General features: G+C 38.2%; 1 protein-coding gene and 3 pseudogenes across 3 annotated transcripts; 3 read left to right on the forward strand and 1 right to left on the reverse strand.

The window, feature by feature from the left end:
• Nucleotides 1-12280: 12280 nt before the first annotated feature.
• LOC101127651 (dual specificity mitogen-activated protein kinase kinase 4-like) lies at nucleotides 12281-13480 on the reverse strand (annotated as a pseudogene).
• Nucleotides 13481-22894: 9414 nt separating this feature from the next.
• LOC101129695 (large ribosomal subunit protein uL30-like) lies at nucleotides 22895-23552 on the forward strand (annotated as a pseudogene).
• A 26550-nt stretch (nucleotides 23553-50102) lies between these two features.
• Nucleotides 50103-189076, forward strand: CHIC1 (cysteine rich hydrophobic domain 1). Of its 3 annotated transcripts, XM_004064403.5 has the most exons (6): nucleotides 50103-50587; nucleotides 64485-64539; nucleotides 71506-71661; nucleotides 181302-181358; nucleotides 181630-181689; nucleotides 182931-189076. In XM_004064403.5, exons 1-6 carry the CDS (start codon nucleotides 50301-50303, stop codon nucleotides 182979-182981), a joined length of 666 nt encoding a protein of 221 aa, XP_004064451.2. In that variant the 5' UTR covers nucleotides 50103-50300; the 3' UTR covers nucleotides 182982-189076. The 3 variants fall into 3 exon arrangements, with proteins under 3 accessions (XP_004064451.2, XP_055232729.1, XP_063559322.1); XM_055376754.2 differs by lacking the exon at nucleotides 181630-181689 and having other exon boundaries at nucleotides 50139-50587; XM_063703252.1 differs by lacking the exons at nucleotides 181302-181358; nucleotides 181630-181689; nucleotides 182931-189076 and adding an exon at nucleotides 111947-112632 and having other exon boundaries at nucleotides 50139-50587.
• An 84542-nt stretch (nucleotides 189077-273618) lies between these two features.
• Nucleotides 273619-274960, forward strand: LOC101128380 (selenide, water dikinase 1-like; annotated as a pseudogene).
• The last annotated feature ends 13398 nt before the right edge of the window (nucleotides 274961-288358 follow it).

A 288358-nucleotide genomic window follows, 5' to 3' on the forward strand; every position in this document is an offset into this window, starting at 1 on the left:
CAAACTATGGAACATTTATACAATGTGTAATGCTACTCAGTAATAAAAGTGAATTGATACATGCAACATGGTGAATATTAGAAGAAAAAGGTAAGACTCAAAAAGCTACATACTATTTGATGGCATATTATATGCCTGTCTTAGTTTATTCCTGCTGTTATAACAAAATATCTGAAGCCAGGTAATTTATATAGAACTTAAAATTCAAAGGAAATTATAAAATAAAGATGAAAGAAAAGGAAAACAATACACAAAAACTTGTAGGATACAACAAAAGCAGTGCCTAAGTAGGAAATTTATAGCTATAAAGATTATATTAAAACAGAAGAAAGATCTCAAATCAAAAATCTAACTTTACAACTTAAAAAAACTTAAGAAAAACTTTATAACTTAAGAAACTTAAGAACAACCGGCCAGGCGCAGTGGCTCATGCCTGTAATCCCAGCACTTTGGAAGGCCAAGGTGGGCAGATCATGAGGTCAGGAGTTTGAGACCAGCCTGACCAACTTGGTGAAACCCTGTCTCTACTAAAAATACAAAAATTAGCCAGGCGTGGTGGTGCACACCTGTAATCCCAGCTACTCAGGAGGCTGAGGCAGGAGAATCGCTTGAACCTGGGAGGCGGAGGTTGCAGTGAGCTAAGATTGTGCCACCGCACTCCAGCCTGGCAACAGAGCAAGGCTCTGTCTCAAAAAAAAAAAAAAAAAAAAAAAGACAAAGAAAACACTAAGCCAAAAATTTAGCAGGAGGAAGGAAATAATAAAGATTAGAGCAGAGATAACTAGAGAATATAAAAGCAATAGAAAAAATCAACAAAACCAAAAGTTGGTTGTTAGAAAGGATTAACAAAATTGACAAAATTTTAGTTAGAAATGACAAAAAAAAGAAGATTCAAATTAATAAAATTAGAAATTAAAATGAAGACACTATGATAGAGTCTATATAAATAAAAAAATTTACAAGAGAGCTATGAACAATTGTATGCCAACAAATTGGTTGACCTAGAATGGATATATTCTGTGAGACACAAAATCTACCAAGACTGAATCATGAAAAACTAAAAGGCTGAGTACCATGGCTCATGCCAGTGATCCTAGCACTTTGGGAGACTGAGGCAGGAGGATGCTTAAGCCTAGGAGTTTGAGACTGGCCTGGGCAACATAGAGAGACCCTGTCTCTATAAAAATAAAAATCAGCTGGATATGATGGTGCATGCCTGTAGTCCCAGCTACTCAGGAAGCTGAAATGGGAGGATTGCTGAGCCCAGCAGGTTGAGGCTGCAGTGAGCCATGATCATGCCACTGCACTCCAGCCTGGGTGACAAAGCGAGACTCTTTCTCTCTCTTTCTCACTCTCTCTCAATGATGAAGAAGAAGAGGAAGAGGAAGGAGAGGAAGAGGAAGAAGAATAAGAAGAAGAGGAAGAAGAAAAAGAAAAAAGAAAAATTTGAATAGGCCTATCAACAGTAAACATAGAGAATCAAAAACCTCTCAACAAGAACAACACAAAAGCCCTGACCTGACAGCTTATCTGGTGAATACTACTATACACTTAAAGAACTAACACCAATCCTTCTTAAACTTTTCCAAAAAACTGAAGGAGAAAACACTTCCTAACTCATTTTATCAAGCAGAATTGCCCTGATGCCAAAGCCAGCCAAACATAAGAGAACTACAAACCAATATCCCTTATGAACACTGATGCCAAAATCCTCAATCAAATATTAGCAAGCCAAATTAAGCAGCATGTTAAAAGGATTATACACCATGTCCAAGTGGGATTTATTCCTAGAATGCAAGGATGGTTCAATGCATGAAAAACAATCAATATACTATTCCATATTAACAGAATAAAGGAAAAAACCAATCATCTCTTTTGATGCAGAAAAAGCATTTGACAAAAATTCAATACCATTTCATGTAAAAAAAACTCAAAAAATGAAATAAAAGGAAACTATGTCAATGTAATAAAAGCCATATATAAAAACCCATAGCTAACATCATTCTCAATGGTGAAAAACCAAAAGCTTTCTGATCAGGAACAAGGCAAAGATGTCCTCTTTCTCTGTTTCTGTTCAACATGGTACTGGAAGTCCTAGCCAGAGTAATTATGGAAGAAAAGAAGTAAAAGGCAGCCAAATTGGAAAGGAAGAAGTGAAATTATTTCTGATCACAGGTGATATTATATGTAGATAATTCTAAAGTTTTCACACACACACACACAAAAAGACTTAAAATTAATAAATGAATTCAGCAAACTAGCAGGATAAAAAAAATCCACACAGAAAAATGACTTACATTTCCATACACTAACAATGAACAATCTGAAAAGGAAATCATGAAAACAGTTCCATTTACATTAGCATCAAAAGTAACAGAATGCTTAGGAATTAACCAAGGAGGTGAAAACTTGTACAATGAAAACTACAAAACACGCCTGAAAGAAAACAAAGACATAAATAATGGAATGAAATTCCATATTCACAGATTGGGTAACTTAATATTATTAAGATGTCAATACCACCCAAAGTGATCAATAGATTTAATGGAATCCCTACTAAAATCCCAATAATATCTTGTGCAGAAATATAAAGATCCATTCTAAAATTAATATGGAATCTCAAGGAATCCTGAACAGCCAAAAAAAAAAAAAAAAACTTAAAATTATTTCTCATAATTCTAGAGGCTAGAAGTTCAAGATGAAGGTGTCATTTGCTTTCTGCAAATTTGTGAATTTTCAAGTTTTCCTAACCTCTTGTGATCAGGGAAGATATTTTATATGATATCTTTTAAAATCTATTGATCCTTAATTTATGGCCTGACATGGTCTATTTTGGAGAATATCCCATGTGCAAGTGTATTCTATTGTTATCGTGTATTCTATATATTTTCTGTTAGATCTAATTGGCTTATTGTATTGTTCAAGTCCTCTATTTCCTTATTGGTCTTCTGATTGTTTTATTTATTATTGAGAATGGGTTATTGAAGTCTCTAACTATTGTTGTAGAACTGTCTATTTCTTCTGTTAATTCTGTGTATTTTTGCTTCATATATTTTGATAGTCTGCTATTAGGTATATAAATGCTTATAATTGTTATATGTCCTTGCTGTCTTGAATCTTTTCTTAATATGTAATGTCTCTCTTTGTCTCATGGAACCACATTTTGATTTAAGGTCTATTTTGTTTGATACCAGTATGTCCATCCCTGCTTTCTTTTGGTTACTATTTGCATGGAATATCTTTTTCCATTCTTTTACTTTCAATCTATTTCTGTCTTTGGATCTAAAGTGAAACTTTGTAGACAGCATACAGTTGGATTATCGGTGTTTTTTGTTGTTGTTGTTTGTTTTTTAACTCATTTTGCCAGTTCCTGTGTTTTGCTCTGAGGATTTAATCCAGTTATATTTAAAGTAATTACTGATAAGGAGGGACTTACTTCTGTCATTCTGCTATTTATTTTCTATGTGATTTTAGCTTTTTTGTCCCTTATTTCCTATATTACTCTCTTTTTGTGTGTTTGATTTTTCAAATGTGAAACATTTTAATTTCATTCTTGTTTCATTTTGTGTATATTCCATAACTATTTTCTTTGTGGTTACCATGGAGATTACATTTCACATCCTAGATTTGAATACTCTGATTTGAACTTTTACCAGCTTACCGTCAATAACACAGAAAAACTCTGATCTTATACAACTCCATCCCCAACACTTTTAGATAGTAATGTCACAAAATTACCTCTTTATACATTGTGTGTCCAAAAACATAGATTAATAATTTTTTTAACGCATTCGTCTCTTAAATCATGTAAAAAACAAGTGGAGTACAAACCAAAGTTACAATAATATGAACTTTAAAATTTTCCCAGGTATTTGCCTTTACTAGAGATCCTTATTTCTTCTCATGGCACTGAGTTACTGTCCAGTGTCCTTTCATTTCAACTGGAAGGACTCCCTTTAGCATTTCTTGCACAGCAGTTCTCTTGGTAACACATTCCCTCAATTGGGAATGTCTTCATTTCTCCCTCAGTTTTGGTGGATAGTTTTGCCAGATTTAGGAGTCTTGGTTGTCAGTTTTCTTTTAGCACTTTGAACATGTCAGCCTACTGCCTTCTGCCTTCTGTCTTCTGCCCTCTAAGGTTTCTGATGAGAAATCTGATAATCTTAGTGAGTATCCCTTGAATGTAATGAGTCACTTCTTTTTTGCTGCTTTCAGTATTCTCTTTATGTCTCTGTCTTTTGACAGTTTGATTGTAATGTGCCTCAGCGTGAGTCTCTTTGAATTCATCCTTCTTGGAGCTCATTGGGCTTCTTGGGTGTTTATATTTATGTCTTTTTACATCTGTATAGTGTGTTAAAATAAAAAAAAGTCTTTCATCAAATTTGGGTAGTTTTGGCCATTTCTTAAAAATAGTCCCTCTTCCTCCTTGTTTCTCTCTTTCCTCTGGAACTCCCACCTTTTCTTCTATTAGCTGCGTGTTGGTTTTTGTCCGTTACAAATTGAGCTACTGTAATCATTAGTGTGTAGGTCTTTGTGTGGGAATATTCTTTCTCTTCTCTTGTGTTATTATCTAAAAGTGCAATGCCTTTGTTGCAGGGTAGGTGAATATTTTACATTTTAAGAAACTGCCAAATTGTGTTCTAAAGTTATTATACCATTTTACATCCCCTGCATCCCCGATTGTGAGCAAGAGTTCCAGTTTCATCACATAATCACCAACAATTGCTATGATCTGTGTTTTTAATGTTTATAATGCTACTAGGGATGGAGTAATAGTATCTTATTGTAGTTTTAACTTGCATTTCTCTAAGGCTTCATGATTTTGAGCATATTTTAAATCATGTTTTTATTTGCCACCCATATAACTTCTATGGTAAAATGTCTACTGATATCTCTTGCCTATTTTAAAAGTAAATATTAGTTGATATTGAAATAGTAAAGAAATTTTTTGGAACTGCAGTCATTTATTAATAATGCCAGTGACTTATTTGTTTTGTAGGGTAATTTTGAATATTGGAAGAATATTTCCTCAAAATTTTGTGCTGTTCACAATGGGAAACTAGAGACATGAAACACTTTTAAGTTTAATCTGAATTATTAACATATTCTCTACTTTCTTAAGTCTACCTGGTCAATAAAACAACAGATCAAAAAAAAAAAGAACTTAAAATTATTTCTCATAATTCTAGAGGCTAGAAGTTCAAGATGAAGGTGTTGGCAGGTTTGGTCTCTGTTGAGAGCTTGAGCTCTGCTTGCAAGATGGTACTATGCTGCATTCTTCAGAGGGGAATAATACTGTATCCTCATATGACAAAAGGAACAGAAGGGGAATAAAAAGACTGAGCTAGTTCCTTCCAGTGCTTTTATACGGCACTAATTATAACCAGGAGAGCAGAGTCCTTATGGCCAAATAACCCCCTAAGGCCTCACCTCTTAATACTGTTACACTGGGGGATCAAGTATCAACATGAATTTTGGAGAGGATACAAACATCCAAACTATAGCATTCTGCTCCTGGCCCACCCCAAATTCATGTCCTTCTCAGATGTAAAATACATTCATTGTATCTTAATAGCCCAAAACATCTTAATTCATTCCAGTATCATCTTTAAAGTCTAAGTCAACAGTCTCATCTAGATTAAATATGGGTGAGATTCAAGGTATCATTCGTCCTGAGGAAAATTACCCCTCCAGCTGTGAAATCAAACAAGTTGTGTGTTCTGAACTACAATGGTAGGACCAGCATAGGATAGACATTCCCATTCCAAAAGGGAGAAATAGGCAAGAAGAAAAGGGTAACATGTCCCAAGTAAGTCCAAAACGCAACAAGGCACATAACATTAAACCTTGGGGCTTGAGAATAACCTTTTCTGACTCTATATTCTGCATTCCAGATACACTAGGGTAGGGTTTGGGCCTCTAAGGCTCCAGACAACCCTGACCCCATGACTTTGCTGTGGATAACCCACAAAGCAGCTCTCAAGGTTTGGAGTCAGGTACTTTCAGCTCTCCTAGGTTGATGTTTCATGCTGGAGGCTCTCTATTTCTGGGGTCTTGGAGGCAGCCTTACCCTCACAGCTCTGCTTGGAATTGCCCTAGTGGGGAATCTCTTCATTAGCCTCAATTCCACACCTCTTGGCATTCCTCTAAGTGGAGACTCTCTGCAATGGTCCCACCCACATGATAGACAAGGCATTGCCCTAATGGAGGCTCTCTGAGGTGGCCTCACCCCTGTGGCACTTCTCTGCCTGGGCCCTGAGGTTTTCTCCTAAGAATCCTTTGAAATCTAGGTGAAGGTAGCCATGCCTCCACAGCTCTTGCACACTGCGTGCCTGCAAAGATGACGCCACATAGACATTGCCAAGATTTACTACTTGTACCTTTTGAAGGGGTGGCCAGAGCCACACCTGAGTCCTCTTGAACCACATTTGGGGCAGCCAAGGAGTGCTGTGCCCAAATGCAAGGAGCAGAAACTTGAGATGGCACTGGGTAATGAGCCCCATGGTTCTACAAGTCATTTGGGTCCTTTCTTTGAACCTCTTATATCCTCAAGGCCTTGGCACTCGGGGCCTGTGATGGGCATGGTAGCCTTGACGATCTCTAAAATGTTGTCAGTGTCATTCTTTCATTCTTGATAAATAGCATCCAACTTCCTTATGTCCATACTAACCTCCTTATCAAATATTTGCTTGGCCACACCCTAGGTATTCTCTCCCAAATATGCTTTTTATTCTTTAAATGGCTAGGCTGAAAATTTTATAAAATCTTTAAGTTCTACTTCCCTTTTGATTATAAATTTATTTTTATTTATCTATTCATTCATTTATTTTGTTTGTTTGTTTGTTTTGAGATAAAGTCTCACTCTGTCACCCAGGCTGGAGTGCAGTGGCATGATCTCAGCTCACTGAAACCTCCACCTCCCTGGTTCAAGCAATTCTCCTGCCTCAGCTCCCCTGAGTAGCTGGGACTACAGGCGCATGCCACCACACACAGTTAATTTTTGTATTTTTAGTAGAGACAGGGTTTCACCATATTGGCCAGGCTGGTTTTAAACTCCTGACCTCAGGTGATCCACCCAACTTGGCCTCCCAAGGTGCTGGGATTATAGGCATGAGCCACCTTGCCTGGCCCCATTCATTCATTTATTAAGACAGGGTCTTACTCTGTCACCCAGGGTGGAATTCAGTGGCATGATTATAGCTTGCTGCAGCTTTGAACTCCTAGACTAAAATGATCCTTCTGCCTAATGCTCCTGCATGGCTAGGACTACAGGCACATACCACCATGACTGGCTAACTTTAAAAAATTTGTAGAGATGGGATCTCACCATGTTGCCCAGGCTGGTCTTGAACTTCTGGCCTCAAGTGTTTCTTCTGGCTTGGCCTCAAAAAACACTGGGATTACAAGCATAAGACATCTTGCTCAGCTAATTTCATTTTTAATTTCTCTTTTCTCACATTCTACTATAAGCAGTCAAAAGAAGCCATGCCACACCTCAAACAATTTGCTTGGAGATTTCTTCCACCAAATATCCTAGTTTATCACTCTTAAATTCTGCTTTCCACAAAGTGCTAAGATATGGAAATAATTCAGACAAGTTATTTGCCACTTTGTCATAAAGGTGGTCTTTTTCCAATAAAATTTTCAATATTTTCCAATAAGATATTCCTATTTTCTGTCTAAGACCTTTACTTTCCATATTTCTGCCAACATTCTTATCACAACCACTTAGATAATCTCTAAGAAGATTCAGGCTCTGTCTACAGCTATCCTATTTTGAGCCTTCAACAGAATCACCCTTAATCCTCCATTGACATCAATCCAGGCTTTTTCTAGCATTACCTTTAAATTCCTCCAGCCTCTAACCATTAACCAGTTCTAAAGCCACTTCCACATACTCAGATATTTGTTACAGAAATACATGAGTCGTTAGTACCCATTTCTGCCTCAGTCAGTTCAGGCTGCTATAATAAAATACCACAGACTAATTTATTAATAATAGAAGTGTATTTCTTACAAATCTGGAGGCTGGGTATCCAAGATCAAGGCACCAGCAGATTCAGTGCCTGGTGAAGGCTACTCTCTACGTCCAAGATGACATCTCGTTGTTGAATCCCCCAGAAGGGATGAATGTCATGTACTCACATAGCAGAAGGGGAATAAAAGGCCTACTTAGTTGCCCACGGCCTTTTCATAAGGCACTAATCCAACCCACGAAAGCAGAGCCATCATGGCCTAATCACTTCCTACAGGCATCACCTCTTAATACTGTTTCATTGGAGATTATGTTTCAACATAAATTTTGGTGGGGACACAAACATTCAAATGATGGAAATGCCATTATGGAAAAGGAAAAATTATAAGTGGATGCCAGTGGATGAGGGTTCAGGAAGGGTTGGACTACAAGGATACAGCACAATGAACTTTTGGGGGATGATGGAATTATTTCATATTTTGATTGTGGTTGTGATTACACCTGTTTGCATTTGTCAACACTCATAGAATTATATAACAAAAAGTATGTTTACCATATGTAAAGAGAAAAAATGAATAAACTACCAACAAATGTTTATCATTTATTTAATAAGAAATATTGTAATTTGAATAAAAACACTAAAAACATATCAAGGAAACTTAGTGGTGATCTTCATTTGTATCCAAAGTCCAATAAAATGGAAAAAATTATTTCTGTCATTTATGAGCTAATTGGAAATTTGAACACTGGATGTAGAGAATATAATTAGTATGTTGGGTATGATTGTGGTATTGTGGTTTGTTAAAATAATACCATTGGGAGCTATAGGTTTTAATGTATTGAATACTTATGAATGAAATGTGATGTGTAGAATTTTCTTCAAAATAAATATAAGAAAAAGAAAAGTGAATGGGTGTACTGATAAAAGTAAATATTGATTATGTTGTTTTTGCTGAGTGATTCTTGAACTTGATAATGAATACACTGTGATTTATCATACAATTCTGTCTATTTTTTTAAATGCGAGATGGTTTGGATATTTGTCCCCTCAATTTCTCATGTTGAAATGTAATCTCCAGTGTTAGAAGTGGGGCCTGGTGGGAGGTGTTATGGTCATGGGGGCAGATTCCTTATGAATGTTTGGGTGCTGTTCTCACAAAAATGAGTGAGTTCTTGCTGTGAGTTCATGTGAGATACGACTGTTTAAAAGTGTGTGGCACCTCCTACATCTGTCTCTTGCTCCCACTCTCACTGTGTGACATGCTGTTTCTACTTTACCTCCCACCATAAGTAAAGGCTCCCTGAGGCCTCACCCAAAGCCAAAAGGATGCTGGCACCACACTTCCTGTTCAGCTCTGTGCAACCATGAGCCAATTAAATCTCTTTTCTTTATAAATTACCCAGTCTCAGGAATTCCTTTAGAGCAAAAGAAACACATTAACACACAAAATTGTTACCAGGAGTGGGGTTTTACTATAAAGATGCCTGAAAATGTGGAAAAGACTTTGGAACTGGGTAATGGGCAGACGTTGGAAGAGTTTGGAGGGTTCAGAAGAAGACAGGAAAATGAAGTAAAGTTTGGAATTTCTTAGAGACTGGTTAAATAGTTGTGACCAAAATGCCCTTAGAGATATGGACAGTAAAGTACAGGCTAAAGAGGTCTCAGATGGAAATGAGAAAGTTATTGGAAACTAGAGTAAAAGTAACCCTTGTTACATGTTAGCAAAGAACTCAGTGCATTGTGTTCATGCCCTGGGGAACTGTGGAAGTTTGAACTTAAGATTGTTGACCTAGGGTACCTGGTGCAAGAAATTTCTTTCTTTCTTTCTTTTTTCATCATCACATACTAGATTTATTACAACTGACCTGCAGGCAAAAGGACAGAACTATTACATAAACACTTTGATTCCATGTATACAACTTAAATAGAGGAGGAATTCTAACAAGAATACAGGATAAAATATTCCAAAGCTCCAAGAAGCAGTTATGTTACTGAGCTCCATTTTTTACAGACAAATAAGGCAATATCCCTGCACATTATCTTTTTGATAATTTTTATACATTTTTCTCTGGTACAAGAGAAACATAACCAGAGCTAACAATGTACAGTTCTTACACTATTTTCACAGTTTGTGAACACTATTCACCCTTTTGTTTTAATAAAGATACATTGCAATAAACTCCTTGCCCTTAAGTTTATAGTTTATAATAATCTATGATTAATACATGAAAATTTCCTTTTTATGTGGTCATCCACACAACAGAATGGTCAGATTCGCTCCTGGACAGTCAGAATTGCTTTTATCTCCATTTGCATAATGGCAAAGTGACCCTATGCTGAGCCAGATGGGAAGCTGACAGCAGAGAAACAGATTCCTCTTGAGTCCCCGGGAACAATGGAGGATGACAGCTTGCTGTGGTCAAAGGGAGACATAAAGCAATGTCTCCTTTCAGAACAGTGGGAAGTCTAAAGTTTAGGATGCCATGGGGGAGAAGATAAGGAAATAAGGCAAGTAGACCAAAGAGATAATCACTTTTGAATTCTGCAATTTACAGGGATGTGATTTTAAACAGCACCATTCTCCCTTTATTGTTTGATAGTATTTATGACTGTCACTCTAAGAGGAGACACAGCAATACCTGCCATGATTTGGTTCTGTAATGGCATCACCTGCATCTCAGACCATGGCTGTTTTATATTCCAGTGTGCTTGAACCATTCACGGTGCTGCTTCACTGTCATACAAAGCCTTAAGTTTCAGTGCCAGGGAGGCCTGAGCAAAATCTAATGAGAACCTGACTAATGGGTAAGTTAAGAAGCGCAAGATACTTAAATGGTCTCTTGTAACAGTGCTGAGGGTTTTGTTTTGCTTTTTGTATTTTTTCCAGTAGACTTCCAATGCCAAGAAATGGTGGTGTACTACAGGAGGTTCTAGCTGGTGGTGAACATAAAGGCTGCCATTTCAGATCCTCATCTGGTCCAATGTGTCTCTAGAAAAGATGCCTCTTTATCACCTACCACATCGGCTGGGCCCCACTATTCTTAGCCTTTTAAACACTAGCACATATGAGATATTTGGGGCTAAAAATCCTTGGTAAGAAACATCCCTGGTAATTATAAAGGTTTTTTGATATAAAAAAAGGCAAAATATTGGATTAAGCAAAAGTCACATAGCGACAACAGACCACAGGGGAAGGGAAAGAGATTCAGAAACTGAAGACCTGGACCAGTGATGGCAAGAAGGAAACAACTGAGATTTGGTCTTTTGCTGCCTACCAGAAATCTTTATCTAATCAATCAAGGCACATTGCTACTAGCTACTTCTCCCTGTTAGTGAGTTAGGATGGCTAAAGTATCAGGCTTAAGACCACAGGGAAATATATAACTGCTACAAGTTGTTACAGATAAAATAGTAGAATTAAAAACATCTGTAAACTTTGCCTTCTGTACTGTTTTCTTCTTTCAGTCCTGGTGGTTTGTGGCAGGTGGAACATCAAGTTGGCAGCACACCGAATTCTGAGAATGAAAAATTCTTAGGATCAGCTCCTTCTTTGACAAGTGGCAGACTCCTGAGTCTTCCCAATGCAAAGTAGGACTGGTAAAGGAGAAAAGAACACATCTGGTCCTGTCTCAATATTTTAATGTTCACCTCTTTGAACGCAACATGGTTTTTGGTAAAGATAAATTCATTCTAATTTAACATGATATGTCAAACAGGAAATTTGGCTGAGCACATCGATCCCCAAACATCAACTGTAACTGTAAAGCAACAGAATATCACATCAGTAAATCTATTGCACTTGGTGAAGAAAGTAAATTCCTCCTTTGTCTCCTAGCTCCAGAAGGCAATGTGTCTCATTGGCTGTGCAAGCTCTTCTCACTCAAGCCCGAGTCTCTATGTTCAGACATAGTACATCCATCACCATGTCCTTCCAGGATTTGGAAGTCTGATAAAACACCATTCCAGTAGCTGCATCTCCAGGTTTGGAGTCTATAAATGAATTTAAGATGTGATCTAATCACAGTCAACAACTTGATCATACTGACTTCTACATTTCATGAATATGTTCATCACAAAAGAGCAGGATGAGGTCTCTCTGACCAGCACTAACACTGTGTGATCAATCAGGTATTAGCAGGATGAACGCTCTAGGTGACAGGAATATGTAGACATGATGGAAATGAACACCAATGTCATTGCACATGGTGTCTGGGTGAGCAATAAAAACACTATGATATGGGATGAAAATTCTTTACCTTTTGCTTCCTCTCAGCCCTTTTTTTAAGTCTGATGTAGCAGCGGTATCAATCGACATACATGGGAAAGCTGGGAGTAGCTGGCATTTGATCCAGGATTTGACAAACATAGCATGCGACTTCAATGGTACGTTCTTCATAAATCAAAATAAAAAGATGTTTCAGAAGCTCTTTATGCTTTGGTCTTTTGGATTCATCCTTCGTAAGGCACAAGTTGACAAAGTTGATGAAACTTGGGGAGAATTTGTTTTCCTCAGAATTACTCAGCTGCGGAGGATCTCCTTTCACGACTTGTGTTAGTTGATCAAATACACTATTCCACTTTGGATAAGGAAATCGGCCCGTGGCCAACTCACACAATGTGATCCCCAAACTCCAGACATCAGAGCAGACATCATATGCTTGTCATGATGCACTTGGGTCTATTCTTTCAGGTGCCATGTATGGTCTACAGCCAGCATCTTCTGTCTTGGCAATAGAGTCCACAAGCTGTCCACTGATACCAAAGTCACAGAGTTTAATATTTTCACTTCTGTCCAGAAGAATATTGGAAGGTTTGATATCTCTGTGAATAATTTTCAAGTTTTCTTTTAAGTGATTTAATGCTTTCACAGATGCTAAAGTGATTTTGCCTAAAATTTCTTCTGAAATAACATCATCTAATACACTATACACATATTTGTAAAACTTATCAAACGAGATAGACATGAGTTCCATACAGGTCCAACAGTCACCCTGTCTGAAGAGTGCATCATAAAACTGAACAATGTAAGGGCAATCACTACTCTGCATTACTTCATCCAAATCCGTAAGAGGTTGTTTCTGTTCTTTTTCATTCACTGTTGACCGAATTCTTTTAACTGCCATTATTTGCCCACTTGGTTTGTGGACCATTTTGTTGGCAGAACCATAAACTCCTCATCCAATTTCTCCAAGATCTTTCAAGTCCTCTGCAGTGAAATCCCAGTGTTGTTCAGGGGAGATCTTCAGTTTTCCTGATGACTCAATGCTGTGTGATCTCAGTCTCTCTATGTGTGGGTTTTGAACTCCTGTAGGATTGGGATTCAGAGTAAACCTTGCTGTAGATTTGAAAGGCGGATTTGCAAAATTCAACTTCAGTGCTTTGCGTTTACCCTGCATGCTGCTGATGGCTGGGTGGCCTGGCTCCAGGGATCCTACAGATCCCGGGGTGCGGCTGCCGCTGCTGCCCCCAGAGCCACAGCCGCCGCTCAGGCTCAGAGCTGCCATTGTTGGGAGTGAGGAGCCAAGCGACGCCGTGGCGGCTGCAATGCAGCCCTGGTACAAGAAATTTCTAAGCGGGAAAGCATTCAAGATGTAGCCTGGTTGCTTATAACAGCATATTATCAGATATAGGAGCAAATAAATGACGAAGTTGGTACTTATATTTAAAAGGAAAGTAGAGCATAAGTTCAGAAAATGTGCATCTTAGCCCTGTGGTAAAGAAAGAATCCAAGCAGGCTGTAATCACTTGCTAGAGAGATTAGCATTACTAAAAGGGAGCCAAGTGCTAATATCCAAGACAATGAGGGAAAAAAAGACTAGGAGGCATTTCAGAAGTCTTTGGGACAGCCCAGAGGTCTACCAGGAAATAATGGTTTCAGGGGCCAAGCCCTGGGCTGTGCTATACTACACAGCCTCTGGACACTGCTCTTCATATCCTGGCTGCTCTGTCTCCAGCCTTGGCTCAAAGGGGTCCAGGACACTGCTTCAGAGGGCACAAGCTGTAAACCAGCAGCTTCCATGTGGTGTTAAGCCTGTGGGCACAAAGAATGCAAGAGTAAAGGAGGCTCGGCAACTTCCACCTAAAATTTCAAAGGTTGTATGAGAAAGCATGGGTGCCCAGGCAGAAACTTGCCACAGAAATGGAGCTACAACAGTGTCTCTACTAGGGCAGTGCTGAGGGGAAATGTGACATTGCAGTTCCAACACAGACTCTCCACCAGGTCACTGCCTAATGGAGCTGTGAGAGGGGGCTGCCATCCTCTAGACCCAAGAATAACGGAGGTAAGGGCAGCTTGCACCTTCAGCCTGAAAAAGTCATAAGCACTGGACTCCAACCCATCAGGGCAGCCATGTCAGCTGGATTCAGCAATTCCATAGAAGCAGAGCTACCCATGGCTTTGGAAGTCCTCTCCTCACACCAGTGTGCCCTGGATGCAGGACATCAAGTCAAATGAGATTATTTTGGAGCTTTAAGAGTTAACGAGTATCCTGTTGGGTTTAAGACTTGTGTGAGGCCTATTAGCCCTTTCTCTTGGCTGAATTCTCTCTTTTGGAATTGGATGTTTACCCGATGCCAGTACCTCCATTATATCTTGGGAGTAAATAACTTCATTTTGATTCTACAGGTTCATAGATGGAAGGAACTTGAGTCTCAGATGAGGCTTTGGAAATTGGACTTGGGAACTTTTGAGTTGGGGCTGAAACAAGTTAAGACTTGGGGGGACAACTGAGAAGGGATCATTGTCAGGCCTTTGAGCCCAAGCTAAGCCATCATATCCCCTGTGACCTGCACGTATACATCCAGATGGCCTGAAGTAACTGAAGAATCACAAAAGAAGTGAAAATGGCCCATTCCTGCCTTAACTGATGACATTACCTTGTAAAATTCCTTCTCCTGGCTCATCCTGGCTCAAAAGCTCTCCCACTGAGCACCTTGTGACCCCCATCCCTGCCTGCCAGAGAACAACCCCCTTTGACTGTAATTTTCTTTTCTTTTTTTTTGAGATGGAGTCTCGCTCTGTCACCCAGGCTGGAGTGCAGTGGCGTGACTTGGCTCACTGCAACCTCCGCCACTTGGATTCATGCCATTCTCCTGCCTCAGCCTCCCAAGTAGCTGGGACTATAGGTGCCTGCCACCATGCCTGGCTAATTTGTGTGTATATGTGTATTTTTAGTAGAGATGGGGTTTCACTATGTTGGTCAGGCTGGTCTCAAACTCCTGACCTCTTGATCCGCCCACCTCGGCCTCCCAAAGTGCTGGGATTACAGGCATGAGCCACCGCACCCAGCCTTGACTGTAGTTTTCCTTTACCTACCCAAATCTTATAAAACGGTCCCACCCCATCTCCCTTCCCTGACTCTCTTTTTGGACTCAGCCCGCCTGCACCCAGGTGAAATAAACAGCCTTGTTGCTCACACAAAGCCTGTTTGGTGGTCTCTTCACAGGGATGCAAGTGAAATTTGGTGCCATGACTCAGATTGGGGGACTTCCCTTGGGAGATCAATCCCCTGTCCTCCTGCTCTTTGCTCCGTGAGAAAGATCCACCTACGACCACAGGTCCTCAGATCAACCAGCCCAAGGAACATCTTACCAATTTTAAATTGGGTAAGCAGCCTCTTTTTACTCTCTTCTCCAACCTCTATCACTATCCCTCAACCTCTTTCTCCTTTCAATCTTGGTGCCACACTTCAGTCTCTCCCTTCTCTTAATTTCAGTTCCTTTCCTTTTCTGGTAGAGACAGGAGATGCATTTTATCCATGAACCCAAAACTCTGGCACCGATCACGGACTCGGGAAGACAGTCTTCCCTTGGTGTTTAATCATATGGGGATGCCTGCTTGGTTATTCACCCACGTTTCAGAGCTGTCTGACCATGCAGGGATGCCTGCCTTGGTCCTTCACCCTTAGCAGCAATCACTGCTTTTCTGGGGGGCAAGCACCACCCCCAACCCCTTCTCTAGATGTCTCTACCCATTTTCCACTTTCCTGGTGGGCAAGCACCTCCCACCCCTTCTCCACTTTCCTGGGGGGCAAGCACCCCCCACTCCTTCTCTCCATTTCCCCACCCCTTGTCCACTTTCCTGGGGGGAAGCACCCCCCCACCCCTTCTCTCTGTGTCTCTACCCTCTCTTTTCTCTCCACTTTCCAGGGGGGCAAGCACCCCCCACCCCTTCTCTCCATGCTACCCTCTCTTTTCTCTGGACTTGCCTCCTTCATTATAGGCAACCACCCTCCATTCCTCCTTCTTCTCCCTTAGCCTGTGTTCTCAAGAACTTAAAACCTCTTCAACTCACACCGACCTAAAAGCTAAATGCCTTATTTTCTTCTGCAATGCCGCTTAACCCCAATACAAACTCGATAATGGCTCTAAATGGCCAGAAAATGGCACTTTCGATTTCTCCATCCTACAAGACCTAAATAATTCTTGTCGTAAAATGGGCAAACGGTCTGAGGTGCCTGATGTCCAGGCATTCTTTTACACATCGGTCCCTCCCTAGTCTCTGTTCCCAATGCAACTCATCCCAAATCTTCATTCTTTCCCTCCTGCCTGTCCCCTCAGTCCCAACCCTAAGCATCACTGAGTCTTTCCAATCTTCCTTTTTTACGGACCCATCTGACCTCTCCCCTCCTCCCTAAGCTGCTCCTCACCAGGCCGAGCTAGGTCCCAATTCTTCCTCAGCCTCCGCTCCCCCACCCTATAATCCTTTTATCACCTCCCCTCCTCACACCCGGTCTGCCTTACAGTTTCGTTCCACAACTAGCCCTCCCCCACCTGCCCAGCAATTTCCTCTTAAAAAGTTGGCTGGAGCTATAGGCATAGTCAAAGTTAATGCTCCTTTTTCTTTATCCAACCTCTCTGAAATCATTTAGCGTTTAGGCTCTTTTTCATCAAATATGAAAAACCTAGCCCAGTTCATGGCCCATTTGGCAGCAACCCTTAGACCCTTTACAGCCGTAGACCCTGAAGGGTCAGAAGGCTGTCTCATTCTAAATATGCATTTTATCACCCAGTCAGCTCCTGAAATTAGAATAAAGCTCCAAAAATTAAATTCCAGCCCTCAAGCTCCACAACAGGACTTAATTAACCTCACCCTCAAGGTGTACAATAATAAGAGTAGAGGCAGCCAAGTAGCAATGTGTTTCTGAGTTGCAATTCCTTGCCTCCATTGTGAGACAAACCCCAGCCACATCTCCAGCACACAAGAACTCCAAACGCCTGAACCGCAGCTGCCAGGGGTTCCTCCAGGACCTCCTCCCCCAGGAGCTTGCTACAAGTGCCAGAAATCTGGCCACTGGGTGAAGGAATGCCTGCAGCCCAGGATTCCTGCTAAGCCATGTCCCATCTGTGCAGGACCCCACTGAAAATCAAACTGTTCAACTCACCCAGCAGCCACTCCCAGAGCCCCTGGAACTCTGGCCCAAGGCTCTCTGACTGACTCCTTCCCAGATCTTCCTGGCTTAGTGGCTGAAGACTGATGCTTCCCAATCGCCTTGGAAGCCCCTTAGACCATCACAGACACCAAGCTTCGGGTAACTCTCACAGTGGAGGGTAAGTCCATCCCCTTCTTAATCTTAATCATTATGGAGGCTACCCACTCCATGTTACCTTCTTTTCAAGGGCCTGTTTCCCTTGCCTCCATAACTGTTGTGGGTATTGACGGCCAGGCTTCTAAACCTCTTAAAACTCCCCAACTCTAGAGCCAACTTGGACAATATTCTTTTATGCACTCCTTTTTAGTTATCACCACCTGCCTAGTCCCCTTATTAGCTGAAACATTTTAACTAAATTATCTGCTTCCCTGACTATTCCTAGGCTACAGCCACACCTCATTGCTGCCCTTTTCCCCAGTTCAAAGCCTCCTTCACATCCTCCCCTTGTATCTCCTCACCTTAACCCACAAATATGGGACACCTCTACTCCCTCCCTGGCAACCAATCACACGCCCATTACTATCCCATTAAAACCTAATCACCCTTACCCCGCTCAACGCCAATATCCCATCCCATGGCATGTTTTAAAAGGATTAAAGCCTGTTATCACTCACCTGTTACAGCATGGCCTTTTAAGGCCTATAAACTCTCTTTACAATTCCCCCATTTTACCTGTCCAAAAACCAGACAAGCCTTACAGGTTAGTTCAGGATCTGCCCCTTATCAACCAAATTGTCTTGCCTATCCACTCCATAGTGCCAAACCCATATACTCTCCTATCCTCAATACCTCCCTCCACAACCCATTATTCTGTTCTGGATCTCAAACATGCTTTCTTTACTATTCTTTGCACCCTTCATCCCAGCCTCCCTTCACTTTCACTTAGACTGACCCTGACACCCATCAGGCTCAGCAAATTACCTGGGCTGTACTGCCTCAAGGCTTCACAGACAGCCCCCATTACTTCAGTCAAGCCCAAATTTCTTCCTCATCCATTACCTATCTTGACATAATTCTTCATAAAAACACACATGCTCTCCCTGCTGATCATGTCCAACTAATCTCCCAAACCCCAATCCCTTCTACAAAACAACAACTCCTTTCCTTCCTAGGCATGGTTAATATGGTCAGAATTCTTACACAAGAGCCAGGACTGTGCCCTGTAGCCTTTCTGTCCAAACAACTTGACCTTATTGTTTTAGCCTAGCCCTCATGTTGGTGTGCAGTGGCTGCCGCTGCCTTAATACTTTTAGAGGCCCTCAAAATCACAAACTATGCTCAACTCACTCTCTACAGTTCTCATAACTTTCAAAATCTATTTTCTTCCTCCCACCTGAAGCATATACTTTCTGCTCCCTGGCTCCTTCAGCTATACTCACTCTTTGTTGAGTCTCCCACAATTACCATTGTTCCTGGCCCAGACTTCAATCTGGCCTCCCACATTATTCCTGATACCACACCTGACCCCCATGACTGTACCTCTCTGATCCACCCAACATTCACTCCATTTCCCCATATTTACTTCTTTCCTGTTCCTCACCCTGAACACACTTGGTTTATTGATGGCAGTTCCACCAGGCCTAATCGCCACTCACCAGCAAAGGCAGGTGATGCTACAGTATCTTCCACACCTATCATTGAGGCACTGCTCTGCCCCCCTCCACTACCTCTCAACAAGCCAAACTCATTGCCTTAACTGGAGCCCTCACTCTTGCAAAGGAACTACGCATCAATATTTACATTGACTCTAAATATGCCTTCCATATCCTGCACCACCATGCTGTTATATGGGTTGAAAGAGGTTTCCTCACTATGCAAGGGTCCTCCATCATTAATGCCTCTTTAATAAAAACGCTTCTCAAAACTGCTTTACTTCCAAAGGAAGATGGAATTATTCAATGTAAAGGCCATCAAAAGGCATCAGATCCCATCGCTCAGGACAATGCTTATGCTAATAAGGTAGCTAAAAAAGCAGCCATCAAAAGGCATCAGATCCCATCGCTCAGGGCAATGCTTATGCTGATAAGGTAGCTAAAAAAGCAGCTAGCCTTCCAACTTTTATCCCTTACGGCAGTTTTTCTCCTTCTCATCTGGCCACTCCCACCTATTCCCCCACTGAAACTTCCACCGATCAATCTCTTCCCACACAAGGGAAATGGTTCTTGGATCAAGGAAAATACCTCCTTCCAGCCTCACAGGCCCATTCTATTCTGTTGTCATTTCATAACCTCTTCCATGTAGGTTACAAGCCACTAGCCTGCCTCTTAGTATCTCTCATTTCCTTTCCATCGTAGAAATCTGTCCTCAAGGAAATCACTTCTCAGCGTTCCATCTGCTATTCTACCACTCCTCAGGAATTTCTCAGGCCCCCTCCCTTCCCTACACATCAAGCTCCGGGATTTGCCCCTGCCTAGGACTGGCAAATTGACTTTACTCACATGCCTGTGTCAGGAAACTAAAATACCTCTTGGTCTAGGTAGACACTTTCACTGGATGGGTAGAGGCCTTTTCCACAGGGTCTGAGAAGGCCACCACAGTCATTTCTTCCCTTCTGTCAGACATGATTCCTTGATTTGGCCTTCCCACCTCTATACAGTCTGATAATGGACCGGCCTTTATTAGTCAAATCACCCAAGCAGTTTTTCAGGCTCTTGGTATTCAGTGAACTAATGGTCTTTTAAAAACACACCTCACCAAGCTCAGCCACCAACTTAAAAAGGACTGGACAATACCTTTACCACTTTCCCTTCTCTGAATTTGGGTCTGTCCTTGAAATGCTGCAGGGTATAGCCCATTTGAGCTCCTGTATGGATGCTCCTTTTTATTAGGCCCAAGTCTCATTCCAGACACCAGACCAACTTGGACTGTGCCCCAAAAAACTTGTCATCCCTACTATCTTCTGTCTAGCCATACTCCTTTCACCATTCTCAACTACTCATAAATGCCCTGCTCTTGTTTACACTGCCGGTTTACACTGTTTCTCCAAGCCATCACAGCTGATATCTCCTGGTGCTATCCCCAAACTGCCACTCTTAACTCTTAAAGTAAATAAATAATCTTTGTTGGCAGGGCTATGCTGAACCTCCTTAGGCACTCTCTAATTGGATGTCCTGGGTCCTCCCAATTCTTAGTCCTTTAATACCTGTTTTTCTCCTTCTTTTATTCTGTTTAGTTTTTCAATTCATACAAAACCGTATCCATGCCATCACCAATAATTCTATATGACAAATGTTTCTTCTAACAACCACACAATATCACCCCTTACCACAAAATCTTCCTTCAGCTTAATCTCTCCCACTCTAGGTTCCCACGCTGCCCCTAATCCCACTCAAAGCAGCCCTGAGAAACATCACCCATTATCTCTCCATACCACCCCCAAAAATTTTCACTGCCCCAACACTTTACCACTATTTCATTTTATTTTTCTTATTAATCTAAGAAGACAGGAATGTCAGGCCTCTGAGCCCAAGCTAAGCCATCATATCCCCGTGACCTGCACATATACATCCAGATGGCCTGAAGTAACTGAAGAATCACAAAAGAAGTGAAAATGGCCTGTTCCTGCCTTAACTGCTGACGTTACCTTGCGAAATTCCTTCTCCTGGCTCATCCTGGCTCAACAGCTCCCCACTGAGCACCTTGTGACCCCCACCCCTGCCCACCAGAGAACAACCCCCTTTGACTGTAATTTTTCTTTACCTACTCAAATCTTATAAAATGGCCCCACCCCTATCTCCCTCCACTGACTCTCTTTTCAGACTCAGCCTGCCTGCACCCAGGTGAAATAAACAGCCTTGTTGCTCACACAAAGCCTGTTTGATGGTCTCTTCACACAGACGTGAGTGAAAATCATTATATTTTGTAATGTGAGAAGAACATGAGATTTGGGGGCTAGGGGTCGAATGATATGGTTTGGATATTTTTCCTCTCCAAATCTCATGTTGAAATGTAATCTCTAATGTTGGAAGTGAGCCGTGGTGGGAGGTGTTTTTGTCATAAGGGTGGATCCCTCATGAATGCCTTGATCCTATCCTCACAATAATGAGTGTATTCTCACTCTGAGTTCATGTGACATCTGATTGTTTAAAATAGTATGGCACCTCCCCCCCTCTATCTTGCTCCTGTTCTTGCTATGTGACATGTTACTTCCATGATATGGTTTGCATCTCTCTCCCCACCCAAATCTCATGTTCAATTGTAATCCCCAGTGTTAGAGGTGGGGCCTGGTGGGAGGTGACTGTATTATGGGGGTAGATTTTTTATGAATGGTTTAGCTCCATACCCTTGGTGCTATTCTCATGATAGTGAGTGAGTTCTCACATAACCTGATTGTTTGAAAGTGTGTAGCACCTCCCCCCAGCTCTCTCCTTTATTCCTCTTCCTGCCACCTTGCTCCTCCTTTGCCTTGCACCTCCTTTGCCTTGCACCATGGTTGGAAGCTTCCTGAGGCCTCCCCAAAAGCAGAAGCCTTATGCATCCCGTACAGCCTGTAGAACCATGAGCATGTTAAACCTCTTTTCTTAATAAATTACCCAGTTTCAGGTATTTCTTTATAACAATATAAGAACAGACTAATACATCCTGCTTCACCTTCTGCCATGAGTAAAACCTCCCTGAGGCCTCACAAGAAGCTATGCAGATGCCAGAACCATGCTTCCTGTACAGCCTGCAAAACCATGGCCAATTAAATCTCTTTTCTGTATAAATTACCAAGTCTCAGGTATTCCACTAGAGCAATGCAAATTGGCTAACACAGCATGTGATTAATATTTTCTATAATATACAATTTTTAAGAATAAGTGCATATATCTTCTTTCATAATAGCAAAACACAAGTGGAAGAAAAGCAAATGTATAGCAACAGGTGTACGAATAAATAAACTGTGGTAGAAGAGATTGCTAACAGCCTAAGGAGCTGAGCAGAAATTTTTATACACTCATTGGGATTGTACAAAAAAAAATTAGAGTTTAGGTACTACCAATGCGAGTAAAGTGCTGGTAAATACTTTAGGATTTGAAATGATTGTAGAAATAAGAATGAACAGGAAATATCCTATTCCTCACATGAACTTAATTAAGCTCAGATGGGAACTCTCTCAAACTATGATTGAATACATATAATCTATTTTATCTCTAAGCGTTATCTAGTGCCCCTAGCTATTACATATAAAGAAATATAAACCCTCTCTGAATGAAGACAACATTATGCTTGGCCTCAAGTTATCTCTATAACTTATCATCTACAGTGTTCAGCACTCAATAAATAAGGCATTTGAAGAAAAAGATGACATGATCAAATAAGAAGAAAAACAATAAATCATAGAAATAATCACAGAGTAAGGCAGACAAAAATATCAAGAATAAAACTCTGAGAGACAAAGGGATGAAGTCTTTTCTGGCTGGAACTGTGGAGGGTGTTGAAGAGAAGAATAAGGTTCCTGCTGTCCCAGAAAGCTTTAAGAAAAAGGGAAGAAATTTCACAGAACTGAAGATCAAGCGCCTGAGAAAAGTTTCCCAAAAGATGCTTCTAAAGGCAAGGAGGAAGCTTATATATGAAAAAGCTAAGCACTATCACAAGTAATATAGGCAGATGTACAGAACTGAGATTTGAATGGCTAAGATGGCAAGAAAAGCTGGCAATGTCTACCAACCTGCAGAACCCAAATTGACACTTGTCATTAGGATCAGAGGTATCAATGGTGTGAGCCCAAAGATCCAAAAGGTGTTGCAGTTTCTTCACCTTTGTCGGATCTTCAATGGAAACTTTGTTAAGCTCAACAGGACTTCAATTAACATGCTGAAGATTGTAGAACCATATATTGCATAGGGGTACCCAAACCTGAAGTCAGTAAATAAACTAATCTACAAGTGTGGTTATGGCAAAATCACTAAGAAGCAAATTGCCTTGACAAATAACACTTTGATTGCTCGGTCTCTTGGTAAATATAGCATCATCTGCATGGCAGATCTGATTCATGAGATCTATACTCTCAGAAAATGCTTCAAAGAAGCAAATTACTTCTTTTGGTCCTTCAAATTATTCTCTCTATGAGGTGGAATGAAGAAAAAGACCATCCATTTTGTAGAAGGTGGAGATGACCAACAGGAAAGAGCAGAGCAACAGGCCTATCAGATGGATGAACTAAGGTGTCCACCACGATAGTTTCTGTAATCCAGTCAGTTAATAAACAGTGAATGCTTTCAAATTGAAAAAAAAATAATGTATCAAAAAGAGCAGCAAGATACATAGTGGACAGAGCAGGAAAAGTCTATGTATAATGTATATCCAAAAAGATAGAAGAAAAAGAAGAGGAGAGAAGCAGATTTGGAGAAAACAATGGTTAAGAATTGTCAAAATTAAAAGAAGATAAAAAGCCACAGATTAAAGAATCCCTACACAATTCAAGCAGGATAAATACATAATACCCACACCTAGACACAACCAAGTAAAATGTTAAAATACTAAAGGCAAATAAAAAAATCTTTAAAATTAATAAAAATTTTTACCTTGAGCTTACTAATGAATTCCCATTGCAGCTGAGAAAAGAGAACAGAGGCTATCATAAAACTCTACCCAGATTTTTCTTTCCTATCTCACTAAAGAAACAAAATTTTTAACCTTAAGGAAGAAGGTTCCCAAAACCATGGCCTATGGACACTGGTGGATATACACTGAAACTGAGGGAAGGGAACTGGAGAACAAAGTTCTACCTATGGAAGAGAACAGAAATATTTATGAAGGCAAACACTGTGATTCAGGTCTATAGTGCTTTGCAAAGACTTAGGCTTATTCACAACAATGAAGAATGCCCCCTTCCCTCCACCCCAAACACCACACTAAAATGCCCTGAGCCAAACTAACAGGGAAGCACAGCCGGGAGAACTACAAAACACAGAATTTTTCTGCAGTACAGCACAAAAGAAAAATCCAAAGGGAAAAACAAAGTATCACTAGAAGGGAGAAAAAAATGGTATCACTAGAAAAATTTGAAGTCTCCTGTTACCATAGCAATAACACACTTCAGCTCTGGTAAATAGCAACGACAAACTTTAAATGCAGACTAATTTCTAATTAATTAACAAAATGTGCCATACTAAAAGCATAGCAGAAGGAAATGTATTCTCCAAGCATAAAACATACTTATTACAATATCCAGTGACCACTACAAATCTCCAGTTTTCACTAAAAAGTTATGAGGTACACCAAAGGCAAGAAAGACAGCCTGAAGAGACAAAGTAAAGATCAGAATGAGATTCAGATATGACACAGATGTTAGAACTATTGGAAGGCAAATTTAAAATAATTATGATTAAAAATAGGAGGAAGATGGCAGAATAGGAAGTCTCCAGGTCATGTGGTCCCACACAAATAATGATCTGGCAGCCATCTATGGACAAAACTGCCTTATGGAATCTTTCAGATCCAGGTAGAAGATTGGAAAACACTGGTGAAGCCCAAGCCTGAGAGCCACTTTGAGAAGAAGACCCACACCCAAGAGTCAGGGTCACTAATGTGGTCCCAGTTGCAGACTAAAAGCAGCCGCATTTCCCTATAAATGTGGCTCCAGGCCCACTATCCCATAGCCTGGTGTCAGTGTTGCCCACAAAGGAAACCTGTGGAACACATGCCTGACCATGTCCCTAATAATAAGCCCACTAATTTCAGACCCAGCTGCAGTCACTGAGGCAGACCAGTGACCTGGCTCCAGCCCCCACTCTGCTGTGGTCTGGAAGCAGTACTGCCAACCCTGAGACCCACTCAGGGACCCAGCAGGAGACCATTCAGGGACCCAGTGAGACCCATTTCTGCCCCAAGTAGAAGGCCTGCCATCTGCCCACTTGAGTGGAACAAAAAAGCAGCCCTGTGACTTGGCTCCAGCTCTGCTTAACCATGGTTCCAGAAATAGTCCTATTTGCCTCAGGATTCAACAGGAATAACACACACCTATATTCCCACAACAGTCCTGCTGAGACCCAAATGTGGACCAGTAGCAGCCAGTTGATCTGACTCCACCCTCACTCAGCTGCCATTCTGGAGTCAGTCCCATCAACCTGGGACCAGTGAGAAAATGTCTGTACTTGCTAAAACCAGTCTGCAAAGACACGGAGAGGTATTTGCTCCTTCAAGTGCAGAGACTGCATAGATCACCAAAGAATAAGGTGAATAAGACACTACAAGAAGAAATTAGTAAAATTTTAGAAATCAATCTCAAATAAAGGAAGATTTACAAATTGACTAACAAAGAAATCAAAACAATTGTTTCACGAAAGCTCAGTGAACTACAATAGGACTTGAATAGACATTTTTTAAAAGAAGACATACAAATGGCTAACAGGTATATGAAAATGTGCTCAATATCACTAATCACCAGGGAAATGTAAATCAAAACAATAATGATAATATCAAATCTGTTAGAATGGCTATTATCAAAAAGACAAAAGAGGCTGGGCTTGGTGGCTCACACCTGTAATAGTAGCACTTTGGGAAGCCTGGGCAGGTGGATCACTTGAGGCCAGAAGTTCAAGACCAGCCTGGCCAACACAGTGAAACCTCATCTCTACTAAAAATACAAAAATTAGCCAGGCATGGTGGTACAAGCCTGTAATCCCAGCTACTTGGGAGGCTGAGGCAGGAGAATCACTGGAACCCAGGAGGCAGAGGTTGTAGTGAGCTGAGATAACACCACTGCACTCCAGCCTGGGTGACAGAGTGAAACTTCATCTCAGAAAATAAATAAATAAATGTGTTGGTGAAAATGTGGGGAAAGAGGAACCCTAGTATACTGTTGACAGGAGTATAAATTGGTACAGTCATTATGGAAAACAATATAGAGATTCCTCAAAAACTTAAAAAGAGAACTACCATACTATCCATCATTTCCATTTCTGGATATATATACAAGGGAAATAAAATCAGTATCTTGAAGTGATATCAGCACCCCCTGGTCCATTGCAACATTATTCACAATAGCCAAAATACAGAAACAACGTAAGTGTTTGTCAAATAAATGGATTTCTAAAGTATACATACACACACACACACACACACACGGAATATTATCTAGCCTTAAAAAGAAGAAAATTCTGTCATTTGTGACAATGTAGATAAACTCGGAGGATATTACATGAAGTGAAATAAGCCAGACACCAAAAGATAAATATTGCAATGTCTCTCTTATATGTGGATTCTAAAAAACTTGAGTTGGCTAGGTGTGGTGACTCATACCTGTAATCCCAGAGTGTTGGGAGGCCAAGATGGAAGGATTGCTTGAGGATAAAAGTAGGAGATCAGCCTAGACAACATAGTAAAACCTAGTCTCCATTAAAAAAGAAAAAATAGCTGGGCATGGTTGCACACACCCTGTAGTCCGAGCTACTTGGGAGGGTGAGGCAGGAGGATTGCTTGAGCCAGGAGTTAAATGTTGCAGTGAGTTATGATCATGCCACTGCACTCCCCATCTCTGAAATTTAAAAAATATATAAATAAACAAACAAGTTTAACTCATGTAAGTAGCGATTAGAACATTGTTTGCCAAGAAATGCAATGCAAAAAAATGGAGAGCTGTAAGTAAAAGGGTACAAAAGTTTAGTCATGTGGGATAAATAAGTTCTAGGGATTTAATGTACAACATGGTGACTATAATACCATATAATAACTATAAAATACTGTATTATAGATTTGGAATTTGCTAAAAGAGTTGATCTTAAGTATTCATAGCACAAAAAATAAGAATGTGATGTATACTTCACATATTCAAGCATACTTCAATAAAGACAGAAAAAATAAACAGAAAAAATCCAATAAATCTACACATATATTATTATCATTAATAAGAGGTTTAGCAAATTTGCTGAATAAAATTTATTATACATAAAATAGTCATAATATGCTAAAGACTCTAATGGAAAAGATAGAGGACATGCAAAATCAGATAGGTAATTCTAACAGGGAGATCCAAAATATAATAAAGAATCAAATGAAAATTCAAGAAGGCAAAAATGCAATAACAAAAATAAAGAAGACTTTGCTAGATACCGGGAGACTTGAAACAGTTAAGGGAAAGAATCAGGTAACTTGAGAACAGGTAAACAGAAATGACAAAAACTGACACAGACATGGAAAAACTAGACTGTAAGAAACAGAACACTACATCCAAAAGCTGTTGGATAATACTGAATTGGCATAACATGTGTAATTGTAATCCCAGAAAAAAACAAAAAAAGAAAACATGACAGAAAAAACATTTGAAAAAATAATGACAAAATAAAAACTGTGTCAGGCACAAAATCACAGATTGAAGAAGCACAGAGAACAAGCAGGGCAGATGTCAAGCAAACAAGCAAAAAATCCACCAAAACATATCAAATTCAAACTAGTGAAATTCAAACAAAGGAAAATTATGAAAGCAGACAGACAAGAAATGTCATTACCTGCAGAACATGAGAATTACAGCAGAATTCTTATCAGAAATCCTACAGGCAAAAAGAAGGTAGAGGTGAGGGGCCAAGATGACCAAATAGGAACAGCTCTGCTCTGCAGAGTGCAGAAGGCAGGTGATTTCTGCATTTCCAACTGAGGTACCAAGTTTATCTCATTGGGACTGGTTAGGTAGCAGTTCCAACCCACAGTGGGCGAGCAGAAGCAGGGTAGGGTGTAGCTTCACCCCAAAATTGCAAGAAGCTGGGAGATCACCCTCCCCCAGGCAAGGGAAGCCATGAGGAACTCTGCTACCCAGCTGGGTTACTATGCTTTTCCCATGGTTTTTGCAATCTGCAGATCAGGAGATTCCCTCATGTACCTACACCACCAGGGCCCTGGGTTTCAAGCACAAAACTGGGCGGCTGTTTGGGCAGACACCAAGTTAGCTGCAGGAGTATTTTTTTGGTACCCCAGTGGCACCTGGAACCCCAGCAAGACGGAACTGTTCACTCCCCTGAAAAGGGGACTGAAGACAGAGAGCCAAGTGGTCTCGTTCAGTGGGTCTCACTACTATGGAGTCCAGCAAGCTAAGAAACACTGGCTTGAAATTTTCGCTGCCAGCATAGCAGTCTGAAGTCAACCTGGGAAGATCAAGTTTGGTGGGGGGAGGTGCGTCTGCCATTACTAAGGATTGAGTAGGCGGTTTTCCCCTGACAGTACTAAGGAGGCTGGGAGGTGTGGACTGGGCGAATTCACCAGAGAGTGGCAAAGCGACTGTGGCCAGTCTGCATCTCTAGATTCTTCCTCATGCGGAAGGGCATCTCTGAAGGAAAGGTAACAGCCTCAGTCAGGGGCTTACAGATAAACTCCCATCTCCCTGGGACAGAGCACCTGGGTGAAGGGGTGGCTGTGGGTGCAGTTCAGTGGATTTATTCATTCCTGCCTGCCAGATCTGAAGAGAGCAGCTGATTCTGACAAGAAGGATTCTTCCAGGACAGTGCACAAGCTCTGCTAAGGGACAGACTACCTCCTCAAGTGGGTTCTCATGCCTCCTGACTGGGTGCACCTCCCAACAGGGGTCAAGAAACACCTCATACAGGAGAGCTCTGGCTGGCATCAGTCTGGTGCCCCTCTGGGATGAAGCTCCAGAGGAATGAGCAGACAGCAATCTTTGCTGTTGTACAGTCTCCACTGGTAATACCCAGGTGGGCAGGGTCTGGAGTGGACCTCCAGCAAACTGCAGCAGACCTACAGAAGAGGGGCCTGACTGTTAGAAGAAAACCTAACAAACAGAAAGCAAAAACATCAACGTGAGTATAAAGGACCCCCACAGAAAAACCCCATCCAAAGGTCATCAGCCTCAAAGATCAAAGGTAGATAAATCCATGAAGATGAAGAAAAACCAGGACAAAAACACTGAAAATTCTGAAAACCATGCCTCTTCTCCTCCAAATGATAGCAACTCCTCTCCAGCAAGGGCAAAAAACTTGACAAAGAATGAGATTGATGAATTGACAGAAGTAGGCTTCAGAAGGTGGGTAATAACAAACTCCTCTGAGCTAAAGGAGCATCTAACCCAATGCAAGGAAGCTAAGAAGCTTGATAAAGGTTACAGGAACTGCTAACTAAAATAAACAGTTTAGAGAGGAACATAAATGACCTGATGGAGCTAAAAAACACAGCACAAGAACTTTGTGAAGCATACACAAGTATCAATAGCCAAATTGATCAGGCGGAAGAAAATATATCAGAGATGGAATATCAACTTACTGAAATGAGGCATGAAGACAAGATTAGAGAATAAAGAATGAAAAGGAACAAACAAAATCTCCAAGAAATATGGGACTATGTGAAAAGACCAAACCTACGTTTGATTGATACACCTGAAAGTGATGGTGAGAATGGAACCAAGTTGGAAAACACTCTTCAGGATATTATCCAGGAGAATTTCCCCAACATAGCAATACAGGCCAAAATTCGAATTCAGGAAATAGAGAGAACACCACTAATATACTCCTCGAGGATTGCTGGCAAGATGGCCGAATAGTAACATTAATCTTAAATGTAAATGGGCTAAATGCCCCAATTAAAAGACACAGACTGGCACATTGGATAAAGAGTCAAGACCAATCAGTGTGCTGTATTGAGGAGACCCATCTCATGTGCAAAGACACACATAGACTCAAAATAAAGGGATGGAGGAATATTTACCAAGCAAATGAAAAGCAAAAAAAAAAAAAAAAGCAGGGGTTGAAATCCTAGTATCTGATAAAACAGACTTTAAACCAACAAAAATCAAAAGAGACAAAAAAGGGCATTACACAATAGTAAAGGGATCAGTGCATCAAGAAGAACTAACTATCCTAAATATATATTCACCCAATACAGGAACACCCAGATTCATAAAGCAAGTTCTTAGAGAACTACAAAGAGACTCAGACTCTCACACAATAATAGTGGGAGACTTTAACACCCCATTCTCAATATTAGACAGATCAACAAGACAAAATTAACAAGAATATTCAGGACTTGAACCCACCTCTGGACCAAGCGGACCTAATAGACATCTAAAAAATCTCCACCCCAAATCAACAGAATATACATTATTCTCAAAACATCATGGCACTTATTCTAAAATTGACAACATAAATGGAAGTAAAACACTACTCAGCAAATGCAGAAGAATGAAAATCATAACAGTCTCTCAGACCACAGGGCAATCAAATTAAAACTCAGGATGAAGAAACTCACTAAAAACCACACAACTACATGGAAACTGAACAACCTGCTCTTGAATGATTACTGGGTAAATAATGAAATGAAGGCAGAAATAAAGGCATTCTTTGAAACCAACGAGAACAAAGAAACAATCTACCAGAATCTCTGGGAGACATTTAAGCAGTGTTTAGACAGAAATTTATAACACTAAATGCCCACAAGAGAAATCAGGAAAGATCTAAAACCAACATCTTAATATCACAATTAAGTGAACTAGAGAAGTAAGAGCAAATAAATTCAAGAGCCGGCAGAAGACAAGAAATAACTAAGATCAGAACAGAACTGAGAGAGATAGAGACATGAAAAACTGTTCAAAAAATCAATGAATCCAGGCGCTGATTTTTTGAAATGCTCAACAAAATAGATAGACCACTAGCCAGACTAATAAAGAAGAAAAGAGAAAAGAATCAAATAGATGATTAAAAAATGATAAAGGGGATATCACCACAGATCCCACAGAAATACAAACTACCACGGGAGAATACTATAAACACCTCTATGCAAATAAACTAGAAAATCTAGAAGAAATGGATAAATTCCTTGGACACCCTCCCAAGTCTAAACCAGAGAGAAGTCAAATCCCTGAATAGACCAATAACAAGTTCTGAAATTGAGGTAGTAATTAATAGCCTACCAACCAAAAAAAGTCCAGAACCAGACAGATTCACAGCCAAATTCTACCAGAGCTACAAAGAGGAGCTGGTACCATTCCTTCTCAAACTATTTCAAACAATAGAAAAACAGGGAATCCTCCCTAACTCATTTTATGAGGCCAGCATCATCCTGATACCAAAACCTGGCAGAGACACAACTAAAAAGAAAAATTTCAGGCCAATATCCCTGATGAACATTGATGTGAAAATCCTCAATAGAATACTGGGAAACTGAATCCAGCAGAAAATCAAAAAGCTTATCCACCATGGTCAAGTTGGCTTCATATCTGGGATGAAAGGCTGGTTCAACATACGTAAATCAACAAAAGTAATCCATCACATAAACAAAACCAATGAAAAAAACCACATGATTATCTCAATAGATGCAGAAAAGGCCTTAGATGAAATTCAACAGCCCTACATGCTAAAAACTCTCAATAAACTAGGTATTGATGGAATGTTTCTCAAAATAATAAGAGTTATTTACGACAAACCCACAGCCAATATCATACTGAATGGGCAAACCTGAAATCATTCTCTATGAAAACCGGCACAAGACAAGGATGCCCTCTCTCACCATTCCTATTCAACAGAGTATTGGAAGTTCTCTGGACAATCAGGCAAGAGAAAGAAATAAATCGTATACAAATAGGAAGACAGGAAGTTAAATTGTCTCTCTTTGCAGATGACATGACTGTATATTTAGAAAGCCCCACCGTCTCAGCCCCAAATCTCCTTAAGCTGATAAGCAACTTCAGCAAATCTCAGAATACAAAATCGATCTGGAAAAATCACAAGCATTCCTATATACCAATAATAGACAAACAGAGAGCCAAATCATGAGTGAACCCCCATTCGCAATTGCTACAGAGAGAATAAAATACCTAGGAATACAACTTACATGGGATGTGAAGGACATCTTCAAGGAGAACTACAAACCACTGCTCAAGGAAATAAGAGAGGACACAAATAAATGGAAAGACATTCCATATTCATGGATAGGAAGAATCAATATCCAGAAAATGGCCATACTATCCAAAGTAATTCATAGAGTCAATGCTTTCCCCATCAAGCTAGCATTGACTTTCTTCACAGAATTGGAAAAAACTTCTTTAAACTTCATATGGAACCAAAAGAGAGCCTGTAGAGCCAAGACAATCCTAAGCAAAAAGAACAAAGCTGGAGGCATCAAGCTACCTGACTTCAAACTAAACTACAAGGCTACAGTAACCAAAACAGCTTGACACTGGTACCAAAAGAGATATATAGACGAATGGAAGAGAACAGAGGCTTCAGACATAAAACCACACATCTACAACCATCTGATCTTTGACAAACATGACAAAAACAAGCTATGGGGAAAGGAGTCCCTATTTATTAAGTGGTGTTAAGAAAACTGGCTAGCCATATGTAGAAAACTGAAAATGGACTCCTTCCTTATACCTTACATAAAAATTAGCTAAAGATGGATTAAAGACTTAAACATAAGGCCTAAAAGCATAAAAATTCTAGAAGAAAACCTAGGCAATACCATTCAGCACATAGGCATAAGCAAAAACTTTATGTCTAAAACACCAAAAGCAATGGCAACAAAAGCCAAAATTGACAAATGAGATCTAATTAAACTAAAGAGCTTCTGCACAGCAAGAGAAACTATCATCAGAATTAACAGGCAACCTACAAAATGACAGAAAATTTTTGCAATCTGTCCCTCTGACAATCGGCTAATATGCAGAATCTACAAAGAACTTAAACAAATTTACAAGAAAAAAACAACCCCATCAAACAGTGGGACAAGGATATGAACAGACACTTCTCAAAAGAAGACATTTATGCAGCCAGCAAACATGAAAAAAAGCTCATCATCCTGGTCATTAGAGAAATGCAAATTAAAGCCACAATGAGATACCATCTCACACCATTTAGAATGGCAATCACTAAAAAGTCAGAAAACAACAGATACTGGAGAGGATGTGGAGAAATAGGAATGCTTTTACACCATTGGTGGGAGTGTAAATTAGTTCAACCATTGTGGAAGACAGTGTGGCGATTCCTCAAGGATCTAGAACCAGATATACCATTTGACCCAGCAATCTCATTACAGGGTATATACCCAAAGGATTATAAATCATTCTACTATAAAGACACATGGACATGTATGTTTACTGCGGCACTATTCATAATAGCAAAGACTTGGAACCAACCCAAATGTTGATGAATGATAGTCTGGATAAAGAAAATGTGGCACATATACACCACGGTATACTATGCAGCCATAAAAAAGAATGACTTCATGTCCTTTGTGGGGACATGGATGAAGCTGAAAACCATCATTCTCAGCAAACTAACACAAAAACAGAAAACCAAACACCACATGTTCTCATTCATAAGTGGGAGTTGAATGATGAGAACACATGGACACAGGGAAGGGAACATCACACACCAGGGCCTGTCAGGGGTGGGGGTCAGGGGAGGGATAGCATTAGGAGAAATACCTAATGTAGGTGATGCGTTGATGTGTGCAGCAAACTACCATGACATGTGTATACCTATGTTACAAAACTGCATGTTCTACACATGTACCCCAGAACTTAAAGTTAAATATAAAAAAAAAAAAAAAGATACTCCTCGAGAAGAGCAACACCAAGACACATAATCGGCAGATTCAACAAGGTTGAAATGGAGAAAAAAATGTTAAGGGCAGCCAAAGAGAAAGGTCGGGTTACCCACAAAGGGAAACCCATCAGACTAACGGCAGATATCTCTGCAGAAACCCTACCAGCCAGAAAAGAGTGGGGTCAATATTCAACATTTTTAAAGAAAAGAATATTCAACCCAGAATTTCATATCCAACCCTACTAAACTTCATAAGCACAGGAGAAATAAAATCCTTTCCAGACAAGTAAATGCTGAGGTAATTTGTCACCACTAGGCCTGCCTTACAAGATCTTTTGAAGGAAGCAATAAATATGGAAAGGAAAATCTGGTAGCAGCCACTGCAAAAATACACCAAAATATAAAGACCAATGACACTATGCAAAAACCGCATCAACTAGTGAGCAAAATAACCAAGTAGGATCATGATAACAGAATCAAATTCACACATAACAATATTAATCTTATATGTAAATGGGCTAAATGCCCCAGTGAAAAGACACAGACTGGCAAATTGGATAAAGAGTCAAGACCCATTGGTGTGCTGTATTCAGGAGACCCATCTCACATGCAATGAGAAGCATAGGCTCAAAATAAAGGGATGGCGGAATATTTACAGAGAAAATGGAAAAAAAAGCAGGGGTTGCAATCCTAGTTCCTGATAAAACAGACTTTAAACCAACAAAAATCAAAAAAGACAAAGAAGGGCATTAAATAATGGTAAAGTGATCAATGCAACAAGAGCTAACTATCCTAAATGTCTATGCACCCAATACAGTAGCATCCAGATTCATAAAACTAGTTCTTAGAGACCTTCAAAGAAACTTAGACTCCCACACAATAATAGTGGGAGACATTAACTCTCCACTGTCAATATTAGACAGATCAATGAGACAGAAAATTAACAAGAATGTTCAGGACTTGAATTCAGCTCTAGACTAAGCAGAACTAATAGACATCTACAGAATTATCCACCCCAAATCAACAGAATGTACATTCTTTTCAGTGCCACACAGCACTTATTCTAAAATCAATCACATAATTGGAAGTAACACACTCCTCAGGAAATGCAAAAGAGCAGAAATCATAACAAAAGGTCTCTCAGACCACAGTGCAATCAAATTAGAACTCAGGATTAAGAAACTCACTCAACACTGCACAACTACATAAAAATTGAACCACCTGCTCCTGAAGGACCACTGGGCAAATAACAAAATTATGGCAGATATCAAAAAGTTATTTGAAACCAATGAGAACAAAGAGACAATGTACCAGAATCTCTGGGACACAGCTAAAGCAGTGAAATTTATACACTAAATGCCCACATGAGAAAGCTGTAAAGATCTAAAATGGACACCCTAACATCACAATTAAAAGAACTAGAGAAGCAAGAGCAAACAAATTCAAATGCTAACAGAAGATAAGAAATAACTAAGATCAGAGCAGAACTGAAGAAGATAAAGACATGAAAAACACTTCAAAAAAATCAATGAATCCAGGCACTGGTTTTTTGAAAATATTAACAAAATAGACAGACAATTGCTAGCTAGATTAATAAAGAAGAAAAGAGAGAAGAATCAAAGATACAATAAAAAATGATAAAGGGGATATCACCAGTGACCCACAGAAATACAAACTAATATCAGAGAATACTATAAACACCTCTATGCAAATAAACTAGATAATTGAGAAGAAATGGATAAATTCCTGGACACATACACCCTCCCGTGACTAAACCAGGAAGAAGTGGAATCCCTGAATACTATAACAAGTTCTGAAATTGAGGCAGTAATTAATAGCCTACCAAACAAAAAAAAAAGCCCAGGAACAGATGGAATCCCACCAAATTCTACCAAAGGTACAAAGAGGACCTGGTACCATTCTTTCTGAAACTATTCCAAACAATAGAAAAATAGGGATTCCTCTTTAACTCATTTTATGAGGCCAGCATTTTCCTGACACCAAAACCTGGCAGAAACACAACAAAAAAAAGAAAATTTCAGGCCAATATCCCTGATGAACATTGAAGTTAAATCCTCAATAAAATACTGGCAAACTGAATACAGCAGCACATCAAAAAGCTTATCTACCACAATCAAGTCAGCTTCATCCCTGGGATGCAAGGCTGGTTTAACATACCCAAATAAATAAACATAATCCATCACATAAACAGAACCAAAGACAAAAACCATGTGATTATCTCAATAGATGCAGAAAAGGCCTTTTATAAAATTGAACATCTCTTCATGCTAAAAGCTCTCCATAAACTAGGTATTGAGGGAACATATCTCAAAATAATAAGACCTATTTATGAAAAACCCATAACCAATATCATACTGAATGAGCAAAAGCAACAAGCATTCCCTTTGAAAACTGGCACAAGACAAGGATGCCCTTTCTCACCACTCCTATTTAACATAATATTGGAAGTTCTGCCCAGGGCAATCAGGCAAGAGAAAGAAATAAAGGGTATTCAAATAGTAAGAGAGGAAGTTAAATTGTCTGTTTGCAGATGACATGATTGTATATTTAAAAACCCCATTGTCTAAGCCCAAAAACTCCTTAAGCTGATAAGCAACTTCAGCAATGTCTCAGGATATAAAAATCAATGTGGAAAAATAACAAGCATTCCTACATACCAACAATAGACAAGCAGAGAGCCAAATCATGAGTGAACTCCCATTCACAATTGCTACAAAAAGAATAAAATTCCTAGGAATACAACTTACAAGGGATGTGAAGGGCCCCTTAAAGCAGAACTACATGCCACTGCTCAAGGAAATAAGAGACAACACAAACAAATGGAAAAACATTCCATGTTCATGGATAGAAAGATTCAATATCATGAAAATGCCATACTGCACAAAGGAATTTATAGATTCAAGGCTATTCCTATCAAGCTACCATTGACTTTCTTTGCACAATGTGAAAAAGCTACATTAAATTTCATATGGAACCAAAAAGAAGCCCATATAGCCAAGACAATACTAAGCAGAAAGAACAAAGCTGGAGGCATCACGCTACCTGACTTCAAACTATACTACAAGGCTGCAGTAACCAAAACAGCATGGTACTGGTACCAAAACAGATATGTAGATTAATTGAACAGAACAGAGACCTCAGAAATAACATCACACATCTACAACAATCTGATCCTCAACAAAACTGACAAAAACAAGTAATGGGGAAAGGATTCCCTATTAAATAATGGTGCTGAAATAACTGGCTAGCCATATGCAGAAAATAGAACCTGGACACCTTCCTTACACCTTATACAAAAATTAAGATGGATTAAAGACTTAAATATAAAATCCAAAACCATAAAAATCCTGGAAGAAAACCTAGGCAATACCATTCAAGACACATGCATGGGCAAAGACTTCATGACTAAAACCCCAAAACCAATTTCAACAAAAGCCAAAACTGACAAATGGAATCTAATTAAAGAGCTTCTGCATAGCAAAAGAAACTATCATCAGAGTTAACAGGCACCCTACAGAATGGGAGAACATTTTTGCAATCTAACCATCTGACAAAGGTCTAATATCCAGTATTTACAAGGAACTTACACAAATTTACAAGAAAAAAAAACAACACCATCAAAAAGTGGGTACAGGGTATGAACAGACACTTCTCAAAAGAAGACATTCATGTGGCCAACAAACATATGAAGAAAAGCTCAACATCACTGTTCATTACAGAAAGGCAAATCAAAACCACAATGAGATACCATCTCACTCCAGTTATAATGGTGATTATTAAAAAGTCAGGAAACAACGGATGCTGGTGAGGCTGTGGAGAAATAGAAACACTTTTACACTGTTGGTCAGAGTGTAAATCAGTTCAATCATTGTGGAAGACAGTGTGGCAATTCCTCAAGGACCTAGAACCAGAAATACCATTTGACTCAGCAATCCCATTAATGGGTATATACCCAAAGGATTATAAATCATTCTATTATACAGATACATGCACACGTTTGTTTATTGCAGCACTATTTACAATAGCAAAGGCTTGGAACCAACCCAAATGCCCTTCAATGATACACCAAATAAAGAAAATGTGGCACATATACACCATGGAATACTACGCAGCCATAAAAAAGAATGAGTTCATGTCCTTTTCAGGGACATGGGTGAAGCTGGAACCCATCATTCTCAGCAAACTAACACAAGAACAGAAAATCAAATACCATGTGTTCTCATAAGTGGGAGTTGAACAATGAGAATGCATGGACACAGGGAGGAGAACATCACACATCAGGGCTGGTCAGGGGGTGGGGGCCAAGTGGAGGGAAAGCATTAGGACAAATACCTAATATATGTGAGGCTTAAAACCTAGAAGACAGATTGATAGGTGCAGCAAACCACCATGGCACATGTATCCCTATGTAACAAACCTGCACATTCTGCCCGTGTATCCTAGAACTTAAAATAAAATAAATAAGAAATAAGAAAAATAATTTAAAAAAGAAATTCAAACTATCAAAAAAAAGAAAATAGAGTGATATATTTAAATTATTGAAGGACAAAAAAAGTCAATACAAAATTCTACATAATGTAAAAAAAATCATTCAAAAGTGGAAAGAAATTCTTTCTTAGACAAACAAAACTGAGAGAATTCATTGCCAACAGATCCACCCTACAAAAATACTAAAGGCTGCACACTGACAACATCTATCTTTGACAAAGTTGACAATAACAAGTACTAGAGAAAGAACTTTCTATTCAATAAATGATGCTGGGATAACTGGCTAGCCATATGCAGAAGATTGAATCTGGACTCCTTACCTTCACTGTATACAAAAATCAACTCAAAATAGATTAAGGACCTAAAAATAAGTCATAAACCTCAGAAGGAAATCTAGAAAATACCATTCTGGATACAGGCCTTGGCAAAGATTTCATAACGACATTTCGAAAAGCAATTGCAACAAAACAAAAAGTAGACAAGTGAGACCTAAATAAACTGAAGAACTTCTGCACAGCAAATGAAACTTTCAACAGAGTAAACAGACAACCTACAGAATGGGAGAAATATTTGCAAACTATACATCTAACAAAGGTCTAATATCCACCATCTATAAGGAACTTAAACAAATTTACAAGCAAAGAAACCCCAACTCCATTTAAGAAATGTTCAAAGGACACGAACAGATACTCCTCAAAATAAGACATACAAGTGGCCAACAAGCATATGAAACAAGGCTCAACATCACTAATCATCAGAGTAATGCAAATCAAAACCACAATGAGATACTATCTCACACCAGTCAGAATGGCTATTATTAAAAATTAAGAAAATAACAGATCTTAGTGAGGTCGCAAAGAAAAGGAAATGCTTATCCAATGCTGGTGGGTATGTAAATTAGTCTAGCCACTGTGGAAAGTGGTTTGGAGATTTCTCAAAGAACATAAAACAGAACTGCCACTTGACTCAGCAATGGCACTATTGGGTATATTCCCAAAGGAATATAAATAATTATACCAAAGAGACACATGCACCCATATGTTCACTGAAGCACTATTCACAACAGCAAAGACATGGAATCAACCTAGATGTCCATAAATGGTGGAATCAATAAAGAAAATGTGGTACATATACACTACAGAATACTATGCAGCCACAAAACCCCTTGAAATCATGGCCTTTGCAGCAACGTGGATGTAGCTAGAGGCCATTATCCAAAGTGAATTAGTGCAGAAACCGAAAACCAAATACAGCATATTCTCACTTATAGGAGGGAGCTAAACATTGAGTATGCATGGACGCAAAGATGGGAACAATGGACACTGGGGCCTACTTGAGTGGGGAGGCTGGGAAGAGAGCAGTAGTCAAAAAACTACCTATACAGTACTATGCTCACTACCTGGGTGACAAAATCATTTATACACCAAACTCTAGTGGCTCCCAATTTACCCATGTAACAAAGCTGCACGTGTATCCTCAAACCTAAAATAAAAGTTGAAAAAGAAAAAAAAGCTATAAAGCTATTGTAAATATATTCAAAGAACTAATAAAAACCATGTTTAAAAATTAAAGGTATGACAAAGGGAATCACTAAATACAGGATAATAAAAAAAGAAATTATTACAAAAATTGAAATTCTAAAGTTGAAAATGACAGTAACTAAGGTGCTTAACAGCTGATTTGAGTAGGCAAAGCAAGAACCAGCCAAATTTTATATAGATCAATAAAAGTTCTCTAATCTGAATAATAGAAAAAGGAATTTAAAAAATGAACAGAGCCTACAAGACCTGATTAAGTGTGCCATCATACATTTAATGGGAGTCTCAGGAGAAGATAGAGAGAAATTGAGTAGGAAAAAAAATAGTTGAACAAATAATGGTTGAAAATTTCCCATGAACTCCAAGTAAGATAAGCACAAAGAGGTTCACATCTAGACATATGTTACACTGTTCAAAGGCAAAGTAAAAACCTTGAAAGCAACAAGAGGAAAACTACTCAATATGTACAAGGCAACCACAATATAATCCAAAATTGACCTGTCATCAGAAGTAATTGAGGCCAGGAGGGAATGGAATGACATACCCAAAGCACTAGAAAAAAAAGTCAGCCAAATATCCTATATCCAGCAAACCTATTCTTCAAAAAAATGTAGGCAATATAAATACATGTACAATAAGCAAAGAAAGAGAATTTGTTGCTAGAAGACTTACCTTACAAGAAATACCAAAGAAAATTCTTCAGGAAGAAAGGAAATGACATTAGATAGTAATTCAAATTTACGTTTAAACAGCAACAACAACAACAAAGATCACCTGTAGAGGTAATTATAGTGATAAGTATAAAAGATGGTATAAGTATATATTTTTTCTTTACCTCTTTCATGTGATTCAAAAGAAAATTACATGAAATAATGATTATAATATTTTATTGTTGGACTGATAACATATAAAGATATGTATAACAACAATAAAACAAAAGAATAATGAGGGAATGAAGCTTATTGGAGCAAAAAAAAAAAATGACCCCCCAAGCCAACTTGTATCTACAGGTAGAAAGAGTAGTAAAAATTGTTAATATGTAGATTAATAGATAGGACTCATAAAGTGTTTTCTTCTTAATGTCTTTGAAAGATATTAAATTTCTGTAAAGCAAAAATTAAAAGTATATTATTTAATTAAACACAAATTTATACATAATACATGACAATAATAGCACAAAAAATGGTATGAGGCAATGTAATTATATTGGCACAAAGTTTTTACATTTTACTGAAATTGAGTTGGCATCAATATGAAATAGACTGTGATATGGTAAAATGCATATCTTAATCCCTAGAGGAACCATGAAGAAAACACCACCAAAGATAGTTTAAAAATACACAAATAAATTAAAATGGTGCATTAGGAAGATAGTAAATCCAAAAGAACAAAGTAAAGGAGCAATAAACAAAAAAACACGAGATGTATTGAAAACAAAAAGCAGGCAGAAATCGAACCATATCAATATTAGTATCAAATTTGATGGATTAAAGCCTCCAATAAAAAATCAGCAATTGTGAGACTCAATTTAAAAATAAAAGATCCAATGGTATGCTGCCTACAGGAGATACATTTTAGATTCAAAGATACAAATAGTGTTAAAGAAAAGGATGGGAAACTGATGAAAACAGTAACAATAACAAAGCTGGAGTATGTATACTAAAATAAAAATATGAGCTTTAAGACCAACTGTATTACTAGATACAAAGAAATGTATTTTATAATAATTAAATGATCAATTCATTGGAAAATATAAATATATCTTCACCTAGCAAGAGCACCCAATACTACATGAAGTAAAAACTAACAAAATTGAAGAAAGAAATGGAAGATTCAACAATAATGGCTGGAGACTTCAATGCCCCAATCTCAGTAATGGACAAAAAAATAGAGACAGAAATTCTACAAGGATATAAAAGATTTGCATAGCAATATAAAGTGGACATAAATGATATTTTCAGAATACTCCAACCAATAGCAGCAGAATATATATTCTTCCCAAATGCATGTAAAACCTTCTAAAAATTAAACAGTATGATAGGTCATAAGAAAGTCTCAATAAATTTTAAGGGGTCCATATTATATAACTTTTATGCTCTGAAGCCATACTGGAATTAACTTAGAAATTTTGGCAATCTTCAAATATCTGGAAGTTAAACAAATTTATAATAACCTATAGGGCAAAGAAAAATCATCAGAGAAATTAGCAAAAATTTTGAGCTGGGTATAAAGAAAAATGCAACATGGAAAAATGTATCAGAGATAGCTAAATCAGTCCCTAGAAGGAAATAAATGAGTACATATATTTGTCCATTTTCACATTGCTATAAATACATACCCAAGACTGAGTAATTTATAAAGGAAAGAGGTTTAATTGACTCAGTTCCACATGGCTGGCAAGGCCTTGGGAAACTTACAATCATGGTGGAAGAGGAAGCAGGCATGTCTTACATGGTAGCAGGTGAGAGAATAAGAAAAAGGGGGAAGAGCCCCTCATAAAACCATCAGATCTCCTGAGAACTCACTCACTATCAGAAGAACAGCATGGGTGAAATGACCCCCATGATCCAATCACCTCTCACCAGGTCCCTCCCTCAACACCTGGGGATTACAAATTTGAGATGAGATTTGGGTGGGAACACAGAGCCAAACCATATCAGTATATATATATATATATATATATAAAATATATGAAAGATCTCAAATCAATAACCTCAGTTTCAGCCTTAATAAACTAGAAAAAGAAGAGCAAACTTAACCCAAAGCAAGCAGAAGAAAGAAAAGAATAAAGATTACTCTATGTAGTAGTCCATTTTGCAATGCTATATAGGGAATACCTGAGACTGGGTAATTTATATAGAAAAGAGTTTTATTTGGTTCACACTTCTCCAGATTGTACATGCATAACACCAGCATCTGCTTGATTTCTGGTGAGGCTATGGGAAGCTTTTACTAATGATGGAAGGTAAAGGCACAGCAAGCATTTCACATGGTGAGAGAGGGAGCAAGAGTGAGAGCAAGAGGTGCCAGTCCCTTTTAAACAACTAGCTCTTGCATGAACAGATACAGCAAGAACTCACTCATTACTGTGGGGAGAGCAGCACGTCATTAATGAGGGATCTACCCTCATGACACAATCACCTCCTGCCAAGCCTCACCTCCAAAATTGAGGATTATATTTCAGCATGAGATTTGAAGGGGACAAACAACAAAACTATACACTGGACAAATCAAAGGAATCGGTAACAAAAATAATACAGAAAATCAGTGAAACCAACAGTTGATTTTGTGAAAAGATACACGTTAATGGGAAAACCAAACCCTGTAAAATATTTTAAGAAGGTTTATTTAGAGCTAATATGAATGACCAAGACCTGGGGAACAGATTCAAGCGGTGCCTGAGGTGATCAGGTTACAGTTTGGTTTTATAGATTTTAGGGAGACAGGAATTTTATGTAAGATCATAAATTAATCCATGGAAGGTGTACATTAGTACAGCCTAAAGAGGGAGGATATCTTGAAGTGGAGGCTCAGGAGTCGTGGGTGGTTTCAAAGATTTTCTGATTGACAATTGGTTGAAAGAGTTTAACTTTTTTAAAAAACTGGAAGTCAGTAGAAATAAATGCTTGAGTTAAGATAAGAAGGGTTATGGAGGCCAAAGCTCTTGTTATGTAGATGAAGTCTCCAGGTAGCACCCTTCAGAGAGAATAGATGGCAAATGTCTTTTTTCAGACCTTAATGGTGTCAGACCCTCATCTAATCTCTCCTAGATCTTGGAAAGATCTAGAAAGGAAGCCTCGGCTGCATTAATGGAGGTTCTGTACAGATGCAAATTTCCCTAACAAGAGATGGTTTTGCAGGACCATTTCAAAATACATCAAAGAAATATACTTTGGGGTCAAATATTTTTATTTTTTAAGGATATTCCGTCATGTGATGTTACATCAGAATCAAGTTGGAATTTGGTAACTTATTGCCACAAAGAGTGTTTTGTCAGTCTTATGATCTCTAGTTCAATGTTAATGCTGGTCAGTAGTGCCTAATCTTCAAAATGATGGGGTGTAACGAGGCATGTCTGACCTCCCTTTCTGTCATTGTTGGTCAGTTTTTCAGGTTTCTCTGGGGTCCCCTGGCCAAAAGGTGGTCTGTTCATTGGGTTGGGGGACTTAGGATTTTATTCTTGGTTTATATGAATGAAATAGAAAAGTCTATGGCTAGGCAGTACAAGTAAAAAAAAAGAGAACACAAAATTACTAAATTTATAATGAACAAGGGGACATAACTACCTACTAACCTTACAGAATTTTTTTAAAAATTACAAGAAAAACTATAAAACATTTTAGGCCAACTAATTAGACAATTTATATGAAATAAATTCCTAGAAAGACAAAAATACTGAAACTGACTTAAGAAGAAATAGAAAATCTCAATAGAACTATTACAAGTAAAAAGAATAAATTAGTAATAAAAAAATACCCCACAATGAAAAGCCCAGGCCTGCTGAATTCTATCAAACGTTTAAAGAAGAAAAATAACAATACTTCACAGTTTCTCCCAGGAAATAGAGAAAACAGGGAAAGTCCTCAGTCTGATAACAAAGCCAAACCAACATCACAAGGAAAAAAAAAATATAGACCAATTAGAATTTATCCCAGAATTTTGCAAAACAATGTGCAACTTCAACATTGTGAAGTTGATGACATTCTCAAATTGATCTACAGATTCAAAGCAATTCCTATCAAAATTCCAGCTGGTTTTTTAAAAAGAAACTGATGACATGACCCTAAAATTTACATGAAAATGCAAAGACTCAGGATAGCCAAAATAATATTGAAAAAGAGCAAATTTGATGGACTTAAATGTTCTAATTAAAACCTTCCTATAAAGCTACAATATTCAAGATGATTTGGTGCTGGCATGAAGATAGACGTAGAGAAAAATTGACTAGAATTAAGAGTCCCAAAATAAACCCAAACATTAATGGTCAGTTTTCAACAAAGATATTGAAGCAGCCTCATTGAATGGGGTGACATCTGACGTTCCTGGTCTCATGGCCACAGAGATCAAGGATGCAGACACACACAAAGGGTGAGGTTTAGAGCAGAATTTTAATAGGCGAAAGAAATTTGTCCACCACAGAGAGGGTTCCCAGAAAAATGGATTGCCAACGTGCAGTGAAATGCAAGGGTTTTTATAGATGAGCTAGTTGGGAGGCAGTATCTGATCGACATAGGACCTGAAAAACCGTTTAGGACCATATGTGCCATCTGCATAGGGTGCAAATCTCTGGCAGCCCTAACCCCAATCTTTTACTATGCAGGTGGGTCCTCTGCCTGAGCTACTCCATGTTGCTTATTTCTTTCTTACTGTGCACATGCTAACCAAAAAGGGAAGGTGGAGACCCCATGGTGGACATGCCTGGCCCCAGGTAGCCCTTTCTATAATATAGGTACAGCTGCTGGCATCCCCTGTGCAAGCTTCCAGCTTCCTTATCTATGTTTGCAGCACGATCTTCCAGGCTTCCCTTTGTCAGAAAAGAAATGATTTCTCGGGCTGCTTTTTGTTGGAAAAGAAGTTGTGCTAAGGACACTCTTTTGCACTTACTATTTGCCTAAATAATTTCTTTTTATCTCCTGTATCAATATCAAGGCAATTCAATGAAAACAGGACAGTCTTCAGTAAATGGTGCTAGAATAATTTCATAACCACAATGCAAAAATATAAATTTAGACCCTTACTTAATACCATACACAAAAAATTAATTCAGAATGAATCACAGACCTGAATGTTAGAGTTAAAACAAGAAAACTCGGCCGGGCACAGTGGCTCACGCCTGTAATCCCAGCACTTTGGGAGGCCAAGGCACAGGGATCACGAGGTCAGGAGATCGAAATCATCCTGGCTAACATGGTGAAACCCCATCTCTACTAAAAATACAAAAAAAAATTAGCTGGGCAGGGTGGTGGGTGCCTGTAGTCCCAGCTACTTGGGAGGCTAAGGCAGGAGAATGGCGTGAACCCGGGAGGCGGAGCTTGCAGTGAGCCGAGATCGTGCCACTGCACTCCAGCCTGGGTGACAGAGCAAGACTCTGTCTCAAAAAAAATAATAAATAAATAAAACTCTTAGAAGAAAACATAAGAGCAAATATTTGTGATAATGGGTTAGCCAAAAATTCCTTAGGTATGTCATCAGAAGCATAAGTGATTAAAAATTGATGAATTGATCAAAATTTAAAACTTTTCCATTCTAAAGATATCATTAACCATGAGAAAAGGCAAGCCAAAGACTGGGACAAAATACTTGTACATCATATATGTAATAAAGGACTTCTATCTAGGATGCATAAAGAACATTTATAAATCCATAAGAAGACAAATAGCCCAATTTTTTAAAGGGCAAAGAAGCTGTGCACAATTTTTTTATAGCAGTTTATTCATAACATCTGAAACCTGAAAACAACACATGCCTTTTAGTGGGTGAATAGCTAAACAAATTGTGGTAAATCTATACTGTGGAATATTACACAGCAATAAAAATAACCACTGATACACACAATAACTTGGATGATTCTCAGTATAAGTATGCTGAGTGAAAAAAATCTAAGCCCCCAAAATTACATATAGTATGACACAATTTACATAATGTAAGGAGGAGGGTAAGAAGTATTATGAAAATGTAACAGGAGGGATCCTTATCGTGATGTAATTGTTCTGTATCGACTGTAGTGATGGTCATAAGAACCTATACCTCTGATAAAATTGCACAGAGCTAAATGGACACACACACAGACACAAATGAGTACATCTATGATGGAAAATCTGAATAAAACAGATGGATTGTATCAATGTCAATTTTGCGGTTGTTAAATCTGCATAACAATAGTTATGCAAGATGTTGCTATTGGGGGATACTAAGTAAAGTGTAAACAGGATCTCTCTGTATTATTTTTTACACCTACATATGAATCTACAAGTATTTCAAAAAGAGCTTTATTTTAAAATGGGGCTAAAGATTTGGGTAGACATTTCATCACAGAAGCTATACAAACAGACAACAGGTACATGAAAAGATGTTCATCACTAGTCATTAGGGAAATGCAAAGTAAAACCATGATGCACACCCATAAGAATAGTTATAATAAAAAAGACAATAACAAGTGTTGGAGAGGATGTGAAAAAAGTGAAGCTCTCCTGCATTGCTTGTGGGAATGTAAATTGATGAAGTCTCTTTGGAAAAACAGCTTGGCAGTTTCTTAATAAGTTCAACATCATCTTAGCATATGACTCAGGAATTCCACTCATAGGTTATCTATCCAAGAGAAATTAAAACCTATGTTCAAACAGAAGCATGTGTGTAAATGTTCGTAGCAGCATTTTCATAACATTCAAAATGTGGCAGCAACCCATATGTCATCAACTGGTAAGCGGATAAACAAAATGCAATTTATCCCAACAATGGAATGTTATTCATCAATTAAAAGGAATAAAGTACTGATACATGAAACAACATTGATGAACCACAAAAACATTATATGCTACGTGAAAGAAGCTAGACACAAAGACCACACAGTGTATGATCCCATTTATTTAAATGTCCATTAAACAAATCTGTAGAAAAGAAAGTAGATTAATGCTTACCAAGTGTTGGGGATGAATGGGGAATGGCTGAAAAATGGGACAGAGATTTCTTTTGGGGATGATGTAAATGTTTTAGTTTGTAGTGACAGTTGCACAACTGTGACTAAAATCAATAAATTGAATGCTTTAATAAATAAATAAAATAAAGCTGTCTTTAAAAGGTTACAATTCTTTTCAGCTGTTTAAGGTTGAAACCCTCTCAGATGGTTAATGATCTCATGCCTCAGGTCTCTATTAATTACATGGGAGAAATACCCCCATACCCCACTTAGCAAGTTAGGCATAATGTTACGTGACCTGCTTTCTTCTCCATCTACTCCTCGATTTACTATTCTTAATACTAAGGTATCATTTAGAAACCATGGTGTTACTCACGTTTACTGACAATAGATAAACAAAATGTATTTTTCTTCAGCTTGCTTAATTCCAAATTCTCCTATATTTAAGCAAAACAAATTACCTTTGGAATCACATATGACTTTTAATCACAACATATAAGCCAGAAAACAGATGGACAGATTTGACTACACTTGTGTGTTTAGCCAAGTATAGCACTTCCCTGAATGTTTGGTCTTTTTGACATCTGACTAAAAATGAGGAACCTCTTTCTATTTTAACAGATTTTCCCCATCCCTTTCCTTCCTTCTCATTCTTCAAGGCCATAATTTCTCCACTTTTACCATAGTTCCAATATCTTACTTGCACTCATTACAAAGTCCACCCCCTACTCCTTTCCCTTCCTGTCCTTCAAATAGCCTTTCCTAGCCTAATCTTGAGTGTGAGGAGAAACTACCATTTAAGCAGTAGTCAGTGAAATACTTTTCCCTCTAGACACAGACTTAGTGGACCTTCGTGGATAAGATATTTGGTAAAATTTTAAATGTCGTTTACAGTTTTTTTTTTGCCTCTTGAAAGAGAAGAACTGTTGCAAAGTATTAATTTTGATCTTAACTCTGACACATTTATTAACACCCCAAAAAAGCAAAGATATGTCATATATGTCTTGCCAGAAGGCTACTATAAAATATTTTAAGGTTCTATCTTCTATAATTCCTGGCTAGTAGATACAGTTATCTAAACTACAAAAAGTTATAATTTGTTGCTTATTGATAATGTTATGACTTATTTTTAAAGTTCCCTAAATAAACCAACTTTTGAATAAAAATGGGCTTTTCATTTTAATAACACATACTCCTTGATGATAATGGTTTGATTCATTTCTCTTACAGAACTAATTTCTTCCTACTTCACACACATTAAATGCTTTGTTTATACTGATAATGTCGTGCTCATCCTAAATTAAAGTTTGACTATGTCTGTTTCCCCAGAGACACACCATCTGATTGGGATGCAGCCGTAGAGTAGCAGAAAGAGCAGTGAAGCTGGTATTAGAATGCCTGGATTACAGTGTTTGTTCTGTTACTTAGCAGCTGTGTGACTTTACTGTCTTAATGATATGGATTTTTGTGCTGCTGCCAAGTATGAAACAGTTTGGCACACTATTTAGAAACGCAAAATATGTGGTCCCCACAACATTTTAGTGAGTGTAAAGAAGATAGGATAGACCATTTAAAATGGAAAATTTTGAACAAAAGGTCACCATAGACTTGAATAAATTACTTAAACTTTTGAGACCCACTTTTGTCATGTAATAAAATAGATATAATGATACCTACCTCTCAGGATTAAGGGTTAACTGAAATATTGTATGTGAGGGTCTAGCTCAGTGTCTGGAAAATGGATGAGGTTAATTAAGGTTTCCTTAGGTTGGAATGCTCCTTTCACCCCCTCCATCCGCCCCCTCCCCCAAAAAACACTCCAAAATTCAAACATGCATATTCTGATTCATCTTTTAAGGAAGAGCCCAAGAGGCACCATTCTACAAAATCTTTCCAAACAACTTCAGGCAGTACAGCCCTTTGGTTAAGAGTACTGGGCTTCTGGAATCAGAAGAGACGACCAAATTTAAAACCAGGTCTCCCATTTAGTAGCTCCCTGACACTGGACAAATTACTTATTTTCTCTGCACCTAGATTTCCCATCTGTAATATAAAATCATCATGATACATACCTCATAGGGTTGCAGAGGATTAAATGAGATATACATACAGAGCACTTAGCACAGTCCCTGAGTTAATAAGTCCTCCGTTAAGTATTACATAGGAGAAGTAGTAAAAAGTTTCCTCTTAAGTAAAATGCTAATAAAAGTGCTTACCCTGCCTCCCAAGATTGTGGCAAAGTTATGACGCAAGGCTTTTAAACTGTAATGCTGAACAAACGTAAGGGATTGGTATATACCTTGAGATATTTTGGACAAAGTTCTAACCTTACTTTTATACAATATGCTTTCTCTCACCCGCCTGCAGTTGGGTTAATAATGCCCAGCATTAATTAATAGGCAATAAAATCAGAAGATACCCCGAATACAAGTAGCTGACGCTCAGAGAGCAGTATTAAGGCGAGCAACCGCAGACCGGACCTGGATAACTCCTTGGAGTTCACCTCTAGCGGCCCCCTCCCCTTGGAGCTGCGCAAGCGTACACTGACTTTGCTCCTCTCTAGTGCCCCCGCCTCCAGCAGCCGCCCCCCCACCCCCCCATCTGCCCAACACGCAGGCGCGTCTCCTCAAATCCTGTCCCTACACCCCTCCTCTTTCTCTTCATTTCGTTCCCCCTCCTCTTGCAGCACCTCGGCAGGTTCAAACTCTTCTTCGGGAGAGTGGCGGCGATCGCGAGGTCACGTGATGAGCATCCTGCTGCCCAACATGGCGGAGTTCGACACCATCTCGGAACTGGAGGAGGAGGAGGAAGAAGAAGCGGCAACGTCGTCGTCGTCGCCGTCGTCGTCGTCGTCGGTATCTGGGCCCGACGATGACGAGGAGGATGAGGAGGAAGAGGAGGAGGAGGAAGAAGAGGAGGAGGAGGAAGAGGAGGAGGAGGCGCCGCCCCCGCCTCGGGTAGTGAGCGAGGAGCATCTGCGGAGATATGCTCCCGACCCTGTATTAGTGCGGGGTGCCGGCCACATCACTGTGTAAGCGAGAGGGGGTCTTGGGACTTGAAATGCCTGAGATTCGGCAACAGAGGAATGAGAAGTGATCGAGGGGCCTGTGGAGTGGGGGAGGGTTGACTGATTGACTGAGGCGTACACTTAGGAAAGGACACCTGATCTAAATGGGGAAACCATGGGTGGATACGTGTGAAGGAAGTGAGGAGAATGTAAATATGATGCACCAATGCCAGGTAAAGAGTGAGTATAGGAGAGGGAAGTTAGGGGTTTGGGAGCCAGAGCGATTGGAGTAGGGGTGAGTCTCCTTTCTTGTATGTGTGCTGGCAAGTGAACAGTCTCTAAACTGCGGGATGTACCAGAGGGTTTTTTGCTGACAAGATTGATACTTTGTGGGAAACGGCAATTGCTGTGACATGTGACAAGAACTAGGCTTGCATTCTTCAAAACAGAAACATGATATATTTTGTGAATAATAATAGAATGTTCATTCACCCACATATTCATCCATCCATTCTTCCTATCGAATCATTCCTTATATATCACTCGATTAGAGGTTCAGGATGAGAGGCAGCTATGGAAAGTAGAAAAAGAAATGGATTGAGTCAGGGCTCTTAGACGCTAGTCCCGGTTTTGCTTCTTACTGGCCCTGTGACCTTGGTCAGGTTGCTTTTTCTCATTTCTGCGCCTTGATTTCTTCATCTCTAAAATGAAGGGTTTGGAGTAGATGGTTTCTAAAGCTTTTCAGTTCTGAGATAATTTAGCTCCAAGGGATTTTGTATGCCCAAGTATGAAATATACAGGCATTAAATATATATGGAAATTAATACTTTGGGAGCTGAGCATGATTTCTTTAAAATTTATCCAGGGTGGTTTTTTAAAAAATTGAAATCTTGAGGAAAAATTGAATATTTCAGAAAATAAAATGGGGAGGGACTTCATAACATAGCTACAAGGCAAAAATGTTGATGATTCTCTGGGCTTTAAAGAGTGCTTCCTCATTTTTATTTGCTTGGACCATAACTATTTGGAAGTTTGAGTACTGTGTCATGTTCATCCTCTGAACTATGCTATCTTTTACTGCATTTTCAAAATAGGTTGCCTTTTGTTGTTATGTCATGCTGCCTCTGGTTTTGATAATGGCTCACCTAGTCCCTTTGACTTTCAATTGAGTTCATGTTACATTAAATCATATATATGCTACCTCCCTTATATTAGCTTCAATTTTTAACATGTTGAGTTTTTTTTTTTTTTTTGAGACAGAGTCTCACTCTTTTGCCCAGGCTGGAGTGCAGTGGCGCGATCTTGGCTCACTGCAGCCTCTGCCTCTCAGGTTCAAGCAATTCTCCTGCCTTAGCCTCCTGAGTAGCTGGGACTACAGGCGTGATATGTTGAGTATTTTAATTGTAATATACTTTTGTAATCTTTGCATCAAATATATTAACAAATATTTTGAAATTGGGGAAGGGTTGGGGGAGGGTTTTAGAGCTGCTTTTTGGTTAGGAAATTTTAAGACAATTTTTCTTGGTCCAAGAATTTTACAGATAGCCTACAATATTCAGATGCCAACTTATTGCACGGTTTTACTTCCATTCCTTTTGTCACTAGGGAGACAATTTATTACTCAAACTAATTATGATGGCTGGTACCAAAGGTTACTTTTATGCAGATTATGTTACATGACCCTTTAGTCCATAATTTTATACTCCAACATTCCACCTCCACATTTGCAAAATTCAGGCAAAGGAGAAGGAACAAGAAAATAAAATTTAAGTTACCTGAAATTTATTTGTGGTTCCATTCGACCCTGCACAGGTACTTACCAACCTATTTGCTTCATTAGAAGAACACTGACACTTGCCATGCCCAGGCCCTTCTGATTGGTATAATGTCCTTCTAATTAGGAGCATGCGGGTAGTACTGTTGGTATTCATTGACTGAAACCAAAACCTGAAAAGAAGCAAACCAGTACTAGACTCACTAACCATTGTATATACTTTGGAAACTTATTTAGTTTTATTGTACACATTCTTATACCTAGAAATCACATGATATTAAATGTCTTGGGATTTGAAAGAGATTACATGTCTTGGAGAAAATTTAACTGGATCTGAGAAATGGGTCTTTGTATGGTAGTGAAGCCTTCCTTTTATCAGTTAAAGTAATATCCTTATGAAGTAGGTAATCTTATTCTGAGACTTCTAAAATCTTATTCTGCGACTTCTAAAATATCAACTTCTGTTTATTTTTTTTCTGGCATAGGAGTGTTAGAGTTGCCTTAAACTATATACCCTATCTGAATGAAATATTTAATATTCTTTACCAGCCCTGATTTTTTTCCATTCTTTGTGCAGCCTTCTATTGTATAGAGCATTTTCTTCTCAAAGTTTAAAATTTGAGAGCCCTCACCTCAAACTCAGTATATTTTAAGCTCAACATCCTCTCCACATTGCCCGTGCTTTTCATTTGTTTCATTTCTTTCCTTGATGCCACCATTCTGATCTCCCAGGGTAACATTCAAAACCTTTGAGTCATTTTGACTCTTCCTTCTCCTTGAATTGCCCTGTGTCAGTCTGCCCCAGAATTATATCATCATAGTTTCTGAAATATCTCTTAGATTTTTCATTTTCTCATTCCTATTTGGCACCACTCTAGTTTGGGTTGCCATCATCTCCTGCTTGACTTACTGCCACAGTCTGCTGCCTCTCCCTACTCCAATCCATCCTGTGTGCTTGTGTCAAACTAATTTTCTTAAAACACAGTTTAATCATGTCACTTTCCTGCTGAAAACCTGCATTGGATATTAATTAGCTCTGAATTTCTGTGCCATCTTCCTTCAATCTCAGAGTTCAAGGAGACCCTCCATTTGTCCAATGCTCACCTGTCCATTTGTGCCTTCCATACCTTTCTCTTCCAGCCTCCTCCCAGATCTTGCTCAACCAGGCCACCCATCTCTCCAATATTACCTCTCTCAGCCTGTACCCATATTCAGTCTCTAATTTTTAAAAAACAAAATAAGACAAAAGCCTTCCTATGCCCATGTTCCCTTTAGCTACTATCCAATCTCTCTTTCTTATCCTTCAAATTTCTAAAAAAGTAGCTACATTTACCTTATCTGTTTTCTCTTTACCCCTCTCTGATCTGGATTCTGCTACCAAAACCACAGAGGAGCTATCCTTAATTAATATCACTGTGACCCTCTTGTTGCTAAATTACTGGACATCTTTCATTCCCTATCCTTCAGGTTCTCTCTGCTGCATTTGACACTTATGATGATTTCTTCTTTTTTAGAAGCTTCTACTCCAGGGTTCACAAACACACAGGCCTTCAGAGGCAAGGCAGGTCACAGAAAATAGTGCAGCATAAGGAGACATGGGGCTTTAGTTGAACTGAAAGTTATACGTCTCAACTAATGGTATTCAAATTCTAATTTAAGAAAAAACATTTTGCCAGCCAAAAAAATCACAGAACTCCTTGGCCACTTCACTCTCCTGGTGTTCCTTTTATTTTTCTGGCAGTTTCTTAACTGTTCATTCATGGGCTTCTCTTCCTTCTTGACCCTTAAATACCAGCAATCTCTAGAGTTTTGTTCTCAGCCCACTACTCTTCTTATTCCCTGCTCTCCCTAGATGGTCTCATCTTACCTCTCATAGATTCAGTTATCTCATGGCTCCCAAGTAGGGATTTCTTTACCAGTCTCTGCGTGGGCTCTTATCTGGGCTTCTTCACTCAATAGCTTACTGTTATCTTAAATTTGACATAAACAAAAACCTCCCGACGCCCCTCTCATATCCCCACCCCCAAATGCTCAAAAAAGCCTTCCTATTTCTGTATTCGCAACCTCAGTTGAATATACCTCCACCTATCCCATTAAAGCATGCTTGGTTCTCCCCACTCACACTTCCCACTGCTAAGCAATTGGCAAATATCAACAATACATGGCTTAAGAATTTCTTCTTTTCCTCTCTACCACCACTTCATTGATTCAGGACCCTTTCACTACCCTAGCTAGTCATCTTGCCTTCATCCTTGTCATCCTCACATCCATCCTCCAGCCTGCTGCTAGATTAAGACACAAAAAGTACATATCTAATCAAACCACTTTTCCTACTTAAGATTATCTTGTGGTTTTTCCCTTCACCTGCAAGATAGAGACTAAGCTCCATAACAGAGCATACAGAAATGGACCCTGTGTATCTATCAGCCTAAACTTTTGCCATTTCCCTTACTGCTTGTATGTTCCTGTTCACAGCATGCTGTTTTTTTTTATCTCATTGCCTCTGCTCAATCTGGGGCCTCCACCTAGAATGCTAATATTCACCTCCCGTTTCCCTGGCTCCCATTTCCCTGGCTCTCTATATGTCACCACCTTCTGCAAGTCTTCTTTTTTCCACTAAATTGTAAATTGCAATGACAAGAACAATTTCTGATTCCCTATGAATCCTCAGTGCATAAAACAGTACCTGACAAGAGGTGAGTTGAATGAATATTGGTTCACTTTAGTAACACTCAGTGTGCCCACGTAGTACAAACAATACTATAGGCCCTCAACAAATATGTTAGTTGAATCATGCTGTGGAGAGCCCTTGTTTCTGAGCATGGATGTGTACGAATACAACAATATCACCAGTACCAGTATCACCAGTGATGGCGTTTATGGCATGAGCTTACCTCTGAAAGCTTTGTTAAGCTATCCCCTGTGTGTCAGAGTATTATCTTAATGTTTTGGGTTTCTAGTTACTTTAACAAGATATTAGTCTTTTAACATGAAATTCATTATGATTTCTTAAGAAGTAGAATGACCTAATCATACTACTTGTATTTCCAATTCTGAGATGATGATCATAAATGGATATTAGGAGATCTTTTTCCAAATTTTAAAAAATATGATTATATTAACTCTTACAGATTTGAGACTATAGAAAGAGAAATAATGAAATGTCTCTTGGAAGTATTGTGCTTCAAAAATATTATACATCTGAATAATATAACAGTATCACATTTCTTCTTGATATTTTTAGGATAAGTATTTGGATCTAATGTATTGAAATACAGAAAAAAATATTACATCACATGAGGTTTTTTTCCTTATAGACATTACCACCCTCTTTGTATTACTTAAAATAGATAGATATTTACCATTGATATTACACCTGCATAAAAATTAGTAGAGACAGCATATTACTGATCCTCAGAGGCTCATAACATTCTCCTTAAAATTAATCTAAGAAAGCTGAAGTTATTAATTATAGAATTGAAAAAGATGGCCAATTTTGCCAAACAGTGCATTTCTCCAAAAACTTAGCACTACAAATATTGATAACTTCTCAAATCAGGGAATGGAATGCCTTTTCTGTAACAGTTGTCTGAGAAATTACAGTGATGATTGTTAATTTGTTTTTATATAAGGTGAATTTTTTTAAGGTTTTAGGCTTTGAGAATATTGAAGCCATGGTAACTTGCCATTGTATAGTGTGGGAAGACATTTTTCCCATATGAAATATTAAAGAGATTTAACTAGAATCTTTAAAAAATCTCCTTTTGTTTTGTGGCATAGCCTTTTCCTTGGTGTAGCAAATAGAGTTCAGTGCACATGCTTCAGAATCAGTATTACTATAAGTGCATGGTTTTCTAGCGAAGTCATGTCTTATTGGCAGAATTTTACGACATTTTCTTAAACAAACTGAGTACGTGAACTTTAATTTGTGCAAGATTTTGAAAGGCTGGTATATAGCCATTTTCAAATATGAAAAATGGTGAGAGGTATAGGGAGGGAGACAAAAGGGAAGAGGAACTAAGAGTATAGATCCTTTGCCTCAGTTTCGTTTACTTCAAAGAATTTGTCTAAGAAATTAAAAATGTGGGCGTTGAAGACACTTGATGAAGAAAATACAATTATTGAGAACTACCAGCTGGGTCGGCTTCAAACATACAGTAGATTGTATATTTAATGAAGTTGATAAAATGATAGTGTGAGCACTTCCCAAGTGCCTGCTGAGCCCCACATCTTGGCTAATTTCTACCACTGATCAGTAATAAGTAGATGAGTTTGTCTAGCCTCTCTGGACTCATAATTCTTAACTTAATGATTTGTTTATGAAACCTAACTGAGGTGTTTATTCAGCAGCAGCCATTTCAACATTTTCCTAGTAGCTGCTAAGTGAAATGTACCTAAAGTTATTTAAGTATTTTTTTAGTGTGCTGAGTCTATAAAAGGGAAAGTTAAGGGAAAAAATATCTCGTAGGCAAGAACAAGATTGCTGCTGCCTATTAGCCAAAACTATGAGAGTATCAAGCCTACTTTGCCTTTCTTCATACTTTTTTATATGGATATATTTAGGTCATAAGGGAGTATTTTAAGAAATTAAGCAACACTTTAGTTACCATTTCTAATATACTTTTTATATTTTAGAAAAGGAAATCCCTTTATATATTGGAGAAGAAAGTTAGTAACGTGAATATATCAAGTATTTCTCTAGAACTTGAGCACTGGGCTAAACACTGTGAAGAATATAGAGAAAACAAAGTATAGGCTTTGCTTTACAAAGCTAACAGGAACATTGCCTTTAAGATATTGATATGGAGCAGCAAGGAAGAAAAGACAACATTTTGTTAACTGTTGAATTGTATAGTGCACATTAGAAGTGGCTGTGAGTATTCAGAGAAAGAAGGAATCCATGAAGGCTTGGGCATTCAAGGCATTACAGCGGGGATTGGAACTTGACTTGAGCCTTGAAGGCTGCATAGGACTTAGACTTAAACTTTGGAGGGGAAGCAAGGAGAACCACATGAGCAAGGACAAGAGCCAATGTAGCAATGACAATGAAGGAAAGGATCATTATGAGAATGATTTCAAAGGAGCAAATAACAGGATTTGGGGACCACCTGGCTGTAAGCAAGATGCAAAACATAGGAGAGGGAAGGTGCAAATATGATACCAAGGTATAGGTTAAAGGAAGAGAGTAATGTGCCATTGATAGAAATGAATTTGAAAGGGGGAACCAGGTTCCAAGAAAATGTAACATTTAGTTTTAGACAGGTTTCACTTAAGGTAGTATTATTTTGTGGCAAGATGTCCAAACAGAAATTTTCAGTATACAATTAAAGATGAGAGACCAGAGCATGTATGAAAATATATTACTAGAGCTATAGATTTGGTGATCGTTAACAGATAAATGATTGTCAAAGTTGTCAAATACAGATGAACTTTTGTAGTTTACTTAGAAAGAAAAAAAAAGCAGAAGACTAAAAGCTAAATTTTGGAAGAAGTATAGAGTCTAAGGGCAGAATGAAAGAATGGGAATGTTAGGAAGGAAGTGATCAACAGTATCATAGCTGCAAACAAAGTCAAGAGAAAAAGTTCTGAGAAGACACTGAATTTGGCAATAAAGAAGACAAGATGGACTTGTCATTTTGAGTAAATTTACTGAATATTATTTTCAGCAAAAAGACAGTATCAAAAATCAAGTTTCAAAATTTCTTGAGAAAGGAGATATTAGGGAAATGGAAGCAGTGGACAGTTCATTTGTCTGGTGGTAAGTGAAAAGAGAGAATAGTAAAGCTAAGAATTTTTAAAACAATAAAAATATTCTATACATTTTGAAGGATATATCTGTCTGTATTGACTATATATTTGATATCTAGTAGGGGAATGACAGCTGGCAAAAGCTAAATTAGCAGCAATTGCTAATCAAGGTAGGAACATGTTACTGTTGTTGCATTTATAAGGCATTTAGACAAGATGTGGAAATAGAGGTCTACTTAAAATGATCATATCTACTTTCTAAAAATGAAAACTGCATCTATGTCTTTGTACATAAGAATTTACTCTTCGTGTAATAATGAATTGCATCTTTTCACTAGTGATAAAGTCACTACTTCACTAGCTAAATAGATTTAAATGAAATATTTGTTGTAATATTAAATATTTGTTATTGATTGCTAAGTTAGCAAATAATTACAATAGGTTTAATACTAGGATGTCAATTTCTCAAGAAGCAGATGAAGATTGCTGTAAAAATTCATGCATAGTGGTGTCCCATCTTGTTTTCAGTTTAGCTATACTCTTGTGTCTATGTATTGATTTAAAGGGAATATGTATTTGCATATAATATTCTCATTACATGTTGTACTGGCACACCTGAACAGAATTAATGAAGGATTTTTTTAAATGTAGTTAAAATCTTTTTTCAATTGCTAATTTATTTACTGGACTATTTTAAAATACAGAATCTGTTTTAAAATACATTTTAAACATACATAATATAGTATATTTATGTACAGGTATGTATCTTGCTACTAGCTGCTAAATATAGAGAGTTTTTGTGCTTAAAACTGCCTGTGTCCTTGAAAATGAGTTATTAGTATAAATGATACAAGGACAGTATGAAATTCCTGCATAGAGGTTTTTTTTTTCTTTGTCAAATTTTAGATTTGGGGGATACATGCGCAGTTTTATTACAAAGGTATATTACATGATGCTGAGGTTTGGGGTACAATTGAACCCATCACCCAGGTGGTGAGCATAGTACCCAATAGGTAGTTTTACAACCCTTACTCACCTCCCTTCTTCCCCCTTTGTGTAGTCCACAGTGTCTATTATTCCCATCTTTATGTTCATGTGTCCTTAATGTTTAGCTTCCACTTATAAGTGAGAACATGCGGTATTTGGTTTTGTTTGTTTCTGTGTTAATTCATTTAGGATAATGGCCTCCAGCTGCATCCATGTTACTGCAAAGAACATGATTTTGTTCTTTTTTATGGCTGCATAGGATTCCATGGTGTATATGTTCCATATTTTCTTTATCTAGTCCGCCATTGAGGGACCCCTAGGTCAATTCCATATCCTTGCTGCTATGCATAATGCTACGATGAGCATATGGGCACATGTGTAATTTTGGTAGAACAATGTATCTTCCCTTGGGTATATACCCAGTAACGGAATTGTTCGTTTAAATTGTAGTTCTGTTTTTGATTCTTTGAGAAATCTCCAAACTGCTTTCTACAGTAGCTGAAATTATATTTAAATTCCCACCAATGTTGTATAAGTGTCCTCTTTTCTCAGCAGCCCCGCCAACATCTGTTATTTTTTACTTTTTAATAATTGCCATTCTGATTGGCATGAGATGTAGTTTTGATCTGTATTTCTCTAATGATTAGTGATGATGAGCATTTTTTTATATGTTTGTTGGCCACTTACATGTGTTTTTTTGAGAAATGTATATTCATGCCCTTTGCCCACTTTTTGATGGGGCTATTTGTTTATTGCCTATTGAATTATTTAAATTCCTAATAGATTCTGTATATTATACCTTTGTTGATACATAGATCGTGGATATTTTCTCCCATTCTGTATGTTGTCTGTTTATTGATAATTTCTTTTGCTGTGCAGAAGCTCTTTAGTTTAACTAGGTCTTAATCAATTTTTGTTTTTGTTGCAGTTGCTTTTAAGGACTTAGTCATGAATCCTTTGCCAAGGCCAATGTTGAGAAGGGTGTTTCCCAGGTTTTCTTCTAGGATTTTTATAATTTGACGTCTTACATTTAAGTACTTAAACCGTCTTGAGTTAATTTGTGTATATCATGACAGGTAGTGTTCCAGCTTAATTCTTCTGTATATGGCTGGCCAGTTATCCCAGCTCCATTTATTGAATAGAGGGGCCCTTCTCCATTACTCAGATGTGTCAGTTTTGTCAAAGATCAGATGGTAGTAGGTGCGCAGCTTTATTTCTGTGGTCTATTCTGTTCCATTGGTCTATGTGTGTTTTTGTGCCAGTACCATGCTGTTTTGGTTACTGTACCCTTGTAGTATAGTTTGAAGTCAGGTAATATGATGCCTCTGGCTTTGTTATTTTTGCTTAGGATTGCTTTGGCTATTTAGGTCCTTTTTTGTTTCTGTATAAATTGTAGAATAGTTGTTTCTAATTCCGTGAAGAATGATGTTTGTAGTTTGATAGGTATAGCATTGAATCTTCAGATTGCTTTGGACAGTATGGCCATTTTTATGTTGTTGATTCTTCCAATCCGTAAGTGTGAAATGTCTTTCCATTTGTTTCTGTCATCTCTGATTTCTTTCAGCAGTGTTTTATAGTTCTCCTTGTAGACATCTTTCACCTCCTTGGTTACTCCTTGGTTAGATGTATTCCTAGGGTGTTTTGTTTTTGTTTTTGTTTTGTTTTGTTTTTTTTTTGGCTGTTGTAAATGTGATGCCATTCTTGATTTGGCTCTCAGCTTAAACGTTATTGGTGTATAGAAATTCTACTGACTTTTTACATTGATTTTATATCCTGAAACTTTAGTGAAGTTTTTTCTTTATCAGTTCAAGGAGCCTTTTGGCAAGTCTTTAGGGTTTTCTAGGTATAGAATCATATTGTCTGCAAAAAAAGATAGTTTGACTTCTTCTTTTCCTGTTTGCATGCCTTTTTTTCTTTCTCTTGCCTGATTGCTCTGAGTAGTACTTGCAGTACTATGTTGAAAAGGAGTGGTGAGGTGGACATTTTTTTTCTTGTTCCAGTTCTCCAGGGGAATGGTTCCAGCTTTTGCCTATTCGGTGTGATGGTGGCTGTGCGTTTCTCATACATAGCTCTTATCATTTTGAGGTACATTCTTTTGATGGTTAGTTTGTTGACGGTTTTATCATGAAGGGACATTGAATTTTATCGAAAGCTTTTTCTGTGCCTATGAAGATGATCATTTTTTTGTTCGTTTTTAATCCTGTTTATGTGGTAAATTACATTTATTGATTTGTGTATGTTGAACCAACCTTGCATCCCAGGAATAAAGGCTGTTTGATCGTGGTGAATTAACTTTTTGATGTGCTGCTGGATTCGGATTGCTAGTATTTTGTTGAGGATGTTTGTGTCTATGTTCGTCAGGGATATGGACCAGTAGTTTTCTTTTTTCCTTCTATCTCTGCTAGCTTTTCCTATAAGGATGATGTTAGCTTCATAGGATGAGTTGGGAAGGAGTCCTTCCTTTTCAATTTTTTGGAATCGTTTCAGTGGGATTAGTACCAGCTCTTCTTTGTACATCTGATAGAATTTGGCTGTGAATCAGTATGGTCTTGAGCTTTTTTTGGTTGGTTGGTGTTTTATTTCTGATTCAATTTTGGAACTTGATATTGGTCTGTTTAGGGCTTCAAATCTTCATGATTCAATCTTGGGAGCTTGTGTGTTTCCAGAATTTTACCCATTTCCTCTAGATTTTCTATTTTGTGTGCTAGGTGTTCATAATAGTTATACGAATATTTTTTGTATTTATGTGGGATAGGTTGTAATGTCATCTTTGTCATTTCTGATTGCACTTATTTGGATCTTCTCTTTTTTCTTTGTTATTCTAGCTAGCAGTCTGTAAATCTTGTTTATTCTTTGAAATAACCAATTTTTGATTTCATCGATTCTTTGTATGGATTTTTGGGTCTCAGATTTTCTTCTGCTAGCTCTGGGGTTATTTTGTTCTTGTTTTCATAGTTCCTCTAGGTCCTGCATAGAGTTTTAATCAGACATTGGATTCTTAACATTTCTTTAAAGTGACCCTACAACCAAGTGCCATAAATCAGTTAAACGGTACAGTAGTTTATTATTTGACAAACATTTTTCAACACTGATTAGATTTCATTATGCTACCAGGTATAATAGAAAATAGCAAAATAACCCATAGTTCCTGTTTTCGAGGAACTTAATATAGGATAAAATAAGGATTTAGGGGGTCAACATTGGAGTTTTGGTTTCCCCCACTTAATACATGACTGTGGGCAAGTCATTTAATTTATTTTTTGAATTTTTTTCTGGATGTTAGCTTCTTTGTCTTTAAAATGGGGTTGACAATACTTCTCTTGAAGGCTTTTAAAGCGTAAAAGTAATGTAGAGTCATGTGTCACTTAACAATGGGGATACCTCCTGAGAAATGTATTGTTAGGCAATTTTATCATTGTGTGAACATCATAGAGTGTACTTACACAAACCTAGATGGTATAGCCTAGTACACACCTAAGCTATATGGTAAGCCTATTGCTCCTAGGCTACAAACCTGTACAGCATGTGACTGTACTGATTACTATAGGCAATTGTAACACAATGGTAAGTATTTGGGTATCTAAACATAGAAAAAGTACAGAGAAAATATAAAAGACAAAAAATGGTATACCTTTAATAGGGCACTTACCATGAATAGATCTTGAAGGACCAGAAGTTGCTCTGTGTGAGTGAGTGAGTGAGTGAGTGGTAAGTGAATGTGAAGGCCCAGGATATTACTGTATACTACTGTAGAATTTGTAAATACCGTATACTTAGGCTACAATAAATTTATTTTCAAATGCTATTCTTTGTTCCATAATAAATTAACCTGAGCTTACTGTAACTTTTTAATTTTATAAACTGTTCAATTTTTAGAAACTCATCGACTCTTTTGTAATAATACTTAGCTTAAAACACAAACACATTGTACAGCTGTACAAAAATATTTTCTTTATATCCTTATTCTATTAATTTTTTTTTTACTTTTTAAACTTTTTTGTTAAAATCTAAGACACAAACACACACATTAGCCTAGGTTTACACAGGGTCATGATCATCAATATCACTTCCACCTTCACAGTTATCCCATTGGAAAGTCTTTAGGGACAATAATAACACGGAGCTGTCATCTCCTGTGATAACAGTACCTTCTAGAATACTTCTAAAAGGGCCTGCCTGAGGCTATTTTACAGTTAACTTTTTGTTAGAAGAAGGAATATATACTAAAATAACAATAAAAAGTATACTATAGTAAATACATAAGCCAGTAACGGTCATTTGTTATCATCATGTATTATGTATTGTATGTAATTATATGTGCTATACTTTGCTATGGTGGCAAAGTAAGTTTGTTTATACCAGCATCACCACAAACGTGTGTAATGCATTGTACTACGATGTTATGAAGGCTATGACTATAACATTACAAGGGCTATGACAACACTAAGCAATAGAAATTTTTCAGCTCCATTATAATCTTATGGGACCACCATCATATATGCACTCTATCTTTGAAACATGTTATGTAGCATGTGACTATATTTACTTAGCACAGTGTCTAGTCCATGGTGAGTACATAGTTATTGGTAGCTGTTACTGTTATTGCCCACCTCATATGGAGTTCTCAGTAAATGTTACTGTCTTTTCCTTTTTGCTTACAACCTATCCTCCGCTAATGTAACATTGTAGTTAATATGAAATAGTATCATCTAACATTCAGGAAGTGACCTTTGTTATCCTTGAAATCAACAAGCAAGTGAGCAAAGCCTTATAAAATTCATTTTGACTTCTTAATGCAGATTTCACTGAGTGTACTGGAAAAGAGAGTTTTCAAGTCTGGGATCTGTTTTCTCAAAATTGGTTGAGCGCAGACGTGAAAGCCATTCATAAGGATTAAACATTGAGTATCTGAATAGCAACTGGTCACAAGTAGTCAAACTCTGTAGTTCCAAAGGCTGTATTAGTTGTGGAGGGGTAGTTTTTATTAGGAACATTTGCATACATACACAAAAGTGGAAAGAATAGTATAATGAAATCCCACATAGTACCCATAATCCAGCTCCAACAGTTATCAACTAAAGTAGGTTTTAACGGAAACATCTCAGTTAAAAATGGACACTTCCAGCTCAATATGTGTTTCTCTAACTTATTATTTTTTAATCCTACATCATGAGTTGAGTTAGAATCCCACTTTAATGTTTGCTTTTTATTAAGCTTTTTTAAAAATATGTTAGTTTGGATTAATAATCAAAGATTTATCTTCTATAAATGTCATATAAAAAATTTTTCAGCGCACATTTTTAAATTAAAAGGCCAAAAGAAAAATGCATGGGTTTATAACTTTTTTTTTTTAAAAAGGGAAGATTTAAGTATGCTGGGTAGAACATATTTTGTTCTGTGTTTGTTTTGAAGGTTTGGCTTGAGCAACAAGTTTGATACTGAATTTCCCTCCGTTCTAACAGGGAAGGTAAGTGAGAATTTGCTTTGAACTTTTCAGTTCTAAAGCATTGTTTTATGGCTTACTCATTGTTATGACAAATGCTTTGAATCATTGTTAATGAAGTCAAGTAATAGGAGGTCTCAGTAGTTGGAAGCTGTGTTTATAGTGTTTGAAAGCTGTTGCCATGGCTACCAGCCTCTGACCAGTTATTTTGTTCATTGTCCATTAATGCCAGCCATTATTTATTTGTCCGTTCAGCTTTTTCACTTTTGCATTTTTTTTTTCTCAGCATAGGTAGCTATAATTGTTTTTATTTGGGTCATTAATTTCCGGTGCTTTTAGAGTTAAAGTTATTTTTTTAACTGTATCACTCTATTAATTTTTAAAGTACCATATGGTATGATTTGTTATACATGAAAATAATTAAATTTTTGATTAGATGTTTTTCTGACTTTTAGATAGTTGGAGTTGGTAAGATTGGACTCACTGTAATAAATTAATACCTTTCTATTCCCTGGTTCCTCTACATTGAGTAGTATTTCCTAGTAAATTCAAAGATTTACTAGGATTCAAAACTATAAATTTAAAGACCTAATGCACAGCCTGATTACTATAATTGATAATATTGTATTATATACTGGAAATTTGCTGAGAGTAGATTTCAGGTGTTATCACAAAATAACAAAAAGGTGACTGTGAGGAGATGGATATGCTAATGTGTTTGACTAATAATTATTTTACTGTGTATATGTACATCAAAACATCATGTTGTACACCTTAAATATATACAATTTTTAAAAAGAAACTATATTTGGAAGATCATCTTATGACAATAATGTGAACTTTCTGTGCCCAAAGGAGAAGGCTCTGCCTAAGGCAAAAAGTTATTTACATATGTTTGTTACTTGAGGAGGTGTAGAACAGGAGAGAAAAACCATATTACAGAATACTCAGTCATTGCCAAATGGTTAATAGTTGAATGCTTGGATAGCTAAAAAGATGATTAGGGGTTAAAGGAAGTTAACTTTTTGTATTTTGGAGCCTTTAAATTCAATATATTTAATTTTAGTACTAGAATAATGGTATTTGTCAGTATAGATTTTGGTCATATTTTAAAATTATCTCATTATCTAACAGGCTTTTTATTCTATTGTAGTGTCAATTATTCTCATATTGTTGGTGAGAAAAGCAAAATGAAAATCACTGTGTTTAGTATGTATAATAAATTGGAGAAATAAGCCCATTAATAAATGTATTTTTGCATAAAGAAATTCTAGAGAGATACACATGAAACTAATAAAAGTTATTACCTTTGATGGGAGAAGAGGAATGTGATGGATAGAGGCAAGGGTAAGGATGAGACTTTTCTGATATCTTTTAGTATTGCTTTCATTTTTAAACCATGTGACTATATTACCTTTTGAACTTTAATTTTTTCTTAATTCACTGTCCCTTGTTCTAAACTCTTTGAAAACCAGATAAGATGCTTCTACTGATATTTGCTTCTTTCTGTCATGGATTTTCCAACTATGTACTCTTTTTGCTTTTGGCCTAATCACAATCTTCCCCCCAGCCTCTTTGCAGGGTAGACAGCAGACCTATTTCTTTTTTCAAGGAATATATTTGAAATCATAAGAAATTCTGTTTAATTTAACCCTGCAAGGTATGTTACACTTTATTTGCCTCATTTTCCCCTTGAAAAATTGGAGGTAGCTTGAGACAGAATATAGTAGTTAAACAAGCTTTGCAGTCAAATCTGGGTTGGAATCCAGGTTATGTCACTTACTGTGTGGCCTTGGGCAAGTCACTTCTCTGAGCCTGTTCTTATGTGAAAAATAGAGATGATGCTGATAGTTACCTCACTTTTTAATAGCTAAATGAGACAGCATATATAAAATTCCTAGTATTTTGTCATGTACTTATTAGCTTCCCAATGTTAGTTTGTAGTTGCAGTTGACTATTCTTCATCATTGTATTGTAGTTTCACCCTGGTTGCTTTTCATTCTACTCACTGGCTTTCAATTTTTCATTGCTTTTGCAAATTTTCTTCATCTAATTCTAAGAGAATACATTATTATTCTCTGGCCTCACCACTAGTTTGTTCTGTTGACTGTTGACCTTTTCTGTCTCTCCTGAGGTATAATACCAAATCATTCCACAGAATACTAAACAGGTGATCATAGTTCCTGGCTAAGTTAGCCTTAGAGAATATGTGGCCATTTAACATTTTAGGACACAAAGAACCCTTTGGTGTGAGATTTTGGCTCACTCTTTAGTACGTTCTACCTTCCTATCCTGATCAATTGGAGTAATTTACCAATTGAAGCGGCAGCCTATACTAGATTTGTTTTATATGAATTAATCATTAATGTTTTTTCAAATGAATAAAGTAGCTATGGAAATATATCTTGAATAATAATGTATTTTTGTAGAAAGATGGCAAATTCATTATTAAAATTAAAGAGAATATGAATTATAAGAACTTCAGTAAAAAACTTATTCTTCATGTTTCCTTTGATGCTGCTGCGTGTGTTGTAGGTGTAGTTATATCCAACTGTACCATTGGCTTTGAAATACAGGTCCAAGAAATTCTAGAAATGAATAATCAAAAACATATGTCAGTGTATAAAATTCCCAGGCATACAAATTATCCATTTTCAAAATTGGCCAATTTTATATGCTCAAGGAATCTTCAGAATATCTTTTCACACCTTCTCGTTTCTTTACAAGCCTTCTGAAACTAAAAATTCCAGTGGCCCCAAAGGTAGTAGACTGTTTTAAACTAGAGGAGTAAGAATAATAAGCTGCTTTTGGTATGCACTCACACAACCTAAATTATCTGGATATGAGCTGCTCATAAATATATCCATTCTTTTCAAGTGATTGTTTTTGTAGCACATTGTCATAATGACTTGAGTATTTATTCAAGTGTACATTATGTATAGTGTACAAAATCTATCATGTGTTGGATAAGGCATAAATTATAACTGTGATATTTTTCTTAGCATGTGTTTGGTGATGGGAAAAACACTAAAAGGAATTCTGAAGATCTGATTTAAAAGTCACATGGTGGTAACATCAGCTTTATTCATTTTCTCGTTAATGAGATAATTTTTCTCCGACAGGCACTTTCATTTGTTTAGGTTCCTTTGCATTATCAAAATGCTTCTCAGATAACTGGAGAGAAAAGGCAAACATAATTAATGTATATCTGAGGAAAAAAATAAAAGAAAAAAAGGTCTAAATTCCAGACTTAATAGCTCTTACATTAAAATATTTTAAAATGAATAACTGTGATAGCTAAAGTAGAAAAAAAATCTACCTTTTACAAAATCAGTCTTCCAATATGAATGTGATTCTAAATAGCTTTTATGCCTGCCTGATGCCTGAGCTAAGCAAAATTGCAGAGGGAAGTCTGAAAACCTAAAAAAACCATTTTGACAAGCTCTGTAGCTCAATATTAATTTTTTGCTTCTTATGTGTTAATGCTTTTAATGCAAATAAAAAGATGACCTTTTATATTAAGTGCAGAAAAGATTGTTTTCCCTATTTCATATCGAACAGATGTATACACACAGATTCTAGTGACCAGAAAAGGAAAGAACCACAGAAATTTGGAAAAGAAAGTAAAGCTTTTGGCCCTCAGCTTGAAACAATTAAACTGTGTTATGGGGAGACTAGTGTGCAGTGTTTGGGGATTGTAAGCAATAAAAACCGACCTTTACTATTGTGATACAGTATGACAGCTGATTGATAGGGTTGTGTTCCCCATGATTGAAGAAGGCAGATCAGTCCTGCTGGGGTTTGCTTAGAGTTTCTTCTGTTTACAGAGTCTCTTGCATCCTGTTATAAAATATTATGACCCTTTACCCCACCTTTATGGTGTGGTTTTCTTTTTTCATTCCAAGAAAGCCAAAAGAAATGAAATGTTTCTTTACAACCTACTGTTCAGCTAGAAAGTAAGGGTCTTCTGCTGTCTAACCTTCATTGCTGGAGACACTCAATTATATGAAAGTAAATGAGTAAAATGTTAACTCTGATTCTACACAGTTAACTAAACATTTCTTTCACGTTGTTTAAAATTGAGTTAACTAATTCTCACTTCTTATATCTTTAGCTCTGTTTTATGACTTTTACTGTTACTCAAATACAGATTTCTTTCAAAGACAATCCTGGTCTCCTTTTAAAGTCAAAATGCAGATTTTAGTTTATTGTTTGAAACTCTAGTAAAAGCTTTTCTTTTCAATATATTTGTCTTATGACCTCAAAAAAAATTTGAATTCTCATTTTTAGTAACTTGAATATTTTAGTTTTTAATTCGTCTATGGTAAGAAAATAGAAATTGAGACCATTATATGTTAAAAAGAAGAAAGTGTTGGCAGGAAAGAAGGAAAATGACCACATTTTTAGGTAATGTTTTTGTTTTCAATTCCAGAAGCATATAATAAAAGGCAAATTTTATAACAAATTTTATATACCTCAACATACAATTTATTTTATTCACAATGTTTGAAATAAAAAGCCATTTTCTCTTCCCTGTTTTATTCTCTAGCTTTTGTCTCCCTCAGTCTTCTAACACTATTTCATCCCTGGTAGAAGTGGAGCTTTCTTTTCTAAGGCTCCTTATAAACAATTTTTTTTTTCTTTTGGACTGACTCATTTCTGCACCTTTTGGTTTTATTTTTTTTCCATCTGTGTTTGTACTTACTTTTTAAATAAAAATGTAAATTCCAATTATAAGCATTTAAATTTGTAAATGGACAGATTTAATAATTTTATGATTTGCATGAGTTTGTATCAAAATTTACTGTATTTAAAAATATGTTAGCTATTCTGGATACATAATTTAAAGAGAGTTGACAGTAATGTAATATTACAGATTAAAGCTAAATATGTACATATTTTTTCTTTATTTTAACTTCTATTTGGTTGCCCAATGATTCCCTAGGAGAAAAGAAGTTGAATATTGCTGTTGGAGAGGTAAATCTTAAGATAGAAACTTGGTACCTTGTTTTTAGAAAGAAGAGCTTGATTTTTCTTTTTTTTTTTTTTTTTTGCTGAAGAATTAAAGAGCATTGAATCTGCATTTAACATGCAGCAGATTATAAACAAATTATCCTTTTGTTTATAATGTAGTATATAGGAAAACTATGGAATATTAATAGTTACTTGAGTAAACCCATTGCCTTCAGGTGAGACTTCATGCAGAAGAGAGCTGTTTCTTTTCTTTCTCCAAACCTTCTCAGAGACATGATTTATGGACTTTCTTTTTCAAAGCATTTCAGGCAGGAGGTTACTTCCAAGGATTAATTTACATTTTCTGTGAAGTATATAAAACAAAGATTATTATTATTATTTTATCGGTGGGAAACTGAAACTCAGAAAAATTAAATGAATTTGCCTAGGATTTTTCATAGCTAATAAGTAACTATAATTCAGGTCTCTCGATCTGTTTTTCAGTGTTTTTAGTTTGTCTTAGTTTAATGTGCTTAGTGCACTCTTGTGCACTAAGTTTGTTAGTGTTTTCTAATTTCAATTATAAGGCAAGGCTGTGTGAATTTGTTTTCATATTTACTTAGAAATTTTGCCATTTAATTGGAATTCTTTGCACCCAGTGATTGTCTTTACATCATGTTGCTGACAGTCTAGATGGAGAATGAAATTAGTTTACTTGCTCTGTGTAAACAAAGTTTTGAGCCTTATAATTTCACAACTATTGTTTGTTAACATATTAGTAAGAAAATCAGATTCATGGGCTAAGCAATTAACCTTATTGAGTGACATGAACAATTCTAATAAAACTTCTAATAAAGCTTATATACATAATGTTTAGCTTACTTTAGTGCTGAATTATGTGATCATGTATTTTTATAACATTTGCTAATAGGTATATGTTTTGTAGTGTTGATTCTAAGACATCTCTATTAAGAGACAAAAATGTAATAAATTGATTCCTCGAGTACAATTTTTATTTGGAATAGTAGTAGTAAAGCTCTATATTTTTGATTCCTAACCTGCTAATGCGGTTTTTATTTTATAATACCTTACTTTTCCTAACCATTGCCTAATTTTTGCTTTTATAGCCAGATGCTAAAAGTTCTTTCATAAACTTTATAGTCTGACAGCTTTCTAAATGAAAGGGAATCATTTTTGTAATCTAGAAATGTGATTTCACTGAAAGCAAACTATTTTTAGTATACGTTTGAATTGTATAACCTTCAAGCAGAATTTTTGGTATAAATCTAATTATTCCAGTCATGTGCATGCCTTTGAACTGACTTTGTCCTTGTTTACAGAGGAGCACAAGCAGCCACTTCCAGGAATGGAGGTAGTAACTAGAAATATTAAACTTGTGTATTTAAAGACCTTTCAACTTTGAAAATTTACCGCAGTTATGAATCCATTTTATACTGAATATTAACAGGCTGTTTTGAATGCAATCACTAGGCATTGTCTTTTGTTAGTGTAACTAACAGTGGCTAATGTTAAAATTGTTATATTGCAAATTTGCCAGGGAATAAGGGTTTGAGAGTTGCCTTTTTTCAAAGTAATCCAGGAGTATTGCCAAGGTCTAATTTTAATTGCATTTTCTCTAGTAGTATTTGGGTTTTTTATTGTTGTGTTATGCTTCTAGTCTTACCCAGCTTTTACTCAGAATGACTAGAGACTATCAATTATACTGCCTTGATAATGAGAATATTTGGTAAGAAAAAGGCTTGAAAGTTATCCTTTTCCGTCAATTTTATTGCAGTCATTTTATTGGTGGTCATTTCAGAAGATTGTTTTTCAACATCAGGCTAAGTTCTATGAACTTGAAATTATATTGTTGTGCTTTTCAACGTCATCCTAGAGTGCGTGAACATATTTATGGGGAATATATCTATTTAGATATTTGTGATTCCTTAAATTATTTGTAATAAATGTTTCTCTTAGATTTAGAGATAAACAGTGAAAAGCTGCCCACAAACTGTTAAAGATTGTACCCTCTTGTAGGTGGCCCCAGAAGAATTTAAAACCAGCATTGGCCGTGTGAATGCATGTTTGAAAAAGGCTCTCCCGGTCAATGTGAAATGGCTGCTGTGTGGTTGTCTCTGCTGCTGTTGCACACTGGGTTGCAGCCTATGGCCTGTTATTTGTCTCAACAAAAGAGTGAGTAACTGTTTTATTGTATAATAATAATAACTAACATTTATGGAAAACTTACTATGTGCTATGAACTCTTTTCAAGTACTTTACACAATTTAGTTAATTCTTGTAACAATGCTATCTTTATTTTAGAGATAAGGAAACTTGGGGACAGGCACGTTGTTATTTGTCCAACTTTTGTCAACACTTTACCATTTAATATGGGTTCCCATCATTTCACATAAAAGCAGTATAAGTTAAATATTAAGTAATTATAAATGTAAATGGGCTACTTATTCTTTTTAAAATACCTGATGCTGTGACTTAAAGTATTTCCAAGTTATAGGTATAAAGGAGAGCTTCTGATCTGAAGAAAGGCAAAAGTCAGAGTAACCTACAAAGTTTGCAGGGCAAATCCTTAGTTTCAAACATGTTACAATAACATGCTAGCATAGCATTACTACTTATGTCATGGATTTAAGAGTACTCTCTTAATCTTGTCTTCTTTAAAATTTCACATTAGTTTTTGTAAATTTTTTCCTCTGGTGGGAAGATGCCTTTAAAATATTTTAATTGAAGCCAATGAGGAAAATTAATTCATTTTACCTAAAGTGTTTTTCCTAGTACTGTATGAATGATTTCATTTAAACTTTTAAATAATAAGTAGCCAATGAAATCAGATTCAAAATTATAGTGTCCTGTGGAAGAATAATTAGTGGTGCAGTTATTTCATTAAAGCCAAAAATATTCCCAAGAAGTACTCATTATTTTTTTATCTCCATTCTTTTCCTGCCTGGTTTAATGTTTACTTCAAAAAGACAAATAATGAAATATTGCCAACTCTATGACTTTTTGAATGGAAAAGTTAAGCATTTTAGTTAGTCTGTTGGTAATCACAAGTAGGTCAGAGCTTCACTTTAAATATTGCTTAGTCTATTGTTTGTCAAGGCAGGTACAGTATTCTCAAATGGTTTTCTATAAATAAAAAAAAGCTGACAGCATAAATTCCTTTTCTTAATTGTCATATCTTACTTTTAAAAGTCACAATCAATAACTCCTACCCATCCCTATTATTTTAAAAGCGTCAGTATGAAATAATCATGTTTGAATTTCCCATCATGTAAATACAGCTAATCTCAGTTACTTAAGAACAGATTTTTTTGTTTGTTTGTTTCTGTATTATCCAGGACTATCCCTTTTTCTGATGACCTGTTTACACTTTGTCTATTTGTTAATACCTTCACCAGAAGGCCTGAAATAAGGAGAAACATTTTTTTTCAGTCATTTGATTTTACTATCAATACTTTGAATAGAATATTCAATGGAAACTAAGATAATACTGATGCTGTGATCTCTCCTATCCTCCATTACTTTGGATAATTAAAAGCTCATAGTGAAGTTGAGGCATCAGTATATTCTGGTTCGCAAATCTGTCAATTTAAAAAATTTATTTAATATAGATTTGCAAATTGTCATCCATGAGCCAAATCCAGCCCACTCTGTTTTTAAACATTTTAATCAGTTTACCAACATTTAAACATTGTAATATTTAAAATAAAATTCATGATATCCAGCCTCTTGTAAAATCTAAAGATCTGGCAATACCGGGCCCACATGGCTATATGTCAGCAGTTGGCTCTGAGTAGTGGCTGCTTCCTTTAAGTAGAACATACATTCTCTGGTTCATCTTAGAAACCACCCATAGTTTACATTATCTGCCTTGCTCTGTAAGCATTATAGTTCACGGCCTCTGATTTTGTATGTGCCATGTTGTCAACACTATACTAGACAGCAAAACATTAAGAACATGCTGGTAACCTTGTGCAAGTCACTGTTCTTTCTGTAGCCTCAAGTTTTCTCACCTATAAAATCAGGACACTACTAGTTACTTTTAACATGGTTTTATGATGAAATTTAAAGCAACTCAAAGATTTTTGTCTACATGAAGAAATATAAAATATAATTAAGAATTTTTATACATTCACTACTGATTTCCTAATATGTAAAATAAGTTGAATAGACTATAATAGTTTAATTGGAAGTATGATTCACATTCATATAGTTCAAATCCCTTATTTTACAGGTGTGGACATAAATCCAGAGGGTGAAGTGACTTTCTCAGAGTCACATGGCAAATAGCACAGCCACAAAAATAATCCTTGCTTTATTTTGTTTTTGTTTTTAATACTGCATCCTCTTGACTACATCATGTTTCTTACATCAGACTGACTAGTCCTGAGACCAGAAATGTTTGCGTAAGTTGTAAAATAAACAGCCCACTGAATTTTAATTCTTTAGCAGTGGATAGAAAACTTTTTCTTAAAGAACCAAATAGTAAATATTTTAGCCTTTGTGAGCCAGAGGTCTCTGTTGCAACCGCTCAACTGTGGCATTGTCACATGTAAACAGCCATAAGCATATGTAAATGAGTGAGCATTACTGTGTTCTCATAAAACTTTATTTACAAAAACAGGCAGCAAGCCAGATCTGGCCTATGGGCTGTTGTTTGACACCTTGCTCTAGCCATCTCTAATTGGGTATCTAGCTTTATGGAAGTCGTATCTCTGTTTGCTCACAAAATAAAATGGAAATAATAATGAAGATGCTATGTTAGCCAATTGTTGAAAATGTTTCCAGCAAAAGAATTTTTATGTAGATAGTCTGCTTTATAATTTTTTTGGCAGTATAATTCATGAGAATTTTCTCTAGCAAATTAGGTGATAAAGAAATATAGGTCAGAGTGCCTTGAGTTCCCCCTAATCTCTCTTGACTCTGGTGCGATTTCACAGCTACATGATACATTAAATGAGGCTTTTCATTTACTTGTTCTTCTATCTACCACTGAACCTACTGTGATATCATAGTCAATTTCAGCCCCACTCATGCTATGACTCAAAATTTGAAATTACTTTTATCCTTTCCTTTTTTGCTTTGATACTCATTAAATTGAGAGAGATGGTCAGAGGAAAGGACTACTTTCTGACTCATGACATGAATATGATGTTTTAGGAGATAGAGGTTATAATTCACTGTCCTGTTTGATTCTGTGTTTTTGTAGCTAATTATAAAAAGAAGGAAAAGCATATGATAGAAACAAATGCCCCATCCATACATTATGCCATTTGGAAAAGAAAATCAGTCTTTGCAATGAGAGACAAATAGTTCTGCCAAGAATTAAGCAAATTACGTGTAATCTATGTATAATTTAGGCCTTTCATAAAATACGTTTTGTGCTTTTGGGCAAAGACAACATGCATAAAGCGAGTGCATAGAGGATTATAACTTGGTCATAGACTGCCTTTTCCTTACTGTCTTTGAACCTTTTAATTTATGTGTCAACCTTGAGTCATTTGAGCCATATATAAGAAAATGATGTTTATGGCATATTAATACTAAAAGCTGATAAGTTTGCTTCCTTTTTTGTTAGCTTTACTGGCTAATTGTATTGAATGTAGGATTGTATCTGCTCTGCAGAAGTACAGTGATTGGTATTAAGCTAACTTTGATACTTTTCTGGTCATCTTGAGAGTCAGCCATCTGGTTTAAAAAATAATTTATTGGGAAATAATTTACAGAACATAAAGTTAACTCATATTAAGAGAACAATTCATTGAATATTAATGTACTTACAGAGTTGTGTAACTATCACCATAATCTAATTTTAGAACATTTCCATCATCCTAAGAGTAAACCTTGTGATCACTTTTAGTCACTCCCAATTTCCCTCCAATCCTCCCAGCCCTATACAACCACTGATCTACTTTCTCTCTTATGTTTGCATTTTTGAACATTTTGTATGATATGTACTCTTTCATGGCTTTTAAAACTGAGCATAATGGTTTTTGTGGAAAAATACACATGACATAAAATTTGCATTTTTAACCACTTTAAAGTGGATAATTCAGTGGCATTAACTACATTGACAGTGTTATGCAACCACCCACTATCTAGTTTCAGAAATTTTTTATCACCTGCAAGGAAAATCTCATATCCATTAAGCAGTCATTTCTCATTTTCCTTCCCCTCAGGAAGTTAAAAAGTGTTTCCCTCTTTTCTGTATTTTACAAAAGTTTAAGAAGGATTGGTATTCTTTTAAACATTTGGGAGAATTTCCTTTCTTTTGGGCATAACAGTGACACTATCTGATCTTGAGTTTTTTTTCTTTGTAGGTTTTTGATTACACATTCAATATTTACTTGTTATAGGTCTATTCAGATTTTCTATTTCTACTTGAGTCAATTCTAGGAGTTTGTTCATTTCATCTAGGTTGTAGGCCTACAATTATTTTTAGTATTCACTTCTAATTTTTTTCTAAATTACTGTAAGAGTGATATGTAATGTCCCTATTTTCATTTCTGATTCTAGTCATCTCAGTCTTCTTTATTTTCTTAATCCTTGTAGCTGAAAGTTTGTCAAATTTCTTTTCAAAGAAAAAACTTTTGGTCTTGTTGATTTTTTCTGTTGTTCTATTCTGTATTTCATTTCTCTCCACTCTATTTTTTCCTTTTTTCTGCTATGTTTGGGTTTAGTTTGCTCTTTTTAGTTCCATAAGGTCTAAATTTAGGTTATTGATTTGAGATCATTCTTCTTTCTTAATGTAGGCATTTACCACCCTCAGTTTTCTTTGAAACATTGCTTACTCACATTCTGAGATACTGGGAGTTGTGATTTCATTGTATGAATTTTGAGGGAATATAATTCAGCCCATAACACATAAGGAAGGACTTCCACTATTTTGCTATTTGTTTTCCATGTCGTATGTTTTTTGTTCCTGAATTCCTTCATTACTTATTTATTTTATGTTTAATTGAGTTTTTTAGTGTACTGTATACCTTATTTCCTTTTCTGTATCTTTTTATTTTCTTAGTTGTTACAATTAACATCTTAAACTTATAACACACTAGTTTGAATTAATATCACCTTAGCTTTAATAGTATGTAAATTCTACTGCTATATATATCTATACCTCCCCTTTTATGTTGTTGTTATCACAAATTATATGTTATATATTGTGTGTCCATTAACAGATTTATGATTATCATTTTGTCTTTTAATCATACGGGAAAAAGAGTTCCAACCCAAAAATACAATATTGGCTTTTAAATATATTTGTGCAGTTACCTTTACCAGTGTTCTTTATCACATGCCTCAGGTTATTGTCTAGTGTCCTTTCATTTCAGCCTAAGGATCTCTTTTTAGAATTTATTAAAAAGCTGTCCTAATAGTGATGAACTCCCTCAGCCCTTGGTTGTCTGGGAATTTCTTCGTTTCTTTTTTTTTTTTTTTTGAATGATAATTTTGCTCAGTATAGAATTTTTGGTTGACAGTTTGCTTGTTTGTTTTGTAATTTCTGCACTTTAAATACTATATGCCATCCCACTGCCTCTGACCTTCATGGTTTCTGATGTGAAATTAACTGTTAATCTTATGGAGAGTCTCTTGTACTTAACAAGTCACTTCTTTCTTACTGCTTTCAAGATTTCCCTCTTTGTTTTTTACTTTCAACAGTTTAATTATACTTTATCTTGGTATGGTTCACTTGAGTTTATCCTACTTGGAATTTATTTGGCTTCTTGGAATGTTTTTTTCCTGTGTGCAGTTTCAAATTAATATCTGGTGTCACTTGATGCCAGCCTGAAGAACTTCTTTTAGTGTTTCACATAAGCTGGGTCTGCAGGCCACAGATACTCTCAGTTTTTATTTAGGAATGTCTTTATTTTGTCTTCACTTTTTAATATGCAATTTTTAATTAATAGATTTTTAAAAACAATTTTAGGTATACAGAAAAAAAATGAGCAAAAAGCACAGATTCCATAAACCCCCTCATCCAATACCAATTTCCCCTACTATTGAGCTCTTACATTAGTGTGGTACAATTGTTACAATTGATGAGCCAATATTGATATCTTATAATTAACTAAAGTCCATGGTTTACATTAGGCTTCACTCTTTGTGTTCTACATCCTATGGATTTTGGTAAGTGTATAATGATATGTAGCCATCATCACAGTATCATACAGAATAGCAGTTTCACTGCCCTAAAACTCCATTATGCTACACCTATTTCATCCCACCCGCATATCCTGAGCAATCACCTAACTTTTTATTGTCTCCATAGGTTTGCCTTTTCCAGAATGTCATATAAGTTGAAATTATATAGAATATATTCATATTGGCTTCTTTCACTTACCAATATGCATTTAAGTTTCCTCCATGTCTTTTTCTGGCTTGATAGCTCATTTCTTTTTATCACTGAATAATATTCCAGTTTTGAGATTTGCCAGTTTATCTGTTCACCTATTAAAGGGTTTCTTGGTTGCTTCCAAGGTTTCACAATCATAAATAAGACTGTTATAAACATTCAAGTACAGGTTTTTGAGTGGACAGTTTTGAACTCATTTGATGATTGCTGGATCATGTGGTAAGAGTATGTTTAGTTTTGTAAGAAACTGCCAAACTGTCTTGCAAAGTCGCTGTGCCATTTTGTATTCCCACCAGCAATGAATAAGACTTCCTGTTGTTCTACATCTTCATCAACGTTTGGTGTTGTCAGTATTGTGGATTTTGGCCATTCTAAAACGTAGGTAGTGATATCTTACTATTGTTTTAATTTCTAATTCTGCATAGTCATACAATATTGAGCAGCTTTTTACAAGCTTATTTTCCTTCTATGTATCTTCTTTGAAGAGGTTTCTGATCAGGCCTATGACCCCCCTTTTTTTAATGACATGGGTACAGGATGGTTCCTGAAGGAAAAGAGGGCTTAGTGGCCTCCAAATTCCCTCACTCACCAATTTCTGGAGGAGACTCTAGTGGGGTGAGGACTGAGGAGCCTATGCACACTTTTTCATTGGGTTGTTTATGTTATTATTGTTGAGTTGTTAAAGAGTTATTTGTATACTTTGGATACCAGTTTTCTACAAAGTATGTGTTTTGCAAATATTTTCTCTCAGCCTGTGGTTTGTCTTTTTACTCTCTTAATAGTATATTTTGTAGAGTGGAACATTTTAATTTTAATGAATTTCACCTTATTAATGTTCTCTTTTATGCATCTTGCTTTCTGGTGTTGTATGTAAGAATTCATTGCCAAACCCAAGGTCACCTAGATTTTGTTTTATGTTATATTCTAGGAATTTTAAGAGTTTGGCATTTGTGAAAGGTGTAAGGTGTGTGAATACATTCAGTTTTCCTTGCATGTTGATGTCCATTTGTACCAGCACCATCTGTTGAAAAGACAACAATTTCCTTGAATTGCCTTTTTGTCAGAGGTCTATTTCTGCCTTCTCTATTCTGTTCCATTGAATAACTAATCAGTTCTTTCACCAATTCCACACTATCTTGATTACTGTAGCTTTATAGTAAGTCACGAGGTCAAGTAGTATCAGTCCTCTTTGTTCTCCTTAAATACTGTGTTGACTATTATGGATCTTTTACTTTTCCATATAAACTTTAGAATCATTTTTTCAATAATCACAAAACATTGTGATTTTGCATTCTGAAACGTAATTACTGAAGTGTTTTTTTTAATCAGTTCAAGGAGCCTTTTGGCAGAGTCTTTTGGGTTTTTCTAGGTATAGAATAATACCATCAGCAAAAAGAGGTAGTTTCACTTTTTTACCTATTTATGTGCCTTTTATTTTTTTGTCTTGACTGATTGCTCTGTCTAGGACTTCCAGTACTGTGTTGAATAGGAGTGGTGGGAGTGAGTATCCTTTTCTTGTTCCAGTTCTCAAAAAGGCTGGGGAAATGGTTCCAGCTTTTGCCTGTTCTATATGATGTTAGCTATGGGTTTGCCATAGATGGCTCTTAACTATTTTGAGATATATTTCTTTGATGGCTGGTTTGTTAAGGGTTTTTATGAAGTGAAATTGGGTTTTATCAAAGGCTTTTTCTGTGTCTGTTGACATGATTATATGGTCTTTGTTTTTCGTCCTGTTTATGTGGTGAATCACATTTATTGATTCGCATATGTTGAACCAACCTTTTATCCTAGGATTAAAGCCTACTTGATTGTGGAGAATTAATTTTTTGATGTGCTGCTGGATTCAGATTGCTAGTATTTGTTGGGGATTTTTGTGTCTATGTTCATCAAGGATATTGGCCTGAAGTTTTTTTTCATTGTGTCTTTGCCATATTTTGGTATCAGGATGATGCTGGCTTCATAGGATGAATTAAGGAGGAGTCTCTCCTCCTCTATTTTTTGGAATAATTTTAGTATGATTGGTATTAGCTCTCTCTTCGTACTTCTGGTCGAATTCAGCTGTGAATCCATCTGGTTTAGGGTTTTTCTTCATTGGTAGGTTTTTAATTGCTGTTTCAATTTTGGAACATGTTATTGTTCTGTTCAGGGTTTCCATTTTTTTTTCCTGATTCAATCTTGAGAGCCTGTGTGTTTGCAGAAATTTATTCATTTCCTCTAGATTTTCTAATTAGTATGCATAGAGGTGTTCATAATAGTGTCTGAGGATCTTTTATATTCCTGTGAGATTGGTTGTAATGTCTCCTTTGTCATTTCTCATTGTGCTTATTTGGATCATCTCTCATTTTTCTTTATTAATTTAGCTATCAATCTACAGGTGTTGTTTATCCCTTCAAAAAACCAACTTTTGGTTTCATTGACCCTTTGTATGGATTTTGGGGTCTCAGTTCCGTTCAGTGCTCCTCTGATTTTTGTTTTCTTCTGCTAGCTTTGTTAGTTTGTTTTTGTTTTTCTAGTTCCTCTAGGTGCAATGTTAGATTGATAATTTGAGATCCTTCTAAGTTTTGACTGTAGGCATTTGGCACTGTAAACTTTCCTCTTCATGCTGCTTTTGCTGCATCCTAGAGATTTTGTGTTTTGTGGATGATTGTCTTGTATAGTATCACGGAGAGGTTCTCTGAATTTCTTGAATTTGCATGTCGACCTCTACCAAGATTAGGGAAATGTTCATGGACTGTATCCTCAAATATGTTTTCCATGTTGCTTACTCTGTCTCCTTCTGTCTCAGGAGTCCTAATGTGTCATAGGTTTGGTCTATCTACATAATTCCCTATTTCTCAGAGACTTTGTTCCTTTTTTATAATTCTGTTTTCTTTATTTTTGCCTGACTGGCTTGATTGAAAAGGCCAGTCTTCAATCTCTGAAACTCTTTCTTGAGTTTGATCTAATCTTTTTAATGCTTCTAATTTTATGTTGAAATTCCTGTAGTGAATTTTTCAATTCCAGAAGTTCAGTTTGGTGCTTTTTTAATATGGTCATTTCATCTTTCAACTTTTGGATCATTTTACTGGCTTCCTTGGATTGGACTTCAACTTTCTCTTGAATCTCTTTGAATTTCTTTGCCATCCGATTCTGAATTCTGTGTCATTTCAGACATTTCAAACTGTTTAGGATCCATTTCTGGGGACATAGTGCAATCATTGTTAGATAAGTAAACACACTGACTTTTTGAATTCCTGGAGTTAATTGCATTGATTTTTTTTTCTGCTCTGGGGGTTCTTGTGTTTCTCATTTTGAAATTGCTATTATTTGGATGGGACTTTTTTATTTTATAGGGTTTTTTTTTTCCTCTTGAAGGTTTGACTGGTGAATGTTGTGTACAGGTGCTTTCCTTTGTTTTGTTTTGTTTTGTCTTGTTGAGGCAGAGTCTCGCTCAGTGACCCAGGCTGGAATACAAAGGCATGATCTCAGCTCACTGCAATGTCTGCCTCCTGGATTCAAGCAATTCTTCTGCCTCAGCCTCTCGAGTAGCTGGGATTACAGGCACCTGCTATCATGCCCGGCTAATTTTTGTATTTGTGTAGAGATGGGGTTTCACGATGTTGCCCAGGCTGGTCTTGAACTCCTCACCTCAGGTGATCTGCCTGCTTTCTTTTTGAGTGCTTTCAGAGGGCCATGGTTCTGTATGGGTTCCTTAGTTTTCTGCATTGGATTTCATAGGCATTGCATGCTAAAGAAATTTATTTTTGTTTGCTGCTATAATTCAGGTTGCAATCCAGTAGATAGAGTTTAAATGTAAGGGCCAGCAGATAGGATTTTACTCAGTAGTGTGCCTCTTTTGTATTTCAATGCATATGCATTTCATGTACATGACTTGGAGGCCTCAGTTACATTTATACTGTTGTGGAACCATTACCAATACCTATTTCCAATTTTTTTTCATTACCCCACATAGGAACTCTATAGCCATTAAGTAATAACTTCTCAATTCTTCCTTTCTTCATGCTCTGCTAACTTCTAATCTACTTTCTGTCTCTACAAATTTGCCTATTCTAGATACCTCATGTAAGTGAAATAATGCCATATTTTTTCTTTTAGATTCAGCTTATTTCACATACCATAAAGTCTTCGGAGTTAATCCATATCATATTTCAGAATTTCATTCCCTTTTATGGCTTAATAGCGTTCTATTTTGTGTAAATATCATAGTTTTGTCTATCCACTTATTTATTGATGGACACTTGAGTTGTTTCCACCTTTTGGCTATTGGGAATAATGCTGTAGTAAACATTACTATACAAGTGCCTGTTTGAGTCTTTGATTTCAATTCTTTTGGGTATATATCTAGGAGTACAATTGCTGGTCATATGGCAATTGTTTAGCTTTTTGAGGAACCACCAAAATCTTTCCTTTTTTTAAATTATATTTAAGTTCTGGGATACATGTGCAGAACATGTAGGTGTGTTACATAGCTATACATGTGCCATGGTGGTTTGCTGCACCTATCACCCCATCATCTACATTAGGTATTTGTCCTAATGCTATCCTTCCCCTTTACCCCCACCCTCCGACAGGCCCCGGTGTGTGCTGTACCCCTCCCTGTGCCCATATGTTCTCATTGTTCAACTCCCACTTACAAGTGAGAACATGCAGTGTTTGGTTTTCTGTTCCTGTGTTAGTTTGCTGAGAATGATGGTTTCCAGCTTCACCCACGTCTCTGCAAAGGACATGAACTCATTCTTTTTTTATGGCCGCATAGTATTCCATGGTGTATATGTACCACATTTTCTTTATCCAGTCTAATATTGATGGACATTTGGGTTGGTTTTAAGTCTTTGCTATAGTGACTAGTGCTGCAATAAACATACGTGTGCATGTGTCTTTGTAGTAGAATGATTTATAATTCATTTGGTATATACCCAGTAATGGCATTGCTGGGTCAAATGGTATTTCTAGTTCTAGATCCTTGAGGAATCGCCACACTGTCTTCCACAATGGTTGAACTAATTTACACTCCCACCATCTGTGTAAAAGTGTTCCTATTTCTGGACATCCTCTCCAGCATCTTTTGTTTCCTGACTTTTTAATGATCACCATTCTAACTGGAGTGAGATGGTATCTCATTGTGGTTTTGATTTGCATTTCTCTAATGAACAGTAATTATGAGCTTTTTTTCATATGTTTCTTGGCTTCAAGAATGTCTTCTTTTGAGAAATGTCTCTTCATATCCTTTGCCCACTTTTTGATGGGGTTGCTTTTTTCTTGTGAATTTGTTTAAGTTCCTTGTAGATTCTGGATATTAGCTCTTTGTCCGATTGATACATTGCAAAAATTTTCTCCCATTCTGTAGGTTCCCTGTTCACTCTGATGATAGTTAAACTTCTAAAGCTGATAAGCAACTTCAGCAAAGTCTCAGGATACAAAATCAGTGTGCAAAAATCACAAGCATTCCTATACACCAATAATAGACAAACAGAGAGCCAAATCACGAGCAAACTCCCATTCACAATTGCTACACAGGGAATAAAATACCTAGGAATACAACTTACAAGGGATGTGAAGGACCTCTTTAGTGAGAGCTACAAACCACTCCTCAAGGAAATGGGAAAGGACATAAACAAATGGAAAAACATTCCATGATCATAGATAAGAAGAATCAATATTGTGAAAATAGCCATACTGCCCAAAGTAATTTATAGATTCAATGATATCCCCATCAAGCTACGATTGACTTTCTTCACAGAATTAGAAAAAACTACTTTAAATTTCATATAGAACTCAAAAAGAGCCCATATAGCCAAGACAATCCTAAGGAAAAAGAACAAAGCTGGAGGCATCACACTATCTGACTTCAAACTATACCACAAGGCTTCAGTAACCAAAGCAGTTTGGTACTGGTACCAAAACAGATATATAGGCCAATGGAACAGAACAGAGGCCTCAGAAATAACACCACACACCTACAATCACCTGATCTTTGACAAACTTGCCAAAAACAAGCAATAGGGAAAGGATACCCTATTTAATAAATGGTGTTGAGAAAACTGGCTAGCCATATGCAGAAAACTGAAACTGGACCCCTTCCTTACACCTTATACAAAAATTACAGATGTATTAAAAGATTTAAATGTAAGATCCAAAACCATAAAACCCTAGAAGAAAACCTAGGCAATACCATTCAGGACATAGGCATGGACAGACTTCATGACCAAAATACCAAAAGCAATTGCAACAAAAGCCAAAATTGAAAAATGGGATGTAATTAAACTAAAGAGCTTCTGTACACCACAATCTTTTCCATGGGAGCTATATCATTTTACATTCCTACCAGCAGTGCAGAAGAGTTCAGATTTATGCAGATCCTCATCAATGTGTGTTATTTTCCATTTTATTTATAACAGCCACCCTAGTGAGCATAAAATGGTGTCTCATTGTGATTTCGATATACATTTCCCTCATGATTAATGATATTTAGTGTCTTTTCATTTGCTTGTTGAACATTTGTATATCTTTTTTGAAGAGATGTCTGTTTACATCCTTTGTCCATTTTCTCTCTAGGTTGTTTATTTGTTCTTTAGTTGTGGGTGGTTTTATACAATCTTGTTAATCTCTTATCAAATATATAATTTACAAATAATTTCTACTGTTCTGTGGTTTGTCTTTTCACTCTCTTAATAGTGCCATGTGATGCACAAAATTGTTGATTTTTATGAAGTCCCATTAAACTAGTTCTCTTTTCTTGCCTTGGCTTAGGCATTATATCTTAAAAAATATATATTTTTATATATATAACATAATTATATATATACATATATATACACACATATATATGCACATATATATATATATACAGACACACACACACATATGTATATATACACACTATAAGTTTTGGGATACATGTGCAGAACGTGCAGGTTTGTTACCTAGGTATACACATGCCATGGTGGATTGGTGCACCCAGCGACCTGTCATCTACATTAGGTATTTCTCCTAATGCTATCCCTCCCCTAGCCCCCCACCTCCTGACAGACCCTGGTGTGTGATGTTCCCCTCCCTGTGTCCATGTGTTCTCATTGTTCAACTCCCACTTATGAGTGAGAACATGCAGTGTTTGGTTTTCTGTTCCTGTGTTAGTTTGCTGAGAATGATGGTTTCCAGCTTGATCCATGTCCCTGCAAAGAACATGAACTCATTCTTTTTTATGGCTGCATAGTATTCCATGGTGTATATGTGCCACATTTTCTTTATCCAGAGTATCATTCATGTGCATTTGGGTTGGTTCCAAGTCTTTGCTATTGTGAATAGTGCTGCAGAAAACATTCATGTGCGTGTGTCTTTATAGGAGAATGATTCACAAACCACTGGGTATATGCCCAGTAATGGGATCTCTGGGTCAAATGGTATTTCTGGTTCTAGATCCTTGGGCAATTGCCACACTGTCTTCCACAATGGTTTAACTAATTTACACTCTCCATCCTCTCCAGCATCTGTTGTTTCCTGACTTTTTAATGATCACCATTCTAACTGGCATGAGATGGTATCTCATTGTGGTTTTGGTTTGCGTTTCTCTTTTTTTTTTATTATTATTATACTTTAAGTTTTAGGGTACATGTGCACATTGTGCAGGTTAGTTACATATGTATACATGTGCCATGCTGGTGCGCTGCACCCACTAACTCGTCATCTAGCATTAGGTATATCTCCCAATGCTATCCCTCCCCCCTCCCCCCACCCCACCACAGTCCCCAGAGTGTGATATTCCCCTTCCTGTGTCCATGTGATCTCATTGTTCAATTCCCACCTATGAGTGAGAATATGCGGTGGTTGGTTTTTTGTTCTTGCGATAGTTTACTGAGAATGATGCTTTCCAATTTCATCCATGTCCCTACAAAGGACATGAACTCATCATTTTTTATGGCTGCATAGTATTCCATGGTGTATATGTGCCACATGTTCTTAATCCAGTCTATCATTGTTGGGCATTTGGGTTGGTCCCAAGTCTTTGCTATTGTGAATAATGCCGCAATCAACATACATGTGCATGTGTCTTTATAGCAGCATGATTTAGAGTTCTTTGGGTATATACCCAGTAATGGGATGGCTGGGTCAAATCGTATTTCTAGTTCTAGATCCCTGAGGAGTCGCCACACTGACTTCCACAATGGTTGAACTAGTTTACAGTCCCACCAACAGTGTAAAAGTGTTCCTATTTCTCCACATCCTCTCCAGCACCTGTTGTTTCCTGACTTTTTAATGACTGCCATTCTAACTGGTGTGAGATGGTATCTCATTGTGGTTTTGATTTGCATTTCTCTGATGGCCGGTGATGATGAGCATTTTTTCATGTGTTTTTTGGCTGCATAAATGTCTTCTTTTGAGAAGTGTCTGTTCATATCCTTCACCCACTTTTTGATGGGGTTGTTTGTATTTTTCTTGTAAATCTGTTTGAGTTCATTGTAGATTCTGGATATTAGCCCTTTGTCAGATGAGTAGGTTGCAAAAATTTTCTCCCATTTTGTAGGTTGCCTGTTCACTCTGATGGTAGTTTCTTTTGCTGTGCAGAAGCTCTTTAGTTTAATTAGATCCCATTTCTCAATTTTGTCTTTTGTTGCCATTGCTTTTGGTATTTTAGACATGAAGTCATTGCCCATGCCTATGTCCTGAATGGTAATGCCTAGGTTTTCTTCTAGGGTTTTTATGGTTTTAGGTCTAACGTTTAAGTCTTTAATCCATCTTGAATTGATTTTTGTATAAGGTGTAAGGAAGGGATCCAGTTTCAGCTTTCTACATATGGCTAGCCAGTTTTCCCAGCAGCATTTATTAAATAGGGAATCCTTTCCCCATTGCTTGTTTTTCTCAGGTTTGTCAAAGATCAGATAGTTGTAGATATGTGGCGTTATTTCTGAGGGCTCTGTTCTGTTCCATTGATCTAATCTCTGTTTTGGTACCAGTACCATGCTGTTTTGGTTACTGTAGCCTTATAGTATAGTTTGAAGTCAGGTAGTGTGATGCCTCCAGCTTTGTTCTTTTGGCTTAGGATTGACTTGGTGATGCGGGCTCTTTTTTGGTTCCATATGAACTTTAAAGTAGTTTTTTCCAATTCTGTGAGGAAAGGCATTGGTAGATTTATGGGGATGGCATTGAATCTATAAATTACCTTGGGCAGTATGGCCATTTTCAAGATATTGATTCTTCCTACCCATGAGCATGGAATGTTCTTCCATTTGTTTGTATCCTCTTTTATTTCCTTGAGCAGTGGTTTGTAGTTCTCCTTGAACAGGTCCTTCACATCCCTTGTAAGTTGGATTCCTAGGTATTTTATTCTCTTTGAAGCAATTGTGAATGGGAGTTCACTCATGATTTTGCTGTCTGTTTGTCTGTTGTTGGTGTATAAGAATGCTTGTGATTTTTGTACATTGATTTTGTATCCTGAGACTTTGCTGAAGTTGCTTATCAGCTTAAGGAGATTTTGGGCTGAGACAATGGGGTTTTCTAGATATACAATCATATCGTCTGCAAACAGGGACAATTTGACTTCCTCTTTTCCTAATTGAATACCCTTTATTTCCTTCTCCTGCCTGATTGCCCTGGCCAGAACTTCCAACACTATGTTGAATAGGAGTGGTGAGAGAGGGCATCCCTGTCTTGTGCCAGTTTTCAAAGGGAATGCTTCCAGTTTTTGCCCATTCAGTATGATATTGGCTGTGGGTTTGTCATAGATAGCTCTTATTATTTTGAGATACGTCCCATCAATACCTAATTTATTGAGAGTTTTTATCATGAAGGGTTGTTGAATTTTGTCAAAGGCTTTTTCTGCATCTATTGAGATAATCATGTGGTTTTTGTCTTTGGCTCTGTTTATATGCTGGATTACATTTATTGATTTGCGTATATTGAACCAGCCTTGCATCCCAGGGATGAAGCCCACTTGATCATGGTGGATAAGCTTTTTGATGTGCTGCTGGATTCGTTTTGCCAGTATTTTATTGAGGATTTTTGCATCAATGTTCATCAAGGATATTGGTCTAAAAGTGTGCTGTATTCAGGAAACCCATCTCACATGCAGAGACACACATAGGCTCAAAATAAAAGGATGGAGGAAGATCTACCAAGCAAATGGAAAACAAAAAAAGGCAGGGGTTGCAATCCTAGTCTCTGATAAAACAGACTTTAAACCAACAAAGATCAAAAGAGACAAAGAAGGCCATTACATAATGGTAAAGGGATCAACTCAACAACAAGAGCTAACTATCCTAAATATATATGCACCCAATAGAGGAGCACCCAGATTCATAAAGCAAGTCCTGAGTGACCTACAAAGAGACTTAGACTCCCACACATTAATCATGGGAGACTTTAACACCCCACTGTCGACATTAGACAGATCAACGAGACAGAAAGTCAACAAGGATACCCAGGAATTGAACTCAGCTCTGCACCAAGCGGACCTAGTAGACATCTACAGAAATCTCCACCCCAAATCAACAGAATATACATTTTTTTCAGCACCACACCACACCTATTCCAAAATTGACCACATACTTGGAAGTAAAGGTCTCCTCAGCAAATGTGAAAGAACAGAGATTATAACAAACTATCTCTCAGACCACAGTGCAATCAAACTAGAACTCAGGATTAAGAATCTCACTCAAAACCGCTCAACTACATGGAAACTGAACAACCTGCTCCTGAATGACTACTGGGTACATAACGAAATGAAGGCAGAAATAAAGATGTTCTTTGAAACCAACGAGAACAAAGACACAACATACCAGAATGTCTGGGACACATTCAAAGCAGTGTGTAGAGGGAAATTTATAGCACTAAATGCCCACAAGAGAAAGCAGGAAAGATCCAAAATTGACACCCTAACATCACAATTAAAAGAACTTGAAAAGCAAGAGCAAACACATTCAAAAGCTAGCAGAAGGCAAGAAATAACTAAAATCAGAGCAGAACTGAAGGAAATAGAGACACAAAAAACCCTTCAAAACATCAATGAATCCAGGAGCTGGTTTTTTTGAAAGGATCAACAAAATTGATAGACCGCTAGCAAGACTAATAAAGAAAAAAAGAGAGAAGAATCAAATAGACACAATAAAAAATGATAAAGGGGATATCACCACTGATCCCACAGAAATACAAACTACCATCAGAGAATACTACAAACACCTCTACGCAAATAAACTAGAAAATCTAGCAGAAATGGATAAATTCCTCGACACATACACTCTCCCAAGACTAAACCAGGAAGAAGTTGAATCTCTGAATAGACCAATAACAGGATCTGAAATTGTGGCAATAATCAATAGTTTACCAACCAAAAAGAGTCCAGGACCGGATGGATTCACAGCTGAATTCTACCAGAGGTCCAAGGAGGAACTGGTACCATTCCTTCTGAAACTATTCCAATCAATAGAAAAGGAGGGAATCCTCCCTAACTCATTTTATGAGGCCAGCATCATTTTGATATCAAAGCTGGTTTGCATTTCTCTAATGACCAGTGATGATGAGCTTTTTTTCATGTTTGTTGGCTGCATAAATGTCTTCTTTTGAAAAGTGTCAGTTCATATCCTTCACCCACTTTTTGATGGGCTTGTTTTTTTTCTTGTAAATTTGTTTAAGTTTCTTGTAGATTCTGGAGATTAGCCCTTTTTCAGATGGATAGATTGCAAAAATGTTCTCCCAATCTGTAGGTTGCCTGTTCACTCTGATGATAGTTTCTTTTGCTGTGCAGAAGCTCTTTAGTTTAATTAGATCTCATTTGTCTATTTTGGCTTTTGTTGCCATTGGTTTTGGTGTTTCAGTCATGAAGTCTTTGCCCATGCCTATTTCCTGAATGGTATCACCTAGGTTTTCTTCTAGGGTTTTTATGGTTTTAGGTCTTCTGTTTAAGTCTTTAATCCATCTTGAGTTAATTTTGTATAAGGTGTAAGGAAGGGGTTCAGTTTCAGTTTTCTGCTTATGGATGGCCAGTTTTCCCAACACCATTTATTAAATAGGGAATCCTTTCCCCATTGCTTGTTTCTGGCAGGTTTGTCAAAGATCAGGTGGTTGTAGATGTGTGGTGTTATTTCTAAGGCTTCTGTTCTGTTCCATTGGTCTATATATCTGTTTTGGTATTAGTACAATGCTGTTTTGGTTACTATAGCCTTGTAGTATAATTTGAAGTCAGATAGCGTGATGCCTCCAGCTTTGTTTTTGCTTAGGATTGTCTTGGGTATATGGGCTGTTTTTTGATTTGATATGAAATTTAAAGTAGTTTTTTCTACTTCTGTGAAGAATGTTAATGGTAGCTTGATAGGGATGTCATTGAATCTATAAATTACTTCGGGCAGTATGGCCATTTTCACGATATTGATTCTTCCTATTTATGAGCATGGAATGTTTTTCCATTTGTTTTTGTCCTCTCTTGAGCAGTGGTTTGTAGTTCTTCTTGAAGAGATCCTTCACTTCCCTTGTAAGTTGTATTCCTAGGCATTTTTTCTATTTGTAGCAATTGTGAATGGGAATTCACTCATTATTTGGCTGTTTGTCTATTATTGGTATATAGTAATGCTTGTGATTTTTGCACATTGATTTCGTATCCTGAGACCTTGCTGAAGTTGCTAATCAGCTTAAGGAGATTTTGGGCTGCGACGATGGGGTTTTTTAAATATACAATCGTGTTGTCTGCAAGCAGAGACTATTTGACTTCCTCTCTTCCTGTTTGAATACCCTTTATTTTTTTCTCTTGCCTGATTGCCCTGGCCAGAATTTCCAATACTATGTTGAATAGGAGTGGTGAGAGAGGGCATCCTTGTCTTATGCTGGTTTTCAAAGGGAATGCTTCCAGTTTTTGCCCATTCAGTATGATATCTGCTGTGGGTTTGTCATAAATAGCTCTTATTATTTTGAGATATGTTCCATTAATACCTAGTTTATGGAGAGTTTTTAGCATGAAGCGTTGTTGAATTTTATCAAAGGCCTTTTCTGCATCTATTGAGATAATCTTGTGGGTTTGGTCAATGATTCTGTTTATGTGATGGATTACGTTTATTGATTTGTATATGTTGAACTAGCTTTGCATCTCAGGGATGAAACTGACTTGATCGTGGTGTATAAGCTTTTTGATTTGCCGTTGGATTCGGTTTGCCAGTATTTTATTGAGGATTTTCGCATCAATGTTCATCAGGTATATTGGCCTGAAATTTTCTTTTTTTGTTGTTGTGTCTCTGCCAGGTTTTGGTAACAGGATGATGCTGGCCTCATAAAATGAGTTCGGGAGGAGTCCTTCTTTTTCTGTTGTTTGGAATAGTTTCAGAAGGAATGGTACCAGCTCCTGTTTGTACCTCTGGTAGAATTCAGCTGTGAATCCATCTGGCCCTGGGCTTTTTTCAGTTGGTAAGGTGTTAATTATTGCCTGAATTTCTGAACCTGTTACTGGTCTATTCAGGAATTTTACTTCTTCCTGGTTTAGTCTTGGGGGCAGGGGGTGTATGTGTCCAGGAATTTATCCATTTCTTCGAGATTTTCTAGTTTATTTGCATAGAGGTGTTTATAGTATTCTCTGATGGTAGTTTGTATTTCTGTGGGATCAGTGGTGATATCCCTTTTATCATTTTTTAATGTGTCTATTTTCCTCTTCTCTCTTTTCTTTTTTATTAGTCTGGCTAGCGGTCTATTTTGTTAATCTTTTCAAAAAACCAGTTCCTGGATTCATTGATTTTTTTGAAGGGTTTTTCGTGTCTCTATATCCCAGTTCTGCTCTGATCTTAATTATTTCTTGTCTTCTGCTAGCTTTTGAATTTGTTTGCTCTTGTTTCTGTAGTTCTTTTAATTGTGATTTTAGGGTATCAATTTTAGATTTTTCCTGATTTCTCTTGTGGGCATTTAGTGCTCTAAATTTTCCTCTAAACTCTGCTTTAGTTGTGTCCCAGAGATTCTGGTATGTTGTGTCTTTGTTGTCATTGGTTTCAAAGAACTTATTTATTTCTGCTTTAATTTAGTTATTTACCTAGTAGTCATTCACGAGCTGGTTGTTCAGTTTCCATGTAGTTGTGCTGTTTTGAGTGAGTTTGTTAATCCTAAGTTCTAATTTGATTGCACTGTGGTCTGAAAGATGGTTTGTTTTGATTTCTGTTCTTTTGCAGAGGAGTGTTTTACTTCCAATTATGTGGTCAATTTTAGAATAAGTGTGATGTGGTGCTGAGAAAAATATATATTCTGTTGACTTGGGGTGGAGAGTTATGTAGATGTCTATTGGTTCTGCTTGATCTAGAGCTGAGTTCAAGTCTTGAATATCCTTCTTAATTTTCTGTCTCGTTGATCTGTCTAATATTGACAGTGGGGTGTTAAAGTCTCCCACTATTATCATGTAGGAGTCTGAGTCTCTTTATAAGTCTCTGAGAACTTGCTTTATGAATCTGGGTGCTCCTGTATTGGGTGCATATATATTTAGGATGGTTAGCTCTTGTCGTTGCATTGAACCCTTTACCATTTGTAATGCCCTTCTTTGTCTTTTTTGATCTTTGTCAGTTTAAAGTCTGTTCTATCAGAGAATAGGATTGCAACTCCTGCTTTTTTTGGCCTTCTATTTGCTTGGTAAATATTTCTGCATCCCTTTATTTTGAGACTATGTGTGTACATGAGATGGGTCTTCTGAATACAGCACATGGATGGGTCCTTACTCTTTATCTAATTTGCCAGTCTGTGTCTTTTAATTGGGCCATTTAGCCCATTTACATTTAAGGTTAATATTGTTATATGTGAATTTGCTTCTGTCATTATCATGCTAGCTGGTTATTTTCCCTGTTAGTTGATGCAGTTTCTTCATAGTGTCGATGGTCTTTAAAATTTGATATGTTTTTGCAGTAGCTGTTACTGATTTTTCGTTTCCATGTTTAGTGCTTCCTTCAGGAGCTCTTGTAAGGCAGGCCTGGTGATGACAGAATCTCTCAGCATTTACTTACCTGTAGAGGATTTTATTTCTCCTTCACTTATGATGCTTAGTTTGGCTGGACATGAAATTCTGGGTTGAAAATTACTTTTTTTAAGAATGTTGAATATTGGCCCCCACTCTCTTCTGGCTTGTAGGGTTTCTGCAGAGCGATCTGCTATTAATCTGATGGGCTTCCCTTTGTGGGTAACCCGACTTTTCTCTCTGGCTGCCCTTAACATTTTTTTCTTCAATTCAGCCTTGGTGAATCTGATGATTATGTGTCTTGGGGTTGCTCTTCTCGAGATGTATCTTTGTGGTGTTCTCTGTATTTCCTGAATTTGAATGTTGTCTTGTCTTGCTAGGTTGGGTAAGTTCTCCTGGCTTATATCCTGAAGGGTGTTTTTTTAACTTGATTCCATCTTCCCCATCACCAATCAAATAAATGTAGGTTTGCTCTTTTTACATAGTCCCATGTTTCTTGGAGGCTTTGTTTGTTCCTTTTCATTCTTTTTTCTCTAATCTTGTCTTCATGCTTTATTTCATTGAGTTGATCTTCAGTCTCTGATATCCTTTCTTCCACTTGATTGATTCAGCTATTGATACTTGTGTATGCTTCACGAAGTTCTTGTGGTGTGTTTTTCAACTCCATCAGCCCATTCATCTTCTTCTCTAAACTGGTTATTCTAGTTAGCAATTCCTCTAATTTTTTTTCAAGGCTCTTAGCTTCCTTGATTGGGTTAGAATATGCTCCTTTAGCTCAGCGGAGTTTGTTGTTACCCACCTTCTGAAGCCTAGTTCTGTCACTTCGCCAAACTTATTCTCCATCCAGTTTTGCTCCCTTGTTGGTGATGAGTTGTGATCTTTTGGAGGAGAAGAGACATTCTGGTTTTGGGAATTTTCAGCCTTTTTGCACTTGTTTTTTCTCATCTTCATGGATTTATCTACCTTTGGTCTTTGATGTTGGTGACCTTTGGAACAGGTTTTTGTGTATGTCCTTTTTGTTGATGTTGATGCTATTCCTTTCTGTTTGTTAGTTTTCCTTCTAAATGGGCCCTCTGCTGCAGGTCTGCTGAAGTTTGCTGAAGGTTCACTTCAGACCCTGTTTGCTTTGGTATCACCAGCGGAGGCTGCAGAATAGCAAAGATTGCTGCCTGCTCCTTCCTCTGTAAGCTTCATCTCAGAGGGGCACCTGCCAGATGCCAGCTGGAGCTCCCCTCTATGAGGTATCTCTTGACTACTCCTGGGAGTTGTCTTTCAGTCAGGAGGCACGGTTGTCAGGGATCCACTCGAGGAGGCAGTCTTTCCCTTAGCAGAGCTTGAGCGCTATGCTGGGAGATCTATTGCTCTTTTCAGAGCCAGCAGGCAGGAGTTTAAGTCTGCTGAAGCTGCGCCCACAGCCGCCCGTTCCCCCAGGTGCTCTGTTCCAGGGAGATATGAGTTTTATCTATAAGTCTTTGACTGGAGCTGCTGCCTTTCTTTCAGAGATGGCCTGCCCAGAGAGGACGAATCTAGAGAGGTAATTTGGCTACAGCGGCTTTGCCAAGCTGTGGTGGGCTTTGCCGAGTTCAAATTTCCTGGCAGGTCTGTTTACGCTGTGAGGGTAAAACTGTCTACTCAAGCCTCAGTAATGGTGGATGCCCCTTCCCCAACCAAGCTCAGACATCCCAGGTTGACTTCAGACTGCTGTGCTGGCATTGAGAATTTCAAGCCAGTGGATCTTAGCTTCCTGGGCTCCTTGGGGGTGGGATCCACTGAGCTAGACCACTTGGCTCCCTGGCTTCAGCCCCCTTTCCAGGGGAGTGAACATTTCTATCTCGCTGACATTCCAGGAGCCACTGGGGTATGAAAAAAAACACTTCTGCAGCTAGCTCAATGTCTGTCCAAATGGCCACCTAGTTTTTGGCTTAAAACCCAGGGCCATGGTGGTGTCGGCACCCAAGGGAATCTTCTTGTCTGTGGGTTGTGAAGTCTGTGGGAAAAGTGTAGTAACTGGGCCGGAATGCATTGTTCCTCACTCACGGCACAGTCCCTCATGGCTTCCCTTGGCTCGGGGAGGGAGTTCCCTGACCCCTTGTGCTTCCCAGGTGAGGCGACACCCCACCCTGCTTCTGCTCGCCCTCTGTGGGCTGCACCGACTGTCTAACCAGTCCAGTGAGATGAGCCGGGTACTTTAGTTGGAAGTGCAGAGATCACCTGCCTCCTGCATTGATCTCACTGGGAGCTGCAGACCAGAGCTGTTTCTATTCAGCCATCTTGCCAGCTACTCCTTGAGACATCATATCTTAGAAATCATAGCAAAATCCAGTGTCATGACGATTTCTTCTTGTTTTCTTCTGAGTGTTTTATAGTTGTAGCTCTTACATTTAGTGCTTTGATACACTTTGAGTTAATTTTTATCTATGTGAGGTCAGCATCCTACTTCACTCTTTTGCATGGGGATATCCAGGTTTCCCTGTAGCATTTGTTGAGAAGACATACTTTCTCCTTTGAATGTTTGATACTCTTGTTGAATATAGTTGACCATGTATTTGAGACTTTACTTCTAGGCTCGGTGTTCTATTTCATTTGTTTATATGTCTGTCTTTATGCCAGTACCACACTTTTTTGATCACTTGAGCTTTGTAGTAAATTATTAAATCAGAAGATGTGAGCCTTCCAACATTTTTTTTCTCATTTTTAAGATCGTTTGGCTAATAGGGGTGTCTTGAGATTTCCTGTGAATTTTAGGATTTTTTTTATTTCTATGAAAAAGTCATTGAGATTCTGATAGGGATTACATTCAATCGGTACATTTTTGGGGGGTAGTATTGTCATCTTAACAATATGAAGTCTTCCAATCCATAAGAGCAGACTGTCTTAAATAAGTCTCCTGAAATTTCTTTTGGCAGTATTTTGTGGTTTTCTATGTATCAGTGTTTTGCCTCCTTGGTTAGATTTAATCCTAAGTATTTTATTGATTTTGATGCTATTGTAAATTGAATTTTTTTCATTTTCATCAGCGTGTCTATTATTGCACAGAAACAAACTGATTTTTGTGCATTCAGTTAGTATCCTGTGACATTGCTCATTTTTGTGAGATTTAATATATTTTTGTGGATTCTTTAGGGATTTCTACCTATAAGTTTATGTCATCTGTGAACAGAGATATTTTTACTTTTTCCTTTAAAATTTAGACACGTTTTTGGCAGGACGCAGTGGGTCATGCCTGTAATCCCAGCACTTTGGGAGGCAGAGGTGGGTGGATCACCTGAGTTCAGGAGTTCAAGACCAACCTGGCCAACTTATAGTGAAACCCCATCTCTACTATAAAATACAAAAATTAGCTGGGTGTGGTGGCACACTCCTGTATTCCCAGCTACTTGGGAAGCTGAGGCAGGAGAATCACTTGAACCCAAGAGGTGGAGGTTGCAGTCAGCCGAGATTGCACCACTCTACTCCAGCCTGGGTGACAGAGTGAGACACCATCTCTAAAAAAAAAAAAAGTTTAGATGCTTTTTATTTATTTATTTATTTATTATTTATTTTTCTTGACTAATTGTCCTGGTGAGAATTTCCAGTGCTAAATTGAATAGAGGCGGTGAAAGTGTGCATTGTTACCATGTTCCCCTCTGAAACAAAAACCTTTTAGTCTTTTACTGTTTATTATGATATTAGATTAGCTGTGTATTTTTCATGTATGGCCTTTATCATGTTGAGTAAGTTTCTTTCCATTCCTAATTTGTTTGGTGTCTTTTGTTTTGTTTTGTTTTAGACCATTTCTTGCTCTCTTGCCTATACTAGAGTGCAGTGGTGCAATCATAGCTCACTTCAGCCTCACACTCCTGGGCTCAAGCAGTCCTCCCACCTCAGCCTCCCGAGTAGCGGCATCTACAGTGACACACCATCACACCTGGCTAATGTTTTCTTTTAAAATACTTTTAGAGATGGGGTCTCTCTGTGTTGTCCAGGTTGGCCTTGAACTCTTGGCCTCAGGCCATTGTCCTACCTCAGCCTTGTTTTCTCTAACTGATACTTAGTATTTCTACATATTTATGGAGTACATATAATATTTTGTAACATACATAGACTGTGGAATGAGTCAAGGTATTTGGGGTGTCCATCACCTTGAATATTTATTATTTCTATGTGTTGGACATTTCAAGTTCTCTCTTCTAGCTATTTTGAAGTATATAGTACATTGTAATTAACTATAGTCACCTTAGTTGTAACAAACATTCGAACTTATTCCCTTCAACTGCATGTCTCGCTGGCATTCCAGGTGCCACTGGGTATGAAAACATTCATACCCAGTGCTATCAAACATTCAAACTTACTCCTTTTAACTGCATGTTTATACCTATTAAACAACATCTCTTTATTTTCCCCCAATCACACACCCTTCCAAGCCTCTGGAAGTATCATTCTACTCTCTACCTCTATGAAATCAATGTTTTTAGCTCCCACATGAGTGAGAACCTGCACTGTTTGTTATTCCATGCCTAGCTTATTTAATGTAACAAAATGGCCTCCATTTCCATCCACGTTGCTGCAAATGCATTTCATTTTTTAATAGCAGTTTTTGTTTGCTTGGAGTATCTTTATCCATGGGAAAAGCAGAGTACTCGGCATGGGTAGCACAGTCCCTCACTGCTTCCCTTGGCTGGAAGAGGGAGGTTCCCCGGCTCCATGCATTTTCCGGGTGAAGTGATGCCCCACCGTGCTTCTGCTCACTCTCCGTGGGTTGCACCCACTGACTAACCATTCCTAACAAGATGAACTGGGTACCTCAGTTGGAAATGCAGAAATCACTTGCCTTCTGTGTTGGTCTCGGTGGGAGCTACAGACTGCAGCTGTTCCCGTTTGGCCGTCTTGGCCCCTTCCCAATTTGTTTTTATGTTGTGTCCTTGTCTGGTTTTGATATCAGTGTAATGCTGGCCTATTAGAATGAGTTAGGAAGAATTCCCTTCTCTTCAATTTTTTGAATAGTTTATGATGGATTGGTGTTAGTTTTTATTTGATAGTTTGGTAGAATTCACCTGTGAAGCAATCCATTCCTGGAGTTTTCTTTGTTGGGACACTTTTTTAAATTACTGCTTCAATCTCATTATTTGATATTGGTCTGTTCAGGTTTTCTGTTTCTTGTTGATTTGATGCTGGTAGGTTATAGTGTCCTGGAATATCCATTTGCTCTAGGTTTTCTAGTTTTTTAGTGTTTGGTTGTTCATAATAGTGTCGGATGATTTGTATTTCTTTGTTATCAATTGTAATCTCTCTGCTTTCATTTCTGATTTTGTTTTTTTTTTCTCTTTTTTTCTTGGTTAGTCTAACTAGCAGTTTATTGATTTTGTTTCTCTTTTCAGAAAACCAGCTTTTTTTATTATTATTATACTTCAAGTTTTAGGGTACACGTGCACAATGTGCCGGTTAGTTACATATGTATACATGTGCCATGTTGGTGTGCTGCACCCATTAACTCGTCACTTAACATTAGGTGTATCTCCTAATGCTATCCCTCCCCTCTCCCACACCCCACAACAGGCTCCAGTATGTGATGTTCCCCTTCCTATGTCCATGTGTTCTCATTGTTCAATTCCCACCTATGAGTGAGAACATGCGGTATTTGGTTTTTTGTCCTTGCGATAGTTTGCTGAGAATGATGGTTTCCAGCTTCATCCATGTCCCTGCAAATGATATGAACTCATCATTTTTTATGGCTGCATAGTATTCCATGGTGTATATGTGCCACATGTTCTTAATCCAGTCTATCATTGTTGGACATTTGGGTTGGTTCCAAGTCTTTGCTATTGTGTGTAATGTCGCAATAAACATACGTGTGCATGTGTCTTTACAGCAGCATGTTATATAATCCTTTAGGTATATACCCAATAATGGGATGGCTGGGTCAAATGGTATTTCTAGTTCTAGATCCCTGAGGAATCGCCACACTGACTTCCACAATGGTTGAACTAGTTTACAGTCCCACCAACAGTGTAAAAGTGTTCCTATTTCTCCACATCCTCTCCAGCACCTGTTGTTTCCTGACTTTCTAATGATTGCCATTCTAACTGATGTGAGATGGTATCTCATTGTGCTTTTGATTTGCATTTCTCTGATGACCAGTGATGATGAGCATTTTTTAATGTGTCTTGGCTGCATAAATGTCTTCTTTTGAGAAGTGTCTGTTCATATCCTTTGCCCACTTTTTGATGAGGTTGTTTGTTTTTTTCTTGTAAATGTGTTTGAGTTCATTGTAGATTCTGGATATTAGCCCTTTGTCAGATGAGTAGGTTGCAAAAATTTTCTCCCATTTTGTAGGTTGCCTGTTCACTCTGATGGTAGTTTCTTTTGCTGTGCAGAAGCTCTTTAGTTTAATTAGATCCCATTTCTCAATTTTGTCTTTTGTTGCCATTGCTTTTGGTGTTTTAGACATGAAGTCATTGCCCATGCCTATGTCCTGAATGGTATTGCCTAGGTTTTCTTCTAGGGTTTTTATGGTTTTAGGTCTAACATTTAAGTCTTTAATCCATCTTGAATTAATTTTTGTATAAGGTGTAAGGAAGGGATCCAGTTTCAGCTTTCTGCATATGGCTAGCCAGTAGAAAACCAGCTTTTTGTTTAATAGATCTCTTGTATTTTGAATCGCTGTTACATTTAGTTCTGCTCTGATCTTTATTTTTTCATCTATTAATTTTGTGTTTGGTTTGTTTTCTGTTTTCTAGTTCCTTGAGATGCAGTGTTAGGTTGTTATTTTGTGAGCTTTCTATTTTTTGTTGTTGTTGTAGGCATTTAATGCTATCAACTTTCCATTTAGTGTTGCTTTTGTTGTATCCCATAGGTTTTGGTATGTTGTGTTTCAGTTTTCATTTGTTTCAAGCATTGTTTTTATTTCATCCCTAATTTCTTGTTAACCCCATGGTCATTCAGGAACATGTGGTTTAATTTCCATGTATTTGCACAGTTTCCTACATTCCTCTTGTTATTGATATCTAGTTTTGTTCCATCGTGACCTGAAAAGATCATTGATAGAATTTTGAGTTTTTAAAATTTGTTGGTACTTGTTTTATGTGCCAACATATGGTTTATCCTAGAGAATGTTCCATGTGCTGATTAGAAGAACGTGGATTCTGTAGCTGTTGAATGAAATTTTCCATAAATGTTTTTTAGATCCATTTGGTCTAATATGTAGTTTAAGTATTATGTTTCTTTGTTACTTTTCTGTGTAGATAGATGATCTATCTAATGCTGAGAGTGAGGTGCTGAGGTCCCCAACTGTTATTGTATTGGAGTTTGTTTCTTCCTTTATAACTGGTAATACTTGTTTTATGTATCTGGGTGCTCAAGTTTGTTAGGTGCATATATGTTTAGAATGTTTATATCCTTAGGCTAAACTGATCACTTTATCATTACATAATGACCTTTCTGTCTCATTTTACTGTTTTTTCTTAAAGTTTGTTTTATCTGATGTATGTATGTATGTATAGTTTTTGCTTGCATGGAGTATCTTTATCCATACCTATTCTTTCAGTCCGCATATGTCTTTACAGGTAAGATGAGTTTCTTTAGTCAGCATATAGTTGGTTCTGTAATTTGGTTTCTTTGTTTCCTCCAAATCTCATGTTGAAATTTGATCCCCAGTGTTAAAGATGGGGCCTAATGGGAGTTGTTTGGGTTATGGGGAGGGATCCCCCTGAATGGCTTGGTGACATCTTCATGGTAATGAGTGAGTTCTCATTCTGTTGGTTTTGCTGGTTATTGAAAAGATCCTGGTACCTCCCTTTCCACTCTTTCTTGCTTCCTCTCTTATCATATGATTTGTGCACATGCTGGCTTATCTTCCCCTTCCACCACAAGTGGAAGCAACCAGAAGCCCTCACCAAGAGCAGATACTACAGCCCGCATTTTTGTAGAGCCTGCAGAACTTTGAGCCAAATAAACCTATTTTCTTTATAAATTACCCGGTTTCCAGTATTTTTTATAGCAACACAAATTGACTGGGACAGTTGATTCATAATTTTTTATTCATTCAGCCAGTCTGTTTCTTTTAAATGGAAAGTTTTATTTGTTCTGTGTTACTATTGGTAGGTGAGAGCTTATTCCCCACATTTTATCATTGGATTTCTGGTTGTTTTATATACCTTCCCTCCCTCTCTCCCTCCTTCCCTTCCTTGCTCCCTTCCTTCCTTCCTTCCCTCCTTCCTTCTTTCCTTCCTTTTTTATCCATCCATCCATCTGTTGTGCTTTGTTGGTTTTCTATAGTGTTCATATTTGAGTCTTTTCTTTCTTATTTGTATTTGCTTTACTGGTAGATGTTATACTTTCATGTGTTTTCATGAGGGCAGGTAGTGTGCTTTTGCTTCCAGGTGTAGGACTCCCTTAAGCAATTTTTGTTGGATGGGTCTAGTAGTGATGAATTACCTCAGCTTTTGCTTATCTGGAAAAGACTTTTGTTTCTTCTTCATGTTTGAAGGATGACTTTTCTGGGTATAGTATCCTTGGCTGGCATCATTTTTTTTATTTCAGCAGTTTGAATATATCATTCCATTCTCTTCTGGCCTCTAAGGTTTCTGCTGAGAAATCTAGTTAGTCTGTAAGTTTCCTTTATAAGTGACAAGACACTTTTCTCTTGCTGTTTCTAGAATTCTCTCTTTGTCTTTGACTTCTGACAGTTTGGCTATAATGTGTTTTGGAGGGGACTTCTTTGAATGGTATCTATTTGGAGATCTCTGATCTTCCTGTATCAGGATGTCTAAATCTCTTGCTAGGAAACTTAGGATCTTTTCAGCTATCAATTAAGTAGGTTCCCTATCCCTTTCATTTTCTCTTCACCTTCTTAGACACCAAAAATTCAAACATTTAGTAACCTTATGCTGTCCCATGTCATGTGGGCTTTGTTCATTTTTTTTCTTACTCTTTTTTTCTTATTTTTGTCTGACTAGGTTATTTCAAGACCTGTCTTTATGTTCTGAAATTATTTCTTCTGCTTGAACTTTTCTGCTAAAGATTTTGACTACATTTTCTATTTTATGTAATAAATTCTTTATTTCTAGAACTTCTGTTTAAATCTTTTTGTGGTATCTATCTCTTCAATAAATTTCTTATTCAGATACCCAATTGTTTTTCTGATTCTTTGTATTGTTTTACTCTACTCTGTGTATCTCACTGTGCTTTTTTTTAATATCACTGTTTTAAATTCTTTTTCCAAGTTTTTATAAATTTCTTTCTGATTGGAGCCTGTTCCTGGAGAATTATTTTGTTCTTTGGAGATGTCAAACTTCCTTGCTTTTTGATGTTTTTTTGTGTGTGTCCTTATGTTGATATGTATGCATCTGATATAACAGTTGCTTCTTCCAAATTTTCAAATTTGCTTTTTAGGGGAGGACTTTTTTAAAAAAATGTTTTTATGGTGTTGGTTGGGTAGAGCACTTTGGCTTTAATTCTTGATGTATAGAGTAGTCTAGTCTTCATGGTATTTTCAGTTGTAAAAGCATCAGTGGTGTCTTTGATTCCTTTGGTGGCTTAGGGTGTGGTTGTTAGTGGAGCTTGTGGTGAAGTTTTGCTGGGGATGACAACACTATGTAAGCCTTTTTTTGCCCCAGTGGTGACAGCAGCGGGTCCCCAGACAGCGTATGCTGGCACAACTGTTAGCAGGTCCAGTCAAACCAATTCTTGGTCTCCAGTCAGGGTGCTTCAGTGCTGGTAGTTACAGTGGTGGGCCGGTTGGGTGGACAGGATCTTGGGGGGTAGTGGACATGGCAAAGACAATGGCAGTAGGAGTGGCAGGACAACCCTCTGGCTCCTAAAATGTCCACACTGGTGTTGGCAGTGCCTGCACTGGGCTGAGCAGACAAGTCCCCAGGCCTTCAAATGGTGCTTGTGATTGGATGTCAGCTGTGGTAGTAGTGGTTGAGTAGGCCTGACCGTAGCCTCCTAGGAGGAGTTCTCAGGTGTCAATGATGGTATTGTGGGGTTGGCGGTCTCTAGGCTGCTGGAAAATGTGCTTGGGCACTTGGGGGATGGGGTTGGTGGAGCTGGTCCAGATGGATGTGTCCTCAGGCCCTCTGGTAGTGTGTGCAAGTGCTTGGTTTGGTACACAGCGGCAGGGTCATCTCCAGGCTCCTGGTGGAATGTTTGGCTGGGAGCAACAGTGATTGTACCACAGCCTTGTTCCTGGGTCAGGTGGGGTTGCTTTTAGTGTCATTGGCTATATGCAGGTGGCTAGGGGGCATGTGTTTTGCTTGTGCTTTGGCCCTGGTGGTGGCAGCTCGCAGTAGAGGCAGCTATGTGGTGGGTTTGCTGCTGAGGGCAGTGGGGTTGTTACCAATGATTCAGGGGTCAGCCCTGGTTGGGACAGACAGTCACAGAGGTATTGCAGGTAGGGAAGATCAATGGAGCTCTAGGAATTTGGAGATTCCAGGGTTATTGGCCCCCCTCCCCCCAGGCAGGAGGCAGTATAGTGGGGGCTGGGCTCTCAGTGTGCACCTTACTGTAGCTGCTTAGGACTTGTGGGGGCATGGGACCCAATGTGACTACCCTCTATGGAGCAGTGCCTTCACATGATCTCCAGGCAGGCCTTTGTTAGCCTTAGGACCCATAAGCGTCTAGGGGCTCTCCTGTGGCTGGAATTGCAGTAGTCTGCAGTGGGAACGTACAACACTGGAGGTATCTTAATTACCTTTTCCCCAGATTTAGGAGCAATTTCAGGCTCCCAGCCTATCCTAGGCTGTCTTGCTTCTCTCTCCTTCATTACTTTAGGTATTTCCTGTCACTTCTCTGTTGACTTACAGGCTTCTCTCTGAGATGATCAATTGGAAGTGTAATTGTCTACTTGCTGTTTTAGCTTTTCATTGTGGGGGAAGTGAGTACCAGTTGCCTGTAGTCAGCCATCTTGAAGCCCCTCTGTTCGATGTTTTTATCATGAAAGTGTTGAATTTTCCTTTTTTTATGTGAACCACTTTATTGAGGTGTGGTTTAAATATAAAAGCTGTATATCTTAGTCCGTTCAGGATGCTATAAAAATTCCATAAACTGGATAGCTCATTAACAATAGACATTTATTTCTCACTGTTTCACCTCACATTCCGGCTATTGACACATTTGGTGTCTGGTCAGGGCGCACTCTCCTTTTCGTAGATGGAGCCTACTGATTGTGTCCTCACATGGTGTAAAGGCTATCTGGGGTTTCTTTTGTAACTAATCACATGAACTAATTATCTTACAACAGCCCCAAATCCTAATACTCATCACATAGAGCTTTCTTTTTTCCATTCGTATTCAACATGCAAATAATTTTGGGGGGAGGACATAATCATTCAGTCATTCCACTATATAGGTCTGATACATACATCTCAGTGGGCTTGGGGATAAATAAGTAACCTAGAGAACATCACCACCATCAAGATAATAAACCCATTCATCACCTCCCAAAGATTCCTCCCACCACCCTTATTATTATTATGGGGATTTTATTTTTTTTATTTTTATGGGTACATAGTATATCTATATATTTATGGGGTACATGAGATATTTTGATACAGGCACAAAATGCATAATAAGTATATCAGGATAAATAGGAGTATTAAGCACCTCAAGCCTTTATGAATTATTTATGTTACATTCTTACCAAAACTATTCAAAAAATAGAAAAAGAGGGACTTCTCCCTAACTCATTTTATGATGCCAGCATCATCCTGATACCAAAACCCGGTAGAGATACAGCAAAAAAAGAAAATTTCAGGCTAATATCCTGGATGAACATTGATGCAAAAATCCTCAGCAAAATACTGGCAAACTGAATCCAGCAACACGTCAAACAGCTTATCCAACATGATGAAGTGGGCTTCATCCCCAGGATGCAAGGTTGGTTCAATAAATGAGATTCATCACATAAACAGAACTAAAGACAAAAACCACATGTTTGTCTCAATAGATGCAAAAAAGACTTTCAACAAAATTCAACATCCCTTCATGTTTAAAAAAACTCCCAATAAACTGTTGAAGGAACATACTTCAAAATAATAAGAACCATATATGACATACCCCAGACCCATAGCCAACATCATACTGAATGGGGGAAAGCTGGAAGCATTCCTTGTGAAAACTGGCAGAAGACAAGGATGCCCTCTCTCACCACTCCTATTCAACATAGTATTGGAAATTCTGGACAGAGGAATCAGGAAAGAGAAAGAAATAAAGGGCATCCAAAAAGGAAGAGAGGAAGTCAAACTATCCCTGTTTCAGATGACATGATACTATAGCTAAAAAATCCCATATTCTCAGCCCCAAAGCTGCTTAGGCTGATAAGCAACTTAAGCAAAGTTTCAGGATACAAAAATCAATGGTGCAAAAATCACTAACATTCCTATACCTCACCAACAGTCAAGCTGTGAGCCAAATCACAAACAAACTCCCAATTATAATTGCCACAAAAAGAATAAAATACCTAGGAATACAGCTAACTAGCGAGGTGAAAGATCTATGCAAGGAGAACTGCAAAGCTCAGAGAAATTAGAGATGACACAAACAAATGGAAAAACATTCCATTGTCTTGGTTAGGAAGAATCAACATTAGGAAGATGGCCCTGCTGCCCACAGCAATTTATAGATTCAGTGCTATTTCCATTAAACTACCATTGACATTCTTCACAGAACTAGGAAAAACTATTTTAAAATTCATATGGAACTAAAAAAGACCTTTACTAGCCAAGCAAAAACAACAACAACAACAACAAACAAATTTGGAGGCATCATGCTACTTGACTTAAACTATACTACAGGACTGCAGTAACCAAAACAGTGTGGTACTGGTACAAAAACAGATGCATAGACCAATGGAACAGAATAGAGAGTGCAGAAATACAACCACACACCTACAACTATCTGATCTTCAACAAAGAAGACAAAAACAAGCAATGGGAAAAGGATTCCCTGTTTAATAAATGGTGCTGGGATAACTGGCTAACCATATGCAGAAGATTAATACTGGACCCCTTCCTTACACCGTATAAAAATTAACTCAAGATGGATTACAGACTTAAATGTAAAACCCAAAACTGTACAAACCCTGGAAGACAACCTAAGCAATACCATTCAGGCCATAGGCTCGGGCAAAGATTTTATGATGAAGACACCAAAAGCACTTGCAACAAAAGCAAAAATTGACAAATGGGATCTAGTTAAACTAAAGAGCCTCTGCACAGCAAAATAAACTATCAACAAAGTAAACAGACAACCTAGAGAATGGGGGGAAATTTTTGCAAACTATGCATCCGACAAAGGTCTAATATCCAGCATCTTTAAGGAACTTCAACAAATTTACAGAAAAAAAAATTTAAAAGTGGGCAAAGGACATGAACAGACACTTCTCAAAAGAAGACTTACATGCAGCCAACAATTATATGAAAAGAAGCTCTATATCACTGATCATTAGAGTAATGCAAATCAAAACCACAATGAGATACCATCTGACAACAGTCAGAATGCCTATTATTAAAAAGTAAAAAAAAAAAAAACAGATGCTGGTGAGATTGTGGAGAAAAAGGAATGCTTATACACTGTTGGTGGAAGTGTAAATTAGTTCAACCATTGTGGAAAACAGTATGGTGATTCCTCAAAGACCTAAAGACAGAAATACCGTTCGACCCAGCAATCTCATTGCTGGGTATATACCCAAAGGAATATAAATCATTCTATTTTGAAGACATGTGCATGTGTTTGTTCATTGCAACACTATTCACAATAGCAAATATAGAAAATCAACTAAAATGCCGATCAGTGATAGACTGGATAAAGAAAATGTGGTACATATACAGCATGGAATAGTATGCAGCCATAAAATGGAACAAGATTATGTCCTTTGCAGTGACATGGATGTGGCTGGAGGCCATTGTCATTAGCAAACCAATCCAAGAACAGAAAACCAAATACCGCATGTTCTCACTTATAAGTGGGAGCTAAATAGTGAGAACACATGGACACATACAGGGGAACAAGACACAGTGAGGCCTATCAGAGGATGGAGGGTGGGAGGAGGGAGAGGATCAGGAAAAATAATAGGTACTAGGTTTAATACTGGGGCGATGAAATAATCTGTACAACAAACCCCCACGACACACATTTACCTATGTTACAAAACTGTACATGTAGCCCTGAACTTAAAAGTATATTTAAAAAGAAAATAAGGACAAATCCTACCATTTTCAAATTTAAAAAAAATATATTTTACAAACAATTTAATTATACTCTTTCAGTTATTTCAAAATTTACAATAAATTATTGTTGGCTGTAGTCACCCTGTCATGCTAACAAATAGTAGGTATTATTCATTTTATCTAATTAAATTTTTGTACTTGTCAACCATTCCCACTCCCACCTTTCCCTTTTCAGCCTCTGGTAATCATCATTCTACTATCTTCATGAATTTGATTGTTTTAATTTTTAGCTCCCACAAGTAAATGAGAACATGCAAAATTTTTCTTTCTTTTCCTGGCTTATTTCACTAAACATAATGACCTCCAGTTCCATCATTTGTTGCAAATGACAGGATTTTATTCTTTTTCATGACAGAATAGTACTTTATTGTGTATATGTACCACATTTTCTTTATTCATCTGTTGATGGACACTTAGGTTCCTGCCAAATTTTGGCCACTGTGAATAGTGCTGCAATAAACATGGTAGTTCAGATAACTTCTCAATATGCCGATTTTCTTTGTTTTGGATCCAGCAATCCAGCAGTGGGATTGTTGGATCATATGGTAGTATTATTTTTAGTTTTTTAGGCCATTTATATTCAATGCTAGTATTGAGATGTGAGACACTATTCTATGCATCATGCTACTTGTTGCCTGAATACTTTGTAGTTTTTTTTTTAAATTTATTGTGTTTTTGTTTTATAGGTCCTGTGAGCTTTATGCTTTAAGGAAGTTCTATTTTGGTGTATTTCAAGGATTTGTTTCAAGATTTAGAGCTTCTTTTAGTAGTTCTTGTAGTGCTGGCTTGGTAGTGGTGAATTTTCTTAGCATTTGTTTGTCTGAAAAAGATTGTATCTTTCCTTCATTTATGAAACTTAGTTTCTCTGGATGCAAAATTCTTGGCTGATAATTGTTTTGTTGAAGGAGGCTGAGGGTAGGGCCCCAAACCCTTCTTGCTTATAGGGTTTCTGCTGAGAAATCTGCTGTTAATCTGATAGGTTTTTCTTTATAGGTTACCTCATGCTTTTGCTTGGCAGCTCTTAAGATTCTCTCCTGTGTCTTAACATTAGATGACCTGATGACTATGTGCCTACCCAATGATCTTTTTGCAATGAATTTTTCAGGTGTTCTTTGACCTTCTTGTGTTTGGATGTCTAAATCTCTAGCAAGGCTGGGGAAGTTTTCCTTGATTTTTCCCTCAAATATGTTTTCCAAACTTTTAGATTTCTCTTCTTCCTCAAGAACACTAATTATTCTTAGGTTTGGTCATTATCATAATTCCAAACTTTTTGGAGGCTTTGTTCTTTTTTTTAATTCTTTTAGTTTTGTCTTTGTTGGATTGGGTTAATTCAAAAACCTTGTCTTTGAGCTCTGAAATTTTTTCTTCTTCTTGTTAGATTATATTATTGATACTTTGCAGTACACTTTGCATTTCTCTATGTATGTTCTTTATTTCCAGAAGTTGTGATTGTTTTTTATTTATGCTATCTATCTCACTGAAGATTTTTCCCTTCATATCTTGTATGATTTTTTTGATTTCATTAAGTTGTACTTACCTTTCTCTGGTGCCTCCTTGATTAGCTTAATAATCACCCTTCTGAATTCCTTTTCAGGCAACACAGGGATTTCTTCTTCATTTGGATCTATTGCTGATGAGCTGTTGTTGTCTTTAGGTGGGGGTGTATTAGTCTGTTCTCACGCTCCTATTAAAGATATACCTGAGACTGGGTAATTTATGAAGAAAAAGAGGTTTATTGGACTCACAGTTCCACATGGCTGAGGAGGCCTCACAATCATGGTGAAAGGCAAAAGGCACTTGTTACATGGTGGCAGCAGGAGAAAATGAGAACCAAACAAAAGGGGTTTTCCCTTATAAAACCATCAGATCTCATGAGACTTATTCACTACCATGAGAACAGTATCGGGGAACTGCCCCCATGATTCAATTATTTTCCACTGGGTCCCTCCTACCACACATGGGAATTGTGGGAGCTAAAATTCAACATGAGATTTGGGTGGGAACACAGCCAAACTATATCAATCTGCCCCTGGCCCCTCCCAAATCTCATGTTCTCACATTTCAAAACCAATCATGCCTTCCCAACCGTCCCCCAAAGTCTTAACTTATTTCAGCATTACCTTAAAAGTCCACAGTCCAAAGTCTCATCTGAGTGAAGGCAAGTCCCTTCTGCCTGTGAGCCTGTAAAATCAAAAGCAAGTTAGTTACTTCCTAGATACAGTTAGGGTACAGGCATTGGGTAAATACAGGCATTCCAAATGGGAGAAATTGGCCAAAACAATGGGTCTACGGTCCCCATGCAAGTCCAAAATCCAGCAGGGCAGTCAAATCTTAAAGCTCCAAAATGACCTCCTTTTAATCCATGTCTCACATCCAGGTCACACCGATGCAAAAGGTGGGTTCCCATGGTCTTGTGCAGCTCTGCCCCTGTGGCTTTGCATGGTACAGCCTCCCTCCCAGTTGCTTTCACAGGCTGGCGTTGAATGTCTGCAGCTTTTTCAGGTGTATGGTGAGAGCTGTCGGTGGATCTACCACTCGGGGGTCTGGAGGACAATGGCCCTCTTCTCACAGCTCCACTAGGCAGTGCCCCAATGAGGACTTTGTGTGGGGGCTTCAACCCCACATTTTCCTTACATTGCCCTAGCAGATGTTCTCTATGAGAGCCCCACCCCTGCAGCAAACTTCTGCCTGAACATCCAGGCATTTCCGTACATCCTCTGAAACCTAGGTGGAGGTTCCCAAACCTCAGTTCTTGACTCTTGTGCACCCACAGGATCAACACCACATGGAAGCTGCCAAGGCTTGGGGCTTGCTCCCTCTGAAACCATGGCCCAAGCTGTACCTTGGCCCATTTTAGCCATGGCTAGAGTGGCTAGGATGGAGAACACCAAGTCCCTAGGCTGCTGACAGCAGGGGTCCGCTAGGCCTGGCCCACAAAACCATTTTTTCTTTCTATGCCTCTGGGCCTGTGATGGTAGGGCCTTCCACAAAGGTCTCTGACATGCCCTGGAGACATTTTCCTCATTGTCTTGGCAATTAACATTTGGCTCCTTTTTACTTATGCAAATTTCTGCAGCCAGCTTGAATTTCTTCTGAGAAAATGTGTTTTACTTTTCTATCACATCATCAGGCTGCAAATTTTCTGAACTTTTATGCTGTTTCCCTTTTAAAAGTAAATAATTTTAATAGCACCCAAGTCACCTCTTGAATGCTTTGCTGCTTAGAAATTTTTTTTCTGCCTGATACCCTAAATCATCTCCCTCAAGTTGAAAGTTTCACAGATCTCTAGGATAGGGGCAAAATGCCGCCAGTCTCTTTGCTAAAACATAGTAAGAGTCACCTTTACTCCAGTTCCCAACAAGTTCCTCATCTTCATTTGAGACCACCTCAGCCTGGATTTCATTGTCCATATTATTATTAGCATTTTGGTCAAAGCCATTCAACAAGTTACAAAGTTCCAAACTTTCCCACATTTTTCTGTCTTCTTCTGAGCCTTCCAAACTGTTCCAGCCTCTGCCTGTTACCCAGTTCCAAAGTCATTCTACATTTTCAGGTATCTTTACAGCAGGACCCCACTCTACCAGTACCAATTTACTGTATTAGTCTGTTCCCATGCTGCAAATAAAGACATACCCGAGACTGGATAATGTATAAGGAAAAAGAGGTTTAATGGACTCACAGTTCTACATGGCTAGGGAGGCCTCACAATCATGGCAGAAGGCAAAAGGCACTTCTTACATGGTGGTGGCAGGAGAGAATGAGAACCAAGCAAAATGGATTTCCCCTTATAAAACCATTAGTTCTCATGAGACTTATTCACTACCATGAGAACAGTATGGGGGAAACTGCCCCCATGATTCAATTATCTCTCACCAGGTACCTCCCACAACACATGGGAATTAGGGGATCTACAATTCAAAATGAGATTTGGGTGGGGACACAGCCAAACCATATCAGAGTGTTAAAGAAATTTGTTTTGTCATACTACCAGAATTGTTTTTCTGGTTCTTTCTCATTTGAGTAGACTATGTCAGAGGGAAGATCTGTGTCTTAAGGGCTGCTGTTCAGATTCTTTTGTCCCATGGGGTGCTTCATTGCTGTGGTGTTCTTCCCCTTTTCCTAGGTACGTGGCTTCCTTAGAGCCGAACTGCAGTGATTATTTCTTTGGATTTAGCCACCCGGCGGAGCTACCAGGCTCCTGGCTGGTACTGGGAGGTGTCTGCACATAGTCCTGTGACGTGAACTGTCTTCAGGTCTCTCCGCCATGGATAGCCATACCTACTATGATGGAGGTGGCAGTGGAGTAAATGGACTCTGCAAGGGTCCTTAGTTGTAGTTTTATTGCACTAGTTTTGTGCTGTTTGGCTTGCCAGGAGGTGGCACTTTCAATAGAGCATCAGCAGTAGTAGTATAGGGATGATCAGGCAATGCACAGGGTCCTAGAACTCCCAAGATAATATGTCCTTTGTCTTTTGCTACCAGAGTGGGTAGAGAAAGACTATCACATGAGGGTATGGTTGAGTGTGTCTGAGCTCAGACTCTCCTTGGGTGGGGTCTGCTGTGGCTGCCATAGGGGCTGGGGGTGTGGTTCTCAGGCCAGTGGAGTTATGTTCCCAGGGGATTATGGTTGCCTCTGCTGTGTCATGCAGGTTGTCAGGGAACTGGGGGAAAGAGAGCCATTACAGGCTTCATCCAGCTCCCATGCAGCCCAAAAGGCTGGTCTCACTTCCACCATGCCCTACCCCCAACAGCACCAAGTTGGTTTTCAGGCAGCAGGTAAGCAGGACTGAGAACCTGCCCCAGGCTACCAGCCTCCTGGCTGCGAAAGCAAGCAGGGCTTTCAGGTTTTATTCCTCCCCGCCTGCTGTGGCTTCTGTGCTATATCTGCACTCTGGATTCACCTCCTCCCCTGATTTCTGTCCAAGAAAATTCACACTAGGTCGATTTTCTTTTTTACAAAGTTCAGCTAGAAGTTTTCTTCTTCCTCTGGTCTTTTCCCAGTTCCTCTGGCAGCCCTCCTTAAGGACCTCTGCAAGACAAAGTCAGAAATGGCTTATTTGGGGGCCAAGAGAGCCCACAGGGCACTTCCTGCTGCTTCTTCTACCCCTGCATTTTGCTCGGCTCTCTAAAATCGTCTCAGTTCCAGGTAAGGTCAAATCTTTCTCCCATGATCTGGACCTTAGGTTCCCCAGTGAGGGTGTGTGTTCAGGGGTAAGATGATCCACCTTTCACACTTTTACACTTTGGGGACTCACAGGTTTTGGGCTGTCTCCCGGGGTATGCAGGAGCAATCTACTTCCTTCAAAGGGTCTATGGATTCTCTTAGCTTTCTTTGTATATTCATGCAGTAGTCCTTGGAGCAAGAGTTCACAATGTGAATCTCTACACACTGCTCTGTCTTTCTGAGTGGGAGCCGCAATTTAGTCCTGCCTCCTATCTGCCGTTTTTCTTTCCTCTCCCCAGCCACTCTATTTCTTTTCACTGGAGAGTTTAATCCACTTATATTCAGTGTTATTATTGATCAGTAATGATTTACTCCTTTCATTTTCTTGTTTACTGGTGTTTTGTTGTCTTCTCTTCCCTCCTTCTTTCCTTCCTGTCTTCCTTTTGGTGAAAGTGATTTTCCCTACCGCTGTTCTTTAATGTCTAGCTTCTTTTTGTTATATGTTGTATGTTTAATTTTTGATTTGAGGTTACCATAAGGCTTGCAAATAACATAATATATTATTTTAAACTGATGACAAGTTAACAATTATATAAAAACAAGCAAGCAAAGAGAAAACTAATAAAAACTCTACATTTTAACTTTATCCTTCCTACTTTTTTTCTTTAAAATTATTATACTTAAGTTCTGGGATACATGTGCAGATCGTGCAGGTTTGTTACATAGGTATACATGTGCCACGGTGGTTTGCTGCACCCATCGACCTGTAATCTACATTAGATATTTCTCCTAATGCTATCCCTCCCCTTTTCCCCCCAAAAGGCCCTGGTGTGTGATGTTCCCCTCCCTGTGTCCATGTGTTCTCATTGTTCAGCTCCCACTTATGAGTGAGAACACGCGGTGTTTGGCTTTCTGTTCCTGTGTTAGTTTGATGAGAATGATGGTTTCCAGTTTCATCCATGTCCCTACAAAGGATGAGCTCATCCGTTTTTATGGCTGCATAGTATTCCATGGTGTGTATGTGTCACATTTTCCTTATCCAGTCTATCATTGATGGGCATTTGGGTGGGTTCCAAGTCTTTGCTATTGTGAACAGTGCTGCAATAAACATACACGTGCATGTGTCTTTAGAGTAGAATGATTTATAATTCTTTGGGTGTATACCCAGTAATGGGATTGCTGGGTCAAATGGTTTTTCTGGCTCTAGATGCTTGAGGAATCACCACACTGTCTTCCACAATGGTTGAACTAATTTACACTCCCACCAACAGTGTAAAAGCGTTCCTATTTCTCCACATCCTCTTCAGCATCTGTTGTTTCCTGACTTTTTAATGATCGCCATTCTAACTAGCATGAGATGGTAGCTCCTTGTGGTTTTGACTTGCATTTCTCTAATGATCAGTGATGATGAGCTTTTTTACATGTTTGTTGGCTGCATGAATGCCTTCTTTTAAGAAGTGTCTGTTCATATCCTTCGCCCACTTTTTGATGGGGTTGTTTTTGTCTTGTAAATTTGTTTAAGTTCCTTGTAGATGCTGGATATTAGCTCTTTCTCAGATGGATAGATGGTAAAATTTTTCTCCCATTCTGTAGGTTGCCTGTTCACTCTGATGATAGTTTCTTTTGCTGTGCAGAAGTGCTTTAGTTTAATTACACCCCATTTGTCAATTTTGGCTTTTGTTGAAATTGTTTTTGGTGTTTTAGTCATGAAGTCTTTGCCCATGCCTATGTCCTGAATGGTATTGCCTAGGTTTTCTTCTAGAGTTTTTATGGTTTTGGGTTTTACTTTTAAGCCTTTAATCCATCTTGAGTTAATTTTTGCATAAGGTGTAAGTAAGGGGTCCAGTTTCAGTTTTCTGCATATGACTAGCAAGTTTTCGCAACACCATTTATTAAATAGGGAATCCTTTCCCCATTGCTTATTTTTTCAGGTTTGTCAAAGATCAGATGGTTGTAGATGTGTGGCATTATTTCTGAGGCCTCTGTTCTGTTCCATTGGACTATATATCTGTTTTGGTTACTGTAGCCTTGCAGTATAGTTCGAAGTCAGGTAGAGTGATGCCTCCAGCTTTGTTCTTTTTGCTTAGGATTGTCTTGGCTATACAGGCTCTTTTTTGGTTCCATATGAAATTTAAAGTAGTTTTCTCTGATTTTATGAGGAAAGTCAATGGTAGATTGATAGGGATATCATTCAATCTGTGAATTACTTTGGGCAGTATGGCCATTTTCACAATATTGATTCTTCCTATCCATGAGCAGGGAATGTTTTTCCATTTTTTTGGTGTCCTCTCTTTTCCTTGAGCAGTGCTTTATAGTTCTCCTTGAAGAGGTCCTTCACATCCTTTGTAAGTTGTGTTTGTAGGTATTTTATTTTCTTTGTAGCATTTGTGAATGGGAGTTCACTCATGATTTGGCTCTCTGTTTGTCTATTATTGGTTTATAGGAATGCTTGTGATTTTTGCACATTGATTTGTATGCTGAGACTTTGCTGAAGTTGCTAATCAGCTGAAGGAGATTTGGGGCTGAGACGATGGGGTTTCTAAATATACAATCATGTCATCTGCAAACAGAGGAAATTTGACTTCCTCTGTTCCTATTTGAATACCCTTTATTTCTTTGTCTTGCCTGATTGCCCTGGCCAGAACTTCAAATATTATGGTGAATAGGAGTTGTGAGAGAGGGCATCTTTGTCTTGTGCTGGTTTTCAAAGGGAATGCTTCCAGCTTTTGCCCATTCAGTATGATATTGGCTGTGGGTTTGTTATGAATAGCTCTTATTATTTTGAGATACGTTCCATAAATATCTAGTTTATTGAGAGTTTTTAGCATGAAGGGCTGTTGAATTTTGTCAAAGGCTTTTTCTGCATCTATTGAAATAATCATGTAGTTTTTGTCATTGATTCTGTTGATGTGATGGATTACATTTTTTGATTTGCATATGATGAACCAGCCTTGCACCCCAGGGATGAAACAGACTTGATCATGGTGGATAAGCTTTTTGATTTGCTGCTGGATTTGGTTTGCCAGTATTTTATTGAGGATTTTCACATCGATGTTCATCAGGGATATTGGCCTGAAATTTTCTTTTTTTGTTGTATCTCTGCCAGGTTTTGGTATCAGGATGATGCTGGCCTCATAGAATGAGTTAGGGAGGAGTCCCTCTTTTTCTATTGTTTGGAATAGTTTCAGAAGGCATGGTACCAGCTCCTGTTTGTACCTCTTGTAGAATTCGGCTGTGAATCTGTCTGGCCCTGGGCTTTTTTGGTTTGTAGGCTATTAATTACTGCCTCAATTTCAGAACCTGTTATTGGTCTATTCAGGGATTCGACTCCTTCCTGGTTTAGTCTTGGGAGGGTTTATGTGTTGAGGAGTTTATCCATTTCTTCGAGATTTTCTAGTTTATTTGCGTGGAGGTGTTTATACTATTCTGTGATGGTAGTTTGTGTTTCTGTAGGATCAGTGGTGATATCCACTTTATTTTTTATTGTGTGTATTTTATTTTTCACTCTTCTTTGTTGTTCTGGCTAGCAGTCTAACTATTTTCTTAATCTTTTGAATAAAACAGCTCCTGGATTCATTGACTTTTTGAAGGGTTTTTTGTGTTTCTGTCTCCTCCAGTTCTTCTCTGTTCTTAGTTATTTCTTGTCTTCTGCTAACTTTTTAATTTGTTTGCTGTTGCTTTTCTAGTCATTTTGATTATGATGTTAGACTGTCAATTTTACATCTTTCCCACTTTCTTCTGTGGGCATTTAGTGCTATAAATTTCCCTCCAAACACTGCTTTAGCTGTGTCCCAGAGATTCTGGTATGTTGTGTCTTTGTTGTCATTGGTTTCAAAGAACTTACTTATTTCTACATTAATTTCGTTATTTACCCAGTAGTCATTCAGGAGCAGGTTGTTCAGTTTCCAATTAGTTACGTGGTTTTGAGTGAGTTTCTTTATCCTGAGTTTTAATTTGATTACACTGTGGTCTGAGAGACTGTTATGATTTCTGTTCTTTTGCATTTGCTGAGTAGTGTTTTACTTCCAATTATGTGGTCAATTTTAGCATAAGTGTGATGTGGTGCTGAGAAGAACGTATATTCTCTTGATTTGGGGTGGAGAGTTCTTTAAATGTCTATTAGTTCTGCTTGGTCTAGAGCTGTGTTCAAGTCCTGAATATCCTTGTTAATTTTCTGTCTCATTGATCTATCTAATATTGACAGTGGGGTGTTAAAATCTCCCACTATTATTGTGTGGGAGTCTAAGTCTCTTTCTAGGTCTCTAAGAACCTGCTTTATGAATCTTGTTGCTCCTGTATTGGGTGCATATATATTTAGGATAGTTAGCTCTTCTTGTTGCATTGATCCCTTTACCTATTGTAATGCCCTTCTTTGTCTTTTTTGATCTTTGTTGGTTTAAAGTCTGTTTTATCAGAGACTAGGATTTCAATACCTGCTGTTTTTTTTTTTCTTTGCATTTGCCTGGTAAACATTCCTCCATCCTTTATTTTTAGCCTACACACGTAGAATTTTTTACAAGGTTGATTTTTCACAAATCTTCCACAACTTGCTTAAGCCTTCAGCTTTATCCTTAAAACAATATTTTAACCCTCTAAACTTAGCAAAAAAAATTTACATTTCTTTAACTTCTTATGATATTTTACCAAAAATACATTTCACTTTTCTTACACACCTTTTATAAAACTGTTTTTATTTCCCAAAGATTACCTAAGTCACATGAACTAAAAGGCATTACACTTTACTTTTTTGACAAAATATTTGATTTAACCTTTTATTATTTTAAACCAATTAAAACTTTCATATGTAAACATCACACACAACACGTATAAATACACAGATAAAAGAAGATCCAGTAGTTGTAAGGGTTTTCATTTGCCAGTTTTAAAGTTTCTCTTTAAAGTATGCAATTACTAGGGCCTAATAAGCAGGCACAGCTGGAAGGCAAAAGAAATCCCCCAAAATTAAGGATCTCATTTTTATACTAGATACTAGATCTTAAAAAATAGGGAATCAGCCCATTCCCCGTGGGAGTCTTATCTCTCAGGTGGGGGTGGGGAAATTTCCATAACTTCTAGGTGGCCAAGAGCATGCTTCTCTGATCCAAACATGCAAAGAGCCATGTATTTTTTCATAACTGCCATTAGCTGTTTTCAAAAGTACATTTTCTACCTAGTTACTACACACCAAGTTTCTCTCATAATGTGATACCCCCAAAAGTCAAAACCATCAGATAACATAATGCAAAACAGAATAGAGGCTTAGATTTTGAGAGGGATCTATCTGATTTTAATTAAGCTGACTTTTAACCATAGTGCTCTTTAAAGAAAAATTTTTTTAATCTCTTATTACCTGACATTAGCCAGGCCAATGGCCAATATTTCTGGCTTTTGAACTTTCTCCCAGGTGAAACTAATAAGCCTTAGCTACTAAGCTACAGCACTGGACAGTTCTATTGCTCTTCCCAGAAGGAGCCTAGAGCAGTCAGTTTTGAGCTTGCATAGGCTTTTAACTGCTCAATATAATTTTTAGGGCTAACTATGACATGAGCCCTCAAACTTCTGTTCCCTGGATAGCAGAGACCAAGAGAGTACCGCCACATGGTTACAAGGTCAAGCTCCCAAGGATATGAAACAAGATGAGAAGGAAACTTCATCCAGTTTTTTTGTTGTTTCAGAGACCTGCAGCAGTTTGTAACTGAGATCCTAAGCCCATGTTCTATCCTAAGGTATTCCTCTTTATGACAGAATGATACAGAAAGACACACAAAGCACACCAGATTTGCTACAGCTTAAGACTAGCCTCACAAATTGTTTTTCCTATTAATCAAAACTTTACAGATGAGATAAACAGTGATTTTTACCATTCATTCAACCAGTTTGCATAAAGAAAGAGGACAGAAGTCTGATCAGTAAGAAATCCTTACCCTTTTGCTAACATGTCAGGTTTCTGGGTTCTCTTTCCCTGAGCAGCCCTAGTAACCTTGCTTGCTACCTCAAAGCCCTTGGGGCCAAGCCACAACACAAAAGAATTTTTTTTTTCTGTTTCATGGAACCACAGGCAAAAGCCTCTCAATTTTGCAAGTGGCCACCCAACTGGTTGCATGGGGGACCTGAATTAATATTTTCCATTCAGCCAGAGAAAAATACATATGACAAACCATACAAATATTGAGCTGGCAAAGCTCAAACTTGCCCCCTGATGGGCTCTGTCACCTTTAATCCATTCAAAGTGGATTAAAATAGTTTCAACATGTGGTTCTCTGGGCAAGATGGTCACCCCAAGTAACAGAAAAAATAATAAAGGGAAAGAAGAGAGAGAGAGAAAAGCATTGCTTGCTGCAAGGTGGGGAAGTCGAAGAGCTCAGGGAGGCTAGAGAAAGACCCACCCATTGCAGTGACATTTAATCAAAAGTTCAGGCAGCTGTTTGTTGGTCACAAAGGATCTTCTGCAGCATTCCCATTAGCTCTCAAGTTTTCCCCTTTAGGGAAAAAAAAGCTCCCCTTATCCCATGATCCTGTACCTGCCTAATCCTGTCACAGCCATCAGCAGAGTGCAAGGCAGATTAATCCAAAGAGAGTAACAGTTAACATCCCATGGTGTCAAATCAATTTTTTAGCCGACAGGGACTTTATTGAGAGGATCCTCTAACCCCCTAAATCTTAGGAAGGTCTGTAACCTTCCTAAGTTGGGCCTCAAACCCAAGTTTGGTCAAGTGTCATTGCCTTTTAAGAGGGGCCTTTAACCCTCTCTGTCTCTAGAGAAAGTGCTTTAACCCTCTCTGTTTCTAGGAGAGGCTCTAACTCCCCTAAATTGGGCCTCTAACTCAATCCCATCCTTTACTGGATACCCCACCACTTACCCAAAGTCAGTCAATTGTTGCTGCAGTCTATTTCCTTTGGGTCGGGGGTCTCCTCAGTATCATCCCTTCATGGTTCGCCAGGAAGATGTTACTAGAAAGGGGTCCCGATCCAGACCCCAAGAGAAGGTTCTTGGAGCTTGCACAAGAAAGATTTTGAGGTGAATCCATAAAGTGAAAGCAAGTTTATTAAGAAAGTAAAGAAATAAAAGAATGGCTACTCCATAGCGGAACAGCCAGAGCTCCCTTGTACGTTGTTTCCTCTGTCTTGCTGCATTTAAAGGATTCTTTCTGTATTGTTTACCTTTGGGAGTATGATTATTAAATGTCTTGAGGTAGTCTTCATTAGGATAAATCTGCTTGGTGTTCTATAACTTTCTTGTACTTGGATATTGGTATCTTTCTCCAAGTTTGGGGACTTTTCTGTTATTATCAGTTTGAATAAACTTACTACTTCTGTCTCTTTCTCTGTCTCCTTTTTAAGGCCAATAACTCTTAGATTTGCCTTTTTGATACTATTTTCTAGATCCTGTTGGCATGCTTTACAGTTTTTTATTTATTTTCATTTTTCTCCTCTGACTGCATTTTCTCATAGCCTTTCTTCAAAAAGCTAGTTCTTGCTTCTGCTTGATTAATTCTGCTGTTAAAAGACTCATGTATTCTTCAGTATGCCAATTGCTTTTTTCTGCTCCAGAATTTCTTCTAGATTTTTAATAATTATTTCAATCTCTTTGTTAAATTTATCTGATAGAATTCTGAATTCTTTCTCTTTGTTATCTTGAATTTCTTTGAGTTTCCTCAACACAGCTATTTTTAAATGTCTGTTTGAAGGATCACATTTCTCTGTTTCTCCAGGATTGGTTCCTAGTGCCTTATTTCAATCATTTGATGAGGTCATGTTTTCCTGGATGCTGTTGATGCTAGTAGATATTCTTTGGTGTCTGTGCATTGAAGAGTTGGGTATTTATTGCAGTCTTAATTGTCTGGGATTATTTGTAGACGTCCTTCTTGAGAAGGTTTTGGAGATATTTTAAAGGGCTTGGGTGTTGTGATCTAAACTGTGTCTGCATATGGGGCATCCCAAGCCTACTAACCCTGTGGTTTTTGCAGACTCGTAGAGATACCACCTTTTTGGTCTTGGGCAAGATCTGGAAGAATTATTTGTATTTCCAGGCAGAGACTCTTCTTCTTTCTTTAATTTCTCCCAAAAAAAAAAAAGAGTCTTTCTCTCTCTGTTCTGAGCCATCTAAAGCTGAGAGTGGAGTGACATAAGCACCCTTGTGGCCACCATCACTATGACTGTGCTTGGTCAGACCTGAAGCCATCACAGCACTGGGCATAGCCCAAGGCCTTCTGTAACCACTCGCTGACTACTACCTATGTTCACTCAAGGCCCTGGAGCTCTACAATCAGGTGGCAAATCCAGCCAGGCCTATGTCCTTCCCTTCAGGATGGCAAGATCACCCAGGCCTTGGATGGGTCCAGAGGTGCTGTCCTAAAGTCAGGGACTAGAGTCAAAAACCTTAGAAGCCTACCTGGTGTTCTATGGTATTGTGGCTAAGTTGGCACTGAAACCATAAGACGCAGTCCTTCCCACTCTTCTTCCCTTTCCAAAGGCAGAGGAGCTTGACCCCATAGCCACTGCCACCTCATGCCATGAAGAATTCTACCGGAGCACCAGCCAATGTTTCCTTCAGCCCAAAGGCCTCTTAAGTCAGCTTGTGGTGAAAGCTGCCCAGCCTTCAAATCACCCTTCAGGGCAGTGTGCTCTCCTCTGGCCCATGGTAGGTTGAGAAATGCTGTCTAAGAGTCAAGTCTTGAAATCAGAGACCCCAAGAGCCAGCTTGGTGCTCTGCCCTTCCCTGGTTGTGGTGGTATCTAAGAAAGTCTTCTTTACTTTGCCCTCTGCTTTTCTTAGTCAGGAGTTTTGCCCCACAGCCACTGCTGGTAATGTGCTGAGTCTCAACTGAAGCCAGCAAGTCTCAGAGGCTCACCCAAGGCCCTCGATGTTGTACCTGGGTATTGCTGCTGGTTATTTCGAGTTCAAGAGCTCTTCAGTCAGCAGGTGATAAATATTGCCAGGACTTGGTCCTTTCCTTCAAGGCAGTGGGTTCCCTTCTGGCCCAGGGTGTGTCTAGAAATGTCTAGGAGCTAGGTCCTGGAACGGGAGCCTCACAACTGTCTGGTGGCCTGTTCTGCTGTGGCTAAGATAGTATCCAAGATGGAAGACAAAGTTCTCCCCACTCTTTCCTTTGCTCTCAAGTTGAAGGAGGGGGTCTCTTTTGAAGCCAAGAGCTGTGCAGCCTGAGTTTAGGGAAGTCATGATACCAGCACTCCCTTGACCGCTCCAGCTGGCGTCTCAGCATGTTGTGTGACTCACAGTCCACTGTTTCTGGGACTATTTTAGCACTAGGACTCACCTAAAAGTTTCAGTCCTTATGGGGTAGACCACCTTTCAAGTTTACCTGGAGACAGAGGGCTGTAGCCCTTTGTGGCAAGGTTTGTAGAAACTCAAGTTCCGAATACTGGAATCTGTGATTCCCCTCTGGCTAGGGCTGGTTTGAATGCTCCCTCCGTGAGTGGGTGGGCATCAGCTGAGTTTGGTCCAGTTTTTCTATCTGCTGTAGCAGGACAGCACTGTGTTCAGTGCCTCACACTTGCTGTGTTCTTTCTTCCCTAGCAGGCAGAGATGCTCTCTGCACCACACCACTGTTGTCAGGGTTGGGGGAGGGGTGGCTTCTGTGATTCCGGAGTGTTTTTTGTATCTCTTCAGTGCCTCTTTCAGTGATATGAAGTTAAAACCAGGTACTATGAGTGCTCACCTAATTTTGGGTTCTTATGAAAGTGTTATTTCTTTATAGATAGTCGTTAACTCGATTTCCTTGGGGTGAGGACAATTGGTGGAGCCTTCTATTGTGCCATTTTTCTCCCAATTTTTTTTAATTTTTGAGGAAACTCCATACTCTTCCACCTATTGACTCTACTAGCTTATATTACCACCAGTAGAGTTCAAGATTCTCTTTACTATATTTCCTTGCCCACACTTGTTATCTTTTTTTAAATAATAGGCATCCTAATAGGTTTTAGGTGATACATCATTGTGGTGTTGATTTGCATTCTCTGATGATCAGTGACGTTGAGCACCTTTTCATATACCTGTTGGCCATTTATATGTCTTTTTTCTTTTGCTCATTTTTTAATCAGGATTTTTTTTCTATTCAGTTATTTTTCTTTCATGAGGTTCTTACATATTTTGGATGTTAACCTCATATCAGATATATTGTTGGCATTTATGTTCTCACATTCCATGGATTGCCTTTTTATTTTGTTGATTGTCTCCTTGGCTGTGCAGAGGCTTTTTAGTTTGATGTTGTCTGTCTTATTGTTGCTTTTGTTGCCTGTGTTTTTTAAAATCACAACTCAAAAATCATTGTCAATAGCAATGTTAGTGGGCTTATTCCCTAAGTTTTCTTTTAGGAGTTTTACATTTTTAAGTCATGTTTAAATGTTTAATTTATTTTTAGTTAATTTTTGTATGGTATAAGACAAGTGTACAGTTTCATTCCTTTGCAAATGGATATACAGTTCCCCAACACCATTTATTGAAAAGATTATCCTTTTTCCAATGTGTATGCTTGTTTTCCTTTTCAAAAATTAGTTGACCATATATGCATGAGTTTATTTCTGGGCTCTGTTGGTGTATTTGTCTACTTTTATGTCAGTATCATACTGTTTTGATTACTATAGCTTGGAAATATAGTTTGAAATCAGGAAGATTAGGGCCTCCAGCTTTGTTCTTTATTCTCAAGATTCTTTTGGCTATCCAAGATCTTCTGTGGTTCCATGTAAATTTTAGGATTGTTTTTTCTATTTCTGTGGGAAGAAAATGCCATTGGAATTTTCATAGGATTGCATTGAATCTGTAGATTGCTTTGGGTAGTATGGACATTTTAGCCATATAAATTCTTCCAGTCCATGAATGAGATATCTTTTTGTGTATTTGTGTCTTCTTCAATTTCTTTCATTAGTGTTTTATACTTCACTATACAAATATTTCACCTCCTTAGTCAGCTATTGTAAACTGAATTGTTTTCTTAATTCCTCTTTTGGATAGTTTATACTGTATAGAAACACAACTGTTTTTGTATGTTGTTTTTGTATTCAAACCTTTACTGAATTCATTTTACAGTGCTAACAATTTTTTGGTGGGGTCTTTATAGGATTTTCTATATATAGGATTATGTCATTAGCAAACAAAATTTTACTTCTTTCTTTTAGATTTTGTTGCCTTTTAATTTTAATTAACTTATTTATTTACTTATTGCCTAATTGCACTGGCTATGACTTCCAGTAGTAAGTTGAACAAAAGTGTCAAGAGTAGGCATCCTTGTCTTATTCCTCAGGATTTCATCATTGCATATGATGTTACCTGTGTGCTTGTCATATATGGCCTTTATTATATTGAGTATATTTTTATTTACCTAATATGTTGAGAATTTTTATTATGAAATGATGTTGAATTTTGTTAATGTTCTTTCTGTACATATTGATATGATCGTGATTTTTATCCTTCATTCTTTTAGTATTGTTTACTGCATTTATTGATTTGAGTATGTTGACCCATCCTTGCATTCCAGAGAAAAATCTTACATGATTGTGGTGTATGATCCTTTCAATGTGCTGTTGAATTTGGTTTGCTAATATTGTGTTCAAGAGTTTTGCATCTATTTGCTTCAGGGATATTGGCCTATAATTTTAATTTCCTCTTGTGTCCTTGTCTAGCTTTGGTATCAGGGTAATGCTGGCCTTGTAGAATATATTTGGAATTGTTTCCTCCTATTCAGTTTTTTGGAACAGTTTGAGAAGGATTGGCATTAATTAGTTTTTCAGTGCTTGGTAGAATTTACCCATGAAGCCATCTGATCCTGTGTTTTTCTTTGTTAGAAGATATTTGAGTACTGATTTTATCTCCTTGCTCTTTTTTGTTCTGTTCATATTTTCTGTTTCTTCATGGTTAGTCTTGGTGTTTCTTGGTATATTATATTTCTCTAGGAATTTAGCCATTTATTCTAGGCTATCCAGTTTGTTGACTTATAATTGTTCATAATAGTGTCTTCTGACCTTTTGTATTTCTCTGTTATCAGTTGTAATGGCTCTTCTTTCATTTATGATTTTATTTATTTGAGTGTTCTCCTTTTTTCTTGGTTAAGCTAGCAAAAGGTTTGTCAATTTTCTTTATCTTTTCAAAAAGACTCAGTTTTTTGGATCTTTTAAATTGTTTTTCTACATTCTATTTTATTTATTTCTGTTCCTGTCTTTATTATTTCCTTCAGTCTGCTAACTTTGGGCTTGCTTTATTCTATTCTTGCTATTTACTTGAGGTGTAAAATTAGGTTGTTTAGGCTGGGCGTAGTGGCTCACACCTGTAATCTCAACACTTTGGGAGGCTTAGGCGGGCAGATCACCTGAGGTTGGGAGTTCGAGACCAGCCTGGCCAACCTGTTTAAACCCCATCTCTACTAAAAATACAAAAAAAAATTTAGCTGGGCGTGGTGGCACATGCCTGTAATTCCAGCTACTCAGGAGACTGAGGCAGGAGAATCACTTGAATCCAGGAAGCAGAGGTTACAGTGAGCTGAGATTGCAGACTGCACTCCAGCCTGAGCAACAGAGACTCCATCTCAAAAAAAAAAAAGTTATTTGATATCTTTTTTAATGTAAGCATTTATCACTATAAACTTTCCTCTTAGAACTGCTTTTGTTGCATCTCATAAGTTGTGATATGTTTTGTTTCCATTTTTGTTCATCTCAGAATTGTTTTTAAACTTTCCTTTTGATTTTTTTGACCCATTGGTTGTGCAGAAGTATCTTGCCTAATTTCCACATATTTGTGAGTTTTCCAATTTTTATCCTGTTATTTCTAGTTCTGTACAATTGTATTAGGAAAATATACTTGATATGATTTTAATCTTGTGAAATTTGTTAAGACTCATTTTCTGGCCTAATGTATGCTCTGTTCTGGAGAATGCTCTATATGCAATTGAGAAGATTGTGTATTCTGCTGTTGTTGGATGGAATTTTCTGCGAATGTCTGTTAGGTCTATTTGTTTTACATTCTTATTCAAGTCCACTCTTTCCATACTGATTTTCTGTCTGTATGATTTATCCATTGTTGCAAGTGGTTTATAAATGTATATTTACATGCTCTGAACTTGGGAGCATATGCATTTATAGTATCTTCTTGATGTATATCCTCTTGATAAATTGACCACTTTATTATATAGTGTCCATTGTTTCTTGTGACAGATTGTGACTGAAAATATTTTTTCCAGTATAATTACCCCTGCTAATTTTTGTTCACTATTTGCATGGACTGTCTTTTTCCATTCTTCACTTTCAGCCTAGTGTGTGTCTCGTGAGCAGCATATAATAGGGTGTTGTTTGTTAATGCATTCAGCAACTCTATTTTTCTATTGGAGAGTTTAATTTGTTGACATTTAAATTAATTATTGGTAGGTAAGGACTTGTTATTGCTATTTTTTAAAGCATTTCCTGGCTGGTTTGTAGTTTCTTCCTCTTTTGCTGTCCTCCTTTTCATTTGTTAATTTTTTTTTTTCCATAGTAGTATGCTTTTATTTTTTTTCTCTCATCTTTTGTGTGTCTACTATAGGTTTTATTGTTTGGAAGTTACCATGAGGTTATTTTTTCCTTTTTATGTTATGTATCCATTGACAAATTAATGTAGCTATAGTTGTAATACTTTGTCTTTTAACTTTTATCATAGAGATAAGTGATTTTAACCACCATTACAGTATTGTTATTCTTTTTTTTTTTTTTTTTTTTTTTTTTTTGAGACGGAGTCTCACTCTGTCACCCAGGCTGGAGTGCAGTGGCACAATCTCGGCTGACTGCAAGCTCCGCCTCCCAGGTTCACACCATTCTCCTGCCTCAGCCTCCCAAGTAGCTGGGACTACATGCGCCCACCACCACGCCCAGCTAATTTTTTGTATTTTTAGTAGAGATGGGGTTTCACCGTGTTAGCCAGGATGGTCTCAATCTCCTGACCTCGTGATCCGCCGGCCTCAGCCTCCCAAAGTGCTGGGATTACAGGCATGAGCCACCGCGCCTGGCCGATATTGTTATTTTTAACTTGACTCTGCTTACCTTTACTGTGAGTTTTATACTTTTATATGTTTTTATGTTGCTAATAAGCATTCTTTTATTTCAACTTGAAAAACCTCTTTTAGCATTTCTAACAAGGCAGATTTACTGGTGATGAACTTACATCCCTCCCCCCACTGCCCCCCCACATTTGTGTAGAAATCTCTTTATCTCCTTCATTTCTAAAGAACAGCTTTACTAGGTACAGTATTATTGATTGGCAGTTTTTTTTTCCTTCAGCACTTTGAATATATGATCTCACTCTCTTATGGCTTGTAAGGTTTCTGCTGAGAAATCTGCTGATTTTCTTATTGGGGCAATGGTGAATAGTTCCCTTAGATGTGATGAGTTGTTTTCACTTTCAAAATCATCTGTTTTTGACTTTTGACAATTTCATTAAAACGTGTCTCAGTGAAGACCTCTTAGCTCTCAACCTATTTGGAGTTCTTTAAGCTTCATGCATCTGGATGTCCATTTCCTTTTCCAGATTTGGGAAGTTTTCCATCATTATTTATTTAAATAAGCTTTCTGTTCTTTCTCTTTTTCTGCTCCTTCATTGACTCCCAGAATGTTTATATTGGTTCACTTGCTTTTGTCCAATAAGTCTCGTTGGCTTTCTTTACTCATTCTCATTTTTTTTTCTTTTTCTCCCTATAACTGGATAATTTCAAATGATCTGTCTTTGAGGATGCTGATGTTGTCCTCAGCTTGATCAAGTCAGACATTGGTGGTCTTTATTGAATTTTTCTTTTCAGTCATCGTGATTTTCAGCTCCAGGATTTCTGGGTTTTTTTTAATAGATTTTCTACTGCTTTTTTGAAGTTTTCATTTTGTTCATGTATTGTTTTTCTGATATTGTGTAATTGTCTGTGTTCTCTTCTTAATGAGTTTCCTTAAGATGATTATTTTGAATTTTTGTCAAGCTCTTTGTGGATTCTCTATTTATTCAGGGTCTTCACTGGAACTTTATTTTATTCTTTTTGTGGTATCATATTTCCTTGATTCTTTATTTTCCTTTTAGCCACACATTGCCATCTTCACAGCTGAAGGAACACTCACCTTCTCCAGTCTTTACTCTTTGGCTTCAGGAGAGATAGACCTTTATCAATGAGCCTAGGTAGAGATTCCAAAGGTCTCTCAGAACTTTTCTGTGAATGTGCCCACCTGCTTCACTTGTTCTGTCCTAGGGGACAAGTGTTAGGATTGTGTGCCTTTACTCTATCCTGTCAAGCCAGGTATGGTGATAAGCCTCCTGTTTCTTTTCCCTATGGCACTGCCCAAGCATGAACAAGGTTGCATGCCTTTTCTCAAACCAAAAGAGTCAAGCCAGCTATTAAGATATGTACCTGCTATTGAGATTCGTGTACTGTCTGTGGGAGGTCAGGCAGGCTGTGCTCAGGGAAGTATGGGCACCATCCACAAGGTTGTAGGGGTTCATTAAGTGCTCACAGCTCATGTTGGCTAGTTGGGGGGTTCCTCAGGCAAGTCATTCTTCAGATTTCTTGGGTGGGCCTTGTGGTGGAGTCTTTAAGCAAGTTAACAGGATCTATAGCCACTGTTTTAAACTGCACACTGGTTGTTGTGCTCTCCCTCCCCTTCTTTTTGCTTCTTGTCCCCAGGCAATTTAACCATACAGATTACCTCAGTATTCAAGGTGCAGAGAGATAGATATGGCCTCCTGGGCCATATCCTGCAAGTCTGAGGAAGCAAAATGTTAACTCTAACTTTTCTCCGTGGTAGAAATTGCAGGTTAAGGAGGGGGGCTTTTTTGGCATCAAGCTGTGCCATCTTGGTGGAGAGATGACATGGGTAAATTGAAACTGTAGTTTTTACCCTCTTTAATGTGTCCACTTTCAGGATTTTTGCTGTATTACAGTGCTGAAACCTTAGTTAGACTCTGGCTCCCACAAAAGTATTCTCATCTATGGGTGGTTGCCAAAACTAGTGTATCTGTAGGGGAATGAAAGCTGGAACCTCTTGTTCTGCCATCTTGGTGGTGTTACTCTTTAATTTTTCAAATGTTTGTTTTGCATCAATGTAAATGATCATGTGGTTGTTTTCATTCATTCTGTTAATGTAGTATATCACACTGGCTTTCATATGATGAATCATTCTTGCATTGCAGGAATACATCATACTCGATCATGGTTTACAATCCTTTTATTATGCTACTGACTTTGATTTGCTTCTATTTTGTTGTGAATTTTTGCATCAGTATTAATACGGGATGTAAGACTAGTTTTCTTTCTTTGTAGTGTGTTTGAATAGCTTTGTTAAATGGGTAATGTCCTCAGAGAATCAGTTAAGTGTTCTTTCAATTTTTGGAAGAGTTTGAGAAGGACTGGTGTTAATTCTTCTTTAAATGTTAGGAATAATTCACCAATGAAGTCATATTGTCTAGGTCTTTCATTTGGGGGAGGTTTTTTTCTGATTAAATCATCTTACTACCTATTGTTCTATTTAGGTTTTCTGTTTATTCCTGATTCAGCCTTAGTAGTTTTTGTGTTTCTAAGAATTTAGCCATTTCATTTAGGCTAGCCAATTTGCATATAGTTATTTACCATATTCTCTTACAATTCATTTTTTATTTTTTTAAACCAGTAGTAAAGTCCCCACATTTATTTCTGATTTTATTGAGTCTTCTCTTTTTTCTTCATCAGTCTAGCTAAAGGTTTGTCAATTTTGTTTATCTTTTTCAATAACTAACTTTTGGGTTATCCTGGGGGATGTTTCTTGTACCATTGAAAATAATGTGTATTCTGCTGTTAGATGGAGTGTTCTGTATATGTCTCTTAGGTCCTGTTGGCTCATGATGTTATTCAAGTACTCTCTTTTCTTTCTCTCTTGTTGTTAACATCATTATTGAAAGTGGTGTATGGAAGTCTGAAGCTATTATCGCTTCAATTTTGTCAGTGTTTGCTTCATATGGTTAGATCTGTGATGTTTGGTATATATCTTTTTATACTTTTTATGTATTCTTAGCTGCTACATTGACCATTTTTTAATATGTTGTCCTTTGTCACTTGTAAGATTTTTACTTAAGGCCAATTTGGTCTGACATTAGTGTATTTATTTTTGCTCTCTTTTGGTTACTATTAGCATGTAATATTTTTTATCATTTTATTTTCCATTTATTTGTGTATTTAATCCAAAGTGAGTCTTTATAGATAGCATTTCTTTATGTTTTATATTTCTAAAAATGAGGTCTTATTGTGTTGTCCCAGCTGGAGTGCAGTGGCTATTCACAGGAATGATCACAGTGCAGTACAGCCTCAAACTCCTAGCCTCAAGCAATCTTCCTGCTTTAGACTCCTGAGAGGCTGGAACTACAGGTACCCACTGCTGCACCCAACTGAGAGCACTTTTTATCCACTCCCCCAATCTCTGAAATTTTGGTAGAGAGTTTAATCAATGTACATTTAAAAAAATATGGTAAGTAAAAACTTACTTTGCCATTTATTTCTTTTCTTCATGTCTTATAACTGTTTTGTCCCTTATTGCTTTCCCTTACTACCATTTTCTGTTTAGTTCTTTTTTTTTGTAATGACACATTTTTATTTTCTTCTAATTGTCTTTTGTGTTTATTTTATAGATATTATCTCTGTGGTTACCGTGGAGGTTACATAGGACATTAAAAATTTACAAGAATCCACTTTAAATTAATAACAACTGAACATAAATCAGATACAGAATCTCTATTTATATATATATCTGTTCCTCTGACACTTTGTTATTGATGTCACAAATTACATTGTATATATTGTATACCCACTAGTGTAGGCTCACAATTATTTTATGTGTTTATCATTTGTTTTGTAGAAATAAAAAATGCAGTATATTACAATATTATTATAATGATGTCTTTTATATGTGTGCACGTGTTTACCTTTACCAGAGATGTTTATATTGACCTCTGGCATTGAGTTACTTTCTAGCATCGTTTAGCATTTTTTGTAGGGCAGATCTAATGGTAATGTACTTCCTTAGCTTTTGTTTATCTTAGAACGTCTTAATTTTTCCTTTATTTTTGAAGGAAAGTTTTGCTGCATATGGAATTCTATGTTAACAGGTGTTTTTATTGCAATACTTTAAGTATATCTTCACTGACTTCTTGCCTCCAAAGTTTCTTCTGAGAAATCAGCAAAAATCTTGCTGAGGATCCCTTGTATATGACAAGTTACTTCTCTTGCTGATTTTAAGTTTTTTTTTTTTTTTTTTTAGTCTTTTTCTTTTGATAGTTGGAGTATGTCTTGGTGTTGGTCTCTTTGGATTTATCACACTTGGACATCATTGAGCTTGGATTTGGAAATTCATTTCATTCATTAAATTTGGGAAGGTTTTAGCCATAATTTCTTCAAAGTTTCTGCTCCTATATCCCAAGTCTCTTCTTGGAAGCCTATAATACACATATTTGTCCATTTAATGGTGTCTCACAAGTCCCATAGTCGCTGCTCATTTTTCTTCATTTTCTTTCTTCTCTTCAGATTCGGTAACTTCATTGTCCTAACTTCTGCTTTGTTGATTCTTCTGCCTGCTCAACTCTGCTCTTCAACTCCCTCTATTGAATTTCTATTTCAGTTATTGTGTTTTTCAACTCCAGAATTTGCTGTGGTTTCTTTTTACATCTTCTATCTCTTTTTTTAAATTTTAATTTTATCATTTTCTTGATTTTATTTCTGTATTTATGTTTTTCTTTAGTTCTTTAACAATATTTAAGAAAGCTCTTTTAAAGTCTTTGTCACATAAGTGCAATGTCTGAACTTTCTTGTGGATGTTTTCTGCCAGTTTATTTGTTCCTAGGAGTGGGCTATGCCTTCTTGTTTTCTTGTATGCCCTGTTATCTCGTTGTTGTTGAACACTGGGAATTTGAAAAAGCAACCTCATCTGCCAATCTTTGCAGACCGGCTCTGTTCAGGGGCAGTTCTTAACAGATTACCAGAGCTTGATCTTAGCATAGGAATGAGATGAAAAGCTAAGATCTTCTCAGGTATTTTCTGAGTATGCATCTTGCCTGGGCCTGTGTGTGGCTTTCTCAATTCCCCGTATACATGACTGTGTTTCAGTGTCTTAATTTCACAACCAGTCTCATCTTTGGAACTTTAGCTGGTCTGTTTTTATGTATTGACTTGTAATCTCTTGCCCTAGCCTTCTACATGTCTGTTGCCTCTCTGCAGTGTTTATCAGGAGTGCCTTCTGCTTTCCCCACCTGAGATCCAAGGTAGGTGAAAAAGAGATCAGTCCTTCAGTTTGTCTTCAGACAGTTTAGAACATTGGAAATAACGTCTGCTCTTCTTTCTCTGTTTCAAGAGAGAGAATTGAGATCTGAGTTTCTACCTCATTCAGACCAAGAATTCTGCCATACATGGTGGGGTAAGGCAAGGAGAGAGCAAGGAAAAATGCCACAAAACCTTTCCCCCCATTTTGAAGATTTCTTTTCTTTAAAAAAAAATATTTTAGGTTCAGAGTACATGTGCACGTTTGTCATATAGGTTAATGTGTTTCTCAGAGGTGTGTTGTATGGATCATTTTGTCACCCAGGTAATTAGCAGAGTACCTAATACATATTTTTTCTGATTCTCTCCCTCTTCCTATCCTCCTTCCTCAAGTAGGCCTCTGTGTCTGTTGTTTCCCTCTTTGTGTCCCTGTGTTCTTGTTGTTTAACTCCCACTTATAAGCGAGAACATACAGTATTGGGTTTTGTATTCCTGTGTTAGTTTGCTTAGGATAATGTCCTCCAGCTTCATCCATGTTGCTGCAAAGGACATGATCTCATTTTTTATGGCTACATAGTATTCCATGGAGTATATGTACCACGTTTTCTCTATCCAGTCTACTGTTGATGGGCATTTAGGTTGATTCCATGTCCTTGCTATTGTCAGCAGTACTGCAGTGAACATATGTGTGCATGTATCTTTATGGTAGAACAATTTATATTCCTTTGGGTATATACCCAGTCATGGGATTGCTGGGACAAACAATAATTGTGTTTTAAGCTCTTTGAGGAATCACCACACCATTTTCTACAGTGGTTTTCACATTTTCTACATTCCCACCAGCAGTTAAGTATCTCCTTTTCTATGCAACCTCAACAGCACCTCTCATTTTTTGACCTTTTAATAATAGCTATTCTGACTGACGTGAGATAGTATCTCACTGTGGTTTTGATTTTCATTTCTCTAATGATTAGTGATATTGATTTTTTATGTGTTGCTTGGCCACATTTATGTCTTCTTTTTAAAAGTATCTATTGATGTCCTTTGCCCACTTTTTAATGGGGTGGTTTGTTTTTTCTTGGAAATTTAAGTTCCTTCTAGATTATGGATATTAAAACTTTGTTGAATGCATAGTTTGCAAATTAGTTTTGCCCATTTTGTACATTGTTTTCTCTGTTGATGGTTTCTTTGGCTATGCAGAAGCACTTTAGTTTAGGTTCAATTTGTCCATTTTTGCTTTTGTTGCAGTTACTTTTGGCATCTTCATCATTAAATCTTTTCCAGTTCCTACGTCCAGAAGGGTATTTCCTAGATTATCTTCCAGTGTTTTAATAGTTTTGGGTTTTACATTTAAGTCTTTAATTCATTGAGTTAATTTTTTATATGATGTAGGAAAGTGGTCCAGTGTTTTGTAACTCTTGTTGTAGAGGTCTTTCACCTCCCTAATTAGCTGTTTGCCTAGTTATTTTATTCTTTTTATGGTACTTGTGAATTGAACTACATTTCTGATTTGGCTCTCAGCTTGAATGTTGTTAGCATATAGGAATGCTACTGATTTTTGTATGTTGATTTTGTATTGTGAAACTTTGCTGAAGTTGTTTATCAGCTCAAGGAGCTTTTAGGCAGAGAATATGGGGCTTTCTAGATGAAGAATCTTGTCATCTGCAAACTGATAGTTTGACTTCCTCACTTTTTATTTGGATGCTGTTTATTTCCTTTTCTTACCTGATTGTCCTCGCCAGGATTTCCAATACTATATTTAATAGGAGTGGTGAGAGAAGACATCCTTGTCTTGTGTCAGTTTTCCATGGGAATGCTTCCAGCTTTCATCCATTATTCGGTATGGTGTTGGCTGTGGGTTTGTTCTAGATGTGTCTTATTACTTTAAAGTATATTCCTTCAATGGCCTAGTTTATTGAGGGTTTTTAACATGACAGGATATTGATTTTGTGAAAGCGTTTTCTGCATCTATTGAGATAATCATGCGATTTTTGTTTTTAGTTCTGTTTATGTGATGAATCACATTTATTTATTTTCATATATTGAACCAAGCTTGCATCCCAGGGATAAATCTTACTTGATCGTGGCAGATTACCCTTTTGCTGTGCTGCTGGATTGAGTTTGCTAGTATTTTGTTGAGGATTTTTACATCTATGTTCATCAAGGATATTGGCCTGAAGTTTTCTTTTTGTGTGTGTCTCTGCCAACTGATTCAGTTTCAGAACTTGTTATTAGTTCGTTCAGGGATTCAGTTTCTTCCTTCTTCAGTCTGGGGAGGATGAATGTGTGTAGGAATTTGTCCATTTCTTCTACATTTTCTTGTTTGTGTGTATAGAGGTGTTTATAGTACTCTGATGGGATTCTTTTTGTATTTATGTGTCATTTCTAATATTCCCTTTGTTATTTCTAATTGTATTTATTTGGATCTGTTTTTTTTCTTTATTAGTCTAACAAGCAGTCTACCTTACTAGTTTTTTCAAAGAAGACACTCCTGGATTTGTTGATCTTTTGTATGGTTTTCTCTAGATTTTCCTTCAATTCAGCTCCGATTTTGGTTATTTCTTGTTTTCTGCTAGCTTTGTGGTTAGTTTGCTCTTGCTTCTCTAGGTCTTCTAGTTGTGGTTTAGGTTGCTAATTTGAGATGTTTCTAACTTTTGATGTGGACATTTAGTGCTATAAATTTCCCTTTTAACACTGCCTGAGTCACATCCCAGAGATTCTGGTACATTATTATCATGTTCTCATTACTTTCAAAAAATTTCTTGATTTCTGCCTGAATTTTATTTTTCACCTAGAAGTCATTCAGGAACAGGTTGTTTAGTTTCCCTGTAACTGTATGGTTTTGAGTTATTTTCTCAGTATTTATTTCTGTTTTTATTGTGCTGTGGTCTGAGATAGTGGTTGGTATGATTTTTTTTTAATTTGCTGAGGATTGTTTTGTCTGATTGTGTGGTCAATTTTATAATATGTGCCATGTGGCAATGAGAAGAATGTATGTCCCATTGTTTTGGAGTGAAGAGTTCTGTAGATATTGATTAGGTCCATTTGGTCATGTTGAGTTTGGGCCCTTTATATCTCTGTTAAGTTTCTGCCTTGATCTAACTGAAACTTTGTATCCTTTGACCAATATCTCACCTTTCCTCTTCCCCAAACCCCTTTTACTGGTAACCACCGTTCCACTCTCTACTTTTATGAGATCAATTTTTTTAAATTTCATTATTATTATACTTTAAGTTTTAGGGTACATGTGCACAATGTGCAGGTTTGTTACATATGTATACATGTGCTATGTTGGTGTGCTGCACCCATTAACTCGTCATTTAGCAGTAGGTATATCTCCTAATGCTATCCCTCCCCCCTCCCCCCACCCCACAACAGTCCCCAGAGTGTGATGTTCCCCTTGCTGTGTCCATGTGTTCTCATTGTTCAATTCCCACCTATGAGTGAGAACATGCAGTGTTTGGTTTTTTCTCCTTGCAATAGTTTGCTGATAATGATGGTTTCCAGTTTCATCCATGTCCCTACAGAGGACGTGAACTCATCATTTTTTATGGCTGCATAGTATTCCATGGTGTATTTGTGCCACATTTTCTTAATCCAGTCTATCGTTGTTGGACATTTGGGTTGGTTCCAAGTCTATGCTACTGTGAATAGTGCCGCAATAAACATACGTGTGCATGTGCCTTTATAGCAGCATGATTTATAATCCTTTGGGTATATACTCAGTAATGGGATGGCTGGGTCAAATGGTATTTCTAGTTCTAGATCCCTGAGGAATCGCCACACTGACTTCCACAATGCTTGAACTAGTTTACAGTCCCACCAACAGTGTAAAAGTGTTCCTATTTTTCCACATCCTCTCCAGCTCCTGTTGTTTCCTGACTTTTTAATGATCGCCATTCTAACTGGTGTGAGATGGTATCTCACTGTGGTTTTGATTTGCAATTCTCTGATGACCAGTGATGATGAGCATTTTTTCATGTGTCTTTTGGCTGCATAAATGTCTTCTTTTGAGAAGTGTCTGTTCATATCCTTTGCCCACTTTTTGACGGGGTTGTTTGTTTTTTTCTTGTAAATTTGTTTGAGTTCATTGTAGATTCTGGATATTAGCCCTTTGTCAGATGAGTAGGTTGTGAAAATTTTCTCCCATTCTGTAGGTTGCCTGTTCACTCTGATGGTAGTTTCTTTTGCTGTGCAGAAGATCTTTAGTTGAATTAGATCCCATTTGTCAATTTTGGCTTTTGTTGCCATGGCTTCTGGTGTTTTAGACATGAAGTCCTTGCCCATGCCTATGTCCTGAATGGTATTGCCTAGGTTTTCTTCTAGGGTTTGTATGGCTTTAGATGTAACGTTTAAGTCTTTACTCCATCTTGAATTAATTTTTTTATAAGGTGTAAGGAAGGGATCCAGTTTCAGCTTTCTACATATGGCTAGCCAGTTTTCCCAGCAGCATTTATTAAATAGGGAATCCTTTCCCCATTGCTTGTTTTTCTCAGGTATCTCAAAGATCATATGGTTGTAGATATGCGGCATTATTTCTGAGGGCTCTGTTCTGTTCCATTTATCTATATCTCTGTTTTGGTGCCAGTACCATGCTGTTTTGGTTACTGTAGCCTTATGGTATAGTTTGAAGTCAGGTAGCGTGATGCCTCCAGCTTTGTTCTTTTGGCTCAGGATTGACTTGGTGATGCGGGCTCTTTTTTGGTTCCATATGAACTTTAAAGTAGTTTTCTCCAATTCTGTGAAGAAAGTCATTGGTAGCTTGATGGGGATGGCATTGAATCTATAAATTACCTTGGGCAGTATAGACATTTTCACAATAATGATTCTTCTTACCCATGAGCATGGAATGTTTTTCCATTTCTTTGTATCCTCTTTTACTTCATTGAGCAGTGGTTTGTAGTTCTCCTTGAAGAGGTCCTTCACATCCCTTGTAAGTTGGATTCCTAGGTATTTTATTCTCTTTGAAGCAATTGTGAATGGGAGTTCACTCATGATTTGGCTCTCTGTTTGTCTGTTATTGGTGTATAAGAATGCTTGTGATTTTTGTACATTGATTTTGTATCCTGAGACTTTGCTGAAGTTGCTTATCAGCTTAAGGAGATTTTGGGCTGAGACAATGGGGTTTTCTAGATATACAATCATATCATCTGCAAACAGGGACAATTTGACTTCCTCTTTTCCTAATTGAATACCCTTTATTTCCTTCTCCTGCCTAATTGCCCTGGTCAGAACTTCCAACACTATGTTGAATAAGAGTGGTGAGAGAGGGCATCCCTGTCTTGTGCCAGTTTTCAAAGGGAATGCTTCCAGTTTTTGCCCATTCAGTATGATGTTGGCTGTGGGTTTGTCATAAATACCTCTTATTATTTTGAGATACGTCCCATCAATACCTAATTTATTGAGAGTTTTTAGCATGAAGGGTTGTTGAATTTTGTCAAAGGCCTTTTCTGCATCTATTGAGATAACCATGTGGTTTTTGTCTTTGGTTCTGTTTATATGCTGGATTACATTTATTGATTTGCGTATGTTGAAGCAGCCTTGCATCCCAGGCATGAAGACCACTTGATCATGGTGGATAAGCTTTTTGATGTGCAGCTGGATTCAGTTTGCCAGTATTTTATTGAGGATTTTTGCATCAATGTTCATCAAGGATATTAGTCTAAAATTCTCTTTTTTGGTTGTGTCTCTGCCAGGCTTTGGTATCAGGATGATGCTGGACTCATAAAATGAGTTAGGGAGGATTCCCTCTTTTTCTATTGATTGGAATAGTTTCAGAAGGAATGGTACCAGCTCCTCCTTGTACCTCTGCTAAAATTTGGCTGTGAATCCATCTGGTCTTGGACTTTTTTTGGTTAGTAAGCTATTGCTTTGCCTCAATTTCAGAGCCTGTTATTGGTCTATTCAGGGATTCAACTTCTTCCTGGTTTAGTCGTGGAAGGGTGTATGTGTCGAGGAATTTATCCATTTCTGCTAGATTTTCTAGTTTATTTGCGTGGAGGTGTTTGTAGTATTCTCTGATGGTAGTTTGTATTTCTGTGGGATTGGGGGTGATATCCCCTTTATCATTTTTTATTACATCTATTTGATTCTTCTCTCTTTTCTTCTTTATTAGTCTTTCTAGTGGTCTATCAATTTTGTTGATCTTTTCAGAAAACCAGCTCCTGGATTCATTGATTTTTTTGAAGGGCTTTTAGTGTCTCTATTTCCTTCAGTTCTGCTCTGATCTTATTTATTTCTTGCCTTCTGCTAGCTTTTGCATGTGTTTGCTCTTGCTTTTCTAGTTCTTTTAATTGTGATGTTAGGGTGTCAATTTTGGATCTTTCCTGCTTTCTCTTGTGGGCATTTAGTGCTATAAATTTCCCTCTACACACTGCTTTGAATGTGTCCCAGAGATTCTGGTATGTTGTGTCTTTGTTCTCATTGGTTTCAAAGAACATCTTTATTTCTGCCTTCATTTCATTATTTGCCCAGTAGTCATTCAGGAGCAGGTTGTTCAGTTTCCATGTAGTTGAGTGGTTTTGAGTGAGTTTCTTAATCCTGAGTTCTAGTTTGATTGCACTGTGGTCTGAGAGACAGTTTGTTATAATTTCTGTTCTTTTACATTTGCTGAGGAGTGCTTTACTTCCAACTATGTGGTCAGGTTTGGAGTAGGTGTGGTGTGGTGCTGAAAAGAATGTATATTCTGTTGATTCGGGGTGGAGAGTTCTGTAGATGTCTATTAGGTCCACTTGGTGCAGAGCTGAGTTCAATTCCTGGGTATTGTTGTTAACTTTCTGTCTCATTGATCTGTCTAATGTTGACAGTGGGGTGTTAAAGTCTCCCATTATTATTGTGTGTGAGTCTAAGTCTCTTTGTAGGTCTCTAAGGACTTGCTTTATGAATCTGGGTGCTCCTGTATTGGGTGCATATATATTTAGGATAGTTAGCTCTTCTTGTTGAATTGATCCCTTTCCCATTATGTAATGGCCTTCTTTGTCTCTTTTGATCTTTGTTGGTTTAAAGTCTGTTTTATCAGAGACTAGGATTGCAACCCCTGCCTTTTTTTGTTTTCCATTTGCTTGGTAGATCTTCCTCCATCCCGTTATTTTGAGCCTATGTGTGTCCCTGCACATGAGATGGGTTTCCTGAATACAGCACACTGATGGGTCTTGACTCTTTATCCAATTTGCCAGTCTGTGTCTTTTAATTGGAGCATTTAGCCCATTTACATTTAAAGGTAATGTTGTTATGTGTGAATTTGGTCCTGTCATTATGATGTTAGCTGGTTATTTTTCTCGTTAGTTGATGCAGTTTCTTCCTAGCCTTGGTGGTCTTTACATTTTGGCATGTTTTTGCAGTGGCTGGTACCGGTTGTTCCTTTTTTTTTTTGATGTTTTATTTTATTTTATTTTATTTTATTTTATTTTATTTTATTTTATTTTATTATTATTATACTTTAAGTTTTAGGGTACATGTGCACAATGTGCAGGTCAGTTACCTATGTATACATGTGCCATGCTGCTGTGCTGCACCCATTAACTCGTCATTTAGCATTAGGTATATCTCCTAAAGCTATCCCTCCCCCCTCCCCCCACCACACAACAGTCCCCAGAGTGTGATGTTCCACTTCCTGTGTCCATGTGTTCTCATCGTTCAATTCCCACCTGTGAGTGAGAATATGTGGTGTTCGGTTTTTTGTTCTTGCCATGGTTTACTGAGAATGATGATTTCCAATTTCATCCATGTCCCTACAAAGGACATGAACTCATCATTTTTTATGGCTGCATAGTATTCCATGGTGTATATGTGCCACCATTTTCTTAATCCAGTCTATCATTGTTGGACATTTGGGTTGATTCCAAGTCTTTGCTATTGTGAATAGTGCCACAATAAACATACGTGTGCATGTGTCTTTAGAGCAGCATGATTTATAGCCCTTTGGGTATATACCCAGTAATGGGATGGCTGGGTCAAATGGTATTTCTAGTTCTAGATCCCTGAGGAATCGCCACACTGACTTCCACAAGGGTCGAACTAGTTTACAGTCCCACCAACAGTGTAAAAGTATTCCTATTTTTCCACATCCTCTCCAGCACCTGTTGTTTCCTGACTTTTTAATCATTGCCATTCTAACTGGTATGAGATGGTATCTCATTGTGGTTTTGATTTGCATTTCTCTGATGGCCAGTGATGGTGAGCATTTTTTCATGCGTTTTTTGGCTGCATAAATGTCTTCTTTTGAGAAGTGTCTGTTCATGTCCTTCACCCACCTTTTGATGGCATTGTTTCTTTTTTTCTTGTAAATTTGTTTGAGTTCATTCTGGATATCAGCCCTTTGTCAGATGAGTAGGTTGCAAAAATTTTCTCCCATTTTGTAGGTTGCCTGTTCACTCTGATGGTAGTTTCTTTTGCTGTGCAGAAGGTCTTTAGTTTAATTAGATCCCATTTGTCAATTTTGTCTTTTGTTGCCATTGCTTTTGGTGTTTTGGACATGAAGTCCTTGCCCATGCCTGTGTCCTGAATGGTAATGCCTAGGTTTTCTTCTAGGGTTTTTATGGCTTTTGGTCTAATGTTTAAGTCTTTAATCTATCTTGAATTGATTTTTGTATAAGGTGTAAGGAAGGGATCCAGTTTCAGCTTTCTACATATGGCTAGCCAGTTTTCCCAGCACCATTTATTAAATAGGGAATCCTTTCCCCATTGCTTGTTTTTCTCAGGTTTGTCAAAGATCGGATAGTTGTAGACATGCGGCATTATTTCTGAGGGCTCTGTTCTGTTTCATTTATCTATATCTCTGTTTTGGAACCAGTACCATGCTGTTTTGGTTACTGTAGCCTTATAGTATACTTTGAAGTCAGGTAGTGTGATGCCTCCAGCTTTGTTCTTTTGCCTTAGGATTGACTTGGCGATGCGGGCTCTTTTTTGGTTCCACATGAACTTTAAAGTAGTTTTTTCCAATTCTGTGAATAAAGGCATTGGTAGCTTTATGGGGATGGCATTGAATCTGTAAATTACCTTGGGCAGTATGGCCATTTTCACGATATTGATTCTTCCTACCCATGAGCATGGAATATTCTTCCATTTATTTGTATCCTCTTTTATTTCATTGAGCAGTGGTTTGTAGTTCTCCTTGAACAGGTCCTTCACATCCCTTGTAAGTTGGATTCCTAGGTATTTTATTCTCTTTGAAGCAATTGTGAATGGGAGTTCACTCATGATTTGGCTCTCTGTTTTTCTGTTGTTGATGTATAAGAATGCTTGTGATTTTTGTACATTGATTTTGTATCCTGAGACTTTGCTGAAGTTGCTTATCAGCTTAAGGAGATTTTGGGCTGAGACAATGTGGTTTTCTAGATATACAATCATGTGGTCTCCAAACAGGGACAAATTGACTTCCTCTTTTCCTAATTCAATACCCTTTATTTCCTTCTCCTGCCTAATTGCCCTGGCCAGAACTTCCAACACTATGTTGAATAGGAGTGGTGAGAGAGGGCATCCCTGTCTTGTGCCAGTTTTCAAAGGGAATGCTTCCAGTTTTTGCCCATTCAGTATGATATTGGCTGTGGGTTTGTCATAGATAGCTCTTATTATTTTGAGATACGTCCCATCAATACCTAATTTATTGAGAGTTTTTAGCATGAAGGGTTGTTGAATTTTGTCAAAGGCTTTTTCTGCATCTATTGAGATAATCATGTGGTTTTTGTCTTTGGTTCTGTTTATATGCTGGATTACATTTATTGATTTGCGTATATTGAACCAGCCTTGCATCCCAGGGATCAAGCCCACTTGATCATGGTGGATAAGCTTTTTGATGTGCAGCTGGATTCGTTTTGCCAGTGTTTTATTGAGGATTTTTGAATCAATGTTCATCAAGGATATTGGTCTAAAATTCTCTTTTTTGGTTGTGTCTCTGCCAGGCTTTGGTATCAGAATGATGCTGGCCGCATAAAATGAGTTAGGGAGGAGTCCCTCTTTTTCTATTGATTGGAATAGTTTCAGAAGGAATGGTACCAGTTCCTCCTTGTACCTCTGGTAGAATTCAGCTGTGAATCCATCTGGTCCTGGACTCTTTTTGGTTGGTAAACTATTGATTATTGCCACAATTTCAGCTCCTGTTATTGGTCTATTCAGAGATTCAACCTCTTCCTGGTTTAGTCTTGGGAGAGTGTATGTGTCGAGGAATTTATCCATTTCTTCTAGATTTTCTAGTTTATTTGCATGGAGGTGTTTGTAGTATTCTCTGATGGTAGTTTGTATTTCTGTGGGGTCGGTGGTGATATCCCCTTTATCATTTTTTATTGTGTCTATTTGATTCTTCTCTCTTTTTTTCTTTATTAATCTTGCTAGTGGTCTATCAATTTTGTTGATCCTTTCAAAAAACCAGCTCCTGGATTCATTAATTTTTTGAAGGGTTTTTTGTGTCTCTATTTCCTTCAGTTCTGCTCTGATTTTAGTTACTTCTTGCCTTCTGCTAGCTTTTGAATGTGTTTGCTCTTGCTTTTCTAGTTCTTTTAATTGTGGTGTTAGGGTGTCAATTTTGGATCTTTCCTGCTTTCTCTTGTGGGCATTTAGTGCTATAAATTTCCCTCTACACACTTCTTTGAATGCATCCCAGAGATTCTGGTATGTTGTGTCTTTGTTCTCGTTGGTTTCAAAGAACATCTTTATTTCTGCCTTCATTTCGTTATGTGTCCAGTAGTCATTCAGGAGCAGGCTGTTCAGTTTCCATGTAGTTGAGTGGTTTTGAGTGAGATTCTTAATCCTGAGTTCTAGTTTGATTGCACTGTGGTCTGAGAGATAGTTTGTTATAATCTCTGTTCTTTTACATTTGCTGAGGAGAGCTTTACTTCCAAGTATGTGGTCAATTTTGGAATAGGTGTGGTGTGGTGCTGAAAAAAATGTATATTCTGTTGATTTGGGGTGGAGATTTCTGTAGATGTCTATTAGGTCCGCTTGGTGCAGAGCTGAGTTCAATTCCTGGGTATCCTTGTTGACTTCCTGTCTCGTTGATCTGTCTAATGTTGACAGTGGGGTGTTAAAGTCTCCCATTATTAATGTGTGGGAGTCTAAGTCTCTTTGTAGGTCACTCAGGACTTGCTTTATGAATCTGGGTGCTCCTGTATTGGGTGCATATATATTTAGGATAGTTAGCTCTTCTTGTTGAATTGATCCCTTTACCATTAAATAATGGCCTTCTTTGTCTCTTTTGATCTTTGTTGGTTTAAAGTCTGTTTTATCAGAGACTAGGATTGCAACCCCTGCCTTTTTTTGTTTTCCATTTGCTTGGTAGATCTTCCTCCATCCCGTTATTTTGAGCCTATGTGTGTCTCTGCATGTGAGATGGGTTTCCTGAATACAGCACACTGATGGGTCTTGACTCTTTATCCAATTTGCCAGTCTGTGTCTTTTAATTGGAGCATTTAGCCCATTTACATTTAAGGTTAATATTGTTATGTGTGAATTTGATCCTGTCATTATGATGTTAGCTGGTGATTTTGCTCGTTAGTTGATGCAGTTTCTTCCTAGTCTCAATGGTCTTTACATTTTGGCATGATTTTGCAGCAGCTGGTACCGGTTGTTCCTTTCTATATTTAGCACTTCCTTCAGGAGCTCTTTTAGGGCAGGCCTGGTGGTGACAAAATCTGTCAGCATTTGCTTGTCTGTAAAGTATTTTATTTCTCCCTCACTTATGAAGCTTAGTTTGGCTGGATATGAAATTCTGGGTTGAAAATTCTTTTCTTTAAGAATGTTGAATATTGGCCCCCACTCTCTTCTGGCTTGTAGGATTTCTGCCGAGAGATCCGCTGTTAGTCTGATGGGCTTCCCTTTGAGGGTAACCCGACCTTTCTCTCTGGCTGCCCTTAACATTTTTTCCTTCATTTCAACTTTGGTGAATCTGACAATTATGTGTTTTGGAGTTGCCCTTCTCGAGGAGTATCTTTGTGGCGTTCTCTGTATTTCCTGAATCTGAACGTTGGCCTGCCTTGCTAGATTGGGGAAGTTCTCCTGGATAATATCCTGCAGAGTGTTTTCCAACTTGGTTCCATTCTCCCCATCACTTTCTGGTACACCAATCAGACGTAGATTTGGTCTTTTCACATAGTCCCATATTTCTTGGAGGCTTTGCTCATTTCTTTTTATTCTTTTTTCTCTAAACTTCCCTTCTCACTTCATTTCATTCATTTCATCTTGCATTGCTGATACCCTTTCTTCCAGTTGATCGCATCGGCTCCTGAGGCTTCTGCATTCTTCATGTAGTTCTCGAACCTTGGTTTTCAGCTCCATCAGCTCCTTTAAGCACTTCCCTGTATTGGTTATTCTAGTTATACATTCTTCTAAATTTTTTTCAAAGTTTTCATCTTCTTTGCCTTTGGTTTGAATGTCCTCCCGTAGCTCAGAGTAATTTGATTGTCTGAAGCCTTCTTCTCTCAGCTCGTCAAAGTCATTCTCCATCCAGCTTTGTTCCGTTGCTGGTGAGGAACTGCATTCCTTTCGAGGAGGAGAGGCGCTCAGCTTTTTAGAGTTTCCAGTTTTTCTGTTCTGTTTTTTCCCCATCTTTGTGGTTTTATCTACTTTTGGTCTTTGATGATGGTGATGTACAGATGGGTTTTTGGTGGGGATATCCTTTCTGTTTGTTAGTTTTCCTTCTAACAGACAGGACCCTCAGCTGCAGGTCTGTTGGAATACCCTGCCGTGTGAGGTGTCAGTGTGCCCCTGCTGGGGGGTGCCTCCCATTTAGGCTGCTCAGGGGTCAGGGGTCAGGGACCCACTTGAGGAGGCAGTCTGCCCGTTCTCAGATCTCCAGCTGCGTGCTGGGAGAATCACTGCTCTCTTCAAAGCTGTCAGACAGGGACATTTAAGTCTGCAGAGGTTACTGCTGTCTTTTTGTTTGTCTGTGCCCTGCCCCCAGAGGTGGAGCCTACAGAGGCAGGCAGGCCTCCTTGAGCTGTGGTGGGCTCCACCCAGTTCGAGCTTCCAGGCTGCTTTGTTTACCTAAGCAAGCCTGGGCAATGGCGGGCACCCCTCCCCCAGCCTCACTGCTGCCTTGCATTTTGATCTCAGACTGCTGTGCTAGCAATCAGCGAGACTCCGTGGGCATAGGACCCTCCAAGCCAGGTGCAGGATATAATCTCGTGGTGCACCGTTTTTTAAGCCGGTCCGAAAAGTGCAATATTCGTGTGGGAGTGACCCGATTTTCCAGGTGCGTCCGTCACCTCTTTCTTTGACTTGGAAAGGAAACTCCCTGACCCCTTGCGCTTGCCAAGTGAGGCAATGCCTCTCCCTGCTTCGGCTCGTGCACGGTGCACGCACCCACTGACCTGCGCCCACTGACTGGCACTCCCTAGTGAGATGAACCCGGTACCTCAGATGGAAATGCAGAAATCACCCGTCTTCTGCATCGCTCATGCTTGTGGTTTTAGGTCTAACGTTTAAGTCTTTAATCCATCGTCAATTAATTTTTGTATAACCTGTAAGGAAGGCATCCAGTTTCAGCTTTTTACATATGGCTAGCCGGTTTTCCCAGCACCATCTATTAAATAGGGAATCCTTTCCCCATTGCTTCTTTTTCTCAGGTTTGTCAAAGATCAGATAGTTGTAGATATGCAGTGTTATTTCTGAGGGCTCTGTTCTGTTCCATTGATCTATATCTCTGTTTTGGTACCAGTACCATGCTGTTTTGGTTACTGTAGCCTTGTAGTATAGTTTGAAGTCAGGTAGCATGATGCCTCCAGTTTTGTTCTTTTCGCTTAGGATTGACTTGGTGTTGCAGGCCGGTTGTTCCTTTCCATGTTTAGTGCTTCCTTCAGGAGCTCTTTTAGGGCAGGCCTGGTGTTGACAAAATCTCTCAGCATTTGCTTGTCTGTAAAGGATTTTATTTCTCCTTCACTTATGAAGCTTAGTTTGGCTGGATATGAAATTCTGGTTTGAAAATCCTTTTCTTTAAGAATGTTGAATATTGGCCCCCACTCTCTTCTGGCTTGTAGAATTTCTGCCGAGAGATCTGCTGTTAGTCTGATGGGCTTCCCTTTGTGGGTAACCCGACCTTTCTCTCTGGCTGCCCTTAACATTTTTTCCTTCATTTCAACTTCAGTGAATCTGACAATTATGTGTCTTGGAGTTGCTCTTCTCTAGGAGTATCTTTGTGGCGCTCTCTGTATTTCCTGAATCTGAATGTTAGCCTGCCTTGCTAGATTGGGGAAGTTCTCCTGGATAATATCCTGCAGAGTGTTTTCCAACTTGGTTCCATTCTCCTCGTCACTTTCAGATACACCAATCAGACGTAGATTTGGTCTTTTCACATAGTCCCATATTTCTTGGAGCCTTTGTTCTTTTTTTTTTATTCTTTTTTCTCTAAACTTCCCTTCTCGCTTCATTTCATTCATTTTGTCTTCCATCACTGCTACCCTTTCTTCCAGTTGATCGCATCAGCTCCTGAGGCTTCTGCATTCTTCATGTAGTTGTCGAGCCTTGGCTTTCAGCTCCATCAGCTCCTTTAAGGATTTCTCTGCATTGGTTATTCTTGGTATCCATTCGTCTAATTTTTTTTCAAAGTTTTTAACTTCTTTGCCTTTGGTTTGAATTTCCTCCTGTAGCTCAGGGTAGTTTGATCTTCTGAAGCCTTCTTCTCTCAGCTCGTCAAAGTCATTCTCCATCCATCTTTGTTCCGTTGCTGGTGAGGAACTGCATTCCTTTGGAGGAGGAGAGGCGCTCAGCTTTTTAGAGTTTCCAGTTTTTCTGTTCTGTTTTTTCCCCATCTTTGTGGTTTTATCTACTTTTGGTCTTTGATGATGGTGACGTACAGATGGGGTTTTGGTGTGGATGTCCTTTCTGTTAGTTTTCCTTCTAACAGACAGGACCCTCAGCTGCAGGTCTGTTGGAGTTTGCTAGAGGTCCACTCCAGACCCTGTTCGCCTGGGTATCAGCAGCAGTGGCTGCAGAACAGCGGTGGCTGTAGAACAGCGGTGGCTGTAGAACAGCGGATATTGGTGATCCGCAAATGCTGCTGCCTGATCGTTCCTCTGGAAGTTTTGTCACAGAGGACTACCCGGCCATGTGAGTTGTCAGTCTGCCCCTACTGGGGGGTGCCTCCAAGTTAGGCTGCTCGGGGTTCAGGGACCCACTTGAGGAGGCAGTCTGCCTGTTCTCAGATCTCCAGCTGCATGCTGGGAGAACCACTACTCTCTTCAAAGCTGTCAGACAGGGACATTTGAGTCTGCAGAGGTTACTGCTGTCTTTTTGTTTGTCTGTGCCCTGCCCCCAGAGGTGGAGCCTACAGAGGCAGGCAGGCCTCCTTGAGCTGTGGTGGGCTCCACCCAGTTCAAGCTTCCCGGCTGCTTTGTTTACCTAATCAAGCCTGGGCAATGGCAGGTGCCCCTCCCCCAGCCTCACTGCTGCCTTGCATTTTGATCTCAGACTGCTGTGCTAGCAATGAGCCAGACTCCGTGGGCGTAGGACCCTCCAAGCCAGGTGCAGTATATAATCTCCAGGTGTGCTGTTTTTTAAGCCCATTTTGGAAAAGTGCAGTATTAGGGTGGGAGTGACCCAATTTTCCAGGTGCCGTCTGTCATCCAGGTATGCTGTTTTTTTAAGCCCATTTTGGAAAAGTGCAGTATTAGGGTGGGAGTGACCCAGTTTTCCAGGTGCCGTCCGTCATCCCTTTCTTTGACTAGGAACGGGTACTCCCTGACCCCTTGCACTTCCCGAGTGAGGCAGTGCCTCGCCCTGCTTCGGCTCCCACCCGGTGCACTGCACCCACTGTCCTGCACCCCCTGTGTGGCACTCCCTAGTGAGATGAACCTGGTACCTCAGATGGAAATGCAGAAATCACCCGTCTTCTGCGTCGCTCATGCTGGGTGCTGTATACCGGAGCTGTTCCTATTCGGCCATCTTGGCTCCGGAAGCTGAGATCAATTTTTTTAGATTCCACATATAAGTGAGATCACACAGTATCTATCTGTGCCTGGCTTTTATCACTTAACATAATGTCTTTCAGGCTATCTATGTTGTCAAAAATGATAGAATTTTCTTTTCTTAATGCTGCATAGAATTCTATCATGTATATGTGCTACATAGTCTTTATTCATTAGTCCATTGATGGACCCTTAGGTATCTCTCTATCTTGGCTATTGTGAATAATGCTGCAGTGAACATGGGAGTTCAGATACCCATTTGACATACTTATTTCAATTTTTTTGGATGTATACCCAGAAGTGGGATTGCTGGATCATATGGGAATTCTATTTTTAGTTTTTTGAGAAACATCCATACTGTTTTCCATAACAGCTGTATTAATTTACATTTTTGTCAACAGTGTCAAAGAATTCCCTTTATTCTACATCCTCACCAACACTTGTTATCTTTTGTCTTTTTCATAGTAGCCATTCTAATAGGTGTGAGGTAATATCTCATTATGGTATTCATTTGAATTGTCCTGATGATTAGTGATGTTGAGCACCTTTTTATATACCTGTTGGCTACCTGTATGTCTTCTTTTGAGAAGTATCTATTCATATCCTCCACCTATTTTTGGTAATTGGATTGTTTTATTACAGTTTGAGTTTCTTATGTTTTGGATATTAGCCTCTTCAGATGTATGGTTTGCAAATATTTTCTCCCAATCCATGAAATTGTCTCTTCACTCTGTTAATTATTTCCTTTGCAAAGCAAGGGAAATAGTTTCATGCAGTCCTATTCATTTATTTCTGCTTTTGTTGCCTGCGCTTTTACCAAGAAATTACTACCCAGACCAGTGTCATGGAGTTTTTACCCTATGTTTTCTTCTAGTAGTTTTATATTTTCAGGTCTTGCATTTAAGTCTTTAATCAATTTTGAGCTGATTTTTATGTATGGTATGAGGTAAGGGTCCAATTTTATTCCTCTGCATGTGGATATTCAGTTGTTCCAATATCATTTATTAAAGAGACTGTCCTTTCTGTATTGTGTGTTCTTAGCAACTTTGTCAAACCAATTGACCATGGTTTGACCATGAATAAACATAGGTTTATTTCTGGGCACTCTATCCTGTTCTATTGTCCAGTGTGTCTGTATTTATGCTGTTACCATGCAGTTTTGATTTTTATAGCTTTGTAATATATTTTAAAATCAGGTAGTGTGAGGTCTCCAGCTTTGTTCTTTTTTCTCAAGACTATTTTGGCTATTTGCAATCTTTTGTGGTTCCAAGTGAATTTTAGGAAATGCTTTTTCTATTTTTGTGAAATATAAAATTGGAATTTTCATAGGGATTGCACAAACACAAAATATCCTTCCATTTGTGTGTTCTTCCATTTCTATTATCATTGTTTTGCAGTTTTCAGGATACAGATCTTTCACATCCTAAGTGAACTTTAATCCTGAGTACAATTTTGTGATGCTATTGTAAATGGGATTGCTCTCTTAATTTCTTTCTTAGTTTGTAGCATATAGAAACACAACTGAAACTTGTATGTTGATTTTGTATCTTGTAAATTTACTGAATTTGTTTATCAACTCCAACAGTTTTTTGGTGGAATCCGTCAGGTTTTCTATTTATAGGATAAGGTCATAAGCAAACAGAGACAATTTCACTTCTGTCTTTTTGACTTTGTTAGCTTTTATTTCTTTGTTGTGATTCCGTTTGTCTATTTTTACTTTCAAAGTTTTATCCATAAAATCTTTGACCAGACCAGTACCTTGAAGCATTTCTCCAACTTTTCCTATAGTAGTTTCATAGTTTCAGGTCTTACATTTAAGTCTAAAATACATTTCTATTTGATTTTTGTATATGGTGAGAGATAGGAGTCTAGTTTCATTCTTCTGCATATGGATATCCAGTTTTCCCAGTACCACTTATCGAAGAGGATACACTTTACCCATGGTATGTCTTTGGTGCCTTCATTGAAAGTCAGTTGGCTGAATGGAGGTGGGGAGTGAGCGTGCTACCCGGCTAGGGAAGCCATGCTTTTTCTACAGAACTGTGCAACCCACGTATTGGAAGATCCCACTTATAAATCCATGCCACCAGGGACTAGGGTTCTAACATCGGAGCCATGCAGATTCTCAACAGCATCTCAGCTAGAATCTGATTAAGTTTCTAGTTAGAACTTAACTAGAGTTCAGTTCTAGGGAGTTTCTAGAACTCCCCTGCTGAGTTCCTGGAGAGATGGGTGACCAGCACCACAGCTGCGGCTGCCTGTTTAGCTGATTGAGCTCCTTGGGGGGAGAGGCAACCGCCAGCACTGGGACTGACAGCTGCCTAACACACTAAGCTCCATGGGCAGGGGAAGGGTGGGAGCCATCTCTATAGCTTGAGGCCACAATTTTCCCCTGCTGGAGCCAGGGAGGCTGGATGACTTGGTCCCAAGGGATGTCCCCCACAGCCTAACACACTGGCTATGTGGCAGACTGTGGCCAGAGCACCTCTTCAGGCTTGATGCTGACCCATGCCTCCTCACTGGGTGGGGCCTCCCTGCAGGAACTCCACCAACTTCATCCATGGGCTCAGGGACAGAACTCTGATCTCCCTGGGCCTGAGCCCCTAGGGGAAGGCATGGCCACAGTCTGTGGATCAGCAGACTTAGCCTTTCCTCCTGCTACTGCTGAGGAATCCAGGCAGCCTAGACCAGTGGGTTTCTGCCCAGTGAGGTACATCCCCTCCACCAAGGGACAGTCAAAGTGCATGATTAAATGGATTCTGTTCCCCGTGCCACCCAGCTGAGTGAGACCCTTCAACAGGAGTTGTCAGACACCCTATACAGGAGCAATTCTACTGACATCAGGTCAATGTCCCTTGAGATCAGAGATCCCAAAGGAAGAAATAAGCACCCAACTTTGCTGTTCTCCAGCCTCCAGGTGTGGAAGAGAACCAGATGAATAGGGCCTGAAGTGAACCCCGAGCAAACCACAGCAGCTGTAGAGAAGAGGGACCTGACCATTGAAAGAAAAACAAACAGAAAGCAACAACAACAGTATCAACCACAGAAAAAGTACCAACAAAAACCCCAAGGGACAGCAGCTCCAAAAATCAAAACTTAAACAAACTCATGAAGAAGAGAAAGAATCAACAACAACAACAACAACAAAAACTGAAAACCCAAAATACCAGAGTGCCTCTTTTCCTCCAAATGATTGAACTCCTCTCCAGCAAGGACACAGAACTGGACAGAGAATGAGATGGACGAATTGACAGAAGTAGGCTTCAGAAGATGGGTAATAACAAACTTCTCTGAGTGAAAGAAGCATATTTTAACCCAATGCAAAGAAGCTAAGAAGGTAGATAAAGGGTTAAAGGAGCTGCTAACTAGAATAACCATTTTAGAGAGGAATATAAATGACCTGATGGTGCTGAAACACACAGCACAAGAACTTGGTGAAGCATACACAAGTATCAATAGCTGAATTGACCAAGTGAAAGAAAGGATATCAGAATTTGAAGACTATCTTGCTGAAAAAGGGCATGCATACAAAATTAGAGAAAAAAGAATGAAAAGGAACGAACAAAGTCTCAGAGAAATATGGGACTATATAAAGACTGAATCTATGATTGACTGGAGTACCTGAAGGAGATGGGGAGAATGGAAACAAGCTGGAAAACACCCCAGGAGAAATTCCCTAACCTAGTAAGAACAACATTCAAATTCAGGAAATACAGAGAACACTACTAAGATATTTCATGAGAAGATCAACCCGAAGACACATGATCATCAGACTCTCCAAGGTCAAAATGAAGGAAAAAGTGTTAAGGCAGCCAGAGAGAAAGGTCAGGTAACCTACAAAGGGAAGACCATCAGACTAACAGTGGATCTCTCAGCAGAAACCCTACAAGCCAGAAGAGAGTGGCGGCCAATATTCAACATTCTAAAAGAAAAGATTTTTCAACCCAGAATTTCATATCCAGACAAATTAAGCTTTTAACTGAAGGAGAAATAAAATCTTTTCCAGACAAGCAAATGCTAAGGGATTTTTTTCACCACCAGGCCTTCCTTGCAAGAGCTCCTGAAGGAAGCACTAAATATGGAAAGGAAAAACTGGAACTAGCCACTGCAAAAACGCACCAAAATGTAAAGAACAATGACACCATGAAGAAACTGCATCAACTAGTGTGCAAAATAACCAGCTAGGATCATGATGACAGCATCAAATTCACATATAACAATATTAACCTTAAATGTAAATGAGCTAAATGCCCTAATTAAAAGACACAGAGTGGCACATTGGATAAAGAGTCAAGACCCATCAGTGTGCTGTATTCAGGAGACCCATCTCATGTGCAAAGACACAGGCTCAAAATAAAGGAATGGAGGAATATTTACCAAGCAAATGGAAAGCAAAAAAAGCAGGGGTTGCAATCCTAGTCTCTGATAAAACAAACTTCCCAACAAAGATCAAAACAGACAAAGAAGGACATTACATAATGCTAAAAGGATCAATGCAACAAGAAGAGCTAACTATCCTAAACATATATGCACCCAATAAAGGAACACCCAGATTCATAAAACAAGTTCTTAGAGACCTACAAAGAGACTTAGACTCCCACACAACAAAAATGGGAGACTTTAACACCCCACTATCAATATTAGACAGATCAACGAGACAGAAAATTAACAAGGATATTCAGGACTTGAACTCTGCTCTGGACCAAGCAGAACTAATAGACATCTAAAGAACTCTCCACCCCAAATCTGCAGAATATACATTCTTCTCAGTGCCACATGGCACTTATTCTAAAATTGACCACATAATTGGAAGTAAAACACTACTTAACAAATGCAAAGCAATGGAAATCATAACAGTCTCTCAGACCACAGTGCAATCTAATTAGAACTCAGGATTAAGAAACTCACTCAAAAACCACACAACTACATGGAAATTGAAAAACCTGTTCCTGAAAGATTCCTGGATAAATAGCAAAATTAAGGCAGGAATCAAGTTCTTTGAAACCAATGAGAACAATGAGACAACGTACCAAAATCTCTGGGACACAGCGAAGGCAGTGTTGAGAGGGAAATTTATAGCACTAAATGCTCACATCAGAAAACTGGAAAGCTTTGAAATCAACACCCTAACATCACAATTAAAAGAACTAGAGAAGCAAGAGCAAACAAATCCAAAAGCTATCAGAAGACAAGAAATAACTAAGATCAGAGCAGAACTGAGGGAGATAGAGACACAAAAAAACCCTCCAAAAATCAATGAATCTAGGAACTGGTTTTTGAAAAAATTAACAAAATAGACTGGTAGCTAGACTAATAAGGAAGAAAAGAGAGAAGAATCAGATAGGCACAATGAAAAATGATAAAAGGGGATATCACCACTGACCCCACAGAAATAGAAACTATCCTCAGAGAATACTATAAACACCTCTCCACTTATTAAACTAGAAAATCTACAAGAAATTGATAAACTCCTCGACACATACACCCTCCCAAGACTAAACCAGGAAGAAGTCGAATTCTTGAATAGACCAATAACAAGTTCTGAAATTGAAGCAGTAATTAATAGCCTACCAACCAAAAAAAAAAAAAAAAAAAAAAGCCCAGAAGCAGACAGATTCACAGCCGAAATCTACCAGAAGTACAAAGAGGAGTTGGTACCATTTCTTCTGAAACTATTCCAAAAAATTGAAAAGGAGGAACTCCTCCCTAACTCATTTTATGAGGCCAGTATCATCCTCATACCCAAACCTGGCAGAGACACAACAAAAAAAGGAAACTTCAGGCCGATATTCCTGATGAACATCGATGCAAAAATCCTCAATAAAATACTAGCAAACCAAATCCAGCAGCACATCAAAAAACTTATCCACCACAATCAAGGCAGCTTCATCCTTGGGATGCAAGGCTGGTTCAACATACACAAGTCAATAAACGTAATCCATCACATAAACAGAACCAAAGACAAAAACCACATGATTATCTCAATAGATGCAGAAAAGGCCTTTAATAAAATTTCACATTCCTTCATGTTAAAACTCTCAACAAACTAGATATTGATGGAACATATCTCAATAATTTATAATGTTATTCCCATCAAACTAACATTCACATTCTTCACAGAATTAGACAAACCCACAGCCAATATAATATTGAATGGGCAAAAGCTGGAAACATTTCCTTTGAAAACCGGCACAAGACAAGGATGCCCTCTCTCACCACTTTTTTTTCAACATAGTATTAGAAGTTCTGGCCAGGGCAATCAGGCAAGAGAGAGAAATAAAGGATATTCAAATAGGAAGAGAGGAAGTCAAACTGTCTCTGTTTGCAGATGACATGATTGTATATTTAGAGAACCGCATTGTCTCAGCCACAAAACTTCTTAAGCTGATAAGTAACTTCAGCAAAGTCTCAGGATACAAAATCAATGTGCAAAAATTACATGCATTCCTATACATCAACAATAGACAAGCAGAAAGCCAAATCATGAGTGAACTCCCAATCACACTTGCCACAAAGAGAATAAAATACCTAAGGATACAGCTAATAAGGGATGTGAAGGACCTTTAGGACCTCTTCAAGGAGAACTACAAACCACTGCTCAAGGAAATAAGAGAGGACACAAACAAATGGAAAAACATTCCATGCTCATGGATAGGAAGAATCAATATCATGAACATGGCCATACTGCCCATAGTAATTTATAGATTTAATGCTCTTCCCATCAAACTACCATTGACATTCTTCACAGAATTAGAAAAAACTACTTTAAAGTTCGTATGGAACCAAAGAAGAGCCCATATAGCCAAGACAGTTCTAAGCAAAAAGAACAAAGCTGGAGGCATCACACTACCTGACTTTAAACTGTAATACAGGGCTACAGTAACCAAAACAGTATGGTACTGGTACCAAGACAGACAGACCAATGTAACAGAACAGAGACCTTAGAAATAACACCACGCATCTACAACCATCCATTCTTTGATGAACCTGACAAAAACAAGCAACAGGGAAAGGATTTTCTATTCAATAAATGGTGCTGGGAGAACTGGCTAGCCCATATGCAAAAAGCAGAAACTGTACCCCTTCCTTACACCTTATACAAAAATTAACTCAAGATGGAATAAAGACTCAAATGTAAATCCCAAAACCATAAAAGCCTTAGAAAAAAACCTAGGCAATAACATTCAGGACATAGGCATGGGCAAAGACTTCATGACATAAACACCAAAAGCAATTGCAACAAAAGCCAAAATTGACAAATGGGATCTAGTGAAACTAAAGAGCTTCTTCACAGCAAAAGAAACTATCATCAGAGTGAACAGGCAACCTACAGAATGGGAGAAAATTTTTGCCGTCTACCCACCTGACCAAGGTCTAATATCCAGAATCTACTAGGAACTTAAATTTACAAGATAAAAACAATGTCATCCAAATGTGGGCAAAGTATATGAACAGACGCTATTCAAAAGAAGACATTTATGTGGCCAACAAACATATGGAAAAAAAGCTCAACATCACTGATCATTAGAGAAATGCAAATCATAACCACAATAAGATATCATCTCATGCCAGTCATAATGGCAATTATTAAAAAGTCAATAAACAACAGATGTTGGTGAGGCTGTGAAGAAATAGGAATGCTTTTACATTACTGGTGGGAATGTAAATTAGTTCAACCATTGTGGAAGACAGTGTGGCGATTCCTCAAGGACCTAGAACCAGAAATACCATTTGACCCAGCAATTTCATTACTGGATATATACACGAAGGAACAGAAATCATTCTATTATAAAGATACATGCACACATATGTTTATTGCAGTACTATTCACAATAGCAGTAACATGGAACCAACCAAAATGCCCATCAATTTAAACTGGATAAAGAAAATCTGGTACATATACACCATGGAATACTATGCAGCCATAAAAAGAGATTATTTCCTTTGCAGGGACATGGATAAAGCTGGAAGCCATCTTCCTCAGTAAACTAACACAGGAACAGAAAACCAAGCACCTCATGCTCTCACTCATAAGTGGGAGTTGAACAATAAGAACACATGGACACAGGGAGGGGAACAACACACTCTGGGGCCTGTTGGGGGATGTGGGATGAGGGGAGGGAACCTAGAGGACGGGTCAATAGATGGCGCAAACCACCATGGTACACGTATACCTATGTAACAAACCTGCACGTTCAGCACATGTATCCCGGAACTTTAAGTAAAATAAAAAGAAAATCAGTTGGCTGTAAAATATGTGGATTTACTTCAGGGTCCTCTGTTCTGTCCTGGTGTATGTGTCTGTTTTTTATGCCAGTATCATGCTGCTTTGGTTACTGTAGCTTAGTAGTATATTTTGAAATTATTTTAGTGCCTACAGCTTTGTTCTTTTTGTGCAAGATTGCTTTGCTTATTCAGGGTGTTGTGTATTTCCATTCACATTTTATAATTATTTTCTCTTTCTATGAAGAATGTAATTTGTATTGTGATTGGGAATGCATTGAATTTGTATATTGCTTCGGGTAGTATGGACATTTTAACAATATTAATTCTTCTAACCTATTAGCATGGGCTGTCTTTCCGTTTTTTTGTGTGTGTGCCCTTTTTAATTTCTTTCATCAATGTTTTATGAGTTTCATTACAGAAATCTTTTACCTCTTTGAGTAAATCTATTCCTAAAAAATTTTCTGTATTTATTGTAAATGGGATTTTTAGAAATTTCTTTTTCAGATTGTTTATTGTTGGCATATAGATATGCTACTGACATTCATGTGTTGATTTTGCATCCTGCAACTTTACTGAATTTGAAAGATTGGTGACATCTTTAGGCTTTCCTAATTATATATGATCATGTCATCTGCAAATAGGACAATTTGAGTTCTTTCTTTCTTTGTTGCTTTATATTTCTTCCTTTTGCCTTATTGCTGTGGCTAAAACTTCTAGTAAAATTTTGGTCAAAATAGTGAAAGTGGACATCCTGGTTTTGTTCCAGATCTTAAAGGAAACACTTTCAATTTTTCCCTATTTAGTATAATGTTAGCTGTGGTTTTATCATATATGGGCATTATTGTTTTTGAGATATATTCCTTCTGTACTCAGTTTGCTGAGAGTTTTTACTTTGAAGGTTGTTGAAATTTATCAAATGCTTTTTCTGCACTGATTAAAATGATTTATATTTTTACTCTTTTATTCTGTTGATATGGTTTATCCCATTTACTGATTGTGTATGTTGCGCTATCCTTACTTTCCTGGGATAAATCCCACTTGATCATGGTATTTATCTTTTTAATGTGTTGCTAGATATTCATTTTGCTAGTATTTTGTTGAGGACTTTTGCATTTATGTTCATGACGTATATTAGCCTGTAGTTTTTCTCTTGTATTCTTCTCTGGCTTTGGTATCAGGTTAATGCGGGCCTTGTAGAATGAATTAGGAAGCATTTCTTTGTTTTCAGTTTTTTAGAGTAGTTTGAGAGGAATTGTTATTAGTTCTTCTTTAAAAGTTTGGCAGAATTGAGCCATAAAGCCATCCACTCCTGGGCATTTTGTTGTTTTGAGATGTTTTATTGGTGAATGAATCACATTTCACATTATTGGTCTGTTCAGATTTTAGTGTTCTGATTCCGTCTTGGTAAATTTGTCCAGGAATTTGTCCATTATTTTGGTTTTCCAGTTTGTTGGCATATAGTTCATAACAGTCTCTAGTGATTCTTTTTATTTCTGTAGTATCCCTTATAATGTCTCCTTTTTCAATTTGATTTTATTTATTTGGCTTTTTCTTCTTTTATTTTAAGTTCAAAGGTACATGTGGCAAATATGCTGGTTTGTTACATAGGTAAATGTGTGCCATGATGGTTTGCCGTGCAGATCATCCCATCACCTAGGTATTAAGCCCACCATCCATTAGTTGTTCTTTCTGATACTCTTCATTCTCACCTCCCACCCTCTGACAAGCCCCAGTGTGTTGTTCCCCACTGTGTGTCTGTGTGTTCTCATCATTCAGCTCCAATTTATGAGTGAGAATGCGGGTATTTGGTTTTCTCTTCCTGCATTATTTGCTGAGGATAATGGCCTCGAGCTCCATTCATGTCACTTCAAAGGATACAATCGCATTCCTTTTCATGGCTACATAATATTCCATGATGGTGGCGGTGTGTGTGTGTGTGTGTATGTGTGTATGTATATATATACACACACACTATATATATACACTATATATACACACATACAAACACTATATATACACACAATATTGTGGGTGTGTATATATATGTACATATATATACAATATTGTGTATATATAGTGTGTCTATATATATACATACATATATATACATACATATATATACAATATTGGGTATATATAGTGTGTGCATATATATACATACATATATATACAATATTGTGTATATATAGTGTGTATATATATATAGTGTGTGTGTGTGTGTGTATATATATATATATACACACACCACATTATCAAGTCTATCATTGATGGGCATTTCTGTTGATTCCATTGATTCTTTTGATTCTCTCTTTGCTGTTGTGAGTAGTGCTGCAATTAACATATGCATGCTTATCTTTATAATAGAATGATTTATATTCCTTTGGTATATTCCCAGCAATGGGATTGCTGGGTCAAATAGTATTTCTGCCTCTAGCTATTTGAGGAATTGCCACACTCTCTTCCATAATGGTTAAACTAATTTACACTCCCACCAACGGTGTAAAAGCATTCCTTTGCCTCCAGAACCTCACTAGCATCTGTTGTTTTTTGACTTTTTAATAATAGGCATTCTAAGTGATGTGAGATGGTATCTCATTGTAGTTTTGATTTGCATTACTCTAATGATCAGTTATATTGAGCATTTTTTTATGTTTGTTAGGCATTTGTATGTCTTCCTTTGGAGGTGTCTGTTTATGTCTTTTGCCCACTTTTTAATGGGTTTTTCTCTTGTAAGTTTGTTTAAGGTCCTTGTAGATGCTAGATATTAGACCTTTTCAGATGGATGGATTGCAAAAATTTTCTCCTATTCTGTAGATTTTCTGTTCACCCTGATAATAGTTTATTTTGCTGTGCAGAAGCTCTTTAGTTTAATTAGATCCCATTTGTCAATTTTTGCTTTTGTTGCAATTGCTTTTGGCATCTTCATCGTGAAATGTTTGTTCCTGTCTATTTCCTGAATGGTGTTGCCTAGATTTTCTTTTAGGAATTTTATAGTTTGGGGTTTTATATTTAAGTCTTTCATCAGTCTTGAGTTGATTTTTATATATGGTATAAGGAAGAAGTCTATTTTCAGTTTTTTGCATATGGCTAGCCAGTTCTCCCAGCACCATTTATTAAACATGGAATCCTTTCCCATTGCTTGTTTTTCTCAGGTTTGTCAAACATCAGTTGGTTGTAGGTGTGCAGTCTTAGTTCTGGGTTCTCTATTCTGTTCCAATGGTCTGTGTGTCTGTTCTTGTACCAGTACCATGCTGTTTTGATTACTGTAGCCTTGTAGTATAGTTCAGAGTCAGGTAACGTGATGCCTCCAGCTTTACTGTTTTTTGCTTAGGATAGCCGTGGCTATTCAAGCTCTTTTTTTGTGTCATATGAATTTTAAAATAGTTTTTCTAAGTCTGTGAAGAATGTCAGTGTTAGTTTAATGGGAATAGCATTGCATTTATAAATTGCTTTGGGCAGTGTGGTTATTTTCACAATATTGATTCTTCCTGTCTGTGAGCATGGAATTTTTTCCACTTGTTTGTGTCATTTCTGATTTCTTTGAGCAGTGTTTCGTAGCTCTCCTTGAAGAGGTCCTTTACTTCCCTTGTAGTCTATATTCCTAGGTATTTTATATTCTTTCTTTAATATTTTTTTTTTTGAGACAGAGTCTTACTCCATCGCCCAGACTGGAGTGCAGTGGCACGATCTCGGCTCACTGCAAGCTCCACCTTCCGGGTTCACGCCATTCTCCCACCTCAGCCTCTGGAGCAGCTGGGACTACAGGTGCCCGCCACCATGCCTGGCTACTTTTTTTTATTTTTTAGTAGAGACAGGGTTTCACCATGTCAGCCAGGATGGTCTTGATCCCCGACTTCATGATCCACCCGCCTCGGCCTCCCAAAGTGCTGGGATTACAGGCGTGAGCCACCGCGCCCAGCCGTATTTTATATTCTTATTGTGGAAATTGTGAATGGGAGTTCATTCATGATTTGGCTCTTGGCTTGCCTGTTGTTGGTGTATAGGAATGCCAGTGATTTTTGCACATTGATTTTGTATCTTGTAACTTTCCTGAAGTTGCTTATCAACTTAAGCTTTTGGGCTGAGACATTGGGATGTTCTAGATATAGAATCAGGTCAACTGCAAATAAAGATAGTTTAACTTCCTCTCTTGATATTTGAATATGCTTTATTTCTTTTTCTTGCCTAATTGCCCTAGTCAGAACTTCCAATACTATGTTGAATAGGAATGGTGAGGGGGCATTCTTGTGTTTTGCCAGTTTTCAAGGAGAATGCTTCCAGCTTTTGCTCATTCAGTATGATATTGGCTATAGATTTTTCATTTATGGCTCTTATTATTTTGAGGTATATTCCTTCAATATCTAGGTTATTGAGAGCTTTTAATATGAAGGGATGTTGAATTTTATTGAAGGCCTTTTTGTGTCTATTGAGATAATTATGTAGTTTTTTTCTTTACTTCTGTTTATGTGATGAATCACATTTTTTGATTTGTATACGTTGAACCAACCTTGTATTCCAGGGAGAAAGACAACTTGATCATGGTGGATAAGCCTTTTAATGTGCTGCTGGATTTGGATTGCCAGTATTTTGTTGAGGATTTTTACATTGATGTCGTCAAGGATATTGGCCTGAAGGTTTTTTTGTTGTTGTTGTGTATCTGCCATTTTGGGGGTATTAGGATGATGCTGGCTTCATTGAATAAATTAGGGAGGAGTCTCTCCTTTTCAATTTATTGGAATAGTTTTAGTAGGAATGGTACCAGCTCTTCTTTGTACCTCTGCTAGAATTCAGCTGTGAATCCTGGTCCTGGGTGTTTTTTTTTGTTTTGTTTTGTTTTGTTTGTTTGTTTGTTTGTTTGTTTTTGGTTGGTAGGCTATTTATTACTGCCACAACTTCAGAACTCATTATTGGTCTATTCAGGGATTCACTTTCTTCCTGGTTCAGTTCTGGGAGGTTGTATGTGCCCAGGAAAATATCCGTTTCTTCTTTATTTTCTGGTTTATGTGTATAGAGGTATTTATAGTATTCTCTGATGGTTTGTTGTATTTCTGTGTGGTCAGTGGTGTTATTTTCCTTATCATTTCTGATTGTGTTTACTTGATAATCTTCTCTCTTTTTTTCTTTATTAGTCTAGGTAGAATTCTGTTTTATTATTTAAAAAAAAAATCCATCTCCTGGATTTGTTTTTTGAAGGTTTCTTTTTGTGTCTCTATCTCTTTCAGTTCCACTCTGATCTTGCATATTTCTTATCTGCTACTAAATTTGGCATGTTTGTTCTTGGTTCTCTAGTTCTTTTTGTTGTGATGTTAAGTTGCTAACTTGAGGTCTTTCTAGCATTTTGATGTGGGCATTTAGTGCTATAAATTTCCCTCTTAACACTGCTTTAGCTGCATCCCAGAGATTCTGGCACATTTTATCTTCGTTCTCATTTGTTTAAAGAACTTCTTGATTTCTTTCTGCCAAGTCTGACTGGCAGACCCTGGCCAAGCAATGGATGAAAAAATTTATGCAGACAACAGGTTTTTTGCCTGGCCGTATGGCTAGGGGACCAGGCCACCCACAGACACTGAGGAGGGTGCCATAAAGAGTCCCAGCAGCCATGGCCCTGACAAGCCAGTGCTGCGGGGATTTATTTAGCACAGGTTTAATGACAAAGGCTTTGAGTCAACATACTTGTGGGTAATTAACATGGTCACCTCCCTGGAGAGAGCAGCACTGCACACAAATGATTAAAGGCCAGGTTCCAAGGCCTAAGTAAAGTAACTTATCTAGATCAATTCCTTTACACTTCCTTGTTATCTACCTCTTGCTCTCAGGCTCTGGATAAGAGAATTTGGCTGCCTTCAGTCAAATTATCTTTCAAAGCTTTTGCAAAACCTGGCCTTCCAAGAAGGTTTGTGTTTTTCCTATAATTTCTCCCATGACCCTGAATGATCTCCTACATCTTCCCCTTTTCTTTTTTTTTTTTTTTTTTTTGCATCAGGAATTTTGTTGATTGAAGAGTGCAGATGTGTGCAGCAATGTAACTATGAATCTTTTGTGTCTGACCTGGGACAGGGCACGTTCTAAGGTGATAAGAGCAGAGGAACCTTGCCAATCGCATGTCAAATTGACTGGCAGGAATGCCTTAGATTGTCTCCTTAATACCATGACACTTGCAATTTAAATAAGATATATTAGTGATACTAGAGGCGAACCAAGCCTCTCCCTGCACTCAGGTCACAAACGTGGAGTTTTGGGATGTAATGGAAATATTGGTTCCCATAAGGCAAACATATGGTTGGGTAGTGCAAATCAGGCACTGATCAGTGTGATTATGAAAAAATGTCATAGTGTAATTGTGACTGGAATTATGATATGTCCCATGCCAGGTGTTAAGGGAGGTGCTAAGATGTCCCAAGCATCATAAAGTGTCTTGGGGTGGCATGGACTCTACTTGGGGTCTGGGATACCCCATTACCCTATCGGCCCAAATTATAGGGGAGCAGGACGTGGCTACGAAACTGTCATTGATGCCATGATAGACATGGACATCAGTATGATCACCCTGAAATGGCTGTGGGAGCTCCAGTCTAAGATGTTATAATTGCCTAACTGGAGGCTAGGGGCTTGTCCCCCAAGACAGACCTCCCAGCCAAAGTGGAATCCATTACTTTCTTGGCTTTGTTCTTTAGCACAGGGAGGAATGCTGGGGAAAGTAGCATTGGTGGCATTGCCCAGTTTGAGGCTACCTGCAACTAAGACTGTTAAGGCATTTCCTTTACCATGATGTAGCCATAATTGTGTTTGGGCAGATACACAGTAAGGGTTAGAACTTTTATAATTTACACACAGTAGGAGGATAGTGGAGTGATATGTAGTGTTACCTGGCACCTTAGTCCAATGTGTGCCATTAATGAGGGACCCCACTGGGGGTAAATCTATTCCTCCTAGCCAAGCAGTTACATTATTAGAGGCTGGAAAGGGGGTGTCTGCCCAGGTGACAGGGCAGAAGAAAGGCGGATGCAAGGTATGAGCCCAATAGAGTGTAGCAGGTACAGGTTGCAGACAAAGCAAGAGCATAAAAAGGATTAATACCTTACGCGAGTTGCAGTGTACAACAGAGAGCATAGCAAGGAACAGATTATCTGGAGTGAATGGTGTCTTGTGTCCAGAGCAGGATTTGCTCAGCCTCCAGAGTTGTCTTCTTCAGCATCCCCCAGATAATGTCCAGGGCTTGTGTCATCCAAGGGAGCTGCATCGTCTGGGGCTGCAGATCCTGCAGGGTCATTTTCTTCATTTCTGGTACCGGGTTGGGTCCTAGCCACGCCATGGTATGGTTTGATGCATCGTGCTGGAATCCAAAGAGGACCTGAGGGGGTATGAACACAAGCATATCCTCTTCCCCACATTAACAAATTATTTGGACCACACCATACATTACTGTTTATGTCTTTCCATAAAACGGTGGGCTTTATGTCTTGAGAGGGTTTAGCAAAGTGCTTTTCTACAGCTGATTGAAATTTATTTAAATTTAAGAAATCAAGGGTAAATAAGGCTTGCGCTAGTGGTGTTGCAGGGTCCTTACTCATAGTCCCCCTTTTTTGTTTTTTGAGCATATTTTTAAGGGTGGCATGGGTACGTTCTACTATGGCCTGTCCTTGGGGGTTATACAGGATGCTTGTGGAATGTTGGATGTTCCATGTGTGACAAAATTGTTGAAACTGTGAGCTGGCATAAGCCATACCATTGTCAGTTTTAATTTTTGTGGGCTGCCCCATAAAGGCAAAAGTTAAAAGAAGATGTTTAATGATGTGTCAGGTGGACTCTCCAGGAAAGGCATGAGTGCTAATTAAGTGAGAATCGGTATCAACAGATACATGTACATATCTTAGTTTTCCAAATTCAGGGATGTGTGTAACATCTGTTTGCCATAACTGATTAGGTTCTAGTCCTCTAGGGTTAACACCTCTTGAAGGAGGGGACATGCCTGTGAGCTGGCAATCTGGGCATTGCAGGATAATGTATTTAGCTAGTCTCTGAGTAAGTTGAAATTGTTAAGTTTCTCCAATTTTGGTGGAAAAATTGATGCAATTGGGTGGCTTAATCAAGCAGTGATGTCATAACTTGTAAGTCTGCTTGATCATTGCCATAAGCCAATGGGCCAGGCAGTGAGCTGTGGAGCTCAAATATGTGATATTTGGATGTGTACATTGATCTAGCAGTTGCTGAAGTCAAAGAAAAAGTGCACACAGGGTGGGCTCCAGAGTGGACTTCATGAGGGCTGTTTCAAGGTTTTGCAGTAAATAAACAGAATAAGCAGTCACTAACAATATTGATGGGCTGAGCAGAAAAAGTTTCCAGGGCTCCAACTTCAGCTCTCTGAGTGCTAGTAAATCCAGAATGAGTGAGGGAATTATGCAGTCTCCACCAAACAGCCACTTTTCCATGTTTACCAGAGTCATTCGTAAACAGTGTTAAAGTGTTAGATATGGGGGAGTGAAATATTTTTGTAGGCAAAACCACAGAAGTATGCTAGATGATGAGTTAGTGGGTTCAGCGCACCAGCATGGCACATGTATACATATGTAACTAACCTGCACATTGTGCACATGTACCCTAAAACTTAAAGTATAATAATAAAAAAAAATAAAAAAATAAAAATAAATAAACAAAAAAAAAGAAGTATGAGATAAGAACTGAAGTAGTTTATCAGCAGGAAGGGCATGCTCTATATGGCCTGTGTAATCAGAAAGTGCTATTTGCAGGTCTGAAGATAACGGCAATACTGCTTCGAATTGCTTTTTACTTAAAGGAATTCTGATGACATCAGGGTCATAACCTAGCAACTGATTGCATCGTCTGCCACCTGAATGGATGACTTTACTAACTAGTTGGATATAGGGAGCAAAAAAACCTGTTCTAGAAAGCTTAGCCCTGGGGGCATCTGTCCTGTTAACCCTGTTGGGGAATGTTTAGTGGGAAAAACAAACAACTGAACTGAATATTGTGGATCTTATGCGATCTAGTTGCCTCTGAGTAATAGCTTGCTCTATTTCTTCTATTTCCCTTTTTGCTGCAGGAGTTAAATACCTTGGAGAGTCTAGGGCAGCATCACCCTTTAAGATAGAAAACAGGTTTTGTAACTTATCAGTAGTTTTGCCCAAGATGAGGTGAAGTCAGTTAATATCGCCTAGTAATTTCTGATAATCATTTAAGATGTGCAAGTTGCTAGTATTTAATTTAACCCTTCTGAGGTCTTACTGACCAGGAAGTTAGTATGTACCTGAGATATTTCCAAGGAGAGAACATTTGTAGTTTTTCAGGTGCTATGATTAAACCTCTTAACTGTATTCTTTACAACAGGGGCGTATAAACTTAAAAATACTGGCTCATTGGGGCTGCTAGTAGAATATCATCCATAAAATGAATAATTGTGCAATTGGGAAATTATTTTCTATTGGGGAGCAAAGCTTGATTTACATGATACTGACACGTGGTAGGACTGTTCAGCATTCCTTGAAGAAGCACTTTCCAATGAAATTGGCAAGCTGGCCTTTCATTATTGATAGCTGGTATTGTAAACGGAAATTTTTCTCTGTCCTGTTCTGCAACGGGAATAGTATAAAAACAGTCTTTTAAGTCAATAACAACTAAGGCCAATCTTGAGGAATCACCATGGGGGAAGGGAGGCCCTGTCGAAGGGGTCCCATAGGTTGCAAATTAGCATTGATAGCCCATAGGTCATGCAAAAGTCTCCATTTACCAGACTTTTGGGGAATGACGAAAATGGGCGAATTCCAAGGGCTTTTTGATTGTTCTATGTGGCCGGCTTTTAATTGCTCAACTAATTCATGGGCTCTTTGTAATTTTTCTCCCTTTAAAAGCCACTGTGCTACCCAAATTGGATCTTGAGAGAGCCATGTCAGGGGTACGGGAAAGATAATAACAGTGGCCTTCATTAGAAAGGGGTCTGCAGAGTGACTCCCCCATTGGGCTAATAGGTCTCGTTCCCCAAAGATTAACAGGGATGGGCATGATTAGAGGTTGTATAAGTGCCTTTCTTCCCTCTGAATTGCAACATGTTAGGGGGCATGTGCTCTGCTTGGCTGTGTGTGCTTCCCCGACGCTGACAATTTTTTGTTTCTGAGTGACCCAAGGCCAAGTTTCTGTCCAGTTTTGATGACTAATTATCGAAATGTCTGCCCCTGTGTCCAATAAGCCAGAAAAATTTTTATTTCCAAGTTTTAAGGTAATCATGCGTCTCTGATCAGTGATTAATTGGTTCAGATATACTCCTGTGGCTCCCGTGCTTCCAAAACTTCCCTTTCCCCTTTCTTTTCCCTGGGCATTGGGGACCCAGTACGGTAAAGTATTAACTGAGCTATCTTTGATCCAGGGGGAAGAATATGCAGACCTTTACATTCCATCATAACTAGTATCTCACCTTGATAATCACTACCCCGGTAAGCACATTAATTCCTTTACTGGATAGACTTGATCGCCCTAGGACTAATCCCACTGTTCCTGGAGGCAGGGGCCCCAGATCCCAGTTGCAACCCTTTTAGGGTCTTCTTCTTTTAGCCCTGATTCTTTGGGGCAGAGTAAGTCCAGTCCTGTGCTCCCAGTGGTGGCAGCTCTGAGAGAGAGGACTGTGGGCTTTTCATCTGACCGAGGAAAGCCACTGGCATTGCTCCAATTTAGAACAGGGCCTGGGACCAGTCCCTCATGAAGTTTCCCACCTGATTACTTATGGGGTTGCTGTTTTTATCAATTTGGACCTGCATTGATTTGCCCAATGTTTCCCTTTTTACATCGGGGCATATAGAAAGGGGTTGTTTTCCTGAGTTACCTTTGTCTCTATTATTGGGGGGCATTCCCACTTCATATGACCTGGCTCTCCACGTAGAAAACAATTTGGGTTCCTCTCACTTTTCACTTCAGGAGGCCTTAATGCCATAGCCAATATTTTCGCTTTGTGTGTTTTAGTCCCCACCAGTTGACATGCTCGTATAAGTTCCCCAACTGTGGCTGCCTTTCCTCTGATTGCCTGCCTTGCTTGCTGGCAGTTGATGTTAGCATTTTCATAAGCCAGTTGCAACAATAAGATATCAGTGGCCTGGGTGTGACTAATTTGTCTCTTAATTGCCTGGGTTAACCAATTGATAAATTCAACAAATGGCTCCTGAGGCCCTTGTCGAACATTTACAAAAGATCCCTGTTGAACTCCACTTTGGGGAATTCAGTCCCAAGCCCTGAGATCACACAAAGACACTTGTGTATAGACCTGGGGATCAAAATTTAGTTGTTGTTGTTCATCGAATGGGGACCCCCTCCCCTGGAGCATAGCAGTGGTTGTGTCTCGCCTGGCCACTTGATTCTGGTTGGCTTGTTGTTCGCACAACTCATCATATTCTGCCCTCCAGAGGAGGTATTGGCTGGGCTCCAAAGTTGTTTTAGCTAGCACTGACTAGTCCCATGGGGTCATACAGAAGTTGTCTGCCATGGCTTCAATTATTCCTTTCGTAAATGGGCTAGCAACTCCATTTGCTTTAATGCTTTTTATCTTTTTATAAACGTTAAAAGAAATGGGTTCATATACCTGATTGCCTTGTCAATTTTGTATTAACAGGCAGGCCAAGAGCTCCCCTTCTAATGCCACTTGCCTAAGACAGGGTCCCATAGCTGCAGTGTATCCCTTGTCTTTTTTCCAATTTTTTGGAGGACAGGGCTCAGGCAAAACCTCCATTTCCTCTTTGTTATTTTTGCCCAGAAACGGCAAGGCTGAGGGAGGTGGAGGTGGAAAGGTAGGTGATGGTTCCTCTTCCCTCCCCCTTTTAGGCTCTTCTGTGTATAGTGGGACCAAAGCAGCCCTTACTAAAGCCCATACTGTTAGAGATGTTACTGGGACCCATTGCCCTTGTACATGATGTTCTTGAAGATTTCTCTTCACTTGTTCCCAGAGCTCTACATCTACCATACCTTCTTCCGGGAATCATGGGTTATGGGAAACAACAGTTTGCATTAGGTCCCTTAATTGAGCCTGCAAAACCGAGGCTCCACTAGCTTTAAGTAGCTGTTTCAATACTTTTATATACTGCTGCTGTTGAGCTGATAACTGTTGTCCCATGATGAAACCCTAGCCTGAACAACGTCCTCAAACTTGCAAACCCTGAGCAGGCACCAGTGACTTACTGACTGTGCAGTCTCTTCATCTTCGTTTTAAAGGGTTCCGTTGCGACCCATTGCAGCTATTTCTCACACAGGGCACCAGCTGCCGGGTCTGACCAGCAGACCCTGGCAGAGTGACAGATGAAAAAATGTACGCAGACATAGGTTTTTTGCCTGATCGTATGGCTAGGGGACTGGGGCGCCCACAGACACCAAAGAGGGCATCATAAAGAGTCCCAACAGCCACGGTCCTGACAAGCCAGTGCTGCAGGGATTTATTTAGTACAGATTTAATGACAAAGGCTTTGAGTCAACACACTTGTGGGTAATTAACATGGTCGTCCCCCTGGAGAGAGCAGTCCTGCAAACAAATGATTAAAGGCCAGGTTCTGAGGCCTAAGTAAACTAACCTATCTAGATCAATTCCTTTACACTTCCTTGTTATATACTATTTGCTCTCAGGCTGTGGATAAGAGAATTTGGCTGCCTTCAGCCAAATTATCTTTTGAAGCTTTTGCAAAACCTCCCGGCCTTCCAAGAAGGTTTGCATTTTTCCTATAATTTCTCCCACCACCATGACCAATCTCCTACATCTGCCTTAATTTCTTTATGTACCCAAGAGTCATTTAGGAGCACATTGTTCAGCTTCGATGCAGTTGTGTGATTGTATTGGGGAGTTTATTATGTATTAACTTACACAATCACAAGGTCCCACAATAGGCTGTCTGCAAGCTGAGGAGGAAGGAGAGACCGTCCAAGTCCCAAAACAGAAGAACTTGGAGTCCAATGTTCAAGGGTAGGAAGCATCCAGCATGGGAGAAAGATGTAGGCTGGGAGGCTAGGCCGGTCTCTCCTTTTCACATTTTTCTGCCTGCTTTATATTTATTGGCAGCTGATTAGATTGTGCCCACCAGATTAAGGGTGGATCTGCCTTCCCCAGCCCACTGACTCAAATGTTAACCTCTTTTGGCAACACCATCACAGTCACACCCAGGATCAATACTTTGTATCCTTCAGTCCAACGAAGTTGACACTCAGTAATAACCCTCACAGTGGTTTTGAGTGAATTTCTTAATCTTGTGTTCTAATTTGATTGTTCTGTGCTCTGAGAGACTATTATGATTTCTGTTCTTTGCATTTGCTGAGGAGTGTTTTACTTCCAATTATGTGATCAATTTTAGAGTAAATACCATGTGGTGATGAGAAAAATGTATATTCTGTTGTTTTGGGGGTGGAAAGTTCTTAGATATCTATCAGGTCCACTTGATACAGAGGTGAGTTTAAGTCCTGAATATCTGTTAATCTTCTATGTCAATGATCTGTCTAATAGTGCCAGTGGGGTGTTAAAGTCTTTCACTATTATTGTGTGGAAGTCTAAGCATTTTGAAAGTCTCTAAAAACTTGCTTTATGAATATGGGTGCTAGTGTATTGGTTGCATATATATTTAGGTAGTTAGCTCTTCTTGTTGAATTGAACCCTTTACCATTATGTAATGCCCTCCTTTGTCTTTTTTGATCTTTGTTGGTTTAAAATCTGTTTTTTCAGAAACTAGGATAGCAACCCCTGCTTTTTTCTGCTTTTCATTTGCTTGGTAAATTTTCTTCCATCCCTTTATTTTTAGCATATTTTTGTCTTTACATGTAGGATGGGTCTTTTGAAGACAGCATACCAATATGTCTTTGTTCTTTATCCAGCTTGTCATTCTGTGTCCTTTAATTGGGGCATTTAGCCATTTACATTTAAGGTTAGTGTTATTATGTATGGATTTGATTTTTTTCATCATGATGTTAGCTGGTTATTTTGCAAACTTGTTTATATGATTGCTTCATTGTGTCACTGGTCTATGTACTTAAGTATGTTTTTGTAGTGGCTGATGACAGTTTTTCCTTTCCATATTTAGTGCTTTCTTCAGGAGCTCTTGCAGGGGAAGTCTGGAGGTAACAAATTCCCTCAGCATCTGCTTGTCTGAAAAGGATTTTATTTCTCTTTTGCTTATGAATCTTAGTTTGGCCGGACATGAATTTGGGGGTTGGAAATTCTTTTCTTTAAGAATGTTGAATATTGGCCCCTGATTTCTTCTGGCTTGTAAGGTTTTTCACTGAGAGGTCTGCTCTTAGTCTCATGGAAGACTGCTCTTAGTCTTCCCCTTGTATGTGACTTGGCCTTTCTCTCTGGCTACCCTTAACATTTTTTCTCTCATTTCAACCTTGGAGAATCTGATGATCATGCATTGGGGATGATCTCGTGGAGTATCTTACTGGGTTTCTCTGCATTTCTTGAATTTGAATGTTAGCCTGTCTAGCTAGTTTGGGGAAGTGCTCTTGGATGATATCCTCAAGTATGTTTTCCAACTTGGTTCCATTCTCCCAGTTTCTTTCAGGTACCCCAATCAGTCATAGATTTGGTCGCTTTACATAATTCCATATTTCTCAGAGGTTTTGTTCATTCCTTTTCATCCTTTTATCTGTATTGTCGTCTGCCTGGCTTATTTCAGAAAGATAGTCTTCCAGCTGTGACATTCTTTCCTTTGTTTGGTCTACTTTGCCATTAATACTTGTGATTCTGTTGTGAAGTTCTTGTATATTTTTCAGGTCTAACGTGTCAGTTATTTTCCTCTCTAAACTGGCTATTTTGGCTGTCAGCTCTTGTATTGTTTTATCATGATTCTTAGCTTCTTTGCATTGGGTTACAACATGCTCCTTTAGCTCAGCAAATTTCATTATTACCCACCTTCTGAAGCCTACTTCTGTCATTTCAGCTATGTCAGCCTCAGCCCAGTTCTGAGCCCTTGCTGGAGAAGTGTTGTGGTCATTTGGAGGAACAGGGGCACTCTGGATTTTTTAGTTTTTAGCATTTTTTTGTTCTTTCTCATCCTTGTGGGCTTATCTACCTTTGATTTTTGAGGTTGCTGACATTTGGATGGGGTTTTTGTGTTTTTTTATTGTTGTTTTCTCTCTGTTTTTCTTCTGACAGTCTGGCCTCTGTTACATAGGGCTGCTGCAGTTTGCTGGGGGTCCGCTCTAGACCCTAGTTGCCTCAGTTTTCTCATACCTGGAGGTATCACTAGTGAATACTGCAAAACAGAAAAGATGGCAGTCAGCCTATTCCTCTGGAAGCTCCATTCCAGGGCAGTACTGACCTTTTGCCAGCCTGAACATGTCTGTAGGAGGTGACTGGAGACCCATTTGGTGGTCTCTCCCAGTCAGGAGGAACAAGATCAGGCACCTACTTAAGCATTCTGGCTGCATTTTGGCAGAGCAGCTATGCTGTGTTGGTGATCCCTTCAGCCCCCGATCAGTTTGGGCTTTTCAAGGCCCACAGGCTAGACCAGCTGATAAGCCCAAACAGCCAAGTTGGCAGCCTGCCTCGCCCCTGAGGCATTCCATCCCAGGGAGAGGTGGGGAGGGGTGGCCAGAAGTTCCAGCTGGGAGGACGCACCTCAGGAGGAGGAGTGGATCAGGGTCCCACTTAAAGAAGCAGTCTGGTCACGTCTTAACATAACAGCTGTGTCATAGTGGGGAATCACGTCTGCCCCTGTGCGCTTGGACTCTCCAAAGCTAGCAGGCTGGAACAGCTGAGTGACCAACCAACCCAAGTGGTAGCTTTCCTCTCTCCCGGGCACTCCATCCCAGGGAGAGATCAGAGCTCTGTCCCTAATAGGTTCCAGCAGGCATGGCTGAAAGGTCCTGCTGGGAGGTTCTGCCCAGTGAGGAGGAATGGATCAGTGCCCTGCTTAAAGAAGCAGTCTGGCTACAATCTGGCAAAGCCACTATGTTGCATTACTCAGGGGACCCTTCCTCATCTGAATTGTTTGGACTCTCTAAGCCCACATGGTGGAACTGCTGAGCTGTCCAATCAACCCAGGTGGTGACCCTCCTCCTCCACTCCCTGCCCACCCCCCGCCACACTATGTCTCAGGGAGAGATCAGAGCTCTATCCCTAATAGTTGCCTGCAGGCGTGGCTGGAGGATCCGCCTGGGAGTTCCTGCCCAGTGTGGAAGAATGGATTTGGTCCCACTTAAAGAAGCAGTCTGGCGACAATCTGGCCAAGCCACTGTGCTGTGTTGCTGGGGAACCCCTTTCTCCTCCAGACCATTTGGACTCTACAAAGCCCACAGGCTAGAACAGCTGAGTCGACCAAATGGCAGAGATGGCACCTATCCCTCTCCCTGTTGCCTGAGGCTGACTAGGATTTCAAGCCAGTGGTTATTATCTTGTGAAGTGAGGTGGAAATGGGGCCTGCAGAACATGCTTCTCGGCTCCCTGGACTCTACCCCCTTCCTAGGCATATATGCAGACCTCCTGTCTTGCCTGAGTTGCAGACACATTCATTGGGGATCTCCGGGCCAGAGTATGCAAAGCTCTTGGGTCTTTGTGCATGCCGGAGCAGCTGCTCTGCAAGACTCCATACAGCTCTGTGTCGGACCCAAGGCTCTGGTGGCATGGGCTCACAAGGAGATCTGACCTGTGGGTTGCAAAGATCCGTGAGAGAAGCATGGTTTCCCAGGGTCACACAGTCACTCACTGCTTCCTTTGGCTGGGGGTGGGGTTTCTCTTGGTTCCATGTCACTCCCAGGTGGGCCATTGCCCCACCCTGCTTTTGTTCTCTGTGTGTCGAGTTATTTCTCTAATCAGTCCCAACGTGAGAACCTAGATATTTCAGTTGAAGGTGCTATATTCACTCATCCCTTTCATTCCTCTCCTTGAGAGTGGTGGACCACAGCTGCTTCTAATCGGCCATCTTGGCCCTCCCCTTTATTTGGCTTTTCTCTTTTTCTCTTAGTCTAGCTGATGGTTTGTCTACTTTATCTTTTTAAGAACCAACTTTTTCTTTCATTTATCTTTCATATTTTTTAGTCTCTATTTTTTTCTGCTTTGATCTATATTATTTTTTCTACTAAAATTAGTAGACTAATTTTAGGTTTGGTTGGTTCTTGCTTTTCTAGTTCCTTGAGGTGCATCATTATATTGTTTCTTTCTTTCTTATATTCTTTCTTATATTTCTTTCTATCTTATATTCTTTCTTTCAAATCTACTGTTTTGATGTAGGCATTTATTGCTATAAACTTCTTAGTATTGCTTTTGCTGTATCTTACAGGTTTTGGTATGCTTTTCCTTTTTATTTGTTTTTGGAAACTTTATTTTCTCCTTAATTTCTTTATTGACCTAGTGGTCTTTCAGGAGCACATTATTTAATTTCCATGTATTGGTACAGTTTCCAAATTTCCTCCTGTTATTGATTTCTGGTTTTATTATGTGGTGGTCTGAGAAGATACTTGATATGATTTTGATTTTCTTACGTTTGAGACAGTTTTTTACTTAACATGTTTTTTGTCATGGAAAATGTTCCATGTGCTGATGAGAAGAATGTGTATCCTGCAATTGTTGGATGCAATGTTTTGTAAATGTCTATTAGGTCTATTTGGTCTATAGTGCAGTTTAAGTCTGATGTTTGTTTTTTAAGTGCAGTTTTATAGTGCAGTTTAAGTCTGATGATGTTTCTCTGTTCAGATGATCTGTCTAGTCTCTCCTGACCTGCAAGGTTTCTGCTGAGAAATCTCCTGTTAGTTGATGTGAATTCCCTTATATGTGACTTGCTGCATTTCTCTTGCTGTTTTTAGAATTCTGATTCTGACTTTGACAGTTTGACTATGATGTGCCTTGAAGACGACCTTTTCAGTTGAATCTCTTTTGGAGTCTTTGAGCTTTCTGTATTTGGGTGTCTATATCTCTCCCAAGACTTGGGAAGTTTTCAGTTATTATTTCATTGAATACGATTTTTATCCATCTCTTCTCTTCTAGAACTCCCACACGTCAAAAATTTGTTTGCTTGATGGTGTCACAAAGGCTTTCTTTATTCTTTTTCCTTTTATCTTGTTTTTCCTGCCTAGGTTATTTCAAAAGATTTGTCTAGTCTATTGTTGAAGCTCTCTATTGTATCTTTAACGTCATTCATTGAATTCTTCAGTTCTAGAAGTTGTTTTGTTCTTTTTAATGGTATCTTTGTTGGATTTCTCATCTAGATTTTTAATTGCTTTCCTGAGTTTTAAATATTGTTTGTTATCTTATATCTCAATTTCCTTTTTCTATTAGTATTTATTTATTTTTATTTTTTTGTGCTTGTTCTTTTTTTTAAATTTTATTATTATTGTACTTTAAGTTTTAGGGTACATGTGCACAACATGCAGGTTTGTTACATATGTATACATGTGCCATGTTGGTGTGCTGCACCCATTAACTCATCATTTACCTTTAGGTATATCTCCTAATGCTATCCCTCCCCTCTCCCACACCCCACAACAGTCCCCGGTGTGTGATGTTCCCCTTCCTGTGTCCATGTGTTCTCATTGTTCAATTCCCACCTGTGAGTGAGAACATGCAGTGTTTGGTTTTTTCTCCTTGCGATAGTTTGCTGAGAATGATGGTTTCCGGTTTCATCCATGTCCCTACATAGGACATGAACTCATCATTTTTTATGGCTGCATAGTATTCCATGGTGTATATGTGCCACATTTTCTTAATCCAGTCTATTGTTGTTGGACATTTGGGTTGGTTCCAAGTCTTTGCTATTGTGAATAGTGCCACTATAAACATACATGTGCATGTGTCTTTATAGCAGCATGATTTATAATCCTTTGGGTATATACCCAGTAATGGGAAGGCTGGGTCAAATGGTATTTCTAGTTCTAGATCCCTGAGGAATCGCCACACTGACTTCCACAATGCTTGAACTAGTTTACAGTCCCACCAACAGTGTAAAAGTGTTCCTATTTCTCCACATCCTCTCCAGCACCTGTTGTTTCCTGACTTTTTAATGATCACCATTCTAACTGGTGTGAGATGGTATCTCATTGTGGTTTTGATTTGCATTTCTCTGATGGCCAGTGACGGTGAGCATTTTGTCATGTGTTTTTTGGCTGCATAAATGTCTTCTTTTGAGAAGTGTCTGTTCATGTCCTTCGCCCACTTTTTGATGTGGTTTGTTTTTTCTTGTAAATTTGTTTGAGTTCATTGTAGATTCTGGATATTAGCCCTTTGTCAGATGAGTAGGTTGCAAAAATTTTCTCCCATTTTGTAGGTTGCCTGTTCACTCTGATGGTAGTTTCTTTTGCTGTGCAGAAGCTCTTTAGTTTAATTAGATCCCATTTGTCAATTTTGGCTTTTGTTGCCATTGCTTTTGGTGTTTTAGACATGAAGTCCTTGCCCATGCCTATGTCCTGAATGGTATTCCCTAGGTTTTCTTCTAGGGTTTCTATGGTTTTAGGTCTAACATGTAAGTCTTTAATCCATCTTGAATTAATTTTTGTATAAGGTGTAAGGAAGGCATCCAGTTTCAGCTTTCTACATATGGCTAGCCAGTTTTCCCAGCACCATTTATTAAATAGGAAATCCTTTCCCCATTGTTTGTTTTTCTCAGATAGTTGTAGGTATGTGGCATTATTTCTGAGGGCTCTGTTCTGTTCCATTGATCTATATCTCTGTTTTGGTACCAGTACCATGCTGTTTTGGTTACTGTAGCCTTGTAGTATAGTTTGAAGTCAGGTAGCATGATGCCTCCAGCTTTGTTCTTTTGGCTTAGGATTGACTTGGTGATGCGGGCTCTTTTTCGGTTCCATATGAACTTTAAAGTAGTTTTTTTCCAATTCTGTGAAGAAAGTCCTTGGTAACTCGATGGGGATGGCATTGAATCTATAAATTACCTTGGGCAGTATGGCCATTTTCACGATACTGATTCTTCCTACCCATGAGCATGGAATGTTCTTCCATTTGTTTGTATCCTCTTTTATTTCCTTGAGCAGTGGTTTGTAGTTCTCCTTGAAGAGGTCCTTCACTTCCCTTGTAAGTTGGATTCCTTAGGTATTTTATTCTCTTTGAAGCAATTGTGAATGGGAGTTTACTCATGATTTGGCTCTCTGTTTGTCTGTTATTGGTGTATAAGAATGCGTGTAATTTTTGTACATTGATTTTGTATCCTGAGACTTTGCTGAAGTTGCTTATCAGCTTGAGGAGATTTTGGGCTGAGACGATGTGGTTTTCTAGATATACAATCATGTCATCTGCAAACAGGGACAATTTGACTTCCTCATTTCCTAATTGAATACCCTTTATTTCCTTCTCCTGCCTAATTGCCCTGGCCAGAACTTCCAACACTATGTTGAATAGCAGTAGTGAGAGAGGGCATCCTTGTCTTCTGCCTGTTTTCAAAGGGAATGCTTCCAGTTTTTGCCCATTCAGTATGATTTTGGTTGTGGGTTTGTCATAGATAGCTCTTACTATTTTGAGATATGTCCCATCAATACCTAATTTATTGAGAGTTTTTAGCATGAAGGGTTGTTGAATTTTGTCAAAGGCCTTTTCTGCATCTATTGAGATAATCATGTAGTTTTTGTCTTTGGTTCTGTTTATATGCTGGATTACATTTATTGATTTGCGTATGTTGAACCAGCCTTGCATCCCAGGGAAGAAGCCGACTTGATCATGGTGGATAAGCTTTTTGATGTGCTGCTGGATTCGGTTTGCCAGTATTTTACTGAGGATTTTTGCATCGATGTTCTAAAATTCTCTTTTTTGGTTGTGTCTCTGCCAGGCTTTGGTATCAGGATGATGCTGGCCTCATAAAATGAGTTAGGGAGGATTCCCTCTTTTTCTATTGATTGGAATAGTTTCAGAAGGAATGGTACCAGCTCCTCTTTCTACCTCTGGTAGAATTCAGCTGTGAATCCATCTGGTCCTGGACTTTTTTTGGTTAGTAAGCTATTGATTATTGCCTCAATGTCAGATCCTGTTATTGGTCTATTCAGAGATTCAGCTTCTTCCTGGTTTAGTCTTGGGAGGGTGTATGTGTCCAGGAATTTATCCCTTTCTTCTAGATTTTCTAGTTTATTGGCGTAGAGCTGTTTATAGTATTCTCTGATGGTAGTTTGTGTTTCTGTGGGATCGGTGGTGATATCCCCTTTATCATTTTTTATTGCATCTATTTGATTCTTCTCTCTTTTCTTTTTTATTAGTCTTTCTAGTGGTCTATCAATTTTGTTGATCTTTTCAGAAAACCAGCTCCTGGATTCATTGATTTTTTTGAAGGGTTTTTTGTGTCTCTATTTCCTTCAGTTCTGCTCTGATCTTAGTTATTTCTTGCCTTCTGCTAGCTTTTGAATGTGTTTGCTCTTGCTTTTCTAGTTCTTTTAATTGTGATGTTAGGATGTCAATTTTGGATCTTTCCTGCTTTCTCTTGTGGGCATTTAGTGCTATAAATTTCCCTCTACACACTGCTTTGAATGTGTCCCAGAGATTCTGGTATGTTGTGTCTTTGTTCTCATTGGTTTCAAAGAACATCTTTATTTCTGCCTTCATTTCATTATTTACCCAGTAGTCATTCAGGAGCAGGTTGTTCAGTTTCCATGCAGTTGAGCAGTTTTGAGTGAGTTTCTTAATCCTGAGTTCTAGTTTGATTGCACTGTGGTCTGAGAGACAGTTTGTTATAATTTCTGTTCTTTTACATTTGCTAAGGAGTGCTTTACTTCCAACTGTGTAGTCAGTTTTGGAGTAGGTGCGGTGTGGTGCTGAAAAGAATGTATATTCTGTTGATTTGGGGTGGAGAGTTCTATAGATGTCTATTAGGTCCACTTGGTGCAGAGCTGAGTTCAATTCCTGGATATCGTTGTTAACTTTCTGTCTCGTTGATCTGTCTAATGTTGACATTGGGGTGTTAAAGTCTCCCATTATTATTGTGTGGGAGTCTAAGTCTCTTTGTAGGTCACTCAGGACTTGCTTTATGAGTCTGGGTGCTCCTGTATTGGGTGCATATATATTTAGGATAGTTAGCTCTTCTTGTTGAATTGATGCCTTTCCCGTTATGTAATGGCCTTCTTTGTCTCTTTTGATCTTTGTTGGTTTAAAGTCTGTTTTATCAGAGACTAGGATTGCAAACCCTGCCTTTTTTTGTTTTCCATTTGCTTGGTAGATCTTCCTCCATCCCTTTATTTTGAGCCTATGTGTGTCTCTGTATGTGAGATGGGTTTCCTGAATACAGCACACTGATGGGTCTTGACTCTTTATCCAATTTGCCAGTCTGTGTCTTTTAATTGGAGCATTTAGCCCGTTTACATTTAAGGTTAATATTGTTATGTGTGAATTTGATCCTGTCATTGTGATGTTAGCTGGTTATTTTGCTCGGTAGTTGATGCAGTTTCTTCCTAGCCTCAATGGTCTTTACAATTTGGCATGGTTTTGCAGCGGCTGGTACCAGTTGTTCCTTTCCATGTTTAGTGCTTCCTTCAGGAGCTCTTTTAGGGCAGGCCTGGTGGTGACAAAATCTCTCAGCATTTTCTTGTCTGTAAAGGATTTTATTTCTCCTTCACTTATGAAGCTTAGTTTGGCTAGATATGAAATTCTGGGATGAAAATTCTTTTCTTTAAGAATGCTGAATATTGGCCCCCACTCTCTTCTGGCTTGTAGAGTTTCTGCTGAGAGATCAGCTGTTAGTCTGATGGGCTTCCCTTTGTGGGTAACCCGACCTTTCTCTCTGGCTGCCCTTAACGTTTTTTCCTTCATTTCAAGTTTGGTGAATCTGACAATTATGTGTCTTGGAGTTGCTCTTCTCGAGGAGTATCTTTGTGGCATTCTCTGTATTTCCTGAATTTGAATGTTGGCCTACCTTGCTAGATTGGGGAAGTTCTGCTGGAGAATATCCTGCAGAGTGTTTTCCAACTTGGATCCATTCTCCCTGTCACTTTCAGGTACACCAGTCAGACGTAGATTTGGTCTTTTCTCATAGTCCCATATTTCTTGGAGGCTTTGTTCGTTTCTTTTTATTCTTTTTTCTCTAAACTTCTCTTCTCACTTCATTTCATTCATTTTGTCTTCCATCACTTATACCCTTTCTTCCAGTTGATCGCATCGGCTAGTGAGGCTTCTGCATTCGTCACGTAGCTCTCGTGCCTTGGTTTTCAGCTCCATCAGGTCCTTTAAGGACTTCTCTGCATTGGTTATTCTAGTTATCCATTTGTCTTATTTTTTTTCAAAGCTTTTATCTTCTTTGCCATTGGTTCGAATTTCCTCCTGTAACTGAGAGTAGTTTGATCATCTGAAGCCTTCTTCTCTCAACTTGTCAAAGTCATTCTCTGTTCAGCTTTGTGCCATTCCTGGTGAGGAGCTGTGTTCCTTTGGAGGAGGAGAGGTGCTCTGATTTTTACAGTTTCCAGTTCTTCTGCTCTGTTTTTTTCCCGTCTTTGTGGTTTTATCTACCTTTGGTCTTTGATGATGGTCACGTACAGATGGGTTTTTGGTGTGGATGTCCTTTCTGTTTGTTAGTTTTCCTTCTAACAGATAGGACCCTGAGCTTGCAGGTCTGTTGGAGTTTGCTAGAGGTCCACTCCAGACCCTGTTTGCCTGGGTATCAGCAGGAGTGGCTGCAGAACAACGGTTGTTGGTGAACTGCAAGTGCTGCTGCCTGATCGTTCCTCTGGAAGTTTTGTCTCAGAGGAGTACCCGGCCCTGTGAGGTGTCAGTTCGCCCCTACTGGGGGGTGCCTCCCAGTTAGGCTACTTGGGGGTCAGGGACCCACTTGAGGAGGCAGTCTGCCCATTCTCAGATCTTAAGCTGCGTGCTGGGAGAACCACTACTCTCTTCAAAGGTGTCAGAGAGGGACATTTAAGTCTGCAGAGGTTACTGCTGTCTTTTTGTTTGTCTGTGCCCTGCCCCCAGAGGTGGAGCCCACAGAGGCAGGCAGGCCTCCTTGAGCTGTAGTGGACTCCACCCAGTTCAAGCTTCCTGGCTGCTTTATCTAATCAAACAACTAACTCAGCAATGGCAGGCACCCCTCCCCCAGCCTCACTGCCGCCTTGCAGTTTGATCTCAGACTGCTGTGTTAGCAGTGAGTGAGACCCTGTGGGCGTAGGACCCTCCTAGCCAGGTGCAGGATATAATCTCCAGGTGTGCTGATTTTTTAAGCCCGTTGGAAAAGCACAGTATTTGGTTGGGAGTGACCCGATTTTCCAGGTGCCATCTGTCACCCCTTTCTTTGACTAGGAAAGGGAATTCCCTGACCCCTTGCGCTTCCCGGGTGAGGTGATGCCTCGCCCTGCTTCGGCTCGCGCATGGTGCGCTGCACCCACTGTCCTGCACCTACTTTCTGGCCCTCCCCAGTGAGATGAACCCGGTACCTCAGTTGGAAATGCAGAAATCACCCGTCTTCTGCGTCGCTCACACTGGGAGCTGTAGACCAGAGCTGTTTCTATTCGGCCATCTTGGCTCCTCCTTCTCAATTTTCTTAAGATCATTTTTAATGCCTTTTTCAGGAATTTCATAAATTTAATTTTCTTTGGAGTCTGTTGCTGGAAAATTACTGTGTCCTTTTGGAGGTTGGTGTTTTTTTTTTTTTTGTCCTTACATTGATATCCACATCTGCTATAATTGCCACTTCATTCATTTGTATGGAGTAGCTCCCATAGAGAACGAGTTTTTCCTGTAGATGTATCTATAATGTTGGTTGGGTAGGGTGCTTTGGCTTTGGTTCTGCATGGGCAGCACAGCGTAATCTCCTTAGATTACTTCAGCTGTAATCAGTTTCAGCAGTGTCTTTGAGTTCCTTAGTGGCTCAGGCTGCAGTTGATTGTGGAGGCTGTGGTAAGGCTTTGTTTGGGACAGCAATGCCAGGTAGACTGGTCCTCAATCCCCTAGATAGTGCATGTGGGCACTGGCATTGGCTTGCCCTGAGTATGTCAGTCTTTGGACCATGGGTGGGCCATGCAGGTGTAAAAAGTGGTGGCAGCAGGCCCTGGGTGGGCCAGTCCTCAGGCCCTCCCTCAGGGCATGCAGGTCCCAGTGGGCCAAGAAGTTTGCTCTTCAGGCTCCCAGGCCAGATAGTCCCTGGGGTCCTGGGGGGAGGACGTAGGTGCTGGCAGTGTCTGCAGTGGGCCAGTGGGTGGGTCCATTAGTTCTCAGGTAGGGCACACTGGTGTTGGCAATGTCCATGATGGGCTAGGTAGGTTTCATCTTTTATTTTAATGTTTTGAAAAGCTTTTTTAACATTATGTACTCCTTACAAAATATACAGATTCTAAATGAAGAAACTCAGTCTCTGTCCCCCTCTTTGCTATATTACTGCTTCTCTGATTTATATTTTTCTAAGTATAAGTTTTTCCACTGGCTGTTTTTAACATGTTGTTTTCAGTGGAAATTCTGATATATGTTGGCTTTCTTTATTCAGCCTATAGACCTTGACTGAATGCTATATGACAGGTATTGTGCCAGGAGCTGTGGTAGGAAAACTTTCCATGAGAAATTAGATTAGCTTGGCATTAGATGATTATTTAAAGTAATCCTATGACAGTTATGTGAAAATGTAGATTAAATTCATAAATGGACTACTAAAATCTCAACTTAGTATATAGTTTAGGTTTTCACAGCAGTCCAGTGGATGGCCTCACAACACAAAGAAATTCATACATATTTCATTTTAGAAAGCATATATAAAAATCTGATTGATTGATAGGTAGATAATCTTATAATAGTCATCCAAATCTTACTCCTTTTTAGCATTTTCTGCCACTGATATTGCTTATTTCTCATTTCTAATAGAAAAACAAGGAGAAAGTAATGGGATGTTACAAGTAGGCAGAAAAATATAGATGCACATTGTTTACAAAGCTCTTCAGGTCATCTTGTAACAAAGTCTTGATCATTTTTCTTAGACCAGAAGATCAATTCAGAAGTTAATAGAATGGGAAAATAACAGATTATATCACAAGGTAAGAAATTTTAAGCACATAAGTGCCCCATTCATATATTTGCAGCATTAAATTGAAAAATAAATACAAAATGGGAATTTTTAGGCCACAAAGGAATGGATTAGAGAATTAATACTTAATTTTTAATATATATTCTTTACAAGGTATTTTTAAGTGCTCTGTTTTGTATCCTGTACTTTTCCTGGATTGTTTTCAGTGATTTATTCAAATGTATAGGTTGTAATTAGTTTAAGTTAATATAAAAATTCTTAACAAGACTATACTTTCTTAGCTTGCTTTGCACTGGAAGTTGACTAAGAGGAAATGTGAAACTAGCAATATGATGGAGTATGTAAGTATGAGGTTGTTTTTAATTATTTTTTTATTCATTTTAAATGTACCATTTTCCTGTGTTTATCATTTGTCAACTATTCCTTCTTTTTTCTCCTCAGCCAGAACTTTTGTCCATTGAAATATAGAGGTTTTCTTCTATCTTCTTTAGATTTGTAGCCAACCTAAAATATCTTGAAAGCTAACAATCATTTGGATCTTAGAAAAGTTTCAGTTAGTATGCTAAAATGAAAACATTGTACAACCTTAATCATTTAACATAGGCACAAACCATGGCATGTGGTGGTGGGGAAAGCTGCTGTTGAACAAATATTTCTAAATGTAATCTTGTCAAAACTTGCATAAAATAGGAGTTGATATCTGCATTCTGGATTCCTATTACTGGCTTTTTTTTTTTTTGGCTGACATTTAACTTTTAGTGAAGAAACTGTGGGTTCTAATTTTTGTTTTAACTGAAAGCTATACAATCTTAGTCATAAGACATAAATTCACATATAGCCAATGTGATCAATTTAGCATAATTAACATTGAAAAGAATATTATATTTATCCAAACTTCCAATATGTAGTACATATTTAATAATAAACATTCCATGTGTGTTTCATAAGTAAGGATTATTATGGTATCTCTCTACACTTTTAATAATTTTGGGGAAAATATGCATATGACCACAAGTCTAAAATTCATTATAGATAAAACATTCAAAAATATCCGAGTTTTTTTAAATTATGTTTTCAAACCTTTTGTAATTAATATGTTTTACTCAATCCATTTGGGCACATTAATTTTTCACAACTTGTGAACGATAGTAATCTCCAACTAATATCAGTTTCTTTAATTCAAAAATATATAAATCTAATATAAAGGCATTTTTTAATCTGTATAGCATTTTTTTAATCTCTACTTTGCTAACAAAAAGATAGGGGTATGGGGGAAAAACATAATATAATTTAATGGAGTTTGCTCCTGTTAACCTAGACAAATAGTTATTGTAAATCAGATAGTAAAATCTGTTAGCTACAATAAGTAGTTTCGTTTGCCAGCTTAATATTTAAATTGCCAATCTAATAACAACTTGTGGTTTAAGTTCTTTACATAATTTTTTCATGTATTTCACTTACTTTATATGGTTCAGGATTGAAATATTGTCCTTTGAAAAATGATTATAGACTTTCTGGTTTATTTATAAGTTATATTAAATGAAAAATATTTTGTAAATATATTCTTGTTTTTATTTTGCAGGTAATACTAATAGAATTCTTACCAAAATATCCCATATTCCGACCTGACTGAGGAGTTTTATCCAGTCACTTCTGTGTTACCTGTCATTTCCTACCCTTAGTGCCTTGTAGATTTGGAATGAAGATGGTCTCCTTTGCTGTGTTCAACTTATTCTTTATAATGGTAGAATATTCTTCTCGCTCTTTTGTGTTGGTTTATGAAGAAAATTTGCACATCTTTTTTGTCTTTCAATGAGGCTTGTGTTTTGCACTCTCAATTTTAAATACACATGCGTGTGTGCATATACATATATAGATAGTTGCCATTAAAGATAAATCATCAGTGTTGGTGTTTAAAAAACAAAAACTTGTTCTGAGCATGCTGCCTTATAATTTTCATACTCATTGTTTCTAAACTCGCATCATTTTTCTAGGCTACTTGATGCTCTGTAATCCCTTACTGGACAAACTTAAATAAGCTTTTGGTAGCTTTTAGAAATGGTTTTACTCTGCTTTTAAAGGACATGCTTTTAAAGGACATGCAATTAATGGCACTGGTTTTGTCCTGCACTTTGCTTTATCACTTATGTTAGTGGATAAAATATTTAAACTCCTAAAGACTTGTAAATATTGCCTCTTTGCATAATGTAAAATGTGGTATGCCATGGTTTACATAATGTAATATTACTCTTATTGTCTTGCCAACAATTTTACATAGATTTTAATATGAATAAAGTTTGCAAGCATCCCTTTGAATGTAGAAACTGCTAACATGCTGTTTTGTGGCAAGGCCATAATGAGTATGTTAAGAATTTCAGGTGTAGGGCAAGGTTGCCCTTTGTAACAAGTGGATTAAAATTGAAATTATTATCTCAGATATTCTGTATTGCACCTGAAACCATGACCTTTATTTTTCCATTTTGTTTAATAATTTCCATTTTGTTCTCTACTCCTTCCCACAAAAAAATTATTTGACATCTGACACATTTCACAGTCTCACTATCCTGCATTTATTAGCCTTTTCTTCCTTTGAAAATACACACAATTATGACCTTTAAGGAGTATTTTGAGATTTCAGACATCTTCAGAAGGTATCTAGACCCTCTTGAAAGCCACTAACACCTTTCTGCAGTTCTGATATTCTAGTTTGAGAAAGAGAGAGAACTAATTGAGAAGCTGTAGCTAAAGAGTATATAGCAGCTGATTCATAATTGAAAAAAAATTCTCAATTCTGTTTTTGATGATCCTTTATAAAACATTAATGAGGAAAGACAAGTGTTTAGACAAAAGTATTTTAGTTTATAAATTCAGCACATATGTAACATTTATTTGGTCCATATTTCTCTATTTTTCTTCACAATTAAAATGATTGCTAGCACCACACAACTAGAATTTGAAAATTCAGTATAATGAAAGCTTTATATCACATTAATTCAACTGCAAATGTATGCCTGTTTGTAGGCATTATTTGTAATTCATAGTGCTAAAAATAAAAGTGTCTAGGGCTCAGTAATATTTTGTCATCTTACTCTTACTGCTTTTAGTAAACCTTTTAGGCAAGATTCATCTCAGTGAAGTGAACAATCATTTCTTCATAGAAGTTCAAGCCTTTTTAAGCCACTCTTTAAATGTGTGCCTAATTTGAAATCCACAGTCCTTGACCAGTTTAAAAAAGAGAGGAAAAAGAAGACACTATTTTATATGTGATTATAATTGTTTGCACAAACACTTTTCCACCTTCCTCTGTGCCCCATTACCTCTATGCCACTCAGTCACCCCAAATCTCTAACCTTTAGTAATGTGTATGCCTGCAAATATTATGTGTTTGCCTGCTGCAAAATTGAAGGTGTATTTTTATAGACAAGGTAGAAGCCTCTGAAAATGTATACCAAATGTCTTGTTTTATAGCTAAGGTCAGGGAAAAATTGTATCTGAGGTTTATGTTCCAGCTAATGTTATCAAATTTATGCTTCAAACTGTGATATTTTAATACGAAAATCGATTTTCAGCATAATACAAAATATCTCATTTTCACTGATAGAATAATTGCTTTTAAGTGTTGATCCTTAGAAATCTTATTTTTTTCTATAACCTTAGAATTTGATCATATGATGGTCATAGGAACTTTTTCTGCCATGTATAAATCACACTTGGTTTTGCTCAAAGAACAGCATGAAGTGGTGAATTGTTTCCATGAAACAATTATTGAGAATGGGAATACAGTGTATCTGGAAATGACACAGTATAATACAAGTTACAGTAGCATTTGTCACAAAAACCATTTGTCAGCATGTGTAAACTTAATTTTAAAGCCTATTCTAATCACTCGAGTTTATTATTTTATTGTTCGCTATGCTGGTTGACTCATCTTAGTTTCTTCAACTACCCAAAAAAATACCAATTTTTTTCCTCTCTTGTATGACTACTTTTTCAAACTGTTTTCCTTTGCAGGGGGCTGATTAGCAATTGAGTATTTTGTAATGTTTGGGTGGGGTTGCTTTGTTTTCAGTGAAATTGGTTGCAATGAATGCTAAAATGACACAGCTCACTGGTGATTAATTCCTCCCCCATGGAGCCTTTTTTCTGTTATGCTTAGGATAGAACATGCTTGTAATTTTCCATTAGGTTAGTAACATACTTTTATGAAAGTTGTTTTTAGACTGAAGAAAGTAATTTTGAATTTCTTTGTTACATAATATTCCTTTATGAAACTTGTGATAGTTTCCAGAGCAAAACATGTATTTGCCAAAGTGTATAAATCTCACAAGGCTTTAAGGTTACAGCTAAAATTGTTTTTTAAAATTAATGTTCCAATGTTTCTCATTTGGCCCAAGATTCTGGCTTCATAAATTTGTCCAACTGGCTATTTTTAAGCTTGTCCTAAAAGCCAATAACATGTTTATTCCTAATAACTAATATGGGCAAGTGTTATTTACAGATTTATTAACTCCATCCCAGACATATCTCCACTCTTTGTTCCCTCCTAATGCTAATTTAGGAAAGAGACCACTGTAGTAAAACTTTAGAAGAAGATGGAGAAGTGCCTTGTCTTTTTAGAACAAAGATAACACATTACGTGTAAGGAAGCATAATAAATGAATTGGTAGATGATTAGATTAGAAATCATCCTTTTCAACTAGGTCTAAGAATACTTTACTAGTGTATTATCTTTTATTTATTATGTAAAGCTTCTTTCCTTCCTTTTCCCCAATCATGATATATTAGTGACAAAATATTACAGAACCGGACTATCAGTCACTTAAAAAAACAGTATAATTCTAATGCTAGTAAACATGTAATTTAATTTAGTTCTGGAAGGACAGTTGTCTTTGATTAAAGCCCCACCAAAACCCATTTAAGTATTTAATGTACATACTATTCATATTATTATGGCCTGTAAACACTAATATCTGAGCAATCAAACTGTTTTATCTACCATTTTTGATGAAATTTGAATAAAGTTTAAAAAGTGTAAGCCTTTGAACAAATGTATGAAAGCTTTAAAAGATCATTAGCATTTTTATTTTGTTTACAAATAAGCTGCCATTTAAAAAAATAAAACCTCACTACTTGAACATAAAGCTCCCAAACAATATTGTATTAAAATGTACTATATTGACCTAGGAGGATATAGAAATTATATTCACCTAATTAACTGGAGCAGTTTCACATAGTGGAAATACTTTTTGCTAATTTGATTATAAGTGCTCAAATTTATTGAAATTAGATTCTCTTATGCCTATAAAAGTATACTTTAAAAATATTTTGCAACGACTGTCAAATTATTTGGGTTCCTTTAAATAGCAAACAATTGGGAAATTTTCCACAAAAATGAATTGGTTTTATTAATACCTGTTCATGTAGTATGTGGACTAAAACAATTGATATATATCTGTATATAAAAATGAATGATCTTATCTTGCCCCAAATTTTTCTTACCTGATTCTGAGCCAGCCTTTTTGTTTTGATGGCACCCTGTGAGTATGTTCCATTTTCTGTGAACTTTGTCAAATTCATACTATATGAGGAAATGATCTAATATTGTGGGCCCCAGGCAGGTCATCTTAATTGCATGTCTGTCTCTTCTGTAAAATGATGAGGTGGAACCTAGAGCTGGACAAAAAATTAGAGATCACTTAACATTCTGTGATTCAAGGAATTCTTAGGACATTTTTACTCTATAGAATCTCAGAATGATTATTCTCAAATCTACTGTCCTTGGTGGAAACTCTCACAGTGCCTTGCATGCAGTAAAAGTTTGATTTGCCGACTGGCTGACGTGTTAATTATCACACAGACTCCAAGAACCTGATGCTTGCTAGACCTTAGTTCCTTGGTGATACTAAGAGTAAATGTAGTTTTCCTAGGAACTGAGCACTGAGGTCTGTGTGCTTTGCCTGTGTAGAATCTGTCTATGCAGTTGGTATTCAGGCAAGAATTATAGCTGTAACAACAGTGGAAATATTGGAGGACCCACTTTGGCATTTATGTAAAGATTTCATATCCTATCCAACATTTACTTTAGTGTCTAATCAAATTCCATACCCTCAAAAAGATCTGTTGGAACAAATTGATAAAATTAGGTGGAAAGGAAAGTGGTATGGGACTCAAATGCAAGTCACTTCTGGTTTAATTATTGGCTCTGCTGCTTAATTCCTCTGTACCTCACGTCCTCATTGTTGAAGTGGGGACAATAATCTGGACCTACCTCACAGGGGAATTGAGGATATTTTCATATATTAGTGTGCTTTGAAGTTGACTGAAAGATATACTGGATATCATAATTATATAATTTCTAAATAGATTTCTTTAAATCCATGCTATGTTTTCTTTTTCAGTCAGGTCCTACAGAATGACTATTGCACTTGGTCTATTGTTTTAATAGTAAATTTTGTTATTAATCTCCTATGTGTTAAACGTGGGTAATTGTATTATGTTAGTACATACTTAGGGAGGAAAAGCAGGTGGATGTAAATCAGTGATTCCCAACTTCAGCAGATGATAGCAGTGGAGGGTATCCTTGAGCTTTTTGTAATATTTCAAAAAGTATATTAGAAATTATACATTTACCCATAATATTCCTGCTTCACAAGTCAATTAAGACATTGAATTTCCATTCATTTTGCCTATATTCTCTCAAAAGCTGTGAATGGCAGTATGTTTTTGATTAATAATAAAATAAGAAATCCTATTATGTGCAACTTATTAAATACTTGGAAACATGGGAAAAGAATAATGAAGGGATTCTTATGGTGAAAATGTTGGGAACCACTTTTATAAAGGAACTAAGATTATTTGACCCCCTCCACAGGTTGCTTACCTAGTCTCTAAATAATGAAATGTGTGTGTTTGTGTGTTTTGGCTATATTAGACTATATAACTTCAGGTTAGAATTTGCCTTCAGTTTTTTTTCTGTTTTAGAATATCACTGGCCTAATTTATTTAGGTGTGTACATGTTGCCCATACATACACACACATATAGGATTACAAATGTGGAAAATGTTATAATGTCATATTCTAGCATTGGACTAAATATCAATTTCTGACTCTTAAAGTAGTTCTGTGTATAAATTCAACATGATGAATCAAGGCAATAATTTCTCAAATGTTCTTTTATTTCTTTGTTTTTATCTTGACTTTTTATTTTCCATTTTTTCTAGTATGCAAATAGTGTAAAATTGTTTTAATGCCTGGACTTTGAAACAAGTAACAAGTGTTTGAAAGTATATAATCTAAGAGCGAATTTGCCCTCCTTGGACTAACCACATACAAATATGAATCTGGCTGCAAGAACAGGATATCCAGGTAACTAGAGAGTGGGCATTGATAAAAATATCTGGTGGAGAAGCCTAGGATTTCAACTTTTTGTCAGAGGATTCCTGTTGGGACAGCTTTACCAGAAAAGAATAATAGCGGATATGTTCATCCAAACTAAGAACTTTCATGCATCTTGCATTGTTACATAGCCTGTGGAATGAATTCATTTTTTCTCCCTTGAGTCCAGGAATGACTTCCCTGGAAAAACTCAATCTATATACAGCTGTGCCAAAATGAAGGATACCTGCCTCTCCGAAACTTTCACTGCTGCTTCTGTCATTGTTCACTTGTCAGATAAAATTTTATTATCTCAGGATGCAAATTTAAAATAAAGTGTAAATCTATGTTAATGAATTGAATTCTGTGTTTTTTTTGATGCATCTTCCTTTCTTCCCTTCCCTATATGTCCATCATTATAAGGCAATTAATTTAGGCTTCCTTTTAAAAATTGCATTTTATATCTGGCCTTTTTCCACATATACTAGTGTTAATGTTCAATCCTGTAAGTATTTTATGCTATAAACACATGCCTCAGAGAAGTGTGAATTCAGTTCCAGACAACCAAAATAAGTCACACAAATTTTGGGGTTTCCCAGTGCATATAAAATTTGTGTTTACACTATAATGTAGTCTATTAAGTATGCAATAACATTATTTCTTAAAAAATGTACATACCTTAATTTAAAATATTGTATTGCTAAAAAAATACTAGTGATCATCTGAGCCTTCCATGAGTCATAATATTTTTGTTTGTGGGGGGTCTTGCTTCAGTGTTGATGGCTGCTGACTGATGGGGCAGGTCATTGCTGAAGGTTAGGGTGGCTTTTGCAATCTCCTAAACTAAGACAGTGAAGTTTGCCATATTGCTTGATTCTTCCTTTCACAAGAGATTTCTCTGCAGCATGCAATACTGATTGATAGCATTTTACCCACAGAACTTTCAAAATTGGAGTCAGTCCCCTCAGACCTAGCTACTACTTATCAACTAAGTTTATGTAATATTCTAAATCATTTGTTGTCATTTCAACAGTATTCACAGCATTTTCACCAGGAGTAGATTCCATCTCAAGAAACCACTTTTTTGCTAATCTGTAAGATGAGCATCCATTCAAGCCTTATCATGAAATTGCAGCAATTCAGTCACATCTTCAGGCTCTACTTCTAATCCTCTTGCTGTTTTTACCACACCTGCATTTACTTCCTCCACTGAAGTGTTGAATCACTCAAAGTCATCCTTGAGGGGTTGGAATCAATGTCTTCCAAACTCCTGTTAACATTGATATTTTGACCTTCCATGAATCACAGATGTTTTTAATGGCACCTAGAACAGTAAATCCTTTCCAGTAGATTTCCAATTTACATTGCCCAGAGATCGATCAGAGGAATCACTATCTATGGCAGCTATAGCCTTACAAAATGTATTTCTTAAAAAGACTTGAAAGTTGAGTTACTTATTGATCCATGGATTGCCAAATCAATATTGTATTAGCAGTCATGAAAACAACATTAATTTTCTTGTACATCTCCATCGGAGCTTGGGTGACTAAGTGCATTGTCAATGAGCAGTAATATTTTAAAAGGAATCTTTTTTATTCTGAACAGTAGGTCTCAATAGTGGGCTTAAAATAGTAAGCCATGCTGTAAACAGACATGCTGTCATCCGGGCTTTGTTATTCTATTTGTAGGACACAGGCCGAGAAGATTTAGCATAATTCTTAAAGGTCCTGGGATTTTTGGAATGATAAACGAGCATTGGCTTAGCCCCTAACAAGAGAGTCAGCATGTCCTTTGAAGCTTTGAAGCCAGGCATTGACTTCCCCTCTCTAGCTATGAAAGTCTTAGATGGTGTCGTCTTTCAATATAAGGCTGTTCTGCCTACATTGAAAATATGTTATTTAGTGTAGCCAACTTCATCTATGATCTTAGCTAACTCTTCTGGATAACTTGTTACTTCACCTTGCACTTTTATAGAGAAAACTTCTTTCCTTCAACTTTATGAACCAATCTCTGCTAGCTTCAAACTTTTCTTCTGCTCCTTTCTCACCTCTGTCTGCCTTCATAGAATTGAAGAGAATTAGGGCCTAGCTCTGGATTAAGCTTTGGCTTGAGGGTGTGTTGTGGCTAGTTGGATCTTTGATCTTCTATCCAGACAAATAAACTTTCTCCATATCTGCAATAAGGCTGTATTGCTTTCTTATCATTCATGTGTTCACTGGAATAGCACTTTATATTTCCTTTAAGGCATTTTTCTTTGCATTTACAATTTGCTAACTCGTGAAAGAGGCCTAGCTTTCACCTTCTCTCAGCTTTTGACATGCCTTCCTTGCTAAACTTAATCATTTCAAGCTTTTGATTTAAAGTGAAAAACATGCAACTCTTTTTTTCACTTGAACACTGGGAGGCTATTGTAGGCCTAATTAGCCGGCCTAATTTCAATACTATTTTGTCTCAGGGAACAGGGAGGCCTGAGGAGGAAGAGAGCTGGGGAAACAGCACATCAGTGGGGCAGTCAAAACACAACATTTATTAAGTTTGCAATCTTACATGAGTGCAGTCCATGGTCCCCCAAAACAATTACGATAGTAATATCAAAGATCATTGATCATAAATCACCATAACAGATTTTAATAATGAAAAAGTTAGAAATATTTTAAGAATTAACAAAATGTGACAGAGACATGATGTGAGCACATGCTGTTCGAAAAAAATGGTGCCAATAGACTTACTCAATGCAGAGTTTCCACAAATCTTCAATTTGTAAAATCCACAATATCTGCAGAGCACAACAAAATGAAGCACAGTAACATGAGCTTTGCTTGTATATTGGGTTTGGAAACCTGTGTTGTTCCCAGCATTTGGCATTTGCCTAAGTAGGAAGTTATTTCTAAATGACTTTGCATTTACCCTGCATAGCTACCTATAAACTGTAAAATTTAAGTATAAGTATAGTTCCACCTTATTGAGCATAAATTTTTAGTGCAGGGATGTGGAAATGTGAAGCTACTTGGCAAACGTTTTGACACTTCTTCAGATTGTGTAAGAAGTTCAAGTGTTAATATCTTCTACTTCAGTTACTACTCAAGCTGATTTTATGCAATAATAGATTTTTTAAGGTTATGCCTAATTTTTGCAAATTCAACATATACAAGACAAACATTAATATTTCCCAATATATTTGGTAATTTTACCAAATATTTCAAAAAGATTATAAATTTCAAAATGTTAAAGCAGAGATGATAACACACTTAAACTTATATAAAAGTTTCATAATGCTTTATTTAAAATTTTTTTCAAAGCTTTATTATATGGATGGGGCAAAAAAGCATTCTTTTATTGATGACTTCTTAGATGTGAAGTAGAATATGCTATGTGGGAAATACTTTTACATTCAACTTTACACTGAGGGCAGAAGCCACATGACATTACATCTATTATTAAATACTTAGTGCTTCATAAGATACTTCACTTACATAAATGTAGGAAATTCTCTGGGGGATAGTAGAATGCTCCAGTTATAATTACTAGGAATTTGAGTTAAAATCCTTGGTCACCTAGGTTACCTCTAGCGAAAACTTAGTACACTCAGTGAGCCTAATTTTGTCTGTCATACCCAAGGTAGGAGGTTGAGCTAGATCAAGGTTGTAAACTGAGCTGTATCCAGTCCTCAGACATGTCTTTTTGACATGCAGAATTTCTTTTACACATTGTAACAAACTTAAAAGTCTTCATATAGAAATCCAGATTTCTGGCTTTTCTTTGAATTTCACATATGGACAATCAGCTAGAGCTGAGTAACAGCCTGTCCCTTTTAGATGGAAGATTTATTTTCTGTTTTGCCATGGTCACCACTATTCCCTCTAGTCTTTCTGAAATCCAAGTTTTCTTATGATTCAGTTAAAAGGAAAGCAAAATATGTCTTGAACCCATGTTCCTTTCAAAATCAAAAAAAATACAGACCATGATAGCTACATATATTATTTACAAAAATTGAGGGAGATGGAAATGAAGAGACTGCTGTGTGTGTATGTGAAAGGGAAGCATTTTGAAAATGACCTGCTTCTTTCATTGTTGTTATCTGGTGATTGTGGGCACTTGATTTCATGATCCCTGAGATCCCTTAGAGACAATCTCTAAAGTCTCATCTAATTCTGACATTGAGTTTCCATGAAATGATTCTTAGAACATTGGGGTATTTGAAATCGTTATGCCTTTGAAAGTGTGTGTATGATGATGAATGGATGCTGTTTATGAAACGTGCTAAGCTTTCAAATAGAATAGTGGCATCACAGACTCCTTTTAGTGAAATATAGCCACAAGCTGGGAAGACCAACACGTTATTTTAGAACCGTTTTTTTACTTCATGTCTTTTCAGCAAAAGTTTGGTCAGCCACCCAAAGCAGCATTGGCTTTGTTATCTCCCAAGGGTGATATTGCCCAAGGCGATATTAACATGGTTAAAAAAAACTCTTGGTGGGAATCTATAAAACCTGCCTTTTATTTTCTTATGTGGATAAGACTACTGATTGGGATTTTTTTCTTACATTACATTGAACCAAATTGGCATTAATCTAAATGAAAATTTCTTATTTCAAAAATAGGCTTAACTCATTAAGTTTAGACACTGCAACCAGGACTAAATTAGGTTTTTTTTTTCCATAAGGCCTGTATTAGTGTCTGATGAATGAGAGATATGGCTGTTAACAGAATTTTTTCTTTATTATAAAAATACATTTTCTAATAGAAGCAATTATGAAGAAGAAAATTAATATCTCTCATTAGCCCAACCATCTACTGCCATTTTAATGTTTTAAAATTGCACTGTATTACTTATGTATATGCATATAGTACTTTTTAAAATTTTTATTTTATGTTCCAGGTGCAGAACGTGCAGGTTTGTTACATAGGTAAATGTGTACCATGGTGGTTTGCTGCACCTGTCAACCCATCACCTAGGTATTAAGCCCGGTATGCATTCGCTATTTATCCTGATGCTCTCCCTCCCTCCCTGCCCCAACAGGCCCTGGTGTGTGTTATTCCCCTCCCTGTGTCCGTGTGTTCTTGTTCAGCTCTTACTTATGAGTGAGAACATGTGTTTGGTTTTCTGTTCCTGTGTTCGTTTGCTGAGGAGGATGGCTTCCAGCTTCGTCCATGTCCCTGCAAAGGACATGATCTCATTCCTTTATATGGCTGCATACTATTCTGTGGTGTATATGTACCATATTTTTTAATCCAGTCTATCATTGATGGGCATTCGGGTTGGTTCCATGTCTTTGCTATTGTGAATAGTGCTGTAATAATCATACATGTGCATGTATTTTTGTAATATAATGATTTCTAGTCCTTTAATAGTAATAGTTCCTTTAATTGTAATGGGATTGCTGGGTCTATTCCTTTACTAGTAATAGTTCCTTTAATAGTAATGGGATTGCTGGGTCAAATGGTAGTTAACTACATTGTCTATTGAATATTGGTAGTTAATTATATATTAACTACCAGTAAATATATAACTGGTAGTTAATTATATATTAGTATATACCAGTAAATTATGTTAGTATATACCAGTAAATACTGGTAGTTAATATATTAACTACCAGTAAATATGTAACTGGTAGTTAATTGTATTGTCTATTGAATACTGTTTTTACATTTTAACATTTTTCCATATATCTATTCTTCAAAACTAAATTATGGTTATATAGCAGCACAATGTATGAATATACTATAATTTCATTATTTCCCATTATTTGGTATTTCGTCTGTTTTCATTATTTTACGACAATGAATAATGACTTCATGAGCATCTTTATACAGAAATCTTTGCCTCAATCTGATCATTTCCTTCATATTGGTTTCTATAAATTGATTATTGGTTGAATGAGTGTGAAGTCTGTATTGCAAAATTGATTTAGGAAAGGTGTGGGAGATACATTCTGAAACTTGGCATGTCTTCTGCTGGATAGATGAGGAGAAATAAGAGCAGGAATTAACAGACACATTACTTAGAGCTGCTAACTGGGGCTGGGTGCAGGCAAAAAAAAAAATGTAGGAATAAAATGGCCAAATACACACATAACAATACTAACCTTAAATATAAATGGGCTAAATGCCCCAATTAAAAGACACAGACTGGCAAATTAGATAAAGAGTCAAGACCAATTGCTGTGCTGCATTCAGAAGACCCATCTCACGTGGAAAGACACATAGGCTTAAAATAAAGGGATGGAGGAATATTTACCAAGCAAATGGAAAGCAAAAAAAAGGAGGGGTTACAATCCTAGTCACTGATAAAACAGACTGTAAATCAACAAAGATCAAAGAAGACAAAGAAGCGCATTACATAATGCTAAAGGGATCAATGCAATAAGAAGAGCTAACTATCCTAAATATGTACCCAATACAGGAGCACTCAAATTTATAAAGCAAGTTCTTAGAGACCTAAAAAGAGACTTAGACTCACAAATAATAATATTGGGAGACTTTAACACCCCACTGTCAATATTACACAGATCAATGAGACAGAAAATTAAAAAGGATATTCAAGACTTGAACTCAGCTCTGGCCAAGGAGAACTAATAGACATCTACAGAACTCTCCACCCCAAATCAACAGAATATACATTATTCTCAGCATGTCATGGCACTTCTTCTAAAATTGACCACATAATTGGAAGTAAAACACTCCTCAGCAAATGCAAAAGAACGAAAATCATAAAAAAAAATCTTTCGGACCACAGTGCAATCAAATTAGAATTTAGGATTAAGAAACTCACTTAAAACAGTACAACTACATGGAAACTGAACAACCTGATCCTGAATGACTACTGTGTAAGTAACTAAATTAAAGCAGAAATAAATAAGTTGTTTGAAACCAATGAAAATAAAGACACAATGTACCAGAATCTCTGGGACACCACTAAAGCACTGTTTAGAGGAAAATGTATAGCACTAAATGCCCACAAGAGAAAAAAGGAAAGAAAGAAAATTGACACCCTAACATCACAATTAAAAGGACTAGAGAAGCAAGAGCAAAAAATTCAAAAGCTAGCAGAAGACAAGAAATAACTAAGATCAGAGCAGAAATGAAGGAGATAGAGACACAAAAAATCCTTCAAAAAATGAATCCAGCAGCTGGTTTTTTGAAAAGATTAACAAAATAGTTAGACCACTGTCCAAACTAATGAAGAAGAAAAAAGAGAAGAATCAAATACACACAATAAAAAATGATAAAGGGGATATCACCACTGATCCCACAGAAATACAAACTACCATCAGAGAATACTATAAACACCTCTATGTGAATAAACTAGAAGACCTAGAAGAAATGGATAAATTCCTGGACACATTCACCCTACCAGGACTAAACCAGGAAGAAGTCGAATCCCTGAAAGGACCAATAATAAGTTCCAAAATTGAGGTAGTAATTAATAGCCTACCAACCAAAAAAAAGCCCAGGGCCAGATTCATACCTGAATTCCACCAGAGGTACAAAGAGGAGCTGGTACCATTCCTTCTGAAACTATTCCAAACAACAGAAAAAGAGGGAATCCTCCCTAATTTATTTTATGAGGGAAGCCTGCATCATTTTGATACCAAAACCTGGCAGACATAACAAAAAAAAAAAAAAAAGAAAATTTCAGGCCAATATTCCTGATGAACATTGATGCGAAAATCCTCAATAAAATGCAACCAAATCCAGCAGCACATCAAAAAGCGTATCCACCATGATCAAGTGGGCTTCATCCCTGGGATGCAAGGCTGGTTCAACATATGCAAATCAATAAACGTAATCCATCACATCAACAGAACCAATGACAAAAACCGCATGATTATCTCAATAGATGCAGAAAAGGTCTGTGATAAAATTCAACAGGCTTCATGCTAAAAACTCTCAATAAACTAGGTATTGATGGAACGTATCTCAAAATAATAAGAGCTATCTATGACAAACCCACAGGCAATATCATACTGAATGGGCAAAAGCTGGAATCATTCCCTTTGAAAATTGGCACAAGACAAGGATGCCCTCTCTCACCACTCCTACTCAGTATAGTATTGGAAGTTCTGGCCAGGGCAATCAGGCAAGAGAAAAAAATAAAGGTATTCAAATAGGAAGAGAGGAAGTCAAATTGCCTCTGTTTGCAGATGACATGATTGTATATTTAGAAACCCCATCATCTCAGCCAAAAAACTCTTTAAGCTGATAAGCAACTTCAGCAAAGTCTCAGAATACAAAATCAATGTGCAAAAGTCACAGCATTTCTATACACCAATAATAGAGAGTCAAATCGTGGGAACTCCCATTCACAATTTCTACAAGGAGAATAAAATATCTGGGAATACAACTTAAAATGGATGTGAAGGACCTCTTCAAGGAGAAATACAAACCACTGGTCAAGGAAATAAGAGAGGACACAAACAAATGGAAAAAATTCCATGCACATGAATAGGAAAAATCAATATCGTGAAAATGGCCCTACTGCCCAAAGTAATTTATAGATTCAGTGCTATCCCCATCAAGCTACCGTTTACTTTCTTCACAGAATTAGAAACAACTACTTTAAATTTCATATGGAACCAAAAAAGAGCTCATATAGCCAACAGAATCCTAAGCAAAAAGAACAAAACTGGAGGCATCATGCTACCTGACTTCAAACTATACTACAAGGCTATAGTAACTAAAACAGCTTGGTATTGTATTAAAACAGATATAGACCAGTGGAGCAGAACAGAGGCCTCAGAAATAATGCTGCATATCTACAACTATCTGATCTTTGACAAACCTGCCAAAAACAAGCAATGGGGAAATTGTTACCCATTTAATAAATGGTGTTGGGAAAACTGGCTAGCCATATGCAGAAAACAGAAATTGGATTCCTTCCTTACATTTTATACAAAAATTAACTCAGTTGGATTAAAGACTTAAACATAAGACCTAAAACCATAAAAACCCTAGAAGAAAACCTAGGCAATACCATTCAGGACACAGGCATGGGCAAAGACTTCATGACTAAAACACCAAAAGCAATGGCAACAAAAGCCAAAATTGAGAAATGGGATCTAATTAAACTAAAGAGCATCTGCACAGCAAAAGAAACTATCATCAGAGTGAACAGGCAACCTACAGAATGGGAGAAAATTTTTGCTATCTGTCTGTTTGACAAAGTGCTAATACCAAGAATCTACAAAGAACTTAAATTTACAAGAAAAAACCCCATCAAAGAGTGGGCAAAGGATATGAATGGACACTTTTCAATAGAAGACATTTATGCACCCAACAAACATATGATAAAAAGCTCATCATCACTGGTCATTAGAGAAATGCAAATCAAACCCACAATGAGATACCATATCACACCAGTTAGAATGGAGATCATTAGAAAGTCAGGAAACAACAGATGCTGGAGAAAATGTGGAGAAATAGGAATGCTTTTACACTGTTAGTAGGAGTGTAAATTAGTTCAATCATTGTGGAAGACGGTGTGGCAATTACTCAAGGATCTAGAACCAGAAATACCATTTGACCAATCAATCCCATTACTGGGTATATACCCAAAGTATTATAAGTAATTCTACTATAAGGACACATGCACACGTATATTTATTGCAGCACTGTTCACAATAGCAAAGACTTTGAACCCACCCAAACGCCCATCAATGATAGACTGGATAAAAAAAAAAGTTGCACATAAACGCCACAGAATACTATGCAGCCATAAAAAAGGATGAGCTCATGTCCTTTGTATGGACATGGATGAAGCTTGAAACCATCATTCTCAGCAAACTAACACAAGAACAGAAAATCAAACACCACATATTTTCACCCATAAGTGGCAGTTGAACAATTAGAACACATGGACACAAGGAGGGGAACATCACACACCAGGCCCTATCAAGGGGTGAGGGACTAGGGGAGGGACAGCATTAGGAGAAACACCTAATGTAGATGACAGGTCGCTGGATGCAGCAAACCACCATAGCACATGTATTCCTATGTAACAAACCTGCACACTCTGCACATGTATCTCAGAACTTAAAGTATAATTTTTTAAAAGTTGCAATTCATGTATACTGAATCACACAACCGCAATTAATATCCTCTCATAGAAGCTCAGGAAGAGGGTGGAGCCAAGATGGCCAAATAGGAACAGCTCCAGTCTACAGCTCCCAGCATGAGCGACGCAGAAGACAGGTGATTTCTGCCTCTCCAACTGAGATACCGGGTTCATCTCACTGGGGAGTGCCAGACAGTGGGTGCAGAACAGTGGGTGCAGTGCACCGTGCATGAGCCAAAGCAGGGCGAGGCATCGCCTCACCCAGGAAGTGCAAGGGGTCAGGGAATTCCCTTTCCTAGTGAAAGAAAGAGTGACAGACAGCACCTGGAACATCAGGTCGCTCCCACCCCAATACTGCACTCTTCCAACAGGCTTAACAAACGGCACACCAGGAGATTATATCCCGCACATGGCTCAGAGGGTCCTATGCCCACGGAGACTCGCTCATTGCTAGCACAGCAGTCTGAGATCAAACTGCAAGGTGGCAGTGAGGCTAGGGGAGGGGCGCCCACTATTGCCCAGGCTTTAGCAGGTAAACAAAGTGGCCGGGAAGCTCGAACTGGGTGGAACCCACCACAGCTCAAGGAGGCCTGCCTGCCTCTGTAGGCTCTACCTCTAAGGGCAGGGCACAGACAAACAAAATACAGCAATAACCTCTGCAGACTTAAATGTCCCTGTCTGACAGCTTTGAAGAGAGTAGTGGTTCTCCCAGCATGCAGCTTGAGATCTGAGAATGGGCAGACTGCCTCCTCAAGTGGGTCCCTAACCCCCGAGTAGCCTAACTGGGAGGCACCCCTCAGTAGGGATGGACTGACACCTCACAGGGCCGGGTACTCCTCTGAGACAAAACTTCCAGAAGAATGATCAGGCAGCAGGATTAGCGGTTCACCAATATCTGCTGTTCTGTAGCCACCACTGCTGATACCCAGGCAAACAGGGTCTGGAGTGGACCTCTAGCAAACTCCAACAAACCTGCAGCTGAGGGTCCTGACTGTTAGAAGGAAAACTAACAAACAGAAAGGACATCCACACCAAAAACCCATCTGTACGTCACCATCATCAAAGACCAAAAGTAGATGAAACAACAAAGATGGGGAAAAAACAGAGCAGAAAAACTGGAAACTGTAAAAATCAGAGCACCTCTCCTCCTCCAAAGGAATGCACCTCCTCACCAGCAACGGAACAAAGCTGGACACAGGATGACTTTGACTAGTTGAGAGAAGAAGGCTTCAGAAGATCAAACTACTCTGAGCTAAAGGAGGAAGTTTGAACCAGTGGCAAAGAAGTTAAAAACTTTGAAAAAAAATTAGACAAATGGATAACTAGAATAACCAATGCAGAGAAGTCCTTAAAGGACCTCATGGAGCTGAAAACCACAGCACAAGAACTACGTGACGAATGCACAACCCTCAGTAACTGATGCAATCAACTGGAAGAAAGGGTATCAGCGATGGAAGACGAAATGAATGAAATGAAGAATGAAGAGAAGTTTAGAGAAAAAAGAATAAAGAGAAATGAACAAAGCCTCCCAGAAACTTGGGACTATGTGAAAAGACCAAATCTACGTCTGATTGATATACCTGAAAGTGATGGGGAGAATGGAACCAAGTTGGAAAACACTCTACAAGATATTATCCAGGAGAATTTCCCCAATCTGGCAAGGCAGGCCAACATTCAAATTCAGGAAATACAGAGAACACCAGAAAGATATTCCTCGAGAAGAGCAACTCCAAGACACGTAATTGTCAGATTCACCAAAGTTGAAATGAAGGAAAAAATGTTAAGTGCAGCCAGAGAGAAAGGTCGGGTTACCCACAAAGGGAAGCCCATCAGACTAACAGCTGATCTCTCAGCAGAAACTCTACAAGCCAGAAGAGAGTGGGGACCAATATTCAACATTCTTAAAGAAAAGAATTTTCAACCCAGAATTTCATATCCAGCCAAACTAAGCTTCATAAGTGAAGGAGAAATAAAATCCTTTACAGACAAGAAAATGCTGACAGATTTTGTCACCACCAGGCCTGCCCTAAAAGAGCTCCTGAAGGAAGCACTAAACATGGAAAGGAGCAACTGGTACCAGTCACTGCAAAACCATGCCGAATTGTAAAGACCATTGAGGCTAGGAAGAAACTGCATCAACTAACGAGCAAAATAACCAGCTAACATCATAATGACACAATCAAATTCACACATAACAATACTAACCTTAAATGTAAATGGACTAAATGCTCCAATTAAAAGGAACAGACTGGCAAATTGGATAAACAGTAAAGACCCATCAGTCTGCTGTGTTAAGCAAGCCCATCTCAAGTGCAGAGACACACATAGGCTCAAAATAAAGGGATGGAGGAAGATCTACCAAGCAAATGGAAAACAAGAAAAGGCAGGGGTTGCAATCCTAGTCTCTGATAAAACAGACTTTAAACCAACAAAGATCAAAAGAGACAAAGAAGGCCATTACATAATGGGGAAGACATCAATTCAACCAGAAGAACTAACTATCCTAAATATATATGCACCCAATACAGGAGCACCCAGATTCATAAAACAAGTCCTGAGTGACCTACAAAGAGACTTACACTCCCACAGAATAATAATGGAGACCTTAACACCCCACTGTCAATGTTAGACAGATCAACGAGACAGAAAGTTAACAAGAATATCCAGGAATTGAACTCAGCTCTGCACCAAGCGGACCTAGTAGAGATCTACAGAACTCTCCACCCCAAATCAACAGAATATAGATTCTTTTCAGCATCACACCATACCTATTCCAAAATTGACCACATAGTTGGAAGTAAAGCACTCCTCAGCAAATGTGAAAGAACAGAAATTATAACAAACTGTCTCTCAGACCACAGTGCAATCAAACTAGAACTCAGGATTAAGAAACTCACTCAAAACTGCTTAACTACATGGAAGCTGAACAACCTGCTCCTGAATGACTACTGGATACATAACGAAATAAAGGCAGAAATAAAGATGTTCTTTGAAACCAATGAGAACAAAGACACACCATACCAGAATCTCTGGGACACATTCAAAGCAGTGTGTAGAGGGAAATTTATAGCACTAAATGCCCACAAGAGAAAGCAGGAAAGATCTAAAATTGCCACCCTAACATCACAATTAAAAGAACCAGAGAAGCAAGAGCAAACACATTCAAAAGCTAGCAGAAGGCAAGAAATAACTAAGATCAGAGCAGAACTGAAGGAAATAGAGACACAAAAAACCCTTCAAAAAATCAATGAATCCAGGAGCTGGTTTTTTTGAAAAGATCAACAAACTTGATAGATCGCTAGCAAGACTAATAAAGAAGAAAGAGAAGAATCAAATAGATGCAATAAAAAATGACAAAGGGGATATCACCGCCGATACCACAGAAATACAAACTATCATCAGAGAATACTATAAACACCTCTACATAAATAAACTAGAAAATCTAGCAGAAATGGATAAATTCTTCGACACATACACTCTCCCAAGACTAAACCAGGAAGAAGTTGAATCTCTTAATAGACCAATAACAGGCTCTGAAATTGAGGCAATAATTAATAGCTTACCAACCAAAAAAACCCCAGGACCAGATGGATTCACAGCCGAATTTTAGCAGAGGTACAAGGAGGAGCTGGTACCATTCCTTCTGAAACTATTCCAATCAATAGAAAAAGAGGGAATCCTCCCTAACTCATTTTATGAGGCCAGCATCATCCTGATACCAAAGCCTGGCAGAGACACAACAAAAATAGAGAATATTAGACCAATATCCTTGATGAACATTGATTCAAAAATCCTCAATAAAATACTGGCAAACCGAATCCAGCAACACATCAAAAAGCTTATCCACCATGATCAAGTGGGCTTCATCCCTGGGATGCAAGGCTGGTTCAACATACGCAAATTACTAAATGTAATCCAGCATATAAACAGAACCAAAGACAAAAACCACATGATTATCTCAATAGATTCAGAAAAGGCCTTGACAAAATTCAACAACCCTTCATTCTAAAAACTCTCAATAAATTAGGTATTGATGAGACATATCTCAAAATAATAAGAGCTATCTATGACAAACCCACAGCCAATATCATACTGAATGGACAAAAACTGGAAGCATTCCCTTTGAAAACTGGCACAAGACAGGGATGCCCTCTCTCACCACTCCTATTCAACAGAGTGTTGGAAGTTCTGGGCAATCAGGCAGGAGAAGGAAATAGAGGGCATTCAATTAGGAAAAGAGGAAGTCAAATTGTCCCTGTTTGCAGATGACATGATTGTATATCTAAAAAACCCCATCGTCTCAGCCCAAAATCTCCTCAAGCTGATTAGCAATTTCAGCAAAGTCTCATGGTACAAAATCAATGTGCAAAAATCACAAGCATTCTTACGCACCAATAACAGACAAACAGAGAGCCAAATCATGAGTGAACTCTCATTCACAATTGCTTCAAAGAGAATAAAATACCTAGGAATCCAACTTACAAGGGATGTGAAAGGCCTCTTCAGGGAGAACTACAAACGACTGCTCAATGAAATAAAAGAGGATACAAACAAATGGAAGAACATTCCATGCTTATGGGTAGGAAGAATCAATATCATGAAAATGGCCATACTGCCCAAGGTAATTTACAGATTCTATGCCATCCCCATCAAGCTACCAATGACTTTCTTCACAGAATCAGAAAAAAATGCTTTAAAGTTCATATGGAACCAAAAAAGAGTCTGCATTGCCAAGCCGATCCTAAGCCAAAAGAACAAAGCTGGAGGCATCATGCTATCTGACTTCAAACTATACTCCAAGGCTACAGTAACCAAAATAGCATGGTACTGGTACCAAAACAGAGATATAGACCAATGGAACAGAACAGAGCCCTCAGAAATAATGCCACATATCTACAACTATCTGATCTTTGACAAACCTGAGAAAAACAAGCAATGGGGAAAGGATTCCCTATTTAATAAATGGTGCTGGGAAAACTGGCTAGCCATATGTAGAAAGCTGAAACTGGATCCCTTCCTTACACCTTATACAAAAATTAATTCAAGATGGATTAAAGACTTAAACAATAGACCTAAAACCATAAAAACCGTAGAAGATAACCTAGGCATTACCATTCAGGACATGGGCAAGGACTTCATGTCTAAAACACCAAAAGCAATGGCAACAAAAGCCAAAATTGACAAATGGGATCTAATTCACCTAAAGAGCTTCTGCACAGCAAAAGAAACCACCATCGGAGTGAGCAGACAACGTACACAATGGGAGAAAATTTTTGCAACCTACTCATCTGACAAAGGGCTAATATCCAGAATCTACAATGAACTCAAACAAATTTACAAGAAAAAAACAAACAACCCCATCAAAAAGTGGGTGAAGGATATGAACAGATGCTTCTCAAAAGAAGACATTTATGCAGCCAAAAAACACATGAAAAAATGCTCATCATCACTGGCCATCAGAGAAATGCAAATCAAAACCACAATGAGATACCATCTCACACCAGTTAGAATGGCGATCATTAAAAAGTCAGGAAACAACAGGTGCTGGAGAGGATGTGGAGAAATAGGAACACTTTTACACTGTTGGTGGGACTATAAACTAGTTCAACCATTGTGGAAGTCAGTGTGGCGATTCCTCAGGGATCTAGAACTAGAAATACCACTTGACCCAGCCATCCCATTCCTGGGTATATACCCAAAGGATTATAAATCATGCTGCTATAAAGACATATGCACACGTATGTTTATTGCGGCACTATTCACAGTAGCATAGACTTGGAACCAACCCAAATGTCCAACAATGATAGACTGGATTAAGAAAATGTGGCACATATACACCATGGAATACTATGCAGCCATAAAAAATGATGAGTTCATGTCCTTTTTAGGGACATGGATGAAAGTGGAAATCATCATTTTCAGTAAACTATCGCAAGAAGTAAAAACCAAACACCGCATATTCTCACTCATAGGTGAGAATTGAACAATGAGAACACATGGACACAGGAAGGGGAACATCACACTCTGGGGACTGTTGTGGGATGGGGGGAGGGGGGAGGGATAGCATTAGGAGATACACCTAATGCTAAATGATGAGTTAATGGGTGCAGCACACCAGCATGGCACATGTATACATATGTAACTAACCTGCACAATGTGCACATGTACCCTAAAACTTAAAGTATAATAATAAAAGAAAAGAAAAGAAAAGAAAATGTGGCACATATACACTGTGGAATACTATGCAGCCATAAAAAATGATGAGTTCATGTCCTTTGTAGGGACATGGATGAAGCTGGAAACTATCGTTCTCAGCAAACGTTCGCAACGACAAAAAACCAAACACTGCATGTTCTCACTCATAGGTGGGACTTGAACAATGAGAACACATGGACACAGGAAGGGGAGCATCACACACCGGGGACTGTTGTGGGGTGGGGGGAGTGGGGAGGGATAGCATTAGGAGATATACCTAATGCTAAATGACGAGTTAATGGGTGCAGCACACCAACATGGCACATGTATACATATGTAACAAACCTGCACATTGTGTACATGTAACCTAAAACTTAAAGTATAATAATAATAATAATAAATAAATAAAAATAAAAATACATTGTGCAAAGTGAAAAAAAAAGAAGCTCAGGAAAGGTTTTTCCTTACGAGTTCTCCATAAAAGTTGTCTTCAAAGACAGTTCTTTGGCTATGCAGAAATCCTAAGTTGCAAACCCATTTTGATTGTTTTATTAGGGTAGTCCCAGCTGAGAGATGTTAAAGGCTGGAGGATACTGACTTCTGTTATTATCCAGGTCTATTGGAACATCCTGTGGCTTTACTCAGCAGGTGAGGGTGCAGTCATCTCACAATCTCCTGACTCCACTTTGAAGTCTTAGCCTTGAGTACATCCTTTAGACTCCACCTCTGTGGGCAGGGCATAGCTGAACAAAAGACAGTAGACAACTTCTGCAGACTTAAACCTCCCTCTCTTATAGCTCTGAAGAGAGCAGTGGTTCTCCCAGCATGGCATTTGAGCTCTGAAAACGGACAGACTGCCTCCTCAAGTGGGTCCCTGGCCCCTGTGTAGTTAACTGGGAAACATCTCCCAGTAGTGGTCAATAGACACATCATATAGGCAGCTGCCCCTCTGTGACAAAGTTTCCAGAGGAAGGCTCAGGAAGCAATATTTGCTGTTCTGCAATATTTGCTGTTCTGCAGCCTCTGCTGGTGATACCCAGGGAAACAGGGTCTGGAGTGGACCTCCAGCAAACTCCAACAGACCTGCAGCTGAGGGACCTGACCATTAGAAGGAAGACTAACAAACAGAAAGGAATAGCATCAACATCAACAAAAAGGTCATCTACACCAAAACCCCATCTGTAGGTCACCAACATCAAAGATCAAAGGTAGATAAAACCACAAAGGTGGGGAGAAACCAAACCAGAAAAGCTGAAAATTCTAAAAATCAGAGCACCTCTGATCATAGCTCCTCACCAGCAATGGAACAAAGCTGGATGGAGAATGACTACAGAAGTAGGCTTCAGAAGATCGGTAATAACAAACTTCTCCAAGCTAAAGGAAGATGTTCAAACTCATCACAAGGAAGTTAAAAGCCTCTAAAAAATATTAGATGAATGGCTAACTAGAATAAACAGTGTAGAGAAGACCTTAAATGACCTGATGGAGCTGAAAACCATGGCATGAGAACTTAGTGATGCATGCACAAGCTTCAGTAGCCAATTCAATCAAGTGGAAGAAAGGGTATCAGTGATTAAAGTTCAAATTAATGAAGTAAAGTGAGAAGACAAGGTTAGAGAAAAAAAGAGTAAAAAGAAATGAACAAAGCCTCCAAGAAATATGGGACTATGTGAAAAGACCAAATCTACATTTGATTGGGGTACCTGAAAGTGATGGGGAAAATGGAACCAAGTTGGAAAACACTCTTCAGGATATTGTCCAGGATAACTTCCCCAGCTGAGCAAGGCAGGCAAACATTCAAATTCAGGAAATACAGAGAACACCACAAAGATACTCCTCAAGAAGAGCAATCCCAAGACACATAATCGTCAGATTCACCAAGGTTAAAATGAAGAAAAAAGTGTTAAGGGCAGCCAGAGAGAAAGGCCAAGTTACCCACAAAGGGAAGCCCATCAGACTAAGAGTGGATCTCTTGGCAGAAACCCTACAAGCCAGAAGAGTGGGGGCCAATATTCAACATTCTTAAAGAAAAGAATGTTCAATCCAGAATTTCATATCCAGCCAAACTAAGCTTCATAAGTGAAAGAGAAATAAAATCCTTTACAGACAAGCATATGCTGACAGATTTTGTCACCACCAGGCCTGCCTTACAAGAGCTCCTGAAAGAAGCACTAAACGTGGAAAGAAACACCGGTAACAGCCACTGCAAAAACATGCCAAATTGTGAAGACCATCGATGTTATAAAGAAACTGCATCAATTAATGGGCAAAATAACCAGTGAACATCATAATGACAGAAACAAATTCACACATAACAATATTAACCTTAAATGTAAATGGACTAAATGCCCCAATTAAAAGAGACACAGACTGGCAAATTGAATAGTCAAGACCCATCAGTGTGCTGTATTCAGGAGACCCATCTCATGAGCAAAGATGCACATAGGCTCAAGATAAAGGGATGGAGGAAGATCTACCAAGCAAATGGAAATTAAAAAAAAAAAAAACAGGGGTTGCAATCCTAGTCTCTGATAAAACAGACTGTAAACCGACAAAGATCAAAAGAGACAAATAAGACCATTGCATAATGGTAAAGTGATCATTTCAACAAGAAGAGCTAACTATCCTAAATATATATGCACCCAATACAGGAGCACTCAGATTCATAAAGCAAGTTCTTAGAGACCCACAAAGAGACTGAGACTCCCACACAATATAACGGGAGACTTTAACACCCCACTGTCAATATTAGACAGATCAATGGGACAGAAGGTTAACAAGGATATCCAGGACCTGAGCTCAGCTCTGCAACAAGCAGACCTAATAGACATCTACAGAACTCTCCACCCCAAATCAACAGAATATACATTCTTCTCAGCACGACATTGCACTTATTCTAAAATTGACCACATAGTTGGAAGTAAAGCACTCCTCAGCAAATGTAAAAGAACAGAAATCACAACATACTGTCTCTCAGACCACAGTGCAATCAAATTAGAACCCAGGATTCAGAAACACTCAAAACCACACGACTACAAGGAAACTGAACAACCTGCTCCTGAATGGCTACTGGGTAAATAACGAAATGAAGGGAGAAATAAAGATGTTCTTTGAAACCAATGAGAACAAAGACACAACATACCAAAATCTCTGGGACACATTTAAAGCGTGTGTAGAGGAAAATTTACAGCACTAAATGCCCACAAGAGAAAGCAGGAAAGATCTAAACTTGACACCCTAACATCACAATTAAAAGAACCAGAGAAGCAAGAGCAAACAAATTCAAAAGCTAGCAGAAGGCAAGAAATAACTAAGATCAGAGCAGAACTGAAAGAGATAGAGGCACAAAAAACCCTCCAAAAAATCAATGAATCCAGGAACTGGTTTTTTGAAAAGATCAACAAAATTGAAAGACTGCTAGCAAGACTAATAAAGAAAAAAAGAGAAAAGAATCAAATAGATGCAATAAAAAAATGATAAAGGGGATATCACCACTGATCCCACAGAAATACAAACTACCATCAGAGAATACTATAAACACCTCCATGCAAATAAACTAGAAAATCTAGAAGAAATGGATAAATTCCTGGACACATACATTCTTCCAAGACTAAACCAGGAAGAAGTCGAATCTCTGAATAGGCCAATAATGGGCTCTGAAATTGAGGCAATAATTAATAGCCAAAAGTCCAGTACCAGAAAGATTCACGGCCGAATTCTACCAGAGGTACAAAGAGGAGCTGGTACCATTCCTTCTGAAATTATTCCAATCAATAGAAAAAGAGGGAATCCTCCCTAACTCATTCTATGAGGCCAGCATCATCCTGATACCAAAGCCTGGCAGAAACAACAAAAAAAGAGAATTTTAGACCAATGTCCCCGATGAACATCGATGCAAAAATCCTCAATAAAATACTGGCAAACAGAATCCAGCAGCACATCAAAAAGCTTATCTACCATGATCAAGTCAACTTCATCCCTGGGATGCAAGGCTGGTTCAATATACACAAATCAATAAACGTAATCCATCACATCAACAGAACCAAAGACAAAAACCACATGATTATCTCAATAGATGCAGAAAAGGCCTTTGATAAAATTCAACAGCCCTTCATGCTAAAAACTCTCAATAAACTAGGTATTGATGGAACACATATCAAAATAATAAGATCTATTTATGACAAACCCACAGCCAATATCATACTGAATGGACAAAAACTGGAAGCATTCCCTTTGAATACCAGTGCAAGACAAGGATGTCCTCTCTCACCACTCCTATTCAGCATAGTGTTGGAAGTTCTAGCCAGGGCAATCAGGTGAGAGAAAGACATAAAGGGTATTCAATTAGGAAATGAGGAAGTCAAATTGTCCCTGTTTGCAGATGACATGATTGTATATTTAGAAAACCCCATCGTCTTAGGCAAAAATCTTCTTAAGCTGATAAGCAATTTCAGCAAAGTCCCAGAATACAAAATCAATATGCAAAAATCACAAGCATTCCTATTCACCGCTAACAGACAGAGAGCCAAATCATGAGTGAACTCCCTTTCACAATTGCTACAAAGAGAATAAAATACCTAGGAATCCAACTTACAAGGGATGTGAAGGACCTCTTCAAGGAGAACTATAAAACACTGCTCAATGAAATAAAAGAGGATGCAAACAAATAGAAGGATATTCCATTCTCATGGATAGGAAGAATCAATATCATGAAAATGGCCATACCACCCAAAGTAGTTTATAGATTCAATGCCATCACCATCAAGCTACCTATGATTTTCTTCACAGAATTGGAAAAAACTACTTTAAAGTTCATATGGAACCAAAAAAGAGCCCACATTACCAAGACAATCCTAAGCAAAAAGAACAAAGCTGGAGGCATCATGCTACCTGACTTCAAACTATACTACAAGGCTACAGTAACCAAAACAGCATGGTACTGGTACCAAAACAGAGATACAGACCAATGGAACAGAACAGAGGCCTCAGAAATAATACCACACATCTACAACCATCTGATCTTTGACAAAACTGAGAAAAACAAGCAATGGGGAAAGGATTCCCTATTTAATAAATGGTGCTGGAAAAACTGGCTAGCCATATGTAGAAAGCTGAAACTGGATCCCTTCCTTACACCTTATACAAAAATAAATTCGAGATGGATTAAAGACTTAAATGTTAGACCTAACACCAGAAAAACCCTAGAAGAAAACCTAGGCAATACCATTCAGGACATAAGCATGGACAAGGACTTCATGACTAAAACACCAAAAGCAATGGCAACAAAAGCCAAAATAGACAAATGGGATCTAATTTAACTAAAGAGCTTCTGCATGGCAAAAGAAACTACCATCAGAGTGCACAGGCAGCCTGCGGAATGAGCGAAAATGTTTGCAATCTACCCATCTGACAAAGGGCTAATATCCAGAATCTACAAAGAACTCAAACAAATTTACAAGAAAAAAACAACCCCATCAAAAAGTGGGCAAAGTATATGAACAGACACTTCTCAAAAGAAGACATCAGTGCAGCCAACAGACACATGAAAAAATGCTCATCATCACTGGCCATCAGAGAAATGCAAATCAAAACCACAGTGAGATACCATCTCACACCAGTTAGAATGGCAATCATTAAAAAGTCAGGAAACAACAGATGCTGGAGAGCATGTGGAGATATAGGAACGCTTTTATACTGTTGGTGGGAGTGTAAATTAGTTCAACCATTGTGGAAGACAGTGTAGCGATTCCTCAAGGATCTAGAACTAGAATTACCATTTGACCCAGCAATTCCATTACTGGGTATATACCCAAAGGATTATAAATCATGCTACTATAAAGACACATGCACACGTATGTTTATTGTGGCACTATCCACAATAGCAAAGACTTGAAACCAACCCAAATGTCCAATGATAGACTGGATAAAGATAATGTGGCACATATACACCGTGGAATACTATGCAGTCATAAAAAATGATGAGTTCATCTCCTTTGAAGGGACATGGATGAAGCTGGAAACCATCATTCTCAGCAAACTATCACAAGGACAGAAAACCAAACACCACATGTTCTCACTCATAGGTGGGAATTGAACAATGAGATCACCTGGACACAGGGTGGGGAACATCACGCACCAGGGCTTGTTGCGGGGTCGGGATCTGGGGGAGGGATAGCATTAGGAGAAATACTTAATGTAAACGATGAGTTGATGGATGCAGCAAACCAACATGGCGCATGTATACCTATGTATCAAACCTGCACATTGTGCACATGTACCCTAGAACTTAAAGTATAATAATAATAATAAAAAGAAAAAGAAAAAATAAAAAATAACTTATAACTTTGTTGAACAGTGAGTCCTCTTATGTGTCATTCTGAGTAGGGTTTTTTTCATAGATTCTAATAATACCAATTTATTATTGGAACCATACCATAAATCTCTTGTTGGGCAAATAATGCAACCATTATCAGCCCAAATAAATTTTTATTTACGTGGTACTCAAGACTGACCATGTTTAACAACATCATTTAAATCCTTTTTTGGAAAATAATGTTAGCTGTAAGGTTTTCAGTCTTAGTAAAACTCAAGGCAGGCACTTTTACTGCATGATCAGCCAAGTTGTTTCCTTTATCCTCATCAGATTTCAATTTTAATTACTTGTAAATTTTAAAATAACTAAAAGAGTATAACTGGATTTTGTAACACAAAGGATAAATTATTGCCCAGAAATTTCAATTATGGCCAAGGCAGGGGGATGTTGAATTTTATAAATTATTGACAAAAGTTTTATTTTTAATTTGATTCCCTTTGGAGGAAAAAAAAATTCCTCTTCATTTCCAAAGCATGCTACTGATGAACAATCCCAAAGGCATAATGGCTACCAGTGTAAAGGTTTGCAGTTTTACCTTTTGCCAGGACACAAACTCTGGTTAAGCCATAAATTCTGCTTGTTGGGCCAAAGTAGCCATCAAGAGCAGGGCTAATTCAACTACTTCATAAAGGATAGTGATAGAATATCCAGCATAGTTTTCTTCATTACATATCATATATGATCCATCAGCAAACCATGAAAGTTATGTGTTTGGTACAAGAGTTTCTTGTAAATCAACTCTAGGCTTTAGTGGCTAGTCAATTCAATTTAGACAGTCATGAGGTGTCTTCATCAGGTGGGGGAAGGAGGGTTGCTGGATTAAGATTATTGCAGTCAGAAAGAATAATACCAGGAAAAATCAAAAGCAACTTCTTAGAATAAATGAGTCTTCTTGCAGATAGACGTTGAGTATCATAAGAGTTGAGTAAAGTTTCTACAGCATGAGGAACATAGATAGTGAGAGGTGATCCCGTGACTATTTCTTTCATATATTTAGACAAAGCCACAGTGGCTCATATAGCTCTCATGCAGGGAGAAAGTCCCTTAGCTACTGAATCTAACTGCTGGCTATAATAGCCAAGGAGTCTGTATTGATCTCCACATTTTGGGGTAAAGACCTCTAATGCATGTCCTTCTCTTTCATGCATGAAAAGGAAGGAGGGGAGCTCATAATTGGGGTGCCCTAAGGCAGAACTCAGAAAGTCTTTGAATTGATAGAAGGCTATACAAGCATTCTCTTCCCAGTCCAGGGAATCCGGTTTGCTAACTTTCAGAAGAGTGTATAATGGTTGAGCTATCAAAGAAAAATTAGGTATTCAGTTTTGACAGAACACTGCCAGGCCCAAACCCCCTTGTAATTGTCTCTTAGTCTAAGACTGAGGAAAGCTTAAAATGTTTATCAGGATCCAAGAGAAGTCCTTGGTTTGATATCCAGTGTCTTGAATATTTGATATGGGCCTGAATAGATTGGAGTTTTTCTCTGGAAACCTTTTATGTCTTTTGTCTGCTAGAAGTTTAAGGATTTGAATGCTATCATGTTCACAGACCTCCTTAGAAGGGGACAGAGAAGGAGGTTATCAGCATACTGCAAGAAAGAAGATCCTTGGAGGGAAAAAAATGTCTGTTAAATCTGTCTTCAGTATCTATGAAAAGAGGGACTTTCAGTATATGCATTACTCTCCAGGTATATTGTTGTCCTTCCCATGTAACGGCAAATAAAAATTGACTCACGGGGTTCACAAGAATGCTTTTTTAAAAAGCACTACCATGATCTATTACTGTGAAAAACTTGCTTTTTGTGAAGATGGAAGTAAGGAAGTTATGGGGATTTGAAATGACAGCATCAAGGAATGACAATGTTATTAGTGGCTCTTAGGTCTTGTACAACTCTTCATCCTCATCCATGAGGTTTATTTATGGGAAGGATAGGGGTTTTGCAGATGCTTGTGTGAGGCACTATAAGATGATTGGCTTTATATTCTTCTATACTTGGTTTAATTATAAACCAATTGAATGAAAAAGCAATAAAGCAAGGGCTTCAGTGTTTAGGGTGTATTGTCTGATATTAGGAAGGGGCTTGTTTGGGTCAATTTGAATTTTTTAGTGGGGAAGCCAAATGGATTCATCCAATGTCTGTTGTGATTTAGCCAAAAGGTCCTCAAAAACCTCTTTTAAAAGAGCTAATCTCTCATTTTTGTTATTTAGATTAAGGGCAAAAATGGACAAAGATGTTGAGGAATTTTCACTGTTGTCAGTTAAAGTAAGGGTTGTGTCCATTCCAAGAACACTCTCCCCCTTTTGGGAAAAGGAAATGGCAGCATGACATTTTTAAGTCCCTTCAGAGTAAATTAACTGGGGTCAAAGGAGCTAGAAAAAAGAATGACTGTCCTGTCGAGGATTTAATTGAAAAAGCAAGGGTAAAGATTTGTAAACTGTTATAGGTGTATTAGAAACTCCCACCATTTGAATGTTCTCAATACTCCAAGGAAGGGGCTGCTTGAGGCAGGTGAGGTTATGCACAGGGAGTTGCTCCAATGCCAGTAATGACAGTGAGAACCTCTTTTTCAGTCATTAGGAATATTTTGCCCAAATGATTAAGAGGCAAATTTGGAAAAATCAACTGTGTTTTCTCAGACCACTGTCAGTCCATAAGCAACATAGAGGGCAGTTTATTAAGGGGACTTTTAGCAGGTTTTAATTGTATACTTTTTTTCAATGTCTAGACTTTTTGCAGTAGTGGCAAACCCATTTAAGATTTGGTTTTATGAAAAGGATGAGATCATGTTCTTTGCAGGAATATGGATGGTGCTGGAGGCTATTATCCTTAGCAAACTTAGGAACAAAAAAACAAATGCCACATGTTCTCACTTGTAAGTGTAAGCTAAATGATGAGAACTCATAAACACAAAGAAGGGAACAACTGACACTGGGTCCTACTTGAGTGTGGAGGGTGGGAGGAGAAAGAGGAGCAGAAAAAAATAACTATTGGGTACTAGGTTTAGTACCTGGATGATGAAACAATCTGTACAACAAACCCCGTGACACAATTTACCTATATAACAAACCTGCACATGTACCTCCAAACCTAAAAACAAGTTTTAAAGGTTTGGTTTATGGCATTAGACTGCCATGTTTTATTATAAAGGGTATTTTCTTTGCCCTTGCTTTATTGGTCATAGAAATTTTTCAGGTTAACTTGTCCAGGTTAACTAAGTCAGAGGTGGATATTGTTTCCCAATTAAGTTGGGCCGATTTAACTAGAATTACAAGCTCTTCAGCTAGGCCATTTATAAACGTAGAATTAAAGACCACTTTGGTAGATTCCACATCCAAGAGAGTCCAGTTTTCCTCAAAACTATTTCAAGTCTGTTGTAATAATCATGTACTGCCTCACCTTCCTTTTGAGCACCAGCCAGAATCCTGTTCTATTCTAGTGGCTTAGGGAATGCTAAAGGAATGCCTTCATGTAAATTTTTGGCTCTTTCTTGGGCATTTCCCCTATTGGGAGGCATATTGTGTTGGATATCAGTTAGATGATTGTTCCTACCTGCTTTTGCCATCCAGTGTTGTGGCTGACCTTCACCAACAAGCATGTGCTTTCATTGGTAAAGGTCAGAGAAACCAGGTTCATAAGATTGGATAACAATTTGAAACTCTTCAGCAAATTCATGAGGGCTCTCAGTAACTTTGGGGAACTCTTTAACTATAGGCCTAGGTTCAGCTTTTGCCCAGGGTGTTTGGAAATGTTTAAGAGAGGGCCATTATTATTTGGATGGAGCTTAAATAGGTGAATTTGAATAGGTTTCGAAGAATGAGGGAATCAAGGGAAGCTTCGGGATGAGAAGAACAGAAGTTCAGCAAGTACAGGATATAGAGACTGAGGAGCAGGAGAAGTAGAAAAATGGGAGTAAGGGGAAGAAACCTGGGCCTTGAGGACTTTTCCTTTCTTTCAATTTTTTTATTCACCTTTGTGAGTTTAGAGACTTTGTTTTGGAGGGAGGCAATTTTAGAGTCCTGAATGAGTTTGGACACTTCTAAATCTAATTAAAATCAGCACCTCATTTAGGTTTTATTGTTTTAAAACCACGGTCTTCTCCATTTAGTTCAGAGAAAACCTAGTTTAAATAAATCAAAGGAACACCAATTTGGCCATTGTAATTTCAAAATGTCTTTTATGTAAAAGGTCCATGGTTCCAGATAAACACATGTGGAGAGTCCATAATTTTTGAACATATAACTATCTTGAATCCCAGAAGGGGGACAATAATTACAAAGTTTAGAGTTAAAGAATCCCATATTTATAATGCTAATTTTACTCATCAATGGAAGAACTCCTAACCAATATGAAATTTTCTGACAAAGCAGGAAAATTCCTGCACAAGGTAAGAGCTTTTGCCAGAACAATTGGAACAGCTGTTCCCAAACTCTCAAAGGCATTGTCCTCAACTAAAGGGAAGGAGGTTGGGGCCTGAGAGGACTTACCAGTGACCATATCAGCAATCCGAAGAGACGGAGAGCATAAGGAGCTCTTTCTTGTGGGTACATCACCTGATTTCAGAAAACAGAGGTCCACTGGAAGGTAAAATCACTTAAGGTCTGACTTCTGTAATCCAGCTATGTTAACTAAAATATATATTGATACAAAATTCAGAGAAAATACCATTTATTTGAAAAACAAAGAATTGCAACCCAGGTACACAAAGTCAGGGCAACCGTGAATAACACACCCAGAGACAAGCACAGGAAAGCTTTATTTAATCGGGAATGATTTCCACACACACACAAAAATGTTGTTTTCAGAGGCAGTTTACTGTCTGGGCAGAAATCCTAAATTGCAAACCCATTCTGATTGGTAAATTAGGGTATTCCCAGCTGAGATATGTTGAAAACTGGAGGATACTGACGTCTGTTGTTATCCAAATATATTGGAACATCCTGTGGCTTTATTTTTAACAGGTAGGAGTGCAATCCTCTCACAGTATCCTGACTCTAAAGCCGTAGCCTTAAGTATTTCATTTTCTTTCACACCCACACTAGTGAAGGTTTAATAAACTAAAATAGGATGTACATAACAGGGGCCAAACAGAAAGAGGAGTTAGTGAAAAATTACAAAGGCTTGGTACTTTCAGTTGTTGGGGAGATTTTTAGAGGCCTTTTTTCCTCTGGCTGATTATTTTTGGTGGCTAAGGAAAAAAAATTTCAAATAAATGAACCTTTAAACTGATACTCTTAACATCCATATTTGAAGGGAAAAACATCTGAGCCCCATTTTCCATGATATCTCTAATATTCATCTGACAATCTATAGGTGCTTAATGAGTAATCAATTATAACATGTTATAAAATCTTCAGTTTCATTTGTCTTTCTGTTTGGCTTTTGTCTCTAAGTCTTGACTTTTCTTCATCTCTGTCTAAACCTTCCATTTGCTCAAAGTGCTGAAAACAGTCAACAAATAAATTTGTGTGGGCAAGTGGGAATGATAACTCTACTGACTACCCCACTGAATTCACCTGATTCATGTTAGTGTTGGTTTGGCTTCTGAGACTAATGAGCTTTGTCATAATCCAGGCTCTAAGTAAGAATTAAGTCTCAATGGGTAGAAAGAATGCCTGGTTAAAAGACACCAGAATGCCATATACCACAAGATTAAGGAAAATGGATTGATGACTCATAGCATGCCCACACTGGTGCCAGAAGTTGTAATGAAGGGAAGAATTAGTCAAGACTAACCATGAAGAATAGGGCAAGTGAAGGGATGTATGCTATTGGATCTGAATAAATCAGAGTGTTTCCCAAAGATTGTTCTTCATTTCCTCCTCAGACTAGTAATGGCTGACAGAGACAATTTATGTTCATGTTGTCTAGTTGTTTAACAGAAAAGATTGGCCATGGGACATGGCTTCATGACTTGGGCAACGATTTAGAATTTGTGAAAATGAATAGTTCCTCAAGAAATGTCAGCAACTGGGCCTATAACACACTCACAATCTACTTTAAAATCTCACTCTGTTTTCTAGGTATTTAATAGGTCTTTTCCACTTCTTAATTGGTTGAGCTACAACAGAATGTAAAGTAGAACTAAAGATAAGCATGAAAATAGATCATGGATCAGGGAGTAGGAAAAGAAAGAATACTTGGGTTTTGGAAGCTGCAGTGAGACTTTGCATCTGAGGCAGAGGAAAAGTGGTTTGTGGAAAAAGCACTGAACTTGGATTGTGTGGATTCAAATTCTGTCTCCACGTCTTACTAGCTTTGAGATTACTTAGTCTTTGATAAGTTTATGAAATGGGAAGAATATAATAATCTTTGTCTTGCAGGACTATTGTGAGGATCTAATTAAATCATGGATGTGGAAGAGCTTTCGAAATTGTAAAGTGAAGGGGAAGGTATTGTTGTTGTCTGGGACATCTCCACACATACTGGCTACAAGGGCACTGTGGAGAAAAAGGAGAAATCCTCTCCCTCAGGGGAGCTGTATCCAGTGAACTCCTACAGCTATCAGCCTCTAATCAATCCTCTTGGGAAGTCCAAAGTTTGTGTGAAACCTCAGTGGCATGTAGTACTAAAGATTACTAACTAATTTACCTTTCCTTTTGGTTTTCTTCCTCCAAATGTAGGCTTTTAAAGGAAACTTGCTCTTTTATTCCCTTTAAATCTTTCCAACTGACCTCCAGAAAGCTGACACAATAGTTTTAAGCAGATTATGCCTTGCTGTCCTAATATCAGGAAGTATTATATTGGCATTGTTTACCAGTTTTGAGAATGTAGCCCAAACACTTTCATTCAGGCCTCACCATGACAAGTAACATATTTGCGAGATTGCTACCTACGGTTGAGGGGTTAGCTTGTGATTCTAGAACAAGGGGAGCATGTAAGATTTAAATGCAGTGGTTTGGCATTAGGAGCATGATGTTCTAACCAACTCTTTGAATTTAATTTTAAGCTTCCAGGAACCATATTATAGAATGACATAAAATGTTAGCTATAAATAAAGATCTTTGAGGTCATCTGCTCCAAAAGAAACAAGAAAGCACAGTCCCAGAGTGGAGTCAGAGATTTGGTTTTAATGGCAGAGTTGGAACTGAAGCTAAAGTTGCCTTATTTTCAATGTAGTATTTCTTATTCTGTTTCCATTGAATTATTTTCACTTTACGTACAGGACCACCTCCTTTCTCTATGCCTATTTCTGGACAAATTGTCACTGAATCAGGCAAATTATCTAAGAAGCATGTTGCCAACTGTTTGATAATTTAGAGATGTCAGATAGCTGTCAAAGAGTGGGCCTAAAAATTTAACTTTTCACAGGCTATATTTTTGTTTTCCCCTTTTTATTACATTTTCATCGAAAGCTGTGACTACCGTATTGTATCCATACCTTTTCTTACATTTTATAGTCTTTATCAAGTTTGGCTGTAGCATATGCATTCCAGTTGATACTAGAGTTTACATGAGTTCAGTTGCTTCCTCTGAAAAATAAAAAGGGGTGGAAAATAAATGGTATTTGGATAAAATGACCTCAAAGATTCTAGCTTTAGCATTCTATGATTTTAGGATTTAAATATTTTTTCATTGTAGGGTTTTTGACAATTCCCAATTTTTCATTAATAAAAATATCAATCATTTTGTACAAATATTTTTTAATTTATTTATAAGTGTTTCCTTAGGCTACATTCCAAAAATGAGATTGCTGGGTTAAAGAGCAAGCTGACTTTTTAATGACCTCTCAATGCATAATGCCAAACTGCTCTCTATAAAGATTTATACTGCCTAGTTATATCATTATAGCAATTCATAATTGTTCCTGCTTCTTGACAACCTTTCCAACATTGGTTCCTTTATTATTATTCTATGTTTTATTTGTCCAGATTTAACAGATACAAGTGTAGTGTTTTTACATGGATATATCATGTAGTGGTGGAGTCTAAACTTCTAGGGTAGCCATCACCTGAATAATGAACATTGTGCCCATTAAGTATTTTCTCATCCCCCTCCCCCTCCCACACTCCCACCATTTCAAGTCTCCAGTGTTTATTAATTTACATTCTATGTCCCTGTGATCACACTACTTAGCCCCTGCTTTTATAAGTGAGAACATGTGGTATTTGATTTTGTTTCTGAGTTGTTACACTTAAGATAATGGCCTCCAGTTCCATTCATGTTGCTCCAAAAGACATGATTTTATTATTTTTTATGGCTGAATAGTATTCCACTGTGTGTGTGTATATATATATATATATATCATTTACTTTATCCAATAATCAGTTGACAAGCAGGTTGATTCCATATCTTTGTTATAGTGAAGAGTACTGTGATAAACATATGAGTGCAGGTAGCTTTTTTATATAATGATTACCTCTGGGTAGATACCCAGTAGTAGAATTGCTGGATCGAATAGTAGTTCTAGTTTTAGTTCTTTGAGAAATCTCCATGCTGTTCTCCATAGAGGCTGTAGTAATTTACATTCCCACCAACAGTGTATAAGTGTTCTCTTTTTGCTGCATTCTCACCAACATGTTATTTTTTAACTTTTTGGTAATAGGCATCCTAACTGATGTAAAACTGCTGGGTCTGACCCACAGACCCTGGCCGAACGATGGATGAACAGATGCACTCCAACACAGATATCCAGTGAAAGAGTGGGCTAGGGGACCAGGCCGCTCACAGAAAGAGTTGTAGTAGCCGTGGCCCTGACAAGCTGGCACTGTGGGCATTTATTTAGTACAGCTTTAATGACAAAGGCCTTGAGTTAACACACTTGTGGGTAATTAACATGGTTGCCCCCCACCCCCCCCGCCTCCGCCGCCACCACCTCCCAAGAGAGCAGTCCTGTGTGCGAATGATTAAAGGCCAGGTTCTGAGGCCTAAGTAAACTAACTTTTCTAGATCAGTTTCTTTACATCCCCTTGTTATCCAACCTAATCTTTCAGGCACTGGATAAGAGAATTTGGCTGCCCTTAGCTAAATCCTTTTCCAAAGCTCTTGTAAAACCACCCAGCCTTCGAAGAAGGTTTGCATCTTTCTACAACTTTTCCCACCACCCTGACCAATCTCCTACATAAAATGATATCTCATTGTGGTTTAAATTTGCATTTCTCTGATTAGCAATGTTGAACATTTTTTCATATGCTTATTGGCCATTTGCATGTCTTTTGAGAAATGTCTGTTCATGTTCTTTGCCCACTTTTTAATGGGCTTATTGGGTTTGTGATTGTTGTTGAGTTCTTTGTAAATCCTGAATATTAGTCCCAATTAATATTTTGAACTAATGGTTCAAAAATATTTTTTCCCATTCTGTAGGTTGTATGTTCACTCTGATTATTTCTTTTGCTGTGCAGAAGTTTTTTAGTTTACTTAAATCCCATTTGTCTATTTTTGGTTTTGTTGCTTGTGTTTTTGAGATCTTAATCATGAATTATTTGCCTAGACCAATGTCCAGGAGAACTTTCCCTAGGTTTTCTTCAAGTATTTTTATTGTTTGAGGTTGTATTAGTCCATTTTCATGCTGCTAATAAAGACATGCCTGAGACTGGGAAGAAAAGGAGGTTTATTTTGACTTACAGTTCCACATGGCTGGGGAGGTCTCACAATCATGGAGGAGGGCTAAAGGCACTTCTTACATGGCAGCAGCAAAAGAAAATGAGGAAGAAGCAAAAGCGGAAACCGCTGATAAACCCATCAGATCTCATTAGACTTATTCACGACCACAAGAATAGCACAAGTAACACCAGCCCCCATGGTTCAATTACCTCCCACTGGGTCCCTCTTCTGCATATGGAAATCTAATTTTCCCAGAACTATGTATTGAAAAGGGTATCCTTTCCCCAGTGTATGTTTTGTCAACTGTGTCAAAGATCAGTTGGCATAGATATGTGGCTTTATTTGTGAGTTCTCAACTGTTCCATTGGTCTATGTGTCTATTTTTACACCAGTACCATGCTGTGTTTGTTACTATAGCCTTGTAGTATATTTTGAAGTTAGGTAAGTGTAGTATATTTTGAAGTTTTTTGATGGAGTCTTGAGGGTTTTCTAGATATAAGCTTACATCATCAGCAAGGAGAGATAATTTGACTTCTTCTTTTCCACTTTGGATGCCTTTTATTTCTTTTCTTGCCTGATTTCTCTGGCTAGCTAGGATTTCTAGTACAATCTTAAATAGGAGAGGTAAAAGTGAGCATCCTTATCTTGTTCCTGTCTTAGGGGGAATGCTTTCAACTTTTCCCCTTCAGTATCATGTTGACTGTACATTTGTTGTATATGGCCATTATTATTTTGAGGTATGTTTTTTCTATGCCTACTTTGCTAAGGGTTTTTATCATGAAGGGAGGCTGAATTTTATCAAATGTCTTTTCTAATCTATTCTAATGGCCCTATGTTTTTACCCTTAATTGTTTGTGTGATGAATCACATTTATTGACTTGTATATTTGAACCATCCTTGAATCCCTGGAATAAAACCCACTTGTGTATTCTTTTTGATGTGTTGCTGGATTCAGTTTGCTAGTATTTTTTTTCTTGAGGATTTTTGCATCTATTTTCATCAGGGATATTGGCCCATGATTTTCTTTTTTTGTTGTGTCTTTGCCTGGTTTTAGAATCAGAGTGATGCTGGCTTCATAGAATGAGAGGAAGAATTCTCTCCTCCATTTTTTAAAACTGTTTCAGGAAAATTGGTACCAGTTCTTCTTTTCACATTTGGTAGAATTCATCTGTGAATCCACGTGTCCTGGGCTTTTTTTCTGTTCTTGTTGGGAGACTTTTTAAAATTATTGATTCAGTCTCATTATTTGTTATTGGGCTGTTCGGAGTTTCTATTTTTTCCCAGCACAATCTTGAGAGGTTGTGTGTTTCCAGGACTTTATCCATTTCCTCTAGGTTTCCTAGTTTGTAAGAATATGGTTGTTCATAGTACTCTCTGATGATATTTTGTATTACTGAGGCATCAGTTGTAGTGTCTTATTTTTCATTTCTGATTATGATTTTAGATTTTCTTTTCTTGGTTAGTCTAGCTAGCTGTTTATCAATTCCATTTGTCTTTTCAAAGAACCAGCTTTTCATTTCATTGATCATTTGTATTGTTTTATTGGCCTCAGTTTTATTTCTGCTCTGATCATTATTTTCTTCTGCTAGCTTTAGCTTCGGTATTTTCATGTTTTTCTATTTTCTTGAGGTACAATGTTAGGTTTTTAATTTGTGATCTTTGTATTTTTTTATGTAGACATTTAATGCTATGAACTGTCCTCTTAGCACTGCTCTTGCTGTCTCTTAGAGGTTTTGGTGTGTTGTTTATGTTGTGTTTCCATTTCCGTTTGTTTAATTTTTTTAATATATGCCCTAATTTTGTCATGGGCCCAGAGATCAGTTAGGAGCATGTTGTCTAATTTCTATGTGTTTCTATTGTTTCAAGAGTTCCTCTTGTTATTGATTTCTAGGTCAATTATGCTTTGATTTGAGAAGATACTTGATGTGATTTCCATTTTAAAAAGATATTGAAACTTGTTTTGAGGCCCAACATATGGTCTATCTTGGAGAATGCTCTATATGCTGATGAGTAGAATGTATATTCTGCAGTTGTTGGGTACAATGTTTTGTAAATGTCTGTTAGGCCCATTTGGTCTAAAGTCCAATTTAAGTCCAATGTTTCCTTTTTTTATTTCTGACTTTTATTTTAGGTTCAAGGGTATACATGCAGAATGTGCAGGTTTGTTAATAGGTAAATGTGTGACATAGTGGTTTGCTACACAAATCATCCCATCACCCAGGTATTAAGCCCAGAATCCACAAGCTATTCTTCCTGATCCTCTCCCTCTTGCCATCCCCCATCTCCAAAATGCCCCAGTGTGTGTTGCTCCCCTCCATATGTCCATACATTCTCATCATTTAGCTCCCACTTATAAATGAGAACAGGCAGTATTTGGTTTTCAGTTCCTGCATTAGTTTGCTAAGGATAATGGCCTCCAGCTCCATCCATATCCCTGCAAAGGACATGATCTTGTTCCTGGCTGCGTAGAATGCCGTGGTGTGTATGCACCACATTTTCTTTATCTAGTCTATAATTGATAGGCATTTACATTGATCCATGTCCTTGCTGTTGTGAATACTGCTGCAATTAAGATACACATGTATGTGTCTTTATAGTAGAATGATTTCTATTCCTTTGGGTACATACCCAGTAATGGGATTGCTGGGTCAAATGGTAGGTCTCTAGATCACTGAGGAATTGCCACACTGTCTTCCACAATGGTTGAACTAATTTACATTCCCACCAACAGTGTAAAAGCACTTCTTTTTCTCCACAATCTCTCCAGCATCTGTTATTTTTTGACTTTTTAATAATAGGCATTATGACTGGTGTGAGATGGCATCTCATTGTAGTTTTGATTTGCATTTCTCTAATGATTAGTGATGTTGAGCTTTTTTCATGTTTATTGGCTGCATGTATATCTTCTTTTGAGAGGTGTCTGTTCATGTGCTTTGCCCACTTTTTAATGGGGTTTTTTTTCTTGTAAATTTGTTTAAGTTCCTTGTAGATGCTGGATATTAGAAATTTGTCAGATAAATAGATGGAAAAACTTTTCCCCCATTCTGTAGATTGTTCACTCTTGATAGTTTATTTTGCTGTGCAGAAGCTCTTTAATTTAATTAGATCCCATTTGTCAATATTTGCATTCATTGCAATTGTTTTTAGTGGCTTTGTCATAAAATCTTTGCCCATGCCTACATCCAGAATGGTATTGCCTAGGTTTTCATCTAAAGACTTTGTGATTTGGGTTGTTGTTGTTGTTTTTTCTTTGTTTGTTTGTTTGTTTTTGACAGAGTTTTGCTCTTGTTGCCCTTGCTGGAGTGCAATGGCACGATCTCAGCTCACTGCAACCTCTGCCTCCTGGGTTCAAGAGATCTCCTACTTTAGCCCCCCCAAGTAGCTGGGATTACAGGCATGCACCACCATGTCCACCTAATTTTTGTGTTTTCAGTAGAGACAGGGTTTCACCATGTTGGCCAGGCTGGTCTCAAACTCCTGACCTCAGGTGATCCACCCACCTCGGCCTCCCAAAGTGCTGGGATTACAGGCATGAGCTATCATGCCTGGCAGATTTTTGGTTTTAGATTTAAGTCTTTAATCCATCTTAAGTTGATTTTTGTATGTAGTGTAAGGGAAGGGTCAGGTTGCAATTTTCTGCATATGGCTAACCAGTTCTCCCAGCACCATTTATTGAATAGGGAATCATATTCCCATTGCTTGTTTTTGTCAGGTTTGTCGAAGTTCAGATGGTTGTAGGTGTGCAATCTTATTTCTGGTTTCTCTATTCTGTCCATGGGTTTATGTGTCTGTTTTTGTACCAGTACCATGCTATTTTAGTTACTGTAGGCCTTTAGCAAAGTTTGAAGTTGGGAAGTATGATGCCTCCAACTTTGTTCTCTTTGCTTAGAATTGCCTTGGCTATTCAGGCTCTTTTTTGATTCCACGTGAATTTTAAAATCGTTTTTTTTTAATTCTGTGATAAATGTTAAGGGTAGTTTAATGGGAATAGCATTGAATATGTAAATTGCCTTGGGAACTATGACCATGTTCACAATATTTATTTCTCCTATCCATCCATGAGCATGGAATGTTTTTCTACTTGTTTGTGTCATTTCTGATTTCTTTGAGCAGTGGTTTGTAGCCGTCTTTGAAGAGGTCCGTCACTTCCCTTGTAAGCTGTATTTCTAGGTATTTTATTCTTATTGTGGCAATTGTGAAAGAGTTTACTCGTGATTTGGCTTTTGGCTTGCCTATTGTTGATGTACAGGAGTGCTAGTCATTTTTACATAGTTAAGTTGATTTGGGATGGACAGTTCTGTAGATGTTTGTTAGGTCTGCTTGATCTAGCACTGAGTTAAAGTCCTAAATGTCTTTGTTAATTTTCTGTCTTGATGATTGGGCTAATATTGTCAGTGAGGTATTAAAGTCTTCCACTATTATTGTGTGGTTGTTCAAATCCCTTTGATGGTCTCTAAGAACTGGCTTTATGAATCTGAGTGCTCCTGTGTTGGGTACATATCTACTTAGGATAGTTAGCTCTTTTTGTTGAATTGAACTCCTTACCATTATGTAATGCCCTTCTTTGTCTTTATTTATCTTTGTTGGTTTAAAGTCTGTTTTGTCAGAAACTAGGCTTGCAACACTTGCTTTTCTGTGTTTTCTATTTGCTTGGTATCTCAATCAGTCCTAGATTCGGTCTCTGTACATAATCCCATATTTCTCAGAGGTTTTGTTCATTTATTTTTATTGTTTTATCTCTATTCCCTCACAGCACAACTGGTTTTTCTTCTTCCTGGGGGCTGTGGTGGGATCTGCCTTTCTGTGAGGATTCATGGGGTGGCTGGGCCAGCATCTGTCCAAAGGGAGGCACTTCTCCATTTTTTGTGTGTTTTTGCATGAGATGGGTCTCTTGAAGACAGCATACCTGTGGGTCTTGGTTCTTTATCCCACTTGCCACTCTGTCTTTTAATTGGGGCAATTAGTCCATTTACATTGAAGGTTATTGTTGTTATGTGTAGATTTAATCCTGTCATCATGATGTTAGCTGGTTGTTTTGCAGACCTGTTTATGTGGTTGCTTCATAGTGTCACTGGTCTATGTACTTCAGTATGTTTTTGTAATGGCTGGTAACAGTTTTTTCTTTCCATATTTACAGCTTCCTTCCTGCAGGGCAGATCTGGTGGTGATGAATTCCCTCAGCATCTGCTTGTCCTAAAAGGATTTTATTTCTCCTTCACTTAGGAAGGTTAGTTTGGCTGGACATGAACTTCAGGGTTGGAAATTCTTTTAAGAATGTTAAATATTGGTCCCAAATTTCTTCTGGCTTGTAGGGTTTTCCCTGAGAAGTCTGCCCTTAGTTTGATGAAATTTCATTTGTATGTGACCTAGCCTTTCTCTCTGGCTGCCCTTAACATTTTTTCTTTCATTTTGGCCTTGGAGAACCTGATGATTCTCTGTGTCTTAGGGAGATCTTCTCATGGAGTATCTTACTGTGGCTCTCTTCATTTCCTGAATTTGAATGTTGGCCTGTCTAGCTAGATTGGGGAACTTCTCTTGAATTATATCCTGAAGTGTATTTTCCAACTTGATTCCATTTTCCCTGTCTCTTTCAGGTACCCCAATCAGTCGTAGATTCCATCTCTTTACATAATACAGTATTTCTTGGAGGTTTTGTTCATTCCTTTTTATTCTTTTATCTCTATAATTGTCTGCCTGCTTACTTCAGAAAAACAGTCTTCAAGCTCTGAGATTCTTTCCTCTGCTTGGTCTATTCTCCTATTAATACTTGTGATTGCATTGTGAGGTTCTTGTGTTTTGTTTTTCAGCTCTATCAGGTTGGTTCTTTTTTCCTCTTTATACTATTTTGGCTGTCAACTCTTACATTGTTTTATTATGATTCTTAGCTTTTTTGCATTGGTTTACAATATGCTCCTTTAGCTCAGCAAAGCTCATTTTTATTCACCTTCTGAAGCCTACTTCTATCATTTCAGCCATCCCAGCCTCAGGTCAGTTCTGATCTCTTGCTGTAGAGGTGCTGTGGTCATTTGGAGGTAAGAGGGCTCTGTGGCTTTTTGAGTTTTGAGTGTCTTTGCACTGATGCTTTCTCATCTTTGTGAACTTATCTACCTTTGAGTTTGAAGTTGCTGATTTTTGGTTGGGTTTTTTGTCTTTTGTTGTTTTTGTTGTTGGTGGTTTGTTTGTTTTTCTTGTAACAGTCTCACCACTCTTCCCTAGGGCTGCTGTGGTTTGCTGGGGGTCTACTCCAGAGCCTAGTTGCCTCAGTTTTTCCAGTATCTGGAGGCACCACCAGTGAAGACTGCAAAACAGCAAAGATAACAGCCTGCTCCTACCTCTGGGAACCTCATCCCAGGGGGCTACTGACCTGTTGCCTGCCTGAACACACCTGTAGAATGTGGCTGGAGTCACTGGTTGGGAGTTCTTACCCAGCCAACAGGAAGGGGATCAGAGACCCACTTAAAGAAGCAGGCTGGCTGCATTTTGGCCATAAAAAAGAATGAGTACAGGGACATGGATGAAGCTGGAAGCCATTATTCTCAGCAAACTAACACAGGAACAGAAAACCAAACACTGTATGTTCTCACTCATAAGTGGGAGTTGAACAATGAGAACACATGGGCACAGGGAGGGGAGCATCACACACCGGGGCCTGTCAGGGGGTGGGGGGCGATGGGAGGGAGAGCATTAGGACAAATACCTAAAGCATGTGGGGCTTAAAACCTAGATGACAGGTTCATAGGTACAGCAAACCACCATGGCACATGTATACCTATGTGACAAACCTGTACAATCTGCACATGTATCCCAGAACTTAAAAAAAAAAAAGAAGCAATCTGGCTGCATTTTGGTTGAGTGGCTGTGCTGTGTTGGGGGATCCCTTCAGCCACCAATTGGTTTGGGTTTCCAAGGCCCACAGGATGGAATAACTGTGATGCTCAAAGAGCAAAGGTGGTGCTCTCCATCCCAGGAAGAAATTAGAACTCTGTTGGCTATAGGACACAGGTAGGGGTGGCCAGAGGTTCTGGCTGGGAGGACCAACCAGCAAGGAGGAATGTACTGGGGTCCATTTAAAGAAGCAATCTGGCCACACCTCAACAAAACAGCAGTGCTGTGCTGGTGAAACACCTCTGCCCCAGGCAGCTTGGATTCTCCTAAGCCCACAGGCTAGAATGGCTGAGTTGTGCAAACCACAAAGTTGGTGGCCCACCCCACCCTCTGGGTACTCTGTCCCAGGGAGAAATCAGAATTCTATCCACAGAACATGGGTGAGGGTGCCTGGAGGCCCTGGCTGGAAAAGGAATGGATTGGGGTCCTGCTTAAAGAAGCAGTCTGACCATGTATTGCTAAAGCAGCTGAGAATCCAAACTGTTTGGACACTCCATGACCCACAGGCTGGAATGCCTGAGTCACACAAACAGCAAAGTTGGTTACCTACCCCTCCCTGCAATGACTTCATCCCATCTCAGGCAGGTGCTACCCTGTTGCCAGTGGCTGGCTGGAATTCTGGGCCAGTTGGTCTTCTCTTGTGAGGTGCCATGGAAGTGGGGCCCGCAGACCAACACTGCTTGACCCCCTGGATTCATCCATCCTCCTAGGGGTATGTATGGACCTGCCTGCCTTGCCTGAGTTGTAGTCACCTTTGCCAGGGATCTTGGGGCCAGAGTAAATCTCCTGTGTCTCTGTACATGCCTGAGCTGCTTTTACAAATCCTTTTGAACATAGCTTATCTTTACAACTGCTTCTCTGGGAATGGTCATCTCATAGAATCACATATACTCCAGTAGTTTTCAAACCCAACTTTTGATATTTACTTGAGAAATATAATAAACATGAATGCATGAGCCCCACTCCAAAACAATCAGAATCTCTGGGAGACCTGCAGGCCCAACACCACATGGAAGCCACCAAGGCTTTGGGGTTGTGTCCTCTGAAGCAACATCCTGAGCTGCATGTCGGCCCCTTTTAACCATGACTGGATCTGGAGTAGTTGGGACACAGGGCACCAAGTTCCAAGGCTGCACAGAGCAACAGGGTCCTTGGCCTGGCCCATGAAACCATTTTTCCCTCTTAGGCCTTCAGGCCTGTAATGGGACAGGCTGCCATGAAGGTCTCGGACATGGCCTGGAGACAGTTTCCCCATTGTCTTGGCTATAAACATTCAGCTCTTCGTTACTTATGCAAATTTCTGTAGCCAGCTCGAATTCTTCCCTAGAAAATGGGTTTTTCTTTTCTACCACATGGTCAAGCTGCAAAATTTTCAATCCTTTATGTTCTGCTGCTTTTTTAAACATAAGTCCCAATTTCAAACCATCTCTTTGTGAATGCATATAATTGAACACTTTCAGAATAAGCCAAGTCACCTCTTGAATGCTTTGCTACTTAGAAATTTCTTTTGCCAGATATCCTAAATCATCTCTCTCCAATTCAAACTTTCACAGATATCTATGGCAGAGGCAAAATGCTGCCAGTCTCTTCGCTAAAGTATAGCATAAGTGACCTTTATTCCAGTTCTTAATAAGTTCCTCATCTCCATCTGAGACCACCTCAGCCTGGACTTCATTTTTAATATCACCATCAGCATTTTGGTCAAAACCATTCAACAAGTCTCTAGAAAGTTCCAAACTTTCCCACTTCTTCCTGTCTTCTTTTGAGACCTCCAAACTTTTCCAACCTCTGCCTGTTACCCAGTTCCAAAGTTGCTTCCACATTTTCAGGTTATCTTTATAGCAGTACCCCACTCTGCCGGTACCAATTCTCTGTATTAGTCCATTCTCACACTGCTATAAAGATACTGAGACTGGATAATTTATAAACAAAGGAGGTTTAATTGACTCACAGTTTTGCATGGCTGGGGAGGCCTCAGGAAAGTTACAATCATGGCAGAAGGTGAAGGGGGAGCCAGGCACATCTTCACAAGGCAGCAGCAGAGAGAGAGAGCAAAGAAGGAACTGCCAAACACTTGTGTAGCCATCAGCTCTCATAAGAACTCCCTCATGAAACATCATGAAAACAGCATGGGGTAACCTGTCCCCATAATCCAATCACCTCCCACCAAGTCCCTCCCTCAATATGTGGGGATTACAATTTGAGATAAGATTTGGGTAGGGACACAGAGACAAACCATATCAACCATAATGAAGAAAGCAAGGTATATAAGATCAAGTGACTTGCCTATAAGTCCATGAGGTGTTCCAAACCTGCTGTGCAGTCTGCATCATTTTTCATTCTTTACATGCCTCTAGACTTAGAGAGGCTGGTAAGCTTGGAAAATGATGTGCTTCTATCAACAGTAAAGATATTTTTCCATTTTCTACAACATTGTAAGTTCTGGCTATTAATGTATAAGCTTTTTTTTTTTTTTTTTTCCTGAGACAGAGTTTTGCTGCTGTTGCCCAGGCTGGAGTGCAATGATGTGATCTCAGCTCACTGCAACCTCCACCTCCTGGGTTCAAGCAATTCTCCTGCCTCAGCCTCCTAAATAGCTGAGATTACCTGCACCCGTCACCATGCCCAGCTAATTTTTGTATTTTTAGTAGAGATGTGGTTTTGCCATGTTGGCCAGGCTGGTCTCGAACTCCTGACCTCAGGTGATCCACCCACTTTGGCCTCCCAAAGTGCTGGGATTACAGGAGTCAGCTGCCACACCTGGCCAAATGTATAATCTTAAAATACCACTAACATAGTATGATTTGAGAACCATCACAGAATCTCACCATCCCTAAACATCCTTCTTGCTGATCTTTCACAGTGCCTGAAGTTTATTCTGCTAATCATTCTTCTAAGCTATGACACTGTTGCCAGAATACAGGAATAGAGAGAGAGTGGGCTGTTAACATACCTGCTGTCACCTTGGAAAGCAGCAACAGAGCCCTGAAGATCTGGCCTGGGGTAGACATATTAATGAAAGATGCAGAAAAAAGGAAAAGCCCAGAATATAGGGCAAGCTCCCAGTAAAAGTCCTGGGTAGAACGGTGCCAAAGACTAGTTTTCTTATTTCAAAATGGTGCCCAAATGCTTGACATATCTACATTTTATAAAATCCCTTAAGTAATACGGTAAAAAGAGCACTAGAGTTGTGAAACAGAAGACTTGAGTTATTTTAGTAGTTCAGACTATGTGGCCTGGAACAGATCCATTTCCCTCTTTTTCTTACACATCAAATGTGAAGATTAAATTAGAGTAGCAAATATCCTGACTGCTTCTAAATGTTTGATTCTCATAGTGAATCAGTTCAATTGCCCTTGTGTCTAGTGTAGTTATGGCATAAGCTAATATGTTAATGCCTCCCCCTTACCACTGTGGCTGGCAGTATTTATAAAACATACAAGCCCTAGGCCTATTGAGAACCCAAGCAGTTGGAGCTGCCATACGTTTAAGAAGGACACAAAGACACCTAGGGTCAAAGAAAGTCTGTTGAAGTAATTTAAAGGGAAGGAACTGTGAAAGGAGATGGTATTTTTCTTTTAAAACAGAAATATTGCTTCATTGAGTGGAGGTTGTGAGATGACAGGTAAGAAGATCCCACACTTATAAGAAACTTCCTAAAGAATTTTAAAATGAAAATGGTTATAGAAACACTCATCCACCTGAAATGAGTTAGGTGCCTGTTTCTTGTCTCCAAGCAAATGTTGGACTGGATAAAAAGAACCCCAGCAAGTACCCTAGAAAGTACCCTAATGTGGGCTAGGTGTGGTGGCTCATGCCTGTAATCCCAGCACTTTGGGAGGCCAAGGCGGGTGGATCACAAGGTCAGGAGATCGAGACTAGCCTGACCAACAAGGTGAAACCCCATCTCTACTAAAAATACAAAAATTAGCTGGGCCTGGTGGTGCACGCCTGTAGTCCCAGCAACTCAGGAGGCTGAGGCAGGAGAATCACTTGAACCCAGGAGGCGGAGGTTGCAGTGAGCCGAGATGGCACCACTGGGCCCCAGCTTGGCGACAGAGTGGGACTCTGTCTCAAAAAGAAAAGAAAAAAGGAAAAAAAAAAAGAAAGTACCCTAATGTGGTACCTTTTTCCCTACTTTGTCTTTTTTAAGTGCTATTTTTTAAACTAAATGTTTAGCAAAATAGGAAAAAGCATAAATAAGAAAGCAATATTCATCCCAATCCTAATATGCAGCCTTCTCCTGCATGTCCGTGCCTTCCAAAATGTTTGTACATGGTACAACACCAGTATATAGACCCAGAGGTTAGTATGAAGGCAAAAGGCATTTTTTCCTGAACAAAAGCCAAAAAGAGAGCTGCTATTTTGTCAAGAAAGGGAGTGACAGCCCTTAGTACAGTGGTTCATGTTCAGGGTACTGAATAAGAACAAAATAGGGCCGATGGTGTTATTTCAGGCATTGGAGGGAAGACCACTGGGTAATGTTGACACTTCTACAATAATTGAGAGGATAATGGGGGCCAGAAGTCCCCTTTGTCAAGAAATGGCAGGGAGTCTGGGGTAAGAACTAGCAGAGTTAATGTGCATCCGTGCCATTAGCATGGGCTTTAAAGATGTTAGAACAGGCAGCAGAGCTATAGGCATTGCACCCAGGTCCCAGCCACCAGGCTTGGTGGATGGTAGGGAACTGTGGCAGCATTCCAACAGGGAGAGGCCAATGAGCATAAATACTGTTCTCTCGCTTTCTTTTAACTGTCACTAAGAGCACATTCAATTCAATGAGTCTACAATTTGGGCTGTCAGAAGAACAAAGGGGCTCAATCTTTAGCCCTCTGGGAGAACTATTGAGAAACCAAGTAACTATTTAAAACTCTGTGCAGCTGGGCAGAAAGGAGAGTCCAGCTCTGTTGGAAAGATTTGGCAGCTTTGTAAGAGAGGGAGGTCCAGTACCTGACCCAGAGGCTGTGTGCCGCCACCCGCCCCCATCCCCCCTGCAACCCAATGAAAAAAAGAGTATAGGGGCAACCACTTGCCCTACCACATATCAGCTGGTCCACCGACATTTATATTAGCACTTCCACCCTAGTGGAGAACCTAGGTGCCAGTGTTTTCTAGGCCCTCCAAAGACAGTAAGCCCTTACGGCTCTATAAATGTATACATCCTCTCATCCTAGATAACCCCTCCCCAACTGAACCTCACAATCTCCACCTCACCTCTCCAACTCTCTCTCTCTCACACACACACACGTTTTTATTTTTAGAAGACTCGGAGAAGGCCTGTGACAAAAGCTTATGCTCTAGCCAGTCTGTGCTAGTTCTCTGCCAGCCAGTGGCCAGGCCGCTGAACTGCCATTATCTCCCTCCTCCCACTCTACGTGACCTCACCTCTGCTACCATTCATCTCTACCCAATCCTAGACTCTAGCATCCCTCACTCATTGCTTGTCTGCTTCTCTCCTTCTTGGCTAGTTATTGTGGCTGCTACAACAGTTACCATTAATGATTAGTTCCTACAGCATGCCTACCTATATCCTGTCCACAGATCCAGAGGCCTAAACCCAGAGCTGTCTAGAGAGCAGGAACCAGAGTCAACTGAAGCAGAGTGCAATGCAAGGGGCGACTTGAAGCTGGAAGATGAACACTGAGTGGCTTTACAGAGGTAAGTACATACATTCTTATTGGTAATGTGAGGGAGAATTAGACCTTCCCTGGTCATGGGTTCAGTGATACTCAGATTCATTCATTCTCTCTAGATAGAGATAGATAGATAGATAGATAGATAGATAGATAGATAGATAGATAGATAGATGATAGATGATAGATTATATAGAGAAAGATAGATTATATATAGAGAGATAGATAGATAGATTATATATAGATACATAGATTATATATATATATATATATATATATATATATATATTTTCCCATGAGCAAAGGGGAAACCACCTCCTATCTCCTCAGAACTTTTGCTTGTCATACTACCTCTCCCTTGACTTGTAAGTTATTTGCCTATCTGCTAAACTAGGCTCCCTAGTTTCTCAGAAACTGTTGAATTGAATCAGGAGTTCCCTTTAACTGAAAAGACCCAGAATGATGAACAATACAGCCTTCTAAACCTTGAGATGAATAGGAATTTCATACTAATCCCTGTGACTGCAGGTGGATACTTCCTTCTAGAGGTGAGAGCTGAAGTGGCTGAGGTGTGGATTCCATTCCTGAGGGTTGAAACCACTCTGGTATTTCATTTAGATAAGTTTACATTGGAAGGTTGGGGGACATGTTAGAGGAAATTAGGTTTTTCCAGTGTGAAATGAACTCAGGATACCCTTTCTACTTCTCCCCTCCTAGGTAGAGTATCCGATATTGTTTACTGAACAAATTTAAGGAACTATCTGACAAACAAGCCCTATAAATGGAAGCATTTAAAACATACATTGGATTATTTTTACTACCATGGGAAAGTGGTGTTTAACCTTCCCATATCACAGTCTCACCTTCCATAAAATCAGAATTAATGCACAATCCTGATTCTTTCCTTTCTGAAACATTCAATAATAAATGTCTGCAAAGCACGTTGACCTCTAAGATATTAAATACACAAATTTTGTTTGCATTTGGATCTCTATTTTTTGTCCTAGGTGTATTTTTTAAACAGGGTCTTGTTAAATTTTTTCAATTTTTTTGTAGAGATAGGTCTTGCTATGTTGCCCAAGCTGGTCTCAAACTCCTAGCCTCAAACAGTCCTCCCAGCTCAGCGTCCCAAAATTCCGGGATTACAAGCATGAACCACCACACCTGGCAGGGGTTTTAAATTGATACATAATATTTTACATATTTATGGGGTACATGTGAGTATTTGTTACATGCATAGAATGTTTAATGCTCAAGTTGGGATATTTGTGGTATCCATCTCTTTGAATATTTATAATTTCTATCTATATGTTGGGAGTATTTCAAGCCCTCTCATCTAGTTACTTAGAAATATACAATACATTGTTGATAACTACATTCACCCTACTCTGCTATCATACTTTAGAACTTATTCCTTCTATCTAACTGTATGTTTGTACCTATCAACCAACCTCACTTCATCCCTCCCTCCCATGTACACCTACTTGCCAGCCTCTGGTATTTATCATTCTATTTTCTATCTGCATGAGATCAACAGTTTTAGCTCCCACAAATAAGTAAGAACATGCAATATTTGTCTTTTTGTGTCTGGTTTATTTCACTTAACATAATGTCTTCCACGTTTATCCATGTTGCTGCAAATGACATGATTTTATTAATTTTTGTGGCCTGATAGTATTCCATTGTGTGTATATACCACGTTTTCTTATTTATTTATTTAATTTATTTGTAAGGATTCAGAGGGTACATTTTCAGTTTTGTTACATGGATATATTGTGTAGTGGTAAAATTTGGGCTTCTAGTGCATCCATCACCTGACTAGTGAACATTGTGCCTAACAGGTAATTTTTCAACACTTATCACCCTCCAACCCTTGCCCCTTTTGGAGTCCCCAGTGTCTGTTATTTTCTTCTTTGTCTATGTGTACACCTTGTTTAGCTCCCACTTATAAGTGAGAATACACTGTATTTGGTTTTGTGTTTTCAAGTTATTTCACCTAAGATAATGGCCTACAGTTCCATCCATGTTGTTGCAAAAGACATAATCTCATTCCTTTTAATGATTGCATAGTATTCGGTGGTGTACACACACACACACATACACACACACACACACACACACCTCACATTTTCTTTATCCAGTCATCCACTGATGGACACTTAGGTTGATTCCATTACTTTGCTATTGCAAATAGTGCTGTGATAAACATATGAGTGCAGGTGTCTTTTTGATATAACAATTTCTTTTCTTTTGGGTAGATACCCCGTAGTGGCATTGCTGAGTCAAATGGGAGTCCTATTTTTAGTTCTCTGAGAAATCTCCATACTATTTTCCATAGATGAAATACTAATTTATGTTACCATCAACAATGTATAAGCATTCTCTTTTCTCTGCATCCTTGTCAACATCTGTTATTTTTAAACTTGTTAATAATAGTATTCTGGACCTGGCATGGTGCCTCATGCCTGTAATCCAAGTGCTTTGAGAAGCTGAGGCAGGAGGATCATTTGAGGCCAGGAGTTTGAGATCAGTCTGGGCAACATAGCAAGAATCTGTCTCTACTTAAAAAAAATAGCCAGGCATGGTGGCACACACCTGTAGTCTTAGCTACTCAGGAGGCTGAGGTGGGAGAATCACTTGAGCTCAGGAGTTTGAGGTTACAGTGAGCTCTGACCATGTCACTGCACTCCAACTTGGGTAACAGAGTAAGACCTTGTCTGTAAATAATAGTCATAGCCATTCTGACTGGTGTGGCATGGTATCTCATGGTGGTTTTGATTTGTATTTCTCTGATTAGTGGTGATGAGCATTTATTCATATGCTCATTGGCCACTTGTATATCTTCTTTTGAGAAATGTCCCTTAATGTCCTTTGGCCAAATTTGGCCACTTTTTAGTTATTTTATTTTTAACTTTTATTATAGGTTCAGGAGTACATGTGCAGGTCTGTTACCTGGGTATATTGCATGATGCTGAGGTTTAGGGTAAGAATTATCCCATCACCCAGGTACTGAGCATAGTATGCAATAGTTTTTCAACCTGTGACCCCCTCTCTTCCTCCCCACTCTAAGAGTCCAGTTTCAATTGTTGCCATCTTTATATCCATGAGTACCTAATGTTTAACTTATAAATGAGAACAAGTTGTATTTGGTTTTCTGTTGCTGCATTAATTCTCTTAGAATAATGGCCTCCAGCTATATCCATGTTGCTGCAAATGACATAATTTTGTTCTTTTTATGGCTGCGTAGTATTCCATGGTGTATATGTACCACATTTTCTTTTTTCTTTTTTGGAGAGAAATGGAAGGAAGTTTTATTTCTTTTTCATGAGTATCACTCAATTTTTTAAATGCTAAAAATCATATGATCTATCATCACAAATTAGTTTTTGGTTTTTTATTTTTTATTTTTCTATTTTTTATTTAACTTTAAGTTCTGGGATACATGTGCTGAACATGCAGGTTTGTTGCATAGGTGTACATGTGCCATGGTGGTTTGCTGCACCTATCAACCCATCATCTTGGTTTTAAGCCCTGCATGCATTAGGTATTTGTCCTAATGCTCTCCCTCCCCTTTCTCCCTACCCCCCGACAGGCCCCAGTGTACGATGTTCCCCTCCCTGTGTCCATGTGTTCTCATTGTTCAACTCCCACTTAAGAGTGAGAACATGCATATGAACCACATTTTCTTTGCCCAGTCCACCATTAATGGGTACCTAGATTGATTTGATATCTTTGCTATTGTGAATAGTGCTGTGTTGAACATGTGGGTGCAAGTATCTTTTTGATAGAATGATTTCTTTTATTTTTGATATATACACAGAAATGGGATTGCTGGATCAAATGGTAGTTCTGTTTTAAGTTCTTTTGAGAAATCTCCGAACTGCTTTTTACAGTGGCTGAACTAATTTACATTCCCACCAACAGTGTATCTGTATTCCCTTTACTCTGTAGCCCTGTCAGCATCTGTCGTTTTTTTGACCTTTTAATAGCAGCCATCTGACTGGTATGAGTTGGGACCTCATTATGGCTTGACTTTGCACTTCTGTGATGATTAGTTATACGGAACATTTTTTCATGTTTATTGGCCACTTGTACGTCTTCTTTGGAGAAATACATGTTCATGCCTTTGCCCACTTTTAATGGGGTTGTTTTTTGCTTGTTGAATTGTTTAACTTCCTTATAGATTCTGAATAGTAGATCTTTGTTGATGCATAACTTACAAATATTTTCTCCCATTATGTAGGTTGTCTGTTTACTCTGTTGATAGTTTGTTTTGCTGTTCAGAAGCTCTTTAGTTTAATTAGGTCCCACTTTTCAATTTTTGTTTTTGTTGCAGTTGCTTTTGGGGACTTAGTCATAAATGATTTCCCAAAACCAATTTTCAGAATGATGTTTCCTAGGTTTTCTTCTACTTATAGTATGAGGTCTTACATTTAAATCTTTAGTCCATATTGATTTAAGTTTTGTATATGGTGAAACATAGGAAACCAGTTTGATTCTTCTGCATATGGCTAGCCAGCTATCCCACCACCATTTACTAAATAGGGAATCTTTTCCCCATTGCTTATTTTTGTCAACTTTGTCAAACATCAAATGGCTGTAGATGTGAAGCTTTATTCCCAGGTTCTCTATTCTGTTCATTGGTATATATGTCTGTTCTACCAGTACCATGCTGTTTTGGTTACTGTAGGCTTGTAGTATGGTTTGAAGTCAGGTAGTGTTATGCCTCTAGCTTTGCTCTTTTTACTTAGGATTGCTTTTGTCATTTGGTCTCTTTTTTCGTTCCATGCAAATTTTCAAATAATTTTTTCTAATTCTGTGAAAAATGACATTGGCAGTTTGATAGGAATTGTATTGAATGCATATATTGCTTTGGGCAGCATGATCATTTTTTTGATATTGATTCTTCTAATCCATGAGCATACAATGATTTTCTATTTGTTTGTGTCATGTCTGATTTCTTTCAGCAGTGTTTTGTAGTTCTCTTTATAAACATCTTTCAATTCCTTGGTTAGATGTATTTCTAGGTATTTCATGTTTTGGTGGGTATTGTAAATGGGATTATGTTCTTGATTTCACTCTCAGCTTGAACATTATTGGTGTATAGAAATGCTACTGATTTTTGTACTTTGATCTCATATCCTGAAACTTTACTGAAGTTGTTTATCAGTTCCAAGATCCTTTCGGCAGAGTCTATAGGGTTTCCTAGGTAAAAAATCATATTATCTCCAAACAAAGAGTTTGAATTCCACTTTTCCTATTTGGATGCTTTTAATTTATTTTTCTTGCCTAATTTCTCTGGTTAGGACATCTAGTACTATGTTGAATAGGAGTGGTGAGAGTTGGCATCATAGTCTTACTCCAGTTCTCAAGTGGAATGCTTACAGTTTTTGACTATTCAGTATGATATTGGCTATGGGTTTCTCATAGATTACTCTTATTATTTTGAGGTATGTTCCCTTGATGCCTAGTTTCTTGAGGGTATTTTTTATCATGAAGATATGTTGGATTGTTTTTTCCATTTATTGAGATGATCATATGGTTTTTGTTTTTAGTTCTATTTCTGTGGTGAATCACATTTATTGATTTGTATGTTGAACCAACCTTGCATCCCAGAAATGAAGTCTACTTGATCCTGGTGAATTAACTTTTTGATGTGCTGTTGGATTCAATTTGCTTGTATTTTGTTGAGGATTTTTGCATCTATATTCATCAGAGACATTGGCCTGTAGTTTTCTTTTTTAATTGTCTTTGCCAGATTTTGGTATCAGGGTGATGTTGGCTTCATAGAATGAGTTAGGGTCCTCTTTTATTTTTTTTTTCAGGAAGGAATAATTTCATAGTATAGGTACCAGCTCTTCTTTATATATTTCATAGGATTTGGCTGTGAATCCATCTAATCTGGGGCTTAAATTTACATTTTTGATCCATCTTGAGTTAATTTTTGTATATGGTGAGATAAAGTCCAGTTTTGTTCTGGATATTAGTCCCTTGTTAAATTGATAGTTTGCAAATATTTTCTCCAATTCTATAGGTTGTCTCTTCATTCTCGATTGTTTCCTTTGCTGTACAGAAGCTTTTTAGTTTAATATAGTCCCATTTCTCTATTTTTGTTTGTGTTAACTGTGCTTTTGAGGTCTCAGCCATAAAATCTTTGCCTATACGAATGTCCTATAGTGTTTTGCCCATGGTCTCTTCTAGAGTTTTATAGTTTTGGGTCTCACATTTAAGTCTTTAACATATCTTGATTTTATTTTTGTATATGGTGAAAGATAGAGGTCCAGTTTCATTTTTCTGCATATGTATATAAATTTTCCCTGCACCATTTGTTGAAGAGGGTGTCCTTTCCCCTATGCATTTTCTTGACATTTCTCTCAAAAATCAGTTGGCTATAAATGCATTGCTTTGTTTCTGCATTCTCTACTCTGTTCCATTGGTCTGTGTGTCTGTTTTTATATAAATTCTATGCTGTTTTGGTGACTATAGCCTTGTAATATATTTTGAAGTCAAGTAGTGTGATGCCAACTGCTTTTAACTGTTTTGCTCAGGGTTTCTTTGACTATTCAGTGTCTTCTGTGATTCAACTGGAATTTTAGGATTTTTTTTCTAATTCTGTGAAAAATGACTTTTGTATTTTTATAGGAATTGCATTGAATCTACGGATTGCTTTGGGCAGTATGGTCATTTTAACGATATTATTTTTTCCAATCCATGAGCATGGGATTGCTTTCTATTTGGTTGTGTCCTCTATAATGTATTTTATCAGTCTTCTGTAATTTTCTTTATAGAGATTTTTCACCTTCTTGGTTAAATTTATTCCTAGGTATGTCATTTTTGTAACTATTGAAAATAGGAATGCAGTCTTGATTTCTTTCTCAGCTAGTTTATCATTGCTGTTTTGAAACACTACTGATGTATGTTGATTTTGTATTCTCTAACTTTACCAAATTTACTAATCAGATAAGAGTTTTTAGGTGTAGCTTAAACCAACCCAATTGTCCTATAGAACTAATATTTATGGGGTTTTTGGAATAAACATAGAAATTGACCCCCCCGCCGCCAGTCTTAAAACTTGAAACTTAATATTTGTCTCATGTGAGTTCTTTCCTCAGGAAACTATCTCTCAAGCAAGGGACTGAAGCTCACCAGATCACTGCATCCAGACAGTGAGATGCTAGACCCCTCATTTGATTACCTTCCATACCCCTCCCTAGTTCCTGTTTCACATTCCTTCCCCACTATGAGAATATTCAGTTTTAGTCAGTTGAGGAGACAGATTTGAGATGTATCTCCCATCCTCCTGATTGATATCACCTAAATAAAAAGCCATCTTCCCTGGCAATAGTCATTATCTCAGTGATTGGCTTTCTGTGTGGTGATTAACAGGACCTAGACCCTGGCATTTCAGTAACAGACTATGGATTTTTCTAGATACAAGATCATATTGTCATTAGTAGAGAAGGACAATTTGACTTCCTCTTTTCCTATTTGTTTGCTTTTTATTTCTTTCTCTTGCCTGATTTTATGGTTAAGACTTCCAGTACTATGTTGAATAGTAGTGGTAAAAGTGGGCACCCTGTTCCAGTTAGTCCTTAGTGGAAGGCTTTCAGATTTCACCCATTCAGTGCAGCGTTAGCTGTGGGTTTGTCATATCTGGTCTTTACTTGGGGGGGATACCTCTCTTCTATAAACAGTGTGTTGAGTTTCATTATAAATGTTGCTGAATTTTATCAGCTGATTTTTCTGTGTCTGTTGAAATGGTCATATGGGTTTTGTCCTTGATTCTGTTGACATGATGTATCACATTTGTTGATTTATACATATTGAGTCCTTGGTGTAAATATCAACTTAAATCCCTGGGGTAAATACCCCTTAAATCCCTGGGGTAAATATCAACTGATCATATTGTATTACGTTTTTTGATGTGCTGTTGGATTTGGTTTGCCAGTATTTTGCTGAAGATTTTTGTGTCTATGCTCATCAGGGATATTGGACTGTAGTTTTCTTTTCTTTTTGTGTCTTTGTCTGGTTTTGGTATCAAAATAATACTGACCTTGTAGAATGAGTAAGGGAGAAAGTCCTCCTCTTCGATTTTTTGGAATAGTTTTAAGATAATTTGTGTTAGTTCTTCTTTGAAAGTTTGGTAGAATTGGGCAGTGAACCCATCCAGTCCTGGACTTTTTTTTTTTGGTGTGGGGAGACTTTTTAGTATTGTTTTGATTTCATTACCTGTTATTGGCCTGTTCACGTTTTCTATTTCTTCTTGATTCATTCTTGGTAGGTTATATGTGTCCAGGAATTTATTCATTTCCTCTAGGTTTATTAGTGAATAGTTGCTCATAATAGTCCCTGATTCTGGTAGAAAAGATATCAACCTGATGACAGAACATGGCTCTGCATAATAGGGTTTTTTTCACACTAGCAGTTCACCTCAATGAGTTCTCCAACCACTTATCTTTCCTTTGCTTCTTCTTTTGGTTTGAGTTCTTATATTAGCTTTTAAAATAAACTTATAGATCATAATATCCGTCGGCAGAAAGATAGATTATTATTGGAGGGTAAGTTATGAAAACTTGTATTCACGTTAATTGTCATCTTTGTGGTGACAGCTGTATTGAATTAAAATGAACAACAAGCACTAAACTATCTTGTTATATACTGGGGTGAAGCATACATAAGGTGTACCCCTTCCTGGGATATTTTGGAGTAATAGCTAGGAATTTATCACACTTCATTTGTTAACAGAAATAAACCTTTGCTTTCTCTACTCACTGACATTGGTAACTTCTTCTGACTCAAAAGAGTACTACTGGAACAAGCCTCCAAAAAAAGGTGTCTTTGGGGTCTTGATTACTCATGTTGTTCTTCCACCCGTGTTTATGGAAGTTGGTCGGTGCCAACTTCTGTTTTGTACTCAGTTTTCAGCCCGGGATCCTCCCAAGACTAAATGGACTTGGATTGCTAATAACTCTAAAGAATGAAGTACAATGCCTTAGAAATCTGGTAAACTGAACTACCAGGAACACTAGCAGAAAATAAGATTTTAGATTTAGAGTTTTCTTAGAGCTTATTTATTTAATAATGAGAGCAGGGGATAGGAGACTCAAAGTGCAACCATTCCCTTTTGCAGAAGCACAACCTCAATTGCCTAGACAAGCATGTTTTCCACTGTGAATGGCTCAGAATTATCATTGCAACATAGGTAAAACACTTCGTTATCACTGGTAAACCTACTTTTATTAATAATATTGGAAATCAAAACTTAATACCTGTGACTTGAGCCAAAAACAGGAAAAAACTGTGGAAATTCCAAACTGAAGCATTTTTTAAAAAGTAATCAGTAACCAAAACAAAGACATCAAGTGAACTTGCTTTAACTATCATAAATACTTTAAAGCAAAATATTCAGCTCAACAAACTAAAGCATCTGGCTATAGAATTATGAGAAAATGAATTCATCTCCCTGGGCTTTCATTTCCTTATCTGTAAAATAAAGAATTTGGTCTTGGTGATTCATAATCTCCCTTTAGGGAGAGCTGGCATTCTGTTGTATGTATTATTGAATTCAATATTAACTACTCATTTACTTTGTTCTAGTGTTTGGATTGCCCTTAAAATAATAGACTACTACTAAGGTCTCTGTTTTGAATTGTATACAATATGGCATTGGGGCAAACAGCTCTCCAGAGTGTTTATTCTTATACTGTTTATTTTTTTTCCTAGCCATGCAGGATCATTTGCCTTCCTGCAAGATGTTCTTCAATAAAACAGGATCAGCAATGCTGATAATGGAGATATTTGCCAGAGTGTAAGTGGGACAAGAAGAACAGATAAATGCAAAGACAACGGAAACTGAAGAGCATGGAAAATGGCAAAAGAGGAAGAATTTAGAAGATATTTGTCAAAGATCAGATGGTTTTAGATGTGTGGTGTTATTTCTGAGGCCTCTGTTCTGTTCCATTTGTCTGTATATCTGTTTTGGCACCAGTACCATGCTGTTTTGGTTACTGTACCCTTGTAGTATAATTTGAAGTCAGGTAGTGTGATACCTATAGCTAGGTTATTTTTGCTTAGGACTGTCTTAGCTATGTGGGCTCATTTTTGGTTCCATATAAAATTTAAAGTAGTTTTTTCTAATTCTATGAAACTGACAAAAATAAGTAATGGGGAAAAAATTCCCTATTTAATAAATAGTGTTGGGAAAACTGGCTAGCCATATGCAGAAAACTGAAACTGGACCCCTTCCTTACACCTTATACAAAAATTAACTCAAGATGGATTAAAGACTTAAATGTAAGACCTAAACCCATAAAAACCCTAGAAGAAAACTTAGGCAATACCATTCAGGACATAGGCATGGGCAAAGACTTCATGACTAAAACACCAAAAGCAAAAGCAACAAAAGCCAAAATTGACAAATGGGATATAATGAAACTAAAGAGCCTCTGCACAGCAGAAGAAACTATCATCAGAGTGAACAGGCAACCCACAGAATGGGAGAAAATTTCTGCAATATATCCATCTGACAAAGGGCTAATATGCAGAATCTACAAAGAACTTAAACAAATTTACAAGAAAAAAACAAACAACCTAATCAAAAAGTGGACGAAGGATATGAACAGACACTTCTCAAAAGAAAACATTTATGTAGCGAACAAACATATGAAGAAAAGCTCATCACTGGTCATTAGAGAAATGCAAATCAAAACCACGGTGAGATACCATCTCATGCCAATTAGAATGGCGATCATTAAAAAGTCAGGAAACAACAGATGCTGGCAAGGATGTGGAGAAATAGGAATGCTTTTACACTGTTGGTGGGAGTGTAAATTAGTTCAACTATTGTTGAAGACAGTGTGGCAATTGCTGAAGGATATAGAATCAGAAATACCATTTGACCCAGCCATCCCATTATTGAGTATATACCCCAGGGATTATAAATCATTCTACTATAAAGACACATGTACACGTATGTTTATTACAGCACTGTTCACAATAGCAAAGACTTGGAATCAACCCAAATGCCCATCAATGATAGACTGGATAAAGAAAACGTGGCACATATACACCATGGAATACTATGCAGCCATAAAAAAGAATGAGTTCACGTCCTTTGCAGGGGCATGGATGAAGCTGGAAACCATCATTCTCAGAAAACTAACACAGGAACAGAAAACCAAACACCACATGTTCTCACTCACAAGTGGGAGTTGAACAATGAGAAAACATGGACACAGGGAGGGAAACATCACACACGAGGGCCTGTTGGAGGCTGGGGGGCTAGGGGAGAGATAGCATTAGGAGAAATACCTAATATAGATGATGGGTTGATGGGTACAGCAAACCACCATGGCATGTGTATTTGTATGTAACAAACCTGCACATTCTGCACATGTATTCACAACTTAAAATATAGTAAAAAAAAAATTTTAAAAAGAAGATATTTACTTATGTGTCATGCTGGGATAGTGTTGTCCACTGAAAATTGAAGTACACTTATAATGTATATTTAGCTACTGGTTGTGATCTTTTATATATCCTGCTTTTAGAGCTTTAAAATAAAAATATGTGGCTAGATGGACACATAATTACTCATAGAGTTTTCTCTTTCTCTTCTTTCTCCTCTGCCTATTTCTGAAGGTATTTTGGGGAGCAAGAAAAAAAACTGACTATGCCCCTATAATATGACATTTTAAAAATTGGATCCTGAGTATGTTCACAGGTCTGCAAACGCTTATGTTTAAGGTTAGTTGCAGGAAAGATCACCTAATAAGTCATATTGTATTTCAATTTTCTATAATATTCCAGCATGTTGTTAAATATTTTTATTGATGAGGAATTAATTGCCTCCCATGGAAGTCTGTTAAATCTTTGAATAGCTCTACTGTTTCAAGTTTTCTACTTATGCCAAGCAAAGAGCTTTACTTTTTAACTGTTTATTCTAATTCAACTCCTCTGGATCATATATGACAAATCTAATGCTGCCTGTACATGATAGACCTTCAAACTTGTAAAGATAGTGGTCCTTCTTCCCACTATGACTTCAGCCTTGAGTCTTCTCCTGGCTATACCAAATATTCAAAATCTCTTCAACCTTTCCTCATGTGACTTAATTTGGAGTCCCCTCACCATGCTGGTTCTCTAAACACATTTTAGCTTGTTTGGGCATGTTTTAAGATGTGGCTTTCTGAAATGAATGCAGTACTTCAGGAGTTAATCAGAGCACAAGAAGATAGGACTGTCACCTGCTTCATTCTACATACTGTATTTCTGTTAATTCAGCCTAAAGTAAATCTGCTACGTACTCAATCATATTTTATATTTATCCCACTACCAAGTAAAATTATTAGTATATATGCTAAATAGAGTTTTTTAACCATTTTACATGTACAATTGCTTTTATGGTAAACATGTATATTAAATTTCATATTGTAAAATTGGACCCATTCAAATCTGGCAAGAGATCTTTTTGCGGGATTCTAATTTGGTTATCTGACATACTGTCTTATATACTTCTTTTTTCTAGCTTTATTGAGATACACTTGACAAATAAAAATTATATATATTTAAAGTATACGATATGATGATTTGATATACATTGTAAAATGATTGTCAAGATGAAATTAATTAACATATCCATTACCACATGTAGCTACCATTTATTATGTTGAAAATACAATCTACTCTCTTAGCAAATTTCAAGAATGCAATACAGTATTATTAATTATAGTCATCATGCTGTACATTAGATCCCCAGAATTTACTCATAGATTTACTCATAAATTTGCACACATCAGCCAACATCTCCCCATTTTCTCCACTTCCCAGCCTCTGGCAACCTATGTTTTACATTCTGCTTCTACGTGCTCTACTTCTTTAGATCCCACATATACGTGAGATAGTATACTATTTTTCTTTCTTTCTGAGTCTGGCTTCTTTCACTTAGCATAATGTCTTCCAGGTTCCTCTATGTTTTCAGAAATGGCATGATTTCCTTCTTTTTTATTGTTAAATACTATTCCATTGTATATATACATTTTCTTTTTTTGATAAAGGAAATAACACTTTTTATTATTTTGGAGGGTGGGTGGTTTAAGTACTTTTTAAATTTTTTTCTTCCAACTTTTATTTTAGGTTCAACGAGTACATGTGCAGGTTTGTTACTAGATAATTTGCATGTCATGGGGGTTTAGTAGTCTGATTATTTTATCACCCAGCTAATGAGCATAGTACCCAATGGGTTATTTTTTGATTCTTGCCCTTCTCCCTCTCTCCACCCTCAATTAGGCCCCAGTATCTATCATGCCCTTCTTAGTATCCATGTGTATTCAGTGTTTGGCTTTCAGTTGTGAGAACGTGTGGTATTTGGTTTATGCATTAATTCACTTAGGATAATGGCCACTTGCAGCATCCATATTACAGAAAACACATAATTTTTTATGGCTTCATAGTATTCCATGGTGTATATGTATGACGTTTGCTTTATGCAGTCCACCACTGATAAGCATCTAGGTTGATTTCACGTGTTTGCTATTGTGAATAGTGCTGCAATGAACATATATGTGCGTGTGTCTTTACACTACAATTTATATTCCTTTGGGTCTATATCCAGTGATGGGACTGCTGGATCAAATGGTAATTCTGTTTTAAAGTCTTTGAGAAATCTCCAAACTGCTTTCCACAGAGGCTGAACTAATTTACATTCCCACTAGCAGTGTGTAAGAGTTCCCTTTCCTCCACAACCTTGACATCATCTGTTATTTTTTGACTTTTTAATAATAGCCATTCTGACTGGTGTGAAGTGGTATCTCATTTTATACCATATTTTCTTTATTTATCAGTGGATGTTTAGATTATATTGATATATTGGATCTTGCAAATAATGCTGCAATGAATATGGTGATGACAATATCTCTTGGATATACTGCTTTCATTTCCTTTAAATATATATCCAGAAATAGAATTGCTGGCTCCTGTGGTAATTCTCTTTTAAATTTTTTGAGGAACCTCCATACTTTTTTCCATAATGGTTGTACCAACTTACATTCACTACAACAGTGTACAAGGGTTTCCTTTTTTCCACATCCTCACTAACACTTATCTTTTGACTTTTTCATAATAGCCATCCTAATAGGTATGAAGTAATATGTCATTACAGTTTTAATTTGCATTTACATGATGATTATTGATGCTGAGCACCTTTTTACACAGTTGTTGGCCATTTGTATGTCCTCTTTGAAAAATATCTATTCAGGTCCTCTGATCATTTTTTAATCAGATTTTCTTTTTTACTTTTGACTTGTAGGAGTTCCTTATATATTTAGACATTAACCACTTGTGGAATGTTTGACTTGAAAATGTTCTCTCTATTTCTGGGGTTTGCCTTTTCATTTTGTTGTTTTGCAGAAACTTTTTAGTTTGATACAGTCCCACTTGTTTTTTTGTTGTTGTTGCCTGTGTTTTCACCATCATATTTAACAAATCATTCCAAGACCAATGTTAAGGAGCTTTTTCTCTATATTTTCTTTTAGAAGTTTTTGCTCAGAACTTACATGTAAGTTTAATCTGTTCCGAGTTAATTTTTTCTTATGGTATATGCTAAGGGTGAAATTTCATCCTTTTGAGTCTGGATATGCTGTTTCTCAACACCAGTTATTGAAAAGACTATCTTTTACCAATTGTGCATTCTTGGCATCCTTGTCAAAGATTAGTTGACCATATATATGTGAGTTTATTATTGGACTCACTATTCTCTTCCATTGGTCTATTTGTCTGTTCTTATGCCAGTATGATACTATTCTGATTACATAGCTTTGTAATATAGTTTGAAATCATGAAGTATGATGCCTTCGGCTTTGTTCTTTTTGCTCAAGATTGGTTTTGCTATTTGGGGACTTTTGTGATTACATACTAATTTTAGGATTTTTTGCTATTTTTTTGAAAAATGATATTGGAATTTTGTTAGGAATTACATTAAATCTGTAGATCACTTTGGATAGTATGGATACTTTATTAATTCTTCCAATTCATGAACATGGGGTATCTTTTCATATATATGTGTCTTCTTTAATTTTTGACATAAATATTTTATATTTTTCAGTGTACATATCTCTCATCTCCTTGTTCAATTTCTAAGTATTGTTTTTGATGCTATCCTAAATTGAATTGTTTTCTTAATTTCTTTTTCAAATAGTTTACTGTAGTGTGTAGAAACACTACTGATTTTTTATTACTATTATACTTTAAGTTCTGGGATACATGTGCAGAATGTACAAGTTTGTTACATAGGTATACATGTGCCATGGTGGTTTGCTGCACCCATCAACCCGTCATCTACATTAGGTATTTCTCCTAGTACTATCCCTCCTCTAGCCTCCCACCTTCCAACAGACCCCAGTGTGTGATGTTCCCCTCCCTGTATTCATGTGTTCTCATTGCTCAACTCCCACTTATGAGTGAGAACATGCAGTGTTCGGTTTTCTGTTCCTGTGTTAGTTTGCTGAGAATGATGATTTCCAGCTTCACCCATGTCCCTGCAAAGAACATGACTCATTCTTTTTATGGCTGCATAGTATTCCATGGTGTATATGTGCCACATTTTCTTTATCCAGTCTATCGTTGATGGGCATTTGGGTTGATTCCAAGTCTTTGCTATTGGGAACAGTGCTGCAGTAAACATACATGTGCATGAAACACTACTGATTTTTGTATGTTGATTTTTATATTCTTCCACTTTACAGGATTTATTTATTAGTTGGAACAGTTTTTGGATGGAGTCTCTGGCATTTTCCTTTTTTTATTTTCGTGGGTGCATAGTAGATGTATGTATTTATGGGATACATGAGATGTTTTGGTACAGGAATGCCATATGAGATAAGCACATCATGGAGAATGTGGTATCCATCCCCTCAAGCATTTATCCTTTGAGTTACAAACAATGCAAATTATACTCTTTAAGTTAGTTTAAAATGTGCAATTAAGTTATTATAGACTATAGTTACCCTATAGTGCTATCAAATAGTAGGTGTATTATTTCTTACTGTTTTTGTACCCAATAAGTATCCCAATATACTCCCCAGCCCCCCACTACCCTTCCCAGCCTCTGGTAACAATTCTTCTACTCCCTATGTCCATGAGTTTAATTGTTTTGATTTTCAGATCCCACAAATAGGTGAGAACATGCGATGTTTGTCTTTCTGTATCTGATTCATTTTGTTAAACAAAATGATCTCCAGTTCCATCCATGTTGTTGCAAATGATTGAATCACATTCTTTTTATCACAGAATCATGCTCCATTGTGAATATGTACCACCTTTTCTTTATCCATTTATCTGTTAATGGACACTTAGCTTGCTTCCAAATTTTAGTTATTGTAAACAGTGCTGCAACAAACATGGGAGTGCAGATATCTCTTTGCTATACTAATTTCCTTTCTTCAGGGTATATACTCAGCAGAGGAATTGCTGGATCATATGGTAAGTAAATTTTTAGCTTTTTGAGGAACCTCCAAACTATTCTTCATAGTGATTATACTAATTTACATTTCCACCCACAGTGTACAAGGGTTCCCTTTTCTCCACATCTTCACCAACATTTGTTATTGCCTGTCTTTTGAAGATAATCTACAATGAGATATTATCTCATCCCAGTTAAAGTAGGATGAGATAATATTTCATTGTGGTTTTGATTTTCATTTCTCTAATGGTCAGTGATGTTGAACTCCTTTTCATATGCCTGTTTGCCATTTGTATGTCTTTTTTTGAGAAATGGCTATTCAAGTATTTTGTCATTTTGGATCAGATTATCAGATGGTTTCCTATAGAGCTGTTTGAGCTCCTTATATATTCTGGTTATTAATCCCTTGTCAGATGGGTAGTTTGCAAATATTTCCTCCCATTCTGTGGATTGTCCCTTTACTTTGTTGTTTATATCTTTTGCTGTGCAGAAGTTTTTTAACTTGATGTAATCCCATTTGTTTATTTCTGCTTTAGTTGCCTATCTTTGTGGGGTATTGCTTAAGAAATCTTTGCCCTGACCAATGTCCTGGAGATTTTTCCCAATGTTTTATTGTAGTAGTTTCATAGTCTGAAGTTTTAGATTTGAGTCTGTAATCCATTTTGCATTGGTTTTTGTATACAGTGAGAGATAGGGGTCTAGTTTTATTCCTGTGCATATGGATATCCAGTTTTCCCAGCACCATTTATTGAAGAGGCTGTATTTTCTGCAGTGTATGTCCTTGGCACCTTTGTCAAAAGTTAATTCACTGTAGGTATGTGAATTTGTTTCCGGGTTCTCTATTTTGTTCCATTGTTATATGTGTCTGTTTTATGCCAGGACCATGATGTTTGGATTAGTATAGCTCTGTAATATAATTTGAAGTCAGGTAATGTGATTCTTCCAGTTTTGTTCTTTTTGCTTAGGATACTTTTGGCTATTCTAGGTCTTTTGTGGTTCCATATAAATTTTAGAGCTTTTTTCCCCATTTCTGTGATTAATACTATTGGTATTTTTATAGGGATTGCATTGAATCTGTAGGTCACTTTGGGTAGTCTGAGCACTTTAATAATATTTATTCTTCCCGTCAATGAATATGGAATATTTTTATATTTTTTATGTCCTCTTCAATTTCTTTCATCAGTGTTTTATTGTTTTAATGCTAGAAATCTTTTACTTTTTTGGTTAATTCCTAGGTATTTAGTTTTATGTATGGCTATTATAAATGGGATTACTCTTTAATATCTTTTATAGATTGTTCACTATTGGAATATGAAAATGCGAGTGGTTTTTGTATGTTAACTTTGTAACCTGAAACTTTACTGAATTTGTTTATCAGCTCTAATATTTTTCTCATGGAGTCTTTAGGTTTTTCCAAATATAAGATCATATCATCTGCAAACAAGGATAACTTGACTTCTTCCATTCCAATTTGGATTCTCATTATATCTTTCTCCTGTCTGATTGTTCTAGCTAAAACTTTCAGTACTATGTTGAACAACAGGGGTGATGGTGGGCATCCTTGTATTCAGATCTTAGAGGAAAGGCTTTAGTTTTTCCCTATTCGGTATGATATTAGCTATGGATCTGTCATATATGACTTTTATTGTGTTGAGGTATGTTTCTTCTATCCCCAGTTTTTTTTAGGGTTTTTATTATGAAGCAATGTTGAATTTTATCAAATGCTTTCTCAGCATTCATTGAAATGATTATGCGGTTTTTATCCTTTATTTTGTTGTATGATTTATCACATTGATTGATGTGTGTATGTTGAACCCTTCTCACATCCCACTTGGACATGATAAATGGTTTTTCTAATCTATTGTTGAATTCTGTTTTATAGTATTTTGTTGAGGATTTTTACATCAATAATCATCAGAGATTTTGGCTTGTAGTTTTTTTTTAATATGCCTTTATCTGGTTTTGGTATCAGGGTAATTAATATTGGCCTCATAGAAGGAGTTTGGAAGTGTTCCCTCCTCCTTTACTTTTCAAAATAGTTTGAATAGGATTGGTATTAGTAGTTATTTAAATGTTTGGTAGAATTCCATGGCACAGGTTTACCTATGTAACAAACCCATACATCCTGCACATGTAGCCTGAAACTTAAAATTTAAAAAAAAAAAAAGTTTGGTAGAATTCAGCAGTGAAGCCATCAGGTCTCATGCTTTTCTTTACTGGGAGACATTTTATTATGGCTCTGTTATAATTACTTGTTATTGGTGTGTTCGGGCACTAATGATCTTTGAATTTCTGCAGTATCAGTTGCAATGATTCCTTTATTATTGTTGACTTTATTTATTTGGGTTGTTTCTTTTTTTTCTTAGTCTGGGTAAAGGTTTGTCCATTTTGTTTAACTTTTCAAAACACCAACTTTTGTCATTGATCTTCTGTACTTTCTTATTCAATTTCATTTCTCTCTGCTCTGATCTTTATTTTTTCTTCTAATTTTGTGTTTCATTTGCTCTTGCTTTTCCAGTTCTTTATGATGCATCATTAGATTTTTTATTCTAAGTTTTTGTCTTTTTTCAATGTAGGCACTTATTGCTATAAATCCCCTCTTAGTACTGCTTTTGCTGTATCCCATAGGTTTTGGAATGTTGTATTTTTATTGTCATTTGTTTCAAGAAATTATTTTTATTTTCTTCTTGATTTCTTCATTGATCCACTGGTGATTCAGGAGCATACTGTTTAATTTTCATATATATGCATGATTTCCAAAATTTCTGTTGTTATTGATTGTAGTTTTATTTCATTGGGTCAGAGAAGATGCTTGATATTATTTTAATTTTTATTCAATGTTTTAACACTCATTTTGTGACCTAACATGTAGTCTGTCTTTGAGAGTAATAAATGTGCTAAGGAAAAGAATGTGTATTCTGCAATGAAATGTTCTATAAATATTAGATCCATTTGGTCTACAGTGCAGACTAAGTCTGAGAATTCTTTGTTGATTTTCTCTCTAGAAGATCTGTCCAATGCTGAAAGAGAGCTGCTGAAGTCTCTAGTAATTATTTTATTGGGGTCTATCTCTCTCTATTAGCTTTAATAGTGTTTGATTTCTATACCTATGTGTTCCAGTGTTGGTTGCATATACACATAAAATAGCTATATCCTCTTGCTGGATTGACCTCTTTATTATTATATAGTAACTTTCTTTGACTCTTCTTATAGTTTTTGTCTTGAAGTCTATTTTGATTGATATAAGCATAGCTATTCCTGCTTTTTTTAGTTTCCATTGGTATGGAATATCATTTTCCATGCCTTAATTTTTAGTCTGTGCATCACATCATAGGTCAAGTTTGTTTCTTGTAACCAGCAGATCGATGGGTCTTGTTTTTTCACGCGTTTAGCCAGTCTATGTCATTTGATTGAAGAGTTTAGTTCATTTACATTGACTGTTATTATTGATAAGTAAGAACTTACTCCTGCCATCTTGTTATTTGTTTTCTGGTCTTCTCTTCCTGCTATCTTGTTATTTGTTTTCTGGTCTTCTCTTCCTGCCATCTTGTTATTTGTTTTCTGGTCTTCTTTTCCTTCTTTATTTCCTTACTGTTTTCCTCTAGTGAAGGTGATTTACTCTGATGATGTGATTTAGTTTCTTATTTTTTTTGTATTTATTTGGTTTGAGGTTACCATGAGGCTTACAATTACTATCTTATAACTCATTATTTTAACCTGATTATTTAACCCAATTTGCATAAACAGAAAAACAAACAGGAAAAAAACTTTTAAAAACTTGATGCCTTAATTTTGTCCTTTGGCTTTTTAACTTTTTTTCTATGTATATCTTATTGAACTGATTATGTCCTGAAAATTTGTAGTTATTATTTTTAATTGGCTCATCATTTAGTTTTTCTACTTGGAGTAAGAGTAGCTTACACACCACACTTTCAATATTGTAATATTCTGTGTTTTCTGTGTACTTAACTATTACCAGAGAGTTTTGTACCTTCAAGAGGTTATTGCTCATTAACGTCCTTTTCTTTCTGACTGAAGTACTCCCTTTAATATTTCCTGTAGGACAGGTCCAGCATTGATGAAATCCCTCAGCTTTTATTTCTCTGGGAAAGTCTTTATTTCTCCTTAAGGCTTGAAGGATATTTTCACCGAATATAGTATTCCAGGATAAAAGCTTTTTTCCAGATGGGCGTGGTGGCTCATGCCTGTAATCCCAGCACTTTGGGAGGCCAAGGTAGGTGGACCAGGAGGTCAGGAGTTCAAGACCAGCCTGACCAACATGGTGAAACCCCATCTCTATTAAAAATACAAAAATTAGCCAGGCATGGTGGCATGCACCTGTAATCCCAGCTACTCAGGAGGCTGAGGCAGGAGAATCTCTTGAACCCAAGAGGCAGAGTTTACAGTGAGCCAAGATCATGCCACTGTACTCCAGCCTGGATGACAGAGCGAGACTCCATCTCAAAAAAACAAAAAAAAAGTTTTTTTCCTTTAGCACATTAAAAATGTCATGCCACACTCCTGGCCTGTAAAGTTTCCACTGAAAAGCTGCAAAACTTACTGGAGCTTCATTGTATGTTACCTGTTTCTTTTCTCTTGCAGCTTTTAGGATTCTTGCTTTGTCTTTCACCCTTCGAATTTGATTATTAAATGCCTTGAGATAGTCTTCTTTGGGGGTAAATCTGCTTGATGTTCTATAACCTTCCTGTACTTGTATATATTTTTCTGTAGGTTTAGAAAGTTATCCACTATTCCTTTGAATACATTTTCTACAACTATCTTTCTCTACCTCCTCTCTAAGGCCAATAACTTAGATTTGCCCTTTTGGGGCTATTTCCTAGAAACTGTTGGTATGCTTTATTTTTTTAAATTCTTTTCTCTTTTGTCTCCTCTGACTGTGTATTTTTAAATATTTTGTCTTTAAGCTCACTAATTCTTTGTTCTGCTTGATCAATTCTGCTATGAAAAGACTCTGATGCATTCTTCAGTATGCCAACTGCATTTCTCAGCTCCAGAATTTGTGCTTGGTTCTTTTAAATTATTTTAATCTCTGTTAAATTTACCTAAGAGAAGTTTGAATTCCTTCTCTGTGTTACATTGAATTTCTTCAAGTCTCCTCAACACAGCTATTTTGAATTCTCTGTCTCACCTCAGAAGTCACATATCTCTGTTTCTCCAGGATGGGTCGCTGGTGCCTCAGTTAGTTCATTTGGTGAGGTCATGTTTTCCTGGAATGTGTTGGTGCTGGTAGGTGTTTTCCTGAGTGTCTGGGCATTAAAGAGCTGGATATTTATTGTAGTCTCCACTGTCAGGGCTTATTTGAAGCCATTTTCTTGGGGGGTGGGGGAGGTTTTCCAGATATTTGAAAGGACTTGGGTGTTGTGATCTAAGCTCTATCTGCTTTAGAGGGTACCCCAAGCCCAGTAACCCTGTGGTTCCTGCAGACTTGTAGAGGAACCATCTTTATGGTCTTGAACAAGATCTGGGAGAATTCTTTGGATTACCAAACAGAGAGTATTGTACTCTTTCCTTACTTTCTCCCAAACAGAGTCTCACTCTCTGTTCTGAGCCACCTAAAACTGGGGGTAGAGTAACACAAGCACCCTTGTCGCCAACACCACTATGACTGCACTGGGTCAGACCTGAAACCAGCACAGAACTGGGTCTTGCCCAAGGCTCTCTGTAACCACTCCCTGGCTACTGCCTATGTTTACTCAAGGTCCTGGGACTCTACAATCACCATGCCAGTATTTTTCCCTTCAGGGCAACAAGGTCCCCCAGGCCTCAGATGTGTCCAGAGATGCAGCCCAGAAGTCAGCGACTTGAGTCAAAAACCTCAGAAGTCTACCTGGTGTGCTATGGTATTGTGGTGGAACTGGCACTCAAACCACAAGACACAGTCCTTCTACCTGTTCTCTCCTCTTTCCAAAGTCAGAGAAGCCTCACTCCATAGTCACCACCATGCCAACCCACAAGGGGTACTGCCAGACTGCCGCCAATGTTTCCTTTAGTCCCAAGGGCTCTTAAGTCAAATTTTGGGGAATGCTGCCTGGCCTGGGACTCACCTTTCAGGGCAGTGAGCTCCCCTCTGACCCAAGGCAGGCCCAGAAATGCTGTCCAAGAGTCAAGTCCTGGAATCAGGGACTCCAAGAGCCCACTTTGTGCTCTACCCCTTGGTGGCCGTGTTGGTACTTAAGGTGGAAGACAAAGTTCTCCTTACTTTGCCCTCTGCTTTTCTCAAGCAGGAGTTTTGCCCTGTAGCCACCACAGCTGGTAATGTGCTGAGTTTCACCTGACATCAGCAAGTCTCAGAGGCTCACTCAAGGTCCTCAATGTAGTACCTGGATATTGCTGCTGTTTATTCAGAGCCCAAGGGCTCTTCAGTTAGCAAGTGATGAATGCTGCCAGCACTGTCCTTTCCTACAAAGCAGTGGGTTCCCTTCTGGTGCAGGGTGTGTCTAGAAATGTTGTCTGGTAGCTACAGCCTGAAACAGGGGCCTCATGACTCTGACTAGTGGCCATCCTGCTGTGGCTGAGCTGGTATCCTAGATGCAAGACAAAGTCCTCCCTACTCATCCCTCTCCCTTCCTCAAGTGGAAGGAAGGGGAGTCTTTTGGAGCTGTGTAGCCTTCAGTTAGAAGAGGAGTAATGCTAGCACTTTCTTGGCTGCCCCAGTTTGTGTCTCAGTGTGTTGCATACTGAGACAATCCACTGTCAATCCATTGTCTTCCCAATCCACTGTCTCTGAGACCTCCCCAGTTCACTGTCTCTGAGACTAGTTCAGCACTAGGACTCACCTAAGAGTTGCAGTCCTTATGGCCTAGATTGCCTTTCAAGTTTACTTGGAGATACAGAGTACTGTAGAGAGACCGTGGTGGCAAGGATCGTAGGCTCTCAAATTTGGACCACTGGAATTGGTCATCCCCTCTGGCTAAGGCTGGTTTAAATGTTCCTTCCATGGGCAGGCATCAGCTGAGTTTCATCTGGTTTTCCTTTCTTCTCTAACTAAACAGCACTGAGTTCAGTGCCTCACAATTGCTGTATTCTCTCTCCTCAGCACTCAGAGGTGCTCTCCACACCACGCTGCTGCTGCCAGGGATGGGGGAGGGGAGGCGTTGGCAATTCAGGGCTGCTTTGTCTATTTCTTCAGTGCCTCTGAAGTTAAAACCAGGTACTATGAGTGCTCACCTGATTTTTTGTTTTTATGAAGGTGTTTTTCTCTGTGTAGATGGTGATTAACTTGGTGTCCTTGTAGGGGGGATGATCAGTAAAGGTTTGTATTTCACCATCTTGCTCTGCCTCAGAAACCCTTTGGGGATTTCCATTTTTAAAAAAAGTAATGTCACCTACAAACAGAGACAATTTAACTTCATTTCTGATTCTGGTGCCTTTTTATGTCTTTTTCTTTTGCTTGGCTAATTGCTCTGGCTATATCTTCCAGTACAATATTGAATAGAAGTATAAATGTGAGTACCATTGTCTTGTTTCTGATCTTGGAAGAAAAAGTGAAAGGTTCACTGTTGAATATGATGTTAGCTCAGGGCTTGTCATGTTTGTCCTCTATTATGTTGAGGTGCAGTCCTACTTCACTTTATTGAGATTTTTTATTATGAAAGAATGTTGAATTTTCTTACTGCTTTTTCTGCATCTATTTAGATAATCACATAGTTTTTACTTTTCATTTTTTTAACATGGCATGCCATATTTATTGATTTGCATAGGTTGATCCATCCTCATATCACAAGTATGAATTCCACTTGGTCATGGCGTATGATTCTTTTTATATGCTGTTTAATTTGGTGTTTAGTATTTTGTTGAGGATTTTTGCTCTATGTTTACCAGGAATATTGGCTTGTAGTTACATTTTCCTTTATAGTGTCCTAATTTGGCTTTAGTATGAGGGTAATACTGGCCTCATAAAATGAGATAAAATGAGATTAAAAATGTTACTTCCTCTTGAAATTTTTGGGGAGTTTGAGAAGAATTATTGTTTATTCTTTTTTTTAAATGCTTGATAGAACTCACCTGTAAATCCATCTGGTTCTGGGGTTTTTCTTGTTGGGAGGTTTCTGACTAGGGCTTTGATCTCCCTACTTGCTATTGGTCTATACAGATTTTTCACTTCTTCCTGATTCATTTGTGGTAAGTTGTATGTTTCTAGGAATTTATCTGTTTAGTCTAGGTTATCTAATTTGTGGTATATAATTGTTCATTATAGCTTAAGATCATTTGTTTTGTAGGGTATCAGTTGTAATGTCTTCTCTTTCATTTCTAATTTTATTTATGTAACTCTTCTCTTAGTCTAGCTAAAGATTTGTCAGTTTTGTATTTCTTTTCAAAAAATCCACTATTAGTGGTATTGATCTATTCTATTGTCTTTTTAGCCTCTATTTAATTTATTTTTGCTTTGATCTCTGTTGTTTACTTTTTCTGCTATCCTTGCACTTAGATTGTTCTTCTTTTTTTAGTTCTTTGGGGTGTAAATTTAGGTCATTTATTTGTGATCTCTCTTTTCTCTCAAGGTAGGGGTTTGTTGCTATAAACTTCCCTTTTAGAACTGTTTTTGCTGCATCCCATAAGTTTTGAAATGTTTATTTTCATTTCCATTGTCTCAAGTTATTTTTTTAACTCCCTTTTGTTTTATGTTTGGCTCATTAGGTTTGTCAACATAGTTATTCAGGACTATGCTGTTTAATTTTCACATATTAGTGAATTTTCTAAAATTTCTCCCGTTACTGACTTCTAATTTTATGCCATTGTTGATGCAAAGATATAATTTCGATTTTAGATTTGTTAAGACTTATTTTGTGGCATAACACATGATCTCCTGGAAAATGTTCTATATGCACTTGAGAAGAATGGAATATTCTTTATGTCTGTTAGGTCCATTTGGTCTGTAGTGTTATTCAAATCTGCTGTTTCGTTATTGACTTTCTGTATGATGATCTATCTATTGCTAAAAGTGGAGAATTGAAGTCTCCTACTATTTTTGTATTGCTGTATATTTCCCCCCTTATTTAATATTTGCTTCATATATTTAAATGCTCTGATGTTGGGTACATATGTATTTATAGTTGTGGTTTTCTCTTAATGAATTGACCCTCTTTTTACTATACAGTAACCTTCTTTGTCTCTCGTGACAGATTCTGACTAAAAGTCTGTTTTTGTCTAATACTCTCCTTTGCTTACCATTTGCTTGAAATATCTTTTTTTATTCCTTCATTTTCAGCCATTGTGTGTCATTAAAGATAATGTTCTTGTTGGCAGCATATTTTTAGATATTCTTAAAAATCCATTCAGCCACTGTCTTTTGATTGGAGAATTTAATCAAAGTATTTGTTGATAGGCAGGGACTTACTATTGTCAGTTCTGTTTTTACTTTTATTTTAGTAGCTTTTGTGGTACGAGTGGTTTTTGGTTACAGGAATGAATTGTATAGTGGTGAAGTCAAGAGTCTAGTGCACCTATCACCCAAGTAGTGTACATTGTACAATATGTAGTTTTTTATCCTTCACTCTCCTCCCACTCTCCCTTCTTCTGAGTCTCCAATGTCCATTGTGCCACTCTGTATGCATTTGTATACCCATACTTTAGCTCCCACTTGTAAGTGAGAACGTATGGTATTTGGTTTTCTACTACTTAATTACTTTGAATAATGGCCTCCAGCTCCATCTAAGTGGCTGCAAAATACATTATTTGATTTTTTATGGCTGTGTAGTATTCCATGGTGTATATATACCACATCCTCCTCATCTACTAATTGGCTTAGGCACATAGGTTGTTTTCATATCTTTGCAATTGTAAATTGTGCTATGATAAACATACACATGCAGGTATCTTTTTGGTATAATGGCTTATTTTCCTTTGGGTAGATAACTAGTAGTGTGATTGCTGGCTCAAATGGTAGATCTGCTTTTAGTTTTTTGAGAAAACTCCACGCTGTTTTCCATAGAGGTTGTACTAATTTACATTCCTACCAGCAGTGTATAAGTGTTCCCTTTTCACCACATCCATGTCAACTTATTGAATTTTTAATAATGGCCTTTCTGGCTAAAGTTAGGTGGTATCTCATTGTGGTTTTAGTTTGCATTTCCTGATGATTAATGGTATTGAGAATTTTTTTTCATATATTTGTTGGCCATTTGCATTTTTTGAGAAGTATCTATTCATGTCATTTTTTCACTTTTTGATGGGATTATTTGTTTTCTTCTTGCTGATTTGAGTTCCTTGTAGATTCTGAACATTAGTCCTTTGTTGGATGCATAGTTTGTAAAAATTTTCTCCCATTCTGAGGGGTGTTTGTTTACTGTGATGATTATTTCTTTGTGCAGAAGCTTTTTAGTTTCATTAGGTCACATTTATTTATTTTTGTTTTTGTTGCATTTGCTTTTGAGGTCTTAGTCATTAATTATTTGCCCAGGTAAATGTACAGAAGAGTTTTTCTAAGCATTTCTTCTAGAATTTTTATGGGTTCAGGTCTTAGATTTAAGTCTTTAACTCATCTTCAGTTGGTTTTTGTATATGAAGATGGAGATCCAGTTTTATTATTCTACATGTAGCTATCCAGTTTTCCCAGCACCATTTATTGAACAGGGTTTTCTTTCCTCAATTTATGTTTCTGCATGCTTTGTCAAAGATCACTTGATTGTAAGTGTTTGTTTGACTTTGTTTCTGTATTCATTCTCTATTCTGTTCTACTGGCTGATATATCTACTTTTATACCAGTACCATGCTGTTTTTATTACTACAACCTTGTAGTATAATTTAAAGTCAGGTAATGTGATGCCTCCAGATTTTTTCTTTTTTCCTAGGATTGCTTTGGCTATTCAGGCTCTTTTTTGATCCCATGTGAATTTTAGGGTTGTTTTTTCTAATTCTGTGAAAATTGATGTTGGTATTTTGTTAGGAATTGCATTAAATCTGTAGATTACTTTGGGCAGTGTGGTCAGTTTTACAATATTGATTCTTCCAACTCATGAGCATGGAATGTATTTCCATTTCCATTTGTTTGTGTCATCTATAATTTCTTCTTTTTTTTTTTTTTGAGATGGAGTCTCGCTCTGTTGCCCAGGCTGGAGTGCAATGGTGCATTCTCAGCTCACTGCAAGCTCCACCTCCTGGGTTCAGGCCATTCTCCTGCCTCAGCTTCCTGAGTAGCTGGGACTGCAGGCACCTGCAACCACACCCAGCTAATTTTTTGTATTTTTAGTAGAGACGGGGTTTCACCGTGTTAGTCAGGACGGTCTTGATCTCCTGACCTTGTGATCCACCTGACTTGGCCTCCCAAAGTGCTGGGATTGCAAGTGTGAGCCACCGCACCTGGCCCTGTGTCATCTACAGTTTCTTTCAGCAGTAGTTTGTAGTCCTCTTTGTAGAGATCTTTCACTTTCCTGGTTAAGTACATTCCTGGAGGTTTTTTTTTTTTTTTTTTTTGCAGCTATTGTAAAAGGGATTGAGTTTTTTATTTGACTCTCAGCTTAGTCATTGGTGGTGGATAGCAGTGCTACTTATTTGTGTACATTGATTTTGTAACCTAAAACTTTACTGAATTTATTTATCATACCTAGGAGTCTTTTGGAGGAGTCTTTGGGGTTTTCTAGGTATGCAATCATATTATCAGTAAACAGAAATAGAGGGCATTCAAATTGGAAAAGAGAAAGAATCTATATCCTTTTCCTGATTAATCTGGCAAGGACTTCCAGTACTGTGTTGAATAGAAGTAATGCAAGTGGACATCCTTGTCTTGTTCTAGTTTTTACAGGGAATGCTTTCAACTTTTCCCCCATTCAGTATGATGTTGGCTATAGATTTGTCATATATGGCTATTATTATTTTGGGGTATGTCCCTTCTATGCCCAGTTTGTTGAGGATTATTATCATAATGGGATCCTGGATTTTATTAAATGCTTTTTCTCAGTCTATTGAGATGATCATATGGTTTTTGTTTTTAATTCTATTTATGTGGTGAATCACATTATTGAATTGCATATGTTGAACCATCCCTTCATCCCTGGGATAAAACCCACTTGATCATGATGAATTATCTTTTTGATGTGCTGTTGGATTTGTTAGAGTTTGTAGACAGATATACATAAGAAAGAAAGGCAGCCCTGGAGGAAGGAAGCCCTGGAAACATTGCCCCACTAGCAATCAATGCTTCCCTAGCAGTTAGGATTTTTTAAAAAGCCGATAGCCACATCTAGACTTGTGGTTATGCTTATGCAGCCCCAACCAAGACTTATCCGTAACAGGAAATGACTGTAGTAGGGACTTTTCCCAGTGGCTAGCATGCACACCTCAACTTGGCAGTGTCACCCTAAAGGTAACATTTTGCTCATTATAATAGTAAGAAACACACCCCTAGGTCGAGATTTAAGATGCTAATAAGACATGCCCAGGGGACCACCCAAAACATGCTTGCTAATAACACTCCTTCACATCATTCATGAATAATCCTGTGAGACTCTCGTAAGAGAGCCTCCCTGTGCCTATCTGGGCTGTCTCATTCTTAAGCAGCCCACTCAAACTCAGCATTCAGGGTATATTTTCACTTTAAATAAACTTTCCTAGTCTTAACTGTAACTGCTTTTCTTTTGGTTGAATTCTTTCTTCCAAGAAGACAAGAACCAAGGACCCTCTGCTTCCTGATATTAGATTTAGTTTGCTAGTATTTTGTTGAGGATGTTTGCATCTATGTTCATCAGGAATATTGGTCTGTAGTTTTCATTTTTATTATGTTATTTCCTGTCTTTGGTATCAGGGTGATACTTTAGGAAGGATTTCCTTTTTCTCAATCTTTTGGAGTGGTTTCAGTAGAATTGGTACCAATTCTTCATTGAAGATCTGATAGAATTCAGCTGTGAATCCATCTGACCCTAGGCTTTTTTTATTGTTGGCAATTTTTTTTATTACTAATTCACCCTCACTGCTTGTTGCTGGTCTGTTCCGAATTTCTATTATTTCTTCCTGATTTAAGCTAAGGGTTGTATATTTTCAGAAATTTATCCATTTCCTCTAGATTTTCTAGTTTGTGTGCATAGAGGTGTTCATAGTAGTCTTGAATGATCTTTTATATTTCTGTGGTGTTAATTGTAATGTTCTCCATTTTTATTTCTACTTGAACTTATTTGAATTTTCTCTCTTCATTTCTCAGTTATTCTAGCTAATGGGCTATCAATTTTGTTTATCTTTTCAGAAACTGAACTTTTGTTTCATTAATTTTTTGTATTTTTTGTACCCATTTCATTTAGTTTTGCTCTGATCTTTGTTATTTCTTTTCTTCTGCTAGCTTTGGGTTCAGTTTATTCTTATTTCTCTAATTCCTTGTGGTGTGACATTAAGTTGTCAATTTGTGACCTTTCAGACTTTTTGATGTAGGCATTTCGTGATATAAACTTTCCTCTTAGCATTGCTTTTGCTGTATCCCAGAGGATTTTATAACTTGGGTTACTATTATCATTTACTTTGAAGAATTTTGAAATTTCCACCTTGATTTCACTATTAGTCCCAAAATCATTCAGGAGCAGATGATATAATTTCCATGTGTTTTTATAGTTTCTAGGGTTCCTTTTGGAGTTGATTTCTAGCTTTATTCCACTGAGGTCTGAGAATATACTTGATATAATTTTGATTTTTTAAGATTTATTGAGATTCATTTTGTGGCTTATCATGTGGTCTATCTTGGAGAATGTTTCATATGCTGATGAGAAGAATGAATATTCTGCAGTTCTTGGGTAGAATTTTCTGTAAATATCTACTAGGTCCATTTTTTTCTACAGTGCAATTTAAGTCTAGTGTTTCTTGGTTGACTTTCTGCCTCAATGATGTATCTAGTGCTGTCAGTGGAGTGTTGATATCCCCCATTATTATTCTGTTTCTATCTATATCTCTTTTCTTATGTCTAGTAGTAATTGTATAATGAATCTGGGAGCTCTGGAGTTAGGTGCATATATGTTTAAGATGGTATTATAATATCTTCTTGTTGCATTGATCCTTTTATCATTATATAATGACTTTTTGTCTTGTTTTAGTGTTGTTGCTTTAAAGCATGTTTTATATAAGAATACCTGCTACTGCTTGCTTTTGATTTCCATTTGCATGCAATACCTTTTTCTACTCCTTTACTGTGAGTTTATAAGAATCATTACATATTAGGTGAATGTTTTGAAAATATTTAGTTTGTGACATTTTTTATCCATTCTGCCAATCTTTATTTTTTAAGTGAAGCATTTAGGCCATTTACATTCAATGTTAATATTGAGATATAAGATACTGTTCCAGAGATACTTTGTTTTCTTCATTGTGGTACTGTTTCATACACTCTGTGAGTCTTATGCTTTGAAGAGGTTCTATTCTGGTACATATGGAACTTTGGTTTCAAGATGTAGAAATCCTTTTAGCATTTCTTGTAAGTCTGGTCTGGTAGTGACCAATTTCCTCAGTATTTGCTTGTCTGAAAAATACTTTATTTCTCCTTCATTTATAAAACTTAGTTTTATGGGATACAGAATTATTGACTGACAGTTATTCTATTTAAGGGGGCTAAAGATAAGACCTTAATCACTTCTGGCTTGTAAGGTTTCTTCTGAGAAGTCTGCTGTTAATCTAATAGAATTTTCTTTATAGGTTATGTGATGCTTTTGTCTCACTGCTTTTAGAGTTCTTTTCTACACTCTGATTTTAGATAGCCTGATGACTACATGCTTCAGTGATGTTCTTTTTGAAAGGAATCTCCCAGGAGTTCTTTGAACTTCTTGTATTTGGATGTCTAAACCTCTAGCAAGGCCCAGAAATTTTCTTCAATTTTTCCCTCAAATAAATGTTCCAAACTCTTTTTTTTTTCCTCCCTCAGGAACACCAGTGATTTTTATGTTTGGCCATTTTACATAGTTTCATATTTCTTGGAGACTTTGTTCATTTCTTTTGATTCTTTTTTTTATTTTAAGTTCTGGAATACATGTGCAGAATGTGCAGACATGCAGATTTATTACATAGGTATATGTGTGCCATGGTAGTTTGCTGCACCTATCAACCCATCACCTAGGTTTTAAGCCCTGCATGCATTAGCTATTTGTTCTGGTGCTCTCCCTCCCATCACCCACATCTGACAGGCCCCAGTATGTGCTGTTTCCCTCCCTGTGTCCATGAGTTCTCACTGATCAACTCCCACTTATGAGTGAAAACATGTGGTGTTTGGTATTCTGCTCCTGTGTTAGTTTCCTAAGGATGATGGCTTCCAGCTTCATCCATGTCCCTGCGAAGGACATGATCTCAATATTTTTTGGGGCTGCATAGTATTCCATGGTGTATACATACCACATTTTCTTTCTTTCTTTCTTTCTTTCTTTTTTTTTTTTGATGGAGTCTTGCTCTCTCACCAGGCTGGAGTGCAGGGGCATGATCTTGGCTCACTGCAACCTCTGCCTCCCAGGTTCAAGTAATTCTCCTGCCTCAGCCTCCAGAGTAGCTGGGAATACAGGTGTGCGCCACCATGCCTGGTGAATTTTTGTATTTTTAGTAGAGACGCGGTTACACCATGTTGGCCAGGATGGTCTCAATGTCTTGACATCATGATCTGCCCACCTTGGCCTTTCAAAGTGCTGGGATTACAGGAGTGAGCCACCGCACCCAGCCCACATTTTCTTTATCCAGTCTATCCTTGATGGGCATTTGGGTTGGTTCTGTGTCATTCCTATTGTGAATAGTACTGCAATAAAAATATGTGTGCATGTATCTTTATAATAGAATGATTTCTATTCCTTTGGGTATATACCCAGTAATGGAATTGCTGGGTCAAATGGTATTTCTGGTTCTAGGTCCTTGAGAAATCACCACACTGTCTTCCACAATGGTTGAACTAATTTACATTCCCACCAATAATGTAAAAGTGTTTCTATTTCTCCACAGCCTCACCAGCATCTGTCATTTCTTGACTTTTTAATAATCGCCATTCTGATGGGCATGAGATGGTATCTCATTGTAGTTTTGATTTGCGTTTCTATAATGATCAGTGGTGTTGAGCTTTTTTTCATGTGTTTGCTGGCCGCATAAATGTCTTCTTTTGAAAAGTGTCTGTTCATATCCTTTGCTCACTTTTTGATGGGGTTGTTTGTTTTTTTCTTGTAAATTTCTTTAAGTTCCTTGTAGATTCCAGTTGTGTGGGCTCTCAAGTGGGATCTTCCACTAGACCTTTTTCAGATTGGTAGATTGCTAAAATTTTCTTCCATTTGTAGGTTGCCTGTTCACTCTGATGATAGTTTCTTTTGCTGTGCAGTAACTCTTTGGTTTAATTAGGTCCCATTTGTCAGTTTTTGCTTTCATTGCAATTGCTTTTGGTGATTTCATCATAAAATCTTTGCCCGTGCCTATGTCCTGAATGGTATTGCCTAGGTTTTCTTCTAGGGTTTTTATGGTTTGGGGTTTTACATTTAAGCCTTTAATCTATCTTGAGTTGATTTTTGTACAAGGTGGAAGGAAGGGGTCAGTTTCAGTTTTCTGCATATGGCTAGCCAGTTTTCCCAGCACCACTTATTAAATAGGGAATCCCTTCCCCCATGGCTTTTGTTCGGTTTGTCAAAGATCAGATGGTTGTAGATATGTGGTGTTATTTCTGAGGTTTCTGTTTTTTTCCATTGGTCTATATGTCTATTTTGGTACTGGTACCATGCTGTTTTGGTTACTGTAGGCTTGCAGTATAGTTTGAAGTCAGGTAGCATGATGCCTCCAGCTTTGTTCTTTCTGCTTAGGATTGTCATGGCTATGCAGGCTCTTTTTTGGTTCCATATGAAATTTAAAGTAGTTTTTTCTAATTCTGTGAAGAATGTCAATGGTAGTTTGATGAAAATAACATTGAATCTGTAAATTACTTTAGGCAGTATGGCCATTTTTATATCAATTTTTTCTATCCATGAGAATGGAATGCTTTTCCATTTGTTTGTTTCTTCTCTTATTTCCTTGAGCAGTGGTTTTGTAGTTCTGCTTGAAGAGGTCTTTCACATCCCTTGTTAGCTGTATTTCTAGGTATTTTATTCTCTTTGTAGCAATTGTGAATAAGAGTTCATTCATGATTTGATTCTCTGCTTGTCTAATGTTGGTTTATAGAAATGCTTGTGATTTTTGCACATAGATTTTATATCCTGAGACTTTGCTGAAGTTGCTTATCAGCTTAAGTTTTTGGGCTGCGATGATGGGGTTTTCTAAATATAGAATTATGTTATCTGCAAACAGAGACAATTTGACTTCCTATCTCCTATTTGGATACCCTTTATTTCTTTCTCTTGCCTAATTGCCCTGGCCAGAACTTCCAATACTATGTTGAATAGGAGTGGTGAGAAAGGGCATTTAACATGAAGGGATGTGGAATTTTATCAAAGGCCTTTTCTGCATCTACTGAAATTGTCATGTGGTTTTTGTCATTAGTTCTGTTTATATGATGAATTATGGGTTTTTTGTTTGTTTTTTTTTTTACTTTAAGTTTAAGGATACAAGTGCAGAATGTGTAGGTTTGTTACATAGGTACATGTGTGCCATGGTGATTTGCTGCATCTATCAACCTGTCACCTAGGTTTTGAGCCCTGCATGCATTAGCTATTTGTCTTAATGCTCTTGCTCCCTTCACCCCCCACCCTCTGACTGGCCCTGGTGTGTGTTGTTTTCCTCCCTGTGTCTATGCGTTCTCATTGTTCAACTCCCACTTATGAGTGAGAACATGCAGTGTTTGTTTTTTTGTTCCTGTGTTAGTTTGTTAATGATGATGGCTTCCAGCTTCATCCATGTCCCTGCAAAGGGGGGTCTTACCCAGTTGGGTGGAATGGGAAGCAGGACCCATTTGGCTTTCCCTTAATGGAGGGGGTGTGCTGCGTGGCAGGGAAACCCACTCGTCTGGGCTGCCCAGATTCCTCACAGGTAGCAGGAGGAAAGACTAAGTCTGCTGGTTGGCAGAGACTGTGATCACATTTCCTCCTAGGGGCTCAGGCCCAGGGAGATAAGAATTCTCTCCCTGAGCCCCTGGCTGGAGTTGGAGTTTCTACAGGGAGGCCCTGCAGCTGCTGTGTTGGCTGCTGCCCCTCCTTCAAGGAGCTCAGATGGCTTAGACAGCAGGCAGCCACAGCAGTGGTGATGGCTGCCCCTCCCACCAGGAACCCATCAGGCTTAGACTGATTCTACCCCAGTGGCTGTTGGACAATCTGTGCAGCTCCATGGTTGGATCCCAAGTCCCCAATTGTGTGGGCTCATGAGTGGGATCTTCTGATCCATGGATTGCACATTTCCATGGAAAAAGCATGGTTTCCCAGGCTGAGTAGCCTACTCACTCACCTCCTCTCTTGGCTGGGGGTGGGAGATCCCCTGCCCCGTGTGGCTGTCAGGTTGGCTGCTGCACCACACTGCCCTTCCTTCCTTTCCATGGGTCATGCCAGCTACCTTGTCAGTCCTAACGACAGAAACTGGATACCTCAGTTGCTGGTGCAAGATTTGCAAACCGTTTTGGATCTTTTCCATGACAGCCTCCGGTCACCACTGCTTCTAGTTGGTCATCTTGGCCCCACCCCCCATATTCTTCCTTCTTAATTTTTGTCTGATTGAGTTAATTCAAAAGCCTTGTCTTCAAGCTCTGAAATTATTTCTTCTACTTGGTGTAGTCTATTGTTAAATCCACTGCATTTTGTAGTTTTCAAAATGTATATTCCATTTCCAAAAGTTCTGATTTTTAAAAAAAAATATATCTATTTCTTTTAAAAAATTTTATTTGTATTTTGAACTTTTTTAACTTTCTTTAGGTTTACTTCCACCTTTCTCTTGTGTCTCCTTGAGTAACTTAAAAACCAACCTTTTGAATTCTTTATCTGGTATTTCAGAGATTTTTGTCTTGGTTTGGATCCATTGCTGGAGAGCTAGCATGATCTTTGGGGGGAGCTATAGAACCTGTTTTGTCATATTTCCAGAATTATTTTTCTGATTCCATCTCATTTAGGTAGACTATTTCTTCTAATTACTTTTTAGTTCTACTGTGGTTTTTATTTCCTTTTTACCCTTTGAGGGTGTGACTTTAATGATTATAGTTTATTATTTATTTATTTATTTATTTATTTATTTGAGATGGAGTCTCGCTCTGTCACCCAGTCTGGAGTGCAGTTCACCCAGGCTGGAGTGCAGTGGCGCTATCTCAGCTCACTGCAAGCTCTACCTCCTGGGTTCATGCCATTCTCCTTCCTTAGCCTCCTGAGTAGCTGGGACTACAGGTGCCCGTCACCACGCCCAGCTAATTTTTTTGTATTTTTAGTAGAGATGGGGTTTCACCATGTTAGCCAGGATGGTCTTGATCTCCTGATCTTGTGATCCACCCACCTCAGCCTCCCAAAGTGCTAGGATTACAGGTGTGAGCCACCACACCTGGCTGATTATAGTTTATTGTAACCTAATTTGGCTCTGAGTGTTGGAGGTAAAGATTTTGTATGAGTTCCTTGGTTATAGAGAGTCTTTACATCATTGCTTACTCAGATGCTTGTTGTAGTAGCAATATTCTCAATGTGTGAGCAGGTTTTCTGTCTCCTGTAGGGTTGAAATAGCAGAGGTCATTTGAAACTTCTTTATCCCCAGTGGTGTGTACTTTTTTATTGATTTATTTTTTTCTCAGTATTTTATTTACTAGGTTGAATAGTTCAGTCTTCAGGGCAGTAGGGGATGGTGTCTACAGGTGAAAACTGGCTGTGGCTAAAGCAGGTAGGTAAACACAATACCCAGTAGTGGGCAGACAACCCAACCTTGACAGAGGTGGCTGGGGGAGCTCTCAGTGAAACACACCAAGGTCGTTTCATGGGAGAAGGAAGAAAGCCATCTCGCTCCCCTACCAGGCCAGCAAGAAAACAATCTGCCTCCCAGTCACACTCCTGACACAGTGTTCCTGCTATTCAGATCAGACAGGTACCTCTTTTAATCTGCAGGAATGCTTATGTTTAATGTAGAGAGGGATGGTGGCTCTACTAGTGCAAGCCTGAACCTGCAAGGCACTCCTTTTTGGGGGATGCTATCACCCTGAAGTGCTCCAGGAAGGCTGTTTACATGTTCACCCATGCGAAGTTCCCATGGGAGAAGCTGCAGCTGTGTCTGCAGTGCTAAGTAAGGGGAAGAGAAAGTCCCCTTCTCCAAGACCCTTCACAAGTACCAGGGCTGCCAGACTATCGTGGTAGAGCCACATAACTTTCCACACTGAGCTCAGTCCTGCACTTGTGCCTCTGCTGATAGAAACTTCCCACAAGCAGAAAGTTCAGGGACTCAAGGCCTGCCTTCTGGATTATTTTGTCAAACAGGGTGCTCTCTTGATGGGGTTCACTCCCTGCTTTCTTCCAGGAGCAGGAGTCCCTGAGGGTCAGATTACAGTGAATGCTGCTGCTCCTCTGAGTCTAGCTGTTCAGTGGGGATTCCATACACCATGCTGGTGTTGGAGAATGTCTACAAGGGATCTAGTGATATGACCTCTCCCAGCCATCATACAAAGTCTCCCAGCAGCGGGTACCAGCATCAGCTCTGATGGGGGTGGCAGGGGAGTGATATAGACTCTGTGAGATTCCTGAGTGTTGACTTTCTCAACTGCAAGCTATAATAGTAATAAACTGGTCACATGGACAGACTCAGGACCTCCTACTTAGCCAGAGTGATGCAGGCAATGGTGATAGCTTAGAACATGCCCAAGTTTTCTCCTTGCTAGGTGCTGTGTTATTCTGCCTGCAGGTGCTGTAATGGACTATGTTGGTTGGCCTCCAGCCAGGAGGTGGCACTTGCAAAAGAGCACCAGCTGCTGTGGTAGCAGTGGGATTTGTACTTGCCTTTTATTACCCAGGGGAGGTACTCTGGTATCTCAGGCAATGAGCAGGGCCATAGACTTCTCAAAATTTTCTTTCCTTTGTATTAAGATACCAGGGTAGGTGGAGGGGCAAAGCTATGTGGGGGCTGGGTCAGACAAGTCAAACACTCTGGCTCTCCACATGTGAGTGCCAGCAGTGGCCCTAGTGGGTTTGGAGGATAGTTTTCTGGCCACCAGGGTAATGTTCCAGGGAAGACTACAGCTGTCTCTGCTGCACGGAAGAATCCATATGGGGAGTAGAGATTAGCAGGCAGCAGTAAGCCCCGCCTAGCTCCCATGCACTTAGCAAAGCAGGCCTCACACCAACACTATTCCGCTAGCAGCAGCTAGCTAGATTCTAGACAGTCTGCCTTCAAAACTCAAAACTGCCCTAGGCCATAAGCCTTCCCCAGGGAGACATAAACTGTAGCTATGTGGCTATATCTTTCCCAGTCTGCCCACAAAGCAGGGACAACCAGCTCCTGAACCCATGTCTACAGTTTACTTCCTACTTGCCCCCTCGGTTCTGGATTATATCATGAAGCTCAGTTGGGAGCTTCTCTCAACCTGTGAACACTACTTGAGTTAGCTGGCAGACTTCTGTGAGGTCCTGTGTGAGGTAGGATCAGGAATGGCTTCCCTCCATCTCTGCTGGAGAATGGAAATGCATGCAAGGCATGTCCTGTTTCTGCTACTTATAACATACTCCCCACCAGTCACTAAATAAGTTCCAGTGCTGGTAGAGTTAAGTTCATCCCCTGTGGCCTGAATTGCTGGGTTCCCAGTGGGAGTGTGTATCCTGGAGGCAGTTTATCCCCCTCTCACATTCTGGGACTTAGTTTTCTCCCTGGCTCACAGTGTAGGCTGCAGCCCAACACTTCTTTCAAAGGGTATGTGTTTTCTTTCACTTTTCCTTTTAAGTTTCTGTGTTGCTTCTTGGGAAAAAAAAATGTTCATAGTGTAAATCTCTACATACTGTTTTGTGTTTGCAAGTGGAAGAGTAATTTAAAAAACTATTGGCATTTTAAATTTTTATTTATTTATTTTTGGAGAACACTGTCTTGCTATGTTGTCCAGGCTGAATTGCAGCAGCTATTAATAGGCACAATCATAGCACACTATAGCCCCACACTATTAACCTCAAGCAATCCTCCCACCTCATCCTCCTCAGTAGCTGGGACCACAGACATGTGTCACCATTGCTGGCTTTATTGTCAATTTTAGCATTGTTTTATGTTTGTAGTTTCTTTGTTACTTTATTCCTCTCTTGCTGTCTTCCTTCATACTTTAATGATTTTTTTTGTAGTAGTATGTTTTTATTTCTTTCTCTTTATCTTTTATGTATCTACTAGAGCTTTTCTTTTTGTTGTTACCATCAGGCTTATATAAAACATCTTAAGGTTATAATAGTCTATTTTAAGCTGAAAGCAACCTAACTTAAACCACATATAAAAACTCTACAATAAAGGATTGAGGGCCTGATGGGTAGTTTTTGGGTCATGGGACACCAACCTCATAAATGATTAATGCTGTTATCATGGAAGTGTGTTCATTGTTGTGGGAATGGGATACTTATAAAATGACAAATTTGACCGATGGCTGAAGATGGCCGAATAGGAACAGCTCCAGTCTGCAGCTCCCACTGCCATTGATGCAGAAGTTGGGTGATTTCTGCATTTCCAACTGAGGTAACTGGTTCATCTCACTGGGCCTGATTGGACAGTGAGTGCAGCCCATGGAGGGTGAGCCGAAGCAGGGTGGGGCATCACCTTAACTGGGAAGTGCAAGGGGTCAGGGAATTTCCCTTTTCTAGCCAAGGGAAGCCATGACAGACTGTACCTGGAAAAATGGGACACTCCCACCCAAATACTGCATTTTTCCCAAAGTCTTAGCAACCGGCAGTCTAGGAGATTCTCCCCCGTGCCTGGCTCGGTGAGTCCCACACACACGGAGCCTTGCTCACTGCTAGTGCAGCAGTTTGAGATCGACCTGCAAGGCTGCAGCCTTGCTGGGGGAGGGGCACCTGCCATTGCTGAGGCTTTACTAGGTAAACAAAGTGTCCGGGAAGCTCAAACTGGGTGGAGCCCACCACAGCTCAGCAAGGCCTACAGCCTTTATAGAATCCACCTCTGTGGGCAGGGCGTAACTAAACAAAAGGCAGCAGACAACTTCTGCAAACTTAAACATCCCTGTCTGACAGCACTGAAGAGAGCAGTGGTTCTCCCAGTATGGCATTTGAGCTCTGAGAACAGACAGACTGCCTCCTCATGTGGGTCCCTGACTGCCGTGTAGCCTAACTGGGAGACACCTCCCAGTAGGGGCCAATAGACACATCATATAGGCGGCTTCCCTCTGCGACAAAGCTTCCGGAGGAAAAATCAGGGAGCAATATGTGGTGTTCTGCAATATCTGCTGTTCTGCAGCCTCTGCTGGTGATACCCAGGCAAACAGGGGCTGGATGGACCTCCAGCAAACTCCAACAGACCTGCAGCTGAGGGACCTGACTGTTAGAAGGAAAACTGGCAAACAGAAAGAAATAGCATCAATATCAACAAAAAGGACATCCACACAAAAACCCCATCTGTAGATAACCAACATCAAAGACCAAATGTAGCCCCACATGCCCAGCAGGCATGAGTGCCATGGCCTGGCTCCCACAGGGCTATGCCAAGCCAGGTGAGCCCCTGCAGCACCCAGGCATGGGCCTGGGCCGCCACTGCTACTGCCACCAGGCATGGCATTTTTATTCAGGCGACGCTTAAGGGAGTCCGGCCGCGCCCGGTGCATTGTGGGAGCGGCCCACAGCCCGTTTTTGGGAGGAGGCGGAGGGTGCAAAGCCAGCTGGTGGATCCATAAAGAACCCAGCCAACCCACAGAGGGAGGGGAGGGGCTGAGCTGTGAGGAGAGCAGGGCCCAAGAACCATGTCTAAGCGGGAGTCCTTTAACCTGGAAAGTTACGAATTGGACAAAAGCTTCTGGCTAACCAGATTCACTGAACTGAAGGGCACAGTTGCAAAGTGCCCCAAGATGTCTTGCAAAAATTGCTGGAATCTTTACAGGAGAACCACTTCCAAGAAGACGAGCAGTTTCTGGGAGCCGTTATGCCAAGGCTTCGCATTGGAATGGATACTTGTGCCATTCCTTTGAGGCACAGTGGGCTTTCCTTGGTTCAAACCACAGATTACATTTACCCGATCGTAGACGACCCTTACATGATGGGCAGGATAGCATGTGCAAATGTCCTCAGTGACCTCTATGCAATGGGGGTCACAGAATGTGACAATATGCCGATGCTCCTTGGAGTCAGTAATAAAATGACCGACAGGGAAAGGGATAAAGTGATGCCTCTGATTATCCAAAGTTTTAAAGACACAGCTGAGGAAGCAGGAATGTCTGTAATGGGCAGCCAAACAGTACTAAATCCCTGGATTGTCCTGGGAGGAGTCACTACCACTGTCTTCCAGCCCAATGAATTTATCATGCCAGACAATGCAGTGCCAGGGGACGTGCTGGTGTTGACAAAACCCCTGGGGACACAGGTGGCAGTGGCTGTGCACCAGTGGCTGGATATTCCTTAGAAATGGAATAAGATTAAACTAGTGGTCACCGAAGATGTAGAGCTGGCCAACCAGGAGGCGATGATGAACATGGTGAGGCTCAACAGGACAGCTGCAGGACTCATGCACACGTTCAATGCCCACATGGCCACTGACATCACGGGCTTCGGGATTTTGGGCCATGTGCAGAACCTAGCCAAGCAGCAGAGGAACGAGGTGTCATTTGTAATTCACAACCTCCTGGTGCTGGCCAAGATGGCTGCGGTGAGCAAGGCCTGCGGAAACATGTTCAGCCTCATGCATGGGACCTGCCCGGAGACCTCAGGCGGCCTTCTGATCTGTTTACCATGTCAGCAAGCATCTCGGTTCTGTGCAGAGATAAAGTCCCCCAAATACAGTGAAGGCCACCACGCATGGATTATGGGGATTGTAGAGAAGGGCAACCACACAGCCAGAATCATAGACAAACCCCAGATCATCAAGGTTGCACCACAAGTGGCCACTCAAAATGTGAATCCCACACCCGGGGCCACATCTTAATCTAGACAGAAATAGCTGTTTGGTTTTGTTTTTAAATAGATCTATTTCCCTTATCACTTCAACTAAAGACTATAAACAACAAAAATCTCATTGTGTCTACACATCGGGGTGACCTTAGGTCAGTTTGTAAGTGGATACAATTAATAAAATAAAATCCACTGCCTTTTTTTCCTGTTACATTAACTGAAGATGCACCTAATCTTGAGGCAGCTTCTGAGTTGAGAATTATATTGTTATCCAATGTTGTTGATTCGTTTTGAATCTTTAGACACTTATCTCTTGCCGCATAGGCTCTTTTTAAAGGTGCTTTCACATAGCACAGACATTACCAGTAGTCATGTCAAATCGCAGTTGGTGTCTTCATTTTATGTATATTTATCATATAAGTCTGATTTTTTTATTAAGCATCTTGAATGGTTTTCTGGAGAGACAGCATTGGTAAGTGGCACATGATGGTATCCCAGTCATAAGAGGGTTGCATGATTCCTTTGAGTGTTTGATTTGAAAAGCCTAGTCTTGTCTCTCAAGAGCATCTCGGATCCAGAACATTCTCCAGTAGTGCATTCAGTTCAACACAGCAAGTGCTTCACTGCATGGAAAACACTTTGAAGACAAAAAAAAACTTGTATCTTTTTTTGTAGCCTTCCTGATATTTACAGTAATACCATTAACTGTTTTATCGATAGCAAAACAGGATACTTTTTGCAATGTAATTAGATGTTCTATAGTGCTACAAGGAATTGCCTTCCAAATGGAGGTTCATGTATAATACTCATTTACAATTCAATATATAATTATGCAAATAATTTTTAAATATAATGAATAATAAAGACTGTTCTGTGGATGGTAGTGTTTAATACATTTTATATTTTGTATAGTGATTTCAGGCCTTTTATTTTCTTAAAATCGATAGCTATTTGGCCTAATTCTTAGCACTATTTTGTCCTTTGCACCAGTACTTTTTGTGCATGCTTTTTGTGATCTGCATTAAAAACCTGCATTGCCAACATTGCAGCTCGAACTTAAACTTGTTATTCAAATAAATATTTAATTTTTTAAATTGCTCTTGCATAAAAAAAAGACCAAAGGTAGATAAAACCACAAAGATGGTGAGAAACCAGAGCAGAAAAGCTGAAAATTCTAAAAACAAGAGTGCCTTTTCTCCTCCAAAGGATCGCAACTCCTCACCAGCAATGGAACAAAGCTGTATGGAGAATGACTTTGACGAGCTGACAAAAGTAGGCTTCAGAAGGTCAGTAATAACAAACTTTTCTGACCTAAAGGAGAATGTTCTAGCCCATTGGAAGGAAGCAAAAAACCTTGAAAAAAAGGTTAGACGAATGGCCAACTAGAATAAACAGTGTAGAGAAGACCTTAAATGACCTGATGGAGCTGAAAACCATGGCACGAGAACTTCGTGATGGATGCACAAGCTTCAATAGCCAATTCAATCAAGTAGAAGAAATGGTATCAGTGATTGAAGATCAAATTAATGAAATAAAACAAGAAGACAAGTTTAGAGAAAAAAGAGTAAAAAGAAACAGACAAAGCCTCCAAGAAATATGGGACTATGTGAAAAGACCAAACCTACGTTTGATTGGTGTACCTGAAAGTGACGGGGAGAATGGAACCAAGTTGGAAAACACTATTCAGGATTGTAAGCCAGAAGAACTTCCCCAACATAGCAAGGCAGGCCAACATTCAAATTCAGGAAAAACACAGAACATCACAAAGCTACTCCTCGAGAAGAGCAAACCCAAGACACATAATTGTCAGATTCACCAAGGTTGAAATGAAGGAAAAAATGTTAAGCAAAGCCAGAGAGAAAAGTCGGGTTACCCACAAAAGGAAACCCATCAGACTAACAGTGGATATCTCTACAGAAACCCTACAAGCCAGAAGAGAGTGGGGGCCAATATTCAACATTCTTAAAGAAAAGAATTTTCAACCAAGAATTTCATATCCAGCCACACTAACCTTCTTAAGGGAAGGAGAAATAAAATCCTTTACAGACAAGCAAATGCTGACAGATTTTGTCACCACCAGACGTGCCTTACAAGATCTCCTGAAGGAAGCACTAAACATGGAAAGGAACAACCGGTACCAGCCAATGCAAAAACATGCCAAATTGTAAAGACCATCAATACTATGAAGAAACTGCATCAATTAATGGGCAAAATAACCAGCTAACATCATAATGGCAAGATCAAATTCAAACATAACAATATTAACCTTAAATGTAAATGGGCTAAATGCCCCAATTAAAATACAGAGACTGGCAACTTGGATAAAAAGTCAAGACCCATCAGTGTGCTGTATTCAGGAGACCCATCTCACGTGCAGAGACACACATAGGCTCAAAATAAAGGGATGGAGGAAGATCTACCAAGCAAATGGGAAGCAACAAAAAGTAGGGGTTGCAATCCTACTCTCTGATGAAAACGGAATATTAAACCAACAAAGATGAAAAGAGACAAGGCCATTACATAATGGTAAAGGGATCAAGTCAACAAGAAGAGCTAACTATCCTAAATATATATGCACCCAACACAGGAGCACCCAGATTCATAAAGCAAGTCCTTAGAGACCTACAAAGAGACTTAGACTCCCACACAATAATAATGGGAGACTTTAACACCCCACTGTCAATATTAGACAGATCAATGAGACAGAAGGTTAACAAGGATATCCAAAACCTGAACTCAGCTCTGCACCAGGCACACCTAATAGACATCTACAAAATTCTCCACCAAAACTCAACAGAATATGCATTCTTCTTAGCACCACATCGCACTTATTCTAAAATTGACCACATAATTGGAAGTAAAGCACTCCTCAGCAAATGTAAAAGAAAAGAAATCACCACAAACAGTCTCTCAGACCACAATGCAATCAAATTAGAACTCAGGATTTAAAAACTCACTCAAAACCACACAACTACGTAGAAACTGAACAATCTGCTCCTGAATGAATGCTAGGTACATAATGAAATGAAGACAGAAATAAAGATGTTCTTTGAAACCAATGAGAACAAAGACACAACATACCAGAATCTCTGAGACACATTTAAAGCAGTGTGTAGAGGGAAATTTATAGCACTAAATGCCCACAAGAGAAAGCAGGAAAGATCTAAAATCAACACCCTAACATCACAATTAAAGGAACAAGACAAGCAAGAGCAAACAAATTCAAAGCTAGCAGAAGGCAATAAATAAGAACAGAGCAGAACCAAAGGAGATTTAAAAAAAAAAAACCTTCAAAAGAGAAGAATCAAATAGACACAATAAGAAATGATAAAGGGGATATCACCACTGATCCCACAGAAATACAAACTACCATCAGAGAATACTGTAAACAGCTCTATGCAAATAAACTAGAAAACCTAGAAGAAATGGATAAATTCCTGGCCACATACAACCTCCCAAGACTAAACCAGAAAGAAGTTGAATTTCTGAATAGACCAATAACAGGTTCTAAAACTGAGGCAATAATTAATAGCCTACCAACCAAAAAAGTCCAGGACCAGATAGATTCACAGCCAAATTCTACCAGAGGTAAAAAGAGGAGCTGCTACCATTCTTTCTGAAACTATTCCGATAAATAGAAAAAGAGGGAATCCTCCCTAACTCATTTTATGAGGCCAGCATCATCCTAATAGCAAAGCCTGGCACTGACAAAACAAAAACAGAGAATTTTAGGCCAATATCCATGATGAACATCAATGCAGAAATCCTCAATAAAATACTGGCAAACCGAATCCAGCAGCACATCAAAAAGCTTATCCTCCACAATCAAGATGGCTTCATCCCTGGGATGCAAGGCTGGTTCAACATATGCAAATCAATAAACATAATCCATCACATAAACAGAACCAATGACAAAATCCACGTTTATCTCAATAGATGCAGATAAGGGCTTTGACAAAATTCAACGGCCTTTCATGCTAAAAAAACTCAATAAACTAGGTTTTGATGGAACATAGCTCAAAATAATAAGAGCTACTTATGACAAACCCACAGGCAATACCATACTGAATGGGCAAAAACTGGAAGCATTCCCTCTGAAACCCAGCACAAGACCAGGATGCCCTCTCTCATCACTCCTATTCAACATAGTGTTGAAAGTTCTGGCTAGGGCAATCAGGCAAGAGAAAGAAATAAAGGGTATTGAATTAGGAAAAGAAGAAGTCAAATTGTCTCTGTTTGCAGATGACATGATTATATATTTAGAAAACCCCATCATCTAGCCCAAAATCTCCTTAAGCTGATAAGCAACTTCAGCAGAGTCTCAGAATACAAAATCAATGTGCAAAAATCACAAGCATTCCTATACACAATTAATAGACAGAGAGCCAAATTCACCACTAACAGAGAGCTAAATCATGAGTGAACTCCCTTTCACAATTGCTACAAAGAGAATTAAATACCTAGGAATCCAACTTTCAAGGGATGTGAAGGACCTCTTCAAGGAGAACTATAAAACACTGCTCAACGAAATAAAAGAGGACACAAACAAATGGAAGAATATTCCGTGCTCATGCGTAGGAAGAATCAATATCGTGAAAATGGCCATACTGCCCAAGGTAATTTACAGATTCAATGCCATCCCCATCAAGCTACCAATGACTTTCTTCACAGAATTGGAAAAAACTACTTTAAAGTTCATATGGAACCAAAAAAGAGTCCACATTACCAAGACAATCCGAAGCAAAAAGAACAAAACTGGAGGCATCATGCTACCTGACTTCAAACTATACTATAAGGCTACAGTAACCAAAACAGCATGGTAATGGTACCAAAACAGACATATAGAACAATGGAACAGAACAGAGGCCTCAGAAATAACACCACACATCTACAACCATCTGATCTTTGATGAAACTGACAAAAACGAGAAATGGGGAAAGGATTCCCCATTTAATAAATGGGGCTGGGAAAACTGGCTAGCCATATGTAGAAAGCTGAAAGTAGATCCCTTCCTTACACCATATGCAAAAATTAACTCAAGATGGATTAAAGACTTAAATGTTAGACCTAACACCATAAAAACCCTAGAAGAAAACCTAGGCAATACCATTCAGGACATAGGCATGGGCAAAGACTTCATGAGTAAAACACCAAAAGCAAAGGCAATAAAAGCCAAAATTGACAAATGGGATCTAATTAAACTAAAGAGCTTCTGCACAGCAAAAGAAACTACCATCAGAGTGAACAGACAACCTACAGAATGGGAGAAAATCTTTGCAATCTACCCATCTGACAAAAGACTAATAACCAGAATCTACAAAGAACTTAAACAAATTTACAAGAAAAAAACAACCCCATCAAAAATTAGGCAAAGGATATGAACAGACACTTCTCAAAAGAAGACATTTATGCAGCCAACGGACATGAAAAAAGCTCATCGTCACTGGTCATCAGAGAAATGCAAATCAAAACCACAATAAGATACCATCTCACGCCAGTTAGAATGGTGATCATTAAAAAGCCAGGAAACAACAGATGCTGGAGAGGATGCTGAGAAATAGGAATGCTTTTATACTGTTGGTGGGAATGTAAATTAGTTCAACTATTGTGGAAGACAGTGTGGTGATTCCTTAAGGATCTAGAACTAGAAATACCATTTGACCCAGCAATCCCATTACTGGGCATATACCCAAAGGATTATAAATCATGCTACTATAAGGTCACATGCACATGTATATTTATTGCAGCACTATTCACAATAGCAAACAGTTGGAACCAACCCAAATTCCATCAATGATAGACTGGATTAAGAAAACCTGGCACATATACACCATGGAATACTGTGCAGCTATAAAAAGGATGAGTTCATGTCATTTGCAGGGACATGAATGAAGCTGGAAACCATCATTCTAAGCAAACTATCACAAGGACAGAAAACCAAACACCACATGTTCTCACTCATAGGTGGGAGTTGAACAATGAGAACATGTGGACACAGGGTGGGGACCATCACACACCAGAGCCTGTTAGTGGGTGGGAGGCTGGGGGAGGGCTAGCATTAGGAGAAATACCTAATGTAAATGACACGTTGATGGGTGCAGCAAACCAACATGGCACATGTATACCTCTGTAACAAACCTGCATGTTGTGCACATGTACCCTAGAACTTAAAGTATAATAATAATAAAAAATATATATATTTGTTCTTTTCATTTCTGAAGGACAGCTTTTCCTGTCATAGTGTCTTGATTGGCAGGTTTTTTTTCATGACTTAAATATATTATTCCACTCTCTTGGCCTGCAAGTTTTCTGCTAAGAATTCACGGATAACCTTATGAAGATTCCCTTGCATGAGATTAGTCTGTTTTTTCTTGCTGCTTTCAAAATTATGTCTTTGTCTTTGACTTTTGACAATTTGATTATAATGTGTCTATATATAATCTTCTTTGGGTTTATTTTGCTTGAAAGTCTTTAAGCTTCATGAGTCTGGATATTTATATCTTTCCTAAGATTTGAGAATTTTCTACCTTTATTTGTTTACGTAAGCTTTCTTGCTATTTCTCTCTCTCCCTCCCTCCTCCCCCACCTTCTTAGAATCTGATAATGCATATTTTTATTCACTTGATGGTGTCCCTTAGGTCTCATAGGGACATTCACTCTTTTTTATTCTTTTTTTAATTTTTTGTTCCTTTAACTGACTAATTTCTTGAACTACTGACCTCAGGTGATCTACCTGCCTCAGCCTTTCAAAATGCTGAGACAACAGGCATAAGCCTCCACACCTGGCTAACTGGCTTATTTCAAATGACCCGTCTTTGAGTTCACTGCTTGAGTCTGCTGTTGAAGCTTTATTCTGTTTGTGTCTTCTGTTGAAGCTCTCTATTGAATTTTTTCCTTCTTTCCTTGTATTCTTCAGCTTCAGGACTTCTTTTTAGTTCTTTTTTAAGGTTTCTATTTCTTTATTAAACTTCTCTTTTTTCATGCATTGTTTTCCTGGTTTTGTGTAGTTGTTTATCTGTCATCTTACATCTCATTGAGCTTCTTTAAATGACGATTTTGAATTCTTTGCCAGGTATTTCATATATCTACATTTCCTTGGGGTTGATTACTGGAGCTTTATTAGTCTCCTGTGGTGGTGTCATGTGTGCCTGATTTTTTTTTATAATCCATGTAGCCTCATATTGATGTCTATACATTTGAATGCACAAACATCTCTTCCAGTCTTTACTGACTGGCTTTGGCAGGTAAAGACCTTTTCCTGTTGGATCCCCAAGTTTATGGAATTGCCTTCTAGATTGCAGTAAAACAGTCTTGGAGCTGGGTCACATGGCTGTTGCTGGGTGCCCAGCAGGTCTGCAGTTGGTGTGTCTGTTAACAGAGTCTCAGACTAATGTAGATTCTGTCTAGCTCCTATGGACTGAACTACCTTCAGGACCTTCATCAATAGAGCTAGCCCTGGTTAAAGTGTCCACTTCAGTGTCTTTAGACAGTGGACTTGTTACCAGGTGGTATAAATGAGTGTGGTTTCCACTGAATCATTGGGAGAGCTCTTATCAATTTACTGGCCAGGTCTCTGGGCAGGAAGGACAGGCCACATATCATGGCTGAGAGGAGCTGAAACCAAGTTATAGGGCTACTTCAGGGTCCACAGCTGAGAATGAGGTCTGCAAACCTGACTCCAGGGGCATGGACAGGTATGCATCCTCCTGGGTGGGAAGGCAGGACTACTCCTAATTTTATCTGAGTGAACCTGGATCTTTGTCTCAGGGCTGCTTCAGAATCTGCAGTCAGACCAAAATTAGTAGGCCTACCACCCAGGAAATGGATGGGCATGTTACCCAACAAATCCTTGAGTGGGAAGGAATACTCCTGGACCATGGTTGGGAAGGGGTAGAACTGAGTTACAGTGCTGCCTCATGATCCACAGTCAGACTGAGCTTGGCAAACCTGCCTCCAGTAGCACAAATGGATGTGTCTACTGGTGGATACCTGGAAAGGCAGAAATATGCTCAGACCACAGTTAGGAAGAGCTGGAACTGAGTTACAGGACTGTTTCAGAATCTGCTATGGGACTGAATTTAGCAGACCTGCTTCTAAGGGTGTGGATGGGCATGTATCACAGCATATTCATGTGTGGGCAGAACTGTTGCCCAATCACATCTGAGAGGGGATGGAGGCAGGTCATGGATCCTTTCAGGGTCCATATCCAGGACCAAGGTTAGCAGGCCTATTACCTAAAACATGGTGTAGGCATGACTCCTCTTGGGTTTCTTGGCATATGGATTGGGTGGCAGAACCAAGACTAAACAGGACTGTAGCTGAGTCCACAGGGGGCAACAATGTTTCTAGGTCTGTAGCCAGGACTGTGTTAGGCAAGCCTTCCACCTGGGCACAGGCCTGCCTTCTCACAATGGTCCTCCTTGGCCTTGTGCTCCACCAAGATTTTGCAACTTCCTGCCTGGATCCCAAAGCTTCCACAAAGGCACTTTTGTTTGTGGAGAGTTCCCAAATTATTGTTGTTGTGGAAGGATATAAGGGGGGATACCTGTTATTCTGCCGTCTTGTTCTCACATAGCTTCTTAACATACCAAACTCTGTTAAGCATGCTTACTACTTCTCTATGAAAGTCACCAGTTAAAATTCTGGAAAGGACAGGGCTTTGAAGAATAAAGCCTCAGGACAGTACTATGGAACATAATCACAACACTCTTTACACCTTTGTAATAATTTCTTAATCAGAACACTTAACATAGAGAACTCTAAATAGTTACATGCTCACTTAATTGTATTATTATCCAATCCATATATCTCTGTGTTGTCTACAAGGATATAATTAAAGACCATGTCAAATACTTCCTTGAGATTAAAATGTGATATAACCCACATTGGTGATCTGTCTAGCTTGTAAACATCTCAGAACAGAAAATGCAGTTAGTCTGATGTTAATGGATTATTTTTTTAATTTTTACTGCATGTTGGGGCCTAGTAAGTAGCTCTTTCACTTTTAAGTGCTGACGGCCAACTTTTTAAATAAGCTATTCTAAGATTTTGGGGGGACACTGGCATAAAGTTTACTGTTATTTGGTTGAAACATTTCATTCTGGTGTGTTATACAAATATAGTCAACTCTCAGCATTCATGGTAGTTATGCTCTATAAAGCCACTGCAAACATTGATTTAGCAAATACTGAACCATTTCTTCTAGAGGAGGTACAGGGTTAAGTTCTTGTGAGCCTCTGGTCACAAAACGTTTTTCAACCAGTCAATATATAACCTTGTTTTATGTGTGTTTCTGTTTAAAGCCACCTTATTTGAATATATTGTTGTTTCATTAACTTTGAGATTAGGGGCAAAACCACTATAATTCATGCCTGAACCAAGCTTATCTAACACGTGTATTTTATTTTCATGGCCTATCCCATTCTTGCCCTTAGGACCCCTAGACAACACTTCAGCACTATGCTTGCCAGCAATTTAAAATAGTAAAACCACCAACAAAAGAAACAAAAATGTGAAAGACATGATAGGAAATAGACAATACAAAAGACATTTGTTTATAGTATGAGAGATGAAACAAAAAGACAGAGTATCACTTTGTTCAACCTCAGCTGGAAATGTGCACTTCAGATGACTCACAATTTTTACCACTCTGAGCATGTTTACAAATAACTGAAAAAGTGATGCAAGTATTAATTTGGGGATTACAACTAAATTTTAGAAAGGAAGTGAATTTTCAAATACAGAAAATGTAAATATTATGGATCAGCTATGTAATAATCTTCTCAAATAGCTTCAATATACCTACCTTGAAGCTGAGGGTGATAGCACTGGAGAGTTGGGCATGATGAGACTTCAATGATGTAATCTTTTATAAGATTTTTAAAGAAATGAAATAAATATCAACAATAACAGAAGAAAATTGAAGATTATAGTAAGCAACTGAGACAACTAAAGTATTCTAGAACCAACTGTTGAATCTCCCCAGGTTATCTGGTGCTATTAAATTGCATAATCTAGTATCATAAGAACGTTGTACTCAAGGTCCATTTTCCAAAGGTTATTAAAGTACTTCTTGATGTGGGGAAAGGGCAATGACCAGGTTATAGGGTAGAGCTGGTTTACTAAGCTTTGTTCCAACTTGACTTGCCCTCCTTAACACTATCACTTATAGTGTTAACACTAACACATAAATCGTTCTTCTTTGACTGCCAGAAGTTCCATCTAGTCCCTATTTCCATTTTGACTTTCTCTTGTGTCTTTAATCATTCCATAGGTGCCCATAGTGGGAGAAGGTGAGACCAGCCACAGTAATAGTGACACTGATAATGTGAAGGTCACCATTTGCAGCATAAAGAAATGTTTCTCTGTGTTCATGCGTGTGACCTTAAATTTACTTAAGAAAGCCAGGGGACATCCAAAAAGAAGGAAAACAGTACAAAAGGAATTTGAGTTACCTGTTTGTTACCTGTGCTTGAAATGTTACCCTTGGTATCAGATGGAAAGAAACATAGGAAGGCAATGATAACTGTCATAGTGATAACTGCCATCACTATAGACTGGTTGTGATATTCTGTGGCTGCTTTGTGGGGTTTTTTTGTTTTGATATTTTATTTTATTCCAATCTTTTCACAGAGATATTTTTGAGTGTTGTCTTGTTTAGGATTTTGTTATTGCTGCTCTTGTCATTCTGTGCATTTTTTGTTGAAAATTTCAGAGTTTATAGGGTGAGAGAGCTGTTTTATTTCTGATAAAGCAGCTTCTAAGTGAAAACAATATTCTGTAAAAGTCAGAAGTTTTACATTCTACTCAACAACCTACTGTTAGTTTGTGTATTAGGGTTCTCCAGAGGGACAGAACTAATAGAATAGATGTATATATGAAGGGGAGTTTATTGAGGAGTATTGACTTGCATGATGGTAAGGTGAAGTCCCACAATAGGCTGTCTGCAAGCTGAGGAGCAAGGAAGCCAGTCCAAGTCTCAAAACCTCAAAAGTAGGGAATCCAACAAATGCGGCCTTCAGTCTGTGGCCAAAAGCCTGAAAGCCCTTGGCAAACCTCTGGTGTAAATCCAAGAGTCCAAAAGCTGAAGAACTTGGAGTCTAATGTTCAAGGCAGGAAGCATCCAGCAGGGAAGAAAGATGAAGGCCAGAAGACTGAGCAAGTTGGCTTCTTCCACCTTCTTCTGCCTGCTTTATTCTAGCCAGGCTGGCAGTTTATTGTATGGTGCCCACCCAAATTGAGGGTGGGTCTGCCCATCCCAGTCCACTAACTCAGATGTTAATCTCCTTTGGCAACACACTCACAGACACACCCAGGAACAATATGTGCATCCTTCAATCCAATCAAGTTGACACTTAATATTAACCATCACTGTTTGCCAAGTATTGGGGAGCCATCTAAGTTTTTAGTATTATTCCTTTAGAAATGGAAAAATGCCCTGTTTTCTGCATGGCTAAATGTTATAATTTCACTCAAAGTTCACTTTTGTTTAGGAAGTTTGGTGGCTTGTTTACAGTTAAAAAAACAACAACAACAAAAACAGTAGTTTCACTGAAAGTTTTTCCCCCCAATTCCTGGTCTTTTCTATCACACATGTTCCCTTTATCATTAAAATCAGAATTCTAAATTTCACAACTCTCTCCACCTCTTCTAATTGGGACACATCCCTTTATAAAGCTAATATCAGAATCCTCAATTGGCCTCATCCTTTCCAGCATAAATAGCCATATTTTATATATGTATGTACATGATTATACTACTTGCAGTGTCTCTTTAAATTGTTAATGTCAGCTTATTCTCAATCAATTACAATGGATATACATTTGTGTCCTAGGTATATGCTCATGAATCTAAACTCACAAACAGGCCAAAGTTTTGGAACATCTGCATAAAGTATCCTGTTTCTTATTTGTATTATTACTAAAGTCATATGTTTTATCTTTATAGCCTAACTGTCCCCTTGGGTGTTTGAAGTCCTAGGTGATATGCCCATTTGTGATATGCTCTCCAGAAATAGAAGGGTTAAGATTACTGTAAGCTTCAGAGATATAGTGGGTTTGTTCTTTGGAATTTGGGGAAATAGAAAACTCTTATATTTCATTAAAAGGTACTCAGAAATATTTTCTGCTGGTTGGTTGATGATTCTTAGAGCTTAATGGTATTCCTTCCTGTTCCCTCCTCCTCCTTCATCAAGTTCTAGAGAAGAATACGTCTCCTTTCTCTAAACTTTCTAGACTCCTGAACTTTTATCTACCAAGCCCTAGCATGCCACATTAATAGAGAAATCAGTACCTGAGTGGCAATCGTGCATAGCCATTGTCGATAAAAAGAGTCAAACTCTGTAAAATATTTGAAGAGATTTATTCTGAGCCAAATATGAGTGACCATGGCCCATGACACAGCCCTCAGGAGGTCCTGAGAACATGTGCCCAAGGTGGTTGGGGTACAACTTGATTTTATACATTTTAAGAAGGCATGAGACATCAGTCAAATACATTTAAGAAATATATTGGTTTGGTCCAGAAAGGTGGGACAATTCAAAGCCATGGTGGGGATTCCAGGCTACAGATAAATTTAAACATTTTCTGATTGACAATTGGTTGAGTTTATCTAAGGACCTGGGATTATAGAAAGGAAATGTTCAGGTTAAGATAAAAGATTGTGGAGACCAAGGTTCTTTTGAAGTCTGGTAGTGGCTGCCCTTAGAGACAATAGATGACAAATGTTTCCTATTCAGATCTTTAAAAGGTGCTAGACTTTTAGTTAATCTCGTTAGGATTGGGAAGGCCTAGAAGAATAAGATCTAGCTATGTTAATAGAGATTATTTACAGATGCAAATTTTTCCCCACAAAGAACAGCTTTGCAGGGCCATTTCAAGTTATGGCAAAGAAGCATGTTTTGGGGTAAAATATATTAATTTTCTTCCTTGTCTTGTAATGTTATGCCAGAGTCAGATTGGAAAGTAAGTCACGATATATATAAGGTTAAATAAAACCCATCCAATGAGAATTTATGATTTGTAGGGCATGACTCCCCAGACCCCTTAGACAGGAATTTGGACAAGATGAAAAAATCAGAATTTAGTCCTCACCATGTATCTTTCTCAAAAATAATAGATTGATGGGAACAGATATTTGGGGACCAAAGAAGCCAAAGTGGTTCCCATCCCTTCCTCTCTGTAACTTAACCTCTGTGACTTGGCAAGCCTTCATGTTCAAGGCTATAAAGCGGTAAGGGCAAGAGAGAAAAAATAATAGTTGAGTACCTTTTATAGGACATCTCTGTTGTAGATAGCTTTTAAATATTAGGGTAAAGAACATTGCTCTCACTCTTCCTCTGACCACCCCCCCAACCCTTTTACTTTCCAGTTTCCACCATTTTGTGTAGCCCCTCCTAGACTTCTCAGTTAATTATGGAGAATAGAACAAGGAAGCCACTTTCACTCTGCATTTCATGAAAAAGATATTTCTGCAGCCTGATTCTCATTTACAAAGTAGCACCTACAACTATACATTTTTTTATTCCATTAGGCATTTATTTTCAAAATTTAAACCAGTACTGAGAGGCATTAAACATGTAAATTATTTCTCTCCATTTAA

Source organism: Gorilla gorilla, chromosome X (assembly GCF_029281585.2).
Source record: "Gorilla gorilla gorilla isolate KB3781 chromosome X, NHGRI_mGorGor1-v2.1_pri, whole genome shotgun sequence".
Lineage (NCBI taxonomy): Eukaryota > Metazoa > Chordata > Mammalia > Primates > Hominidae > Gorilla > Gorilla gorilla.

Excerpts from the sequence above, each read along its gene's own strand:
- CHIC1 (XM_063703252.1), top strand. The coding sequence starts at position 50,301 with ATGAGCATCCTGCTGCCCAACATGGCGGAGTTCGACACCATCTCGGAA. Across the intron at positions 64,540-71,505 it reads CCTCCGTTCTAACAGGGAAG|GTGGCCCCAGAAGAATTTAA; the intron begins GTAAGTGAGAAT and ends ACCCTCTTGTAG. Across the intron at positions 71,662-111,946 it reads TTATTTGTCTCAACAAAAGA|TTCCTCTGGCAGCCCTCCTT; the intron begins GTGAGTAACTGT and ends GTCTTTTCCCAG.